The sequence below is a fragment of the Aythya fuligula genome, chromosome Z (genome assembly GCF_009819795.1).
Source record: "Aythya fuligula isolate bAytFul2 chromosome Z, bAytFul2.pri, whole genome shotgun sequence".
In the NCBI taxonomy this organism is placed as follows: domain Eukaryota; kingdom Metazoa; phylum Chordata; class Aves; order Anseriformes; family Anatidae; genus Aythya; species Aythya fuligula.
This window is the reverse complement of record NC_045593.1, coordinates 25,878,742-26,149,371: the sequence shown is the minus strand read 5'-3', so window position 1 is coordinate 26,149,371 and position 270,630 is coordinate 25,878,742. Positions and strand designations below refer to the sequence as shown.

General features: G+C 40.3%; 7 protein-coding genes across 12 annotated transcripts in view; 6 read left to right on the top strand and 1 right to left on the bottom strand.

The window, feature by feature from the left end:
• SV2C (synaptic vesicle glycoprotein 2C) overlaps positions 1-7,401 on the top strand; it is a 105,605-nt gene extending 98,204 nt beyond the window's left edge. For both annotated transcript variants that reach the window (XM_032205476.1, XM_032205477.1), the window contains one exon: positions 6,595-7,401. In XM_032205476.1, the coding sequence (XP_032061367.1) occupies positions 6,595-6,778 (184 nt within the window). In that variant the 3' untranslated portion in view covers positions 6,779-7,401. The remainder of the gene's footprint in view (positions 1-6,594) is intronic.
• Positions 7,402-28,891: 21,490 nt separating this feature from the next.
• On the top strand, positions 28,892-154,379 carry IQGAP2 (IQ motif containing GTPase activating protein 2). 4 transcript variants are annotated; one of them, XM_032205392.1, is made up of 38 exons: positions 28,892-28,939; positions 50,395-50,494; positions 92,895-93,051; positions 94,300-94,377; positions 96,091-96,167; positions 101,165-101,232; positions 101,604-101,717; positions 105,391-105,569; positions 106,194-106,281; positions 106,844-107,007; positions 107,551-107,638; positions 109,951-110,114; positions 110,648-110,808; positions 113,807-113,931; positions 115,771-115,934; positions 123,460-123,550; positions 127,272-127,433; positions 128,452-128,594; positions 129,547-129,717; positions 131,115-131,198; positions 131,591-131,662; positions 131,779-131,848; positions 132,165-132,373; positions 133,074-133,223; positions 133,720-133,883; positions 134,579-134,803; positions 136,172-136,312; positions 136,630-136,714; positions 138,938-139,170; positions 140,733-140,865; positions 143,499-143,601; positions 145,215-145,356; positions 147,951-148,038; positions 148,848-149,060; positions 149,670-149,830; positions 150,639-150,782; positions 152,890-152,998; positions 153,485-154,379. In XM_032205392.1, exons 1-38 carry the CDS (start codon positions 28,894-28,896, stop codon positions 153,596-153,598), a joined length of 4,980 nt encoding a protein of 1,659 aa, XP_032061283.1. In that variant the 5' UTR covers positions 28,892-28,893; the 3' UTR covers positions 153,599-154,379. The 4 variants fall into 4 exon arrangements, with proteins under 4 accessions (XP_032061283.1, XP_032061284.1, XP_032061287.1 ...); XM_032205393.1 differs by lacking the exons at positions 106,844-107,007; positions 107,551-107,638; XM_032205394.1 differs by lacking the exons at positions 28,892-28,939; positions 50,395-50,494; positions 92,895-93,051; positions 94,300-94,377 and adding an exon at positions 94,393-94,938.
• F2RL2 (coagulation factor II thrombin receptor like 2) lies at positions 117,937-121,954 on the bottom strand. Of its 2 annotated transcripts, none has more exons than XM_032205397.1 (2): positions 121,714-121,954; positions 117,937-120,037 (listed from the first exon to the last, which is right to left on the bottom strand). In XM_032205397.1, the coding sequence occupies exons 1-2, from the start codon at positions 121,769-121,771 to the stop codon at positions 118,950-118,952; spliced, it is 1,146 nt and encodes a 381-aa protein (XP_032061288.1). In that variant the 5' UTR covers positions 121,772-121,954; the 3' UTR covers positions 117,937-118,949. The 2 variants fall into 2 exon arrangements, with proteins under 2 accessions (XP_032061288.1, XP_032061289.1); XM_032205398.1 differs by having other exon boundaries at positions 117,937-119,965.
• A 6,362-nt stretch (positions 154,380-160,741) lies between the features above and the next one.
• Positions 160,742-169,165, top strand: F2R (coagulation factor II thrombin receptor). Its single transcript, XM_032205924.1, has 2 exons — positions 160,742-160,858; positions 167,767-169,165. The coding sequence occupies exons 1-2, from the start codon at positions 160,780-160,782 to the stop codon at positions 168,963-168,965; spliced, it is 1,278 nt and encodes a 425-aa protein (XP_032061815.1). The 5' UTR covers positions 160,742-160,779; the 3' UTR covers positions 168,966-169,165.
• Positions 169,166-198,462: 29,297 nt separating this feature from the next.
• Positions 198,463-204,335, top strand: F2RL1 (F2R like trypsin receptor 1). The gene is made up of 2 exons (XM_032205312.1): positions 198,463-198,550; positions 203,230-204,335. Exons 1-2 carry the CDS (start codon positions 198,463-198,465, stop codon positions 204,333-204,335), a joined length of 1,194 nt encoding a protein of 397 aa, XP_032061203.1.
• A 34,107-nt stretch (positions 204,336-238,442) lies between these two features.
• Positions 238,443-240,295, top strand: S100Z (S100 calcium binding protein Z). Its single transcript, XM_032206466.1, has 2 exons — positions 238,443-238,583; positions 240,137-240,295. Exons 1-2 carry the CDS (start codon positions 238,443-238,445, stop codon positions 240,293-240,295), a joined length of 300 nt encoding a protein of 99 aa, XP_032062357.1.
• A 12,531-nt stretch (positions 240,296-252,826) lies between these two features.
• On the top strand, positions 252,827-261,560 carry CRHBP (corticotropin releasing hormone binding protein). Its single transcript, XM_032206414.1, has 7 exons — positions 252,827-252,907; positions 253,319-253,412; positions 253,982-254,139; positions 256,150-256,360; positions 257,681-257,829; positions 260,117-260,234; positions 261,403-261,560. Exons 1-7 carry the CDS (start codon positions 252,827-252,829, stop codon positions 261,558-261,560), a joined length of 969 nt encoding a protein of 322 aa, XP_032062305.1.
• Positions 261,561-270,630: the final 9,070 nt, after the last annotated feature.

Sequence of the window (270,630 nt, the reverse complement as noted above, 5' to 3'; positions counted from 1 at the left end):
TCTGTCTACAACTACCTGAAAGGAAGTTGCAGTGAGGAGGGTGTCGTTGCAGCAACGAGAACGTTCATCTCTTTTTCTTGGGTGACAAGTAATAGGATGCAAGGAAATCACCTCATGTTGCATCAGGAGAGGTTTAGATTGGACATTAGGAATAATTTGTTGAAAAAGGTTTCCCAGGAAGTCATGGAGTCCCCATCCCTGGAGGTGTTTAAGAGACATGTAGACATGATACTGAGAGACATAGTTTAGTGGTGGGACTTGCTAAGTCATATGTGTTTTCCAACCTGGATGATTCTAGAATTCTATATTTTATGCCATTGTCATTTTTTTTTTTTTTTTTTTATCTAAATGTTCTTTAGAAAACCTGAGTTAATCTGTGGAACTAATAAAATAAGACATGTTGGAGACTGTATACATGTCAAGTGGTTTTCAGGGAGAGGAAGTTGCATTAGAAAGTAGAAAATACATTACAAATCCTGGTTATAGGTATGTTTCAGTCTTTCACATAAAACATTTAGTAATGAATAATCATTGTAAAACAGTATTTAATTTATTACTTACTTTTCAATACAAAGATTTTAAAGGACACTGATGATGAGCAGTTATAAGTAAGCTCATTTCTAATAAACCAGTAATTTAATCCTGTTCTATAATACAAAATAATAATAATAATAATAATTAATAATAATAATAAATACTAGTATTATCTCATCTTTTGTCCTTACCCTTTATCTCGGCTTTTGTCTATCTTCTTAATGGCTTGTGTGATTCTGGAATGCTCAACAGTCAGCAGGTTCTGAGAAGTTTTTGGTCAGTTGTGGCCCTCTTGAGAGCCAAACCAAATTATTTCATGTATTCGAAAGCTCTCCTCTAAAGAAGAATTATTAATAATCTTGTGAACATTTTTGAGTGTTTATAGAGTGATTTTCTACTCTCAAAAACTTTCTGTATTTTCAGAGCTGTTCTTTGGAGGGAGGTGATGCAGGAATTAAGGCACTGAGGAAAATGATAATGTTGTCAAAAATGATGTTAGGTGCCTGATTTATTTCATGTGGGACCTGGAAACCCAATCACTGAGAATTTCAGAAGAGGGAATGGGCTAAAAATATAAATTCCCCTGCTCAGCACTTCAATGACACAAACCTGAACGTGCTAAGCTGAGCAGACATAAAATGTGAATTACATACTTAATGACTATTTAGTTAGCTTAAATGACTTGCTAGCATCATATAGAAATTCTGTTATGGGAATGGGGTTTGTAACTGTTCTTCTGACAGCATTCAACTAGCTTAATCATGAGACTCTGCTTTTTCATCTTGCAGTCCCAATCCCATCTGTGTACCTTCCAAATTCTGCAACATGAGGGAAACCAAGTTTCCTTCACTACATCATGCTTTATCCCTCAAGCTGCCTTTGTTCTGTGCATTGGCAGAGTAATGTGGAAAAAAATATATTGTATGATGATGTAATTACAGATTGTGTTGTAATTTTTGTGCCAAAGGGACCTGAAACAACATTGCATAATTTTCTAGCTATGCCTGTAATACAAATATGAATAGAAGAGATTTAAAATTCTCTGGAAAAAAAAAAAAAAAGTAACAGGAGATTTGTATGACATTTAAATGGAATTTTTACATTTCTATAAGTATTAAGTGTCTTCTTGTGAGCTAACTTGGGAAGAATTGACTTTATAAGCCAAGACTCTTGTCAAACAATGGTTACAACAAATAAGCCAAATAAGCAGAAAGTGGAATCCTTGTATCTCCCGCAGAGTAAATCAAAATCAGATTACATCAGATAACCAACAATTCTTCAGTTTTGCTAAGGCTGCCAGGCATCAGGGTTTGAAACATGGCCAGGAATATTTAGAATTCAAGGTGTGCTATAAAATGATTTCATTCTGTTTTGCCTTTTTTCATACCTTTGAAAGAAGTTCATAAAGGTTTGGTCATAATTAAGAATTAAGTCACCTATCTTCAGTTCATTATATTTATCTTCTCCTCCTCTTTCTGAGTCCCCAGAGTAATAAAACCTATTCATAGGTTATCTTAAATCCAACTTTTTATTGTTGTGGCTGTCAGAAGAGAAGTATTCTAGTCGTTTGAGTCATAACAGCAGTCATCAACTTATAGCAGACTTTCTGGCAGCTATTTTCTACTGCCATCCTGTGGATGCAGTTCAACTGCACTTTGCTGAAATTGCATGCTGGTGTTTTAAAGGCATGAAATACCACACCTATGAAGTTTCTCAAGCAAGTCTAAGGCAGGAAGGCACATTCTTTGATTTTACTTGCACATTATATGGTGTAATTGGCAAGACTATGACCTGTGTATTTATTTTTGAAAAGGAGGATTAGAAAAATTAATCCTCAGGCGATTAGAAAATTATCCATAGCACATTCAGAAACTTACTGTTTTCATAGGATTTGCAAGTCATCAAAACCCACAAAAATTTTACTCAGAGTCTTTTGTAAAGTGCTGCTAGTTTAGCACTAGGTCTGGCAAGAGGGATATCAAATGACTGTGTTACACATTCAGTAGAACTCTACAGCATGAAAATGAAGTTATGAGGTAGGTGCTCCATAAGCAACACAAAAGTGGACCCGAACTACTTTATTTAAGAACACAAGCACCTGGTCTAAGAAGGAGCATATTTGGCAACTAGGAAATAAGCGCATTTAATCTAAAGGCCTGGATAATCCCTTTATTTTTAACCATTTGGATTCTTGCCATTTGTTATGTGAGACTTGGGTGAAAGGAAGCTCGGTATTTTTCTTTGTCACAGGTTTCCTAGCACCAGTAGTAAAATACTGGGAAAATTCTTTTTCTTTAACACTCAGCTTTCTGTGAGACCTGGCACTTTTATAGGACTTCAATATTTTTTCCTATTAATACTAAATTCTATAGTTTTTTCTATTTCGTTTTGTTTTGTTGTCTTTAAGGCAAGCCCACAGTGATTCACCAGGACTGTCTTACTGATTTGCCCAAAGGGTTTATTGACATCCTCTAAAAGAACAAGGGGTTCTTTCTACTGACTTTCTTGACAATTATTGCCAAAGATTTTTGACAGTCAGAAAGATATTCTTATGCCAGTGTTTTGCCCCGTAACTGATGAACTTAGTGTAGATCAGTGTATTTAGTAATGGCCTTGCACTTCTGTGTTTTTTTTCACTTAACTCATTTGTGATCCTGAGATGGCACATTGTAAGTCCTTGATCATTTGCAGACTTCCAGTACATTAGCACTTTCCCAAAAACTGCAGCAAAGGTTTTATTAGACTCTGCTCTCATGTTTGCGTATTGCAACATATATATTGCATGGCTATGTATCAGTCTTCCCTGTCAGGACCTTTTTCACATTCTGGTCAGTTTTTTACAGGTACACTTCTGATGCTCAGCTTAGTCTGCCTGGTAGTACAAATCTGTCTGTGGTAGACACTTGACCACAGACTTTGAAAAATTACTCCAGTAGGATGGCTCTTTGCTACTTCCTTCAGTACATTTCTCAGTCCTTCTTTGGCTGGATTTCTCCAAAAGTCTTCCTAAAAGTTAATCAGTCCTCTTCTGAGGAAACATTTTCAAGGAATTACTGCAAATGTTTCCCTGACAGGAAGGCTCTCAAGCAACTCTTCCAAAGGTCCCTCCTCTGGTGCTCTCAGCAGTGCACTCTCAGACAGACCTCACTGGTCTGCATCATCAGGCAGCAGAGCATGTCGTTTTGAAGATATTCACCTCCATGTGCAAGTTTACCTTTTTAGGCCCTGAGTATTACGTAAGTAATGCAGGTTTAATCAAACATAGAAAAAAAGTAGCCATTTGACCATTCAGGAGGCATATTAGAGACCCTTTTGCTATTATTTTTTTTCCCCAGCTCATTTCCTGTGTAGTTTCTGCTCTGCTATCCCAATGACCTGCCTCTCCTTCCCTAGATATTATTAATGTTTCTTTTCATGCAGTATCTGCATGGGTACAACATATTGCACAAAAAGGAATTATGTTTACTCAAAAAATAAACATTACTTTATACCATTACTTCAAATGATTCTGAAGTTGACCCTGTTGATTAACTAGATTTCAGCATCTAAGAACAAACTAGGGCCAGAAATATATGGAAATAGACCAGAAGGGTACCAATCCACCTTCATTATTCCTTTGGTGCAGCATCCTCAAATATAACAGGACCAGTACAATTCTGAAGTACAGCATATCACATAAATAAATGTTTGCACCCTCAGTAAGTTTGCAGATGACACCAAGCTAGGTGCGTGTGTCGATCTGCTTGAGTGTAGGAAGGCTCTGCAGGAGGATCTGGATAGGCTGCACTGATGGGCTGAGGTCAACTGCATGAAGTTTAACAAGGCCAAGTGCCGGGTCCTGCACCTGGGGCGCAACAACCCCAAGCAGAGCTACAGGCTGGGAGATGAGTGGTTGGAGAGCTGCCAGGCAGAGAAGGACCTGGGAGTGATGGTTGATAGTTGGCTGAATATTAGCCAGCAGTGTGCTAAGGTGGCCAAGAAGGCCAACAGCATCCTCTTCCAACCTAGAAATTCTGTGATTCTGTGTAAATTCAGGACATGGCTAGTGCTACTAACCCCAATATGCTGGTGAGCTCTTCTACACAGGATATTTTAACTTTCCCAGGAGATATGACTTAGATGTAGGACACCAAAGGGACTGACTGATCAATTCTCTTAAGATGCAGTGACTGGATTTGCAGAAGAAAACATAAACTAGTGACACTGTGGGCTGTGGCTACATCCATTGTTTGCCTGAGGTAGAGGGTCTTCTCCCTTGTTAGGCTTTCTTTTTCAAAATAAAAATATTTCTGTGAAAAACCTTGAGAAACCTCTCAGTTGTAACCTTGTTGTCATTTGGGATAAAGTCTGCTTACTTTAGGTTGATTCTCTGGGATACTTTTAAGAATCCTAGGCTGCATCGAAAGAGGTCAAGGGAGGGGTTTGTCCCCCTCAGTTCTATTTTTGTGAGGCCCCACTTGGAGCAGTGTATCCAGGGGCTCCCAGCACAAGAAGGATGTGGGTTTATTAGAATGGGTTCAGAGGAGGGCTATGAAGTTAATCAGAGGGCTGGAGCACCTCTCCTATGAAGAAAGGCTGAGAGGGCTCGGGTCTGAAAAGAAGGCTCCAGGGCCATCTTATTGCAGTTTTATATACTTAAATAGGGCTTATATAAAAGACGGAGAGCAACTTTTTGCTCAGTCAGACAAGGTAGAATGCAGATTTAGGTTAGAGATTAGGAGGAAATTCTTTACTCAGAGGGTGGTGTGTCACTGGAAGAGGTTGCCCAGAGAAGCTGTGGATGCCCTATCCCTGGAAATGTTCAAAAACAGGTTGGATGAGGCCCAGGACTACCTGATCACCTGGGTGGCATCCCTCCAAGTGACAGGGAAGTTGGAACTAGGTGATCTTTAAGGTCCATTCAACTCAAACAATTCTATAATTCTATGAGCTACAGTAGCAGAAGTTCATCATAGTTACTTTTGAGTACAGACTGTATATGAGTATAGGACCTTCCATTCCTTTACATAGAATTTCACTACAATAACTAAGTAACCTCTTAGTCACCCAGTCCATTAGTTTCTCTGTCAATTCTTTCTGTTTGGACTGGGGAACTTTTTCCTTCTAATGGCAATAATTAATATTAACAATAAAAAAAATTGTTTGTTCTGAAAAGAAGTTTATATCATTGTGATTCTTATTATTTTGTCCCAGTGAGCACAGTGTGAGCTTCAAACAGTTATTCTCCCTTTCACTTCCTAGAGATTTGGGAAATGTTAAAGACTTTGCCATTTTACAGACGATTTTTTTAGGACACTTTTTTTAGGACAATTATTTTTCTTGCAATTATGAATCATACTGTCACGTCAAAACACATTTAATTAAAAGGGTAGCAGTTTGCATAGTACATCTATGTGCTCGCTACCAAAAATTATACCTCTAAAATAATACCTCCACAAAGCATAAGCACCTCTGAGTTGCTCGTATTGTGTTTTCTATTGGCAATCCCTTTTGTCTGAAGTTTCTTAGGTATCTCTTCTGCATGAAGCAGGGTCTTTTTTGTTTTTTGTTTTTAAAGCCTCATTCTCTTTGACCCTAAGAGACAGACATTTGTAATTATTAAAGGTCTTATAACCCTTTTGAGAAAGCATTGAACATGCATATCATCTGTAAGAAAACAATTTTTATTCAGTACCCCATGATGCTCATCCTTTTATTTTGGTGACCTCCTGATATCACTATGTAGCTCTTGAAAGATTTCTCACCTCCTCTCTACTGATCCACCATTTTAAATGTTATTGAATTTCTGTTTGTAGGTCCTTTGTCGTTGTGTGAAAGTACAAACTTGCCTGTTCACTTATTCATTTCATATTTTTGTCCCCAAGTTAGCAGAATGAATTTGTCTCAATAAAATGCTGTTACAGTAGAGTTTTGATTTCACATTATAAAGATCAAGTACAGAATCCTTGTAATAAATTCACTTTAAAATAGAGGACTATACTGATTTATTCCCACTGAGGATTTGTTTCAAAGGTTTTTACTCTTACATTCATTTTAACTTTATTCTGTTTTTTCTTCTAGGGCAACAGGCTTTGGTTTTTTGAATGCGCTATGCAAAGCAGCAGCTGTACTTGGAAACTTAATATTTGGTTCCCTTGTTGGTATCACCAAAGCAATCCCTATTCTCCTTGCTTCTACTGTTCTAGTATGTGGAGGTCTGGTAGGACTTCGGCTTCCTGACACAAGAACACAGGTGTTGATGTAACCGGAAAAAGCCATTTACTGTTTATTTATTTATTTGTAAAATGTGAGCTCTACTGTTTGATGGTGCAAAGGCTTCAGATTCTCAATGCTTATCAGAGTGCTCTGATGGCAGAAATCAAACATGGAAAAAGAGTGGCAGAGATTTAGAAAATACTGTATGAAAGTTTTAGATTTCACTTTCATTTGCTTGCATACTTTGCTATTTAAAACCACTTCACTTAACTTCAAACTGCAAAGCTACCTCTTAAAACACTTCCAGTGACATGTCCAGGAAGACAAAAATCATACTGATAATTAGATATTTAAAATGCAAGTGGTCATGTTATTTAAAAAAAAAAAAAAAAGTTCAATTTGGTCACGGCATTATGAGCTTTTGTAACAGTGCAGACATGCAAGTCAAATACTTAGCAGTATTGGTGCAAGAAATATTGTTCTTATATGTATCAATGCATGCAGCATTAATCAGGAAACTGTATAGATTGCATCAGTACTCTTTGTTGCTGGTCCTCAAAATAAAACAAACAATTTTTTTCTTCTCCTTTGTGGCATCTGGAATATTTTGCCATTTTAAAACTGTGAATGTGTCTTGTTCCAGGTGTAGATCAATACAAACCAGTGTTTACGTTATTGTAAGTATGAATAAGGGAAGAATCAAGCCAGTAGACTCCATGAAAAGTAAAATGCTGTCAGAGAAGCTTGTTTGGTACACTTTTGTTTGGTATTTACAATTCTAATACATATTTCTCTGTCACAGAATGCCACCTATTGAATTTAGTCAGGTCATAACTTCAACATAGAGTATAGTGTAATTAAAATCTCTCAAAACATTTTCTAAACAATATCAAAACAAAGAAAAGCAATAATAAAAACCTGAATTATTTTCATAGTTTATACATTCCTTCATACAACCGTTTACTCAGCTGATTTTTAATATCATAGAGATATCTCACCATTTAACACTTTCAAACAGCTCTTGGAAAAGCCATTAAGAAACCATGCCAAGGCTGTAGGCAATGGTCATATCTTTATGAGACCAAGTGTAAGGATGGAGAGTAAATGTTAGTATATATGTTCCTTCTAAGCCATATGCTATGAATTGTCATGGATTGCAATAAAGACATCCCCACCTGTCCTACTGCCCTGTAAAAATGTTATTAGATCTCTTTAAAGTGTTAGCATTAAAAGTTAAATGTAGATTCATCTATAATATTATTAGACAAAAGGGACAGATCTGCTGATTACAGAAACTGGCTTTGCTTTCACTGAAGCTAAGACAGTCTCTATCAGCTGATGAACTATCTAAAGTTTCAAGTTTTAAAGAAAAACTTTTATTAGGTGGCTGAATTATTACCAAAGAAATTAGGCTTTCAGATAAAGTCAATGTATATAGTAAGATAGATTTTTTCACTTTTGTTTTCTCTTTCTCATATGTAAGAACTACTTACTTTTGGGTAGTAATATCCATCTCTGCATTTTGTCAGTTGTCATTTTAGTTGTGTTGAAAGAGTCAGTAAAAGACAGTCTATACAAGATGATTTATTACATTTAAGGTTCACTATTTATTTACTAAATGTGGAAGTTACGTTTTTTGATTTTGAACAAATGCCTGTGCTATATATTGTAGCACAAAAAATTAGCCCAGGGTGTGGTTTCTAGTATTAACAAATGAGAAAATGGGCTTAATTTAAAAAGCATAAATATTGAAAATTACTAGGCATTTTTTGATGTTAATAAATAAAATATGGTAAAGAAACAGAAACAAAAACAAAAACAATTAAAAAAAAAAAGAACGTTTAAGAAGTATGTTTATTTTACAACATACACAGTCAAAATGTCTGACATAAAATATTGTATATCCAACCATGATTTAAAAGATGTATTTTAAATTTCTAAATGATGTTTAAAAAGGGGGAAGAAGAATTATTTTTCGCCATGTTCCAGGTTAAGAATAAAACATGGGCCTTACTTTTGCACCTGTGGCTTTTGTCCACTAGTCAGCGTCTTATTATTTCAAGGCTGTTTTCCCTAGTAAGAATCGTATTTGACTTTGGCCCCACTTCTCTGTGCCATTCATTAGTTGTATATGTCCACCTCCTTGTGTTTACTTTACATCTTATTTTGAAATCTGAAGCCTCTGTACATATCCTGAGTGAAAATCAACAGCAATGGTAATATTACATTGTCTTGCTGTGTGCACTGTCCACTTCAAGTAGTATAGTCTGTCCAACTCTGTATATAATATAGAAGAACATCCAGATCCAATGCATTGTGCCACCTGATCAGTGTGGAGGAAGTGGTCCACAGAACAATAAGACTCAACTCTTGAAGGTTCTAGTTCAAGGTTAATGCACTAAAATCTCATTACTTGTAAAATTATGCTGTTTGCAATGCTGGTTCTTATCCTAATTCCTGGCCACATCGTAAGTATATGATTAAGTCTGGATATAGTGAAGTGAGCAGCCTGAAAACCTGCATTGTACTTGGAATATAGCAACAGAGGAGATTAGTAAAGACAAAGTGCCCAGCAATGTGGACCTTGCATGGTCCAGGATTAGAGGGAATGTTCGAAGGTAGGAAAATGGATTAAAGAGAATACTGGTTAGGAAAGAGGAGAAAAAGTAAACAGAAGAGAACAAAATGAAAAAATCCACAAATATTTCCACCATATTAAAACTAAAACTAGAATCTCAATAATTGATTAGCCAGTTGGCTCAACACATTTGAACTGATGTGTGAGCCAGCATGAAAGCTGTTTGAACAATCAAGTGGTTTGGGCTTGAATGCAATTAAGATTTATCCCATAAAGACAAAAGGAGTGAATGTGATTTCAAGTTATAAATACTTGGTAAGATGCTTGTACTCCACAGTCTGAAACAGAAAAATATGATCCCTGGAGATCTGAATGCAAATGTTATGTAAATTATAAGCAGAAGTGAGCTGTCTGGTCTTAAGGGAATGCATCTTTTTTGCAGCTTCTGAAGTGATCTCAGGTAATACACATTGGACAGTAGGAATTTCACTTCCTTTCTATGTCTGTTCATTTATATCTCACACAAAAAGTCACTTAGTGGCCTATATATACCCTTGATGCACCTATAATTAAGAGGTCATTTGCATATACCTTCAAAAGAGAATACCATATACTGCCTTATATGGCAACATAACTGTGTTATATACACACAGAGAACTGAACTTGACAGTATTTGTGTATCAGAGCTAACAACCACACATAATTGACTGACTGACCTCTAACAGGAAAATTAGTTAAAGTTAGTTAAATTAGTTAAAATTAGTTAAGTAAATTGAAGTCAGACACAGGGTCCAATGTCCTTCTCCTGTAAATCTGAAATAACTCATGCCTGTGACAGCAATGACAAAAAGTACAATATACCCTAATGACAAAGAAACTGGATAGCATTTATAATGGTACTTACTATGATGGTCAGCTGTTTTAAAACTGACAGCAAAACAGACCACATGTTTTGATTTTTGCCAGATTTTATTTTTATTAGTTTTACTCGAGACAGGTTGATAGAAAATCTTCACTTACCAGACTTTTTTTTTTTAATTTTTTCTTTTTTTTTTCTTGAAAGCATGTTATTCATTGTGTTTGCACCCTTTAACAAGGTTGGCTATAGTCATGTTAGTACCTTGTCAGTTAGGAGCATGCACTACAACACTTGGTATGCATTGCATTGATTGCTGAGTACAGATTCCTAAAAAGGGAACCAGGAGTTTCATGGTTTCTGGAGTGCTCAAAGGAATTGCTAATGGATGATATATGGGGAAGCCTTCTTCTTTTGTGTTTGATTTTAGCTGGTGCCCTTCTAAAGGCATGTACCACAACACTAGCTACAGATGAAAAAGCATTAGACTTCCTTCCTGATGGATCCTCTAGTAATCCTCTCAGAAGAGTGGGGCAGCCATGGCTGCTAAGTCAACCTTTGCTACCTTTCTTCTCTTACCATTCCATTCCTTTTATCTGAAACTGCATTTCTTACCCAAAGGCCAACTACAAATAGTTAAAATTCAATGCTCATGCTCTTGCTTCTAGCTTCATAGTAACATTCAGCAATAAGATTTGACACTCACCATTAGGATTTGGTAATCTCTTTAAAAAAAAAAAAAAAAAAAAAAAAAAAAAGTGGAAAACAAACTCCTTCAGGCAATTATACATATATATTTGTTTGTTTGTTTGTTTGTTTGTTTTGAGGGAATGAGACTCCACATTTCCCTACATATCCAGAAGGCTGAACTAATACATGTAGGAGGAATCACCTCTAAGAATGGTCCTTTTTTGGCTCCTTCAGCTGTTTCAGTTCAGTGTGTAGAAATATGGAGGAATCTGCTTGTTTGTGAACTTAGCTCAGCTCCTTTTGAAGGAAATATTATTCTCTTCTCTTTTCTTTTTCTACAATGTAGCCTTAACTTCACATAACTCCCTGGGCCTACTCTTGGAACATTACTGCTAATTCCAATTCTTAGCAGTATAGTATAGTCCTCAGCGCCTCAAACAAACAGACTCTGTGTGCTAGATTTATATTCTCTTCCTTACTGTGAGTTTTAAAATGATCGTCATAAGTCAGGAAGTGATGCTTACATCCAGTCACACCTCTTTACCTAAAAAAGATGATCCTAAAAAGATCATTCTAATATAGCTACAAGCCATGTTTCCTGTTTAGTAACCTGGAAATGCAATTGAAATTTCAATCAGAAGGTTAAAAATGAATCCTTGCACTCAGGGGGTTAAAGATACAAGAAGTGAAAACAGAAATGCTGCACTTCCTCCAGAGTCTTGAAAGAAAACACATGTTCAGTAACCATATTCCAGAAGAAAGCTAGTCTGAAAGACTGTTTTTCCTCTGCATTCCCTGCACACTTGTTCATTAAACTCACTGTAAAATATTAAGTATTTGCCTGAATTAGTACTTTCCAAGGCTGTTAGTTTTGGAAAAAGAGTATGAAAAGACAGACTTCTGTATGTAGATTGGCAAGACAGGGATCAAGCAGTGATGTGGAATTAGCAAAGACATATTAGTGAATCTGGAACTTAGCTCAGGACCTGAATTAAACAGAAAACACCAATTTATAATGCTACCCACAGATCTCTTTTACCTTCACTTACCTTCATTGAGTCACACCATACGATGAAATCAGCCTCACTTTCTTCTACTCTTATTCTAGTATTCTTACATCTTACTCAAATGAACTAGGTGATACAAATTTATTTTCTTTATCAATTATTATCTGCCTTTCTTGCCATGGTGAATACCCTATTTCTTCATGCAAAGGAAAGATGCTTCAATATTTAATCATACTCTAAAGCTGTAAGATTATCAGATAGACCATTGTGCACATTCAGGACCTTTCTTAGAACTTCATGTGCATTCAGGACCTTTCTTTGATGCAGTGATTAAGCATGTCAGAAACAAGAAAAGGACAAACTGAACCTGAAAAATATTTTTTTTCTGATATGTTGTTAGGTTGAGTCATCTCCAAAGATGTTGGCCTGTAATAGATAGCCATACTTCCTAGGCCATGGAGTACATCCTCTCTAAATAAGAATGAATAAAACATTAATTATTGGCAGTCTACTCTCACAACACACACAAGAAACATGAGTAGAACGAAAGTACTCCCCAGAATGGGAAAAAATACAGGTGTAATTGCTGTCTGTGTTTACAGTGTTAATGACACTCTTTGCCCGACAAAGACCTAAACCATATTGTTTGCTCCTTACCTATGCACAGTCCAAAAAACAAAACAAAGAAAGAAGCTACTTACCAATGAAGTTATTTGCCTTACACAAAATAATATTGTCCCTTCCACTGAGAATATTCATGAATACACATTTTAATGCCACATAACTGAGAGGCTCTGCAGAGATCTCACTCATATGCTGGATCTCAACACCTTCATCTGAGCTATTTTCTCTCTCACTTGCACACATCAGTCTGCAAGTGAGAGAGAAAAATTGCTGGCAGTCTGTGTTTCATCACTCTTGCCACAGTCCATGTTTTTGCTCACTGTCTTACTGTCCAGTTCTGGACATCTACCACCTGCCACTCAGTTTTTACCAATAGTTCTGTCCAAGCAAGTTGAAGGTACCTGCTGCTAACGGACAGCACTCATAACTCATTGCAAGTGTAAGAGGTCAGTATCTTACATATTGTCCGAGTTTCATGTTGTCTACAGCTAGATTCGTCACCTTGCATTTATCTCTGATAATACTGCATGTATTCTAACCTATAAAATATGCCCTATATCCTCTGAATATCTGTCTTGTAAATATGTGCCTGTCCCCCACTGTCTATGTGGCAAAAGTCAGTTGTGCATCTACTGTAGGACCTGTTTTACATGTTTAAAATGTGGTCTTTCAAAAGAAGAGGGTGGGGAAAATAATGAAAGGGAATAAAATTGCTAATAGTAATATTTCAAGGTGTAGTGTTCCATTATTTTTTATTTTGGGAAGCTGTTTTCTTTAAGTTATACCCTGCAGCTCTGTAATACTGTAGATTGTAAACCAGAAGTATTACATAATTAGAGGTGAATACATATGTGGACATACAGGTTTGTGTATGTATACATGCACGCACACACACACACAGACAAAGACAGGTTGATGTAAGATTTATAAATCATATTCTCATCTCATTCTTGATCTAAGTGTTACTTTCTGCATTATGTGTTATTCTTTGAACACAAATAACATTCTGTTCATTTCCTTGTGCAAAACATTTTACTTCCTCATGCATAAAAGTCTTGAGACGCCAAAATTCATCTTAGCTGTCAATTAGCTTTCTAGCATTGGAAAAGAACAGGTGAAATGGTCTGAAAAATAAAATTTGACTTAGCCATAGCCTTTCTGCAGACACACTTTTCAAAACAGTGAGACAGTACAATTTGCTGTGAGGGTGACAGAGCACCGGAACAGGTTGCCCACAGAAACTGTAGAGTTTCCTTCTCTGGAAATACTCAAAACTTGCCTGGACATGATCCTGGTCACCCTGCTTAGCAGGGGAGTTGGACTGGATGACCTCCAGAGGTCCCTTCCAACCTCAGCCGTTCTGTTCGTCTGTGATACTGATGAACTCTTTTTGTCCCAGTGACTGAGAGAAACAGCACTCTCAGATATTTTAAATCCTGAAAAGCTAGAGTTTTGTCTTATTTGAATAGAAATCCTTTAAAAAGGTCCAAGTGGATCTCAACATGTTAGCTTCTGTGTAATGTATGAGAAAATGTCTGTGCCTTCCTGTAGCATATGCTTTCCATTGTTTCTGCATACATGGCTGCCGTTGTTCTAGTAATGTGGTTATTCGATTGTTTACTGCTGCTCTTATCAGCAATCTTTGACCAGCCTGAAACAGAGCCATGTCCAGGGCGTCTTTTAGTTAATGATTAACATCCCCAAGGATCTACTACAGTAGTTAGTGTATTATAAATTAATTCCAGTTATAATTCAAGTTAATCCAGGGTGAAAATAGCAGCACATGCATGCCTGTGCGCGCACAGAGCAGTGAGGGTAGACAGAGTTCTTTCAAAAGCTCTGGCATCCACTACATTACTCCTTCCTTGTTTTAAAAACACTCATTCGTTGACATATGCTTCCCCTGGCAGGTATGTGCACACATCCTACAGAACTAAGAAATCACTAGAAGAAAAGGCATATTGATTTCAGAGGAGCTAACAGTGTATATTTCCTATAGGAAAACTAACTGCTTTATAGTAAGATAAATAAACAAATAGTAGGATAAAACAAAACAAGGCAACAACAAACAAACAAACAAAAGAAAAAAGAAAAAAACGCCATGAAGCAAGCAATTGGTGGTGGTGATGATGGTGGTGGTGGGTTTGATTGGTTGTTTTTTTTAGTGTGTTCTCTGAGTTAATAAACTAAGCACCAGCCTATATCAAACCTTCAGAAAGGGTATGTGTGAAAGGTGGCAATAGTCACCTAATAAGACTTTTATAAAGTACTGGGTCTTTCCAGAAGCAAAACCTGTATTTAATGAGTAATACTGCAGCATGTGGCTTCTAATAGGCATCGTGAATAGACTGTTTCAGGCAGAAATTTGCTGTCCATATTTAACATAGCAGCAGGTGATAGTACATCGTTCTGGAAATTTGTACACATTGATTAAAACTAATAGTTTATAAAGAAAAAGAGAAAAATCAAGATTTGGAGAGAGATCTTACAAAAGTAAAAAAAAAAAAAAAAAAAGGCAAAACAAAATAAAAAAGCCAGCCTCCGTTCATCTTTTGTGTCCAAAACCTTGAAGGTCTTTCCAGTTTCTTTGTGCCCCTCTAATATGCCCACTGATTCATTAGTGCTTCACTAGTCATAATCAAAGCTTTTACTGACCGTTGAAACAAAAATGAGAAACGGTACAAAATTAGAGCTGCAGGAAAGCCAGCTCATTTATAAAGAGAAAAATAAATGCACCAAGCTGCTAGTGACTGCGTTTATTGTCTTCCTTGTGTTTTATGATATTACAAACTGTTACATGAATCTAGTGATGTGTGTGTAAGCTGATCCATGTTTAAATCAATATTGTAACTTGCAAGATGGGGATATTAGCTTTCTTAGCTTTTTTCATCAAAAAGTGAATGTATTAAATACATGATTGTGTATACTGGCATGTGGAAATTTATGTTGTGAGAGAAATATGTTCATTTATCTCATTTTTTCAACATGAATAAAGCTATTCGTGTTTAAAAACCCTGGCTTTTCCCTATGAGTGTAACATTTCCCAACCAATAAAAGGATTTTTAACAGCATCCAACGCTATAAGCCTAATGAGTCAATTGACAGCTTCTTTTAGCTATTTTCTATAGAATGGTATATTAAAAAATAAAAATGAAGTCTTTCCAAAATTAGCTGTTTTACCCTCAACTGCATAACAGTGACAACTAAACTGTATCTTTTACTTGGCCTCAAAAATATGTCATTTTACTGTACCTAAGCAGATCCTTTTTAAAGTGGGCAGTTTCCTTCACAGTGTAATAACATGCAGAAGTCAGTCTAGTGAGAGTAGAGTTCTTTTTCTTCAGTGTAATTTATTGGCATTGTCAGGTTAATGATTTTCTTAAAAATTTTTAGCATATCCTAATGCTGAGCAACAGAAGGAAAAAGTGTGTCATCTCCTAGTTTTTCATGAGCTATTTTCTGCTCTCAGTTTCTCCTGCTAACCTTCCACTGAAATTGCCAACTGGTCTAGGCCAACTGGGAGTATAGCTTTTCAAACTGTCTTTAGTGTACAAAAGCGCAGGTGTGCTAGTGTGCACGTGTTGTCAAGAAATTCATAACCATTTCTGACATTCTCTATTTCTTCATGTGAGAAAACATGTACATATTTTTTTCTACAGTAATAAGATATTTTGAATTCCCATTTATACATGTTTACTTTCAGAATCTGCAGCAAGATCTTGGCAATGGTCCTTGCCTCTCTGTTTTTTGGTTGTTGTTTTTTATTTAATTCTTATTATTTGATTTTCTTTCCTCCTGTGTGCAATCTCCTGTAATGCAGGTTACAGTCATCAATATTTGTATATGTGTTTGCATGCAGGTGCATTGATAATTTCTCTTTTTTTTCAGAGTTTCAAATTTTTCATTTTAAGTCCATTTGGTACACTTATGAACTCATCTTTCCAGTATACTCCTCTGTGTCAAATTGTCAACTACCAAAATGTTTGACCAAGTGTTTTAATTAAGTCCACTGAGGAAAGCTGTCTGTATACTTGTGAAAGGGCATGCTGTGTGTAGGATGACTGTGTACAGCATAAATCTATAAAACATGGAAGTGTTTATAAATAAATCTGCCAATTATTTATCATCCATATAACAAATGAAAAGTTATTTAGTATACACCAGATTAATAAAGGGGCATTTTTTGCTCTGCTATATTAAAATAAAGATTTGTTTGTTCTGTGCAATGAATACACATCAGGTGTGATAACAGGCAGAACATCACTCCTGACTACCCACAAAATACTCAGAACAGTGTTTTTTACTCAGTTTGCTCTTTTATGAAAACTCTTTATGTATCTCATCCTTAGTGTCTGTAATAGAAGTAGAATATGCATTGAAAGAAAATGTGGAAGTTAATAAAGTTAAAGAAAGGTAAAAGACAATTTAAAAAGAGTAGAATTTTCTATGGTTGCAAAAGACAAGGTTTTCCTATAGATAACCATCTGGGATTCACATTTTTAATGCTATATATAATAATATATATTTAATATATAATTACACAAAATAGACATCTGTTCTTTCACTACATAACTGCACTGCAAGGATGTTTTATTACCGAAACTGTGTGAAAAGCATACTGCCACAATGTATAATAATCTGTGCATCCAAAAAGCCAATAAGAACTTGTACAGTGAACTCTGGTTCTCCAAGAAATTTGCACCCAGCAAAGGAAAAAAAAAATAGAGAGAGAAAGAGAGAGAGAGAAGGCAGCACTACAACAGTAGTTCTTTATCACATTTGCTCACTAAGAAACTCAGGAAAGCTTCAATTGATCAAATGTGGTATCTATAAAAAAACCTGTCATCTCCATCATTGTATCAGGAATATATTTCCAAATGTAGATATTTCAGAACAGACAATTAGTTTAACAAATCACATGAGCTTCTTCAGCTGTGTAACCAATAGGGAAAAAATAAGCTACATGTGAATTTAAGATTTTTTTTAATTATTATTATTATTATTTTTTGGGGGGGAGGGGGCGGGCTTATGTAGAGCACTGTCTGCAAAACCCAGCAATGAAGGATAGATGACTTTGACAGATTTCTTCTATATGTGGTACAGTGAAGAAAAAAACTTTCCTAATTTATTAAGTATAACCATATACTGGTCTCTTCTTCTAACAAAGATAAAAGGTTTTATACTTGGGTCTCCTAATCTCATTCTAGGAAGAAATCAAAATCTTTTGTTCAGACAATAAAAGAACAACCCAAAAGTGAGTGTTGTAGAAGAATTACACATATTCTTCATAGACACCTTTCAGAAACTTCATCCAAAACCTTCATAGTAGGGGAATCTTGTGTCAGCTGAGCTTAGAGCAGTATTGCATATAGAGCACATCACTCTGCATAAAGGACATTTCTGCTTATAGGAGTGCAATTCTTTGATGAATCTTGCAGACTTAAGCATATTCAGATGAAATGGAGAAAAATATACTCCTGGCTGACACAGCTATGCTAGAAAAAGGTGATGTTTAATTCAGAGTACTATACAGTTAATTTAGAGCAGTGTTTGTATTTGTGCATGCATATGTGTGTATATGCATTGTGTGAGAGAAGTATGTAGAGAACATGGATGCAAGTATAATACAAGAAGATGCCATTTTGTGGTGTGCAGCAACAGGAGACAAAATGTTAAGAGACCATGCACATCATCCATATGCCTCTCTTTCTGCTAGGGTGCTAGCTAGACTATGATTATTATTAATCCACCACAACTGTAAAGATATACACGTGATATACTAGGCCTATGTGAGATCAGTATCCAGTCCAAACCACTCCTGACAGTAATTAGTCATATCTGAAGCTTTTTTTGCAGCACTAAACCTTGAAAACTGAAAAAAGAAACATGACTCAAAGCTCTTCATATACTGTCCTGATAGTCTAAAGCTGAACTGGAAGTTGTACCATTCTGTATGTTTTCTGGTATTGCTATACATAAACTTTCATAGGATTCAGGTGAATGCACTCTTTCTGCAGAAAACACACGGGTGGATTTTACATCGTTACTTTTCACTCTCGAAGTGGACCTAATTGGTCCAATTAATACTGCAGTAACGAGTGTGTCTTACTTTAGCAGATTGGTGTTACATACGCAAAAGGGCTTGGAAAGACACCAAGAACTGTATTACCGAGAGCTCTCCTTTGTATTTATTAGGGTACTCTGCCTTCTACAAAGGGCCATATGAATTCTTCTCAGAAAGCTGTATGCTGTTCCTACATTTAGGCCTGGTGACAGAAGTTGATTCTGCCACCAGCAGTAGTAATATCCAAAAAAAAACTACATTTGGAAATTCTTTTGCTAACCAATTCAGGCAATGTTTTCAACCTTGGAAAGAAGCCAAACCTGTATCAGCCTTACCAATCCTTCAATTAAATTTTGTTTTCCATCAGACAAGCCAGGCTAGCACTTCTAACTATAGAATGGGAAATTGTCAAAGTACCCCTCAAGCAAATCATCCCATGCTGAAAAAATACATGTTGAAGAATCAATAGCTACAAGAATGAAGTGGTTTTCACATTTAAATTACATTTCAATGTTTGCTGTAAACTTTTAAAATGTTGATTGGCTTTTGTCTGGCTTATGATCAGATATAACTTAGGCTACAGATCAAACCTAAATTATCCTACAGGACTTTACAGTCAAATGGCCTGTTTATTTTTTTTATAAAATAATGATAATAGAAAGAGTGGGATGATTGCAGAACAGCAGTGATTTTATAAGTGGTTACAATAGCTCTGAATTGTGAATTTTGCAGTTTGTTGCTTTATAATATGTTTGTTTTCTTCCTTATTCATCCTCCAGCACTGACAATTCATTAAATGAGAAGATAAATTCATGTACTAAAGGAACAAAGCAAACACACTTGAAAAGAAGAAAGAAGAGAATTGGAGGGTCACAATGAGGAATTTGGTGTGTTCTTTTCCTCTTGGAGTTCCCTCTTCTCCTCACCCAAGGAACTCTAAACTGAGACTGAAATCATGTAACATTCACTTGACTATTCTGAGCACTAACACCTAAGGCCACATGTTCCCTTCAGGTGTTCGCCTACCCTCCACTGCCTTTAGACTACTATGACAACCACAAATGTTACCAGAGAAGGAAAATGGTGTTCTTCAGGACCTGTCTCCTATGAGTCCATACAAACTGCAAACCCCATAATAATGGGAATCTCAAGGAGCTCCTGGTTTTAAATTAAAACATTCTTAGGTTTGCAGTCAGACCAGCTGGTGGACTTTACAGAGTGTATGAATTAGAAATCAGATAAAACTAAGAGTAATTAACCTTCTCCAGCATCCTGGAAATGATGTCATTAGTGCACTCTTGTATTTGTTCCATCATTTGGCTTTAATGGCTAATTGCACATACTCTTCCAATGGCTTCCTTGCAAACTCCAGAGTCTGCCTACAAACAGTGTTTTTCAGCCTTGGCGGTAGAGCTAGATCATGTGAAAGGAAATCCTCCTGGTATTTAGGATTACATAGCAGTTAGGATCTCTTTTTCCCAGCTTTATTTCCCATCCATCAGGTCTGGAGCCTTGGTGAACTGTTATCTATGTTTTGTTCGCCTGCCATTTTATTCATTATGAGTTAAAAAAAAAATTACTGAAAACAAGCTGAGGCCCCTTGAGCACACTCAGCAGCCCAGTTCTCAAGAATACCATAGGAGTTTGCCTTTTCAGCCTTTAGGTAGAATCACAGCTTTTAAAATCTGAATAAATGGGTGAATCTAAAAAAATAAAAAATAAAATAAAGCAAAATAAAACAAAACAAAATATTATTATCATTATAATATTATATTAATAATTATAATATATATGTAATATATATATATATAAATAATATATATAATATAAATATACTTATATAATATTAAAATAATAATAATAATAATAATAATAATAATAATAATAATAATAATAATAATAATAATAATAATAATAATAATAATAATAATAATAATAATAATAATAGGCCATTAGCTTTAGCAAACATTGATATGGGACAAAGGAACAGTAAGATACTGTCATACTCTTGAGTTACAGGTATGTCATTATTATACTGCTAGCATGGACTTTAACCTGTCTTTGGAAGGGCTGTTATACCATGTTTTGCAAGCCACAATACATACAAAATACATAATTGTTAAGGACGCTGGAAGAATTTATGGGCACATAGAAACCACGTGTCAGTATTTTACGGCAGAAGCCAGTAGCTAATGAAAACAAAGCTCCACGTTGATACAGTGCAATTTCCAATTTGACCCACGGGTGGAAGAGGAAAAATGAAGAATGAAAAAGATCAGAAAAGATCATGTGAACATTATGCTTGCAGAGTTTCAGCTACCATTGCACAGCTGCAGTCTGAGATCATTCACTTGCAGGTAAACTTAGTGCCTGGTGAATGCACACTTTGCAAGTGAAATATCCTGAGCCAAGGTCCAGTTTACTTCTGCCCACAAGCACGTAGCCCTTCATTTGGGGGAGGGTAACATGGCACAGAGTCACCTGGTCAACTCCAACCAGAGCATTTCCAGGAGCTTTGTATTCACCAGAAATATATTGTCTCCCAGATGAAACATTGCAGATTGAACTGTGGAAGTCTTCCAGCAGTAAGCAGTCACCAAGAAGAGACATTTAACAAGTTACAGAAAATGTCCATTGCCTACCTCCTCCCTGTCAGTGCTTTCAATTATCTTGGTGGCTTTTGATCCTGTCATGAATGCAGACTTCTCTGAAAGGGGTCTGTTGGTGGTCTCCAGGACATGCTCTCCAAATGTGCCTGACACAGGCAGGTTTCCAGGCTCCCTCCAGCAAGTCTGGAGCTCTGGGCCTCTCTGCAAATATCACTGGCATTCCCCAATAAACCAGTGTCAGCATCCCAGGGCTTGCTGTCCCAAGCTTGGGACATGGCTTCAGGTTAATTTTTAAATGGAATTTCAGTTGCTGATTTTAATTTTACAGCTGCAACTGTTTTGAGATCTGGTTGTCTGAGGCTTAGAAAAACAGTAAAGCTGCTTCCAGGAAAGGAATTCAAACCAAGGCCATTTTGATTTAAATAAGAGGAGGCTGCTGACCCTTTCTGTGAAGGGTCTTAGATGCTGGAATTAGCTTTCCTCGCTTTGCCTTCTAGAGCTTGAATTTGTCAGTCTTTCAGACGTGTTCTTCATTTTTACACTAATGTGAATAATGAGGAGCTTTTCAAAAGACTGGAGCTGTGCCAGTGGAAAAGTGGTGGAAATAAGAAGACCCGAACCAGTCTAGTGGAAATCCATGGGAGTTCAGTCTATGCTTTATCTGTGGGGCAACTGTTGGCAGACAGGAAATAGTTGTAGGGTTGCCTTAGCTGTCAGTCTCCTGTAAATGTAGAGCTCCTAGTGCCCTAGTGCCCTGCCCGGAGAGTAATAAATAAATAATACATTAATGAGTGAATAATGCATAGACTTTTAGCGGAGTGGAAACATTGCTAACCACTTGCAACCACAAAAAGACATACAGATGCTGTATTACAAAACCAGCCCCTTCTCCTCCCCCTCTCCCCTCCAAAAGTAATCAACAACAACAACAAAAAACACTGCCACAAACAGACCTAACTTGTGGATAACGTGAGGAAATGATCAAGATTTTTACTTCTGCTACATCCAACCCAGTAAAGAATGCGTTTTGCTGAATCTGCAAACTGCAGACGGGCACAGATGTTCCCTGCTTTCAAACAGTTCTGAATTCATTTTTATGGCTATTCATTATGTCTAGACAAGGAGGGTCACTCCACTCCAAAGTATTCTGTTAAATGAATAAATATTTATTCCAACAGACAAATGGAAAAAGCTCTCTTCTGGCAGAGTCCTTGCAGAAAGATTTCAACCTCTGCCTTGCAAAACTCATGCCACTTCTGCAGGATCCAGGGCATTTGTCCAATGCATTTTAAACAAACACTTTAAAATAAAATAAAATAAAATAAAATAAACTGTTCGAGCAGAGAAACTGGCTTCCTAGGTACCTTGGCAGGTAGGATTTAACCAAGCTTCGTCAGGACTCTAAGTTCAATGGGAAAAACAGAGGGATCCATCTCCTGATGAGAATGGGCATACACAAATAATCTTAGAAAGGCACCTTAGGAAGGTCTATGATGCAAAAATGAAGTAATTGGTGGCAAATGTTACAAGGTATGGTACAGCACATTACTGTCATCCCACGACTGCTTCTCACTTTCACCACAGGACACACCACTCATTTATAATTAAGCAGCTCCTTGTGAGCTGAGCTGGCTCCTAAAAATGTCATCTTTTGGGAGCATTAACTCATACCAGTCCCATGACTGAGTTAATGGTGTGGCCCCAATAATAATAACATATGCCAGTATTTACATCAGGCACCTATAGCCACAGTCATGGTTGTAACACATGTTTAAAGTTCTAATTCTATACTGAAGTCCCGCCAGCAAGCTAGTCTCAGGGGCAGTTTTCCTTCCTCCAGGTCTCCATTAAGAAATTCTGCAAGTTGTTCCCACACCTAAGCAGGTCATGTATGCACTTTACAATATCTGAAAGATGCTTCAAGTCAGCCTTGTGCATGAGCTGTTCACCAGTTTGTGCACACAGTGCAGGACCTGGGAAGAATCACTGCCAAATCACAGCATAGCGATCACCAAGGGGTCACTATCTGAAATCAAAAATCCGTGGATTCATGACACTAACTTGGAAATCATGAAGTTTTACTGACAAAAATGCTGGAAGGTACATGTCTTTTGAATTTTCAGGTCTGTACTTACAGCCTGCCTCTCAGAGCACCATGTCTAGAAATGTTCTTTTCCTCAGAACAACATACATTCAGATGCTTATGTACCATCTCTCTTTGGAAACTTTTGCTTTAGAGCAAACAACATGAGTTTTTCAAGCAGTAGAAAGACGAAAGATTCCTGACACTGAAATAATTTCTCCATCATTTCATTATTCAGGTGTCAGTGCCATGCAAAAAAAAAAAGTTACTGTGCACATTTTTATACACTTATACTTCTGGTTCGTTCATCTGAAATTTTAGCTTTATCAAAGCTACCCACATTTGTTTTCATTCCATCCCATGAACTATTTCTTAAGTTTTTGAAACTGCTTTTTCTAGTCCAATTACAAATATGTAAACTGTTATTAATTTTTATTTATTTATTTTTATTAGGATGATGACCAACAGGGCTCACTTAGACCTATTTCTGGCTGCTTTTGTTTGCCCTAGAAACCATAACAAAATCTGAGGAATGTATTCTTCCAGGCATTGTGTTTTGTTGATCAGTGTTGCCTTCAGTTTTGTGCCAGTTCTGCTGAGAAGTTAAAGTCACTTCCTTAATTGAAAGGAGCCGATGCTGCTGATATTGAAAAAATGTTTTCAGCACTTCTGCTCTGGGTCTCCATTCCACCCATCTTTTTTTTTTTTTTTTTTTTTTTGCCACAGTATTTGAATTACTTCCACGGCTGACTTTCTTACAGTTGTTTATGGTGTTTCTGACTTGACACATCCTCAGTCTAGCTAGAGCTTAGCCTGCCTTTTAAACAAGAGCTCCTTCTGGGATGACAGACCCTCACGCATTTGAAGGGGACACCCAAGAGAGGAACCACAAGACAGGATCATTCTGTCCAGGCACAAAAGGAAGGGAGCAGAGGCAAGCACTGCTCCTCACTGTTCTTTCATGACCATGGCAGCCACAGCATTGCCTTTAAGGCTAGTTGTGCTTTTTTTGTTTGGTTGTTTTGTTTTGTTTTGTTGTTTGTTTGTTTGCTTTCTGGGATCTCTGAGGCCAGTTATGTGATTGGTTATTTGTTTACTTGCTTACCTCATGACAATAAAAAATGCATAACAAGGATGTTGTGCTGAGGGATAGGCTGCAGCCCAGCCCAGCTCCCCATGCTAATCCCTGCAGATGATTCCCTTCCGTGCAAGAATTACTGAAGACCATAGTGCTGCACAGCAGCTGCATGGAGGGCAGTTCCTGTTTTGGTGTTTCTTCATGTTTCCTTGAGCACCTCTTGCTTCAGTACCTCTTAACCTTTCTATCTGATTAATAAAAGCACCGCCTGTGTCCTTTCCACTGCAATTTACCCAAAACTATAAATCCACAACCTACATGGTGCTCCTGCTGGAACACTCATTGGTTTATGGGGAGCAAGTTGTGCTGCCATGAGTCACCCTCCCTTTGAGCGCCTCTGATTTTCTAGCAGCCCATGCAATGAACTTCCTCTTGCATTTGCCCAGGAGGACCCTGGGTATGCTTTCTGCACAGGTAGGAAAAAGTGTGGCCAGACACTTTTGGTCATGCCACATTGCAATTTGGTCTATACAAGCAGCAGTGTGGCACAGCTTGTTAGATGTTCATTAGCTGCACAAAGCAAACAATTGGAAAAGTTCTTGCAGTACCTGGGAGCCTGTCTGGAGTTAATCTCCTTCCCCATGGTGATGCAGGAACTCAGCCTGCCCTGCCACAGAAGCTGCACTCCCCCCTGCTCACCAGAGTGAACTCAGTCCAGAATTTCTGTCATGTAAAAATTAAAATGCACTCTGCAATGCACTAACAGGAAGAAAAATATTTAAATAAAAAAAGATCTCTAAAACCAGTAAATGCAGTTTTCCTTTCTGTAGGAAAAATGCTGTCAGACAAGGAGAACAATTTACAAATAAAATAAAGGCATTGTCACAGAAAAAGTGTCATTAAAGCTGCTGTTTCCAACAAAAAGCCTAGTGTCTCTAATTACCTGCATGTACTTGCGTCACTGCTACATAAGCCACCCAAGAATTTCAAATATCAATATCCTTCTCCATCTGAAATCCCTTTGTACACAACAGGACAAGAAGCATGAAGCAGCACAGCATAGGCCACTGCAGCTTTTAGATCCAGCCGCAGTCAGTGAGATGTGCAAAATTCTTCCCTTTCCTCAGTTTTCCTTCAGACTGGTTCCCTGTTAGATGTGGAGCAGTGCACAGCTGCCTCTGAAAATACGTCAAGTGGCACCCCTGGTCACACGGGGCTTACTTATTCATGTGCTTGCTCCCCGTGGGTGTGCAAGCTCTGCTTCACTCGCAGGCAGGTGCGTAGGTCGGAGCAGGAGGTTTCTTGCCGGCAGGAATGCGGCAAGAAACACCTTACTCACAGCATGATGCCCTTGATAGTGCGCCGAGGACATTGATCTCAAGCTCCATTAAAGGGCCTGGACTGCGAACAGGAAATGTTCGCATTCAAACATTTACTCTAGATAGCTGGCTACAGTGATTTCTTAAGTGCCTGCCTCTTAGTAACCGTAAGAGCCGAGCACTTAGGGACTTAGGAGAGAATACGGAGCCATACCCAGAGGTTCGGGCTGACTCAAAGGCTGCGGTCCTTTGGTAGAGCTGACCGTAGCCGGGCGAGCTCAGCGCGCTGCCCCCGCAGCCGGGCTCCCCCTGGGGAGGAGGAGGAGGAGGAAAAGAAGGAGGAAGAAGGGAGGTGCGGGAGGTGCGATTCCCCATGGGATGCACAGCCCCGGCTCCCGGGGCAGGCTGCCCCCTCCGCTTTGTTCCTGCCGGAGGTGTCTGAGCCTTCACGCCGCCAACAGCTGATGGAGTCAGAAAACCGGGGATTAACAAATCCGATGCGAAAGGTCGTGCACAAACCCGCATGGCTACCGCTTATTACTCCAGCACTCTCCCACCTGCCTAACCTCCTGCTGGGAGCACTTGGCTCACGTCCGTGCCTGCTGTTCTGTGAGCATTACGGAGGCTGATGCTGCCAAAAAGCCCTCTCAGTTCCCCCCACTCTGGCCTTTATGTTCAACCCCTGGGTACCCCCTGCTCCCTGCTGGCACTTGCATTTCTAAGAAATAACCCTACCAAGAGGAAAAAAAAAAAAAAAAAAAAAAAAAAAAGTAGTTTTTCCACGGGATAGATTTGCTGAGTCCCTGTGACAGTGAGCGTGGGGAGCCTGTGGGGAGGAGGATGGAGAGGACATGTTACAGGTGCTGGAAGACAAGGAAACAAGGCAGTTTTCTCAGCCATGGTGTCAAAGTGTGTGCAGGGGGCACTATGGCCATGCACACCCTTGTTCTTTCAACTACAGTGAACGAGGGAGCAGCACAACACAGCAAAGGCTAAAGAACAAAGAAACTGGGTTGTGAAAGTGTACTTCAATACATTCTTGACGTTGGCTGAGTATGACATTATAAAAATCAGTCAAAATGGTAATTTACAGCAAATAAAATATTTCTAGTCTTTTACTCATATCCACTTTTAACCGAAATGTTTTCCATGTTGGTTTGGGTCTAAGATCAGAAGAAAATATATGGGTGATTGTTTAAAAGATGTGTTCAGAAAGTGTTCAGAAGTGTTCAGAAAGCTTAGTGAGGACTGCAGCTCTACCTGTGTCTGCCCTGCATGCCTTTACAGTAAGTCATCACCTTTTGCTTCAGGGAGTTGAGAAAATTAAAATGACCTCAGTAAAGGTAAATTTGTTTCCTGTTGGGTGTCATTTTTCTCCTGCACTCTTCCAGCCCTTTCATCCTGTATAATCTGTATTTTAATTACTACCAGAAATGTCCATTCCCTCCAGCATGTTTTCATCCCTTCATGAGCCATTCCCAGCAATGCTAAAGATGGAACGAACAAAACAAGAGGCCTTGCAAACAACCTGCAGACATCCTCTAACCTGTGGAAAAGCTCAAAGGAGGCTCTGTAGAGCTAGCATGGTTTTATTGTGAAACAGAGATGACTGAAACCTGATGGACAGTCTGCAAACACCTGCTGAGAGCTGTCAGGTAAGTGGACACTGTGCACTAAACTACAAGCACACACAGGGACTTTGTGTCCCACACGCACTGCAGGACAGGTTATGGCTGTGCATGGACACTGCTTTCACTTTCTGTCTTCCAGCAAACCTTGTGCTGGAGGCTTAGAGGCAGCCTGTGAGGCACAGTGTAACCCTAAAATGTGCCTCCACTTCCAGCACTGCTGACCTCCAAGTCTGCTCTGGTGCATTTCAGGGGTTGCCCAGGAGCTGGTGGCCACCATCCAGCCACAAAATGTGAACATTTGGCCAGAAGCTTTATTGGTTCATTGCCTGAGATGAAGCCATCGCTGAGGGCACTGGGGTCACCCTGCATGGAAGCCACCAGTGAGGGCATTCACCCTGCTCCCACACCTTGGAAATGAGGGGGAGGCCGACAGGTACACCGTGCTCCAAAGGTGCCCCAACTGCACTGCACATTGTGGTGGTGGCTTCTTGGCACAACAAAAACACTGCTTGTGGAGGGTGAGGGTGTTTCAAATCAGCAAAACTGCAAGTGGGAAACCAAGTTTGGTTTCTCACCCCTCTCCACAGTCTCCTTTCTGCAAAAATGCAAGACGAGAGGTGGTTTAGCTATTTCTACTTGGGGTAGAATTTATTTATTTATTTTTTATTATTTTTTATTATTATTTTTCATTGGCTTCACTTGTTTTACTCTTTCTTTCCCCCCCCCCCCCTTTTTTTTTATTTTTTTGGTTAAACTTTTTTTCCTTTCCCCATTTTGGTGGCTTTTTTTATGCTTTCTTTTTATTTTTTTTTCTCTTTTTCCTTCCTTTCTTTCTTCTTCAGCATTCTCTTTTCTCTTTCATTCTCTTATCCTAATACTTGGCTTATTTTTTTAACTTTTTTTTTTTTTTTAATTTGATTTCATCATTTTCTTTCCTTTCATTTTTTTTTCCTTTTTTCTTTTTTTTTTTTTTTTTTTTTGTAGCTTTTTTGGCATTCTTTATTACTCCCTATTTTTCTTTCTCTCTCTCATTCCCTCTCTCTAACTCTCTCTTTCTCTTTCTTGCTCTCTTTTTCTCCCCCTCCCTATCTTTCTTGGCTTTTGTATTTTCTTTCCTTCTTTCTTTTTCTTTCTGTCTTTGTCTCTTCTCTTCTCTCTTTCTCCCTTCTTCTTTCTTTCTCTCTTTTTTTCTCTCTCTCTTTCTCTCTTTCTCTCTCTCTTTCCCTCTCCCTTTCTTTCTCTCTCTCTCTCTCTTTCTTCTTACGGGTGGGTGGGCTGGGATCTCCCACTCTGCCTCTCTCTCCCTCACTCTGCCTCTCTCTCCCTCACTCTGCCTCTCTCTCCCTCACTCTGCCTCTCCTCTCCCCCTCTCTCCATACCCCCCCACCCCCCTCTCTCCTCTCTCCTCTCCCCCCGACCCGCCGCCCCCCCGTCGCTCCCGTGCGGCGGCGCCCCGCAGCCGTGCGCGGCGCCTCCCCGCGTGGCCGCATCCCCGCTCCCCGCTCCCCGCTCCTCGGTGCCGGCGCGGGGCGGGCGCGGGCGCGGGCGCAGCAAATCAGCGCGGCGCGGCCGGCGCATAAGAAGGGCGGGAGGCAGCGGGCGCCGTCCCTCCCGGCGGCGGCAGGATGAACCATGAGGAGCTGGCGCCCCTGCAGCGGCCCCGCTATGGCTGTGAGTGGGGTCGGGGGGCGGCGGGAGCGGGGGGCGCCCGGGGCCTGCCTGTTGTTCGCCCCCCTCCCCCGCCGGCCTGCTCTTTTTCGTGCGAAAAGAGAGGGTTGAGGGCAAAGAAAAGCAGCTCGGCCGGCTCTGCCCTTGCAGAGCGGCGCTGCGCGCAGCGCTCCGGCTTGCTTTGGGTTTGCTCGCGGCGACCTCCGGCAGGCTTCGGAGCAGGTTTTCGGGCTCCTGTTTTATTGCCTTTTTTATTTTTTGAATCATCGCTGTTATTTTTAACCTGAAGCTTTCTGAACGGATTGTAGCTGTAGTTCTGCGTTTTAACTCCAGGACTTTAGGTTCCTGCTAGAGCTCGGGGTTTTACCTCTATGTAATGCAGCATTGTAGGTATCAGGTTGGGTTGTAACTTCACAACTTCAGACTGCAACTGCAGCTTTCAGGTTATAACTTTATAACTTCTGGATTATAACTTCGGAATTTTGGACTGTAGTTTAAAACTTTGCTCTACAATTTTATAACTTTGCATTATAACTTTATAACTTCAAATTACAGCTTGAGCGGGGTGAGAAGCAGTGCAGGTACCAGGCATTTCCTTTCAGACAAGGTGTATTTGTTTCTCCAACCTATATTTAAAAAAAAATCCCTGAAGCAGCTTTCCTCCTCCTGCTTGCTGCAGGGCCCTCTCAGCATTGCTGTGGTTTGCTGGGATCCTGCATGGGCTGTATTTTCTCCTTTGGGCAGAGATGTGTAAGCCCTTGGTTTTGCCATCCTGATAAGAAATGCCTCTGATATTGTAGGCATTGCTAAAAGTGAACATGCAAATTATTTGCAAAGCTCATAGCAATTCTGGCATCCTGTGGTCTGATGCCAATACTAAAACCTTTCCAGGTTTTAGTATTGCAGCTTTTTTTTATAGCCATTTCTGGAAACTATTTTTTATAGAAGCACAAAAACCTTCACAAGGCTAGGGGCCACCCCACTTCCACCCAGGATAGGTGTGAAAGCTTGACAGCAAGACCTTCGGTTTGGAGGATCCTGCACCCTCTTGAACACTTCCCTCTGTTGATGCCCCCCAGGTGGTGCATTCTGTAGACCATGCCCATAGGTTTCATTTTTCATTTGTGTTACCTGATGGGTGTCCCAGAGACCTTTGAAAGCATGCTGATGATGTTTTCTGGAGAAGGTTGCTGAAGGTTAGCACTGATGTTTTCTAGAGTGGCTGCTGGCCATGTATGCTCTGTGTCTATGCTAGCGATGATGAAGTTTGCTTTTGAAGCTAACCTCCCAGTCATCCCAGCTTGAAGTGCCATTGTTTGTGTGGTATGGCAGAGTCCAGTCATGGGAGCGGTGCCTGGGAAGATGTGGTGCTGAGGACAATCTCTGGGCTTCACGGTGATTTGACCTTGTGCTGATGCTTTATCCATGCATCTGATGTGCAAAAGCTTCTCAAGTGCTAATGGTGTGCCCATCAGGTCTTCAGAAGCATGGGATCTGCTCTGCAGATCTGGTCTGGCGGTTCTTGGGACTTGTGGATTTGGACGTGTGGCGTTTGCCATAAAGTCCAATATGGTCAAAGAATCTTTGACAAGGAGCAAAAGGCCAATCCTTTAAGCCTTGGTTCCTGGCTGGACACTATGGTTTATTGATTACTGTACTGTCCAAGATGACTGGGGTGTTCTTAAGAATCTCACACCCTTATTTATGGTGGGAAAGAATGTCAACAATAAACATGCTCAGTGTCATTTTGAAGATATGGCTTCTTATCTCAGCATTCATGCTTTGCAATGGTAGTTCTGAGTTTTTTTTTACTGGAGTGATCAGGGAGAACTTGGTGTATGTTAAGTTGTAGCCACTCTCCCACTGCTTGGCCTTTGGTCCCAAGGCGCTGGCAGGTGTGGGTGAGAGCATCCTTCATTGCTTTCCTGATGCTGTCTTCCCTCTGACCAATGCTGTCTGCTTGCATAGGCTTCAGTTGCTTTTCAGTCCTTCCCTGAGTGAGAAGCTGAGGCTGTTGTATCACACTATCATTTTATTTATTTTTTTAGAATTTTTTTTTCCTGTAGGAGCCTTGGAGATGACTTTTTTTTTTTTTTTCCTGTAGGCTTGAATAAAGGCTCCTCATATGCTGGGCTGATAATCCATATTTTAAAAATGTGTGTGTATATATACACACATACCTGCAAACCATAGCCATTTCTGAGGTGATATCAGAGGTAGGGATGCATGTATTTAATTTCTTAGTTCTAGAAAACCAAATATGCTTTAGCTATGCTGTATTTGCTTGCCATTTTGGAGATAAATAAGAGAGGAAGCTTTTTTTTTTTTTTTTTTTTTTTAAAAAAAAAAGGAAGGAAAAAAAATGAAAAGGCTCTCCAACTAGAAAACTTAGGCTTGCATTATCTGATGTCTTATGAAACCCAGCAGAAGTTGCAGGTTCTCTGTATAACTAAAATTTCCCTTTGGATCATGGGAATACAACATCTATGCAGGCTTTCTCATAAGAGTTAATAAGTTGTTCAGGTTAGACTATCAAATTGCTGAGGCTTCTTGCTCTAGCAAACTAGTACTGTTTTAAACATTTAACCTAACTTGTACTTTTGACTTTGGCTTTAAGCTCCTGGCAGAAGCTGTAGGTTGCTCTGAAGAAGGTTAGCTTTTTACTGTGACCCTTCTCTGCTAGGAAGTATGTGAATCAGTCTGCATGGCTGCCAGTAGCACTTCATTTTGACAGCTAGAGAGGAAGATGCATACAAATCTCAGGTACATTTTGTAGCCTGATGGAAACTAGTGTGAGAAAAGCATCTTTGGGTACTTTGGGACCTAATAATACAAAGGGAAAGTAATGGGGAAGACATCCCTAACTTAAACTCCAGCTCTATGTTTCAAGTTTTGCTGATATAGTTACTCGAAGATATGCATCTGGAAAAGATCCTTGTAGCTGATCATTTTCATCTTTAAAGTCAGGAAATAGCTGAATGAAACCAAGCAAGAGGATCCTTTTCCGGTGCTAGCTCAGGGTGAACACTGTACCTTGGAGAAACAGGGCCTCAGGAAAAAAAGCCTTTGGGCCTTCTCTTTGTCTGTCAGTGCCAAACCTTTGTGGCTTCATGGACTGCTTGTTGAAATGTGCCTCCAACTCTGCATGCTGTCAATTGCCTTAAATAAATAAAGACTTTGTAAAAGGTTTTCTTTGGTGCTGCATTGAGTTTTTCAGTTGTTCACGTCCAGCACAAACTCAAGTGAGATCATATAAGCAGAAGGAAGTAGCTCATGCAGCAGAAACTGTGTTAACAGGCTCAATGCAACTGGATTTATGTAGCTGCTATCCAACCTGGTTACATCTGTTGCCTGACTTATTTCTCAATCCCAACACAATCAATTGCAGTCTTACTGAATTGCAGAGAACCGGGCCTTGTAATAAAATTCAAAGGACGAGCCATTTCTATGATGAAAATGCCTTTGCCATTGAAGATTATGAAGAAGAAAAGTATAATTCTTAGAAGTGCCTCCCAGATCAGTTAAATGCGAAGTTTTTTATGCAGGAATACAGCAAATCAGACAGCAGTGTATCCTCGAGAAAAAAGCCTCTTTCCTATCACTTTGAAACCTCAAACCTTGCAGTTTGGTCTGTCTGAAAATTGTGTGAGGTAACAAATACTTACATTTTGTAAGAAATGGCTGAATGGCTTCACGACAGTTCCAGGGATGTAATACAGCTACACTGAGTGAGGCCACAAACATCTGGATTTGGGAAGGATTTCAGGCATTTCCATGCTGAAAGTTTCTGAATTAATGTACCTGTGTTAGTGAGCCCAGGTCCCTACAGAATGAGCAAGGGGGGAAATTAGGTACACGAGCAACATCAAACTTGTTGGAAGGGAGGTGTGAAAAGACATATCAAAGAAATATCAAGCAGACTTATCCTGAAGTCTTGTTCCTCTTAGCTTCACTGCATGCTTTGAGGTTTGCAGCTGGCAGTACCCTCCTGCTCGTCTTGTGACGAGAGGTAAAGGAGTCTTCATCTCACCCATTGAAGTTGGAAAACCAGCTTTATGGGTCTGAGGTGGGTGAATACAGAGGAGACGTGACCTTAGCATCCAGTGAGGATGGTGATGTTGATGCTACTGATCATCCCTCCCACGACTGCTTCTTTCTGGTGTTAAGAGAAGAGCAAACAAGCAGCATGAAACATTGAGAGCTGCCCTGCCTGTGGAGATAGGCGTAGGCTACGTTTCACTTTGGGTTTGCCCTGCTTCTTTATGAAACTGCACCTTAACACAGCAGGATGTGAAAGTTTTTGAAAAACAGTGACTTTTAGAAAAATGTTGAACTTGAGAATCTATGACTTCTGCGTGTCTGTATTAAGTGCAGGGAAACAAATGGCCATTTTTCAACTGAATAGGAAAAAATCTTTTGGTAAATGTTCCATAGGATTTTTTAAAATGAAAACAGATGGATTTTTAAAGCTTTAAAAAAAGGCTTAACTGTATCATATGCATATATATTCTGTTGGGTGTATGCTTTCTGTAGCACTTGTGGCTCATGAGAAAGCTTTTCTTTTTTTTATTGATGGGCGTAATTTGGCAACCAAACACACTGTTTATCTCTGCTACTCTTTTGTACATTGCTAATAATTAAACTGCTGAATGAGAACTTGAAAAGTTTAACTGCTTTGTTTAACCAAGTGCACATAATTCATTTGGGAGGAGTGGTTCTCTGTGTGCCTTTTGTATGAAGCAGACTCATCTCCCCTGAAGTCTCTTGGTAAAGAAAGGACTGAGCTATGTTAGAGCATGCTTGCAGCTACTTGAGTGCTGTTGAAACAGGAAATATTAATATCGCACTGGAAGCGGGTTTTATAGTGCACACAAGTGTGCTTATATCAAGTCCAATACTTGAGGCAGGGAGTAGGAAGCGGCAGATTAGCAACTTGCCTCTTCTGTTGAGAGTGGTGTTTCAATTACATAGTTGTTCCATCTCAAGATTTGCTTGTTACTGTTGCTGCTTCAAGTCTGCTGTGATATACTGGGAATAATCTTACTTGTGTGCTGGGAAAAAAATGCCTGACAGCGATAGACAGGGCTGGCAGGTCATACTTCACCGGGATGATAAGCAAGCTGTGCTCAGCTCCTCACAGCAAATGATTAACCTGCTCTGTTTGCTTCACTTGTTCAGGCTGTTTTGGTGATTTTTTTGGAACAGATATCCTTGAACTGTTCCTGCAGAACCAAGCTGTGGGCATGGGGTGGGGAGGAAGCAGTGCCCACCCTGTGACCTGCTGGAGATGAAGCAGGGAGGAATGCCCCATGGGGGCACCATGCTTGTTGATGCCCAGCAGTGAGATGGGCTGGGACACGAGGTGGGCCCTGCACATCTCTCTGGGTGGATCAGCACTTCCTGCACCTTAGAGCTTGTGCTTGCCTTTAGAAAACCACCGTCATCTACTGAAGGGTGCCAGCTATGCTTTGAGTAGTGTTAACCACAGGATATGCACTGCTGTAGTGTCACAGCTGGGGGAAGGGAGAGGCAGGTGTGTGCTGGCGGCCAGGGGTATCCTGCTCTATGGGGTGACAGGCTGGTGGCAGCAGGCAGTGCCAGGAGGGTGCCATGGGGTGGCCTTTGAAGGGTGCCAGGGTGGGATGTGGAGCAGGAGAAAGAGGAGATGTGGCCACAGTCCTTGCTTGAAGTCCTATGTAGCAGAGAAAAGGCGTACTTTGGTCCAAAGATCTACTGCTGCCCTCAGCGGAGATACTGAATCAAGTGGTGTTCCTACAAACACTTCTCTTGCTCCTGAATACACTTTGAAATGCTAAAAAAAAAAATAAATAAACAACCATTAAGAATTTGTATTGGTGGCTGACTTCAGAGTTTGATTAAATTTCTCTTTCATTCAAGTGAGTGTGCATTAGCAAGAAACTTAGGAGGAATAATGTCAGTGTTATCCTTTGTTATCACTTACTGCACAAGTTAAGAGGTTGGCCAGGTACAAAGCCTTCAGGAGTCAAATTTGAGCAGCACCTCATGGCTCTGACTCATATCCATGGGCAAACAGCTGCCAGACCAAGGAGCTGCTGCCTTGAGGTGTGGTGCCTGCCCTGCCTGCCAGACTCTGGAGCTGGCAGAAACTGCAGTTCTCATCTCAGGAGCTTCTCCTGGCTTGGGTATAGCAGGCTAAGCAGCCCATGGATTCAGCAAAAGCTGGTAATAAGGGATGAGGTCTCTGCCAGTGGACATTGTGGACATTGACAGACATCCACTGTGGACATTGACCTGTTTCATTCAGAGTGTAGCAAAAGCTCCTGTGGCCTCCAGCAAGGTATTTAAACTGATTCTTACCAGTCTCCAAACTCTGACAAGGTATTCATGCTGGGAACACCAGACATGCAGGCTGGAAAATGAGAAGTTGTGCGTACTAGCCATCCTCTGGGCAATCTGCCTGAAAATCGAGGATATCCTCCTGCATTTGTGCTTAATTTGTAAAGATGCTTATTACACTACTTATATCTGCAGGATATAACTGGAGCCTTGATTTCTATGAGCCCAGTACAGATTAATTTCTGGAAAGCTGAAATAAGAAAAGCCCAAAGTATGTAGAGAAATGTATTCCATGGTGTTGAAGGCCACAATGTTTTACTACCTTTTTTTTTTTTTGGGGGGGGGGGAGGGGGAAGGGTGTTTCAAAGGTGTTTTGTGGAACTGTTGCTAAGTACAGATCATTTCTGTGTCCAGTAGTCTGGTTAAAGTGAGTAAAAACTAGATAACTTGAAAACCTAAGGGCACAGGTTGGCTTTGCTTAAAACATGATCTTTTATCAAGGGCTAACTTCTTTTGAGAGAAACTGTTGTTTTAACTGGTTTGTTACATTGGAATCCCAGCTTGCTGCAGACCTTTGCAGCTGGGGAGCCTTCTGCAAAGCCTGAAAGTGTTGAGGTGCCTTCAGCTGGTCTGCTGCGGTCTTTGCCTCTTGTCAATATGATGGCATGGAGACCCAACCTGTTGGGTGGCTAATAGCTCCTTGTAGAGCTGATTTGCATGGCTGGGTTTTCTTTGCATCTTCCAGCCTCTGAAGTGGCTGGTTGTGGGTGACACAGCTGCTTATGCTGACCCCAGGAGGGGGAGTATTTATGGCCAGGTGGGACTGTGGCAGCCAGCATTTAAATGAATTTAAATTGCTCTGGATCCGCACCCTGAAGCTGTGGTTTTGTGTGCGCTTTCAGTCAGCTCTGCTGTTGGGAGAAGCAGCCTTGACTCCTTCCACGTGTTTTTGTTTTTTTTTGGCTGGGTTAGGTCCCCAGTCTGGCTCACACCAAAAACCCGCAGTCAGGTCTGCCAGCCTGACTTGGTGTAGCTGGAGCTGGGATGAACACGAGCAGCAGGCAGAGTTGTTTTATAAACTGTGTTACTGCTGCACATAGAGATGAATATTTGATTGGGAAAGTGTGTGTGCAAAGGGACAGCAAAACATGGGGATGGCACAGGACTGTGCAGGTGAACCAGGCCAGGGGACCTCCAGGTACATAGGGTGGTGGGATAAGCATCACCTGCTTGCTGGGGTCCTCTGCTGTGATGCTGCTGCTAGTCTGGTGCCACTGCTTGCCTGCCAGGGATGGGCTTGGTCTCAGCTGTCATGTGGCCAAAGCAGTTTTGAATTACAGAAATGTTTTTTGAGAGAATTCAGTCTCAAATGCCATAGTTCAATAAAGCTGCAATTGTGAGCAAAGCTGTTGTGGTGCTCACCAAGCACTGCTGCAGGAGTACAAAAATTGTAAGGAAGTGTAAACATTAGACTAAACAAGAAAGGTAAAAAAAAAAAAAATGCTGCTTGTACATAAAAGTAAGTTTCAGCACAATTTTGCACCCCTTTTCTGATTGTAAAGTTACTTGAGTTGTAGGGCCTCAAAACTGCAAGGGTGAGAAGTGACTTGTGGTTAGGTACTGCTCATTTCTGGGATTTTTAGTTTTTTTCAGGCCAACTGATTTACCCAATCAATAGTTGGCTGGCCTCTGTTCAGTAGTAAACAAGGCTTAAATTCCATATGTTCTCAATACTATGTAGCAGGAGAAATAATGCACTGAAATATCAGCCTGGGTATGTGGTAGTGTAACTTAAAAAGAATAAAAAAAGTGTACTGGGAGGAGCAGTAATTATGCTCAGATTAGTCTGGGATAGAGCACTTACCCAGGAAAAATGGTTGACTGTTTTTCCAGGCACATTGTAAACATTATTTCATTATATGTGAGCTCAAACTTTTTGAATACTGGTTTTCAGGACATGGCAGAGCAAAGATTTCAGTGCTGTGATTTAGAGGGAGATGAACCAGTCCTGTTTTGGTGTTTGTTAGCTGACTGCTGAAAGTAGGTAGCCAGCTTAGCTGCAAAGACTGGACATGACTGCCTACCGCTTTGAATTTACATCACCTCTGACCATGATAATACTAAACATTTGAATAGTAGATTACAACACTCCAAAAGCCATCTCAGTTTTATCACGTGCAAGGCAGACTGCTTGTGCTCCAGTGTCTATCTTCATACCTATCATAAAAAGAAAAACACATGATTTTGCTGAAGATTTAGCTGATGTGAGTTGTTCTAGAACAAACAATGTATTTCTTTTTTTTTTTGTATTTTCAGTAGTAACAGCAAAACAAGGGCTAGTGTTTTCCATAACATTGAACCATGGCAATAACACTTGGTAGTTTGTCCTTTGTTGTTGTTGCACTTGAACAAAATTGAGCAGATCCACAAATGTTTATGGACATTTAATAAAAAAGTGGATTTCTGCAATATTGGTCTATATATTTTTTCCTAAAATTACAGTGGGATGCTGTAGACAACCAGTTGCCTGCTTCAAGCAGGATGCACATGTTGTTTGATGATGGCTGTATCTGTAACCCTGAGTGGATGAAGAAACAGGGTACTGAGGTGTTTGGGTTCCTAGAGCAGTAGGAGGATTGATCTGTATTAGTTTCTTAAACACATTTGAGATTTAAGTTTACATCTGATCATGGTGTTCAAATTTATTTTCCACAAGTTATAAAACAGAGGCTTTCTTGGAACTTGACCACTTGTATGAAAAATGTTGTCAGTTACAAAGAAGTATTTCCCTTCAGCTCATTTGTTACAGCCATTAGCCTACAATCCAGCAAATCAGAAAAACTGATGGTAACAAAACAAACCCTTTTGTTACACTAGGTCTCTGCAGAAACTGTTCCCATTATAGTACTAAATGTTACTTTCAGACTCTTCTGTACCCTATAGCAGCTCTAAGTCTAAGCATCTTACAGTATGGATGATGACTGCAGATAGCATGAGTGGGAAACCAGCACAAAGCCTGGAAGAAGAGATTGTTACAAGGTGTAACAAGAGTGCTAATTTCTAAAGCAGTGCTTCAATGAAGGAAACAGACTGCAGCTATACAGAAGATGACAAAAGTCAGTGCTGAGCCAATACAGATGTGATTTCTGTTGTTGGGTAGAAAATTCAAAACTTGAACTAATAGCTTAATCTGATGTTAAATTTATGTGCATTGTGTGCACTATGGTTGCCACAACAGTGATGAAAGCTAAATATGCTTCCTGTATTTTAGTGGTCTCAGTGTTGCTATTTCAAGCAGAATGCTTGTTTGTTTTGAGGTATCTGCACGATGATCCTGATATTACTATCTCTATCTATTTTCTATCTATTTCCATCTAGTTTCAACCCTCCTGCTCTGAGCCCAGTTGCCAACCACTAGAGCAGGCTGCCCAGAGACACATCTAGCCTGGCCTTGAATGCCTTCAGGGATGGGGCATCATCTCATACTACTTTATTCACAACCGATATTTAACATCGTCACTGCAGTGTTTTCATTATTGGAAAGGCAGCCAAGGTAGCGAAGAGACTGTTTTGTGTCAGTACTTTGGGTCAGTATTTATTGCATTAAAACAAACCTTATTTTTTTTTTTTGAGTAGACTATAGAGTTGATGTGAGTGAGTAACCTGAAAAATTAAAGATGAGAGATTGACAGTTTTCTATCAGCTTAAAGGAAATCTGAATTTACTAGATGTAATAATTATGTTTAGAAACTGGTGGGCACATGATTTAGTAAACGCGTATCTTGTGTGTGCAGCTGTCAGTGACTTGTCCTGGAAATGGAAGTGCTCTGAATATTGATAAGTAAGGGGGGAACATCTGATTCACTTCATATCTGATGACTGTGCAGTGATATGTGCAATGGTAGCTATGTCACTGTCACCCAAAGCATTTAATACTCTCAGTATTTAGGCAGTACACCTATTGAGTGAAAAGGCAGGGTTTTGTATGCTCTTTTCAAACCTTGATGTAAGAACTGACATTTAACTTTTAGGCTGGTGGAGCTTCAGTTCACTGCTATAGCTCTAACTCCTGATAACAAAGGAGAATTAAGTCTTTTTACTGGGTATGCAATTAATAGGGAGCACGGGGACAAGGCAGGCTGGAGCCAGTGGTGCCAGCTCTGATAACTTTGCAAGCACCGCTCTGCTCTCTGTGGAGCAGAGGTAGCCAAGCAGGTTTCAGGTGATAACTGAGGCCCTAACTGATATGGCACCGCCTTTGAACTGGTTACCTGTGTGGGTACACCTAGTTTGTCCTCTACCTGTGAAAACCGATCATCATCCCACCTATGAAGCAGAAGCAAAGAAGGCATCTCCTGCCCCTGTGCCATTGTGCACCCACATGGACTGGCAAAGTCAGTGAGGACAAGAGCTTATAAGGTGAATTCCTGGCTTGTGAGCCTGCTGTACCTCTGTCCCCTTTTTATGATGGCTCCTGCTCATGCTGGGCAATTGCAGTGACAGAAGCAATAAAGCACAATGTGGTTTGGGTTGTTTCACAAGCAGCTCAACTGCCTTCCCTGGGGAACTGGAAACATGGGAGATACGGCAGGAGCTGCCGTGGTTTTGTGGGGTCTACTGGGTGCTTAGGGGTCCCTCACATTTGTGTTGGATGTTCTGTACCACATAACATTTCTTTACTTTCTGTGAATTTTAGTTCATGTTTGTACTAAAACTGTTCAATTTAATTCTATGGGACAATTTATTCTGTAGGTAGAAACTAAGTTGGTTCATCTGTTATCCCTAATGCTTAAGGGTTTTTTTTCCCCCCAACAAGATTTGAAATGCCATTGTTTCTATAAAAACAAACAAACAACATTCAAAGGCACTGAGGCTGTAATAATTATTTAGGGAGAAAAACCAAAGAAAACAAGGAAATGTGTTCTCCAAGTTCAGGGCTGTGAACATCATGTGTGCATATTTTTCTTTCTATTTTATCCACATACTTGTGTTTGCATCTTAAGGAAGAAAGTATTGTAACAGTTCAGGTGTTTCTGGAGCTTTTTTCAAAATATGGAAAGCGTGAAACAGTGTTTTGGAACTTTGTAGAGGCTAAACCCTGCAACAGACTGGTGAAGGAGCAATGAATTGTTAAAGAAACAAAGGCCAAGTGTCAGGGCTGAGTGACTCTATAGTGCTATCTTACAATTTCAAAGTTACCTATGCTTAAGTGATGCTTTTGCTTTTGGCTTTTCCTAGGCAGGTGTTTCGACCCTACTGAGTCTTCTCGTTCAGACCCTGAGGCTTATATAGCTCCTGTTAAAGTTGCTCGGTGACACTTGCATAGCTTTCTGCTCAGGTTACAGTCTCACAGAATGGCTGAGGTTGCTCCAGCACTCCCCCTTGTCATCCTCCTTTTCAGTTCTTTAAGCTGAATTTTTCCGCAGTTCTTTCAACTGGTTACTATAGCATGAGTTTGCTGGTAGGAAGCTTTTTCATGTAAACATCACAGTGATCTGAACATTGAATCTGTTTGTCAGCTGTTCACTCCCAAAGAGAATAGTTTGCTGGGCTGTTCTGGGAGCTGAAAGGGGCTCTTCCATTTCCTTCCCTTCCCTGCTCTCTCTCCCTCCTTTTACCCCCTTTCTGTTCTTGTCTTCCTCCCTTCTCACAGCCAAGAGTAGCCCCTTATTTGCCAACATCCAGGTAGAAGGCATTTACTGCAACTATCTACAAATTATTCTTTTGGTCTCAAGCTTTAATGCAGTCAGCTTTTTAACACTATAAAGATTTAAAACCAAACACGTGCAACATTTTGCAGGGATGTACATTAGCTGGTTATGGTTTAAATGACAAGTATTGTTTTGAATTTCTACCCATCATTAATGACAGTGAACAAAAACCTTCACCTTATGTTGCTTCTTGCAAACTTCAACCAGCTTGTGTGTCGGTGAAGCATCAAAGGTTCCTGTCAAACATGTTTGGCCTCTTCAGTCCTCAATTGCCTCAGTAAACCTAGTACTTCATCCTGGTCCTGTGGGAGGGATAAGACATCCCAATTTGATCAGGGTGACCTTAGCTACTGTTTGCAGAGTGAAGCATCTAAGCTGGCAGCTGTGGGAGTGATAGAGCTGTGGGTAAATATTGTGTGTGAACAGAGGAGAGGCAGACAAACCTGAATTCAGGTTTCCTGCTGTCACTGTGGTGAGTTCAGTCTGTGCTCTGCCATTCCTTCTGGTGGTCTGTTGTCCCTCTTTCCTGTTCTTCTACTCTGCTTCTGCTGTGTCTTCTGCCCTGTGCTTGATCTACAAATGTTTATGGATGGAGATCTATCCACAGGCAACGTTGTGACTGCATATAATGAATGCCTTTGGGGTTCGATAGAAAGCTGAATCCATGTCTACTTTTGCTGTAGATGCCATAGACATTTCCCTTTGTCTTTCATATTTGCGTAGCTTATTTTACTATCCTGGCAATACTAAACTATTCTTTTCATTATTTCATTTACATTTTGTTTGTGTTAACTTGAACTGAGGTCAGAATAGGTAAAATATAAGGAAATGGGGTCCATATGGTAAAATCTTGGCTCTTTAATAAAAGCTTGTTAATGTATATTGCTAATAAAAAAGCATGCAATAATTCTAGTGAAATGAACAGAAAATGACAAATGTGTCAAAATACATGGAATTCAAATCACAAGCTGAGAAAGCTGTGAGCATATAAAGTTGACAGAAACCTTTCACACTTTAGTAGTTGATTCGTCATGAATTAACCCTTGAAGAAGGAAAGCCTATTGGAAATTCCTGCTGGAATGTGTGATACAGTTTCAAATGTCTTGAGCCTCCAAAGACGTGTTAATCTTACCAACCAAATCTTCAAAAAAATTGCTTTTTTTAAAAAAAAAAAATAAAATATGAAAAACAACATGCTTACTGTAAGTATGTAGAAAACACACACCTCTCAACTGGACTGGCTACTTACCCATGTAGTCTTTTCCAAGCTGGCTTCAGGCTTGACTGTGATAATGGGTTGGACTACGTACGTGAAGACAGGATGACCTGCAAGGGAAAGAAACAACTTGTAATTGGTGTTCAGTTCCTCATTTCCATCAGCTCGAGTGCTTCTTTAGGCTTGCAACTTTATATTGGTAATGTTAGACTGAGGTTTTATCAGCAATCAGAGCTTTATGGACAACCAGGTAGTTCACAGAAAGGAGCTATGTTTTACAGATACTGAGTAGCCCATATTTTGGGGAATCCAGTTGTGTTGAGGTGACCAACTAGTAACACATGCAGAGGTAGCTTTATTAAGGAGTTACTGGAAGTATTTCTACAGACAGTGGGGTTTGCAATTAAATGCAAATGGAAATAGTTGGGCAACAGGAAGACTTATAAACTGCATTTCAGGTTTATAATTGTAGACAGCAACGCATGCTTTGAAGCTAACTGAAATTGTTTATGGTCAAATTTTCATGTACGTCCTTCAGACCCATTATTCTGTCTTCCTCCCTGTTCTTGCAAGTATACAGAACAATTATACTGTAGTTAAAATATAATGAAGAGTGTTATTTTTCTGCACAATGTAAAGAACCCTACTAGACAAGAGATGGCTGTGCTCTGGTATCATTACACATTGAGAGGAAAACAGAACTATTTAATGTCTATTGCCTCTACTAAAGTGTCACTTCATGGTATTGTAGAAAGCCTGACATCTGAAAGTAAACTAAAGGCTATTGATACCTATAAGCAGAAAAGTGAATACTAAATGTTCCAGCTGTGCCTGTGATTACTTGATGAATGCCAAAGTCATCTGTGTCTGTGTGGTTAAAAGTGACTTCTTAACTTTGTGGGAATTCAAGTAAACTAAGACAAGTCTCAACAGTCCGTCAGCCTTCTGGCAGTGTTGGCGCTTGACGGGCTCCATGAAATCTAGCAGTTTTGACACTTGGTCCCAGAAGCATGGGTTGTGGTTGCTGTTGCGTCATAGTCCCTTTGTGTGATAGCCCTAAGGTTCATGACTTGAAATAGTGCTTCCTTTCTCTAAATGGATGTGGTTGGACTTGTGGCAGCAGATACAGAAGACTGAAATAAGACCTTTTTTCAAGGAAGTGAGGGAAGATTACTCTGGGAGAGTGAATGAACAGGAATAAGACTCTACAAGAAAGCTCAAGGGAAGGAGTGGTATGCTAATGCTTCCAATTTTTACATCAGACTGTCTTTTTAGTGGACTTCTGGAGTCAACACTCAGAAAATGTTTTCCTACTTGTTTGCAATGGCTGGCAGTGAGATCGGGTCTAGAACAGTGACCCTGTAGATCTGGTGTGACCAATTTGTGAGAATGGTCTGGCCAGAAAATGCATGTGTATTTATGTATGAAAATCTGAGCGTGCATGCCTCAGACAATGTAATAACTAGATTAGGAAATCCATAGTCATTTCTAAGGAAGAAGAGAGCAGTTATATGTTGGAAAAATTGAGAATGCCAGATTGAAGAGCCTCATAACTTAATAAAGTGTATTATTCTAGTTTCCAAGGCATATCTGCCCTCCAAGTTCACAGCTGTGGTAAGTCTTGAGTGCTTTCTGTGTTTTATGTTGTACAGAGCCCTTTATTGGAGCAAATGTTCAGCAAATTGACTGAATTTCCTTAACTGGAGCCATAGGAAAAGGGTTTGGGCATCTGGTTTTATGGTTGTGGGATATGAGCTAGCTGCTTGCAACTGTGCTCTTTGACAGAGGAAGTCTGTAGAAGGCTGTCCTGATCAGAACCTTAAGTTTTTTCTACCAAAGATAAGTGTCCTCTGGCATACCACTGGACCTTGTAGGTACTCAGTACCATAACAGAATTCCTGTGATAGGAGTTTGGTGTTGTAAAACCATCTTTTCTTAATGGACATCTCTGTTCGCAGTTAGTTGGCATATTTGCTTCTGCACAGTTAGCAAAGTGCTGCATTAGATACCTGTGGTTTTGTATTTGGGAGCAGAGGCTCAGGAGGGAACTCCTTTGGCATCTGTAGCTTTGAGTAGTGCTTTTCCAATAGCTGGACATGTAATCCTGTCCCTGCATTTTCCAGCTGGCTGGCAGTGCAACAGGCTCAGGTAGCAGTGAACCTGTCTCAAAAGGAACTGAGAGATCACAGACCTGCTCCAGTTACAGGGCCTGGCTGGTGCTATGTTTGCTGGGGTAACCCTAGGAGCAACTGCTAAGCCAAGCTGCTCTGGGCAGGCAGTCCTGGCTACTTGAAAGTACAAATTATACTAGAAATAAAGATTAAACTGAATGTATTGGCCTTGTTCATACTAGGATAAAATATTTGCATGCTCTCATAACCTATGGTTTTTGAGGTCACCTTGACTCTCTAAAACACAGTTGAGCTTTTTCTTGAAATTACAGCACTGAAATGTAGGGACAAATACTTCCCATTCAGAGCTTTTCCTGGTACAGACAGACATGAATGGGATGTTGCCTGGGGTCCATCAGTCACTGCTTTCACACCTGGTTCTAATTTTACCAGGACTGATAAGTAAGGTGCTGCTCTGGAGGTTGTGTGCAAGAAAGTCTTGACATTTGTTATAGTGTTCTTTGAGCTGTTACAGCATGTATCTGTTAAACACTGTTCATGGTGCTAATGCTAGGGATGTTGGGGTATGCTTGGGTGGGTGGAGGAGGCAGGAAGGTGTGAAGAAAGGACACAGAACTTGCCGAACATCTTGCAAGTGGACTTGAGCATGTCCTTGCCTACTTGTGGGGCAGTGTGCCAGCCTCTGTATATGGGCTTTACACAGCACTCAGGATAGCACACAGTTGGGACTGTGAAATGAGATTTAAATGATTTTCAGCTCAAACAGTCTAGACAAAAACTTTTATTCCAGCATTTTATTATATTTTTGTCATGCATCCCTTTACCTCTTACCTCAGTTCTGAGTTTACTAACTCTTCTCTGTCACTGTAAGAAGATTTTGTTCTTTTCATCCTCTGTTATATCCTGTGTATTGATCTTCACTGTTGTGGTGCCAAAAACCATTGTCTTCCTTGCTTATTTCTCTCTTCCTGGGAAAATGTTTCTGATGGTGGGAAACTGAGAGCAATTGGTCCTGACAAATAAGAGCCTTTGCTCCTTTTTTTTTTTGTCTTCCTCAGTATAAGAAGTCTTTTGGTGTGTCTGTGGCAAGTGTCTTGTTAAAGGGTCTACCTGCTAGAAGTAGTCATGTATTGTTCTTGAACTATTGCAAACAGTTACACATCTGAGTACAAATGAATAACCAGAAAGCCTTAAATGATTCTGTATAACAATATTTTTTCCTAGTTTCTGTTTTTTAAGAATTAAAAAACTGGCTGGTTTGGGATTATCCCAGAATATTTTGAAATTGTAAATGGCTCCACTAACTTACGTTTGCAAATTAAAACAAAATTCACTTTTCCTTATATGCTTTTCAGTTACATATTATAGAAGATTTAAGTTTATTTTTTTAAAAAACAAAAACATAATTTATGGATCCATGGGGTTGTTTGTAAGTCATTGCAAATCAGACCTGTAAAACACCTATTTACTGTCATCTCAAGTGTAAAGGCACTTATGTGAAAGATCTGCTAAGTCCAGTGTTGATGTGAATTATCTCTGTGACCCTGGGACCTTCAGAATCCTTGTTATAGTTGTGATAAAAAGGTTGACTTTGAACTTGGAACACATTTGCATACTTAGCACTTGTGGAGCTCATAAGATTTGCTCAGTTTACACGATAGTCTTATATGAACCTGGTTTTATTTTGTCTACTAATGCTGAGTCAGACTGGGCAGATGTTTTTTGTGCTTTGTAGGTGCATACGGCACCTTGGGATATGTTGGCAACCCAGTATTTGGCTGACAGAGCTCCAAGTGCTTGATAACATCTGAAGTGGCCATCTTGCAACAGGGAGCACAGAAGATGTTTTTGCAATCTACGAGCCTGAAACACCAGCTAGTCATTGCTACTGTCTTATCTGCTCTTCTGTTGAGGTACTATACCATACAGGAATATTTCAGACAAAGATGATGGTGAGCACTGCTGCAATATGTCAGCTGGTGGAAGATGCTCAAGTCTCAACTCAGATTACCCTCTAGAAAACAGATATCTCTGGGGGGATGAGGGAGAGGGGTGTAGGGTAGGAAATGTGTGGAATGAGAGTATGTAAGAAATTGTTTGTAGTATGCCATCTTTTCCACTGAATCAACTGAAGTAATTAGTGGAAGAATTTGCTTACTCAATTGTTATATCTTATGGAGTGCTCCAATAAGTCTGCTCATGTTTGTTGAAAATTAGGTATGACAATTTAAGCTTTAATGCTGCTAGCTGTTCCATACAGAGTTTTCTACTTATTCCTCATTTGGAGTTCTTTTTGTAAAGAAATATCTGTAATGAGGGAACCCAGTAACTAAACAAACAAATTCTTTGTATTAACTGCTGGCTAATGGGGTGGCAACAATTAAAATGAGTTGAAATGGAGAGCTTTTAGGAACTGCACTGGCATTTGTCTATATATTCATAACATCTAATCTTTGAGGGAATACTTGTGATGTTTTTATCTGAATTCTAAACCCCAAATCCCCAAACTGATGAATTGTAAAACGTGATTTCAGATGCATTTTTCTCTTCCTGCAAAGCCTTATGTAGTGGACATGTGCCTTGTTTTGTGGCATTTGGATCTTTTCAGCAGCAATGTTAAGTCTGTCCAGATAACTCTTGGTCATACCAGTGGGCTGGAGGTCTCCAGGTGAACCCTAACCTTGCTCTTCTGCACCCATAACATTCTTTATCATAACATTATCTTCGAGTTTAGCATTATCAAGAAGTTACTGATAGAGCAGAATGTATTTCTCATTTCATAATTCTTCCACATCTTCTGGTTGATATGTGCCCTGTTTGGAAAAGAGACTGAGCTTTCTGTCTTCAAACCAAGATCACTTGTCTGGAAACTTGTGTGGATGGATGTACCCAAAGGGTTTGTGTGGTAAGGTGGAAGGCTATATGCTTGAGTTTAGCACTGAAGACTGAAGTCTTTGCCAAAGAAAAGTTACATCAAACCAGACTTAAAGGACCCATGATCTTGAAAGTCTTCAAACTAATTTCCTGTGCAGCTTAGTCCTGCTGCCACCTCTATCCCACAGGTTGTCATTGCTGTTTCTAAAAGCATTTGCAACTGCTTATTTCATGTGATATCACTGTCGCTTTGAAGCCAGCATGTGCTGGAGGGGAAAGTGTATAAGTAGTCTTATCAGAAGGCGTTGGGTGTTGCAAGAGACTCCTCCCAGCATAAGTACCATAGGTGTTGGTGCTCCCTGTGCTTTGCTTTTTCAGAGCATAGGTATTCAGCCCAGAAACACACTTAGGCACTGGCAGGAAAGAAGCCTAACCTGTGAATTGCTGATGCAGTATCTCTTCTAGAAGAGATGCATGTTTTTCACTTTTCAGTGTCTCTACATTCTCCACTCTTGTCATTTTTCCTCATTGTTAGAGGTTTCCCTAAGCAGAACTACAGCAATCCCATGATATCTGTCACTGCCTTCACCCACCCTCTGAGTCAATCTTCACCAATAATTTTAATGAGGGATTTGATGTTGGCCAGGGCTGCTTGATCAGGTATGTCCTTGTTGAGGATAGGAGGCACCCATGGATGTGTTGATCCAGGAACAGATTATAAAGCATTTGCTATTCAGTTAAATTCCTAGTCTGATGTTTATCAAATGGGTTGTGTGCTTTTCCACTCCACTGCCTTTTTTTTTGATTGTCTGTAGCAAGTTGTGTTTGAAGGGCAAGAGTAAAACGTGAGAGCAGCCTAGTACCTGCTAAGAGGAGCAGGACATAGTAACAGCAAAGCTTTTAATGGGGAGCTGTTATGGGGGACCAAGTTCAAGTTACATCAAGGCTGACAGGACTGCACCATGTTAGGGTGGTTGGCTGGGCTCGCCTGATGGCACTTGTCATCATCCAAGGGCTCATACCTCTAGGTGAGCAATGCTGCCTGAAAACTAGCCACAGAGCTCACTGCCTCAGGTAATGAAGTGGTGTATTAAACTTCAGCATGGGGCTCATTGATACTTCACCCTTGTCTAAGGGAGCCATGACTCCTCCCTTGCAGAAGCGCCGTGTCGGAGTGTGGGATCAGCCTGTCCTGGGCACGCTGACAGATGTGGGCAGGAACAGCAGCAAAGCAGCCTCCATAGCCAGTTTCCCATGCCGAGTGTTTTATGGCTTGCATCTTACATTTGCCTCCACATTTATGTTTCAGTTCATAATGAGTGATGACCTGATTACAGTATCTAAGAGCTCATTTTAGAGTGAGTCATGTTTATTGGAGCTACCAGACTTAAAAGGGACTCAGAACAAGACACGTATTTGTTTTATTGGTGCACGAAACTTCTGGGTAATTAGGAAGAGCCATCTTAAAAGCAAAGGAAGATGAGAGATATCAGTGCTTGTGGTGATTAAAACTGAAACTACAAAGCTCATAGTAGCTATATTATATGTTAACAAATGTGTGGTAGCATCAGCCTAAAACGTGGGTGAGTAGTGTCTTTTTTTCTGTCCTCAGTAAGGACGTGCTCTGTGTACTTCTACTTGTCAACATGGGTCATAGGCATGCTGAAGCTACAGGATCTGTTTTGTGTGTGGTCTCCGTTTGGAGAAGAAAGTATTTTAAATATCATTAGTGCATAATGAAGTGAAAGCAGTCTACTGTGACTCCATTTTCTCATGTACCTCAGACGGGATCACTTCTCTTTTCTTTTCTCAGGTTCAGCCTTCAATATATGTATGTTCTTGTAAAGCACTTTTGCTGTGTTACTGTGTCTCTTACCCAAAGTGCTCATATCAACTCAGGATGGTGTTTACCCACTAAATGAAGTTGCATCAGGGAAATGCTGAAAACTACTTGTGACCTGTGTGACATTACAACTAATAGTGGCCAATAGTGCATTTGGGAAGGAGAGGGTCTGATTTTTTTTATCAGTGTTTCTTGATGTTCTCAGCTTGTGGCCTGCTGCTGAAAGCGGCTGGCCCAGCCCTGTTTCCGTCCCCACCCTGTGTTTGCATGAGAGTGGCTGCAAATGTGTAACGACTCAGATCAGAGATTTGATCCTTCTAGAAGTGCGTCTCTTCATAGCTCTTGTGTTTTTTTTTTTTTTTTTTTGTTTTGTTTTTTCAGAAAGGTCATCTTGTGCTTCATGGATGCAGCCATAACATTGTCAACTCTGGCACAAACTGTTGGGAACATGTGGCTGAGAAATACAAGGGAGGGTAGGGTAAACTCTTCTGGCAGTCACCAGCACAAATAGGGTGTTTTGGTAACTGGTTTATAGTGAAAACACTCTTCAAGAGCCTCATATGCTGTGATTGAAGCTCATCCAGAAGTCAGTAGTACTGTATTGCCCTGCAGATTCAATGCTGGAAACATGAACTTCTGTAAGGATGGAGATTTTGCTCACAGAGGACCTTTTACCTACAAAGAGGGAGATCAGTTGTGAGGCACTTAATGATCAGGGATGCTTTCAGCTGGAGGTGTGCAGAGAGTCGTGCTTAATAGGTTGGGGCAGTGCTTTTATGGGAGGTGGTGTGTTTCAGCAGTAAGTAGGGGTATGAATACCATATCTCCTTCATTTGATTACAGCTCTTATCACAGGGCCCATCGATGAGAGACAGCCCAGTCTGCACGTTAACAGCTTGCTGAAGCTGCAGCTGGCTCCCAAGTTGCCCTTGAGACAAGAAATGCCCTTGCATTGTCTCCATCTCTACTTCTGTGGCTGTGTTTAGCATGAGGCTGCTCCATCCAGTGCTCACTTCAAGCTTGTGTTTGGGAGTCTTTAAACTTCTCTGAATATGTGTAAACTGAAACTGTCAGCTCCCAGGCATAACCCCACCTGTTTGAAATCTCCTTTTTACCCCCAAACCAGGTGACGGACAAAGTGTGATATGTGCTTGGTCTGAGCAAGTGGCACTTAAGGAATTCATGCTACAGAGAACAGCACCTTCTTAGTCATCTAAATACCTTTGTGTGCCAAAAAGGTCTCCGTGTAGAGGAGGGACAACTATGCTAATTTCATTTCTGCACTATTTAGCTTAGGTTTTCAGTAAAACTGCTCATTTAGAGCCTCGAATAATGTGTAACTTGATATGGGTTTCACTTTGCAGCTATTGTGGATGATGAAAGGCTTTCAGCGGAGGAAATGGATGAGAGGAGGCGTCAGAACATTGCTTATGAGTATCTCTGCCACCTAGAAGAAGCAAAAAGGTAAGTAAATGAAAGCTCTCTTATAGCTGACCTTTAAATACAGAAGTTAAAGCCTGCTGTGTTCTTGTGTTGCGATGCTTAAAATAACTTTTGCATTACTTTGATTAACTTAATATTGGAATCATAACACTTCAGTGTGAGAAACAAATAACCAATGTGAAAAGCATCCTTCAAAGAAAGGGTTAAATCAAGAAAATCTCTTCAGACTCACTGTGGTGGCCAGTATCAATGAATGCAAAGGCTGGGTGTTAAAACCTAGGGCTGTGGTTTTGTGAGAAGCTGAGTCAAGCTTGTGTGACTGGGGAAATGCTTTTGCTCTTGGCCACGTGGTCCTACTCCCGTCTACTTGCTTGTGCTTTTGTGGAGTGACTTGGGTTGCCAAGATGGCAGATAATCACCTGGGCTCTTACTGGGTTAATGATCCATACCAGCTCAGTGTTTCAGTAGTAGTGTATGGCAAGTGCATACAGGGCGGTAAAGAGAACATACAATGTACTCTTTTGGCTCCTTTGACCCATTGCTCAAGACTCATTACTCCTCTCTTCAATTGACAGTCTGTGATGAAGCGCTGATTTTTCGAGGACACCAGGATTTTATTACTGTGCCATCCTATCTACAATTCACTCTTAAAACACATTCAGCTTTTGTAACTATTAAGCAAGAAAACAATATCCTTGTGCTTTTGGAGTAGCTTAAGGTGCTGCCATTATCATTTGTAAAAACATTTCACACAGTGTTGGAACAGTTTTTCAAAGATGCCTGTTGTGCTCGATTGCTCCTGTACAGCTCTGTTGGTAACTATCCCACTTCTGATCTGCATCAACAAATAGATAGGGATCATTACTCCTCGTCTCCAGTTGGGTGCCTTTCCTAGAAATTTCTGTATGCAAAAGGAAACTTGCATTTTGACAATCAGTGGTACATGCTCTAAAACCTAGGAACCATCACTGTGATGAGAAATCACAGGAACCTTAGAAAGGAGCAACACAGGGTACATCAGTCAGGAATCAACTACAGAAGAATGCACTGGGTTCTGTGTCCACACTGCTCTCCACCATCATTCTGGCACTGACAGTTACCTTTCTAGCAGCCATGGGGCAACTAGCTGCCATTTACTTTCTCTTAGATGTGTTATAAAGGTCATGCTTTCTTATTTCAACTTGCTATTCATTCTGCTGTCCCACTTACTGTAGTAAGCATTGCCTTCTTTTCTCTTTCTTCTTTCCACTGCGGAGGGGTTTCCATGTTTGCATATTTAAGATGACAGTCCATTGTGGCAGCAGTATGACACTTGCCCTGCTTTGTGCACTCCTGTTGCCTGCATCATGCAGTTGCAGGAGATTGCCCTTGGTCAGCTGAGTCAGCTGGCTGTGCTGGCAGGAAATTTGTAACTCTTTTGCTGAGTTAGTTTTCTAGTGGTTTAGTGAGCTGACTAGTCTGATCAAGGGGTCAGAGCAGAATCAGTGCTAGCAAAAAGAAGGGGATGGAGTGCAGCAGGGCTTCTCCTAGCACACTGAGTTGGAGGATCAGCTTAACCACCTCAGGAAGTGTAGTCAAGCTTTGATTTTACTTAAAGTGTACTCCTCCATTTTTTGCAAGTCCACAGCCTGCTGGCCTCTGGCAAGACAGGAATAATTAGTCTACAGATCCAGCCTTTTCTCTTCCATTAGTATTATAACTAATTTATCTTCCTGATTTTTTTCACCCTCTTCACTTCCCAGGGCTATCACTTTGAACTCAAGTTCTGTAGTTCTTCCTTTGAAGCATCCCTTGACACTTAATGAGGAAATGTTTTACAATTACTGAATTAAATTATCATCTTCTATGATTAATCCACCTTCTCTTCCTTGTATTTATTTTCATAGGGATTCATGCCACTAGTGGTTTTCCAGAGGAAACAGCTTTAGTTCCACTGGCAGGTGATAGGGCTCACAGCAAACACTTAGTCAATAACTCCCAGGGCTGTCAAGTACCTGGAAGAATTTTTGGATCTCAGTTTTTGAAATGTACTTTTAAGTTAACTGTCAACACTACTGTATAAGGTGTATGAGTGCTGCAGCATAAGAGACTTTGTGGTTCCTTGTCCAGTCATTGCTGAGGGGTAGAATTGTCACAGATTGAGCTAATGCAGCAGCACAATGCTGCTGGATATCCTACTTGGGTGCCTTAGCATGGTGGTGATTTGACAGGAAATGTATTTTATATATTAAACACAATATATTTTAAACAAGACAAGAGGGAGAACTGCTCCTGGTCAGTGGTTTGAATCTGTTTACAGCACAGAATCTGCTTACAGAACAAGGTGATGCTTGGCCAAGCAAGCAAGGAAGAGGGCAGGACTGCATGGGGAGAAGAGGATGATGGAGGCTGTGGAGGTTCTGTCAGATGGACAGAGCTGCTGGGGAAGAAAAGAGGGTGAGGGAGGCTTTTCCCTTCGCTGTAAGCTTCTGGAATAATTCAGTTGCATCAGAAAACTTCCCCCTGAGAGGGGCTCTTGTTAATGTGAAAACACCACAGCAACACACCCTGATGAAAACGTGCAGAAACAAGCAGAAATGACTTGATCTCATAACTGTGTAGCTTCTAGCCCTCCTTGAGAGCAAGCAAATACTGTGAGCTGGGGTGGTCAGGGACAAGCTGGGCACAGGTGGTGCCAGGTGGGTATGTGGCAGAGGTGGTCTGCCACTCCTCTGTTGGAACAGCAATGGAGGAAAATATCACATCTCACTGCAGTCACTGCACATGGTGCCATTGCTTCCCCAGCAGCTGCAGCATTCTCCTTGTAACAACAGAGCCTAAATGAACCCGGAGGTGCTAGGAAGCAGCAGAGGTGCTAGAAGGTGGTGCTAGAAAGCAGGAGAGCAGCCTTGGAGGGAGTAGCAGGGCTGTAATTCAAACTGGCAAAGCAGGACTGGTGCACACTTGGAAGACCTGGTTGCAGGCCGTCTCATCAGTACAAGAGGGCTTGTGTGCTTTGGCTGCACTACGTGTGAAGCTCCAGCCAATAGGCCAGCATCTGCAGATCTTCTGGGCTGCACATTGGTGCTGGTGGGACTGGCAGAGCAGGGGAACAGGAGCTGGTGGGAGGAGGCAGGATGGTGCCTTTGGCCCCAGGCTGTGGAACAGCCCATAGCTGCAGGCATTGCCCTGCTGCCTGCTCTCTCCTGGGTGATACTGGGAACAAGAACTGCATCTTTTACATACCTGATATAGAATCTTGATGTCTGTTTAGTTGGTCACTTTTTTGACCCCATAAAGCCTGAATGAAAGGAGAGGCATCTTTCAGTATTCATGGATCTATAGATAGCAGTGACAATAAACTGAAGAAATTACTAAAGCAAAGCAATTTATTTCCATTTGGTTGGCAGCTGCTGAAACAGCTAAACAGCAGTGTGCAAACACAAAGGGCTTTGGTCCATACTGAAGATGAATAAATACTGAAATAAACAACTAATAGCAGAAGACTGGGGTGAAGTGTGGTTTTAGATACAATACTAAGGCAGGGTCTATACTCTCTGGCAATATTTATAATCAAAATATTGTTTTATAGCAACTCTGCATTTCAAAATGCCAAAGTTAATTAAAATGGTGAAGAATGTGTACTTTCAGCTATTTTTCAGACCTCTGTTTGCACACTTAGTTCCTGTAGTCCAGCTTTATTAAAAATGAGTTTAACGTGAAAGGAGAATCCTGCTGCTGGTAACTGTTTCTGCAAATAGTATTTTCTGTGCTAGACATAGTATTTTTTTTTTATATATATATATAATATAGGAAACTGTTTTTTAAACACAATGAACAGGCTTATAATATCTGCAGAGGTCTGTAATGTCTGAATAGGGTGTTGGTACTGGAGAAAAAACATTTTCTTCCTAAATTGTTGATTCTTTCATGCCTAATAGCATCTGAGCATCTGAGGGCTTTCTTGCTCATAAGACATTGGGTTTATAAACCTTCCTTAAAGGCAAGAGTCATTCCATGTTGGAAAAATTGAGAGGTCTTGGTATCCTTAAGCTCCTAAGAAAAATAAAACTAAACACTTAGGAGTAGGGATTTCTTCCTTCAAGAAAAGTAAATGTGTGCCTACAACAGAAGCTCACCAACAGTTGCATGAATATGTTTCAGTATCATTTGGGAATTTTTTCTTTTAAATGATCAAGGTTTAAAGTAGGCAATAAGTAACAGCTGGACCACAGACCTTAATGCCCTATTGGATGAGGCTAATTGTAACAGATAATCTTTGGAAAGGAGGATCTTGTCGTAGGTTTTATCTCTGTGATGCCCAGAACATCAGATTCTATCTCAAGTTTGGCTTTTGCTGTTGCTTGTCTCTTTGCACTTGTGCAATTACCTCTCTGTGAATGATAACACAGATTTGAGGGTTTTTAAACTGTGACTAAAGCTTTGGCAATAATGCAAATTGAATTTACAGTAAAACTGTTGTAGCTGGTTAGGGTTATAATCATCCATAATTAAGGAGGCTCTATTTCTCTTGGTTTCTTGGAAATTATACCTTCTTGTGCTAGGCTTAAATTTGGACCAGAGGAAGCCTTATTTTACTAACCTTGCATCTATACATGAAACTATGGAGATTTTTATAATGTTGGCAGTTCTGATTATGAAATTTCAGTAGATACATCTTTTATTTCTTTCTTTACTTTCTTACTAACTTGTTAAATAGGACAAGAACTTGTGTGGAACACTGAAATTAAAAGACAAAGAAGACAATGAAGGAAAACTAACCTGGGAATTTCTTTTGAGAAATTTGGAAATGAAATCAGAAAAGAATGCGGATTTACTGTACAATAGGAAATCAAATAATCCATTTTAAATTTCAGAACCTGCTTCCTTCATCGTACTAGGTTTTATTAAATTGGCTTGCAACAGCTATTTGCAGTATTGGTCACTGATGAGATCACAGTTGGAACCTGCTGTGTGAAAATGCACATCCAGTTTAATATGCTTAAAAGGTCAAGCCCTGAAGTGCTTAACTGGTTCAGTTAAAGCTAATAGTTCTGTGGTACCATAACACCACAGAAAGCTTTAGTTGCTCCAGTTGTCGTGACTGAGGGGTCATGGGGGTTTGCTTTGGAGCCCACCCTGTTACTGGGGGGAACTGATACTCTGATAAGGCTTGGTACAAACACTGAACCTGCCAGGCTGCTTGCTTCCATTTTTCCATGTTTAGGTAGTGGTAATTGTGCAGCCCTGGATGCTCATGGGTAAATCAACACAACTCAAATACTCTGTTTTTTTGTCCATTTCTTTCAGACTGCAGAAAATCTTTCAAGCTTTGTGCTTAAAGGTAAATGCATAATATTGTAATACAGCTGTACAACTAGATGACTATAAGCAGAAAATAAGATATTTCCTGGTTGTCTGGTTTGTATGAGTTTGTCCTAAAACAATTCCTGGAGTAGCAGTCAACTGACATTTTTGTAGATTATGTACTTTGGATCATCTTCCCTGTCTCTGCCTTATGTCTAATAAAACCTGCAAGCCTCAGCTCTGTAAAGGCCAAGTGTTTGAAATTAAGATGCTTCATGAGATGAAACTCTTGGATTAATCCTGTTTGGCCATGATGCTCATGTCCTTGAAATATCAGTCATATACTCAGTCTTCAAAGTTATTGAGCAGCAAGTATACTTATTGTTTCATGCCTTGATCCTCAAAGGTACTCATCTAGCAGACTGCAAGCTACTGAGTTGAACAGGTTTTTGTTCCAGATGGTTGTACAATTGAGCAGATATGCCAGAGTTTTCATATGCAAGTGTCAGTGGTATCAATCAGTCCAAATAATTGCTTGGATAGCAATATTTGCATATGAAAAGTCTTACTATTAGGATCTGAAGGAGAGAGAAACCTTTGTGCCACCATGAGAGAGCTGTTTCTGTACAGGATGCATTGACCTGCTCATTGGGATGTTGAGGTAATTCCTGCACATATTATGGGTCACTGCTCCGTGTGTATAGATGTTGGATAATGCTGCTGAGTATTGATGGATGTGACCTTTGTTTTTTGGAGACTAAGCCATATGGCACTTAACCTATAACATGCTCTGAAGCTAATAGTACAGTCATTTCAGAGCCAGTTCTTTCCTGAAGTTTTCCACTTTTGTTTTAAGCAGTACCGTCATGTAAAAGGATTTAACAGAGGAGTGACCAGTGTGGAATCTAGTTTTGTGCTCTAACACCCTCATATTGGTATATTGTAAGTCCAGTTTCACCAGGAGAGCAAGCGGTGCTTTCATTCCTCCTTCACTTTTCCCTTTGCAACTTGAATTATCTGCTGTGCAACTCAAAAGCAGGATTGCCTTTGTACTCTGTTGTGAGCCTAGCTCCCTGTCAGAACAAGCTAATGGCCTCATTCTGCACCCTGAGTTCCTATTTAATATTAAGCATAACCTGAGGGGGCCTCATTAAGGAATGAATTGTAGCTGAGTCGTCATGTCACTGTACACAACATTGTGGAGTAGGGAAGCAGGCTGCAAGGGGAGGATAGTGGGGTTCCTTGCATGTCACCAACCAAAATTTCCGCATCTGTTCTGTTGGCAATGGTGAAGGAAAGCCTGGGGCTGAACTGTGTATGGAGGAGTGTAGATGTAGGTATTAGAGGTAGCAGATGGATTGAAGATTTTATTTTTTTTTTAAAGGTATTCATATGAGGTTCCTGTTGGGAAGAACCCATGACAGTAACTGTGAGCTGGAGGGGTGCTGTTATCTTTTGCTTGGAGTTTGGAGGACTTTACTGTTGCTCTTAACCTTGGGGTGGTCCTTCTGCACTGTTTGAACTCTGCTTAATAAGACAGGGTGTATGCTCTGCTGTTCCTATACTTCTGAATGTAGACAAAGCTTTTGCTGGCTAACCTGTTAATAATGGAACAAATCACAATGTGGGTGCTGGGTGTACATGCTTTGTGCTAGTACCAAGTGTGCTGGACTATTGGCTGCAACAGCTGCATGCTGCATTGCTGGTGTAGATGACCTGCAAGTGGTGAATGTTGTCTGGCATGTATGCCATCATGCTGCAACTTCAGTGCAACCTTCAAAGAGCTTTGTAAAGGGTTGTGTGTCTGTTTGCCTTGGACTGGAGAAGGAAATTACCTGGGATGATGGATTTTTTTTAACAGTTCCCTTGCAGGAGTGTGCTTTCCGTATGCTGAGATTGTCCTTACCCAGCTCTCTCCTGGAGAGCTGTTGATCTTTGGAAAAAGTGTTTGTTCATGTCCTTGTAGAAACTGGTGGGGAGATGTAAATGGCTCTTCATAGTTCAGAAGAGATGAAGTAGCTACTTGCAGCTTTGTGCAGCTGAGCAACAACTTGACCTTTGTAGCACTTCTTCGAGTGGACTGTTGCTAGCGGTGAGGAGCCCAAAGGCACGTGCTGGTGGAACCTCACTCTAATGGAAACAAGGAATTAAATGCTGACAAGAAACCATCTTCCAAGAGCAGGAATATTTTGCTATAGCTTTGAAGATACAAGAAATCTAGGTCCCCATGAGTTGCTAGTGAGTGGTTTGGGTCTGGAGATCCTAAAATCAGTCCAGTAATTGTTGAGATTTTCAAAAGAACTATGCTGCTGTATCTCCACTTCTGGATTGGAAAAATGACCCAAGGACTGGAAGGGATGGTGCTCACTGACTGTACAGGGGTGAGTCCACAGCTGGCTCTAGCTCCAGTTACAGCAGGGAAGTCTGTTGTGGGATAGGGCAACTGTTGAGAGAGAAGTCTAAGTTCCCTTAAAATCACTTCTGGTGCAAGTATATCAATCTGCTTAGCTTAGAAGGAGCAAACATGACTGTTCACATCTACTGCTTTGGGTGTGGATTAATGCTAGAAAGTGTTTCAGTAATTTTGCTCCACATAGCCTAATGAATGAAGTCAGTAGCTACAGCTGATGCAAAACCAACATCATTTCCCATCATGGGGTGAACAGCCCTCCTCTGAGGGACTAAGTTGTGGACAGTAATGACTTGAAGCTTTCCAAAGCAACACATACTCAGACTTAGGTTGAGTTATGAGGGGTTATGAGGCTCTGGTGTCTGCTGTTGCTCTCTGTGATTAATATACTTTAAGATCACTTTCTATTCACATATGTTCAACTCCAAGGATATATTAAAATGTAGGGTATAGCAGTGTCCCAGAGTTCCTAAAATCACAGAAGCACCTAGCAGGAGCATAGATATTAGTGAGCCCCCTTCCTGATATGGTGGTAGAACTGCCATTTGAAGCTCATGATGTGGTAGCCTTTCACAATTGCTTTTGCTGTTTCTGTTGATAGACATAGAGATGGGCAATGTGCAGGCTCCTATGTAGGACCTAGTAGAAACCTCAAGCTCTCTATCACACTCAAGGCAGAGAAGGCTGTCAAAACAGACCTTGGTGCTTCACCGGTTACTTGTTTTCCAACTGCCTGTGCTTCTTTCAGTTGTGTATGCACTTTCTGTAGTGTACAGTTGGGGAAGCTTCAAGGTAATCTCTGCTATCCTGCATTTAACACTGATGGGGAAAAGATTCTTTAAGTCAAGGCATTCTTTGGAAAATATAAATCTTGTATTTGTTCTCTTAACCATGTTCAGGACCTGGGATATTTTCTTGAATTAGTACAACTTAATTAAACTTACCGAGCTGCATGTGTGAAGGAATGTTTTCTTTAGAGTCCAAACAAAAAATGTTCCTTGCCAACACTCTTGTTTTGCAGTTCCAGATCACATGAGGTGGTCAGATGATTTCTTAAAGATCAGTACAAGTGTAGCTGAGAAAATAACCCAAGGAGGTATCTGTTTCTATTCATTGAAAGAGGAAATAGTGGACCAAAATCCTTGCTGTAATTCCCCACAGACTATATGTCCAAAATTATTTCTGTGATAGACGCATGATAAAGAAGGGAGAAAGCAATTGTCTTTGCAGCAGCATCAGCACGTATTGCTTGATGTATTGCACTGTTTCTATTGCACACTTGCATTTGTGATCAGTAAGGCCTGAAATTGGTTTCAGAAGTAGACACAGAACTCAGGGAGTTCTAAGTCTGACAAATTTGAACCTGGTTGAGGGGCTGTGGATGAATGGGACTGCTCTCAAGTTTGATATACTAGGAAGGATTTCATGTAGCTTCCAGTAGCTGTATATGCTAGGCAGGTCTGGGCTCAGAAGCTGAAACCTCTACTAATAGCAAGTGTAACAACTGCATGGGCTTGAAGGGGAGAATCTTGGGGCTTTTCATTTTTGAGCTCAGAAGTGTTGAAAAATGAATTGTTACTGTGGCAATGAGTACAGATTTATTCTGGCAGGCTGATGGTTACCTACATGCATAACTTTCTAGCTACGCAGAAGATGAATAGCTAGGCTGTGCTGGGATGAGAGCTCATAGATCTGTGATTGAAAATATGTGCCATAAAGGCTTGAGTTGCAGAAGTATCCAACTCTTTTCATAACAGTGGAGGTGAGAGCCTGGACTTTGATCCTGGTTCTTATTGTTCCCACCTGGATTGCTACAGGTTTTGTTTATTGGTGGTGCCTGCCCCTAAAGGGAAGTGACAAATCTAGTCTGACAGCTTGAGTGCTTCTGCCATCTAAAATTTCTAATTCTGCTGTTTCTAAAATGTGATTGCAATCATAGTGGGTAGCATTATAATGCTAGATGCCTTAAATGTATAAAAGGAAATCTGTGGTAAATGAAATTGCCTTAAAAACAGTGCTTTTCATTACCTCTAGTTTTCTGCTCCCTAGCCATTTGCCTGTCACAGTGGCAAAGGCAGAATTCATGCATGAAGATGGAAATAGCTGTAGCAGTGCCTGCAGCCAGGCAGCCTTGCTGCACAAAAACCAGCCTGGTATGGTGCAGGTATGCTCAGGGCATTGGTGTGTTTGCTTCTCAATGGAGAAGAATAGGGAGAAGCAGTGGGAACAAGAAGGGAAAGGGAATGGTGCACTGGAACCACAAAAAATATACTTCAGGCTGCCCTTCCCTACCTCCTTTGCATGACAGCCTTGTTTACCCACAGGACTCATTACTGGTCATATGGAAAGCGTCAGGGGATCAAACGTATCCTATGTCACCACCTATGGCAGGAGCACCTTTAAAGACTGTCTGTCAAACTTCTCTAGGATGAGTAAATAGCAAGGTTTACATCAAAGGTCCGCACGTTGTGCCAAGCTTCTCTTTCTCTTTTATTTCTATGTGAAATAAATTGGAACCTGTGAACATTACAAGCTGGGATGGCTCCCTGTCCTGACAGCTTCCCAACTGCAGATTGCATCACTGTGCTTGTCATGGCCAAAGGAAAGCACAGGACATTTAACTCGAACGTATCTGCCTTTACGTGATGTACAGACTCGGTCATGTGGAATTTGCTTTGCAGGGTGTATGGAGGAGTGCCAGCTCTTGGTCTCAGCTGTGCTCTCCTCGGGCTGGAGTTCAAGGGGGATTCGTGACTGAAGCTGGGTTTTAGGACTTCCCTGTTCTCTAGATGTTCACCAGAAAACGGGAAGAATCAACTTGATACACCCACTAACAGTTATGCTTTTTTTGGCTACTTTCTAAAGCAGAAATCAAAACCACTGCATTATGTTGAACATGAAGTGTTGGGACAGGGTAAAATATTTTTGATTAAGTATTGATAGCTCTGAAAGAGCTGTTTGTATTTTTTTAGCACTTTGAATGATGTGTTTTTCTTTCTCCTTTTCCTCCTCAAGACTACTGATCTATCTTTGTGATTGTCTTAACACTGATGGTTATACATGGGATGTCTACTATCTTTCTTTTAAGAGTGCTTGCACTTCAGTGTGAGTCTTGATAAATGTTAAAGTAAATCACTGAACAGTATTAGTGTATTTCTGTGTTCAGTTCATGTAGCTGGCAGGTCCTTTTTAGTATTTCTGCTGCTTTCTGTCCCCAGACAGAGACCTTGATCTGCTGCTGCTAAATAAATATACTTCTGTTGTGATTCCAATATCAACATTTTCTCCACTTCCTCAGGGTCAAAGTAGTATCACATGATAGTTACTAACATGTATTGCTTTACCTAATGAGAATAGGAAAGATCATACTTTAAAACAAGAATTTGTTCCAGGAGGTGTTATTCACACCTGGGCTTACACATTTATGATGTGAAGAAGAAACAGGGAGTACAGAGTTTGATTATTTTCTAGCATCCTGTGTCCCTTTTCAAAACTGTTTATAGTCAGAGGATTATCAGTAAGTAAGGTGTGGTCTGCTTGAGTTTTCAGTGCCTGAAAGTAGTAGGAACCAACTCATTTGCAGTGGTTACTGGCTGAGATTGTTACAGTATTTTGAATGTCAACAGGAATTGTTTTGCTTCTTAGGAAAACTTGTTAAAGAACTTTTTTTTTTTTTTTTTTTTAGACCTTTGCAAAGATGTCTTAAAGGAAAAAAAGATTGAGCATGTTCATTCCCATGGAAAAAACAAACAAACAAACAAAAAAAAAAAACACAAAACTAGCAAAATAAGGGTAACTGGAAGATTTAACAAGACAATAACATAAAATCCCCAAGAAGAGGCAATAGACAACTGCTGAATTAAGCCTTCTCTGAAATTTGGGAAGGGCTGCTGAAGTACTGTGTACTTACAAAGGTCAACAGAACTGCTATTTGTATTTATTCTGCTTTCTAAAACCAAGGCCAAAATCTGCATGCTAGCAAAAGATTATTTGATGCAATTTTTGTTTGAATTCTCCTTTAGTGCAGAAACAGTCCATTTCTAAATAAAGACTTTTTCTTATGATTTGTCATTAGATTTCGAAATACATGGTTGAACTCTGCTGTTGTTTCACTGACTTCCTAAAAAATGTAGATACCTAAATTGCAGTGCAGAATTTTCATTAATTCTGTAGTTTCTGGCAAGTTCAAAGATGAAAAAAATGAAAATTGTCCAGTATTTCTGACCAACATCCATGTGTTGCAAAAGAAACCACTTTCTCAAAGCAGAGTTCACAAGGTTCTCTGGTTATTCTGTTTCTATGCTGCCTGTGAACTGGGTGTTCTGGAGGAATCATATCCTCTGTGAAGATCCTGCTTAGCTGGTACTTTGGTAACGTGATTAGATTAATAATTAATGCTGAGTGTACTGTGTGGCCTCTCATAACTCAGGATATGAACAATTAGGTGACTGCTATTAAAAATTTGCATGCCTGCATCATGAAAGAGTTTTATGGTTCAGCATCAAGAAAAAGCGCAATGAGGAAATGTGTAGAACACGTGTTGTTTCAGTCAGAGTCTATATCTTTCTCTTGCTTACTGGAAAGGCCAGGAGCAGGTGTAAGAGAAAATGCGAGGACTATTTAGGAGTTTTCAAGGAAGATGCTGAAGGAATGACTTCCCTTTATTGACTTTAGGCCACCAAAGATACCCCTTCTCAGTTCCGTTTTTAAGAGGTAGGTGAACAAAGTTCCTGACCTCTTTCTGCTGGTCACTTCATCTTAATTTTTTTAGCATATCTTTTTGTTTCAAGTCTGTCTTCAGAAAACTGGCTTCAGCAGTCACATTGCACAAGGTAGACTGTTGAGTTGTTTCTCAGATAACCTTTAATTTATGGGTTTCTTTCCCCAGCAAATGGATGAGCTTATGTTGAAATGTGTGAACACTCTGTTGCCAGCCACTTTGAGCAGCCCTGCCAGCTGGGCATGGAGGGCTTTCAGCAGTGGGTGAGATGAAGAGATGTGCAGGCACTGGTTCCCAGCCCCATGGGCTGAGCAGAGGGGTCCTCACCTACAAGGGCATGTGGTGTTTGGGGACTGTCTCTGGAGGATTTTGTTAAATGGCTTTAGTAGATCAAAGCCATGTAGTCCTGCCCTTACTTTGCCAGGGAAACTTGCACTAGTGAGATGGAGCAGTGATTGGTGGGACTGGGGCTGGTTTTCTTGAGCAGTTGTAGCAGAACTGTACCCATGCATGGGGAGGGAGCTATATCCAGGGCTTTTTTCCTGTTGCAGAAGAGGAACACCTATTCTTAAGATGACTGAGCAAGGATTTTGGGCAGGGATGCATAAATTCATTAGTGGAACTAGTTGTCCACATATTTAGCATGAGGCATTTAGAGTTTTGAGTGCCACTGTTGAAATAACCATGTGTTGTGTGTAAAATGGCTGTCACCTTCAAGTAAATCCTTTCACAAGGCTAGCAGCTAGTGCATGTCTGTCTGGGGAGCAAGTGAAAGAAGAAAAGTGCTTTGTTTAGAAATACAACTTTGGTAATGCCTGATAAAGCACTTTCTAAAATAACAGTTGTTAGAGCTTTTGCACAATACAGCTTTTATCCACGTCTGACATTTAAACATTGAAATACTATTGAGTCAGTGTTGCAGAATGTTTTTGTGATGACCATATTACTCTGAGGAGTCTGATCAAGGAGCCAAAAAGCTGAATAACCTCAGGCATTTTTTTTCTCCTGCTGTATCATCTGCTGGAAAAATTTCTCTCAAGGCACATATTCAGAAATTGTGATGAAGTACCCTGACATAGGATGTCCTGGAAAGTGGCTTAATGAATTTAAACTGAAATTCTGACTTGAATAGAGGTCATGTATTAAAAGTCAAAAGTGCTTGAGCTGGTGATAAAAATGAGCCTTTGTTGCAATTCACTGCTGTTAGCTATGCTGGCTTAGTGTTCTGTGTGAACTGTAATGGATTTTTTTGAGGTAAGACTCTGAACTAGAGTTTACTGAGTTATTGTGATGTAAAACTGTTGAGAACAATTAAAGACTTGTGACTTGATCTGCAAGTAATAGGTGAATGAGCTGGAGCCTTGTGGATTTTCAAGGTTGGAGACTGGAAGAAGTGTTTTGAATTATGAACTTGGCATACCTGTGCAGGAGTTGAAGATGGATCCTTGCCACTTCTGAGTGAGTTGTACAAGAACCACTTAGTGGGTGCTTTGTACTGAACCTGACCTGTTCCTCCACTCTAGGAAAGTGCCAGGGGGCATGAGAGGGGACTGATAGATTTGTTCCATTTGATTTGCTTATGTATACAGCAGGCTTGACAGTTTTCCATGATGTGAATGGTAAGGAAGCATGCATCCATGTCTCTAAGGATCTCATTAACAGCCTTTATAGTAAAGATTAAAAATAATAATAGTGATCTCTTAGGCTCAACTGTTCATTTGCTTGTTCAACTCTGTGCCTGCACAGTTGAAGACAGCAGCATCTCCGTCATTCTGAAGGAGAGAAATCACAGCTAGCAAAACTTACATCTTTACAAATCTTTTCAAAGATTGAAAGACATTTAATTCTTTAAAAATCTGAGCACTGAAAGGGCTAATGTACTTTCATGAGCATACTTGGTGTTAGGTGCTACAATATTTCATGGTCTTCTCTGCCGCTTTTTTTTTTTTTCATCTCCCATTAGGTCTGTGCAGTTAGAAAAACACTTCAGTAAAATGGCGTCAGTCCTGAACATATACATCTGATTATACAGTCTAAAGCAGGAGAGAGAAAGGTTCAAACTTTTACACAGTTATTGCATTGCTTAATTCTGCTTTTTTTATATGTTGTCACACTTCTTTTTGCTTTATAAAAAATACTTAAAAAAAAAAAAAAAAATAGGGTATCTGGAACACAGTATCTGGCAGTGGTTGTGCAGCCTTGTGAACTCTGAGTGACCTATTTGAATAGATTAGGGATGAATACAGTGAATATCCTGTCTCAGTATCTATAAAAAACATTGCACGGTAAGTATGGTGCTGCTGTAATGCACATGGCTTTCTGCTGCACAGGCAGAGAATGAAAACTTTTGAACATCGTGTATTGCAGATGGTTAGCTGCTGTCACTGAGTGTCAAATTATAAGATTTGGAGAAGGAAATAGCAATGGCTAGGATGGATGTGCATTGGTAAAAGGATCAGTTGGAAGGTGTTCAGATGTTCCTTCTGATGGTATTGCATCTGAATGGTTGTCAACCATTGTTGAAGCAGGGAAGAGAAAGATAAGTGCAGTGTTCTGGGTGTAAGACTTGTTCAGGTGGGAAGTGCAGGCATGTTTGTACCATCAGCTGGCTCTGAGGGCTGAGGACAGCATAGCTTCAGTGAGTCAGAGGCTAGAGTTCACTGGACATTGCTGACTAAACCTGTTCCTTACTTTGAAGCAAATTTCCTGCTGCTCATCTGCTTTAGGTTCAGAGTATGTCTTGGGAACATCAGCTGACAGTCATGGACAATCTTTACAGCAGAAACTAGACCAGGATGTCAGATAAACTGGCGTGAATGAGAAGGAAATGGAAATGGATGAAGAGCAGTGGCCTGAGCATGGGAATCCATGAGTGCATGAGGTAGGGATGATGGAAGCAGAGGAGCAACTACAGACAATTCTGCAAACATCTCCCGAGAGGTTTGTCCCAACAAGATCACGATCAAGTAGTCCAAGAAACCACAAAAACAGTGAAGGAGGGGCTGAAGACCTGAAGAATGCTTTCTGGATTAGGAGAGAAGCTTCATTAGAAGATGAATGTAGATGTTCTTCCTTTCTTTCCTTAAAAGGAAGGGAGCAAGGGCATAGACAAGAGTGTAAGGCTGTCCTACTGAGTGGGCAGAAAGGGCTGGTGTTGTGGGAATTGCCATCTTTCCACACCTTGTCTGATTGGAGGTGCTGTAACAAGGATGGGTGAAAGCAGGCAGTAACATGGTAAGTAACAAGACAATACCCTGCAGAATCATCACCTGGAGGAGGATTGCCTGATGGTGGGCTTTCTGTGGCTCTCAGTGCACAATCTTACTGGGATCATCTGTTTAGCTGCTAGGGAAAATACATTGTTTGTAATGCTATGAACAGTCTTGGTTTAAACAATATATATATTTTGTGATTTTTTTAAAATTCTGAATTGGTGCAGTCTAAACATTGCTCCTTCTTCAGAACAAGTGCTAATGAGTGCTCAATTCTGTAGAGATAAGAAGGTCTTTGTTCTGCTGTATACAAATGTTGAGCTGTGAACTTTGTCTACGTATGCTGTAAACAATGATTTGCATCTAAACATGAATTGCTAAAGCATCCTGTTCCTTGCTGTTTAACTTAGATGTACTTTAACTATCAGCATATTTATGCTAAATATGTAGTTATGGCATAATAACTATGTATTCATCAGGGGCTTAGCAGACCTTGTTCCCTTCTTTGTAGCTGATCCTTTGCAGTGTTTCTACCTTGTGCCTCTTTGGTGGAATAAGACCAGCTAGCCACTGACCCTTAGAAACAACTTGTGAACGTGTCAGATTAAACAGTTTCCATAACCAGCATATCTGATGATCAAATGATAATTTGCTTTAGTAATTTTGACAGTTAAATACATGGTGTCCATATACTTAAAAAAAAAAAAAGAAAAAAAAAAAGAAAAAAAAAAAAACACCAGAAAACATTTTCATTGTTTTGAAGATGTGCGTTATGCTTACTGTCAAGGGTATAATAGCCAAGATACTTAAAGCAAACAAAACATTTATTAAAAGAGCCCTTGAAAGACAGACCTCTACTGTTTATAGAAGCACAGTTAAAGCTTAAATTTAAAAAAGTTAAATACATCAGGCAAAATAAATTTGGGAATGGGGAGAAAAGACAAATGTAAGGTATTATTAACACTGAAAGATCTTATCCTTTGGATGAATGGAGTCTGCTTGGCCATAATTTTGTTTTGTACTGGTGAAGTCTATGACCATGAATTGTCTAAAAAGAAAAACTGGCTAGACAAAACCTCATGTGATCTATTCCCTGGGTCAGTTGTTCAGGATCACTTACTGCCTCCTGCTTAACTTTGAATCTGTTCCTGGGTTGCTCTTTTTCATCTCTGAGAAATGAATTTGAAACTTCAGGTTCAAATTGTTGTCCTGTGATTTTTCCTCCCAGTGCAAAATCAAAATAAAGGAAGACAAAACTTAAGCATTTGGCTTACTGCAGATGTATCTTGTGCAAACTCAAGCAGTATTTTCTGAGTAAAACATAGGAAGTCTTTGCCTACTTTCTGATTATAGCAGTTATTCTTAACACTGAGAAGTAGAAATATACTCAGTTTTCTTGTACAAATTATTTCATGTTCTTCCTTAGAATTGTTTCTATTCTTCTATGTTTCAACTTTTTAGGAAATCCTAAAATACAAGAGCTCTGTTTTTCACTTGCCATCTGTTGATGCAGAGTTTTATGACCCTGTAAACAAAGTGTTGCCTGCTCTATCCCTACTTATAACACTTTTCCAAGTTGCTGTCTTTCCTATGTGCCTCAAATTGGTATGCCTGATCTGAAAAAAGCTGGAAGTTCTTGACTATTTGGGTAGTCTAAGCGATATTTAAGAAGATACTAGCCATCAGCAAGCAAAAATTGAGACATGATCAGGGAAATGTCCTGTTAAGTACACTTCATAATTTTGTCCCAGGGATGAAAGGGAAAAGAGGGAAGTAGGGGTAAATCTTGGACTTTTTGCAAGGTCTTGTTCTCAAATCTAGGTGGAGTCTAGCTAGCATCTATCTTTTTGTGAGGGTGGGCTTTGGGGCAGTCACATGAAGTTTTGTAACTCCTCTTGTGCCTCATCTGTGGTTTTAAAAATAGGTCTTATTCTGGTTCCCCTCCTGCTATTCTATTACAGCCAAACTCTGTTCTTACCACTGTTGCATCTTTTTCAGCATTTGTTTTTGAGAGGGTTAAGAGGCTAGCTATCAGTGTACAACTGACAACAAGCCTTCACCCTGTACTGGTGTGCTTTGCTTTGCCTGAAACAGGCACGGGTCTGGGGCCTTTTTGTGCACTGAACAACAGGAGCAAAAGCGATCAGTATCAATCTAGTTTTCCTCATTTTGTAAATGATAATAAAAATTCTGCAGCAGTTTTGCGTGTTCAGAAAATTGGTGAGTGATGCTTGCAACTTATGTTGTCTTCATATTTTAAGCTTTTTGCAGTAATGAAAAACAGTAACTATATATTTTAATGAGGTCTTAAATTCTAGGCAAGTTCATTCCCCCAGGTCAAACTTCTAGTTTGCAAGGGATGGAGCTTTGCCAATACACCATGCTTGAAAGGAATCATTGTGCAATATCTATACTTTAAAGCCATCCTGTCCCATAACTGCATGCTGTCAGGAGGAGAATGCTACTTTTTTACTTGGAAACAAGAATAATGACATGGAAAACTGATCTCCATCTGTTGATTCTCACTGCCTAGTTTGATGTTCAGATGGGGTCTTAATAGGTGCAAAATTTGTCAAAATAAGCTATCTAGACATGCAGTTCATTGCTCCCTCAGCCTTATACCTTGGTGTAGTCTTTTTTTTTTTTTTTTTTGCATGAGGCTTTTTTCATGCAAATCATCCTTGGTACGGGCTGAGTCTCCCAGGAATGAATAGCTTTCGTTCTCTTTCAGAGTTGTACTTCAGCAGTTGTGTTGTGTTGTAAGCTGGGAGGGACTTTTTTTTTTTCCCTCCTAGCTCTGCGATGGGAACTGCAGCACCAGATCTCGAAACTGTTGCTATGGCACAATTGCACACGGGGTGCTGTGCTCCTTGCTGCTGATGCTGGTTATCCCTGGAAAAGAGAATCCATTTGGCTTCAGTACAGTTGTTCATTATTTTGTGCAGATCACATACTGTTGCTGCTGTGGCAGCAAGATATTCTGGCAAGAAAAAAAAGTAAATGAAGGTGTAAACCATATGTAGGCTTCCTTGTAACAGAGATGCATGCTAGGCTAACTTCTGTGTGCATAACTCCTTTCCCCAGTTTCTGCTGTGGGCAGCTTTTTGTGAGGAATGGTAAAACAAATCTGTTGCTAGTTACCTGGAGTTTATTTTTAGCTATGAAGTTATCCTGAAATGCAAATTCAGAGTCAAATTACACTTGCTTTATGCTCTTTGCAATATTCCAGGGGTTCTTCATATATGTGTGTGTGTGTCTTGTGGATTATTAGTACCTGTTTCATCTTTTGGTCCTGCTCTGGAGAGTAAAAAGGTGGTTTTACAGACAACTGATTTTTCCAATTGCTGCATTTTAACATTGAACCAAAAGTATCTGGTGTTTCTCCTAAAGCTTTCCTCTGATCCTTAAAGGGTGATTAGATGGCAACCAGATGTTAGTCATTGTTAATCTTCATCCCACAAGTTCCAGACAATAAAACAAAGATTGCCTTTTGTCCTTGAATTTGGAAGCTATTGCAATTCACTTGGTATTTCTGTTTAGCATTTGATGTAGGAACAGTAAGCAGTGTGATACAGACAGTGTGCTGTGCACAGTGAAGAACACAGTGCTGGATGTGGCTTGCATTGCATCCAGGAATCAAATTAACATTTAATGTTTCTAGACTGTGGTCCCATCTGAATCTCCCCATGAGTGCACATGTGCTCAAGTGCACATACCCATCACTGTCTTGCTAGTAAGACATTGCTACAGTTAAGAAAGCAGAGTCTAAATAAATCCCAATGTTTGTGGCCTGGCTATTCTTACCATGAGCGTTAGATAATGAAGGGAGATATTTGGCTTCCCTTTCTCAGAAGAACTTTGGTACCATACTGATCAGTGCTTGAATGACTGGTCTGAGTCAGGGCTGCTTACAGTTAAATGAAGAAGTAATGATGAAACTTTATGGGCATAGCTTTCTACTGGACTTTAGGATTCCTGCCTAGATACTAATAAGATGTTTCAGGTTACTACTGCTTCCATCAGGTTACTTCTGAAGACCTGGAGGTATGTCAGCAATTGTAATAGGAAGTTCTGGATCAAAATGGGTTGGACATGGTTGCTTTAGTTTAGCTGAGTAACCACACTTGGTTAGAGACAGTTGTCAAACCCCTTTCCATCCAAGATTCATTTCCTTTGATGAAATGGATATGTCAAAGAAGCCCTCTGTGCAAGCACTATTGAGCAGATTAAAATATTAGGAAGGGGATGTTTTGGGACTTTGATAGGAAGTAAAAATACGTTCTTTTCTGCGTTCCTACAAATGACTCCAAAGCATTATCTTTGGGGTCTAACAAAATAGTTCTTGGTTTAAAACAATTCCTATCTAGAATGCAATTAAATACCATTTTTTACAAATAAAATAATAAATTGAATAAATATAGGTTAAGCATTAAAAAAAAAAGCAAGTCTCTTTGTGCTGAGCCTTTTTTTTTTTTTTTTTTTTTTGGAAAGAAGCATTTTCAGGTCTGTGTGCTTGTCACTTGGGAGAGTAGTGACATAGTGACAAGTTTGCTTGTTCTCACTGGTAAATGTGGACAGCTTATAGAAAAATAACACTTAACTTGATAGAGCCAGATGGTCAACTTCAAATGATATATATTGTTTCACATAAAAATGTTAATGTAATAAATCCTGGGCTACAAATTCAGGCTAGAATGTAAAGTTACCTTGAGCTGCACAAGAGCTTAATTGAGAGCAGGGTAAAGCATTTTTGGAAGACTACCGGTACTGTTGTCCTCAGTCCTATGGGAATACCTCGGTTTGTAGAGGAGATGCTAAGAACTAGCATTCATTCAAGTATTCAAATCAGCTAAAACACTGACTTGTAAATATATTCCCTAACTACATACACTGACCTATTAAATGAAGGGTACATACATGTATACAAAATCTTTATGATGCAGGGGTAATGCTGCCCAATAATTGAGTGGCAGCCTTTGTCCTCCATGGAGCTGAGGAGTCTTTATTTGTTGTACTAGTCAAACTGAGCAGCAGCTGAGCAGAGCAACTCAACTCTCCTAAGAGTAATTAGACTAGTCCTTCTTAGTCATTTCTACATTCCACATAAATGCACAGGAAAATGTCTAGATATATATGTATAAAAAAAATAAAATCAATACTGCTTGAATTTCAGTCTGAAGTGGATCTGTTTCAGTGTCTTTGGAAACCACCGAGTAACTTTGAGCCTTATGTCCTAAGGAAGGCTGCTTCTCTTGTGCACCATCTGCACACACCTGTGTGTTCTCAAAGTGCAACTGCTGGAATAAATGACTACACTCTAAAACAGCTGCTTGAATAGTGTCCAATACTGTTAGTGTAAATAAGCCTGAATTACTGCACCTTAAAGCTAAGGCTAACAGTACTCAGAACTGAAACTAACTATAAACTTGCTGCAGTTCTCCATGCTTTAGTTATGCTTGAGTCTAAATGTTGTCTGTAAGCTTTCAGTGTTGATCTTCTGAAGTAGATGGTCTAGAGAGATTATATGTTGGAAAAAAAAAATATATATATCTTTCTTTGGTAAGCTCTGAGAAACTGACTCAAACGGTTTTGAGACTAATTTGTAAATGTTTGCACATCTTTGAATGTGTTGGAGCAAGACATCGAGCTATTGGATCTCTTGCCCAGCCTGTGTAATTGTCAGTTATATTCTATAGCACACTTCTCAACTTCTGATACTGTTTTACATGTAGTTTTTTCATAATGAAGTATGAGATTCCACAAACATTTCATATAATCATAGAATCATAGAATCCCTGAATTGGAAGGGGGACACAAGAATCATCACGTTTAACTCCTGGCTCTGCACAGGACCACACAAAAATCAGACCACGTGTCTGAGAGCATTGTCTAAATGCTTCTGGAACTCTGGCATCTCTGTGCTATGCCCACTGCCCTGTGGAGCCTGTCCAAGTGCCTGACCCCCCTCTGGGTGAAGAACCTTTCCCTCACAACCAGCCTGACCCTCCCCTGTCCCAGCTCCATGCTGTTCCCTCGGGTCCTGTCGCTGTCCCCAGAGAGCAGAGCTCAGCGCCTGCCCCTCTGCTCCCCTCGTGAGGGAGCTGCAGGCCACCATAAGGCCTCCCCTCAGCCTGCTCTGTGTCTGCTCTGGGCTGAGCAAACCAAGGGGCCTCAGCTGCTCCTCATACATCTTCCCCTCTCACCATTTTTGTTGCCATTTCCTATCCAGAAGGCAACCTTTTAGATATGGGTCTATTTGCTTTGAGTCTTCATATGATGTTCTGATGGTAGGAGGAAACTGCACTGCATTGAACTTTCTTGATAAATCTTAGTAAAGTACGCAATTAATGTTTGTCTTTGGATTCTGAGAGCCCAATTTACTTGGTCATGATGAGACACCCTTCTCTGAGAATTTCTTCAGAGGAATATGGAATTAAGATACTTGCTTACAAAAGCAGATGAGGAACTGGTCCTAAAAGTAACAATTTCAGATGGAGTCAGACAAAAATTGTTTTTATATGCATTGACAGATGACTTAAAGCATAAAACAGATCTAGCTAGTCCATTATTTTGACTAGAACAGTAGCCTTTGAGAATAAGGATAAACAAAACATACAATACTACCATTTTATTCAGGTGGGAGGTGGGGAGGAAATAAGGGAAAGGGTACCTCTGACTAGGTTTTGCCAACTTCAGGTTTTTATTAACAAATACACCAGTTTCCTCTTGTTGGTTATAATTTACATGTAGGTACAATAGAGGTTGACCCTGATTAGACTCGTTGTACCCAGGTGGTCATTGCTGACTGGAGAAGAGTAGTAATGAGGAAGCTGTTCTTTGAATAAAGACCAAATATGTTTTAATACTACCAGGAGTGATTACTTCATAGTATGGACAAAGTCTTTCCTTCACTCCTTTGCTGAGGATCGTGCTTTCCTCTTGTCTTGAGAGTGTTTTTTTCTACTTTCTTGAGAAATTTGTCTGTTTTAGTTCATCATACAGTTTTAGTGCATTCAGGTGTAGCAGCAGGCCATAGTCTTTTCTACCTTTTAGAAAAGCAGACAGACAAGAGGTCTTGAAACTGTCTGGTTTTGCATTGTGTAACTGTATAAAATGCAGGAACCTGTAGGGTTTGCTGTCATTACAATGACTAATGTTCCAGAAATCCTTGTTTAAGTTTTGGGTAAAAGGCAAACTGTGCATTGGTAAAGGTGTTCTTCCCCTCTGAGAAAACACCATCATTTGATAGATTTTTTTCAAAAAGTTTTGAAAACATCCTGGAGTAGAACAGCTTAGTGCATGGTACTTCCCTTGTGACCATTTTTTAAAAGAAATATTGTACTGTTAATCTGGCATCCCATGAGTGTACCAGAAACTAAGTGGTGAAACTTGATTTTTTTTGGTAATCAGACATGATACAAAAAAACAAACCATAAAGAATGCCTCTGCTTTCAGTTACTAAAGCAATGTGGAGTTGGCAGCCAGTGGGGGAAGTGTGGCTCATGGTCCTGCTGTGACCTGGCAGCTTTGCACCTCTACAGAGGGACATTGTGGTTGATGCAATAGATTACCATGTGCAAGTTTTCTCTTGTGTATGGCTCTAAAGGCACAGATGATGCAGATCCTGCTATGCTATTCTGTTGTCAGAGGCACAGCTGTTGTGAAGGAGTGAGGTTGAGACTGAACATCATCTCAGTGGCTGGCTCTGGCTGAGTTTGGGTAGGGTGGAGCAGGACAGGGCATAACTGGCTTAGCACCAACTTTGCCCCCATATGCTTCTGCTGAGGACTTCTTGGCCATGTAGGAGATCTGGCACGTGTGTCTGAATTCTGAACTAGCACTGTCTGTCTGGGAGAAATCCATGTGCTTAGTGGCTGGAGCCCAAAGTGCTTCAGCATGCTGTGCTTTTTGCTAGAGATGAAAGAATGTAAACTAGCTGTGGTATCTTTTTGACTAGAGGTCAGAAAGGTGAACTAGCAGATGACTTAAAAGAAAGTATAGAGAGCTGTATAATATTGCAAAATGGGAGCTGCATTTTTAAGTGGTAATTGTGTTGGTTTGTTAATCTTGTGAAGAAAACTTTTATAAAATACAGAAGGTGAATTTAAATAATCAAAACTAGTTTATTTAAAATAGTCATAGTTGTTTTAGTGCCTGGATATAGTAGCTTCTGAAAAGCCTGAGTTTTGCTGTCACGTAAAGGAGATGTATACATGGAGTAAACTCGGTCGCTTAATCTGTCATTTTCAGGTATCCTTATTGTTGGAGAAGGGAGAAGTGGTGGTGGTTGAGTCTGAAGTGGGGGGGATGTCAGAGCAGCAAAACTGCATCTTGTCTTGGCATATGCAATAGCCTTAAATAAGCAGTGATTATTCTTGCTTTGGAATAGCTTTCACCTAAATTTACAAAAAGTAAGCAGTTAAGTCCACCATTTGCATAACATCTAAAGTGACTTATTCAGTGTATAGTTAGCCTTCCTAGTTAATAAGTACTTCACACGGGACCCTGCAATTGCATAAGATTATTTGCTTCTAACAGACCTAGAAAAGGGCTTATGTTAGATATTACCAAAACAACACAACAAAAATGAAAAGGAAAATAACATGATCATACATCCCATCCTTTTATGTATGGACAATGTTTCTAGTGTCTTTGACAGCTGTGGAAAGGCATTTTAATCTTCTTCCCCCATAGTACACTGGCTCTCAAACTGTGTCAGACTTTGAAACAAAGATTGGCTTTACAAACAAGATCCAATTAGTGACTAAGGAGGAAACATTCTTCTCAGGGTGGATAACTGTCTGGATTCAGAGAAGAACTGGAAACATTTCTGTGACAATCAGTAGTATTCCTCAACAGAGACTGTAATGAGAAATTGTTTCCATAGGATTTTGGGTCTCTTTCCACCTATTTCTTAGATTAATTGAAGCATTGGTCGAGGATGAGGCAACTGAAGATTTGTTGTAGTACTTGTGCACAAGGTTGGTGCAATTGCACTTTACAGCTCTGAAAACTCTAAGTTGGCAAATGCAGGTAAAATAACTTGTAGCTTGATGTTTTCTTGCATTTCCGTTATGCATCGAAAATATATAAACCAATAAAGGGAAGCATGTGGTCACGTAGCTCCTGTTTTCTAGCCTGTACAACTGTGTATCTGTCCGTTTGCTTCTCCAGGATATTCCTTTTCTTTGAAGTCAGCACTGAGATTTTTTTTAGCTGCACTTCTGTCCTGAGCAGCAGGACTTGCATGGCCTCTACAGTCCCTGTGAATCACAGAAAATTTTGAATCTCATGTTCTTCTTTAGTGTGTCTCTCTCCTTGTTCTGGAAAGTGACTCACTGGCTAGGCCTGTCATAGTTGCCAAAAGTGATGTAATTTGGATAATGTAATACCCCACATACAAACTAAAGGCTATTTAGAATGAAAGGGAAATAGCTGTGTATCAGATGCATATCTCAATTTTAAAATCAGTATAAATGTGTATGCATTTATTAAATTTTAAATATAGAGAGTGCAAAAGGAGTAAAAGCTTCAGTGCTCCTTGAAATGTGTTTTCAGACAGTAGTAGGATGTCTAACTCTGTTCTGCTTCTGTTATGCCACAGCACTTGTTTGTGCAGCCAAGCTGTGGATCTGACCAGGGCATGCATCTGGTTAAGTGCTAATGTATGTATCTGGTGGTGTTTTTATTAGTTCTCAGCAATTCCTGCTCCCACTCACCCCATGGTCCTCCGGGCATGGGTGTTGCCTAAGAGTGGAGGAAAATGCAGGCAAGAATGAGCAGCAGGGAATGGGATGGGGAAGGGGGAAGCATGTTAACTTCAGTGGCCATCTATACATTAAAGTAACCCTGAAATGATAGTCTTAGCCTCACAAGGGTGGCATGACACAATTTCAGATGCAACTGTCTAAAGTAATGTATGGAAATGGAACGTTGCTTTGAGTTCCCCTTCCCTAATTACTTTTTCCAAAAAGGTGATATTTGTCAATGTCCCTGTCACTGTTTGTGGGCCCTAGGTAAAGAGCTGCCGTTGGGAGTAATTTGCTGTAACTCCTTTGGCAGAAGAGGTCTGCAACCCTGACAGTGTGGTATAGATTGGTGAAATGCTGTTAATTCAGCTTTGAATAGTGCTGGGGACAAAGTCTTGTTGCTTGTAAAATGGCAAAGGCATGAGAGGCCAACAGGTAAGCCTTGGTGGGGAAAATAAATGGTCTAGAAACTCTATTTTGGCATACTCTGTTCCTTTTCTGTTGCTGGCAGATATATAAGCTCACATTCTGTTGCTTTGGGAATGAACGCGGAATTTCATTTGCTACTAACCATCATGCTTTCAGATGGCCTGGAAATATCATATACAGTGTATCCTCAAGATAAATGAACTGAACTGTGTGTTTTATTACTTCATCTCATCACTGTGTTTTGTATTAAAACTAAACAGCAAGTAAAAACTGGCATGTAAACTGACCCACCTGTATTAAGCACAGCACTATGCAAGATAAACTCTACATGTTCAGCCTGTGCACTTCATTTCCCTGTGTGATATAGCGCTGGCTCTGCCTCTTGGAGCAGCATGCTTTTCTGCTCCTACTGCTCCTGATTATTGTAACCAGAACACAAACAGATGTTCCTGTTAAGTCTGTTAAATACAGTGTTGAGCTTAAATTCATCATAATGCAAACCTCTTTCTGAAAAGAGGTCTTTGCTCTTTGACTGCCCCAAGTCCAGATCATATCTAAGATCTGGAACTTAAAATGAGTTAGGTCAGGTCAGATTTGGTTGCCTTCTACTTCTGGAGAAGGATTTCTTGTTTATATGCTCATGACAGGGAAACATCAGAAAAGATTACTCTTCCACAACCAATAATTAAGGAGCATTGGACTTCAAATATTGTTCATCTTCATGTAGCTTCTTCAGAGGTCAGGAACACATTGTTCAAGATACATCCACAGTGCTAAGCTTTAAATAGGTCAAAAATAAAGTAAATCAAATGTGTTGCGCATTAAGCAAGAAAAGCACTGAAGAAATTGATAAAATTTCTGCAGATCTAAAATAGATTGTAATGCATTCCTCCATTGAAAATCACTTGTTTCAAGCCCTCCCTTGACCTACGTCTACCCTACTTCAATATTTCTTGATGTATTGTCAGTAGACCATATTTTATTATACTAAAATATACAGTAAAACTGTTACTATTTAAAGTTGTTGATGAAGATCTCCCAGTATAGAAGGAAAAGTAAACCAACTCTCAATCACTGGAACCTCTGTGGGATCAGCTGTTGCTGTTGCTTTCCTATGACTTGTATACTCTCTTCTATCAAAACTGTGGCAATGCAAATGCACACACATTGTACAGAGCTGAAACAATTCTAACTCTGTTAGACTGGAGTTTCACTGTTGGAAGATTTGTGGATCCAAAGCAAGATGACTGAGGGGTTGCTAGGTAACCTTATACATGTATTTGTAAAAGTGCATACTTTTCAAAAAAAAATTTACTACAATAACAGATTTATTGTAAGATTCTTGGTAGAACAGCAAGAATCAAAAATTACGTGAAGAACTTGAGCTTTCTTAAAAAGTGCAAGACGAAGACAGTGTTGATTGCTGAAAACTTGGGGAAAAAAGTAGGATTAAGACTTGTCATACACATTTTTTTTTGATAGACTTTTTTTTTTGTCAGGGGACTGAGAAACTGGAAAAAAGACTTCCTTAAGCCAAAGAACTACAATTCCCTACAGATTGCCTCTGCATTACCATTCCTTTTCTGCTATTTAGATGACACAGCAGTACAATATGTAAGAATTAAAAAAAAAAAAAAAAAAAGCAATGTCTAAGTTCTGGGATCTGAATGGAGGTAACTGTCAATATAAAGACTGTTTCAGTTTTGTGGAGTTTTATTAGAAAATGATGGTGAACAAAGTAAAGACAGATGTGTGGATATTGCTATATGGCAATTATTTTCAATATGTGCTGCTGCTCTGTAAGCAAGTAAACATTTTCATTTTATTTTTTTTAAAGTGCATGTGAAGCTTGTTTGATTAGGAGCTTTGTGGAAATGGTACATAAACTTGCATATAAAGAAAGTCTAATTATTCATAACACTCAACATAGAGATTGGGAGCTGATTATTTGCCAGTAAACAGTGACAATATTAGTATACATATCTGCTGATATTAGTTTATAAATATAATAAATGAAAACTTTTTGGAAAAATGTTTAATTTCCATCTAAATAAAATTATATATTTTTTCCCTAGATCTTTCGTGACTGCTTATTGCTCAATGCCATTGATATTTCTCTGCTCACAAGCAATTACTTCAACACAAGACATGATGTGCTTGTAGTACAGTGTCATAGTGTCAGGAAAGTGTTTTTTTTTCAAAGCTGGCCAGAATGGAGCAAATACAGTGTTTATATAAAGTAAGCTCTGTCAAAGGAGTGTACTATAATTCAAGAATAACATATATATTTATAAATGAAGAATTAAGTTACTCAGGGTTTTACTAACAAGCTGCTTGTATCTTAAGACTACATCTGCCACCAGAGTGTTATTGAAAAGAACAACTTGTCTTTCATTTAACATATTTGCAATAGAATCAACCTACAAAGGAAAAAAAAAAAATCTTATTTCTGAAGGATAAATGCTTTCACTCTTTCCCTAGCCAGCCATCCTGAACACAAAGCACTTTTGTGCAGATATCTAGAAAAGAATAATTTCCAGCTCTTTGTCCAAGCAAGGGGGATATCTTTGAGTTGGGACAGGACATTATGCTGTGTGTATGCTGGACACATTCTGCTATTTTTCAGTAGAGCTAAGAGAACTAAGGACTAAATACTTGGAGCAATGAATTGATGGACAAAAGGATTAGTCTGGGATTTCTTTTGATATTAGGTCTACTATCTCCTACTGCACAGAAACATCATTTACACTTGTTGAATAATAATGTAAGCTGTGACAGTGTTAGTAGAAAAACAGTTATTGTTAATTACTTCAGTTTCCTGTAGCTATTAAGTGAGTTTACCCAACATGCTGCTCAGGTATCATATCTAATATAGCCTACTTACTTCCCATCCCTGTTCAGCACTTCAGGTTGGATGCATGTTTTTTCTTACTTTCATACACTTCTACTTCTCCTATGGTAAACTCTCACCTTAACATGCTTGCAGACTGTCTGCTTCTCACAGAAGTGCCCAGCAGTGGTATAGGCCGAACAAATGCGCTCTATATATATGTAATATATATACTCTGTATCTATTTGAGTTACTGAGTCGACAAAATTTGAAGTTTGCTCAGTTGAGTGCCCTTTGCCCAAGCTCTTGCTCTGCTTTACAACCGTGCCTTCATATAGTTGTCTTGTACATTGATATTAGCATTCCTCTAATATCCATATGTGTGCATTTGTATATACCTTTGCAACAGATAGTGAATTTTCAGGTTACCTTAAAGCATTCGGGTACTACTGCTTTTAGTTTCTTATCTATAAACAGTTATCAGTTCCCTTCACAGAAAGGCTGGTTCTGACACTTCTGTAACAGCTGAAATGTGTTGTTTTGTTTGTTTGTTTGTTTGTTTTGTTTTCCTTCAAATGCAGCTTTTTAGTTTGTTACTTCATAGCGTTGGTGGGTTTTAATCTATGCCTGTTTGTTGTTGAGCTGGGGCTGCAACGTAGAATACCTGCAGGTGTATTCTGAATACATGCTCTGAAATTCAAGGGACTGATGTTTGATGCTCTAGGACAAACCTGCAGTCCTCTGGTACCAAACATTGAAAGTAGTGGAAAGCTTAATCATAAGCTTGGGTTCTGTTGCAAAAATTTGGTTTCCTTAAGAACTTAAGAGAGCAAGAATGGCAAAAGGACTACTTTTACTGTGCAGAGATGCAACTTTTACTACATTCACTTTGTTTTGTCGCAAAAACAGCTTCATTCCTGAAATAGCCTGAGTGTAGAACTTGTGTTTGAAATTAGGAGCAACTGGGCTGCTAAGTTTCTTTGAATTTGTGTTTTGGCTTTACTGAGGAGAACAAAAAGAGTGTGAAGATGTTGCCTTGATTATGTTGCATCTTCATATGGAAAATTGAAGTAAAATATGCTGCTTAAAGGATTTGGCTGGGTATCAAAGGAAGTGTGCAAAAGTTCTGTGAGACATACTTTTTAAATCTTAGATGAAGGTAAATATCTACGGATGCAGGCATTCTGTCAGAATTATTCCTTAGTTAGAAGTTGTGTCTGTTAGTGTAATTGTGCACATACTCCGAGGCTCTTTTTTATCTCTTCCTTCTTTTTCATAAGATTTTCTTAACCAATTTTAGATTTAATGTATTAGTAAATTCTACAGTGAACACAGGCAAATCCCCCCCCAATCATCATAGAATGGCTTGGGTTGGAAGGGACCTTTAAAGATCATCTAACTCCTACCTGCCTGCCATAGACAGCCACCCACTAGATCAGGTTGGGCAAGGCACCGTCCAGCCTGGACTTGGACACTTCCAGGGAGATGTTCAAGCTCTTCCAGTGCATACTTGTCAAGTTGATCTGATTTTATGGATCTAGTGCATTTTTCTTACAGTTGTATAACCTTTCTTTTGTCAGGGCACTGTTTTGTGTTTGTTGCCCAGGCTAAGGGACAGCTCTCCACACTCCACTTCAGACCTGTGGCAAGAGAAGCCACTATGCTTTTTCTTCCTTGTTATATATCTTACTATCCTGACATCTGTCCTGCTGTTCCCCTTATCTACTAGCTCCTGCGGTTGGCTCTTCCTGCCCCTTTCTCTTGACAGGAACTGTGTGGCATGGTGACAGTTGTGCTCCTCTTCCTCTTGCATCCAGTGTTTGTTTCTCCAGTGCTGGTGGATGGGCAGTGTCTTTATATGCCCCACTGCCATATAGCCTTCGACCCTATAGGCCAGTCAATGCATTATTTGTATTGATCTTTCATGTTGCCAACTAAGCTTTCAGCATGTTCCAGGAAAGGCTTTCATGAAAAATAGTAGCATTTCTTTTGACCTCTTTTACAGGAGTACTTGCACTACATATGATGATTGGGCTCTGCAGGCTGCAACAACAAGTAGCTCAAAATACACAATCTCCTCAAAAAATAAAAAATAAATACAAAAACATGCACTACAAATGACAAGGGCAAGTCGGAATCCAGTTTTAGGGTTGTGTGGCTTCTGGTTGTAACTGCAGCAACACCTTCCCAGCCTCTGTGACAACACTGTTACAGATGCTGTGCTCTCTTGGGATAAGAGATGAGGAGGAAACTCTCATATCAAAATAGCAACATAAGGCACTTAAGTCTCTGTGTAGAGCTGAGAGTTAACAAGCTGTGATGGTTTGCTGATTAACTTGATCAAAGTATCTAGGTCATGAATAGGCTTGGCAGTGAAGCAAATTGACTTAAAATATTTCTGTTTCAAGTTCATGTTTTTTCCACCTGCGTTAAATTGTTTGCTGGTTGAGGATCAGAAACCCTGAGTTAACAAGCATTATTCCAGCACAGTATTTAAATGTTTTTCTCTTGTCCTTTTAAATTTATTTTTTGAACACAAATGTAATATCTTTGAAGGAGTCTCAGAATAAGAATAATGTCTAACCTTTCTAATGTGATAATGTGAAATTGTGTGTTAGCTGTTTATGCCTTTTTAAGGTGGAGTAACTGTTCTGTAGAAATAACAAAGTGAGGCTTACTAGCTTAAAAATGAGTTCCCAATGAAGGGGACTGATCATGATGCCAGGGCATTAGTCCTGCATTGCACTTCAATTTCAAAATAAAAATGTCATTACTTCCATTTTCTAACATGGATGTTTTTAGGTGAATTCCTATACTTAAAAGTACTTGGAGATGCTGAGCGAGGTGGTACAGGAGTATTTCCAAACAGGATATGCTGTACTAGTTGAAACAGCTTGTACCAGCTTTGTTTCCATTTAACTTTGCTGCAGTTCTTGCTTTGCAAAGAAATGATTTCTTTACAAACTGCTGAGCAAATTGTTCTCCACGGTTCATGCACCTAAAGGTACACAGAGGGTTCAAGCAAACTGAAAAGTCTCTGGAAATCTGCTTGTAGTAATATATGTAGTATAGTACATATGGAATATGCTCCATGGCTATGTCCTGTAAGTAGTTGACAAGGTTTAGAGAATATTTCCAAGTTTTTATTCTGATTTTACGTTTCTTTCATTTTTATTTCCTCTTCATGCATGAGCAAGGAAACAAAGGCTTTTTTTAAAATAAACTTTTCTGTGAATATAGCATCTGCTCTGCCAGGCAGTCCTATTGATACCAAAACTCATGTTTCAGTTGGATGACCAGTGCATATAGCATTCTCATAGGGATTGAGCAGCTACTATCTGTCACACTGTTGACCTGGGACCTCACTGATGAGGAGTTACTTGTCTTTTTACTTTTCTGCTGTTTGTTGAAATGATGACACAATGTCCAGAAGCACTCGTGGGTTGCCCTGAGCAAACGGCCACAGTGGGAGCAGTGTTACAGGGTAGCTGGGGATGCTGATCACTGGTTTGCCCATTCAAATTATTGAAAATCACTTTCTGGCAGGATAGAGGAAGTTTTTTCTGCACTGTTATGTTAAATCATGTGTCAGTAGGGTTTTTGGTTGGTGCTCATTGCTTTAAGCCAGACTTGATACCCCATTAACCTGTTTTTGAATCAAGTGGTGTCGGAACTGCTCATTTTTTCCAGTGCGTAATATCTTGTCTGGTGACTGGCAGGCTCATGGTTGATTAAGTGTTTCTGGAACCTCTCCTGCTGTCTTAAGTAACTTCAATGCTGGACTTCGATGGTAGATTTTTATCACCTAGTGATAAAAAATAAAAAAAAGTGATTGATAGGGATTTTGTACTCTTTCTTCTTGGAGACAAGATAGTCTTGTGCATGTAAATGTTAGAAACAGTGATCTCAAAGCCCTTAAACGGAAGTGTTGTCACCAAACAGTGCGCTTTGTATTGACTGTGTGAGATGCTATTAATTGTGCTGTTAAACTTTTTTTACAATGCTGAACACTACCAGTTTCTTTTTGTCTAGCCTAGCAGTTAAATTGCAGTTCGCTTTCAGACTCTTTTATTGGTATCTGTCCACTAATATTAGTTGTTTCATGAGAAGACTAAGTTTTTGCAACTAAACTAGCTTGTTCTAACACTTAATTTTTCAGTTTTCACGTGCATATTGTTAAATACTTATTTGTTCTTGATGGCAAATACTGTTTGGAAAGACATGTTTGAAATGCCTGCAAGTGTTTTATGCTTTTTAGTTATGTCCTCAATGACTTGATTTGCACTGGCAAAATTGTAGCCAGTTCTTCACCAAGAGCTTATACTTACATATTGTATAGGAATTCCATATCTTACCCTTAGTCTAAATCAGTATTAAGTAGCTGCCTCAGACCTCTGTAGAAAACACTATCCAGTTTTTAAACTGGAATAATGGGATGGTCCTGAAATATCCAAACTTTTGTACTACAATTCTAAGCTTATAATCTGATAATAAATGTCAGGCTGAAGATCACTTGCAAATTTTTTTGGTGATTGTCTTTCAGCAGCTGAAAAGAAGTAACTGAATACAGTCAGTATATCAGTATAAAGAAGACCATGAATATCTTGTTTTTCTCACTTCTTTATACATTATTAAATGTTATATATACATTAAATGTTGCTGCCTACATTCTTCTCATTTACTGCAGGTCTAACTTGTATGTATATACTTCACAAATTTTACAGACATACCATAAAGTAGGTAGATGAGGACTGTCTTTCTAATCAAAGGAAGTGGGAGTGATGGAGAAGAGCATTGGTTACACAAGCATGGGAAAAAGAAAATAGAATAAATTAATTGTAGGTAGTAATTAATTGCTGTGTGTGGAGTTGCTTACCTAAATGTGTTGGTTTCAACTTTGTTCCTGTCTTGTGTTTCTCTTTGACATGAGACAAAGTTTAAACTTTGCAAACTCTTGTTATTGCTGTTTTGCAGTGTTTACATAACACTAAGTACTCTTAACAATAGTTGAGCTTTTCAGAAGCTGGCTCTTTCAGTCTTTTCACTTCTTTAACATCTTGTTCTCTCATCCGTGTCTCTTAATTCTTACTTGGCTGCTGTCCTGCACCTTTCTTTAGAAGTCATAGCTGCATGTCTAGTAGCTGAACTTCTTGGGTCCTTTTTATGGTCTTTGTCCCTGTGTACTTGGGAAAGCAACTAGTAACAGAAGTAGGATTTGTCAGATGCTAGACAGTACAAATACAGCTATCAGAATTAGATCCAGTGGACTTGAACTTGTCAAGTGGTCGGAACAGCACCCTGGACCTTGCCATGTCTGAGGTCTTGCTGTGCCTTAGGTCTGCTGCGTGGCTCCATGCACGCTCTTTAATTTGCAACACTGAGAGGGGTTCTGCTCACCCAGCTGCATCAGTCATTGAGTAGACATGTAGATCTGAAGGTAGAGCTGTGCATTTGTGTTCCTAGTCTTGATTTACTGTCTTGTTTTTAAACACACGTACAACATATGTGCTTGTCATGCTGAACCTATAGTGTAGCTACTTCCCTGGTTTACTTTTCTATCCTAGAAGTGTGTTGATCATGAATATGGCTGCAATGTTATGTCTGGCTGCTTACCTGGAAATAAAGGTCATAGCACATCCTTCTGGATAGCTGAGGGCTAATATCTGCATGGAAGGCATATCAGATCTCAATGCAAAAATGGCTGCCATTTTGGTGTTCCTGTAGCTGCCATCCCGTTTATGGTTAAGGATGACATCTGCTAGATACAGCATATCTGCTGATGCACAGGAGCTCTATAGAATGGGAACAAGATACTAGAGCCCTGATGGGTAGGTTTACTTTAGCCTGACTAGTAGCTTCATCAAAGTCAATCTTGTGCAGGATGCTTTATAGAGAATACTGCTGTTTTTCTATGCATTCAGATACTAATTACTGCTGTGGCAGGGCACAGATATTGGGTAAAGACTTAATGTAGCTGTGATTTAAGATTACAAGGGCTCTTAAATGATGTACATGTGAGGATTATATGAAGGATCCATTATTGGTTACTTCACTGTAACATATTCATGGCTTGCCAACAGAACGTATCTTCAGCTGCAAATCAAGATTATACTACTTATCCCCTCAAAAGGGTTGCTTGAGTGACTGCCAGGTTATACCAGAGTAGAAACCTTTAAGTTGATAAAAATGAAATAACGTGCTGTTTTTTGTCTTTTTTTTTGAGTTTGTGCATTAAACTATACTACCATACTACACCCATAGTCAATGGTTGAGATGGGGGGGAGAAGGGGAACAGACAAAACACCCAAACCAACAGAACTCTCTAGTAGCATATAACAAGATAGTACAGTAAGCAAGTCTAAACTATGATCTTGGGGTCTGTGACCAGTGTTTTTCTTTAAGCAAACACCATGTTTTAGAGAAGTGACTTTTTTCAATAATTCCACACCAACGAACACTACACTGTAAAAATGGTTTTATTGCTGTGCCAGCTTCTGTTTGTCAAATCAGAGTCTATGTAGATGGGTAAAACATTAAGTTTAGATAAATTCATATGTTAAATTTGGTCTTTGGTCTCCCTCCATTTCAGATAAAAAGCACTACTTGATTTGTAGGGTTAGGTGGGGACCCTTTGTGTTTTCATGTGGGACTTGCTTTGGAGCTTATGTCTGTGCTACCTGAAATTTCATTAAAATGGCTTGAGTCTGTCATTTGCCTGAAATAATGCTTTCTAGGGGCCACTGAGCAAACAGTGCTGAACACAAGAAAGACTTGTTTCTGCTGCTGTAGTCTCTGCTGTCTGTTACAGAGATCACTTTTAAAAGAGCAGGGCTAGACTCTGAAGCCAGATGTTATGCAGTTATGTTAACTTGTATGCCTGTTACAGGGTCCCTAGAAGACCAATATGTTTCATCATTTTCCTCTTCTCTTGTAAATTAAAAAACAGTTCTAATTGTGAATTGGGACATTTTGCCCCACACCTTCACCCAGGTATTTTTTTTCCCTGAGACATTTGAACATCAGCTTAAGATTTTCACCTCATTTGGTAAGGCAACCTGTTCAGTTTTGTTTTCCCTGTGAAGAAAGAGTTGGTGTTTCTTATGGAGAAATACCTCAGATGGCTGTTGTCAACTTTTTCCCCAATCTCTTCCATCACTGCTACAAGCACCTGGCAGCCTGGAGCCAGGCCAGGAGCTGGGCAGTAAGACAAGGTGTCCATGTGATCAGACTGGGCTTTGTTAGTGTTGGCTCTGCTCAGCCTGTTATCTCACAGAGCAGTTGTTGAGTTTGTGGCTGATACGTGGTGCTAAATCTTAAGTCAGTGCAAACAGAAGAGGCAGCAAAACAAAGCCTGTTCAGGTTGCGAAGGTCGGGGGCTGTCATGAAATGCAGGCATGCGCGCTGCTGTTGCTTGTTGGGATGTAGACTGCTTGCTGGAGAATCACTAGCATTTTTAATACCTTAGAAGTGCTGAGTAAACAGGACTTGGCTGCTGCCAGGTGCCCAGTAGCTTGTGCCACCTGTGAGGCCATGCTGATGCTCCGCAGGCTCTAGTGCAGGTTTCCTGAGCAGCAGGTTGCCTTGTGGACTTTAATCACCGATTAACCCACATAGGGGACCTGTGGAGTAAACCAGATTAAAATAACAAATAGTATCTGCACTGCCATCTTGTGAAACATAATTTTATAACACCTTCAAGATTATTTTGTAAATATGGTGATGTTTCCATAGCAGCAGAAATCTTGTGTGGAAAAATGTTGCTGAAATTATTTATGGCTACTTTAGTGTGCTGAACAAGGTGGGCAGGTTGTCATTGCTTCTTGTTTCTACTCACCTGAATTGAATGACCTGCATCAGAAGGGCCTTGATCAGGGAAATGAATATTGCAACAACCCTCTTGTAGGTCTGCAAAACTCAACAGCAACAAAATCAACAAAGCACAGCAATGCACTGTGAGATCCATACTATTTTAATACTTATGCATGACAAATTAATAACTTCGTCATCGCTTTCAGTGTAGCTCTTATGGAAAGTCAGTATCCTCTCTGGTAAAATCATGCATGACTTAATCATTTAAATAAACTGAGATGCTGCTAAATCAAGACAGTAGCTAGAAGGACAGGTGCACAACTTTGAGTTTGTACAGAGTTGTAGAAGGGTTAAAAAAAAAAAAAGTGCACTACTTGAAACTAAAAATATCTTGTTAAAGGATTTGATGCTCATTTTACTTGTAATAAAGTTCTGAGATCTTGTGTGAGTTACAGCATCCTCTGTGATGCTTTCTTCATGTTATTTCTTGTATGTATTATAAGAAGTGTGGTGACTACTGAACTGCATCATGGTTTTCTTCTCTGCACTGCTCCAGTAAACCACCACCACAAATGCTGTCGTCTTTGTCACCAAGTATATTTTCAGTATATTTTTCAGATAAAACTTGAGACTCAGTGGAGATTGTTGCTGCATTATGAATCTATAGCAGATTTAGCAGACCATGTTTCAAGGGTGTCTTGCTACAGCAGTAAGTCAACACAGGCTGTTGCTGAAAAAGCTTCTCTCAGCTGTCTGTTCTCACTCCTTTGCACAGGCTTTATGTGGAGCCTACAAGCTTGTGCAGTTATTTGATAAAAACCCATACTTCTTGTTGTTATGGTATTCAGATTATCTGTACTGATTTTCATGGAATTGCTGGGAGTTTTGTATGCTTTTGTTCTGGAAACAGTATGTGGCTATTTGTGAAACAATTTTTGTCTGAGACTTCTAGTTTAGGAGATGTATCACACTGAAGCTTGCTGCCTAATGAGAACAAATTCCAAAGTTAACATACATTCTTTCCTTATAAACAAACCAGTGCCACCACTACCCTGCGTAGCCAAGAAATACACCTAGCTCCTCTGCTGCTCTCAGCCTCCTTTTTAAACAGTACCTACATGACTGCTAGTAGGAAAAATAAATCCTTTTTTTACATTAAAGAGCAAAAGCAAACAGAGTAAAGAGCTTAGATTTCTTAATAAATCTTTAGATTTTGAAACTGGAGGCATAAAAATGTAGAACGTGAAATGTTCTAGTTTTAATGGTTCAAACTACTCTTCATTTCTAAATATCTTCCAAAAAAAAAAAAAAATCCTTATTTTAAATAAGTGTCTGAAGTGGTAGGGTCTTTTTAAAATTGGAACTTAAGTTTTTGCCTTGGGATTGGTTGTTACTTTTTGTTCTCTTCTAGTAACACATTTTTTTCAGTCTTTGTTGGGAATGAGATGTCTGAGTAACATCTAGGTGAGAACTTTATTTTCCCCTCAATATGCATCTGCAAAAACAGATTGAAAGGCTGTGGTTGTGAGCCAGGGAGGTAGTTAATGTGTGGTAACTTGTCGTTACCTTGTATTCACTATGACTTTTTTTTTTATAGTAGCATCCAGTGTTTTGAGGTTCTCTCTGGAGCCTTGTCTCTTGCTCCCGGGGAGGTACAGACCTGGTATCCTTGGATCCCCATCTTGCAGCACAATTCCAAGAGGTCTGGGCAATGCAAGTAAAAATTCTGCTGCTATATCCAACAAGTGCCAAATGTGATGGACTTTTGGCAGGTTGTACAATGTATTCTGTTTTCTCTGCTGAACATTAGCTTAAGCATTTCCAGTCCCTCAGCCAGCAGCGTGTTTTGCTGACCACACAGCCTGTCAGTGGCAACTTCATAACTGGTGATGTTCACAGTACAGCACTGGTGCTTTGAGTTCCCTTGACTCTTGTCTTGAATGAGATTCATTTTTTTTTTTTCTTTTAAGCTGCAAGTCTGATCTCATTATACTGCTGCTGTTTTGCATGCTTGAATCTGGAGACTGGAGTCTCTGGGTGAGCAGTGTGCTGTTTACTGCTCATAGGTCTGGCACAGAAGTAACCATTGTTATTTTGCCAGAAATTCACTGCTGAACTTCTCTGCCTCAGATTGCCAAAAGTTAAAACAGAATGGAGCAGAGCAAATGAAAACTGTACCTACTGGACCTCAGTACTCACTGCTGCCAGTACCTACAATGCTATAAATTAGAATTACTGTTTTGGAGGCTTATTTCCCTTGATTAACTTTTTTTTTTTTTTTTTTTTCCCACTTATTTACATTTCTTAAGGCTAATATTCTCTGCTGACAACTACTGGAGTAAAATGAAAATAAAAGCTGATTAGTTTTGCTTACCAGTGTATTTATGTATACTGATTTATGATCCAAAGTATCTTTTCTCAGGAAAACACCTGTTTATATATTGGAATCAAAATGGTAAGGTTAAAACTGGCATTAGTAGCTCTGCAGGAAAGTTTAAATGATAACTAATTTTTGGGGATGCTACCCCAGGACTTCAGGTCTACATTCCAGCCTGCATCCTGACATTTTCTTTTGTTTCTCCACCATGGATTGGTGTTTGGGTTTAGCTATAATTAGTGATCAAGTCAACCATTTTTTCGTGGCATATATCTGACAGTATGTTAAAGTTGTTTAAAACACAGTACTAGCTATGGGGAGTGCATTGTAGAAAAATAAAATGGTAGAAATGCATGTATGCATTTGATAGTTATACTAGTATTATGCCACAAACTTCATACTGAAAATTCATAATGAAGAAAAGCACCTTGTATAATGTTGATTATAGATCCTTCTTATATAGCCTATTTATTTCTTATTTGTTCGTGGGGAACAGCTCCTGTGACAGACTTAAGTCTAATGCTGATGCTGCAGTACTACATGTTCAGGAAAACAGTGGGTGAGCCAAAGGCAATGGTGGTGTTTTTTTTCAGTCCAAAGAAAAAATAAATGCCCCAGAGATACCTATTAATCCTTACTGTCAGGTAGATATTCTGTGTGACTTAAAAACAGAAGTAGAAAGAATTTGTTTTTCTATTCCAGTCTACTCTTTCTGTCAGTACCACACTGTATCATAACTTTCATAAACTTGCCAAACTGCATCTTAAAAAGCAGAACCTCACAACCTTACAATTAATGCTTTGTTCTGTTGAGAACCACAACTGCTTTTTAAGTAAACTGGAGCAAAAGGAACAAAACTATTGCAAATGCAAGAAATGGGGCGTGCAAATGTGCTGCAGATGTGTCAATACATAACAGATAACAGGAGAGTAACAGTTGAGCATCTGTGAGTAGCATAACAAAGGCTTAACAGGTTGGTTGTATATTTGCAGGACTTCACAGTAGTTCTTGTAGTAGGTATGTTCTGCAGCTTCCAAATATTAATAAAACTTGTCTTACATGTAACACAGCCATAGCTGTATTCTCTGCTGTGGCAATTGATTCACAAAAGCTGTAGGTTAGTTCCCCTATTGATGACCTGTGAGAGCATTTTTCTGGAATGAATGTCACTTACAGCTAAAAAATCTTTAAGTGGAAATAAATTCTTCATATACATTTTTCAGCTCTGCTCTATTTATCTTTTTCTACTTTTTCTTTATTTCACTGAGCTACTAATGTTCTCCTTCTGAAAAGACTGCTTGTGTACTTATCTGTAGTTGGTGGATTGACAACTTTACTTTTCTTACTTTTTTTGCTGTTTTCTTTGCTTCCTCATACAGTTTCCTGTTCTTCTGTGTTGCATTCACCCACTGAATCACGGAGAGCAGTATCACTGTCCAGAACAGGGTGGTTCCAGGTTAATTTAGGAGCTTGTCAACACGCAGGAAACAAATTCAAATCCATTTTTGTTGAATAACAGAAGGTTTTTAAGTGGAGAAGCAGCTTTCACCTCAGATTAGCACCTTGTTTAGAGTTTGCGGAATAACTCTATTTCATAAAGACGCTTCATAGCCCAGACCAAAACCACCCAAATGCATCCTTTCCTCTAATTCAACAACAGTGGTGGGTTATGTCTTGACAAGAACATTGCATTGGATTCTTTACACTTCAAAATGTCAATGTGCTGAACTCTGCTGTAGGGTTATACAGCTTGTTTTTGTCTCACTGGAGGTGGTTCATTGTGTAACAGGATCAGCTTCAGCTCATGGTGACTTACCTCCCTTTCATTACTCAGCATGCTCTTCCTGCTGCCTGGATCACTCTACCAGAAGACATGTTTTAGGAAGTAAAACCTGCAGGGAAAAAAAAAAAAAAAAGATAACTGACTCAGACAAAACCCACAGTTGCTACAAACAAGAGTACATATTCTTTGCTTTTTCTTCCTTGCCCTGTTTTGAAGACAAATGTTACGACACTTTGCCTTATTGTATTTATTTATTCTATCAAATGTCATTAATAAGATAACTTTTCCAATCCTCAGCATGGACCCATAGCACATGTCTCTGCTCCATTCTGCTTTGTATGCTCATCTGACACTATTTCTTACCAGAGCAGCTTTTATACTGCAAACTATAGTTCCCCTAGTGACACTTGCTCCGTGCAGCTTTCCGTGATATAGTCCAAGATTTATGACTGGTGGTTTCCTGAAGAGCTATTTGGGTAGTCTGTACTTCACTGAAACAACTTTCATATGTCTTGTAACAAATCCAAAAGTGTAATGGAATAGGTCATTTGTCTTGAGTCTTAACATGAAACAAAATGATGTAGTAGGCTTTTTTCTTCTCTGTAGTGAGGAAAATTTGGCTTATTTTCAACCTGGATTCCAGCTTTCTGGTTTCTGAACTCACCCCTGTGGAGGTGATGCTAGATTTGTAATGTCTCACACAGCATACAGCAAACCTGCTTTAGTTACAGTAAGGTGAACTAATGTCTTCAGTTTTGTTCTTTCACAAATGAAATGATACTAATATCTTTTTATCAAAAGCAGAGATCGCCTAAGCAATAAAATAAAGTATATATTGGGAAAGTACAAAACAGATTTATAACTATCATAATGTTATTTTGCTGCTAGAAATAAGAATAAGATTACAGGGCCAAAACACTTAGACCACCAAAGTAACGAGCTTCTGATGCAGTGAACAGGATAGTAATCATTTTCAGGAGTAGTTTGGTAGCAGTGTTTCTTGGCTACTCATTATAAACATACTAGATGGATGGTTTTATGTCTTTTAATGGCTTTCTGGACTGATTATGTATTTAATTAGTTTTCTATCTAGTATAACTTCTAAATCTCAAAAGTGGAAACTAGTTTATCATCTTGAATGATTTAGTTATTGTTGGACAAGAAGCCCTTTCCAGCGATGTGCAATGGGAATGTTTCAGCCAAGTACTTGCCAGACAGACCTCAAATGTGCAAAGTTCTTTGGGCTGTTTCAACAAAAAAGCTTGTCTCCTATCAGCCATGGCACCACAGTTCGTAGGTGAAGGTGGAGAGCTGCTACCTACTGCAGATAGAAGATGAATTGCTGTGGGCACTGCTGCTGCAAGTTTAGTTTGCAGTGCACCTCAGCTGTGTGAACTCAATTCATGCCACACGCTACTGGTCTCAATGCCCCTGGCATTCAGCACAGACTTATTAAAATACAAATATCAGTGATACACAGCATCCCATGTTTTCCTCTGGCTTCAAAATGAATCACTGCCTACTTGAAAGCCTAGGGCTGCTTAGAAGATCTGAGACAGCCCTTAGGGGGTAAGTACTTCAAAACATGTTTTTGGTTGTTGATGAGTCACTAACATGCAGTGCAGATATGACTGTAGTCATTTTGATCTGCTTTATTAGCAAACATTAATATTCTCAACCTGTTTGTGCCCTTTTCCTTTATAGATTATGAGCATTGTAGCAGTGACATTAAATGCACAGTGGTTGTGGGGAAAAATGTCAGTTTAAATCTACTAGTTTTGCAGGTAGTGATGTTTCTCAAATGATGTATTTGCAGGTGGATGGAGGTCTGCTTGGAAGAAGAGCTGCCCCCTACTACTGAGCTGGAAGAAGGCTTAAGGAATGGTGTTTACCTTGCCAAGCTTGCAAAATTCTTTGCCCCTAATGTGGTGTCAGACAAAAAAATCTATGATGTGGAGCAGGCACGTTACAAGGTAATAACTCTATCCGCTGTATAACAAGACAAAAAAAAAAAAATCTATCTTCCAGCCCTTCAAGAAATGCAAGCATGGTAGGTTCACTTTCTATACTGCTTTTTAAGTCTGTCAAGATGAGATGGAAGATGCAAAGCACTAGGAAGCCAGTATGATAATTTAGAAATGTTTTATATTGAGAAAAACTGTGTTAGTGCCACTTAAAGCTTATAAAGCCAAACAAATTACACTTCTGGCTCCAGGGAGAGCATAAAGGTTATCGCTTAAGCAATTATTCCTAACTAAGAACTGGAGCCAAAAACAATTCAATAATTAAACATGATGACTATTCCTGATTTTTCTTGTCTTGAAAGGACATTCACTTCATTAGATCTGTGTTTATTTTTTCTGCCAAATTTACAACTGAAGCAAAAAAAAAAAAAAAATCAAGCTGACAGTAATTAAGCCTAGATAGCATGTGTGCAAGCTGTTCATTAACTCCAAGATATCCAATAACGTAGAAACATACACATATGCATCAGCCGCACTACAGAATGTTATATCAGTTCATAGAGGGGGCAGAAATGTGTAAGTTTTGGAGATGTAACCACTGTTTGTTGTCTAAGTATAGAAATTCAGGTGCTCTGTTCTCATGTGGTTAATAGAATTATGGTTAAGAATCATGGCTAATTTTAAATACTTCTCTTGAAAATTCATGAAACTGGAGTTCAGTCTTTTGTGCCTTTACCCTCCCTCTTTAAAAAATGCATACATATATATATATTTTCCCACTTTGTTCTCATAACTGCTTCTTGTGTACTCTGTAGAAAGGGGCAGGTGTTCCTGCAGACCTGAACAGCAAGTGAGAGTTCCTTATCTATTCTCCTTAATAGTAGTGCTGGTGGCATCTCTGCTTCTTTATACTGGAGGTAGTGGTTTGTGGTATGTAACAGCCAGCTTTTGCTTCTGAAGCCTGCTAAAGGTCTTCATTTAAACCATTATGGCCATTTAAGCCACCACATACCTAGATGTATAAAAATTTGGTTCACCTTGCATAAAAACATGGGTTGGACAGCATGAGCCTGTTAACGCTTTAGGCTATTTCATTACCAGGATTGCAGCTGTGGTACTTGGGTCTCCAAGTACAATGAGGGAAAACTCCTCAAACTCATATTCAGGACATAAAATTGGGAATCGGCAGAACATTCAGTAATCAAAGAACTTGATTTGCATTCTTTCCATCATTTTTCCCTTCTCTGTTTCCAATAGAGATCAGGACTTCATTTTCGGCACACAGATAATACCGTGCAATGGTTAAGAGCAATGGAGTCCATTGGTCTGCCTAAGGTAAGCAGTTAGATTTTAGCAAGGAATCTGGATCAAGGCACTGACTCAATATTTCCTTTCATCTGCCTGCATATAAACAATCGTTTACAGTAAGTCTACTGGGAAGGCTGGCTCAGGAAAAATCTGAAGAGAAGGTAATGCTGAAAACAGTGATGGTGTCAGTTATGTGCTGAGGCTGCTGTGGATGACAAGTGCTGTGAGTGGAAATACTCAGTATTTTGGGAAGTCAAAGGGGAATGCTAGCAGTGTTTTAGCTGTACCTTATTACTGTTAGAGTCTCAGGGAGGGCCTAAATAGAGTATGTTTTAAAGTAAAAAAATAAAATATTTGCTTCCTTTAGGTTGCTACCTCTCATGTCTCCTGCTGACTCTTCCTCCTAACGTCTGTCCTAGTTTCTCTGCCTCTGCCCTGTTTCTAGACTGTCCTTGCACGTTCCGGTATCCCTGCGTGGCTATGCTGCTCCTCTTCCACCAGCTGGTTTCTTGGGTCACCTTTAATACTTATCTTCCTTCTTGCTGGTCTTCACTTGTCATCTTCCCCCTCTGCTGTTTCTGGGCACCAGTGAGTCTTTTTTTCTGCATGAAAATCCTTTAAGAAAGGGCTGCATGGAAACAAATGCTGTGCTTGTTCTCCCGTTTTGATACCCGTGGGCAACTGGGTGAGTGCCCCCTTGGCCAGGAGCAGCCCTATGGTGCCTGGGGGGGACTGTCCCATGTGCTGTGAGGCTGGGCACAGGGGATGCTCAGATGGACTGCCTGAAGGGCTGTGGGGAACAGTGGCTGGTCCATGTGCAGGTACCCATAGGCAGATAGGATTACACATGACTGCCATCCTCCATCCCATGAAGAGATGGAGGGTCCTACCTCTACTAGTTCAGCTATTTTGTAGCTCTTTTTGAAAGCTTGAGGCCTCTGTTTAGCTAGCTGATTTCTACCACACCATTCCTCCTCCAAAAGGTTTCACTTCTGCTGCACAGGAGGGTTGTGGCCCAAATGTTTCCCATGTTTCCCTCCCAGAGCTGTTGTGAGCAAGTGATGAAGAGGGCACTGTGCTCCTGACCAGCTCAGTTGTGCTCCGCTGCCTGTGGGACTGTGCAGTTCTGAGTGCCCAGGCTGCAAACATGCTGCCAGCTCTCACGGGTAGCCAAAGCTTTTATTTTATTTTCTTGAAGGAGCAGTGTTTAGTGACTGGGACCAAGGCCAGGAACAAATTAGTTTTAGAAGCAGAACTGGAACTTACAATGTGACTTTTTGACTAAATTGTTTTTACACTCCTCTATCCGAGTGTATTTCTCTGTTAATGATGCACTCACACGGCTGGGGGTGCTGCTGTTTAAGCTCTTTGCATTTTTAAAACTTACTGGGTCGTGGTGGTTTGCTTTGCAGGTGGTAACTGTATCCTAAGCTTTAGGTGTCTGTAGGAAGACAAACCCTACTTTCTGAGCTCTTGCCAAAGGATCATTTCTAACCGTTTTGCTGATATGCTATCTTCTGTATTTTCCATTTTAATAACTAACCTTTATTAAACTTTTCCTCATGAAAATTACTGATAAAACTAAAATAGTATGACATGAGATTTGATTCATAGATGTATAGAAATAACAGTGGAACTTCTGTATTTCAAAGATATGGATTTGCAGGCAGCCCATTTTAGCTATTCTTCTGCCCAGTTATCTATCTTCTCCTTCAACAGCATGCTCTTTTTTTTTTTCAGATCTTTTATCCAGAGACTACTGATGTCTATGATAGGAAAAACATACCTAGGATGATATATTGCATTCATGCTTTAAGGTAACTCCTGATGGGAATTAAAACAAAACTGGTGAATTTAAGATTGTAAGTCTTGAATGGTATTAGTGTAATCAGTCCGTCACAATCTCTCTGAATATACAAGTTCATTAATTTAAAGCTAGTGATGAAAGTGGAACTTAAGCAAGGCTGCTGGGTAAATTATATCTAAAATGAAAAAGGACTGCAAAAAGTAGTGCAAACATCCTTTTAAATGTGTATTACCTTCACAAATTCGTTTGTCTTAACGTGTGTTTTGATACATGCAAACAAATGAAGAAAACCATAGCAAAATATTAGTGTTACCATGGAACAGAGGTGCTGATCAGAGTGAAAATGGTGAACTGACATCCCCCTGACCCACAAGAAGACCAAATAACTGTATTATGAGGTCAATCACATGTAATTTAACACTTTCCAAACTTCAGAAATTCTAAGCAACTCAATTCTGAATGTAAATTCAAAAGACTTTAGCAACATCTCTGAAGTAGAACTTAAGGGTTTTTTTTTGTCCAGCTGCAAGGATTTCCTTGTGACGTTTAGCACTGAAAGCACTGAACATCTGCCTCACACTACCCCTGTTGTGAGAGGCAGTGGAGTGAGTAGACAGCTCCTCCCTCTTGTGGCTCTCCCAGCTCATTTCCTGCACAAGGAGACCTTTTCCTTTCCTTACTTTAACTACATCTCCATAAGCTTAGTATGTCACACATCCCAGCTCTTGCCTGTGTTCCTAACAGCATTCAAAGGCACATCAGCTGCCTCAGGGGTATAGGTCAGAAACCACTCAATGCATGGTGTAATTGAAATTTTTTACAGTCTAATCCTTGAAATGATGTGCACACTACTGCACTCCGCCATATGCACTTACTGCCAACAAATAAGCCATACCACCAAAGTTCACCATATTTCCTTAAAATAATAGGTGTTCAGACTTGGCAACCCTGGATATATTTTTTTTTGTCAGCTCTTGAGTATTGCCCATTGAAATTACTATGACTGGTGTGATGTTAACTGTCTGGCATTGGCAGGCACGTATGTGGGCAGCTCTCCCCTAAAACTTTGCAATGCCGTTTCTTCTGTCAGCAAGTGTCTTATGTAAGCCTGGAGTGATTTCCTGGAGTGGGCGCGTGGGGCTCGTAATGCTCAGCAGCTGAGGCGGGAGCGGTGGGCTGCGTTCCCCCCGGGTGATGTAAGGGCCGGCTCAGATGTTTCACAGGAGGTGGGAGAGCACAGTGAGGTTTTCAAATAACTGTGTGCCTGTGGATGGAGGACTTCATCAGCCATGGATTTCAATGTTACACGAACACCTTATAAGATCTGCCTAATCTCTGCAATCATAGGAGTTTTCTTCTTGAGCTGAATTTTGCAATGGGTTGGCCTCTGGTAGGGGTCTTTTGTTCTCCAGCTTGGCTTGTTCCAGGATTTATGCTAGTATCAAAACCAGTCTGCGTTGTCTTGGCTCTCACTTCCAAGTTTGTCTTGTTTAAATTATTTTTCCTTGCTACATATCAACACAAAGCTATAACTCCATGCTTCTGAGCTATTATTTTAGAAATAGACTTCTGTAACATACATCACGCATCATGGCATGCTGAAGGGGAGTAGACTGGCAATGCTTTGCTTATGATGCTTCACCATGGCAGTGTGGGGCCCTGTGACCGCATACACGTGCAGGATGTAAGAGTCGAAGAAGCAATTGTTGAGCTCCACTTACTTACAGACAGATTACCAAAATGCATGTTGTAAACATCTTTCTTTCAAGTCAAACTCTGGTATCGGTATTCAATTGTACACAGACTACATTGTGAAAGCAGGCTGGGAAAGGGCTGTTTTAAAGGACAGGGCACTCACTTGGCCAGCAATGTTTGCTCTTGGGTTGGTGTCAGGAACACTGAGCTGCAGGAATCCATCTCTGTTCCCCTTCCACTGACCCACTGTTTTCTGTCCCCTGGATCTGTGCCAAGTGCACTGCCTCATTGGGTTTGTCGAAGCATCCTCTCCAGGGAGCCAGCATAGGGATCACTGACCCTAGAAAATTCCTTGTCCAGCTGTTCTCAGGGGAACCAGAGTACCTAGAAGCAGAAAATGCAAGCAGGATTTTTCCATTTGTGTCTGTTGTATATGATCATGATCACTATATGAAGAATCACCACAGGGTTGAAGTGCTAAATTCTAATATATGTCTTGGAGTGTGTGCTCAAATTTCAAAGGCTTGAAACCTGGGAAAATTGAGTACTTTCTCTGAGAGGTGAGGGGCTGATCTACTTTCCATTTATTCTTAACTGTTACCTAGTCATTACCCCAAAGCATAAAGATTCTTAAGCCTTCCAATGAACTGCAAGAATTTAACACAGGATATTTTATCTTTTTCTGGTACACAGAAATACTGAAGCCAAATGCAGTTGAGATTTTTCATAGGTTAACTTACTGAAGCAATCTACATAACTATTACTTAAAATTGCCCCCTTCAGAAGACTGAAGTAGACTTCACTGTAGATAATACGACTAAATGTTAACCAAGGACTTTTTGTATGAAATGTTATTTGGGTTTTGCTGATCTTTGAGCAGGTGGAGGGCTTGAAGACGGGAAATTACTCTAAGCAAAACTGTTTAAATATATTTTTAAGATATGGCCTGCTTCAAGCCTGAAATGAAGACCATTGCCCTTACAGCATGTGGGGGAAAAAAAAAAAAAAAAAAAAAAAAAAAAAAACTTGCAGCCAAATACAGTACTGCTCTGTCCAGGAAGGAGTGATTTAGCAAACAATTTCTGGATTTCTGCTGAGTACAATTACCATCTTATTTTTTCCTGTTGAAACACCAATACTTAAACCGGACCCAAAAAATAAAATATTTCTCAGTTCTTGCAGCATTTTTCTTATGAAAGCTGATTTGGATTTGGTCCTGGACTAATGAGGTTAAGAACTGCTTTGTTTAAATTTAAATGCTAATAGTGATTCTTGTTCCTAAAAAGTGGTGTTGGAGATTTGATTCTTCTCCCTCCTCCTGCTCCCTTAAATATATAATTTTCAAATAATCTTTACAAACAGATCACTGGTACATCCTGGACAAACTATCCCGCTGAAACCGAACATTTTCAACACATTTTTTTCCTAGGAAGTGGTAGAATAGCAAGCATATGTTTAAAAAATAAAAATAAAAAGCACGTTTTTTTTTTCAGGTTTGTTTGTTAGGGCATGCTGTACATGAGCTAAGCTTAAAACAAGACCTATGAGCTTCTGGTTGATCACAACTGCAATTCTTCATGGGTGATGCAAAGGTAGCTTCACCTGGAAGTGCCCTTTCACCTTTGTTTCTCCCCTGCGCCCACTGCATCACGTCCATCATTCTCAACCTGGTTTTGATTTTCCCTGGGTTCCCTGAGGCTCAAGCTACATCTACAAAAGCATTGAGCAAGCTGTTTCGAGTGAAATTATTCATGTATGTTGATATAGAATAGAAATGTCTTCGTGTTCCCTGCAAGCAAATTTGCAGCACCACCTGGTGGTGAATAAGTTTATTCAGAAGAAGTAGTCTCAGAAGTAATGTGCATTGCTCAGCGCTCTTGGGAAGCGCTAAGTTTAAGAAAAAAAAAAAAAAAGTCCCTCCTGTTCATAGCATTCATTTTTTAATTCTGGGTGTTCTTAGCTCCATGATGTTGCTGATTTCCATGACTACTGTTGACACCCAGCACCTCAGCCAGTGCTCTATCTTTGCCTTGAGCTTGGAGTTAATATCTCTTTTAAAGTCTGCAAGAAAAGACTGTCAGGCAGTTTAGGGTAAAGAAGGGACCTGGCTCATTACTATAGTCTTGTGTGTTTTTCCCCCTCTCATATAGCTATCTTGCATCTGAGATTGGCACAGTTATTCTCAGCTTTCATAACAATGATTTGAGGGACTTCAGCAGCCCAAAGTTTGTATACATTAGATGTGTTGTTGCAACCATCCAGGTTATGACAGGACAGAAGTAGCAGCAGTAGCACGGAAGATGAAATGCTGATTCTTTGTGCTCTGAAATGTAGCAGCTACAAATACTTGCTTTCAAATCTCTACTTGCAATTTCTTAGTAGACCAGAAAAAAATAAAATAAAAATGAAAACAGAAGGCAAATGTCCTCCTCGACAAACAAACACCAGCCCCCAATGCACATTGGCAATGTATGAAGTTGTGGGTGAAGTAATTTAAGTAAGAGGTACAAAATGATCCTCTTGGAGGAATACATTGTTTCAGTCTTATTTTTAAAACTTACTTGCTGAGAGTTGATACCTTTTCACAGGATTTATTTTGTTCATTGAGTTTCACTGATTAAAGTAATAATTAAGTCTTTTGTAGATAAATGCCTGTCTAGTGTTGGAAGATATTGAGCAAAATATGCTTAGCTGGTTTTCAGATATCACCCAGAGCTCTAGCAATAATGAGTATGGAATTTTTTTATTCTATTTTGAAACAAGCCTGGAAGGCACTTTTACACAGAGTTCATTTCATTTTCCAAAAGCAAAATTGTTAATGACACAAATGTGTTTGAGAGGACCTAAGCACAGGCTCCCATACACTTAATAAGAAAGGTGTCAGTGATTTGTGTGCCTATCTATTAAGATGTAAGCAAAAACAAAGTATGGATCCAAAGCTATAAGCTGTACTGAAGTGCATTCACTTCCTGATTTTTGCCAATATTAACTTTTGAATTTCTTTAGAAAAACTTAGTGGAAAACAATTGCTTGTTTACATTTCTGAGATACAGTGACAGTGCTTCTTACAGATGCTTCTTTAAAACTTCAAGTCAAAAGAGACCTCTTTCTGTAACACCTACAATGCAACATAAAAATTAAAAAAAATAATAATAAAATTTGCTAGTTTGACTTTTATGGAGAGATATGGAACAAAGGTTAAAGGACAATCTTCACAGTGGCAACTATTCTGACAAAAACATTCTGTTTATACAGAAAAGTGACACATGAACAACACACAGGACTTCTAATTCTAATATTTTTACTTTGCAGTTTATATCTGTTCAAACTAGGATTGGCACCACAGATTCAGGACCTACTGGGAAAAGTAGACTTCACAGGTAATAAGTTGCTTATATAATCATGTATTAGATAACTTCTTCATGTTGTAAATCTGCTAACATTGTACATATTTTCCGTTATGGTCTTTTTCCTCCCCTATGGTTGTGTTAAGCATGTTGTAATTAAATACACGGGAGGTTGCTATCTTTAATAAACATCTATCTTTGAAGGACGGAAGGGAGTGAATTTGCATGGAATACTTGCCATATCTTAGATTCCTTCAAAACAGGGAGGTAAAAACTGCTAAGAATTCCTAGTGACATGTGCTTTCAAAAGAAAAAAAAAAAGTCATGCACATATTTGTAGGTATGGTGGTTCAAAATGGATTTTTTTCAGATTTTGTTTATATAATATTTTTTTATTTGAACAGAGGAAGAAATCAGCAACATGCGAAAGGAGCTAGAGAAGTATGGCATACAGATGCCATCTTTTAGTAAAATTGGTGGGATTCTGGCCAGTGAATTATCAGTGGACGAAGCTGCATGTAAGTATGGCTCTTGTTTTCTACTAAATACTGAAAGAATGCCAATAAAATACTTTGTGTTTTAATGCATCTATCTTGCTATAAATAATGAGAAAGGAAAGCAATTTTCATTTATTATCACATTCCATAATTGTTGCAAGGCCTTTTGCATCTTGTCAGTCTGCATTATTTGAGCAGGAAAGAACATATGTATATATATCCATGCAGCCTCTGGAAGTGTTACCACAAACAAAGATCTCTTCCTAGCTTCTGCATGTGGTTGGTGTTTTGGTAGCTAGTGTTCGTCTAGAATGTAGACGTGAGCTCTGTGGGTGCCTCCACGTTGTACAATGGGCTAGTGAAGACAACACATATAGTGAAATCAGGAATCATTAACATAGGAAAGGGGCATCAGGGAAAAAACACAACTGCATTATAATTAAGTTTCAGCAAAACTTTTTAAACCTTGCAAAGCAGCATAATTGAAACAAGCTGCTTCATAAACGAGTGTGCTGAAAGTTCCGGACCTGAACTTAAAACATGCTTCCTCATGTTGATTCACATTCTGTCACATACTCTGCAACCTGCTGCAGCTTAATTTTGTGTATGCTTGTGCAAAGACAGATCTCAAAATACTGTCTATGGAAGCGATGGAAGCGGGGACAGTGTTTTTTTTTTTTTTTTTTTTTTTTTACCCGACTCAGTGATACCAAACGCTATTCCAGTGAGCTTCCTTCCTTCTTCGGAGATGAAAGGGTTGCAACTTCCTTCTGTGAAAGCTTTTTATAGCATCTATATGTAGTTTCCTTTAACTTCCAAAATGTTTTCAGCCCTCCATAGAAAATTAGAGTTTCCTGGTTAGGGTTCTGTCTCTTTGGGCAAAGCGTGTGCTATATATAATGTGCACTGGCCCACAACAGGAAATATCTGCTGTGGGAACCCTCATGCACTACGAAAGATTGACATGGAGATCCTGCCAGAGGAAAGGGGGCTACCATCCTGCTTCTGAAATTGAGTAAGCAAAAAAGAGATACGAAATGAAACGACTGCTAATGACTCCTGCAGTGCTGTCAGCAATACCAGAAATCAGTGTGCAAAGAGCAAAACTTAGTGCCCTCAAAACAATTTATTGTAAAACTTTTTCATACATTCAGACCATTCTTGCTAGTCCAATTGTTTTTTTTATTGTTTCCCTTGGTAGTTTCCAAGGTTTGCAACATCCACCAACACAAGCTCACAGCTCTAACCTTGACACTGTCTGTTGTCTACATGTTACCAGCTCCACTTATGTCAGTGAGGCCTATTACACAACTTTGGAAGAGAATGCGTCTTTCCTATGTTTCTGTTATATGTGGATGCAGGGCTGATACGTCTTAGGAAATGCAGTCTTTACTTAGCCCCTTGAAACTTCTGTGGGTGCTTAGCCCCTTGAAACTTCTGTGGGTGTTAACACTGAAAAGCAAAAGAACCAGTGTCTCTGCTTGCATTTCCTCCATGCCAGCTGCTGTTTCTCCTCTGCTGCTGTGCTGAAATGAACTAGTGAAAATTGTTTCAGAACAACTTTCTAGCATGAGCATAATGCTAGGCTGTGGAAAATCCAGCAACAGCTAGACAAGCTTTTGCTGTAACTCTGAGAACGTGTAGCTTCACTTTATTCTTCATTTGCCTGTGTTCAGTTTCCAGTGGTCTGCTCTTCTGTTCCACTTTCCTGAATTTCTTGCACCTTCGTTTTTCTAAAAGCTCAAAAATGTTAGTCATCAACAAATGTCTTTCATTTTTTACAAAATGTAGTTTTTTTAGTATATAAAGAACTACAAGGCTATAAACCCAGATGTACAGACCCTAAATTAAACTTAATCCCCAAAAAATGATTTTTTTTAGAATAGTAACAAAACTACTCTAAGCCATGTAACAGTTTAGTCTTGACAGAATAAGGAAAGATGACATTGTTTGTTTTTTTTTCCCCCAATACATTTCATTGGTGATGTGAAAGTAAATCTTAGACAAGCTTCTATGGTGACAATAGGGAGCTGCTGTTGTCCGCCTTCAGGATAGGTTCTTTAAATACTCATCAACAATTACCTTATAGTAATGTTTGAAAAATCTTTCAGATGAATATGCCACTAAAGCAATCACTAGTGTGCTTTTTTTATTATTTTCTGGCATGCTGGTCCAGATAAAATGTAGCTCTAGAGAAAACCCTTCCTCTAGCCTTTTCTCAGGTTCTTCCTCAAGGAACAAATGTGTGCAGGAAACATCTGGGAGGGATGTGTTGGCCCTTACTGTATGCCTAACTCAGCTGCAAGTGATCTTGATTTTTATACAAATATGTAATTATTCTGAGTGGAAAAACAAGACCATTTCTATTCTTGTCTAGAAAAAGAACAAATCTTTGAGTCAAGCATTTTTTGGTAGTTGAAGTTCTGTTGTTTTCTCAAAAAAGGTTTAACATTTAAGCTATATTAATGAGTTGCTCAATGGCTATAGTGAGGCACTTTTTCTCCATATCCTGTGCAGTAATGTTCTGAGAACTATACAGATCCTTTTTTTGTGTGATCTTCTAGCTGTTTGAAACTTGCTGTACTACTGCTTTCAGGTGACAGAATTAGGGACCGTTATAACAGTGACTCTCTTCACTAACTGCTCATGGTGATCCTCTGTTAGGAAAGGAGAAAGTTTGTCTCAGACAATTTTAGGCATGGTGTTCAGGATTGTGTCCTGCCTAGGGACTCTTAACTATGTTTTTTGGGGCACAAGTTTGAACTTTCTTATAGTTGAAAGGTTCTACATAGGAATATTTATTATAAACAATGCTTTTTCATAGATCAAAACAGCAGGGTTATTTAGGTTGGAAAACACCTGTAAGGTCATCAAGTCTGACCATCTACCTAACACTACAAGTCCACTGTTAAACCATGTCCATAACTGTAGCATCCACCCATCTCTTAAATGTCTCTTAATGAAAGTGACAAAAATGCTTTCAATTCCTGCATGTAACTGCCTTCTAAATGAGATAGAACTTGAATAGTAAAGCATAACTCACATTTTGTTTTTGGTCAGTAAAGCAGTAACCCTTAGCTGGGAGAAGGGATAACATGTAGCAGACATGATGTGCTACCAAAGCTGCCTCTGAGATAAGTGTTTTCGTTGCTGCAGCCTAAGTGAAGCATTAGGAGTGGAATGTTTTGAGTGGGAATATGCGAACTGTCTTACACGTATTAAACACTCATTTCAAATAAATCAAGAGACAGTATAAATAATAAATGGATATGAGGAATATGTGATGCAGAAGGTATCCAACCTGGTGTTCTGAAATCCTCCCTGGGGAGGTGGCTGTCAATCCTGGGATTTAAGCTGAAAGAATAGAGCACTTGTATGTGGCAGCTGACTGGAAGGGTAGGATTTAGGCAAGCTGCAGTTAATCTTGTGCTTTTACATACAAACTGTTTTTCTTAGGTTCTTCTACTGCTATTTCTAAACTTAATAGAATTATTTTGTTATCTTGCTACAAAAACTGAGATTTTCTGTTAACTGGTAGTTTGCCATTGTTTAATGAAGTGGAATTTCTGCTCTCTATAGCATGTTATCTGCTTTTATTTTTTTATTTCCTTTACCTCAGGCTTCTTTATTAAAAGCACTTAATTCAAATATTTTATTCGCTTCCTGAAATCTTGGATTGTACTTTTAATTTTAGTGCATGCTGCAGTAATAGCAATTAACGAAGCTATTGAGAAGGGAATAGCTGAACAAACCATTGCAACTCTGAGGAACCCAAATGCAATGTTGCTAAATGTGGATGAGGAACTTGCTCAGGACTATCAAAATGAACTCTTTGAAGCTAAAAGGAGAAAACAATCAAGTGCAAGACTTAAGGTAGTGGTATTTTATTACTTCTCACAGTGTTCCTTCATGTTGCTCTTCATGCTCTCATATTTCATAATTACATTAAATATTACTGCAATTAGGGAAAAAAACAAACAAACAGCTAAATAAGATAAGTAATGGTAATCTAACAAACTGACAGACAATTCTAGAATTTGGTTTATATGAGTTTGTAGTTCAAGTTTGATCAAGGAATCTTAGGGAGTCACTTAAAGTCTAAAAATAAATAAACAGACAATTTCCTCTATCACTTAACAATTTTTCTGTTTTTTTTTTATTTAAAAAAAAAAAGTTCCAAAGGAAATGATACCTTTTGGGGGCATAAAATATAATCTCTTCCCAATGTCTTCAGTGTGAAATAACTTGCTTTGCTTTTACATGAGACAATGTTTTCTGCTGATGAAAAATACTGCAATGTATTTATATTTGTACTATACAGAAAGCAGAAAATGCTTTAAATCAGTTACCACAAGGGGCAGGTACTTTTGGTTCATGTAATCAACAAATTCCTTTGAGTGCATCCAGCAAATACTTAGCTGATGTAGTTTTTAATGACTCCCACTAATAGCTTTTCTCCCTGCAAATTTTTTTTGACTAACAGCATTTTGTTTTTAGAATGGCACAGTCTCTGAAGAGGAGAGAGATGTCTATGAAGAACTGCTGACACAAGCTGAGATTCAAGGCAATATCAATAAGATCAACAGTAAGCCATTCAGGATCCTTACAGAAGTGTGCATGTAACACGTGGTCTTCCAGATTGCAGCTGAACATGGCTTAAATCCACAGGAACAAACAAAATATTTCTGTGGATACTCATAAAACATACAGAAATAGCTAATGTCTGTCTACAACAGGTTTTTCTTGCTTTTCCTACCCTACTAATCTTCTGGGGGCTAATGTCTGTTTGTTTGTGGGTTTTGCTGTAAAGATTCTGCAGTTCAGAATCCAATCTTTTTTGTCTGCTTTTTTTCCTCATGTTTGAGTTCCTTCTGTTTGCAGCATACTGTAAATTTTGACCCCCTATTCTATATAGACCTGAAATTTGTTCATAAGCTTCCACCCATTAGTTAGCTTTAGATAAACTGCTCCCACATGGGCTCATATAGAATCAAACTGCTTACAGGATCTTGAAATAATCTTCTCTTGGATAATGACTGACACTCTATTTGGCTTTCACAAAAAGTGAGATGCTGACAGACTTGATTTTTATTTAGTTATTTTTTCAAAAACATATGTGCTGTTTATAAGCATTGTTTTCATTTCAGTTCACATAGCTTTAGTCCAAGTGAATGAGGCTATTGACTGGCAAGATGAAGTGGCACTGATGGCAGGTTTGAACCGTCCTGCTCTGAGCCTACTTGAAGTTCTGCCACAAAATTCCTCATGGTACCTATTGCAATTGTGTGATTCTAAAGCACAGAAAATGCAGGTAATTGAATGGAATGGGTACTATGCATCAGTTTGATTTCTTTTTTTTTCTAGCTGACTTAATCCAGAGAGAAATTACCCTACTCTAACTTCAGTATCACTTAAGAAATAACTCTATCAAGATTTTAGAATAACTAATGTACTAATCAATACCAAAGTAGTTGCATTTGCTCTGAAGAGCACGACTCACTTTTAAGTAATTACTAAGATATCAGAATAAAATTCGAGATATGTCATTCAACCCATAGTAATGCTTGTTTTGAAAATGAGTACAACTCATTTGTAACTTGAGTACAACAAAAGATAATATTGAACCATTAATGGCTATGAAAGAACTTCAGTGGTATTGAGTTTCAGGGAGAAAATCCCACATTCTGAGTAAGATAAAAATCACAGGGAAAGATTAATGCTTTGTTTACTGTGACATTGTATTTGATGCCCAGGCAAGACTGCAATCAAATTCTAGCGTCCCATCAAGGGTTTTTATCCCTTATGTCGCATCAAACTTGCAAGCGTAATCAAATCTTTTTTTTTCTGATGATAGATAGCAGGGGGTCCAATTATGCTCGACAAAAGTGAAATACAGAAAGAAGTTAGTGTTGCCAATGCGGAAGCTGAGGCTCACAAGCTTAGTGAGTAATTGTTTTAATACTAATTTTTTTAGCATCACTGTTTAATTATGTTAAGACGATTAATCGAATCCCCAATTCCTTGCATACAGACTAGGTTTCTCACACTGAAGCCATGTGCATTGCATTTTATTTTGTAACTGTCCATCTCAGTGTCACAATTGCCAAGTCACTGATCTGTGTTACAGTGGATGTATTCTTTTTACCCGAGGCAGCTAACACCTATGAATGACTTAAGCTACTGATAAATGCATTGTCACAAACTGAACAGACTGCATAGCTTCATGACTTGCACAGTAAGAGAGATGAACATCATTGTAGCATTAAATTAGAACAAGCAAAAGGAATAACATCTTGCAATCACATTCCAGAGGAAAATTGTTCTTATTTTTAGATGCATATATCTAAATTTAATTTGTAGTTTCAAAAAATATAGTTAAAGGGGATCTAAATTTGCAGCGCATGCATTGCTTCTTTTGACTGGAAACTTCTCTGCTAAGAAGTTCAGCTATGTTAAGCTGCTGTCATTTCATGCTATATCTGAGCATGGCTTAGTGGCTGTTTTCTCTATTTCCAATGCTTTGAATCCAGGCTGACTGCTTTTGTAATGTGACTTAAAGTTGGTACCGTGAGGTCAACCTAAGCCAGAAGCAAAGTTACTAGCTCAAATGTTATCCTATTTTAGATTGGTTAGGCATGGTGAGCAGTAAGTTCGTCTAAAAGAGGTGCTCCTTGGTAAACAAAATAATGAAAATTGTGATCTATGAAAAGCAGTAATGGTACTTTGGAGAGCAATTTATTTCTTATGTCTGGTTTAAAAAGGAAAAATAGCATTTGTTATTGGAATGTGAACTTATTAGTGTGTCTTTTGTAAGTTGCATGCTTGGTTCCTAAATTAGGAATCAATTGTTTAGCTGCTGACTACAGAGCTAGTTTAGTTTATTTGTGGACTCAGTCTTTCCTTTGCTCTTTTCTCTGAAAAGCATGCATGCAGTAGCTTTGAGAGCCTTTGCTGTTTCTAACCACAGGAGTAGCCAAAAGAGAGCCTTCAAGAACTACATGGCCCCATGTGACCATGCTTCAGAGCAATTGAAATGAGAAGCAAAGAGCTTGTTTAGGTGGGCCTGATTACTTTAAAAGGTTTTTGAAGTCTTAATCTTTTATAATAAGACCCAAGTGGTGTTGCATACATGAAATGAGAATGGTGTCAGCTGTACAAGCAGTCCTGTACAGACTTGAGCAGTCAATGGTGACTAGAAGCATTCACTGGAAAAGAGGAAAGTCATAAGATAAGCTGGAAGAAAGGGGGTTATTTTGCTGATGGAAACGACATTTACATAATTGTGATTCCTTACTCTGCCATACACACGCTAACCTTTAAGGTTGTTTCCTGTTTATGCAAGACTGAGGCTGTACCTTGTGCAACATATTCCTGGGTGCGTCCCAGCCTGGGTTTCTTGAGAATTGGCTCCTCCGGGAGTGCAATTACGGTCACTGACTAAGAGAGGAAGTGTTGCCAAGGTTGCTGTGGCTCAGGTAGGAGTGTTTTTCAGTGTTTTTCTGCTGGCCTTCAAATCTCTGAAGTGTGTTCAGCAAAACAGAAATCTTGTACTGAGAAGGGTTGCATTAGTACTACTCTATGGTGGTCTGTTTGACAGACAGCAGTACTTACGAGAACTGATCTTCCAGACTTAAATGGACAACTGATAGCACACAAACTTTTAGAAGCTGTACCCTACGTTCCACCTCTCCTACCCTCCCACTCACGTTATCCACTGAAAATTCCACTTCTGAACTTACTCATCAATTTCTACCAGGCATCCTAAAAGAGATGATAAAAAATGTCATTGGTTGGCAGGACAGGTTTGCTTTAGCTGGCTGAGTTAGGTCTTGCTGAAAGGAGGAGGTGAGGGAAGAAATACAACAGAAGAAAATGAGCATTTGTGTTGAGGTGGGACTGGAGTGCTTGAGCTGACATACTGAGAGGAACATGCTGCAAGCAAACACAAGAGGAGAGATATTAGGTCCCTCTCCATGTGCTAGAATGAGTCACATCCTTGCTTTGGAATCCAGTTATAATAGTTTGTCCCTAATATCTGCAAGTCCAGAAACTATTTATAGTCCTCTGGTCAATTATTTGCTGCAATTTTTTGAACATACATGTTTTGCAACATTCAGCAGTTTGTCTTATAAAACCTGACTTTTTCCTCCAATGACAGCAAATAATACTCTCTGGATAATCTGTCATCTACGTGGCACAGAAAACAAATGGCTTGTGAAAATTAATAGGCTTTTCTTTCCCTGCTGTTCTCTAGAACTTATAGCAGTTGACAATATCAATACTGCAATTCGTAACTGTGATCCTAGTAAAACACTGGTTGCACTGATGAAACCGGAGGCGCAGCTGCCTGTTGTTCACTCATTTGCTGCTGTTATCTATCAGACTGAGCTGTTCAACCTCCAACAACAGAACGCTGTGGTAAGAGTGAAATGCTTACAACCTGCTCTCTGATGTTATGTAGCCGTGCCATGAAACAGCACAAACATAGCATGTTGTCTTGTAAAATTGGACTTAATTCTCTCACCATGGTGTTATGTATTGCATGATTGTTTTCAATCAAAGTGGCAATATTGAATTACAGAAGTCATTTCTTGATACACTTTGCTCTGGCTGAGCTCTTGTGTTGCAACAGATTGACTTTTTTAATTGTTGCATGCTCTGACTGAGGACTAACCCTTCATATATTGCTTAGGAAAAGTAATTCCCTGCTATGAGGGTATGATCAGAAAGAGATGGGACTGGGGCAAAAGGCCAAAGGGAATTGTAGCAAACAGAGTAAGCTCTACTACCAGCGCTGTGTTAATGCGACATATCTGTGACCAGGAAATTTGTCTTAGCACTTCAGGCTTTCTAAATCAATTCCATCTCATTGATGGCATCTGGACTGTGTAACTCAAATTCGTTACACTGCTTATTTAGCTTCCTGACTGAGGTACATTATTGTCCTACAGAATTATCTGGCACATGATGAACTGTCTATTGCAGTAGAAATGTTGTCAGCAGTTGCGTTGCTAAACCAAGCCTTGGAAAATAAGGACATCCTAATGATAAAGAATCACCTCAGAAACCCATGCATTGGCTTCAATAATCTGGAAGAGGAAAACTTGCAACGGTAAAAGTTCATTTTTTGTTGTCTGGATGAGACTTGGCAACTTCTGCAGAAGGATAAGTAGGCATTTCACTGGGGAAGGGGAGTGTGGGTTTTCCTGTGCTGTGGTTATGAAGATGAAAGGGCTGTAAAATACTGTTATATGTTACTAGGGGAAAACATAAATACCAAACTAATTGTGTATTTGTAACTATAAGCAGTCTCACAACCTCAAATATTTGAGAGCAAAAGGATATGCAAGGTGGAGTGGAGACATTGTCAGAAAGCAGATGTTAAGATCTGACAAAAAAAACTTTGAGGACACTAAAACATAAGCCAATAGTAGTTGGAGACTGTCAATCAGTAACCTCTTCGCAATACTGACGGAGGATCTTTGGAATGAGATAATGTGTTGAGTGTCTTAAGGTCAAGTAGGCCCCTTAGACACTGCCTAACCCCCTTTTTCAGCCCAAGATTTGCAAAGGCCTGAAATATAGTGAAGTCTTGCTTGCTAAAAAGCTGAGTACAATGCTGTGGCACGCGTGCATGTTCAAAGTTAAGTTAGAGCCTTCACTGAGCTGCTAGCTGCTTGCACTGCCACATGTCTGACTTGTCACAGCCATGAGCTGCTGCTGTGCTCTTCAGCTTATCTGCAAAATTAAAAAAAAAAAAAAAAAAAAAAAAAAAAAGGCAAATATGCAACTTGTGTGAGACCAGAGGCCCCAGCCTGTGGGGAAGAGGGCAGGTTCTCACCACTTGGTCATGGGTAGTGGAAATCTGAGTGCTGCTGGAAGGTATCACTAGACAGAAAGGACAGCAGTGACCTGGTCACTGAAGGTCTTCACCAGGCTGTGAGACGACATGAATCTGAGCCCTTACTAGGTTAGGTTCCTTGAAGCTGGAGGGAAAGCAGTCAAGACAGGAGAGACAGGGAGAAAAAAAAAAAAAAAAAAAAAAAAGTAACTTGTGTGTGAGTTGAGAGAAGCTTCCTCTCTGTCAAGAGGCAGGAAGAATCTGTTCCAACCTGAAAGGGGGGCAGAGTGCTGTGGGGTTGAACAAAATCAGTGTGCCACTTGGCCTTGTTGATGTCATGGTGCTTGGGGGAATGAGAAGCAATGTTAACCATAAAAATACACAGATGACCGCAAAGTATCCAAATGCAGTGTCTGACCGATGACACTGTGGCCTGATAGGACTGCCAGCCAATACAAATGAAACGGAAGGATTAGTTGGAGTAGGGAATAAAATAAAACTTTATTATGCTAATATGCAAATATGGGCTGCCAACCACAGGCTGAGTGTAGCAGGAAGCTTCAATTTCACAATACCCAAAGGGGTACAGTAGAAATAGAGAAAGTTCTGTGAGGGAAATGGTATTCAATGGCTTTGTACTAGAAGGCATGTATTTGTTAGGGATGCCTTTCCTAGAAGACAGAAATTCAGTGGAAATACGACAAAGTTCTGCAACATTGTATGTGTTGTGTGGAATGTTATTAATGAGTTGCTAGCTTCTCATAACTTAATTATCTCCTTAGGAAAACTGGAGTGAGAAAAGATTGGGTACTATGAAATATAAAGTTTAAAATTTACACAACGAACTACCATCTTATAAAAGATTTAAATAGTGGGACTCATTACTAAATAGTGCATAAGATTTGAAAATGAACTGATAAGTCAATGGATCACAGAATCATTTGCAGCTATTAACCACTGACATGCAACCTGCAGCTTGGGGAAGCCCATAATATAGTCTGATAAATGTAGAGAGGACAAATCAGAACAGGAAATAATTCTCTACTGTACTGGTTTGGCAGCAATTAATTTCAAGCCACAGCTGGAAATAGAAGACAGGTATTTGGTCTGACTTACTGGGTCAGTTCAATATTTGATTCCAGAATTTCAAAATACTTAACTTTCTTCTATAGGTGTTTACACTGCTGTGAAGGTTTCCAGGTCAACTAGGTCTGTGATCGTTCTAAAAACAACAGGCACAGGCTACAGAGCTTGTGCTTGGAGGACCATGACGTGTGGGGCTCATGCCCTTTCTCTTCCTATGGCCCACCATCCTCTATGTGCAGGATGCATGGTTATCTTCTAAGCAAATGGGGTTGCTACCTGATGCTAGGACTGACTCTCTGATCTTTGATGTACTATAGCAAGAAGCAGATCACAGTTTCTTACAAATTCATCTCCAGTGTCATGTACTAAAGAATATGCCCAGCTCTGTTGCCACTTTCCCCAGCACTGTGTTGGGAAGTGGGGATGTGCAATGCCTGTGGTATAGCTGCTGTTGACACTTCTTAGGAGCGAAATTCGGGATGAAGAACACTTCATCTGAAGCCTAGTGGCTTCCTACCAGACAGGAAATAAATTAGTTCAGGACAGACAGTAAAATAACAAGGCAGTGTTTTTCTCCTCTTTTCTGTCAGTGAAGAGTTGGGAAAAAAAAAGAAAAAGAAAAAGAAAAAAAAAAAAAAAAAAAAAAAGAATCCTGGGGATATCACCTGTGAGCAGAAGAATATGAAATATCTATTTGAAGAGCTGTAATGCTCTGCTTTGTAGGAGAACCTCCCTTGGCTACCAGATTACATGGTATATTTTTCCTTCTGAGTTTACTGGTAAAGCTTAAATTTTCCAGGAGTTAGGGAGTCAAATACTGTTGATAAAGACATAGAATACTAGTGCATTACAGCAGTGTCTGAAACTACTGGCATCTCCCTCCTGAAGTAGTATTTGTGAAACAGACAACAGCTTCCTGAAATCATCATTACCATTCCACTCTGCCCAGAAAAATGTTTTGGATTAGCACATAGGGCCAGCATTTCACCTCCTGTAATGCATGTGTAGGACAAAAAGGCAGCTTGCATGTCTATATAATTTCTGGTGAGAGATGAGTTTGTCTGAAATTCATTAATTGGAAAAAATTATAGTAATTAAATGATGGATGATGCATCTGACTAATTCTTAATGGAAATTTACCTTGTATATGAAATACACTTATGTATTTTATATCTTCTTATAGTTATGCTGATACACTATTGTCTATTAAGTCAGAGGCTTCATCTCAAGGCCAAGATTATTTAAGCTGGAATGATATCCAGAACTGCATTGACATGGTTAATATGCAAATTCAAGAAGAAAATGAAAGTAAGTAATTCTTCCTCTACATCACTGGCAGAGATGGTAGTCTGTTCCTTGGGACACAAAAATTCAGTGCTGAATGGCCTTGTACAGACTCTGATCAAGAGAGAAGACATATAATTTTGAATGACTGTTGGTCTTTAAATCTGTTTGAAGTATTTCTGGTTATACTATGGATGGCTGAAAGACATCCTAGGATGCCTGCCTTTGGCAGCATTATAAATGCTGTGGTTCAGAACACTTGCAATTTAGTATTTGCACTGGATGTTGGCACTTAAAAGATTTTGCAGAAAATGTAAACTATTGTGTTATTGAAGAATAGGGTCGGAAAAGGAAAGCAGCATCCTGTGTAGAACTGTTATAGTTAAATTGATCTCTAAGCCCTTGTTTTTCACCAGAGAATTGGTAGGAATTTATGCAGTGCAACTATCTGTCATGATCTCAATTCAAATAATTAGATTTATCTAAAAGAATGGTTTCTTGTGCTCGCTCTTTCAAATATAAATGGTTTTGGGGAATATTTCTTTCAGTTGAATGTGACTGTATGGCCCTATAAGGGTGGTGTTAAATGTGGTACCTGGTCATTTGGTGTTCAAAACTGCTAAAGGACTGAGACTCTCCACTGGATATAGAAGCATGATATTTCTAGTAAAATTTGAGGCTGTTAAGTGCACTTGCATAGTGCATTGTGTGCACTCTTGTAGCATGGGCCCAGCAGGGTGGGATGTGAGCAGTTGCAGGTTGTCCTGCATTAACAGTCAGTCTTTACTGGTGAGATAGCTTAGCTGCACTTGGTTTCAGTGACACCGGTCTCTGCCTAGAAATGGTTTCTGGGGCAGAGAGGGCAGGAAGAAGGCTGTCATCACTTTCCGTAAGTAAATCTGCATGCCTGACAGTTCCTGCTTTGGTGACACCCAGAAAAATTGTCTGTTCTGGAAATGTTAGGTGTTATGAAGGAATGGATCCATGACCCACCAGCTGTGGAGGGCATGGGAGAGATGTGGTGGCAGATGTGGTGGCAGCCACTAGTGAAGATGTCATATCTCACAGGTGATGGGGAGCCCTCAACCAGTGCCTTTCTGGAGTAGAATGGCTTTAGGGAGACAGCACCCCCAAGCAGTGTATTTCCAGGCTGTTTGGGAGTAGGAATAAACTGTGACGTTAAATGTTGAAACCAGTCTTGACAACTGAAGGAAATGAATCACAGGTTTTATTAAATGTGGCTGAAGTTTGGAGTGCCACAGGTCTATGGGGGAAAAAAAATAAATATCTTGAGATCAGTGTTATCTGTTTGGCTAATTAAGGTGAAATTTTAAAGAAATTAGGGTATGGTCCAGCATAATGTTGTAGTTTGTAGATCAGTATGTATGTATTTGTTGTTGTAGTTTGCAGATCAGTATGTATGTATTTGTTGAAACAGGGGTTCCAACTAATCTGGTCCAAAATCACATGATTTTTGAGTGTCTTTCAGCATTGTCAGCAAATATTTTGGTGCACGCATAAATGCGGTGTCCAGCATTTCTTTAAGCTTCATGTAGGTCTTCCTTCCCTGCATGTAAAGGAAGTCAATTTTCCCTTTTTTTGGTAAGGATTGATTTGGCTTTAATGGAAAGGTAGATTCAGAGAAATGAGTACGTGTGGCGGAAAGGAAACCTGTACAACTTAATAGCCTCATTCGAGTATCTGAGCAAAAAATAATAATTTTAAATCACTTGCTGTTGCTGCCTCTGCTTCTTGTTACTTGATTTTTCTTTGCTTTGTGTTACTGCTTCGTTTGTATGTGAAATGTGACAAGATATATCTTTCTTTGACAACTGCATTTGTAATAACCTTTTTATTTCATAGGAATTATTGCAATTGGCCACATTAATGAAGCAATTGACCAAGGAGATCCTGAGAAAACCCTAGAAACCCTACTTATGCCCACAGCCAAGCTGCAAGATGTGAGACCAGAAAATGCAAAGCATTATCAAGATGTTTTGTACCACGCCAAAGCACAGAAATGCAAGGTTAGAGCTTGGACTGTTGCATCTGTCAGAACTGAAATGTTGATTCTTTTTCCTTCATGTCCTGTTCCTCCAATGTTTTGATTAGTTGTGCTAACAGGGTGGTAAATAAGCCAGAGACAACAATCTGTCACTGAATAATTTTTGAATACAACTTTTTCTGAGTGACGCAAGGGATTAATTTTCAGTCAATACTAAGATGTATTCTGCATCTGTTGTGTTTTTCTGCAAGGATTGAGTTACAAGACTGTCAGGCAGGTAGTTATTGTGCAGGCAGGAATTGTCTTTTTTGCTACTAAGTATTCAGTCATGCTGAAGAAGTCATTGTTTAACAAACCTCTAAATAGTACTTTGAGGAGCCTTTGTTGCTTAAATCTGGGGGGGGTTACAATAGAGGAGTCTTGTGCTTATTTCTGTTCTGCCCTTGTCATGCAACAAAATGCTGGCCATCATGTACTTCAGCTTCAACCTATCTCAGCAGGATACTGGTATCTGCTTCCTCAAAAGCAGTGCCCTGGTTAACATCACAGCTCAGGGAAACATAAACACAGATCAGCCTCACAACTTGCAGGATGTGACTGAATGCAAGATTAGCTAAAACTCATGGTACAGCATTTCATTTTTCCTGCTGTTTGAAAAGATGCCTAAAATTCACATATGTTCCTAATGTCAGCTGGAGAAATTTCTTGCTCTTTGGCTTGTAAAAATACCCTCCAGCTATCTTGTCACCTCACCTGTGGTACCTGCTATGAAATTGTGCATTTCTGTAAGCCACAGCTTTTGAACTTGGTGCTGTACATCTGATTTTTTTTACTTAGGTTCCTATGTAAGATCTGGTTTCACTGAGCACTGGATCCTGAAAAGCCTTCCCCTTGCTGTATGCTGTTCCTATTGTGTGTTTTTAGACTTTGACAACTACTTAAAACATCTTCTCTTTTTTTCCCACCTCATGATTAAAAAAAAAAAAACAACAATCTCCATGTTTATGGAGAAAGCAGGACCACTCTGTACGAATTCCCAAGAGAAACATTTGGATATATTAACCTGAGTTACTATTCTAACTACTGACTAATGACATGGATATCACCTTTCTTTAAGAAAAAATATGATTTATACATGTATTGAACTTCCTCTTATAAAAAAAAAATAATCAAAAAGTCAAAAAGTTTGTGCAATAAGTCTTTTTCAACCCCATGCTTTTTCTGAGTCCTATTTATAAAGCAGATCTGTCTTTAATTGTATTTAAGATGTTTTAAGAGTGAGCTGTGGCATAAGGAAGTACTTGATTTACAACAATCAGATCTGCATGTGAACTTCCTATATTCCCAAGTGTCTCAGAAAACATATGGGTCTGAACTTCTGGCTTATTCTAATCATCCCATTGTCACATCCCCCCAGTTGTGGTGACCTTGGATAAGTAAAATCTGCACCAAAAACTCCCAGTTCCCATTGTGGCTCTTAATCACAGATCACACCTACTTGTTCTTTGCTTGAAGAATAAAATGAAAATGTGGAATTTTATTCCTGTAACAATACTTCTATTGTGTTGTATTGTATTGTGTACAATAGCTTCTAACAGCTCTCACAGTTGCTTCAAGCAAAGTGTGTTCAAGCCCCAGCAAAGAGAGCCTATGTTTAGGAAGTGTTACTTCTATGTGGAATGTTAAACAGATGTACCATACTTTTGCATGCTTCCTGAGTTTTGTTATTTTATTTTGAGTGATAGCTATGCAGGTTTTACAGTTAGGTTAGCAATTTTGATGTCTGCAATTAATGAGTAACACCTGGATTATTTTAAAGTTATCCTGAAGTTACTTTGAGGGAAGGGCATGATTTTAATTAATGTAAATTAGGAGCCAGGAGAAATTGAAGAGGTAGAACCTTACCAGACTGCACATTTCTTGGAGTCAATTTCTATTTTCCCCTGCAAATGGCTTTATTTTTGAGTAAAGTTTCTTACAATACTATTATCAGACAGATGTAAAACACTTTTTTTTTCTCATCACTGTCTTACATGGTTCAGTTACAAACATGTACACCAACAACTGAGCTCGTTTGTAGGAACTTATACTCAGTATACGTAGATATTGAGTTTCTGTAAATGTCAAGTTAATTCTTTGCTTTATGAATGTGGACAATTAATCACAATTTCCTTAAGGATTTGTAACACGAAGTATTTCCTGTGAGGATGTGAAAATATACAGAATACTACAATGTAGCTTCCCTGTTTTGCTTACCAAGCAAGAATAAAACTTGCCTGGATTCACGCTGATAAGGCTTAGCTTCCAGCTGTCCTTGAGGGTTATAGGAGTACAGGTGCTGACGCAGTGGAAGAACAAGTCTACAGAGCAAAGCTGGTTGAGCAGCCTCAGAGGAGATACTTCCTTGGAAGTGTGTCAGGTTCCGTGTCTATAGCTGTAGATTCATTGCTCTTCCAGCTGAATGGGATTCCAGCTCCTTATTTTTAACATCCAGTGCAGATTTGCTGTTGGTTGTGTGATAGGGAGCTTCTGCAAAGTTCTATAGCCCCTGAACACCTAGAAAGTGCTTTTACTTGTCCATGTTCCCACCAGACGAAAACCTTCTGTTCACTTCACTGTTCCTGCAGTGAATGTGAGCACAGAGATCGTATGAAGTCTTTGGAAGTCATGAATGGACCTAAAAGTGCTATTCAGATATGGATTCCTCTTCTGTTCAGAGGCTGTGGTGACTGCTATTATAGTTTCTTCTCTATAGCGGCCATAAAAGTGACCTTCCCAGAAGAAAATGGAGATGCTCAGCCACTTCCCTGAATCTTGGTACACCAAACGTTGTAACACACGTGATAAAATTAGAGTTGGAGAAGAGTATTTCTGAAGATGCTTCTTTGTGTGGTGTTTGGAAAGATGTAAATTTTACTGAGATCATGGTTTAACATCCTTAGATTTTTTTTTTAGGTTTAATTGTTGCATGTGAGGTTTATTGCTACCTGGGTTAGTAAATATACAAAATCATAATTCCAACAATATAGAAACAAGTTTATGCTTCCCTGGATATTTTAACCATTGTTAGGTAAATATTGGATTGGCTTCTGATTTTGGACATCAGAAAATAAAGGAAAGGATCAAGACAACTGTTTAAGCTGCTAAGACATAAAGCAATTAGATAAAAAGAATACAACTCATCTGTGTTATAATAGTAATAGTTGATATGATGGATAATAAGAATAATATTGCTTGGTACAAAGCAAATAGTGAAGATGGTAAGGATCAAAAGACTAACTTTAACATACCAGAACCATTCATGTGTTTTGAGTGTTCGTATGATTGAGACATAGCAGAAAATTATGATTGCAAGAGGTATTAAAAATCCAAAGATAGCTAAAGAAACATAGTAGTAAAACTGGAAGGAAGATACAGTTTCACAAGCATTGTGCACATCATGGCAGGTGTAAATTCCCAGTTGTTTCACATAATAGCTCTGCTGCATTATGCAAAGTGGGAGCATGTACAAGAAAACGATGGTCCACACAGTAACACAGACCATAGTGGCATAAGTACGTTTCGGCAGGCTTTTGTAGGTGAAAGGGTGAACAATGGCCACATAGCGGCTGACGCTGATGCACGTGAGCAGCAGAATAGAGCAGTACATGTTGCCATAAAACACCACAGTTGTGGTTCGGCACATCATTTCTCCAAAAATCCAGTTGTTCCCATTGATGTGATATGCTATTTTGAATGGCAGCATGATGCAGAAGAGCAGATCTGAAATAGCCAAGTTTGTGTAGAGGATGGCAGTGCACACAGACCGGATCCTGAAGATCAGCATCCACAAAATGATGGCATTAGATGGTACACCCAATAAAACAGCACTGAGGTAGACAGTGGGTATCAGCTTGGTGCTCAGAGAACTTGTCAGGTACTCTAACGTTGTGTTGTTTACTTCTGTTAAAGTGGAGTCATTGGACTTTTTTGAAGAGCTTTTGTTTTCTTTGATGTGGATGGTCTTTGTTTCCCCTTCTATAGCATGCGGGGGGATGTAATCGTAGTCTCTTGCTGAAATTCCACGGAAAGTCTTGATAAGAGACACGGTTTTAACTGCAGAGCCATTCAGTGAAGATTCTAAAGCTTAAAGTTAATATTGTTAAAATAGGCAAACTACTGGATTAGGAATACAACTTTCAGGTAAGGAGAAAGGCAAGCCTTTCCTTGTGAAAAGCAATCTCCATTTAGAAAGTTTGATAGGGTTCTTTGTTGCTTTAAGTTAGCATCTCAAATGTGCCTAAGAATAATCTTTGCTTTCTTAGTAATTTCAACCCCGTTCTTTAAAATTTAGTGTAAATTTAATGTTAAATTGACTTTTCTGAATACTAGGTGTTTTCAGTCTTTAGCAAAACATCCCATTTGTGCAATGTTTGTCACCTGTAAAGGTTTTTGTCACGTAGGAGCAATGTTGGTAATTTATGATAAAAGCTGATCAAGTCTTAGTGCAGGCTACCCTTGTCACTTAGTGGATGAAATGCATGACTGCAAAAATGAAAAAAGAACTGCCTTGCTTAACAGGGGCTGAAAATTTCAAATTATGAGAAAAAATCATCTCATATACCAAATTAAGTTGCTATTTTGTATTTTTCATCTTCTGACTAAAGCAAACCAGACTATTCTTTTTCTTATACATGAAAAAATGCAGTTACTCCTGAAAACTGAATGTAAATCTTTGGGCTGATATTAGATCAAACTTATTGGTATGAGTAAAATTTTTCATGCAGCAAGAATAGTCTCCATCAGTAAATATAACAGATGTGAGTAAAGCCACTGATGCTGGTTACCTTTCTGATGCTTAGTGGCTGAATTTTAAAGACATTAACATTTATAGATGAAGTATGAATGTGTTCAACGCATGGTCTCAAAGTAACTTGTAAAATACCTTTTGCAGAACGAGTGGCAGCTTAATGAATTTTGTCATTCAAAAAATTTCTTCCTTGGTTGTGCTTAATGCCAAAAAACTTCACACAAAGCATCAGGCACACATCTTGAATCTGGAATTCAGAAGTGAACTGAAATTTGGATGAAAACCTGTGAAAACCTTTTACCATTCCAAACTGGAACAGAACATGGAAAACAGCTTTAACCATGATTAATTTTTTGTAACTGGTAGATTTATGGTAGAAAACTTTGAAATTACAATCAGTAGCCTGCATCCATTTCAGTAACTTTCTGGATGGTTACTCCCGGGAAAAAAAAAAAAAAATGTTGCTCTTTAAAATGTTTGTATATATTATTGCATAACAAAAAAAAAAAAAAAAAAAACAAAACAAAAAAAAAAAACAAAAAACAAAAAAACAAACAAACAAAAAGCAATAACAAAAACTTAGTTTGAAAACAGGTCTAATTTTAGTAAGGAAAAGAGATGGGCTTGATCACGTCCTTAAGTTATGTTTGTCAATAATTATCTGAGATTTTCCTTCTAATAACATAGTCTGAATCTGTAATCTTGTTGAACACTTTAAAACAGAAAGAACGTGACTCTACAGGTTTGAGTATTGTATCACTACAGAAACATTAGAAGATGTGTTTTTAGTAAGGGCAGAAAGATCGCTTAAATAATTCCTCATTAGTGACTGAGGAAAGCGAAAGGTAATCCAAGGTGTCACTGAAAGGAAATAGTAAAAGTCTGTCTAAAGTAAGCTTTTCTGTAGTGTAATAATATCATGATGTGTACAGTCCATTTAAGCCAGTAAAGCACCAAAACCTCAAAAGCAAATATCAATTAAAACAGAGTACATGCAGAAAGGAGGACTCACCTGTAGTAAAAAGACTTGAGGTAAGAGAGAGAAGTCCAGTGAAAACCAGTATCTTCATCGTAGTATGCTAAATCCGGATATATATAAATATATATATAAAAAAAAAAGTAATACTGTTTTAGTTCATCTCAAGATGTGTTTTTGATAGGATATTCTTCCTTCTGTAAGGGTCTACAGAGTAATTGATCTGTTGTCCAGAAGCATCCTGTAGGCATGAGATTTATGGTGCGGATCTAGTTTGTTCTTTGTCTACTAGTAAGAGGGTGTGACGTATCCAAATATGCACACATGACTCAGTTTCAGCCTCTGCCCAACACTGAGATTAAATTGCTTTACAGCAGCAATTTAACTCTTAATTTACCACAACCCTGATTGTGGGAGAGGAGGTTCTGCTGGAATATGTATGTACAGGTATCTGGGGAAAACAGTATTTTCTGGGAAAACCGAAGGCTGTTTACTTAAACGTTCAGAGGTCTCATCCAAAGACTAAAATTCTGTATTGCTGAACTCTGTACCCTTCTTGGGGAGAGGCCAGGTGTTGGGAAGAGAGTAGTGATCATGGTTTAGCAAATGTAGCGGTGAAAGCAAGCCACACATACATGGTTTTCTGAAGGCATGTGTGCACTGCCTCAGCCCCTGCCTACCTACCCAGCACAAGCAGCCTGTGCTCCTGTGACGGCATCCCACCCCAGCTGCCTGCTCTTTCCAGACAATTCCCACCCATTACACACTCTGGAACCTTTACCCCATTTTCATTTGCTGTTTTTGTTGATCCCTTCCTCTTCCTCTGTTATTTTTTTCCTTGAATGCCAGAAAACAATGGCTTTCTTCCAGCAGACAAAATTAGTGCGAGTCCTGGTCTGGCTTCCAAGCTAGTGGCAAGGCTCAACATAAGCAGGACTTGGCTCCAGAACAAAAATTGTATCTGTTTTTGTATTTAGTGTGTAGAAATTGGACACCAGATAAGGATTGCGAAACTGAAAAGAATTCCTTTCCTATAAATCGTCAGTTGTATTTTGTATGTGCTCTCTCTCATGTTAACCCTAAATTGCAGTGTACATCCACTGTCATGCAACTGCCTGATACTGGTTGATTTTATTTAGATATTTTGCTTATGTGTTTGTTTGCATATAATAGAAAGAGAGGAGTCTTTGTTTTGCAATTTTTACCCTCTTTTCTTTACCCTGGTCAGCCTGTAGATGATGAGACCTGCTCTGCCATTTAACTCCTGAAATATTTGCCACCTGAGCTAAGTAATCATTATTAAACCTGAGTTGCCTTTTTATGCCATCTTTTGCTTTTATTTTCTTATGTAACCTTTACTCATGTTTACAGCCTTCCCATATAAGGGTTTTGGGATGAATACCAACTTCCTGCATTCTCCTTTGTGCTCATAGTGCTGGCTAATAACATTTGGATATACGTAATGCTTTATTTAATTGATTTATTTAATTACATTGCTTATACATTATGGAAATTGAAACAATTCCAGCTCTGCTCAAAATCTTACTCACCTTTAGCAGGACGGAGTCTTTTACATGTGAAAGCTTTGAGAACTTTTATTGAGCAAGAATTTATTCTAGTCACTAAATGGAGTATAACTTGTTTTATTGCTCATTTTAAGTGGTAAAATTATTTTTAATGCCCGGGGGCTTTGCAAGGGAAGTCTGTGTATGAGCTCTCTCTGTATATTCAGACACTTCTATAATTCAGTTCTCATAAGGCTTTTCTCTGTCCTTTTTACAGGAAACCCAGGATGAATCAGCAGTGCTATGGCTGGATGAAATACAAAAGGGAATCATTGATGCCAATAACAATATAAAAAAAGCTGAAATCTGTAAGCATTAAGCTGCATCTGTATTCCTCTTGTTCTTCTTAGTCTGGAAAAAGTGAAATTTTCAGTATTTTTTTTCTCCACTTCAGGGAAGAGTGGCATCTTTTATATATGCTGACAGAAACAAATGCATGTCCTTTGTCATGCTGAAGTTAGGGTGACTTAAATTTGAAAAACTTTGTTAGCTTTGAAGTGGTAAATCTTGAAGTTCAGTTAATAATTTAGTGGGTGTGGTTATATAGGTTAACATGATCAAGATTTACAGCGTCAGTGTAATTTCCTATCACTTTTAAAGCAGAAGAAAATGATAACAGGAAGTCACGCAAATTCTTAAATGTTTATAACTTCACTTATTTCAATATGGTATCTTCTATTAAGTGCTAACAAATAAAAATTACTTTGGGCCAGCACAGATCTGTCAAGGTTGCCAGCTTGAGTTTCAGGGCTGGGTCACCTCTTGCTTGAGTTGGCTGTGGTGGGAGAGGAGGTGAGCAGCTTGTGTGAGTGAGTCTGCAGCACTTTCTTTTGCATCCTGAGAGGTTGTGGAATACAGTTGCTTAACTTGATGTACTCCTGCAGTGCTGCACTCAGCCTTCAGTAAAGTACTGCTGTCATTTGTTTACTTATAGGCATGCTATATCAGTAGTTAGTTCTTTGAAAGTTGTGGGTGGAAGAAAAAAACAACAGCCAGGTATTACAAAACTAAATCTTCTATCCCTGCTACAGAACCAGTGAACTTAATGTTACTGTTTCAGAGTTGATTTGCAGTTCTAATTCAATCAGTCAGATGTACTGAAAACACATGAAGGATTTCCATTGGTCACACATCTGTGAAAAGCATCTTGGTGTTTTCTGAGGCAGGGTTAGATGCACATATGTTGTCCAAACTGAGCTGTTGTACTTGGAGGTACTGATACCCATCTTTTTCCACAAAAGAAGGTTCATTTCAATGCCACCCAGAGGCGTGAAAAAGCCTGAGGAAACATCTGAGCTCAGAGAAGGGAAGGAAATGCATAGCTTCTAAACAGATGTGAACTAAAGCTAAAGAGTGACTTGAAAATATGTTTTTGTCTACTGCTGTAAGACCTTTAAATATGTCACATAAATTGCATACCTAAATTAGTTCAGCGTTATGCATATACTAGTACCATACATGTTGAAAAAGACTAGCTATTGCTTTACCTAGTAGTTGTTTCAGTAAAATCTTCATGTAATCAATGCCACCATTTTTGTAGCAAATGTGCAGCTTTTCATAATCAAGTATGATCAGTAGAACTATTTTAACAAGTCCCTAGTGGAAATAACTACTAATCTCCTGTACTCTGCCCTCTGGGTTGAAACAGAGCAGTGTCAGCACAGCACATTCTTCAGAAGTGCTCTAACATTTTGGAGCTAAAAACTGAGATTTAAAACTTCCCCACGGCACAGAACCTGGTACTCGCTATAATGAAAGCATCCTGTTTCAGGAAGTTAACATGTTATATTCACATAGATTAAACTTAGAAAACTCAACTCATTCCCAACTTGGAAATTAATTTCCATTTCAATCTATCCCAGATAAGCTATTTTTGAAAAGCAGACAATCCCCTCCCTACCACAAAGCTTGTGTACAAAAGTAAAGGCAGCACAAAATGGTTTTGTTTCGGTTAGGACAAAATGTGTATTTTGAGATAGCTGCAGTAATGGCAATAGCAGTCAAGTACTGACAGCTATACTGGAATCGTCTTGATCCTTTTCCAAATCATTTTAATGCTTTGTAGAAGTATTAAATACTACAATATTAAAACTTTGATATGGCCTTTATAAAATGCCTGCCCTGTCAGTAAAGGACTATCTTGTACCTTCCTTTAGGAAGACATGTTCAGTAAAGACTCTTGTGCTTCCTAATTCTTTGTGGTGTTTGCTGTGGAATTTGGCTTATCTTACTTTGTGTCTTGAATCAGTTCAACCCCTGTACTCCTTGTGCAAAAAGAGATCAAAACAAGATTGGCAGAACAGTAGCTGTATACCATGGCACCCTTCAGGAAGAGATAACAGTGCAGACCTTCAGCTTTGCATAGGAAGGGGCTGTGAAAGCAGGATCTGCCTCTTGAGAGCTGTGTTATAGAAAAGAGCTGATCTTTGGCCCTGCTCAGAGTTCAAGCTTATCACGGTGGGCAGCTGCATCTTTGTGTATCATAGCTTCTTGGAGGGAGGATAGATGTGGAAGAGCCCTTTGCAGTGCTCATCTGCTTCTGAGATCCTGATTGCTGCAAGAGCAGGTCCATGCGCTGAGAGCCTGCCCCTCTCCTGCAGTCAAGGATAACTAAATTTCACATATCTCATAATTTCACAAGGACACATGGTCCCTTCTTTAGAGCAGCAGCAACAGAATGAAGTGTTACTACACCAGTACAATTTCTATTGAATTGGTGTTTTTCCCCACTATTTTTTCTTATGCTTTTATTTTAGAAGAAAAACATAATTAGTTAATAGATAAGGAGAAAAATCCAGGCAGCGCGGGATCTACAGAAATAACTGTAAGCTAGGTTGTGTGTTCTTTTGTCTGTATAACAATAGTTTCCAGCATCCCTAACTAGAGGACAAAAAGGAGAGAGAAAAATATTCAAATACTGGTGACCAGAGCTGAGGAGGTGGATGGTCTCACTACTGTCGCTGAGCACCTTTTGTGGCAGCTGTGGGTGGAAAAATATGTGTAGGTCAAGCAATGAACATAGAGAGGGACCTTTCTTGTATTGATCCAGGTACACACAAGGAAAAGTGCTTGGTGCTGTAGTCTGAAAAGCAGCTGTAACAAGCAAAATTACCTGAATTCATTTAAGCAAGGATATAATACAGATATTCTATCTGTGTGTGTCTTTTCACTTGTTCCTTGGTGCATGCATCTTGAATTTAGATGTTAAGGATCACTATTTAAGATCAGAGTAGTGGTTTCTAAGCAGTGCTGCATATAACTTTATTGTGTAAGGTACTTTGAAGTGTGTTGTGTTGCTACGTGTTGTCGGGGTGGTATCACCCCTCTGACCATGAGACCTGCACATAGAAAAGGACACTTAAGAAGCCCTGATCTGAAGCTTCATGTAACTTAGAAGTTTGACCATGTCTCAAAGCATTGCTTTTATATGCCCTGAAACCAACTCTTCATTGCTGGCAAACTCAAGGGAGTAGCCTCATCAGCTTTAGGCAAGCTTCAGATTTAAGGGGATGATGACGAGGAACGGTTGCTTTGGGATCGTGACTAGGGTGTTGGCACAGTGTTGCAAAACTTTGTTCAAGACAAATGAAATTTATTCCGATTTTGCACAGTAAAACTGAACAGTTTACAGCTTGTAATGCAATGACCCACTGCATCTCTATCAGGCTCCTGAGTGATCTTCTGCTTTATGGGCCCACTTGTTGGGCATGCTAAGTGAGAAAACCTGCCATCCTCAGCTACTGCCCCTGCTGTTCTTTGGCGTCCCACCTGATGGGGAGCAGCGCTGCCCTCAGAGCGCTCTGTCATGCTGTGACTACATCCCTGCCTGGGTGCAGGGCACACTTTCTAATGAGCCTGCTGTTCTCTGAAATACTCTTCCTTAAAAGCACAGAGGAGTCTACAAAGAGGTGAAGCACTGGATTGCTGTGTGCAACCATCCCAGATGTCCATTATCAAAGTTGCTAGTGGTTAGCATTGTGGGTATGTAGAGTACAACACTTAATTTTCTCCATCATTGTTTTTCCCTAGTGGCCACTGGAATATCATTGATTAACAAAAGCTTGGAGAAGGGTGACTCACAATCAATCCCGATGATACTACAGTCCAAGTTTGGATTACGGATTGTTTCAGAATGTGCCGAAATTTACTTCAAGAACCTCTCTGAAGCCAAGAAGCTGAAAACGAAAGATGGTAAAAGCCATCCTGAACAGAAAAGTTTCACATTTCCCTGTTACTGAGGCAATTGGAAAACTAGCACAAAAGACTTACCTAAAATCACTGTAAAGTGAGGGATGTGGTTGATAATTTTTGAAATATATTGAGAAATGTGTTACAGTTGCCCAAGTACATTTTACATGATGGTGAACTGTTCCGTGCATCATCCAGGGCCCACTGCATGCTGAGGAATATCTAGTTAGTTCCAGAGTCTAGCAAAGATCAAAGTAGCCTCAGAGAATTCAAGACATCTTCTCTGACTGTCAATAGGCTAATCTGTCCTGTCAGGAAACCACATGACTCTCCTTTTTTTTTTTCTGTTAGCAGACAAAGGAAAGGGTTAGACTGCACACTTCAGCCTTATGGACTACTGTCACAGGTCAGGCTCTGCCAGAGTGTCCATGACCTGTTTATGAACCCTGTGATTTGCCTGGGCAGCAGATATCAGCAACAAAAGTTTGGAGAGGGCATTTTGCACAGATGACCTTAGCAGCTTTACTTTTTTTTTTTGTCCATGAGGAAATGGATTTTTTCCTGCCTTTCAGGATGCAGTATTGTTTACTGAATCACTAAACAGGGCAACGATATGGACATGGAAAATCTCTGGCGGGAGCTAAGTGTTAACGAGGCCCAGCATCTGGCCGGAAGATAGCAAAAATATTTTCTTAAATAGTCTATTTCAATAGTAAGTGATGATGGAAGATGTGGCTTACACTGTTTCAGCAGCAAGCACCAAGTTGGCATGTATTTTTGAGAAGCTGACTGTGAATTTGTACAAACCTCACAGCAGTTTTGTTCTAGGAGAATGATGCTGCCCAGCAGAATAAGATACTTTGAAAATATTCTTACTACAAAATGGGCCAAAATATATAATGCCTTTTGTATAAAATTTCTCCATAGCGAATGTAGAGATGGGGAGTGAATGGGAAGAGCTTTAACTTATCAGTGTAGGAGGACACAAATATGTGCAAATGACAGCATGTATTGCTTTCAGATTCTACGGAAAGTCCATGGATTAAACTTGTAATGAAAGATATGTATGATTACTACTACAATGTGGAAACAGAGGAAGGTACCTGTGCTGCCCCTGGAGGAGTTGTACCAAAAACTTCTTGGTTAACTGGTGAAGAAATCCAGGTAGATGGCTAAAATATTTGCTTTGACTGCAAACATAAAGCATAAACACTTAAGGGATAGATAGCAATACATGGCAATATCAAAGGAAGAGGCTGCACTGGGGGAGACTGAAGATCATTTTGGTTCTGTATCTGCTTCTTAAAATATCAACATGTAAAGTCTGAGACATTAGTGATGGCACAGCCTCCTGTTTTATATATCCTAATGATTTTGGGGCTCCCTAATTGAAGGTTACAACAATGTTTTTAATAGCCACTAGTAGACACTTATGGAGTGTCTGACTGCTTTTTGTATACTTTCACATTTTTTGGTCTTTGTATCTCCAAGTACAATAAGATTTGTGAAACTTGAACCCAATTGCTGTAGAGATTTTGCAATAACATGAAATACAACTTAAATTAGTGGATCACACAAGCCTCTGTGCATTTTTTTTATTCTGATGTAGCTCATATAGGACATTGATTTACTCTGCTGCAGACAGCTCAAGTCACCACAATAGGTCCTTTAGAAACTCTGACTTTAACACTACTTAAGTGTGTTTCTATATACAGAGCTCCCTGATTTGGTATGTATTTCTAGATGTGACTTCAAAAAAAAAAAAAAGCACAAAAAAAAAAACCACACTTGAAAGTAGGAAAGCAGAACTCTTAATCCTAATGTTTAAAAAAAATAAAATAACTTCCTCAAAATAGCATGTCCAGCTGGTTAACTCAGGCTTGAAAGGAGTTCATACCCCTCATAAAATTCAATGGTAGTGAAGTAGCTCTTCATACTGACTAAAGTTTAGAGGTAAGTTGTAGGGGTTCAGATATGATGAACATAATACAGACAGAGAATACAGGACAGATTCCAGAATGGTTTTGTCCCTAGGTGGTGGTGGTGGTGTTTAATTTTGCTTTGTTTTATTTTCTTAGCTCCTTTTAAATGACCTTTTTCTGTGGTATCTTAACAGAGCATTGTTGGGCAAGTCACAGCAGATTACAATCGGGAGCAGCTTTGGCTTGCTAATGAAAATCTGATTGTTCAGCTACAAGCCCAAGCAAGGGGATACTTGATCAGGAAGAATTATCAGGAGAGAAAAGCATACCTCCAAAGCCAGGAACCATCTGCCATCAAAATACAGGTATTGTATTAGAATGAGAATGTAATCTGGCTTGGGTAACTATCTGCATGTGAGTGATTAAGTGGTGTATCACTGCTGAAAACAGACTGCTAATAACAAAATTCTCAAATCAGCAATTCAAACTTCAACTTTTGCAAATGTATTCCTGTCCTAGTTGGAATAACTATGCTTTTAAATAGAAAACCTCCAGTTTTCAAATAACAAATCGTATACACCTGTAACCTAAGCCACTTCAATGGGAAAATCTCAGAAATGCATAGCCTTGGCTTTATTCTGAGGTGTTCAGGTCTTGCATGGTATACCTAACCAAGACTGGAAGATTGGAATATATTTTTTGAGTATTGAAGCAAAAATTCCGTGGCAAAACATGATGTAAGAAATGCATTCCTTTCTAGACTATCCCAACTGGAAAGTGGTTTGCTTCTGTTCCATGAAGTCATAACTTGGTAGGGAGTGGCAGACGCGCTGGTATTATCAGGCTCTGACATTGTTACTTGGATGTCTTCTGTTTGTTGAACTCCAAAAGAAGTGTAAAAGAAACATTTCTGTGTGCTGAGAGTGTGAACACTGATGATTATTTTGGTGTCTATAGTAACAACTTAAAAATTCATGATGATAAATACTAGTAGCTCTTATCTGGATCGGGTTTTCACTTTCCTACATCGTGTCTGGGCACAGTAAAGTCTTTCACTGCTGTTTAAGTAATTCAGGGCCTTTGAAGAGGTTCAAAAGTGAGGAGAAGTTTAGGTAAATGAAGTTCTCTGATAGTTTTTTATGAGCATTAAAAGAGGCTGTGAAAAGCCAACAAGTGGAGAACTAGGCTGATGTCACTGTTTGGATAGACAAAAGACACATTATGGTAAATGCTGAGTACAGCTGAATGATCTGTATTGCTGAGGTCTTTGCTGAAAGTTTACTTTGAACTAGCAGAAGGAGAGCTGAATAAGGGAATTGGCAGGTTGTCATCTGTGGTACAAGGTGATGATCCTGAATGTCTCAGGAAGACCACAGACTTGAGGAGGAGGCCAGGACGAGAACAATGTGGGTTCTATTAGGTAAAGCAACAGCTCTGGGATGCAATGGGCAAGAAGAAGGTGGCTGGGTCTTCCTGTGTGAGGGATGAAGCTAATGACTGGGATGTTAAGGGTGTACTGGTGATAAGAGTAAGGATGGCTTCAGGGGAAAGGAGGAACTGATATTGGACAACAGTTCTAAAACTGGACCAAATTGGAATGAAATATCAGCGAAGCTTAAAAATATAAGCAAGATTACATTTAGGTTAATTATCTTTTTACTGTAAAGGACGTTTTTCTGTGTAACGTACACACAAATTGCTAACAATGTTTAAGTAGCCTTAAATATCAGTCTCTTATTAACAATGTCTCCTTATAAAACAGGCTTTCTGGAAAGGATTCAAACAAAGGAAAAGCTACGTTGATAGATTAAAGGTGCTTCAAGGCAACGTTGGTGCTATTGTCAAGGTAAGACTCCGCTCTGCTTCTGGGTCTGAGTATTCTTCATCCCTTGACTTGGTTCTCTGATGCCTGGGAATCTGCAGCTAGCAGCAGAAAATGAATGGGCTCATGCTCCAGAAATTTACATGGTGCTGAATGTTAATTGACAGATTTTGTAAATAGAAAGCTTCTTGAAAGCTGTGTGCATGACTTCTATAAAGCTTTGAGCTTGAGTGGATCATAATAGATTTTCTTATACTTCTCTTTCTATAATACTAATTTAGAGAATAGATATCACAAGCACATGAGACCAGTATGCCTACAACAGAGGACTGTCAGATACAAATTTAAAAGACATGCACTCGGATACACACATACAAACCATTTGTGCAGAATGTGTTATTTTATTTAATTTTCAGATTCAGTCATGGGTCAAAATGTGGTTAGCAAAGAGAGCTTACAGGAAGCGGCTGCAATACTTCAAGGATCATGTAAGTCCTTTTTCTTCATTTTGAACACAAAGCAGTAAATAGGGTAATATGACTACATGCACATTACAGAAATAAGTCCTAACTCGATTCTTTTGCTTGATCTTTGTACCTTACAGAATGAAGAAATTGTGAAGATACAAGCATTTCTCAGAGCAAACAAAGCCAGGGAGGACTACAGAACACTAAGTAAGTGGTAATGGTTATTTGTTGTATATCTGGGCAGAAGTATGTTCCTGTGTCACTTTAAAAAAAAATAAAAAAAAAATCCAAGATTTCTTAGTTTCCTATTCCCTTCAAAAACAGGTGCAAACAGTTGGAAACCAGTTGTGTTTTACCTATGCTATTTTACATACTTGTACTTTATGATAAATATTCAGCTTATGCTTGTAACTGTTATAACCTTTCTGCAGTTCAGCTTTTTATACACTGTAATCAGTTTCCCAAGGGTTTTACACGTGTTCAGTGATGTGTTAACTAACAAGCCAATTTTTTTCAACTATAGTTGGTGCTGAAAATCCACCCTTGCCTGTCTTGCGCAAATTCGCCTACCTCTTGGACCAAAGTGACTTAGATTTTCAAGAAGAACTAGAAGTAACAAGATTAAGAGAAGAAGTGGTTACGAAAATTCGATCCAACCAACAGCTGGAAAAGGACTTGAACTTAATGGATATAAAGATAGGGCTGCTGGTGAAAAACAGAATCACTCTTCAGGTCAGCAGACTGTTCAGTACTTAGTAACGTACACTGACAACTTCTATGTGTTAGAGCTCAGGATTAAAGAAACACAGAGTGGTTGTGTTGGAAGTGACCTCTGGAGATCACCTGTCCTGCTCAAGCAGGTCTACCCAGAGCAGGTTGTCCAGGTCCCTCTCAATGTGGCTTCTGAAGATCTCCAAGGAGGGAGTCTCCACAACCTCTGGGCAACCTGTGATAATGCTTGGTCACCCTCAGTTAGTTACAATACTGGCAAATGAAACACTTTGCTTAAGTAATCTGGTCAGAATAGCTTGCGTGAGAAGTTGCTCTTTTGTCCTGAGTGGTATTTCTGTTTGCTACTGAATGTCAGTTTGTTTTGCTAGTTTGGACAACAGTAATTATTTGGCACACTTAAAGCATTTTGGTAGAATAGAGTAGTCTTCTGATCATATTTGAGAGATTAAATAATTATTTAATTAAATAATTCATTAAATAATTAATGAGTCTATACATGAGATCAGATTTCCCAAACAGTCACTGTTGGCAAGCCATAATGGTGGCAAAAAAAAATGTTCAAAAGACCAGCTAGTGAATAAAGTAGCAAAAAGTACAAAGCTGCTAATAAATGACCTGATAGCAACATATAAAATAGTTAGAAAAAAAATCCGATTTGCCTTCTACATTTACATATAATATAAACTTTTGATCATTGCAGGATGTGGTATTGCATAGTAAGAAACTTAACAAAAAGAGCAAAAATCAGCTAGAAGAGATGGTTATGGTTGATAAACAGGGTATCAAAGGATTGAGCAAAGAGAGAAGAAAAAAACTGGAGGCATATCAACACTTATTCTATCTATTACAGGTAAGTCTTAGAGTAAAAATAAATATGACAAAATTGCTGAAGGAAAAAAGTATATTGCTTGCTCTATTTTAGCAATGTCAGTAGCAGTTATGAAAAGATTTCCAAAGGAGTGTTGTATGTAGATCACAGTAGATACTATCTTGGTCTTCTAATGTTTCCTGCAATTTAGAAAATCCATGCTGTCCTTAAATTGTGCAAGAAATATAGATGCTTTATTGTTGAGAATAACTTCAAGCCATACTGAAACCAAATAAATGTTTTCTTACATACATCTTTTAGTCCGCATGAATTAGTGTTAGTTTTATCCTTCATTGTATGTGGTGGAAAGGAAGCTGTCTGATAAGCAGCTTAAAGCGTATAATAAATTTTTTGCCCTTCCAATTAATCACATCTCACCTAAAATTTTCTAGAAGCTTAGATCTTCCCAGGGCAGATGCCCTTTGTAGGGATGGTTTATCTCAGAAAATAGTGTTCAAATAATTTGTTTGTTTTGCAGACTAATCCCATGTATCTGGCAAAGCTGATTTTCCAGATGCCTCAAAACAAATCAACCAAGTTTATGGATACAGTCATCTTCACTCTCTACAACTATGCCTCTAATCAACGAGAAGAATATCTGCTGCTCAAACTCTTCAAAACTGCTCTAGAAGAGGAAATAAAGTATGTACATTTAGTACAAGACTTCAGTTAATTTGTCTGACAGGCATTTCAGTAAATTCTTCATACCTAAAATAATTTGGTTAAATTTTTAATTGCTGTAAGACTATATATATAAATTTCAGTGGAGAATTTTGCTTTCAAGGTAGTAATTTACCCTGAAAATTAAATAATAAACCCTGTAAAATTAACACTTCAATTCAGAAAAAATTTTCTATGTTGAATATTTTTTTTGATAGTCACTTAAAAGGGGAAAAAAAAAAAAAAAAAGCTGGGCTCTCTTGCTTTCATAATTAGGTATTTAAGGGTGAGGAAACTTTTTTTTTTTTTTTTCTGCATAGGTATGTATTTTGAAAGTGTAGTGGAGATTGTTTTGTTTCTTTTTTTTTTTTTTTGAAAAATTACTAACTTGTTTTATGCACTTAACAGGCATTTGGGCCCTGACTTGTTTTTTTTATAGATTTTTTTTAGTGATCATTCGCTATGCTGTGTTCCAGGGACATTATATTAATTCTCACTAGCATTCAGATACTAACTGCTACAATGTTATTCTATAGAGGAGTCTAAGAAATAGTCTGCATAAACATGTTTGAATATGCATAAAGGGTGCTTTCAAAAGAGTGGTCTGAAAAATGCTTAAAAACATTGATAACTGCATACATAAGTAAGATCTGTAAACTTTTCTATTGTTGATACAGCTCTAAGGTAGACCAGATACAGGATATTGTCACTGGAAATCCCACTGTCATCAAGATGGTTGTCAGCTTCAATCGAGGTGCTCGTGGACAGAACACTCTGCGCCAGCTCCTGGCACCAGTAGTGAAGGAGATCATGGATGACAAGTCCCTCATAATCAACACTAGTCCTGTAGATGTGTACAAGTCATGGGTAAATCAGCTAGAAATGCAGACTGGTGAGGCCAGGTAAGGGAGGAAGCTGGATATACCATACCATCTCTTACACACTTGAGGGATCCCTCAGTTTAACTTCCTCTTTCCTTCTCTGACAAACTGTGCTTGTGTCCATCTGTCCTTCCCCCATCTTTCCATAACACAGTGGGATGCTTACTTGGGGAGAAGTGCTTGAAATATTGTACTTCAACCTATTCTGAACAATATATTACTTTTATAGAATCACAGAATGGCTTGGGTTGGAAAGAACATTAAAGATCACCCAGTTCCACTCCCCCCTACTATTGGTGGGGATACCTACTACTAGATCGGGTTGCTCAAAGCCCCACCCAATCTGGCCTTGATTGCCTCCAGGGATGGCACATCCACGGCTTCTCTGGGTAGCCTGTTCCAGTGCCTCACCACCCTGAGAATAAAGAATTTCCTCCTTATATTTAATCTAAACCTATCCTCTTTTAGTTTAAAGCCATTCCGCGTTGTCCTATCCCTACACTCAAAGAGCCTCTCCCCAGCTTTCCTGTTAGGCTCCCTTTAGGTACTTTAAAGGCCACTTTAAGGTCTCCCCAAAACCACCTCTACTCCAGGCTGAACACTCTCCAACTTCCTCAGCCTTTCTTTTTTCTAATTTTTTAAGTGATCCCAGGGATTTTATTCAAGTGACATCTGTACCACTGCTGTGATTGCTTATGGCTTGAGGGGAAAAATGAGATGAGGAAAAGGGGAAAGAAAAATTCTCTGTGAATTCCCCCTTCCCTTCATCACCCTTGCTTTCAAAGCTTGTGGTCTACAACAAATCACACAAGCTCCTCTAGCACCCCTACAGATTATTCTAGAAATGATGCCAGATGATCCCAGTTCCTGAAAGTATACTTGCTTGGAATCTAAATTTGCTTCCAAATGTGACAGCATTCCTTAAACCTTTGGATTGGCTTGGGTTAATCAAAAAGAAAATCTTGTTTATGTTCATTCTACTTCCTTTCAGATATGAAAATGATCAAAAGTCATTTACTTCATCTTTATAGGTATAGTAAGCCATGCTTTGAAAGAATTTACAGAACTTTGTTTTTATAGCAATGTGATAGCACTGTCCTTCCGAAGAACTATGAATTGGAACTTTTTAAATCCATTATCAAATTTAGGAATCCTCTTTTGTAACAAAGGGAAGGAACATGGCCTGTGTGCCCCTACCCAAATGAAGAGTTCCCTCCAAAAAAGAAGCTAATGCACCTGATACTCTTGTTAAAACTCTTGTTACTTTGTAAACTTCAGCTGTATTTGTGTTTTTCTGTTCACTGACTCCTATGAGGCAAAAACTAAATAAATAAATCTAGTTTATTCTCTGATATGCTTAGCATGGTTTAATGTCTGTTTCCTTTACAGCAAATTGCCATATGATGTTACTACGGAACAAGCATTAACACACACGGAAGTAGTCAGTAAATTGGAATCATCAATTCAGAGTTTGCGAGCAGTAACTGATAAAGTTCTCACATCCATATTCTCATCTCTCAACATGATGCCGTAAGTGCTAAGTTGAGGTTCAGTTCATGTGAATGGTGAAGCTTGATATAAACCTTGTCAATTGTGATCCTTTCAAATTACATGGTTTGATATGTGCATCTCCAATGACTTCCCCAGTAGAGGGAGTGGTTTTCCTACTCCTACTCTGTTTTAGTCTTGTGAATGTCTCCATATACTTGAAACTTCTTGTATTTTCCATTACGATTTGTTTTGTGTTTTAAGTAGCTGACAAAAGAGCCAGTAACTTGGCTTACTAGTATGATTTGTTTGTTTCATCTAAGTCTTTCAGGTTTTCTTTTTGTCTGTTCCACTTGTAGCTATGGGATGAGATATATAGCCAAAGTTCTGAAGAGCTCACTCCATGAGAAATTCCCTGATGCAACAGAAGATGAACTATTAAAGGTAGACTTCCAAGGGCAAACCACCAGCCACTTGTTCTTTTGATGCCAAAGGGGATTTTTATTGACACTAAGCATTCTAATGAACTGATAAACAACAGCATTTATCTGAAGGGATCTGGTGTTACTTGGGTTTTAAAGGGGTGGTAGAAAAGGAAGAGAAAGGAATTCTGTTGTCACAACCTAGATTTCTTAGTCTGTGTGCTCAGCAATTCCTAATGACACTGCTCAACTTCTTGTAGATAGTCAACTTAGTAACAGTTCTTAGAGGTTTGGTCTTTATTTGAATCATCATACTTTTTGGTTTTATATTTTTGCCGTTGCCACTAGAGGTCCTTTCATGAAGAACACAGTAGTCTTTATTTTTTTTTTCTTCCCTGAAGTTATCATATGAAAAGTAATATATTTAATTTAGAAAAAGTTAATGTTTTAATTTAAAGACAGTGTGAAAGAGCTCTAAAAAAAATTTACAAGTAGGTCCTTTCATTGTATTGCACACACTTAAGGTAGTTCTAAATGTTGTGGAAATGAAGCTCACAAATGAAGTGTGAGTGAAGGTATTGTACAGGCACTGTGATCATCTCTAACCTGTCACGTAGTCATTGTGCCTCTTTAGGGGCCTTGCTCCATGAGCCAACAGCGAACTGAAAGACTGACAACTCTGAAATTACAACTATTTATATTTCAGTAAAGGTGTTTTTATTAGTGTTTAATGAAATGGTTTAATGAAATGGTTTTAATGAAATTTTTAAATGGTTTTTAAATTGCAAGGGATCCATTTCAATGGGACTAGCCATGTGTGTATATATAATGGCACCAGACAGCATTTCTGAAGTACTTCTATCCATCACTTCAGCAAGGCAGATTAAAAGTATTGCTTGACATAAGAAATAAGTAGAAAATAGAGCATAAAGCATTCAAGCCTTTGTGCAAGCTGGAGGTTCTACAGGTGACTACACATAAACTAAGGATCTTTGCAGAAAGAGAAGTCCTTTCTTTTTCTGGGACCAGGAAAGATATTAAACAGCCATTTGCATGACACAAATTACTGCAAGATCATTGTAGAGAGTGCAGTTTTGGAAAACGTGTTTTCTAGTCTCTTAATAATAAAAAAAAAAAAAAAAAAAAGACATTGAGACTTGTCTCTTAATGTCAATAGATGCATTAAACATTGGCAACTGTCTGTTGCACTTCAGAAAATGAACCTGTGGAGACAAACCTATCAAAATCTAGAAGGAAAGTTGTATGTGTCTTGATGTGTTCAAGTCAATGCCTTACACTAGCTTGACTATATCTAGCAGTACCAAATTGAAACCTTATTTTGAAAGTCTATAACTGATGCTTTAAAAGGCCCAAATTCTAAATACAAAAATTATTGATGTGTTGTTTAACTAAAAATATTCATTACAAAGTTTGGAATATATATATTTTTATTTTTGCTGTGGAGCAAATCCAATGAATATAAGAACTGACTTAGAGCTTAACGGAATACTAATCTTTGAAGAGTTGTTAAAAAAAAAGAAATGTTGAAAAAAAAAAGTTGTTAAAAAAAAAAAGAATGTTGAAAGATTGATTCTATTCTTTTATGAATTTGCTTTTTGGTGTTTAATGATATTCAGTTTTTGTGTTAAGTGTTATTGAGACATTTGCCAAAGTGTTGGAAGAATTTGTTGTGAGATAAGCAGTTGATTTTTCTCTTCCTTAATAGTTTACTAGATAATTAAGGGCTATTTTAAATTGAATATTTTACCCAGAAACTTTGTTACTCCAAAGCTTAAAAATAAGCTGTAGTTTTTATTACTGGTGCTGGTTTAAATATAAATTTGAAGATTCCAGTATATGTCTGGTAGGTTTCTGACAGTCAAAAACAGACAGTTATTGTAATGGAAATAATGTAGTTGAAATCAGGCAATTCCATTTCTAAACATTTTTTTAATACATAGCTGTCTGATATCTTGGAAACATGTTTTAAAAAGTACATGTCTGTACACAGAAGTATGTATGCTTGGTTTTTTATTGTGTTATGGTATGGTGCACTTTACTGTCCTTGCATCATATAAAAAATCAGACTCTTTTCAGTTGGACACATAGGTAACACATACATCCTAGGAGTTTTTCCTTGTTTTCTACCACCAGTTCATATGGTCTAAGTTGGAAGTGATTGATAATGTTCTGTAAAATGTGATTATGTATGAAAAGGAAATTCTCTTAATTTTTTTCTTTACAGATTGTTGGAAACCTCTTGTACTATCGCTATATGAACCCTGCCATTGTTGCTCCTGATGGTTTTGATATAATTGATATGACAGCCGGGGGCCAGATACACCCTGACCAGAGGAGGAATCTAGGTTGTGTGGCAAAAGTCCTTCAGCATGCTGCTTCTAACAAGCTCTTTGAAGGAGAGAGTGAACATCTGTCATCTATGAATGCTTACCTCTCACAGACATACCAGAAGTTCAGGTATGAAAGGCTCTCACAAGTAGCTATACAGTAAGAATGCTCTTCTAGGATGAGTAAGGAAGACTAGTTTGTGCATTCTGCAAATAATAACACCCTGCTTAAAGTTGAATGTTGAAGGATTCTCACTCACTGAGGAAGCTGAAGCAGAAGGAGCATGTTGTATTCCTTCTTGAGCATTACTTGGAGCACCAATCAGCCCTGCTGATTTCATTGCAGTAAGACTTCCTTACTGTAAATACAGATTATGAAAGCAGCATGAAATGATTCACAGTCTAGCAGAAACATTTGTGTTCCTCAGTTGGGTGGGATAGCTGAATGTTTTGTCTGAGGAAAAGACTTACTGATGAGAAAAAGTTGCTTTTTTCATTTTTATTCTTTCATCTTTATACAGTCACAGGAAACCGTTTGTTTTGTTACACTACAGGACACAAGTTTGTTGGAATTACTGACCATCTTTTCGTGTGGTTGCTATTATACTGAAGTGTTCTTCTGCCCTGTGTCAAACTTATTTTTGTAACTTTTATGCTTATTGACCATGCTTAATAAAAGCAAATGTACTGTTCATATAATGTGTTTCCTTGAGAGATCAGCCATGAACACAAAGGCATAACCTTAATCACTCTGTTTATTTAAGGTATTATTTGAGGGCACGACACAAACATGACGAATAGGGTAGAAAGTGTAGCAAGATCAACAAAGGTTAATAAAGGAAAAAACCTACTCTAACTAGTCCTTTGATTACTACAAAAGAAAGAAATCGTCTTTTAATGAAGCCAACTTCTTACTAGACTGATTCTCTGGGGATCTTTACTTAAAACAGAAATGCCCTGCCTACCTTAGATACCAATGGTGGTTAATCCTAGCTGCTCAGATTCAGATCCTCTGACTTTAGAAAACAAACTGTTCCTTTGGCAGGAGGACCTTGCTGTTTGTTGGTTGTCTATGCATATCCCTGAAGTCGTTAGTAGCTCAGAGTAAATCATTGTCTTGTAAAGTAGGACTCTGTTCTCCACGTAGCTGCAAGTTGATATAATGCTTGAAGCATTTTTTGCATTTTCTCCTCTTAAGATCCTTGGATTTTAAACAATGCCATATTTTATGACACCTCAGTTTGATTTGAAGAAGTGATTTAAATTTTGTAGCCCAAAGTTTAATAATTTGGTAATTTTATATAGTTATCTCAAATAATTTCTTCTCAGCACACTTCATACTACAAAGTGCATTTATAACAACAGAGGGTATTTCTGTGGAAATCCTTTCATAACTTCTTAAGCATTAAATATGGGTTTCTCTAAATATTTTGGATTTGCCGAGTTATCAGTCTGTGCAGAATCAGGAGAAAAATCTTACCTCAAAAATAATCTTTCACCAGCTGTCCAGGAAGTCGTCATTAGTGTTTGAAGGAACCTTTCTTCAAAGACAATATATTTACACATCAATATAGAGTAGATTGCAGATTATAAGACAAATATAATGCAAATTGAAGACTTGCTTATATTTTTAATACAGCCAAAATAAAGAGAATTTATAGCTAACAATTATTGTCTCTCATTTTCTCTTAGAAATTTTTTTCAGGCAGCATGTGATGTTCCTGAACCAGAGGAGAAATTCAATATTGATGAGTACTCTGATATGGTGACCCTCAGCAAACCTGTCATATATATCTCAATTGAAGAAATTATCAATACCCATTCAGTAAGTGGATATACTTATTAGGAGACTAAAATGTATAGGTTATGAAATAATTATAACAGTCTCTGAGGAAAGTTTAAAGTGTGTTTCTTTTGAAAGAATTTCTTCAGTCTCTAGTATGGTTTGACATTGAGTATTAAATTTTCCTAGAGGACTGCTTCCATGTAAAAGCAATATCTTGAATAACAATGAGAATATAACATTGTATGATGGGAAAACATTTTTGTTTCCATCTAGTGTGATATTGCTAACTTATTTATATTTATAAACTCTTTCCTATCTTGGTTAAGAAAGTAAGCCCAGTTTGAAGAAGTTCCTTTGATGCTAGGAAAACAGGAAATCTCAGTGTATTTTGTTTCATACATCATATATGCATTGTGTTGGAAGCAGACCTAAATATCTGATTTAGGAAGGACAAACTGTATTTCCTGTCAGATCTTTTTTCCTGGGTAAAGAATAGAATAATAGAATCATAGATTAACTGCAGTCCATAGTTTGATTTAGGGTACAAGTTATGTCTTCCACGTGGTCTTCATGAAGCTGGGGTAATATTTTCTAGCTTAAAATATTATTTTCTAGCTTAAAAAAAAAAGGGGGGAGAGGAGGCAGGAGGAGGGAAGTACCACAGAGAACCTCCCCTTATGTTTTCAGATATGCTATAGAAAAAGTGCTCAACTTCCAGTATACCACATTGCAAATCCTCTTATAGCCTGGTCTGCTAATTACATACATGCTGGATAGTCTTTGTATCTACTTTTTTCTTTTAATTTAAGGCATAGACCTATTCCTTTATGCCACTCATTGGTGACATTTATACACTAGTCTTATTCAAATATTACATCTAGTGAGGTTGTTTTTTCTCTAATATGTCCTTGGAGTTGAAATTACTATGCTATTCTGGTTTTGTTGATAAAATATCCTATAAAATATGAAATAACTTAATGAAAGTAAATTGCTGAACAAAGGAGATCAAGAAGATTGGTCTTTTTTGATAATATCACAACACAGTTCTCTGCTTGCAGGAAGTAAGCAATTAGGTGGGAATACTACACATTATTTTAGTGCAGTAACTCTAGCAGATGATCTTCTTTTACCAATGCCACTTCTTCCACCAAACTTCCTGCTTTCATCTGAATTGTCTTCTCCCACTGTATCTTCCCTATGAATGTAAATTCAGCTTTCCATTCTGGTCATACAGCTCAAAATTAGTTTGAGTAACAGGATGTACATAAAAATCCTGTCCTTTGTCATACATAGTTCAGTTTAAAAAAAAGTTCTCAAATCTGACCTCTATCATCAGATCTGGTGGTAACTGCTTAACTTATTTTCTTTTCACAACTCTTCAGAGTGTAGCTGGAATGAGAGATCTGTTAGATTCATCAGCTTTGTTTTTTTTTTGGTACTTCCATGTTTTTGTCTTGCCTGAGAGAGGACTTGTTCTGTGAATGTATTCATTCTGTGCTTGTATACAGTTAAGCATGGTGGAGCTTTATTCAGTATGAGTAGAGTTGCTCAGCTATTTTCATAATATCATACTCAATGCTATGTACAGTGTAGGGTAGTTGCTGCACTTAAGTCTGAGAAATTAACAATTACAGGCCTATAATTCTCACTTAAGACTGAGAAATTAAGTTACAAGCCTATAGTTCTCACTTAACTGTCCTGTTAGTATGACTGAAACACTTACATGCCTTTGCTTTCTGGACTTGGACCTTTTAGTTGTCAGTAAGTTTATAGTAACCATTAACTTTTTTCTAAAAATAGCTTGCAGTGCTTAAACTACTTAATATCTTGGAATTTTTGGCTTCTATGCATGCTTTGCTATAATTAAATTTCGAAGAAGCTTGGTGACCCCATGCCTTTCCATCAGGCTTTCATATAAGGAATACTTCTAAGGGAAATGAACTGCTGGATTTTGCAGTCATCAACACTGCCAACTCAATCTAACTCAATATGAGGTCACTTTATCATCAATAGTGAGAACCTGTTTACAGGAAAACGTTAATGCCCATCCATGGTCTTTACTAACTTGTTTCACCAGTATTTTTGTGGCTTAGTTTTGGGAAGATGTCTGGGTGCAATGAAAGTTACTGTGAATATGTTCATAAATATGCAACTGCTGCTTTACTGTTTCTTATAGTTCTAGGTGCTGTATAGATTCCTTTCTTACTTATAAAACTGAAAGGTATTTCTGAAAGGTATCACTAACAGTATTGTATTTCAAAATAGCTACTATAATGGTTACACAGGGGGAAAAAATAAATATATTTCTATGCAACCACTGACCCTGTCTTCATCCCTCTGTATTCTCAGTTCAGGATGCCACACTGAAAGGTACTGCTTGTGTTATTACCCTAAAGGCAAATCTTAAACTTTTTTCTTCTCAGTTGTGATGTTCAGCACTGAAGTTAACTTGCAGAGGAACACAGCAAGCTGCCTTACTGCAAGAACAATTCTGAAGTCATTGTCTAGAAAGGTGTATGCTTGTTCCCCCTGCCTCCCACCCACTTTAGTTCCTCCATAATGCTGATAACAATCCATCTTTTTTTCAGTATATAGTCTCCAGATTTCTTTACAAGTATAAAGACATTGGTATGGCTTTTTGGAATTATGTCTTTATGTACATTTGTTTACAGCTACTGTTGGAACACCAGGATGCCATTGCCACTGAGCCAAATGATCTGCTGAATGAACTGCTGGAAGGACTGGGACCTGTTCCTGATGTAGAGTCTTTCCTTGGTATGTTGTTTTTCATCTCATGGTTAACTTCAATTTGGGGTAAGACTAAATGGGGTCTTGATTTAAATACTACAAGATACACAAATTCTCATCTCTCTGATGTTACCAGATTCTGCATTTACTGTAAACATGTTTTTTTGAACACTTGCTGTGACATTCTCAAAAGTGAATTCACACTTTGACTATAGGTGATCCTGCTGAAAATCAAAGCTGATGCAGAGTCAATACAGGTAGCTATCTTTGACAGCACCCTTGAGATGTGTGAAGAGCTTCTAACTGAAATTTTAACTGAATCATAAGGTTGGAAAAGAACCCCCTCCAAGATCATCTGGTCCAAACATCACCCTACAAACAATGTCACCCACTAAACCATGTCCCTAAGCACCATGTCCAACCTTTCCTTGAACACCCCCAGGGATGGTGACGCCACCACCTCCCTGCGCACCTGTTCCAAGGTTCCTGACTTCTCCTTCTGAGAAGAAATGCCTCCTAATTTCCAATCTAAACCACCCCTGGCACAACTTGAGGCCATTCCTTCTATTCCTATCACTAGTTACACGCAAGAAGAGGCCAACTCCCAGCTCCCTACACCTTCCTTTCAGGTAGCTGCAGAGAGCAATAAGGTCTCCCCTGAGCCTCCTCTTCTCCAGACTAAACAACCCCACTTCTCTCAGCCACATCCTGTAGGACTTGTGTTCTAAGCCCTTCACCAGCTTTGTAGCCCTTCTCTGGACATGCTCCAGGGCCTCTGTCTTTCTTGTAGTGAGGGGCCCAAAGTCAAACACATTACTCGAGGTGTAGCCTCACCAGACCTGAATACAGGGGAGGATCACTTCCCTGGCCCTGCTGGTTACAAAATTCCTGATACAACCAGGATGCCACTGGCCTTTTTGGCACATTGCTGGCTCAAACAAGCATCAGTCAGCACACACAGTACTGAAGATTATTTGTGATACAAAATCCAAACACTAGTGTTTCTAAAAATGATCTGGTTTTGTTCAAATTGCCGGACAGGGAAAAAAAATATATATTTTAAATAACCTAAACTTCGTATTTGGTCTTCTTGGCCACAAATGGCCACAAAATTGCAGAGAAACTTTTAAATACCAGTTTTAATTTGGAGACTTATTTTTCCAGTTAAAAATGAGGTTTAAAAATATATTTGAATTTGTAACGAATAAATGTGGCTGATATTTCATTTGCCTCAACAGTATTAGGAAGTGAACTGCATTCCTTCTTGTTTAGAAAGTAGCTATAACATCACAGATAATACCAGGTTCAAGGTAAACAGCTACTGCTCTTTCATTTTTCACTGTCACTGCAAGTTAGGATAAAAGATATGAAATCATTCTCCTTTTGAAAATAAGATGTGAGTCTCTTGCAGATCAGTACTTCAAAAGGAAATTATTTGAGGCATTTCCAAAATATTCTGAGTTTATAAGTAGATGGTTTATGGTTTTGTTTATTCAGTGTTCCCCCCCAAAAAGACTGCTTTTAATGGTAGGAATGGGTGTGTTATTAAATAAGGTGATGATTAGGTGGTGATTTTGTTTTATGCATTGACTCTTCATAAAATTAGCAAACTGAAGTAAAAGATATTTCCTTTCTTACAGGGGAAGGATCTGTTGATCCCAATGACCCCAACAGGGAAGGCACACTGAATCAGCTTGCAAAAACAGAGATTTCACTGTCTTTAACGAGCAAATACGAGTTACGAGAAGGTGAAGATCAGGATCTTAAAAGCCTGATGATAAAGTAAGTTTTGCTCAAAAATCTGTATTTTTAAAAATAACTGATCAATGACTGGATCCATAATCTATACATAATGAATATTTTCTGGGAAGCTATAAAAAAAATTCTGCTTTAAAACATCACAGTCTTGGGAAAGTTGAGATGAAAAGCTGTTTAGATGCTTAAGGGGTGGACACTATGAAACTGTCTTCTCTTTCCCCTGAAACAAAAACACTTCCCTGACCTACTGCCATCAGGCACTGGAACAGGATGTGACTGTCACTTTAGTATGAATAGTGCATGCTTTTATTTTATGTAAAGGAAATGATGTTTATTCTATTCCTTTACTAAAGGAATTGATGTTTATTCTATTTAGTCTGCAGATTGAGGACTGAGTAGTTGGATAACCTATAACCTACTTTATAGTCCAAAATTTTGTCATAAAATCATATACTATCAATGGCTTGTGTGTCATCTTCAGAATTATTTAAACTTGTCCAGAATAAGGCTTGTTATATTATATCCTGCTGCTACTTCAACAAAGGGGAGAATTGGATTGTTTACTTCTCTACTTAACACACAAGTGAGAAAGCTAGAAATTCACTTTAAATCCTTATGTTGTATTTCCCTCTAATGTTCTTGTAAGCACTATGAGTGTAGACACAAACTTCAAGTTTTTTCAAAATCAAAACACAGAGGGAAAAAGAATTTACTAGGTAGTATGTGAAGTTTTACTTTTGAAGAAAGTTCTTAGCTATAATGTCTGCAGTCCAATCTCAAAGTCAGACTTTGTTCAAAGTCTGGAAAAAATATAAAATTTTAGGTACAAGAAAAACTTGTTATCTATACTAAAAGGAAAAGGAGTTTTTCTACGGTAAGTTTTACATATTTGATCTGAATCAAACAAAAAAATAGTTTTTCTCTAGCCTGTTATCAAAACTGGAGACAGTGAAAAGACTGCAAAGACAATAACAAATCAGAATGGTGTTAGTTACTTGGTGTTCCACAGACCAGGGCTCTAGAGCTATTCCCAAAGTGTTGTGGGTTTTTGTTGTTGTTTTTATTATGGATATGCCTGCTGTTGTCACTTAAAAACAAACAAACAACAACAACAAAAACTGTTCTGTTTTTCCTCTATGTCAGACTAATATGTTAGCCCTTAACTTTATCTCTGAAGATATTCAAAATCAAGGCCAAAAGAAACATTTAAAATCATATTCAATCCTTTACATTGTGTGGAAATACATTGAAATAGTAGCAAGAAAATTAACAGAATTTAACTTCTTTGCATAAGTGCTTTCAAGTAATCTCAATGGCATTTTAAGATCTAGTAAACAAACTGACAGAAGAATAAATAGCAACCTGTGTTAAACTGCAGCAAAAAAAAAAAAAAAAAAGTTAAAATACTTGACACAACTGTTTATACAAGGGATGTAAACACAGATACTGTAGCTTCCTTTTTTTCTCTAAAGCGACATGCCTCTTGAACAGAAGTATTAAAGTATTTGTTTTTAAATGGTTTTGTTAAGGCTTCTGTGACAAGCCCAAAGATTTGCAGGTACCTCTGTCTAGAAGACGTTATGTAAGGTGCCCAGTACACGTGGTCTGAATGCATAGGGACAGCATGCCAAGTTGTACGTGAGTGGGGAGGAGTGGAGCCCTAGGCTGTTTTGCTTCTGGAAAACAAGAAATCTGAGCTGGTTTGGTGTAAAGGAGATGAAGTAGGCATGCATGTATTACCAGCCATATCAGCATACAGATAGGTTTCAAGTGCACGGAATGGTAACACTGTCCCATGTTTGCTACTGTTAATGGTGGTGGTGACCACCAAAGGCTGAGAAAGGTTTTGCCAGGCAGAGAAAGCCAGGAATGTGTTGATGTAACACAGGTGAATTAATTTTAGGGGATCTTGGTGGTTTTGTTTGTTGTTTTTTCTTTGTTTTCTGGGGGTCTGGAGGGAATTCCAAGAGTTTGTGAAGGAAAAATCTTGTTTGTAATGGTGTCCTCCGAATTAATAGAATTCTGTAATAAGACATTCTTTGAAGTATTATAGATAAACTCCTACCAAAAAAGAACTGGTTTACATATCAGCATGCAACAGCTTCCTTTTTTTTTTTTTTTTTTAGTGAGGAAGTGCTCCATATGTTGCCACTAAAGAAACATCTGCCCCTTAAGTAGTGTCTGCTGTGCAATTCCTTCAAAAGTTCAGCTTTGAGTGCCTTTCCACTTTATTTAGTAGATACGATCCTTATGTACCTGCATAGTTCAGGCTTTGGAAAGGTGACCTTCCAACCTGCTGTCATGATCATAATTAGAATCCTTTTTTATATTGTTGGTTTGGTTTTTATTATGTTAGCAGTAACTGTTATACTATGTTAACCAGTTAGATATTTCCTAAAATAAAAGGGAGAAAAGTATGTACACACTTCTCTTGTTGCCTGTGTAGAAGTCATATGTTCAGTGTCCAGATCAATGGAAGATCTGGAATATAAAACCGAAGAAATACTTGTATTACCAAGCATAAAGGGCATGCTTGCTAGTTTTACAGTCAAAGAAATAAAATGCACAGATGAACCAGTGGTAACTGTTTTGTAATACCCATATATTCTTTTTAAAAGGACCAAAAGACTTATTGTGGATGTGATACGAGCTCAGCCAGGGGATACGCTCTTAGAAATATTAGAAACAACAGCCACTGTGCAACAGGTAAGTGCTATATTATGCCTGAATAGGGAAGAAAATAACTATTTTATTAAAGCTATTTAAAAGCAGATTTCTGACAGCTTTTTCTCTTACTATAATAATAGCATTGTTGCTATTTGTAAACTACATGTAGGACTGGTAACAACTTGGAGGAGGGGGGAATATTAATTCTTGCTGTCAACTACAACAGCTGGAATAATATATTTCATAATTCTTTAAACTTGTAAACATGGCCTTTTCTTTCCTATGTACTAATGCAAGCAAATAGCCTGAGGTGAATTCTCTGATGGATTTTTCTTTTTCTTGTAAACTTTGGTATATTGAGTTATTTGCTGCCTAGTATATTTGCTTAAGCAGTATAAGCAAACATTGGCTTGGGAACTGCAGCTATCTTTGATGTAGGAAATGAGTGGGAAGAGCTCTCAGCTGAGGATTTGCCCTGGAGATACTGACGCACAAAGCCACATCTCAATAACATGCACTTTTTAGCTTAGTTTAAAGAGTGTGTAAATGTGTGTGTAAGCAGGGGGCACCTGTGAGACCTGGACAGTCTTCATACAACTAAATGAAGCCAGTGAGTCTTCTGGCTAATTTCAGACATGTTTATATTAATTGAAACGTGACTGTTGTGAAGAGTTACTGAAGGTATATCAAAAGGGAATAGTAAACTGAGCAACTTTAGACAATTTGATAAGAAAATAGAAACAAAGACAATTACATTTCTTTATCTCCTGTGAGAATTCAATGCATCTGAATTCTTAACTGTTATCCTTAATTGTATCCCTAAATGTTTTGGATTTCTTTTTACCCAGGAATCTGAGCACTTGAAACTTGTAGAAAAACGTGCCATTTTAGATTCCAAAACTCCAGAGAAAATGAAGCACAGTCAGTCTATTTTTGAAGAAGGGCAGCTACCAATAGAACAAAAGAAAAGGAAAATTCAGAGAAATCTCCGGACATTGGAACAAGCAGGATTAGTGTCTTCAGCAACTAAGTACCAAGAAATTATAAATGAGATTGCTAAGGTAAATAGAACATGCTTCTTCTAAACTGATGATTTTTTTTAGGTATCTAGCTCAAATCCATTCTAGCTAGACATGTTAACTGATATTAAGTCTGGATAGCAAAGGCTACTGCTCCACATTATTCAGTTCAGGTAGTTGTGCATTAGCATGCTGCCTCTCAGTTAATCAGTAAACTAAGATTTGTTTCTTATTTGAACACTTCATTGATTTATTGTAGTGTCCTGAAGACCACAATAAATTTCAGGCTACCACAACTTGTAATTAATTTAGCTCCAACTATTTGTAGTCACCTTGAATGAGGGGATATAAGTTTGCCCACAGAAGACATAAAGCCAGTGTTGGACTGAGTGGGCCTTGGTGCAGACATCCACAAGGTTAGCTTTTCAGTTGTCAACCTGCTGGGCTTTCCTAGGGTTTTGAGGTGCCCAGTGACAGCAGTCTGCTTGGAGGGGCTGTCACCAGATGGAGACAATCATGCATTAGGAGAAAGAGTTTCAAACCACCTGTCCAATCTCCTTTCCAACCAATGCCTAACTGTTTAACTTCCCCAAAGTCAATATATCTAATTAATAAGCTTATTGCATAATAAGCTTAAATCTTCTGTTTTAGGATATCCGGAATCAAAGAAGATACAGACATCACCGAAAAGCTGAACTGGTGAAACTCCAGCAGACTTTGAATGCACTTAACTCCAAGACAGCATTTTATGAAGAACAAATTAATTATTACAACACCTATATAAAAACTTGTTTAGACAACTTAACAAGAAAGTGAGTTGATTCTTCTTGTCTTTTAATATTTTAATGTGTTTTATTAGGAGGGATAGCAGGTCTTGTAGTAGGAATCTTTGATTCCAATGGGTAGGCAACCCACAGATTTAAAAGTACATATGAGTTGCCACTGAGCTAACCAAAAATCCTTAAACAATGAGGCATACATTTATTTAATTTTTCCTTAAGGAGGACTGTTTCCCTATAATATGGTTTCAATATATTTAATTAGTGTTACTTTGCAAGTCTACTAGCATCCTTTGAAGTCATGAAGCTTTGGGAAGTGACTATTGATTTTCTTCCTTCATTGAATAGATTTGTCTTTAGAATAGAACGGGGAAATAAATAAAAAAACATCTTATTTTTCATGAATGATGCAGCCACTCATTTGTGATCCAACTCCTAGTAGGGCCATTAAGGTGTCAAAATAAAAGCATTTTAATGGCATGAACAGGAGCTTTCTCAGTGGTCCAAAAAGGAACACTAACGATCAACCTTATTTAATACCTATGTCACTGTATGCTTCCAAACTGCTGCTTTTAAGTGATGATTGTGAACTCTTTTAGACTGGGTTTGCATTTCACAATAGAATTTAGATAAGTGCTAGTAAATGTTCATTCAAAATAATTACAAAAATATTTTAGACTACTTCAGGTGCCAAAAATCCTTCTAATTCTTGGATTGTTCCTTAATAGCTACTTAGGAGGGCAAAGAGTGAAGAAAAAATAAAGCTAGAAGACTAGCTGAAATATAAAAGACATTTGTGTGCTGGTAGCTTAATTACAAGCCATTTTTTGTTCTCTCCCAGAAATTCAAGGAGGTCAATTAAAGTGGATGGAAAAGAGGAGGTAAAGGGAAGCAAAAAACTGAAGCAGGCATCATTAAAGTATACTGCTGCAAGACTGCATGAAAAGGGTGTCATCCTAGAAATTGAAGATCTTCAAACTAACCAGTAAGTGTGGCACAAAACAATTGAGAGCATTTTCTAATCACCAACTCCCTCAGGAGTCTGTCTTTTGTGAAAATTATTTGCAATTTCCTGCACTGCACCTAAAATACCTTCAGATTTTTTTATCATTCAGGAAAAAGATAAAGTCTAATAGTTGTGATTAATTTTTATCCTTGTACCTTGCTATATGACTACTCCAGTAAGATACTGGAATATGTCTATTTTGGCATTAGTTTAGATGGGATTAGTATGAGTTAGGCAGCATGTTCACTAAGGACTGACTTGTTAAGCAATTGTAACATACTTTTTCATTTGCTGACCAAATGCTTTCATATTACTGAGTAAATACCTCATATGCTGTGCTTCCCAACTATGGCAAACTGGGAATGTATGTGGTAGTTTAACCTCCCTGTTGTATCTATCCATTATAAAGCTGCTCTTCCACCCTATGCATCTTTCCATCTTGCTTCTACATTGGAAAAGGTTTCTGGGTTGCAACTTTTTCCAAGTAGGTTTGTCAACAGTGGCAAAACTGACACCAGAGATTTGTGTACACCTGCAAGATGATACTCAAAGGTGGCAGAACAAATCTGCGTGCCCTGTGGACACTTGTTCCTCTTTGTTCTCTGTAATTCTCACAAGCAATTTTTTTCTCAGTATAAAGGACTGTTAAGAGCTATATGCCATACTACAAGTATACGAGACAAGCCTCCAAGAAGATATTGCAATAGTGATGGTGTGGTTCATGCAACATTATGCTAGTGATCTTCAGATAATAACTGATAGATCAAGTTAAAATGTCCACTCCCTAGTCTAACAAGGCCAAAGCAGATTTCATGTTAAAGTAAGACACCCTTTTTTAGTCTTCTCTTACCTTCTGAAGACCACTCGACAGACCTGTTCTAAGTTGTTAGGCATTGGAATGGGCTGCCCAGGAAAGTGGTGGAGTCACCATCCCTGGAGGTGTTTAAAAGACGTTTAGATGTAGAGCTTAGTGATATGGGTTAGTGGAGGACTGGTTAGTGTTAGGTCAGAGGTTGGACTTGGTGATCTTGGAGGTCTCTTCCAACTTAGATGATTCTGTGATTCTGTATATAAGTTGAACCTGCCATGTGAAGGTAGTAGTAGCTTCTGCTTGCAGTTCTGCAGGATCAGCATATTACAACAGGATGGGAAATGCAACATGGCATACAGTTTCATGAATATTTTTCAGTGACCCCTGTGCTCCATGTACTTCACTGTTTATGCATCCTACCTTAACTATGCATTATATAAATCAGGTCAGAAAAAAGTGATCAGATTTTAGTTTGTGGGTACAAAAGGAAAGGAGAGAAAGGACAGGCTTACCCACCAGCTGATATAGCCAAACTCTGGTATAGCCAAATAAATTCTACTAAAACTCAGATGTTCTCCATCAGACTATGTGATTCTACACAGTGGATTTGCTAAAACAATGAGAACAATTCCTAGATTACCCGGTATGTTATGTTGTTGCACTATACCAAAACCACTGGTCTGGGCAAAAAGCATCCTTCCTGTTCAAAGCAGTGGGATTTGTTTCTAAGGGTCACTTAAATTTTTTGGTTGGCTTTTTTTTTTTTTTTTTTTTGGTTTAGCGTTTGGTGTCTGTTCATATGCAGTGTGTTTTCTCACACATTACTTGTACAGCTTAGCTAGCAGCAAGATGATGCATGAGAGCTGGTGCTAGGTGCAAAGTTTAAGCTGACGTTTCTACCAGTCTTCCTGTTGCCCAGCTGAGGTCCAACAGCTCTCGTGGAAAAATTACTCTATGGTCCCTAAAGGTTTCTGCTGCTGGGAGGAGATAAAGCTATGCTTACAAAATGAATATGTCACGGAAAACACTGCTTGTTGTAAAAGTTTTTTTGTGCTTTTTTTTTTTTTTTTTTTTTTTTTTTGCACAAAAAGGTTTTTGTGTGTGTGAGAGAGAGCTCTTCAGCTCTTCAGGGTTTCTATCAAACTTTTGGAGTATATAAAACCAATATATGGAGTATATAAAACTCCAATATTTGGAGTATATAAAACCAATGGAGTCTTTGGAGTATATAAAACTGCATATCGTACATACTCAATTATTGTTCTTTGTTTTAAGGTTTAAGAACGTGATGTTTGATATAACACCTGGAGAAGAAGTGGGTGACTTTGAAATCAAAGCAAAATTTTTGGGGGTTGAGATGGAAAAAGTGCAGCTCCATTTCCAGGTAAAGTTTGAATTTTATCACTGTGTTCTATAACCACATTCACATTTGTTCTAAATAGGAATTTTTCAGTCTTTTTCTAAATCCATGAACTATTCAGTCACTGCAAGGCAGCAGGTCATAGGGGGAATGATTTTGTAATCTGTGAAGGATGCTGGGCTTGGAGTAGGGTTAAGACATACATTAGAGAGACCATCAAACTGCATCAAACCAAGTGGCATATTAGAGCAGTGGCAAGGAGCAAATACCTATGCAAGAGTATAATACACAGGAGTCTATCTTTCTTCCAGCTTGCTGTTACTGACAGCTTATAATGGGGGATCTAGAAAACATGTACTGTTTTTCATACTTACCAATAGTTCCTTTTAATTGTTTAAATTGTGAAGGACCTGGAGTTTTAGGTAATTAGCATGTGATGAAAATGACCCAATCTATTTGCGATGAGGTATAGATTCAAGCAAAGAATAATGATTTTATTTATTGTTACAGGATTTGCTTCAGATGCAGTATGAAGGTGTGGCTGTAATGAAAATGTTTGACAAAGCTAAAGTGAATGTTAACTTGCTCATATTCTTGTTGAATAAGAAGTTCTATGGCAAATGAGTGTCTTCAGACATCGTGGACTACATCCACCAATGGGAAGTCTCTTCAGTATTTTATTTTTTTTTTTTTGCTTTTCAACATTTGTTTGATGTTTGTCATTGGATGCTTTTTAACTTTACAGGAAACTAAAAGACCAAATATTGAGAGGAATGTATACAGTGCCTTTTCATCATTGATAATGGAGCAGAAAAATAGAAAATAGATTAATTTAAACACTTCCAGATCTCATTGGTGTTGGTACTTTTAAATCAAAATATTGTTTAGGACACTCAGCTATTGTGGTTGTATGGATATTAAGGTAGACAGAAAGTGAATTTAGTTGAATATATAAGCCTCTTCCTATTAAAAACATTTTAAATGACCTCAGATATATAATATAGTTCATATTAGACTTTAAGTATTTACCAAAAGAAATCCTAATTTGTCTCTAGGGGATAGCTCGTGCAAATATTTAGTTACATACTAAGCCTATTTTCTGGCAGTTGTCAATTGCAAAGCAAACTTGTTGTGCAATTCAAAAATTTTTATAGGTAATTATAAAGTGACAGTAACATTTTACTGTACAAAAATATATTTTGTGATTCATTCCTACTAAATAAAATGCACTACTGCCTTGTGTAAAATGACATTTTCTACTTTCACAACCTTTTGAGTGGCATGGGGGTAATCTGGACAGTGAACAGCTGTTCAGTTTGAAGTATTTGAATACATAAATCGTGCCTGTCTGTCTTTTTGTAAGAAAATAAATGCAATAAAATCAGTATTTAGATTTTTTTAAATATTCTTTGGAGATTGTTCTATGTAAAATAAATGTTACTTAATTAAACTGGCTTGTTTCCTAGATTTCATTTAAAAGGATTATTCAAGTAGCAGTCTAGATGGTAATGAGAACTTTCAAGAGCTTTTATAAAATTGAATCTAAGCTTAACTATCCTCACATTACACTTTGGGAAGGTTTCTCAGCAGTGAAGTCTTCTTGATCTTCATCACTACTTTCAGTGGCATAATTTTGCTGATTAATTACCAATTACATCTAAAGAGCAAGAACATGTATAGTGGATACTGTAATATATAAAGCAAGGAAAGCTATTTACTACTCTCACTTTCCTTGTGACAGATCATCTTAGAAGATGAATGTAGAGCGAGATGTTCTGGAATGCATTGTAAAAGCAATATTATGCAATATTACATAAATATTTAATTCTGAAGCTGAAATCTAAAGTGAGTGGCAGATACGTAGACTACATTAGTTTGTACACTGATCTGTTGTATTACACAAGTTGGAGAAAAGATTTCTTGTTAGAGATATTCATTTATGTGTGACATTAAATGTGAACACTTTACTACTTTAAAACAGCTACTATCACTAAAAAATAAACAGGTCCTAGGTACTTCCATTTCTCCTCCAGCTAGTTATGCTGTATTACCCATTTATCAGCCATTTAAATGTTACATACTTATTAATACCCAGATTCACTTAAAATAGCTGTTAGGGAAGATGGAAGTAGCACTTTGAAGGCCCCTTCTAACTGAACTATTCTATTCTGAGATTATGTAGTCCAACTACCTGACCTCTTCAGGGCTAAACAAAAGTTAAAGCACATGACTGAAGGTATTGTCCAAATGCCCCTTGAGCACTGACAGGCACAGGGCATCAGCCACCCCTCTAGGAAGGCTGTTCCAGGGTTTGGCCACCCTCACAGTAAAGCAACTTTTCCTCATGCCCAGTCTGGCAATTGTCCAGAACTGGACAATCCCCTGACACAGCTTTGTGCTGTTCCCTTGTGCCTTGTCATTGGTGACCAGGGAGGCTAATCCCTACACAGTTTTGACAAATTTTGCACAAGTAGGATGTTGACCAATAAAAACAGACCTTTGAAGTGACATGTCAAAAGCCTGGAAATATGCTGGTGTATTTACTAGAGACCCACTGCCTCTGTGAGAGTAAGTCACTCCTAGATGTGTTGCTTTGTGTGACATACTTGACACACCTAGTTCCTGCTCAGTTCTAATGTGAGCAGAACCTTCCTAGCTGCACCTTATGAAAGCTTGTTGGTAATGACATGTATGAAAGGTACAGTCTGTATACCAGATCTCATCTTTTCCAACTGTTTCTTGATATTCCTGCTCTCCTGGTACACATCAAAGAAAAACTTCCACTTAAATTTCTTTGAACTCCTTCAGAAGCTTTCTTCTTAATTAGCTGGTTCAGTTTAGGACCTTGTCACTGAACAAATAATGAACCCTGCCAAACAAGGCTGACCATAATGGTTCTACCTAAATATAAGATTGACAGGTAATACTGGTACTATGTAATTGGGCTAAGTAATTCTGTACCCACCAGTTACTGTCATATACAGGTGATATCTACTAGAAAGTAGAAAATTGTTCTTTTGGAGGTTACTGTGAGCTGCAATTTAGGGACTCCAATTATGCATGGTTAGATATGCGTTGATGAAACCAGTTTCATTCATGAAATAGTCTTGTGGACAGACTTGCCTTGCTGGTGACAAAAAATTAGGAAAAAAACAGCATAGCTGAATAGTGTTTTACTCAGCTGTTCTCAGTATAGAGAACTGAGTCTTTCCTTGTAAGACCTGTCCATCAATTAAGTTTGTTTTCCTAGACAGTGCAAGTGAAATTATAATAGTCAATAGTCATTGTCTGTTAAACTTAGAGTTTGCATTTTTCTGACATACCATTTTTAGAGTTGACTAAGAGCGCTTTGCAATTAACTTGATTTAATTTGGCACTTACTCATTCTGATGGGTTTCTGAAGCTCCAAAACAATCCACAAGATTGTGGAATGAATAATATCTATCTTATTTGACCAAGCAGAGAGAAATACTATCACAAGTGATTGCTCTGTTCTGTTTTACTTGGTGCCTATCTGCAGACCTTTGTTAGTGCTTTTTTAAAAGCAAGCAAGAACAACTAAACAAACTTCCCTCTAATAGCAAATCCAAAGAGCAACAGTCACATCTGACATCAAACAGTTCATAACTACTTAGACAACACAACCCTCTTCCCAGACCTGGAGGACTGGTTTTGCCTCTGAAATATGGTTCTAACCTCACCCTTTTAGAGCAGTAACTACAAACCCAGGCATGCACCAGAGCAGTGTGGTAGCTCCTGAACAGAACGATGGCTTCTTTCCCATCGACATAAAGATGCAACCAGATGGTTCCAGGCTTTCTTGGTAGACCTGTGGAGTTTTATAGGAATGAAGTTTTGTACTGTGATATGCTCCTGAGGGGAAAAATAAATAAATAAATAAATAAAAAATAAATGCTGAAAAAGATGCAAGAAGTTGAATGTAAAACTGTTACAAGTTTTAGAAACTGTGAACTCTTCACCTCCATTACAATTAGCTTATCCAGACAAAGTATAGCATATCCTGTAGCATAATTACAGGATTAAAAAACAAACAAACAAACAAACAAAAAAAAAAAAAAACACCTAAATTTGGCTCCTGTATGCAAACAGAAAATCTAAAAATAGTTGTTTTTTTTTTTTTATTATTCACTTCCTATATCTACAGTAAGCCAATTTATAAGGATACAAAGGACATAGCTCTGTGACTGTTCCTTATAACTGAAAGGAAGGTTATCATTGTAGGTATGATGTGAGTTTCCCTTCACATATTTCACAGATTTGGCAGGCAGTGGCTTATGCCTCAAAAACTGGCCTACTGGTAAAGGCTTCTGGAATCTAATTTACAAAAAATGTGTATTTTCTCTGGGGTCTGGTAAAATATTTAGAAAAACTTATTTATGTTGTGGTATAACCTTGCAGACAGCTAAGTTACACACAGCTTTTACCTCTCCACCCTAGTGGTATGGAGGAGAGAACTGAAAAAGCTAAAAATGTAAAAAGTCATTGATTGAGATAAGTTTGATAAATGATAATAATAATAACAAAAGAAAAAAAGTCATGCAAGACACAATTGCTCACCACCAGCTGGTTAATGTCTAGCCGATACCCAATTTGGTGCCCCACAGCCCTGCCCTGACCAACTCCCCCGTTCCTATTGCCCAGCATGACACCATGTGGTAAGGGACACCCCTCTGGCCCCCTAGGGCCAGCTGTCCTAGCTGTGTCCCCTCCCAGCTCCTTGTGTACCCCCAGCCTCCTCGCTGGTAGGGCAGTGTGAGAAGCTGAGAGAAGTCCTGGGCTTTGTGTGAGTGCTCTGCAGCAACTAAGGCATCAGTCTGTTATCACCACTATTTTCATCAAAAATCCAAAGCACATTGTGCCAGCTACTAAGAAGAAATTTAACCCTATCCTAGCCAAAATGAGGACATTTTAAGACTCAAATTGGAGGTTAAAAAATAAATAAATAAATAATATTTCTTTGCAGATAGTTCCTTCAACAATACTTGTTCCTAGCTTATGACTAAAGGTTAACTCTATTGCACAGTGTTCCAGAACCTGATCTTGTTTCCAGATGCCTATCTCTTCATAACACTCAGAAGCTGATCCAACTCATATACCTTCAGGATACTAAATGTAAGTATTCATAGACATTTCTTGGACATGCCTCCAGTTGTGTAGCATTGGACCACATAGGTGATTGAAATGTTTGAAAAAAGAAAAAAAGAAAGAAAAAAAAAAAAAAAAAAAAAAAAAACAGATTTTGTCAGCTCCACCCTATCAATTTTTCCTCCTGTCCTCCTGTACATGACCAGATTCTTGAACCAGACATCAGATTTTTCATTTTCTTTTATCTTTAAGAACATCTCAAAAACACTTAGGAGGGTGTTTTTTGTGAGAAAGGCATCACATAATATTGATTCCCAAAGGTGGAAGAAACATGTTAAAAACATTCTTCCAGAATTGAAATGCTTGTTCATTTTCACATTCAAGTGCATGTCAGAGTAATCTGGTATATAATGAATGTTGGGGAAATCAGGTGTAATGCTTCTTTATCAAACTATATTGTTCAAAGGACGTAAGTTTTCACAACTTGTGGATCTAGCCCCCTGACCAACCTTAATGTCAGCTCTCAAATCTCCAGTTTGAACTCTTGGCAAGACGTTTCCTGTTGCATTTCTCACTAAGACAGAGCTCTTAAAATGCTGTCATATCTGAGACTGGAAATGGGTTCATCGCATGTTTTTACTATATATGGTGTGTTAAGAGTTAGTTCCTCATTTGCTTCAATTTTTTTTTTCAAGGCACTCTACATTTAGGTCACAGATGTCACTTTGCTGTGCCTATTTACATAGATTAAAATGCATTTGAGTCTGTATAAATACACACTGTAAAAATGGAGTGCCTCTAATGGAAAGCACATTCAGAGAACTCCCTTTCTGTTTTCACAGTGTGTTTAAATTTCATTCAGTACAGCAAATCCTGTTAGTTTTTCTCAACCTGTGGAAGAACAGATTGATGCTTTAAAATTGCATATGCAGTATAGCAGCTTTAAAAAGAAAAAAAAAAAAAAAAGTTTTCACTTCAATGGCAAAATGAGTTTTCTCCACACAAATATTCCCACAAATATTCTATAACTTATTTTCTCTTCTCTCTTGAAGGCCTATCTCTCAGCTATAGCTTCCTTAAGGAAACCGCAGCATAGAAGATAAATTCAGCTCACAAGGAGCTTCTGCTTATGCATATGCTAAACAAATAGGGTTGGGCAGAAAAAACACTGCTGTTACACCGCATTTGGGTATGCTTATAAAGCTGCAAGACCATGGAAATGTCCAAGAATAGTGCTTCTCTCTCTTCCCAAATAGATTAAAATAAATAATCTGTAATTAAAATATTTTCTAAATTGATAAAAAGAAACTATTCAGTATAAGGTATTCTCTGTGGTTCCCTGGTTTGTTCAGGGATGACAGAGTTTGTTTTGCATGTTTCTCACTAAATTGCAAGGTCTTCTTACCCACCTGAGGAAAGGCCAGCCCACAGTAAAACTAATACTCATTACTTCTTCTTGGTCTGTGCAATCCAGTGTCAACCTTAATGTTGCCACAACATGGAGCAATGGCTAGAATTGTGAGACAAACATAGTAGAGCAAGCAAGGATTAGGACTGGAATTTGCTGCGAACCAGTACTTGCTCTCAGGAATACTTTATTTTCTACAGGTATTATTCTCAGTTAAAGAGTATAGGCCAGCATTTCTGCAACAGCTCAGCTTCATGTATCTAACCAACTACTAAACATAGCTTGCCTCCCATCCTGTCTGTATTGCGATAAACTGAAATATATACACTTCAGGATGGGGCAGCACACTCTAGCAAATGACGGAGCATCTATTTGTAAAGCTTTTGATTGCATTATGCACCTAAGGCTTACAATGCACTAAACTTCCAGCAGAATAAGTATTTTCACCACCATCACCACCAAGAACAACAACAACAGAAGAGCCTAAATAATAGCTGCAAAGTTATTTTCCTCTGTAGTTTTGATTAGGTTTCACCTCAAGCAGTTTCTCATTCATGCAACTTAGGAAGGACAGAGCAAAGCTTTCTTATCCAAGACGTATGCCATTGAACTCAGGAGTGGCAGCACTTCGTGTGCATCCTTGGAATAAGAACAAAATAAATAAATAAATAAATAAATAAAAACAACAAAAATAAAAACAACGGAAAACAGACACAAGAACCTCACAGGTGAGTAGCACATCTCCTTTCAGGTTGGCCAGTGCTTTTAGGGCAGTGAGTTTAGCAAGCCCAGGCAGTGGAAGGGGAGCTGTTGGTTATTGTATTGAAGACTGATTTCTGCTCGAAGAAGCATCTCCTCCCTATCACTAACACTGCAGCTACTTCAACCTCCTATGCTACTGCGGGGTCTTAGCGATTGGAATCACGTGCACAAAACTCGGCAAACTCCTCTCCTTAAACTCAGACCCATTTTGGGGGGGGATTATCCTTTGTCTGGCACTTCCTGCCTCCGCACCGCGCCCAAGCCCCTGGCGCCTTCCCCCTTCCCTGAGCCCAGCTAGCGCCGAGGAGGCGCGGGCAGGCAAGCACCCACCGCCCATCCCCATCCCCATCCCCGTCCCCGACCCCATCCCCGTCCCCATCCCCGTCCCCGTGCCCGTCCCCGCCCCGCCCCGGCTCGGTGGAGCCGCCCCTCCCGGCCCTCCCTCGCCGCCCCCGGCGCGGCAGGGACGCACGGACGGGAGCTAGGGAGGGACGGACGGACGGACGGAGGGAGGCAGCCGGCGGCGGCCATGGGGCTGCCCGCGCTGCTCTACGCCCTGGCCGTGCTCAGCTGCCCGCTCTCGCCGCCGCTCGCCGCGGCGCAGGCCGGTGAGTGGCCCAGACGGGGGGTGCCCGGGGGGGTCCTGAGCCTCGGGAAGGGGCAGGGGGATACCGGGAGTGGGCTCCGATCCGGCCGGAGCAGAGGGAAATAAATGAATTTCCCGCTGGCAGAGGGAAATAAGCGGCGTGTGCCCGCGGGTAGCCGGGGCAACGGGGTTCTGCTTTCTGGTTTTAATTAGCGTTGGCTTCCTTCGGCCATTCACTGCGCTGCGCCCGGTTTGTTCTCACAGCCGCGAGAGCAGGCTAGCACATGTCAGGCTGGGTAGAGCGGTGTCAGCCTGTTGTTCGGCGAGAGAACTGCTTTGTTTATCTACTTGGGTAAAAGGCAGTGCCATGGATCCAAAATACACAGATTTCGGAGTGACACCGTGCCACAGGTGAGGTGATTAAAGATGAAGAAGGATTTATAATTGTCCCATGGCTGAAGAGAAGACCTAGCAATAGCAGATTATGATGGAAAGAAGAGACGAGGTTGGCGAGATGTACTGGTGGGTCTCATGAAAAGAATGGCACTGCCTTTTGTTAACAACTTCAGGAGATAGACTGCCTGCCAAATATGTGGCAGCAATAAAGACTGGAAGATCTGCCAACACAAAACAGTTCATAATACGCACCCTAATTAGATGACTTTCCTCTTTGTTTAATTAGATACAGAACGAATGACAACATGTGTGCTGTACGTGGTGAGGCGTTGGATCTGTCTAGCTCTGAACTTGTCTGACAGTGCAGGTGCTCAGGGGAGGAATGTAAGAGAAGTATGTTTAGCCTCACGGTTTCTAGTAAATGTACAATGATACTAAGGGCTAGATCATGCACTTAGAGATAGCAACATTTTTATTTTCTGTAAAATTCTGTTTAGTGTTTCTTTCAATCCTGTAAAACCCGGCTAAAAAATTAGAATTTCACCTCTTGAGATACCTGCTGGGAAGTCTCAGTGCAAGCTCAAAGTACAGAAAAGGGCCGATAAGAGGAACAGAGTGTCTGCCAGCTAAGGGGAAATTTTAAGTGTGGTGTCTTTGACTACCAAAATGAAGGCTGAGAGAGGACAGAGCTAGTGCATGTAATTATGCTGGGAGGGAAATATCAGAGAGGGGAAAATTTCAGCTAAACAACTTTTTGTCACAAGGACAAGTGGGCAGAAAAGAGGCCACAACCGTGTTCATATCAAAAGTTGAAAGGAAGTGTCCTTATTATAAAAACAAACAAACAAAGAAAGAAACAAACAAAAAAAACAACAGGGGGGAATGTTTGCGTGGGAGGTAATTATGAACTAAATTATGAACTATAGAAGTTATTGTTGGAAAAAGATCGTACTCTTCAACGCTCTTCTTCCAGTTTATGGAAACATCCAAGCTGGTTTTTCTGTCTTTAACAATTGTAATCTTCATTGAAGAGTACCCTGATGTACACTATTTAATTGCTGCATCCTTAGGAAACAATGAACAAAATACTTACTGTATTACATCACTAACACTAAGAAAAGAAAAATTCAAACAAGTTATTTCATGCGCAGTAGAACTAATAAAGCCCAGCCATCTATCTGCATGTCTTCTGATCCCCTTTCACTCTCTCCCACAGCAATAATGTCCTTTCCCTGCTGTCCAACGTAACCTTCCCTATTTTAACCACAATGCTCTTAATTCCCACTGCATGTGCATTGCTGCATCCCTAGGCCAGCTATTGTCTTGCACCTGTGGCTTCTCTCCCACTTCCTACTTGATCCCTCAATACCCACAGTTATCACCATATTGGCCTCTGCTGGTCCTGTGGGCAAGTGAAAAACAATAAATATTTGCAGTGGCTTGGTGCTGGGTGCTTGCTCCTAAGCTCACAGGGTGCTGCCTCACAAAGGCTGGGCACGCCAAGGTATCTGGCTGAGGTCTGAAGTTGCCTGGACTTTCCTGTGTTGGGACACTGACAGCTGGATAAAGAGACAGATGCTACCATTGCTTGAAGCCAGCAGGCATGGTGAAAGCTGTTGAGAAAGGAAAGCAAAAAGGAGCAGGCATCTGTTGGCAAGAAAATGAGACTTCATAAAAATGTGTGAAAATTGTTACTGCGTTACTCATGTACTACAATAATGAACTCTGCATGAATGGAGATATGTGTTAAAGAACACTTTAAAAAGAAAACATGGTGTTTATTGTTACAAAAGGAAATAATTGTCACCTGTCCTACAAGACTGTAGCTTACCTTACTTATAAACATCTGGCTTGCATTTATCATTCTGTCTTTCAGTACCTAATTTTTGGGCCACTATAAATTTAGATTGTAGATGAGCATCCATGCAGATTATACAAAGGGAAGATAAGAGGAACAGACTTCATGTTGTAAGCCAGTGGTGCAGCACTACAATCCATAATGCCCAGAAATCAGTATTTATAGTTGTCCGGTGGCACACAGAGAATATCTTTAACTGTCTTGAGTCAGAGTCTAATGTGTTTAGTTTTGCACCTCATTAAAAAACAGACAAACAAAAAAAAAAAGTATTTTGTGAGGTGAAGATGAACACTGCAGATTTGTAACTGTCTAGGTTTATGGGTTTATAGAAATACTTCAAAATTTTCCGGTGCTCAAGAGATGTGGAGTGCTGTTTAAGATTGTCTGAAGCTGTTATGTTTTGCTCTCTACTTTTCCTTTCACAAAACAGTGCACACAGTAGCGCCTTGCATATGAAAACATACATGAAATTACAAAATAGCTCTTTGTGAAACACAGCACCATCTTTCAGGGCAAGCAGAATATGTGTATGCTAACCAGGAGATCAACAGTATTTGGTACTTGATGGAAAATAGAACACAATGGATTGTTAAAATCAGTCACAAACTTTATACAGTTTGTGCACTTTCTAGCTTCCTGTATCATTTCTGCATGTCCTTGTTGAATAATCAGTGCAAAAGCAGTAAAAGAAAACTTCAGGAAATTTGAGTATTGTACTGATTTTGCTTAATTTTTGTCTTTTGAAGTCCTTATTAGAAGCAAAGGGAAGAACGTAGTGTACACTACATAGTGTAGTGTCCTGACTGCACGCCATGAGGATAAAACTCCAATGCTTTATCCTGTTTGTTCTTAGTTAAGCCAGAGCTCTTTCTATATTACAAGTACTTTGATGCAGCTGTTAACTCTGCTGTTAGATCAGCAGTAAGAATACCATTAATCATATAAATAATATTCCACAAGTTTTGGGCTCTTCCCAAAGGAATGGGTGATAGCCTGGCAGAAGCAGGATTCCCGAGCATTTATGATTGTTATACTATCAAAGCTTTACCTCTGTTTTCTGGACAGATTATTTCTATGATTAAAAATGTCTTAGGCTTTAGTCAAGTATATTTTAGAGACATACTCCATTGCATCTTTAAAACAGCTCAAAAAGAACTCCTGGCACATTCTGGTATTCATACAGAAAATCTTTTCTGTAGAGCTGCTATAGAGCTTTGATGTATTATCAGAGCTTATAGATAGTCTATTTCCTATTACAGTGTTTTGGTTTTTTTAAAATAATAAGACATAATTTAGTCATTCACTCTTACATGTATAAATCGCTGATCACTGCCTTTCTCAAATAAACACTGACACAAAAGGAATCCAGAACCCCAGGGCACTTACTGTCTTGCTTTCCATTTTATAAAGCATGAGTGCACTGTTGTTTTTTCTAATAATGTACAGACATTGGGTCACACAAACATATAAACATCTTTGCAAAGGAAAAGAACTGATATCTGGCTATAAATATCTTAATTTAATTACAATTTAGTTTCGTTAAGAAAGTTTAGATTCGTGTTATCTGTATTAGAGAGCAGCAGAGAGAAACAGCAAGATTAAGGTCTCATCCTATTTTCCTGTACAGCTGACTTTCACGTAGTTTCTCATGTCATCTAAGTTCAAGATAAAGATGTGGACAGAGCACAGTACACGACATGGAGATGTTGTTCAAGGTTGAGGTAAACTCTGAATTTAGAAAGTCATTGCTTGTATGAAGAACATGTAGTTTGGCTAAGTTGAAGTATTATTCTGTAGAATTTTAACTCAATTAAAAATATTTATGCTTGCCCTGAGTTATTGTAATAGGATTCTACTTTTAGGAAATTTTGATAATGGAGTAATGTGGACTGTAAATAGTTCCATCTAAAACTCATCCTGTAAAGTAATTAGCTCCAAGATTTCAGTATATAATTAAAATTATCAGCAATGTTTAAGTAACTACAAGGAATAACTTATTCAAAGGCTTGTGGTTGATATACAGAACGTCTGTCAATCATCATTTTTCTTCTCTAACTTATTTTGGTAGTGTTCTAATGAGTCACTGATGAGAAATGGGTCAGGTTACTGGCAAGAGTTTTCACGATAAGTAACTTAACCCCCAGCCATTACGGGTCTGTGGTTCCACCTCGTTTGCTTGCTAGTCCTCAAAAAGAGAGACACAGCAGCACTTCTGAGGCTTCACAGCAACACTGCTAACTACTGTGAAGCAGCACAGGTGAAAACCTTCAAAGTTCAGGGATACAGGGTTATGAGAGGTGCTTGTTAGAAGCACCTCAGTTCCCACGTCATGCAGAGGTGATCTTGGTAATATAATTCCTATCTCTAAACACAGCTCTACCCTGCTTCTCACCAGGCTCATTTACACCTGTGCTTCCTCAAAATGTGCCTAGCTCACATGAAACCATGTCACCTCTTCATTGTTCTTCAGTGACAGAGGAACCAAGAAAGAAGCATAGAACTCTGGGGACTATGATTGTCATTATATTCCTTTTTCAACAATTTTTTATTTTATAAAAAACAATTGAAGAAATTTATATTCATAGCATATGAAGTCTTGAATTCATAAAACAAGTGTGTACTGGAAATATCAGAAGTAAAATTCAAGTTCTTTCATCACTCTTAGTGATGTCTATAAGCTTTACCATGAAGACTTGCCTGTGGCAGAAGAAATCTCTTTCTTTTTTTTTTTTTTTTCATTCAAATATAATTATGATCCTCCCATAAGAGGTGAATACCGATGGTGTCAGTTGTGACAGGTTTTTATTGCGATAATCATTAAGTAGTGGAAATCACCTAATTATTCAATGTTAGCTACATGCTAAAGTTAAAGGTGTGGATTTATGCTGTATCTGAACTGCTAAATTAAGAGCTGACTGAGCCATCTAATCACTTGCACTAAAATTTTAAAGTAATGTTAAAGATTGAGGTTCCATAGTTCCGCTTTTTGTTAATGTTCTCATTTGGAATGAAGAACAGATCCTTGTATAACTTTGTGTAGTGCCATTCTGTACAAACACTGCGTGCTGAATCCCACATCCGTCTGTCACGCTTGTGTTTTGGTATACTTATCAAATAGTTCCTACTTCAGTCTACATAAACAAGCTCCCAGACTTGAATTCTTATCCAGCAGCCTTTTTCTGTCCTGTAGAGAATGCACTCAAATAACTGTATATAAAAACACATCACAAACATGTCCCTTTGTTTGTCCTCTCCTACCTCAGAATGCTGCCATGATACAGCATGATATCTGCAGCACAACAGTTCAAAAAAATAAAAAATGCCCAAATCCCTCTGTCTCTGCTTTCATCCTCTCCCACATTCTAGCCTGGATTTTACTAACATTCAGGCTGGGCAAGGCTCCTCTCTCACAGCCCTTCGCACAAAGGTTGGTAGTTGGCTGCTTAAAGCTGCAGTCATTCCTTTCTTTGCCATCTGCCTCCTTAGGATGCTTTTGCTCTCATCTGCATTTAAAAAAAAAAAAAAAAGGATTGAATTGCTATAGAACAAATAATTGCTTCTGAAGAATAGATAGATGAATCATGCCCAAGTACTTTTGGTTCACTGATTTAGGCTTACACAACTTAATTTTTGTTTTAGTAGTTCAGGATTTAACAAGTGATCAGGTGCATAGCTGAGTAGATGAATGGTTACTTCGTAGTAGTAACTCCATCAGTTCTGCCTGCTCATAATATGTTTGAAATAACTTTCACATAACTACAATAAGCTGAAAAAGGTGTTCTTCCAGAATAAGTGTTCATATGTTTGCTTTGTTTGTTTTTACATACATATGCCCTTACCACACCTGCAACAATTTGTAATTCTCACTGCCTTAACGTAATCTGTTTACATTCAAAAGGCAGGGATGCTCTGTCCTGACACATCTTCTCAGTTGTAGTCAGTGAACCATGCTGCAGGAAACATCACTGTAGAGGCAATGTCTGTGGCACATCTCAGAAGTGCAGGAAGGGCATGCTGGATGCATGCTGACCTCGATGCACACTGCAGCATACAATAAGTAGAACTGGGAAAGTGTTTCAGTGGAATCTGTGGCTACCTGTTCAATCCAAGCAGGAGGGTGATTCATGTCAGCCATGAAAACTGTGTGAAGACTTCTGCCATTGGTCTTTATGTTCATCTGGCCATCAGGAGACCACAGAAATATCTCAGAAACTTGGTATTTTAATCACACTTTAACTTTTTGTTACTTTGGTGATGTGTACTTATGTGTATGAATACCAACATTTACGCTAGCACCTCAATTCTAATAAACTTTATGAAGCATCTGACAAAGAAAATTTATGGGTGGCAAATTTACAGTTGTATTTATGTTAAAGTAGTCTACAGAGAATATAGACTAGATTGGTTCCTTAAGCACAGATAGTTTGGTCCCTATCATAAAGAGCTTAGAATTTAAGAGAGTGGAGTTAAAGGGGGAAGTATTACCTGAACTGTAACAGGGGCTAAAACAAAATGGATGGACCAAAATCTGTGAGCCATCCACATTTTGAATAAAGTATTAACTGTATTATTTTGTGTTGTCGATATTATTTTAGCTTCCTTTTCCGAAAGATGTTTTCAGTCCCCCATAGTATGAAATATCTGTTTTTTAATCTTTATACTGTCTTTTCTTTCAGCATCTAGATCCAACAGCAGTAGTCCAAGGGCCAGAGCTTTTCTGATACCTGACCGTGGTGACCCTATACCTATCGAAGACATTGAAAGCAGTGCTGAAAATGAGTCAGAATTTCGAATGACAGGTTTCACCAACCAGACCAGATCACCTCCACGTGAACAACGAACTGTGTCAGTGGAAACAGCAGGATACCTCACTAGTCCGTGGCTGACCCGTTTTGTTCCTTCAGTTTACACCTTAGTGGTTGTGCTGAGCCTCCCTCTGAACATTACAGCCATATTTGTGTTCCTGAAAAAAATGAAAATCGAAAAGCCTGCTGTAATATACATGCTGAATTTGGCCCTTGCAGATGTGCTGTTTGTAAGTGTGCTTCCCTTTAAGATTGCTTATCATTTTTCTGGAAACAACTGGTTATTTGGACCTCAAATGTGCCGCTTCATCACTGCTGCTTTCTACTGCAACATGTACTGTTCAATAATGTTTATGACAAGCATAAGCTTTGATCGCTTCTTAGCAGTGGTGTACCCCATGCAGGCCCTTGGCTGGCGTACATTAACACGTGCCACAGTGATTTGTTTCATCATATGGCTTGTAGCAATAACTGGGGTTATTCCTTTTCTCATCAGAGAGCAAACCATGGAAATAACCAACTTAAATATAACAACCTGCCATGATGTGCTACGGGAATCCGAACTTCACAAGTACTACTTTCACTTTTTCTCCATCTTCTCTTCTGTATTCTTTATAGTGCCATTTATAATAACTACCATCTGTTACGTGTGTATCATTCGGTGTTTGAGTTCTTCTAATATTGTTGCAAAACAAAATAAGAAGACACGTGCATTGCTTTTGTGTGTGGCAGTTTTTTCTGTTTTCATTATTTGTTTTGGACCAACAAATATCCTCTTATTAATTCATTATATCAATTATTCATATGACAACAGTTTAGAGTATCTCTACTTTGCCTATCTCCTGTGTGTTTGTATCAGTAGTGTTAACTGTTGCATCGATCCCCTTGTTTACTACTATGCTTCTTCTCAGTATCAGAGACAACTTTTCAGCCTCATCAGTTCTAAAGGGACTTTAGATCCTAACAGTAGTAACAGCAGTGGCCAGTCAATGTCTACCAATAGCAGAAGGGGTACCTGCTCTACTAACGTAAATAACAGTGTCTACAGCAAATTACTAGCAATACAGTGAAATAATGTCTTACATATGATTAATTTTTATACAGTTTCATACAAAAAAAAAGACTGCACTATATCCAAGTTTTTGCTTATACCAAGTTGTACAATACATAGATCTATGGTTTTCCTTACAGTAATGCACAATCCAAATTATAACATAGTACATGTGTATGTATATGTATATATATATATAGTATATGTAAATAGATTAATGTAGAGGGAAAAAAATAATTTCTTTATAATAGCTGTTGAGTGTTTTGAAAATAAACATCCTTTTTTTTCAGACAAACGCTTTACGTAGTTCAATTTATTGTGGGGGTGTATGAAATCCCATTTTAGGATTTTAAACTATCAGATAGATTAAATTCCTACTCATGGAATTAGTCATCTAACCATAATTTTATGAATAAAGTGAAAATAGCTTTTCAGGCAGATTTTTTCCTATTTGTATTTATTTCTAAAATAATCCACAAATGTAATTTTTTAGCATTATTTTGCAACATAGGCCCATAGCTGTAGACATATTAATATACTCAAAACAGTATATATACTATAGATATTCAAAATAGTCTATATGGTGTCAGGAATTTGAACAAATTAAAAACAGCTATTGTTGAAATTTGTCAGAGAAAATCATTCCCAGCAGCTATAACTGGCTTTTCTTTTGATATTCCTACCATTAGTATATGCAAAGTGTCTTGGTTAGAATGGCAGTATCTTCAGAACCAAATTCCACAGTATATCAATGTTGAATGGCACTACAGAAAGTATTCTGAAAAAGCATTATTCATCATCTTCCTATGCAGTTTGCAAATATGTGCTTTCTTGCACATGATTAGTCATCGTGCACATGATTAGGACTTGCAATTATCATTTATGTCCGCCAAGTCTGGATGTTTTTTTTTACATTTTTGATTATGTCCTCTTTAACTAAAATTGCTGTCATATGGAGGTAAATAGCTAACTTCATTCTCTGTTGCATTCTTTTGCTAAAAAGACAGTAAAGTTAAATAACAGGAAATTGGTTTTAGAAATAAATTTGTAGGTAAAAGGACCTTACATGAAGATGGAACCCAATTGAAGTTGGAGTTTGGTTAATATACGGTTTGCCATGGGAATCTGCCAAGACCAACAGCAAGGCATAAATGTTGTATTTTTTTCATCACAAGTGATAAACCTAATCTTTCTGAAGATACTGTGAAAGTGAGAAACCTCCTTGTTATCATGATCTCTTGTCATTTTTTATCCATTCCTTAACAGACTTAAACATAATTACATGCTGAATTACCAGACACTCTAATTCTTTGTTCTCAACTATTTGCTACTTTCTGAATAAGTATATGAGGAACTAAAAATATATGTTTGTGTAACTTGTAAAGCTAAAAAAACCACAAATGTTTATATGACACACTCAGATACATTCACATTTTGTTTAACATTGTATTAGCTTTTTTGTTTTGTTTTGTTTACTTTTGTTTTCAGCAGAAAAAGTAAGTTCATCTTAAAACTATGGTTAAACAGCTTCCTGCTTCCAGAAAAATTATGCCTGTGCTTCCTGTAGCTAAAAGCTCAGGGACTGCTTTTTCAGATCTATCAGGTAATTGGGAGTTGTTTCAATGTAATGAAATTTTGTTTCATGATAGTGGTTTATTTTCAGATAGCTTAAAGAGACTGTGTAGTCAGCCTTGGAAGGGACAGTATTACAAACTAGGAGGGAAGGTACTTAATGTATTAAATTTTTGTATTATAAACTTAAGTAAAATATGTAAATATTTGCCCGTTCTGTTCATTTCTTGTTATGTATTCCTATCTTAACCAAATAAATTAGTCTCTATTTATTCAAAGTATAATTCTGTTGCTTTAAACTGCTTTGGACCTGTAACACTAAACTTGCAAACCTCTGAAGTTTATTGGGCTCCCTGCACTGTTAAAAAGATTGCTGTTCCAGCCACAGACACAACACTCAAGAGTCACAAAATCGTGCTTTTTACTTGAGACATATTAAGGATGGAAGAAAGCATAACCAGTATTGTCGCATAAGTATATACATGTATGTGTGTGTGTGTGTGCATATATATACATATATACAGATATATGTATACTACAGGGGATGTCTGTATTTTCCTCAGTGCCATGATATATTTGTTATATAGATACATAGCGTGCTGTTAAACCCACAGAGTTACTCAGCCACTTGTGACTCTGGGAAGTCAAATTGTTCATACTAAGCCCCCTGAAACCTTCTGTTCCAGTCTGAATCTGGGTCTTGTATTTCTGTGAAAACTGACGCAGCACTAACCTGATGTCACAGAAGACCAGTGTCCATGTTTTTACGTAAAAGTTTCACACCAAAAACAACACAAAAATGGGTAAGTACAAGTCAGCTGGTGAAACATTTATCCAAAACAAATAATTTAAATATCTTTGACTGAATTTTTTAAGGACAATATTTTGCAGCATTTTGCAAGCAACTTCAATTGCTTGCATGCAAATACCAAAAAAAGAAAACCAAACACATAAAAGTCTGTTAATATGAAACCCTTAAATGAAAACACTTTACAAATCAAATAGATCTCTTGACTTCTTAGTAATGAGATAACGTGCTGATAGTTGCCTTTGAAAAGTATTTTTATGTTGTCTAAGCATGTCTGAAAACACTACCACTCCATGTGCATACGTATCCCACACATATTGATCCTCTGCAAGTGCTTCAGCAAGCCTACAAATACATACCTCTGCTACGTATTTAGATGTGATTAACAAGTCAATTCCTGCACTGCATAATACTTGCTATAAGTAGAACAAATACCAAGTAAAGTAAATACCATCTTTTCACAGCAAATGAAGCATTCACAATTTTTCCTTCTTTTAAGCTCACAGAGCTGGTGTCACACCTCTGCTGGCTAAAGGGTCTGTCAGCCTGATATGATTGCAAAAATAGTAAACTGCTCCTGCAGAGCCCACCCACACCAAAAATTAGAAAACAACTACATAACTGCAGGACTCTTATACCAATGCATTGACAGCTGAAATCTTACTGAATGTGCCATTTCTGTGCAACCAACTTTGTAGTCAGGAAGTGCTGCACTTCTCAGTGTCTGCTTTCGCAGCTGCATTTTATGGCAAGAGAGAAAAGACCTGCTCTTGCAGCAGTGGTTTATTGAACCAATCTCAGGCACAAACACCATTTAAAATGAGATTAGAACTACTGAGGGTAGGATGAAGCAATGTGGTAGCTATTCAAGGAAGGTATTACTGACATGATCAAGCTAACAGGAAAAGCTAACCACCTCTTCATGTTTAATGTGTTTAATGCACCCTCGCACTACCAGCTGGGAAAGAAAAAAAACAGAGGGAAGGAGTGAAAACTTGACTATAATGAAAATAAATGAAATCTATCAATGTTTACATGCTGGTTTGCTTGTGCCCTCTCCTCCTTCTTCTTCTTTTTTTTTTTTTTTTTTTCACTAGGTGAGGATTAATTGTTTTGCATATGCAGGAAGCAAAAAACTTGTCCCAAGTGGTATTTAGAGGTGAGGAGGTGTGAGACGTAAAACAAACAAACAAACAAACAAACAAACAAAAAAAACTTGCTAATGTTGCCAATGTGACAGATCCATATTTTAGTAATATTGGCTGGAGGTGTGGGGAGGTAAGATTTGCAATTGGCATGTTTTCTGTCAGCAAAACATCTCATATAGCTTCTGTCACTGAAGTAACTGCGTTCACAGGGAGACAGCTTGCTTGATCTAGCAAGGCAACAATTTTATAGGGATTGATGCGTTAACACATTACCTTTATCTGTTAATCCCAAGCATGCACCTACCATTACGACCTGCTACTTGCAGCTAGACTGCAGAAAAATATGGACTACTGTTTGCTAGCTCTGTTCCCCACATAATTATTTTAATCCAGTCCAGAAACATGAGCATGACTGTAAGACATATGTAACATTTCGATACAGGCTGCTGTCACTGGATGTTGTCTTGTGATGGGATCCAGAGACAGAAAGATTCAGAGGCAGTATATCACCAGCTACATCTCTGCCATAGAGATCTCTGACATCCGGGGTAGGAGAGAGATGATCCAAGTGTGATATTTAAATAAATTGCTTGCTAATGCTTCTTCTTAAATCATTTCATCTTTTTGGATTTGATCGCAGTTTGATCCTGAAAAATGTTGACTAAATAAAAAAAATGAATGGGATCTACCATTCAGTTAAAACTCATGATCCATATAAATGTCTTTGCATAATGTTTTGCATTTTGCAAGTGCTAGAAGTTGTTTAGTAATAGCTAGGAGAGCTGGAGAAGTGAACAGAAATAACATGCTATAATCCAAGTCAACACTAGAGAGCATTAAAATGATTAGGCACAGCTGTCGCAATTTGGCTTGCTGAGGTGGAGATCATTAGTAACTGGATCTGAACATGCTGAGCTGTGAAAAACTGAACAGCTCCCTGTAGAAAAATATGTGGTTTTGGACACATGAAAAAGTATTGGAAATATCTTGGAAAAGTGGGTAACTTTTTTAAAACAAATCTTGTATAAAGGTTCAGGAACGTTTTGAGGAATAGTTTTCCTTACCTTTGTGCTTCTAATAGCAGTCCTTGTCATACGGAAGCACCACAATCAAGCCTCTCTCCTCAAAAGCAAAGCCTGGAATTTCAACTTTGAGACTACTCTCCAACACATTGCACACAGCAGTGTACTTCTACACAGGTCAGAGAAGTCAAACATAACATTTGAGAGACTTTCATTGATTGATTCAATTTCACAGTTTTTCATTGTTGGCATTACGTACCAAGTCAACACACAAACATAATGCCAACAATGAAAATCCGGCTTGTTGTTTTGTCACCAAAATGAAACACATTACATTGAAATAAATTCATGTCTATCCCATTGTAAGTCTAGGGAATTCACCATCATTGACATTCTTTTATCATTATGGGGTCTTGCACTGGGAATTTGGTGTCTCATTTCTGGTTTTTGTTTGTTTTGTCTTTTGCTGTACCGTTATGTACTGGAGGCAGCAATTCTTGGAAACGTTTCTATATTTTTTCATCCTCCTGGATAGGTCAGCATGTGCCCACAGGGACTGGGCAGAGTTCTCCCTGGTCATTGTCCTGCATGGCTTGCAGCCTGCTCATGGTGGCTTGCCGTATTTCTCCCTTTGATTCAGCTGGTGATGCCAGTCAGTCACTGCTTCTTCCCTCAAGAGCCTGAAAACAGAAAGGAGAAATAATCAAATAGACTATCAGAACCAGACTTTCTATAATTATTAGCTCTATTAGCTCCTTATAGTGTTCTAGAGCAAATCAGCAGCAGCAATATGAGAAGCAGATTGGGATCCTAAGACCAAACATTTCAAAACTCTGTTTCAGAAGACAATTAAGTCCATTCATCCAGTTTATACTTCAGCAGGTGTGGAGCCTCCCTTTGGTGCTGCACTCCTGTAGGATGGGGACACGGTCGTGTATCAACTAGGGAGATGATGCTGCTGAGCATATGCCATGGGAGTCTTGCTTCCTTTCAGACAGCATGGCACTTACTCGGAAACAGGCATCCAGGTCTGGAGGATGTGTTTTGTCATGACCACTTCCTGCTGTAATGTCCTGTTTACCTAAGAACTGATCATTTCTCATCCAAGACATACACCACACAGTCCTCACCGTTTGCATGCAAAGTGCCCTGGGGATTTGCACTATCACATGGATATTACTATCAGCCAGAGTTAACTTAGCACAGCTTACATGTATCTCACTGATTTAAACATCTTTCCTCCAATATTCCTCTTCTATTTTCTATTTTACAGCTATCAATTTACTGCTTGTTCCAGCCTTTCATCACTCATCTTTATTGTTGCAAATCTGAATAAAAAATCATTTTATTTTTGTTTGTTTGTTTGTTTCAGCAATCTTGTGGGTTTGTAAAGTGATACAACTCATATCTGACAAGTTTTTCCAGGAATCATAAAATGAAAGAAATTTGTTAAGTTCAAATATCCTGCCAGCTAGCTTGAATGGAGTAATTGCACATCATGTATGTGGATAAAACCTTACAGCTGCATAAACCACGTTGTACTACAAACCCAATTCTGGAGAGAGAATAACAAAGAGAGGGGGAAAGAAAATGCAATTATTTAGGCTTTTATACTGTTTTATCAGTGGGTAATAAATCTCACTCCTGCAGAATAGTATTTTAAATGTATTTCTAAATACTTTATTGTGTGATTCTGTTATAGGCCACATCAGGAATAAACTATGATATCTCTGCAAATTGTGCAATTCCTTAAAATATATATATATATATATATATCCTTTTTTTTGTCTCCACCTTTGCTGACTTTAAGAAGTACATGTAATTCTACATAGAAAAAAATACAATAAATCCAGTTAGCTGATGCTACTTCTATAGAACTAAATACCTGTGGAAATGCAAATTATGCCAAAGAATTTTGTTTTCTGTCATTCAAACACAAGCTAGGGGTGACCAAGGAAACTCCTTCCAATAAAAATGCTTATTTATATTTACAGAAGCTCTGAAATTCATCTTAGGTCTCCTACTTTCCTTTATCATTTTTTCTTCTTTCTCTTTGCATGTTATCTTTAGAAAAATCTTTTGAAAGGAGGGACCTAGTATGTTTAACTTAGTATACAACATGTTATTCGTAATTTTGCCATGAATTATACAGATGTTTTTCTTTCAATGGTTAAATTCAAATATTTCTAGGCCTCTTATATCTCTGTACCAGAAATAAAGAGTTTTGTTGTGGAAAATTAATTCAAAGTTAAGAGACAGTCTTGCCTAAAGAGATATTATCTTTCCTTAGCCCAACTGATACATTTTGGTGGAAAACAAACAAACAAAAACGATATTTAGGGTAATTTAAGCCCTTCTGGGTAGCCTTCCAGGTTTACATTTTCTAAAATACTATCAGTAGTAAAGCTTGATCTGTTCATCTACTAGCAAGTTTTGTTAACACAGAGCAGATATTTTAAAAGATATTGAAAATCAGTCAAGAGCTATTGATATTTTTACCCAAATATTTTACCATATTGATTATATTGATATATTGATATATATGAATATATTGATTGGTCACAGGACATACTATTTGTCTCTTAATGAAACATTTTTGTTTGTTTGTTTGTTTTTGGTTTGTTTTTCTTTTCTCACCTTCACCTTCTGGACTAGCATCTAGCATTTATTAAATTCAGGCTGAGGAACAAGCAACATCAAGGAGAGGTACTGCCTCCAGATTTACTTCAGCATTTCATCTTCCATAGTAAGCAATGTATAAACAGCCCAAGTTTACAACTCTCATAACAGGAGCAACCTGTACCAGGCCTTTTGATGGAGGAGGAAGAGGAAGGAAAGGAAGGAAATAGGTGAGAAATGTGGGCCCATGACACTAGAGAAGGCATTACCCTTGGATGATGAACAAGCACAGCCCCTCTGCTGGCCTTAAATTCATTGTTGTAACCATGGCAGCAGCATGGTCAGGCAGGCATTTCCTATGTTTCTTTCTTGAACACAAAACCCATATGTTTCATAAGTCATAACCAGAACTGATTACTTTTTACGACACTAATAAAGATATCCAAGCCCACAGACTAAACCCAGGCTTCTACAGCAAACCACAAGTTACATTCTGTAGCAATGAGACTGCATGCAACAAAAAGAAGCTTTTAAGGGTGACCTGCTATAGATCATCAGAAACAGAAGTCACATGAGGAAACTTCTTAAGCTAACCTTAATAATCAAGCAACAACAACAAAAAAATTGTGCATGAGGGACCTGTTAGCTGCTTAAACTCATCAAGAAAATGTATTGTGACAAAAATGAGTTTGCATAGAACTTTTTTTACTCTTACTAGTTGTACTAGATAAGAACCTACTGTAATGCTGACATGTTTTGACTGGAACACAGCAAGGACAGAATGGCTTGCACTATGACCTACATACATTGTTGTCTCATAACCAATTCTTTCAGCATGCTGTACATTTGCTGCTTATTCTAAGACTCTACCGAGTGTTGTGAGTGGTTCATCTGGAAAGGTATAAATGACAGTTGTCATTTGTTTACCCTAGCAATTCTTGTTGTTGCAGTAAAAATGGTAACTGCACAATAGGTTTAAGGTGTTAGCCAGAGAACAGCAGGTCTATGTTTCTCTGCTCATAGCCCCTGTCACTGCTTAGTCAGTGATCAGTCCACAGAAAATTTCTGGTCTTTGTTGCAGAGACTTATGTTAGATTCAGCACCTACAAATTTTGCTCTTACCTTGGATTTAATATCATGGGCATGTGTGTAGGGTGTAGCAGCCAATTCTCTAAAGAATTGTAACTGTTTTTTAATTGAAGGAAAGTAGTCACACCCTGTAGTTTCAGTGAAGCTTGGCACAACCCAGACCAGCTTTGCCAAGCGTGTCAGAAATGCTCACTCTGCAATAGTAATTTTGTAAAAATTGCTGGCTGGTAGAAAGCATGACTGCATAACCCTCAAAACACTGTTTTGCAGATGCCTTTCTTTCACATTATTCTTACTGTATTTCTCATCAAAGTACTATGACTCCACAAATGAGCAGGCCTGGGAAAAGGCAGTAGTAGAGAAACTTTCTCAACCACTTAATGAAATAAATTTATCTTCCAATCTAGCTAGAGGATATGGAATTTTTTATAGCCATGAGACTGGCACTGTAATAGCTTTCACTGTTGTATTCGAAGGATTTTTTCTTCTTCTCATTGAATCTTGGACTGGATTGCAGAGTCTTTTATCCTCTGAAGTTCTACTGTGCTTTTAACTATGTGCAGCTCTTGTAGATTTCCTAGTCAGTAGCAGAAACAGGCTGTCCTCCTGCTTGAATGGACATGACCCAACGGACAATCCTGGGAGGCCTCTCCCTCTGTATACACCTTGAAGTCCCTTCACTGAATGGGGAGCTGAATGGAAGAAAAGCATGCAGGCCTCTGCACATGGGAGAAGTCTTGTTATTTAGCTCATTCCCACTGAGGAAAGAACTGAGATGTCTAAACTTCTAAACTGAGGAGTACAGCCCTTAGTGCTCCTGCCCAGAAGAGGAGCCCCTCTCAGCCTTGTCACCATACTTAGGTTATGGTGACTCCTCTCCCCTCTCTTCCCTTTTGCCAGGCACTCAGGAGGCACACAGCAATGCCATTCCCTAGGAAGTTCTCATAGCTCCCAATGCAGTAGGAACAAGTCCTCTTCGCAATTCTGTCTTTATTTATCATCTAGCCAAATATCCATAAGTACATGAGTTCTAACAGTGCTGTTACCCATAACACCCACAACATAAGTGGCTTAGTCAGATGATTGTGTAATGGCAGCTGTCATAATGAGTCAGAAATACCATCATTCACAAGTATATTAACAAAACAAAGTTAATGGCCATGAAAACCTTTGTATCTAATAAACGATTAGTCATCCCAGCTCTATCTACATTGATCCCTGGTTCTGAAGCCCAGGTGGTTTGGAAATGTAAAGATGATAAATAGATCCACAGCTAGCATATATGATTTGAGCAGGGTCAGGGGTTACTGTCTCCTACTGTAGCCAAGGAATAGGTTCAGCTATCCCATTTCTGTGGTCTGCATGGCAACAAGCATAGAAAAGCCTAATAGAGGTCACAGAGTATCCATGCATCTCCTGGCAATATGCTCCTGCTAGTAACTATAAGAGTAATGGCAATGCTCAAGTGGTAGTCACTAAAAATCAGATAGAAAGAAGACTCTTCAGGAAAGAATTTGTATACCAGCTTCCCCCAAGATAGAATCAGCTGTCTGTGTCACTCTTCACTGATGCTTGTCAAACCTGTTTCCAGAAACCTTCAGTGATGGAGACTTCATAGCCTGCCTCAACATCTGATTCCAGTCTCTTTATTTCTCCTTTCCTCACCTCTCCTCTAATCAGATTTTATATATTTAATGGTTTCTACCAGTCTTCTCATTTCCAGATTAAACAATTATAAACATTTCAAATTCTCCTTAACAGATTGTTTTCTAGACCTCTCGTCCTCCTTCCCTAGCCTTTCTGTTTTGTTCTGTATCTTTCCTGAAATACAGTGCCCACACCATAATCCAGATGATGCTTTGCAGAAGTTGAGTACATTAACTTGGCTCATTTTCCAGTCTGTACTCTTCTTGCTACATCTAGTTTGTCTTTTTTTTTTTTTTTTTTTTTTTTTTTTTTTTTTTTTTCAACAGCATGACATAATCTGCTTTTGTTCCCCTGCATCCCACTCTGGAGACAAAGCAAATTGGGACTTTGAAGCTCAGTGGGGGAAGATCTGGTTCAGTATAGACAGCCCTTTGCTAAGCAGCCCTGTAGACTAATGAAGTTTCTCAAGTACAAGCACAAGTGTGAGAAATCTGGCTGTAGAGGAATCCAAACCCAAATTAATGGTCACCTCCACAGATTCTCTGAATTCATCTGCCTTAGAAGGCATCACACTGCTTTGTGATGACCTTTTCATGTGTCATCACTGATCAAACAGAGGAAGTACTTATGCTCATCTCCTGAGAACTGTCTACCAGTAAAAATTAGTTAACTTCTCTGTCTTGCCATTCTGCTCATTGTAGCAACAGTGAATTGAACTATTGGGTGTAAGATGTTTTTCCCCTTTAATTGTACTGGAGCTTCTTCTAACACTCCATCCACTGCCAGTGGCCTCTACCCTACCCAAACTGAACACACGACAGGCTCAGAAAACAATGCTGGGAAAACTTATCATGTATCTGAACAGAAAAACTAAAATATTGCTGTCTCTAAGTCTGAATTTAATATGGCACAAGCATTAAGGCAATTGCATTAAAATAGATACACTAGAAGACACATCTGTCCTTTTGTTCAAACTGGGAGAGCAATAGAGTGTTCAGGGGGCTGGGTACATAAACTGAAGTCACTAAGTCACTGTTCATACTTTTCCTTTTTTGGTCCTTTCAATAAAATAAGTACTACTTACAGGATTATGGTCCCCAGCCAAATTCAAAAGACTGAATTTTTTTAGTTGTCTTTTTTTTTTTTTTTTTTTAAATTCCAGTCATAACTGATCACTAGTAAAGCACATGACGAAATGAGATACATTTTAATTTCCCAAACTAATTCATCAGTTTTCTTTATGTCACATATCAGGATTTAGTATCGTGCATTTTTCTTGGATGATCTGAAAGTTGGCAGTTTTATTTTGTAAAGTGCTTTGAGGTAATTTTCTTCCAATTTAAGCACAAAAATATAGACTTTTTAAGCCTTTTGAAACCAATTAATAGCTACAGTATGTGTCACCTAATCCACAAGCCTCAATTCTATTGAAGTCCAACCTCAAGAAAGGATCAAATGTGGTATTTTCATCCCTTGGTAGTTAATAGCTAAAATCCCCATTAGCCAGGTCCTTAATACCTATTTCTAAAGTGATTATGATTAATTGAGAGCTTCAGATTGATGAGCTCCAGATGATGGCATCTATCTGCTAGCATCAACTGGAACCTTACTTTGATTATGACACAAATACTGAGATAAGAAATCATTCTGAGGCATAACATTAGCTAACATTAGCTGAGTTAAAACTGAGAATGTACAAATATGAATAAGAGAACAACCTAACATTGATAGTTTGGATATATTTGACTGCTGAAAATCAACAGAAGACACTGATGGTGTATTTGGGTACAGGTTTACTGGGCAAACTAAGAGACCCCAAGGCCTCCAATACTGTTCGGGGGGAAGGAAGAAGGAATCCTGCAGCAGGGAAAATACTTCATAGTATCACCTGACCCATTTTACCATCACGGGAATACTTACAGGTGGGTGGGGATCAGAGAAGAAAGGTGTACCCAGCAGCACATTTCCCGGTTGCCTTCTGTGCACTGTGAGCTCTGTGTCAACAACTCAGGGTTGGCACTGGCACAGCGCTGGCATCACACCAGGCTACCTTCTCATTTCTTCACTTCAGGCTGTTTTCTTTTCTTCCTTATGGTGAGCTGAATGTGTGTTTTGATAGCACCCAGAAAACTCAAGGAAAAACACTGAGTAAGCCACAAGGCAATCCTTGACCTGAAGAACTGCCATCCAAGAGGATTTATTATGAGGATTATAATAATTATGTATTTTTTCCTTTTTAATGCTGGACTTAGTTACATGAAAATCCAGTTTTTGTTTTAAAATTGTGAAAGTCTTTACTTTCCCTGAGGAAATGAAAATCTCTTATATGAATCAGTGTCTGCTCTAGTGACTCCAGCTACAAACAGTAAATGAAAAGGTGATGCTTATTACTTGTAAAGCAGTATGAGACTGGGCAGGGACACCCAGCACATTCTTTAAACTCTTGAATATAGGCACACTGTTACCACTGTTTATTTTTCAGCAGATGTGGATTTGTTTTTTTCTTTTCCAATTGCCTGGTACATGGTAGTGTTTTAGAAGCAAAAAGGAGAGACTTAAAAAAAATAGAGATAATACATACTCATTAAAAAGCAACGAACTATCAAGCACAAATGAAGGAGAAAAAAAAAAAAAAAGTGCATTATTTTACAGCTCCATAATCAAGTACTCTAAGACAGGCTGCTCCTGCTGTGGGGTTGTGGTAAGAGCCATTCTGTTACAAAGTCAGTGATTGAATAGAGGCGTGTGTTGCTCCTGAGTACCTCTTGGGCATGAACCCAAAAATCTTGCAGAGTTTTGCTATGCGTTAATTGTTCACTTCAGCACTGAAGGCACTCAGGAGGTTGAAAGCAATGCACAGATCTTCTCTCAGCACTTTTATGCCACATTTTTTAAGATCTTGTAGTGTTTGGTCATATCCTGCCTTGTCACTGTTAATAAGTAGGATGAGAGGTGCCAGTATGTCAATGAACACTTAAGTATATCAAGTAAAGGGCAATAGTTTCCCTGGGAGAAAATGAAAACGTCCAGGGATTTCAGTATCTCTTACTTTGGAGATAGGAGCACTGTGTTAGGATAAGGAGGTATTAAGGCCTGAAAATCCTTTACACATTGATCCCAGGTCTTCACAATCCTTGAAGTCCTGGTTAAAAAAAAAAACTGCTCCTCTTCGTACTCATTCTGCATAGGTTTTCTTTTTGGAAGCAGGCTGAGAGTGATGAAGAACTTAGTTTTGTCACAGCCAGTAATGCAAAGCTGAACCAGGGTTTTCTGTGTTAGATATGTGACATCTGTCACGTGGGGCAGGCTGTACCCTTGCTCTGGCCAGAGTTCCTTGGCATTGCTGGCAGCCATTGGGTAGCTGCATGAATCCCACCCAAAAGTAGAGATTTTTTTTTCCCGTTTTGTTTTTTTTTGTGTTCACTCTGGAGCTGGGATGTCAGAGCAGAGACAGAGACACATTGTCCCCAGGCTCCACTTGTACAGATCACCCCGACCTCTCCTATTCCACAAGAGGATACAAACAACTCCCAATAAGGCCAAAAGGAAACTGCTTTTCGATAGACTGCTTCTGGGGTTCACTGAGAGGTTACAAGTGTTCGTGTCTGAGTTGGCTGGGGCTGCCTCCTGCCTACTCCCCTCCATGTAAGAGGTCTGAAGCCAGATATCATGATTTTTAGCTCTTTGATAGAGGTCTTCATCATGAACTGCCACCTAATTACCTTCCATAAATCCTTCAAAACTTCATACAATACTTCATTGTAGACTCCTACGACCTCTACCAAGTATTTAATTAAATACTTTAATTGTAATTTATCTCTGTAAGTAGAGGTAATTTAATCCCATTTCAATTATTTTTGTGGGTAGGCTATGATATGCATGTTATAAAAAAGGAAATCTTTCACCAACTCAGGAAACATAATACAGGAATGACTCCATCATAGAAAAACCAGCTCAACCAGATTTTCTGCCAACCTATAAACAAACCTAAACACAGTAGAGAGAATAAACTGCAAAATTTTCCTTGGTTTGAATCCCTGGTATTGCAGTAGACAAAAATTAGGTAGAAGAGCCACGTGCTTCATTTTGCAGAAAATGAAGCAATTCACAAAAGAAGGATAGCATTGAAGCTGTCATCACCAACTGAAATGTTGAATCAGATATGGGGAATTAACCTTTGAAATTCTATGAATATAGATTTCACTGATCAAATATTTGTGAAACATTTAGACTTTCTTAATTCGTACCCCTGTGCTCCTAATTAATTTTCCATCAAGTCCATCAATGATAGTTAATACACTGAGTGCTTTCAACAGCCATGCAGAATTTCCATGCAATTAAAATATAAGCACTCTTGCACTTCAGCATTTTATACCATTTTGAAAAACAAGCAAACAAACAAACAAAAAAATCTACAACAGCCAGAGGACTATATTGATCACATTCCTTATGGTAAAACTGTTAACTGTATTGTAAAATGTGGAGGGGATGAGGGATTGGCAAATTCACATTCTGCACGTCAGGCAGGGTGTTACATATCACTTCTGCATATTAAAGTTTTTGCTCACATAGTCTTGAGTTGTGGGGTGATTTCATGGGTCAGGGGCAACAGGGTGACCCAGGCTGAAACACACCTCCACACCTTGATCACGCAGAACAAGTGACCACCCTGATATTTCCCTAGCTGAGTAATGCACAGGCAGTTACTACATAGGACATGTTTTAACACAAAGTGAGTGAAGGCATCTGACTGAAACCCCTGAGCCAAAGAACAGCCAGAGGGACAAGTGGCAAAGTGGGACAACATACTCTGAGGCAGGGAGCTCAGGCTCCTGAGCTCTCAGCCAAAGCAATACTCAGCTGGGAGCTGGAGATGGAGGGGGAGAAAAATAGCTTCTCACTCAGAAAGAGCCAGAACAGGGAGCTTTATCAGAAAATCCAAATCTTGCTTCCACCTTGTGCATCACAGACACGGAACAGAAAAGGAAAGGTGTCTTCATTCTGTGCCTTTCAACAATAGCCCAGCATTTGCAGTGGGCTCCTGTATTGCCATGCTGTGCTCAGGAGATCAGAGCAGGACTGCTAGGTACAGTATTGTGTACAATCCTGCCACCCCTAGAGGAAACCTGGGCAGAGACAAAAAGTAGCATTCAGAAGCTGCAACAAGGCTGAAAAGAGAATCTTTTTCCTCCTCTCATGGCCCTTCACAAAATGCTAAGGGTGAAAATGGTCACTGTGCACATGTAGTCAATCACTTGCAATCCTTATCCACTCTGTTCCCCACATTTCTAAGCACATGTTGACTAAGGATTTAGATGCTAACTGTGAGAATGCTTCCATGAGATTACTACATAGCTGTAGTTTAGATGTTTGACAAGTTTCAGCTAAATAGAATAACAAATATCACTAAACCTGCATAATAATTATAGCTGTGTTTTAAATGATAGCTTTTTTTGAGGGGTGGGTAGCATGGTGGTCCTAAAGTTCAGGCCAAATGACTGCATTGGATCTGATAAGGAGTTTGTGTCTTTCACCAAGTTGTGCAGACAGTGGGAGGTGGGCTGAAAAGCAGGAGGAGATGAGACAGGTTCCTGCTCTGCTGAACAAACAACGTGAGAACAACTGGATGGCTGTGTGGGCAGCATGTGACTCAGCATCGCTGTGTAGATCTCCTGCTCACATCCTTTCTTAGCAAGGGCACTTTGCAAAAGGTTTTCTGGAGTCCTGGCCAGCCAGCATACTTTTTCCATTAAACTCACTTCATTTTGGACGTTGTTCTTTGCTTCTAAACAGACCACAACCATGCTGATAAAATAGTTACAAAAATGTTCCTTATCTCTGTGCTTTTTAACAAATATCCTAAGCAGTACAAAAGCAGTCCCCTTTCACCTCAGTGACAATGATCATAGGAATTCACGAAAAGCAATTTATAAACCTCTTGAACTATGGTGGAACAGCATTTGCTGAAGCTGGAGGGATGGGTCACTGAAACTATGAAAAGACCAAATATGCTCAAAACCAGACAGACAGACACATCCTTTTTATATCAAAATGCCTCAAAACTAAGGCAAATGACCACAGTATTCAAAGGAAGTCCCTCTGGCCTGGATGCCATCCACATCTTCCCAGGAACTTATGGAAATCTCTTGTATCTCCAGCGTCCTTTGGGAAAGAGCTCCACAGATTTCCTACCTGCTGGTTGTTCTCTGCACAATATGTTTGGAGCTGGCTGTCAGTATTTGAGTAGATGGCCCCAGCCTCTAGTTCTGTACTGGCAGAGGTTGCAAATGGCCAGTCCTGACCCACCACGGCATTGCCTTTATTTCATATTCAAGAGTTAATGCCTCCCGTGTCAGCTTTTTTTTGAGTAACTTCATCCAGAAGTTACTCAACATTTTCAAAGATGTACCATAAATATTGTTGGAATTTGTCAGAGCCTGAATTTTAAACGTAACTGCATTCATCATCTATTATTCCCAGATGTAGAAGTTAAAAACTAGATTGAACAGGATTTAAGTTAAGAGGCACGTATGTCTATTGCTTAACTTCCTTCTGTTTAATTTATCAGCATAAAACTGCAACAGACAAAATACTAGCCCCTGCCAAAGAAGGCAATCTGAAAACAGTAATTATTTCTTTTTACTTGCAATGTGGTCTCTTGAATGCTAATTTCACATACTGCTTAAATTGTTGTAAACCAGGACTGCAGCCACATGAACTGCCTGACCTCTCAGTGCCCTTGGACATTTGTGCATGTCTCTGAAACACTCCCTCTTTTATGCCAACACAGGCACACAAACAACAGACTGGAGGACTGATCCTGGCAAAATTCTGCCTCTGATTGGATTCATTTCCCAGGGCCCCTGTGGGGCTGCAAGGACGTATGGGCCAGCAGAACCAGGGAGGAATGGAACAGTGCAAGTCCACACACGTGCTGAGAAAAGAGAAAGCTATGAACTTACAAGTATTTATGCTTTTCACCCTTAATCCTACCAGATGGCCATTGTAATATTTCACTGTCATAACTACTATAAAAGTTGTAATTTTGCAGGTCGTTCTTTTTAACATCTAATTTAAAATCACTCGTAAATTAAGAGCGTAGTAGTAAAACATGACGAGACACCAAAAAATATCACAGATACTGACAGATCAGCTGAATTGCCAAGTCAAATGCTCTAAGTGGAATACATAGTCAGAGGTTAATAAATATGTTGTTTTGTTACAAGGAAGGCATCTACAACTAGTCAGGAAATATGGTTAATATACTATATTTCACATATGCAAGTTACAGTGCAATTCAGACTAGCAGCGTATCGAACTTCAGAGAATACAGAATAACAAATGATAGATGCTGCACATATGTTAGATTCAGTTCCCTTTCCTATTTAGGAAAATAATATTATGATTTAGCAAATCATTTATTCATCTCAAAGTATTAACTACTTTTATTGGTCATTATGAATATTGATTTTCAAGGAAGACTCAGGTCCTAAAAATAGAAAATTGATTAGCTAATCATTAATTCACAGACATTTAGTATTAGAGGGTTTTCAGATCTGGAAGTTTTGTTTTTAAGTCTGGAGAACAGTTCAAATGCTGGAAAAAATCATATAGTTTTGACATCAGTCAGCACTGTTCTGAGTGAATGTCAAATGTCCGTCTGTTCTGAACTAAAAGCTTGCCAATGAAACTTCCTGTGAAGCTCTCAGAATTCATTTCCACTTTGTTTTTTTTGTAAACATTAATAGGAATCTAAAAAGACACTCTGATTAGACAGTATTAGCAAGCATTTAATGGCACAGGCAATATCTGACAGTTGCCATTAATTTCTTGGATACTGAATCCTGGCACCCTCTTACAACTGAGAATGGCATTACTGCTTGAGGAAGTCCTAAGTTCCTAGGGAGCCATGAACAATTTTCAGCCAGAGTCCATCCCTCCAAATGCTGTCCCAGGCGTTATCTACACCAAAGTGTTTACATAATGTCCATAAAGCTGCGGTAATTGAAACCAATACCTGAAACTGGAGCAGGCAAGATCCACGGGCCAAATCACAGCTCAGATCCTGATGCCATTTCACTTCTGCAGTTCAGCATGTGTGAAAGCACAACCTGCCTTTTACTGACAACAGCTTTGCTGGAGCATACCTACAGCTTTAACTTGTTGTGCAGGTCATGACGCTTTATTTCAAGGACCTGCAAGAATGGTTGCATAGACAGTTTGGAGACCCCCTCACCTGCTGTTGAATGCTTTTATCTCCTCTCTTTTCTGTAGAATGTTGCTACCTTCTTTCACAAGGAGTGGTTGGCATTTTGGCTGTGGAGCCTCACTGTCCCTTACATGTGCCGTTGTGCCTCTTTCATAGCAGTTCTGATCCCCTGGGAAGCAGGACTGCTATTCATTACCACTACACTTCTTTTGGATTAGTTAGCATTTTCCTAGCTCTTGAATTGGAAAGTGCTTTCCTATTTATCTCGAGTCAAAAAAAAAAGCCATCATTGGCACAGGGGTCGTGGTGGGACTATGAAGCTAGGAGTGTTGCTCCCTCTTTTGATGGCTGATTGACCTTTAGACAAATAAAGGCAGCCAGCTTCTGAAGTCTCAGTCATTATGTTCTCCTCTTTCCCCATGTCTGAGTATTCTTCCTGATATGACTCTTCCTCCACATATCCCTGTGTGTCCACTTCTACTTTCCTCCTCTGTAAGTTTGTCGTGGATCTACTTAAGCATTAAACTGTATGGTGGAGTTCTGGAAAGCTCTCAACAAACAAGGGGATCTTGAGGGAAAAAAAAAGCATTTCCAGGTCACCACTCACAAAACATTCCTTTTTACCTTGATTTATGAATTCTCTTTCTATTGGCGTGCCTTTGCTAAAAGCGAGCTAGAAAAAATTCCTCTTTTGAGAGTGTTCTGGGGATTGTAACATGAGGAGTAGTAACTGTGTGCTAGCAGAAGAAAAACACTAGAAAAATATGCATGTTTCTACTGAACTGTGAAACATTAAGGGCCAGTGAATGCAGATGCATCAGGCAGGTAATGTCATTCTGCAGGCTGGCAGCATAAGGAGAGAGAATGCAAACAATCAAAGGCAGTAGAGAAGGTAATGGTCAGGCTAGTAACTACATTAGCATATCTGTAGGTTATTTCTGCTGTGGGTTATACTTGCTACAGATTACTAATTCTGAGATATATGCCCACAAGGCAGGAAAGGAATCAGTTCAAAATGGTCATGATAAAACCAGAAGAGCATGTCGTATTCCAGTTTTCTTGTACAGCATTCTCCCAACCTGGATTAGGTCAACACAGGCAGAAGGATCAACCCTTAGAGATTGTTTTTAATCACATCACTTATATGAAGAATTATTTATTTAAGCTTTTAACCTGACTTCCCAGGAAGTGAGGGGAGAACACAAAGTATTCCTTTAGCACCCGAATAAGCACTTGCTTTTTCAGACGTCTATGTTCTATATGTAAAGGAAAAAGCACCAACAATAAATCAACCAGTTTCCTGCTTATCCCTTGAGTGGTAAGTCCCAGACAACTATGAAGACATCTGTTTTGTACATAGGGTTAGTTTCTTATAAAGCTCTTTCTTGCCAGAGAAAGACTGAAATTTCTGGCAGCACTGGCTTCCTGTAGATCTCCTCCCACATTTTGGGCTGTCTCCTCACTTTCCAAAGTCTGGCTGCGATCCAGTCAGCTGCCAAATCTCTGAGAGCTTAATGCTGCTTTTTGAAGGTGACCAGGTCTGTAGGTCAATGTCACCCTCTCCATGAGTTTTATCTCAGACTCGTAAAGCACAGATGTGGGTTTAGTCCCCAGTGCCATAAGAGGATGCTTTAAAATTTCCCCTCTGGGCTGATGGGTCAGTTGGTCACAACACTGCTGTCTTCTCTGTGTGGCTTAGGAAGAAAAATGCAGAAAGGCTTGTATAAGCTTGTCTCTCCAGTGTAAATAAATAAAATAAAAATTAAAACTAAAAATAATAATAATTAAAAAAATAAAAACAACTCAGCAGGACACTTTGCTATTGCCTGAGTCATGATTGCTCAGAAATGATGAGTGTGACCTGAGAATCTGAACTCTTCCCAAGCTAGAATCAGATAAGAGAGGGCCTGGATAGTATTTGAACAGCATCTGCTGTTGAACAGAGGCACATGAATGTAAGACCACAACTTGACTCACAACGTAAAATATCATATGAAATCTTACTGCACTCAGAGGCCCAACAAGAGTAAGATGACTGAGGTCAGTGTAATAAAGGACTGGGTTTTATTCTGCTAGGGACGTTGCACCAATGACTGGACTAGAAGAATTACTCAAGGTAGGTGAAGAGTAACTGGAAGAATTACTCAAGAAGTAGGTGAAGCTTCACCTACATCTCCCATAAGGATGAACTCTACATACCTACATTATTTCTGTTTGTGTAAACCAACTTAAAATTGCCACTGCCCAGGAAATTACCACTGACTCCCTAGGAAATAAGAGCTGAATACAACTAGTGGCAATTGTTAGAAACTTTTTCATAACTTCTAACTCTGCTACCTTTTCAGTCAACCCAGTGAGCACTGAAAATATGCACCAGCCTTGAATATACTTGAATATGTCATCATGTCTGTCTGTGACCTTATTTAGGGGAAAAAAACATGCCCCAAACATTTTTCAAAAATTTCTAATTGTTCACATATTCTCTGGACTTTACTCAGTTTTCTTTACAGAACGTGTGGACAGAGCTGAAAATATCCTTCAACAAACAACATACTAGTGCTGAACAAAGAAGGAGTTTCTTCATATATATTAGACAGAAGCACAATTTTCTGCACAACAACACTTCTGACTCTCATTGAGTTTGTGATTCATTGCAGTAATTCGGATCATTTTAGGAGGAATTATTATTTTATACACTCCACCCTGTATTCTTTCTAGTGCAGATGTAGATGGATTAGACAAGAATTGTAACAGACCCATGCTGAAGTTATCTGTCAATGCCCTTTAAAACAGTTTTACAAACTAGTATGTACAAACAGCAGCCCAATTGAAAGGAAAATGCACATAAAATAAAGGAAGCATGTATGCAAAAGAAAGTATGCATGCAAAACTCCTCAGTTGAATCTATGTATATTCATTTAAAATTACTCTCCAGGATGAAAACCTGGAGACGAGCTGAGGAGGCTTTAACTTTTCCTAGTGCACAGGGTTAACACTTCATTATACTCATCATTTTGCAATCTTTTCCTATCACCACAAAGATTTAGCTTAGAGTTCATGACAGGAACTGTCCCTTGGAACTGACATGGTTTCACTACATTGCTAAAAGGAATACAGTGAGTAGAAATGGGCTTTTAAGATTTTTCATAATGCTTGCAACATTTTCAGTTACATAATTAATCAGTAAAGTGAGACATTATAACCATAATGGTTAATGATCTTTAAAAAGATCCTTTCTTAAAAGTAATTTGGTGTTTGAATAGATCTATAGTATTAATAAAAACATCTCTGATAAACCATCAATAAACCTCCTACGCAAGATGCACCAATGGGGTTCTGAAAGAGAAAGACGTGGAAAATACCTATCTAGTTCAGCATGATTAACATTGAGATTAATTTTCTGCCACATCCTTCCCCATTATATTTCTGCTGCAAATAGGTTGCCTCTCTAAGCATATAGCTCTTTAATAACCTTGTTTCAATTGTCATAAGGCTGACCTTATTTTTAATCCCAAGTGTTGGTGCAAATTCATTTATCAGTGTCCGCTTGCAGGTGGCATGCTATTATGCCACCTGCAAGAGTAGCTGGCTATTACAAAGGGCACAGTAGCACCCGTTCCAACAAACATGCCAACACAATTAACAATGTTGCTTTATGTTGAGCTGTTACTTTTTTTTCCACCCTAAGCTGAATAATAAACCATTGTTTCATTTAGTGCAGGTAACAGAAAGGCAGTAGACACGCCAGATATGAGAACCAGTGGCTGCACTGATGAGTTGCAGGCAGTCTGCACACACCTTACTCTGAATTCCTATCTATACAGGGAGAATACTTCCCCAGTTTACAGCCGTAGTAGCATAATAGGTCAGTACCAGCTAAATGCTGGTACCTTGAGTATACCTGTACCCGTGAACAGAGGTATAACTACTTGAGATTACCTGATTATTCATGAGCACACACTCCATGCAGTGCACCATAGAAGAGACTGTATGTAATGTTATAATTAAACTCATTTCAAAGTACATATGCACAAGTATATTGAATCAGGAATGTACAAGAAACTGACATTATAGTGTTTCTTAATTTTCAACTGCTTGTTTGCTTGATTTTGTTGATTTTTTCCAGCTTTTTTTTTTTTAAAAAATACATCTGTAAGCACACTTGAAGGCAGATGTACCAAAGGGTAAGCAAGTGCCAAAACAAGTGCAGAATTATTTTGTGTGCTTTGTATTCTGCTTAGACCAAACTGTTTTGTTTACTTTGGATGTCCTTTATTACTGCAAGGTTACTGTGAACAGGAGCCACAGGATACTGCTTACAGCAGGTTAGAGACATCAGGAAGATACACAATATCTATTAATGGAACACCTTAAATAATCCATACTACCTATCCCTTCCTCCAAAACAATGAGACCCAAATGCCATCAATTAATATGCCATCCATACTGTCATACACAGGACTAACACCACCATAACAAGCTCATCAAACACACATTTACCATGGATAGAATTTCTAAAAATTGCAAAGATCTTCAGGTAAATGTACTAAAGGCAGTGCAAGTGAATTCCTACAGAGTTAAATTAAATGGACCTTTGCTACCAGAGAAATAAAAACAACATACAGCTGTTGCTCTCATTTTCTAGGATCCTGGGTGGACACACACAGAGTGTCAAAGACATATGTGACAACCACTGTGCAGAACCTTGTAAGATTGCCAGTAAGGCTGACAAGAACTGAGCAGGAAATACTCCAAGACCTATTCAAAGGCTCTAAAATAAAAAAGAAAAGGAGGAGGGGAAGGGGGTGACAGTTTCTGACACTTGGGGAATAAGAAACAAGGAGGAAAGATAGAGAACATCACTGTACAGAAGTTTCCAAAATAAAATTATTCTCATTCTTTTATTCAAACCAAACTTCAACCTCCCTCCTTGAACCCTGGCACAACTGCACAATTTGAAGCATATTTTTAAGTGCTTCTGCCATCATTGCAAGACATACTGATTTTTAAAGTTAGGAGATTTTTATTTCTTCTCCCTTCCAAAAACAAATCATTTTGCACCTGAATAATTAAATAAAACAATCCATATATTTTTGTAAGGCATATGGCACAAATAGTCATCCTTTACCTTTTTCCCCCAACAGACACAGGACTGGATTACAGTAAACCATACACTAAAAAACACACTGGCTAACCAAATTCAGAAGCCCACAGGTTAACCCAAGCACAGAAACCCAGCTCTGTATATTGAAAGTGTTCTCATCCCTTTATCCTAGCACAAGCAACTGTACTAGTACTGACAATTACCTTGCAATGAAGACACATCCACTTCTCAGTTAATAAAGGGGTACCAAGTATGTATGAGAAAATAACATATCTTTGGGATTATCACATTAAAAATGAATTACAGATGTAAGGTGTAAGACTCACAAGCCCTGCAAAACAGTAAATCCCCTCCAGATCCACCATGGTGAACTGTGTAACACCACATGCAGCAGATACTCAGAAAGAGAGTGAGAGCACATTGTCAGTTATGCCCTTTGCCTAAAGATGCACAAAACTTTCCTGATAACATGCCCCAACCAACCATTGGTAGAGCATGGAGTTACGAGCTGCTGGTGACTTTCCTTTTTGTCATTTTGAATATGCTTTAAGAACAAACACTGCTATAGCACAAGTGATGCATGTGTCCAAAGCTCCCTTCATCGGCTGTATAAAGTGACAAGTTCATTCGCCGTAACTCATTATATTTCTAGCAGAAAATAGGTATACATAACACATATATGTATATAATGCTATGTATATGGATGCATATAAATATATGTATCTGTATATGTAGCAGAAAATTGTATAGCAGTAAAAAAAATATATATAAAAAAAATACTGGTTTGTAATAGAGGACTGAGGTTTAATTGTAGAATATCTGTGTTGGAAGGGACCCACACAGACCATCGAGTCCAACTCCTTGGTCCCCAATAGATCAACAAAAATAACCCACAAAACATCAGATCATGTGTTCCAGATCATTGTTCACATCTTGAACTCCAGCAGCTCAGTGTCATGACCACTTCCCTCAGGAGCCTCTTCCAGTGCCTGACTACCCTCTTGGTGATGAACCTTTTCCTGATATCCAGTCTGAACCTCCCCTGTCACAGCTTCAAGCCATTCCCTTGGGTCCTAATAAACACCTAAAGTTGCGTACTTTTCTTCTGTTGGTGGTTTGAATAGGTGAAGAGGTGATTTGAAGAGGCGATTTGAATAATGGCAAAAATAGGTCTATTTTCTACTATACACTTTCTACTATACATGAGTGAGAACTAAATAGTAGCCTACAAATTGGTGTCGTGGTTCCGCTCGAGTGGGCAGCCGAGCTCCACCACAGCCGCTCTCTCACTCCCCCTCCTCAAAGAGGAATGGGGAGAAAATATGTGAAAAGGGCTCAAGGATTGAGATAAGGACGAGAAAATCACGCAATAATTATTGTAACGGGCAAAACAGACTCGGCATAAGGAGATAGTAAGATTTATTGCCTACAACTAACAAGCGAGAGAAGTGAGAAAACAAAGGAAAAAACAAAAAAACAAAAGCACCTTCCCCCCCATCCACCCTCTTCCACCTCCTCCCCCCGAGCGGCGCAGGGGAACGGGGAATGGGGGTTATGGTCAGTCTACAGCACTTCTTCTCTGCCGCTCCTTCTCGGTCACTCTCGTCCCCTGTGCTGTGGGGTCCCACCCACGGGGTGCAGTCCTTGATGAACTGATCCGGCGTGGGCTTCCCACAGGCAGCAGCTCTTTCAGAACTGCTCCAGATATGGGTCCGTACCACGGGGTCCATCCCTCAGGAGAAAACTGCTCCAACCTGGCTCCCCCGCGGGCAGCAGCTCCTGCCAGGTCACCTGCTCCTGCGTGGGCTCCTCTCCACGGGCTACAGGTCCGGCCCAGAATCTGCTCCAGCAGGGGTCTTCCACAGGCGGCAGCCTCCGTCGGTGCAGGGCCACCTGCTCCACCGTGGTCTCCTCCACGGGCTACAGCGTGGAACCCTGCTCCACCGTGGTACTCCATGGGCTGCAGGGGGACATCCTGCTTCACCATGGTCCTCACCACAGGCCACAGGGGACTTCTGCTCCGGCGCCTGGAGCACCTCTCCCCCTCCTTCTACACTGACCTTGGTGCAAGGCTGTTCTCTCAATCTCTTGACTCTCCCGGCTGCTGTGTGGCGCAGCGTTTTTTCCCTGTCTTAAATATGCTCTCACAGAGGCGCAAAACAACATCACTTATTGGCTTGGATCTGGAAAACAATGGGGCCCTTCCCAAACATGGGGCAGCTTCTAGATCTTTCTAACAGAAACCACCCCTATGGCTCCCTGCTACCAAAACCTTGCCACGTAAACCCACTACAATTGGTAATCTTCCTAAAATTTGTTATGCCTGCTGAAGATGTTAACTAGGAACACTGACTTTTAGATAAATGTAAATAAGTAGAACAAAACCAGAACAAATACCTTGCTAGCCACACATAGATCAAGCACTAGAAACTACTGCTTAAAGTGCCCATGACCACTAGTTTGCTGAAAGGCAGGTTGAGAATTCTCCAACACTAAAGCTACCTGACACTGTTCTATAACTTATATATATTTAATATTTTCAATATATTTAATATATACATTTATATATTTTATATATATTTATTATAATATATATATTTAATATTTTAATGTATTTAATATTTTAAATTACTTGTGAATCTCATGAGATTTTGAAAGTTGATCTTTATGTCAATTACATGTTTCTGAAACTCCCATGCACATCTAGCCAAGCTATAAACTTCTGTTAGCTTGTTTTCCTTCCACACAGAGGCTAAGCTGAGAGTTGCATTTCCAGAAGACGCACAGGCAATGGTGCTTGCTTCTACACAGAGCCATGGAGCTTCTCCAGCTGCAGCTCTGACCCATCATGGGAGAGGCAGATTTTGTTTAGTGACAGCAACGTATTCTTTCCTCTTTTGTTCTCGGTCCAGAGATCTGTTGCCAAATCCAGGCTCTCTGCTGGATTAGGGGACAAAGAGTCAGACTGGAAAGAGTAAACCAAGAGAAAATGGACAGTGAAAACTGGGACTGGGTGATGGCAGACAGCAGGAGAGACTGGCTAGAGCACTGGCTAGAGGAGACGATGAAAGAAGGACTGAATACTCCTTCATACTTCAGGTCTGAGAGGGAAAACACTAGAAAATAGAAACCAGTGCATATGTACATGCCTGTTTGAAAGGGAGATTAGATTAGAAAAACAGCTAGGAAGACTACAGCTCATTTGACAAGGTGATTAGGAGCAGGATACTAAGTACCCATGAAGCAGTCTGTAATGGCAAAGTAAACAAAAAAGCACTGCAAGTGAGAAAGGAGACAGGGAGGAAGTCTGGAGGGTTGGGCTATGACTTTCCTGGTGTTCGGCAGGGGGGCTGAAACTAAGATGAGAAGTCTGTAAGCAGACTTAGCTGGGTGGATGACACATAGGAACCAACAGGTGCTGTGAGTGATGACAAATAAGAAAAAAATCATGCTTTCAGTAAGGAATGACTTATAACAAAGAACTCAAAAAAGAGAAGCCCTGGAGCTCAACCCAGACAGCCAAAACTTCCAATCACATTTATCTTACTCTCTCTATACCCCATTATCTGTCTGTGAAATGAGAATAATGCAGACTTCCTACACTCATAGTCAGACCTCATGAGCATCACAGTAGACAAAAAGAACAGTTCTGTCTTTAGAGCAGCATAGAACAGAGCACATGCGTAATATAAAAGAGAGAAGGAGGGAGAGAGGGAGAGAGGGAGAGAGGGAGAGAGGGAGAGAGGGAGAGAGGGAGAGAGGGAGAGAGGGAGAGAGGGAGAGAGGGAGAGAGGGAGAGAGGGAGAGAGGGAGAGAGGGAGAGAGGGAGAGAGGGAGAGAGGGAGAGAGGGAGAGAGGGAGAGAGGGAGAGAGGGAGAGAGGGAGAGAGGGAGAGAGGGAGAGAGGGAGAGAGGGAGAGAGGAACAAGTTTATTACCAACTGAACACTGAGCATTCTGCAGACTAACCAAGGGAGATGGGAAACTACTGCTGTAACACAAAAGCCACTTACCTGTCTAGAGGTGTGAATTAGAGCTGAATATGTTTTAATTTTGGAATTTGGCAACTTGCATGCTTTATATTTACAAACCCAAAAACACTCTTAATATTTCTGTTTATATATATAAATTGAAAACACTTCTGGCATTGCATTCCATTCAGTCGTATTACTCTTGAAATAAGTATTTGCAAAAATAAACTTGGTGCTCCCTGAGCCTAAGAGAGGTTGATAATGAAAGCATCTCTTTCTTGTGCTGGGTTACCCATACAGTACCACAAATGTAATAGGTTAAGCAAACATTACACATTTTCCTACCTGTTTTTCATTTGACATTACAATAAAAAATGGTTTGAAACTTGGCAATCACAAAGGAATACTTTGAGTCAGCAGGAGTAACACTGTCCCAAAGAAACACCCCCTTAGACCCAGTCCTCACTAGCACATCCCTATTCCCAACCAGCTCCCTCCAAGGCAAAGTTCAGCAAAAATCATGACAGTCTGTAGTGGGTTTATGTGGCAAGCTTTTGGTAGCAGAAGGCTGTGGGGGTGGCTTCTGTGAGAAGAATCCAGAAGCTGCCCCATGTTAGAAAAGGGACCTGCTGCTGCCCAGAGCTGAGCCAACAAGTGATGTTGTTTGTGCCTCTGCAAAAGCAGATTTAAGAAAGAAGAAAAAAAGAAAATTACTGCACAACAGCTGCTGTGAGAGTGAGGAGTGAGAACCAGCCCTGCAGACCCTGAGGTCACTGAAGGAGGGGGAGGAGGTGCTCCAGGTGCTGGAGCTGAAGTTCCCTTTGCAGCCCATGGTGTACCATAGCAGAGCAGATCTCCATGCTGCAGCCTGTGGAGGAGCCCCTGGTGGACAAGGTGGACCTGCCCCAAATGAAGTTGTGGCCTATGGAGAACCCTCTCTGGAGCAGATTCCATGCCGGAGCTGCAGCCCATAGAGGGGACCATGCAGAGGCAGGCGACCTGGCAGGAGCTGCTGCCTGTGGGGGACCCATGCTGGAGCTCCTGATGGATGGACCCCATAGTACAGAGCCGTGCTGGATCAGTTCTTGAAGAGCTGCTGCCTGTGGGCAGCCCATTCGCGATCAGTTTGGGAAGGACGGCATCCCATGGGAGGGACGGAGGGACCCACCCGGAGCAGGGGCAGTGAAGGAGCAGTGGAGAGTGTTATAGACTGACCACAATACCCATTCCCCCAGGCTGCTCAGGTGGAGAAGATGGAAGAGGGTGGATGGGGGAAAGGTGTTTTTAGTTTCTGTCCTTCCTTTCTCACTTCTCTAGCTTGTTAGTAATAGGCAATAAAATTGCTAATCTCCCTACTCTGAGCCTTTTTTGCCCGTCATGATAGATGTTGAGTGATCTCCCTATCCTTATCTCAACCCTTGAGCACTTTTCACTGTATTTTCTCCCCCTTTCCCTTTGAGGAGGGGGAGCAAGAGAGTGGTTGTGGTGGAGCTTGGCTGCCACCTGAGGAAAAACTACCCCAGCCTTCCAGTAAGTAGCAGGTCAAACAACGTATCACTGGCTATGACTTCATAAAAACGTTAACTAAACATGCACTTTGCTACTCTTCTAATACAAACTCAACAAACAAACTGCATTACAGAAGCACAATAAAACCCATATATGGAGCACTCAACACAGGTGATCTGGGGGGACTTCCCCCTCCCTAAACCTCAGACACCTTCACTTCAGGGCATCATACCCCAAAGACGTCACACCGCACACACAGCCTGTTACTTCACCTGGTCTGTCAGGCACCAGGTATGCCATGCATGACGACTAACCAGATGGACACCAATGTGAACTCTAGCACCGCAGAAGACTCCACAGCCACTGAGGGCCACACCACCCAAAACTTTGAAACCTCAAAAGCAGCCCCGTGGGCTTGGCCGAGCTGAGGGTACGGGCAGGACTCCTCGGCAGGCACCTGCCACGGGAGACAGCCTCTCCTCCCCACCCTGCGACCGGGCTCAGGTAGCCGTCGGAGGGCGGACAGAGGAAGGAGAGAGGGCTGAAACCTCGGGCAGCAGCCGCGAGGCGAGGCGAGGCGAGGCGAGGCACGACCCGCAGCCATCCTGAGGCGGACTCCGCGCCCCCCGCGGCGGGGCTCGCCCCCGCCATTTTAGGTGCCGCCCCGCCGAGCCCCGAGGGGCGGTCCTGCCCTGCCCTGCCCTGCCGGTACCGCTCAGGCCGCACCCTCCGCCCCCTCCTCGCTCAGGTATCAGGCGAAACTGGTCGTGCGTGCGGGACGGGGCAGGACAGCGGCGGCCGGAGCGCGGCGGGAGGGACGATGGCTGGGCGCCGCGGGCTGTGCCTGCTGCTGCTGCTGCTGCAGCTGCTGCTGCTCAGCGCCCTGCTGGAAGCCGTCACGCCCTCAGGTGAGCGGGGCAGCGCCGGGCGGGGTGCCCTGCTGCGGGCACCGGAGCCCCGCGGCAGGGCTGGGGGAGCGCCGGTGCTGCGGCTGAGGGGGACGGCGGGGCGCAGGGTGAGGCTGTGGGGCTTGATCGCCTTGGGGAGCAGGGTGCGGGGAGCCCCGAGCAGCGCTGCGGGGCCGGGGCTCGGCCATCGCGCTCCTGGACGCCTGGCGGCTCCGAGCGAGGCTTCGCCAGCGTCAGGTGCTGCCGTGCCTCGCCTGGTTCCCAGTAACGCGCCTGGAGGCGTGCTTAAGTGTTAAAATAAAATAAAATAACATAAAATAACATAAAATAAAATAACATAAAATAAAATAAAATAAAATAAAATAAAATAAAATAAAATAAAATCCTGGCTTTTCAGAACCGGAAGAAAAAAAATCCAATTCTGAAAAGCCAACACATTTTTTCTTCCTTTTTAAAAAACTTTAATTCTTATCTTTGTTATTTTATATTACTTTCTGAAAGTAAATACTGTTTAAAAAAAAAAAAAAAAAGGAAGGAAGAAAAGACATTCAAATCTCACTGCCCTACAGTTCATGTTTTGCTACATTTTTGTATCAAAGCCTCCAAATCCCATTACCGTATCTGTGCACTTTGCACCGTGCCTCTCTGCATTAGTTCTCCCTGTGCCTACTTACATAGTAAAAGTTTATGCGTAAGGACTATGTAAATATTGAAACCAAGCTTCTGGTAGTTCCTATTTTCTCAGCAAATAGACACTAGATGTTTAATACGTGGTTATCACCTGCATGGTCAAACCAATGCATGACGGTATCAGATATTTTATTTTGTTCTATTGTGTGGTGTATTTTGCATCGCTTTTTGTGCGGTCTAGAACTACTGTAGGTTGTAACAAATGGATCATAGCGTCCTTAAAATCTTAAGGCAGTAAAAATCAGTGAGCCGTTAGGTGCAAATTTTGTGGCAGAGAGCAGAGTTGGTGATACCATATTGCCTCTTGGTAGCTCAGCTATCTGACCGGGGCAAGCGTAAGCTGTAAAGGGGATAATATCAACTTGGGGTGGAAAAAGTAGTCTGCTTAAATGTTTTATCAGGTTGATTGATATTCTGGTGTTGAGAAGTGAGATGAGCTGGAAAAGGTATTCCCCTCCCGGCCAAAGTAGATGCACTGCAAGTCAGGGGACGTGACTGTTTTCAAACAGGCTAAGGCCCTTGTAGGGTTGTGGTGAATCTTTGCTGCAGGACCAAGAACCTTAACCTCAGTCCTGTGTGGGTGAGTATGGCCACCATGACCTAAGATGGTTTAGATACTCTGTGCTGCAGGGCAGACGTCATCCTTCGTTTGTTGTGCAGGTTTATATCTTCTGGACAAATAGCAAAGCTAGCAATGTTGAAACGGTCTTCTTGTGGGAGAGAGTGTGTTTGTCCCGATGATGCCAAGTAAGCTTTTCCTGTGGGCAGATTAGCAAGTTAACTGCATTCTCTGTATGTGAGTCAGGCAGGGTGAAACTGTTCTTGGAAGAAAAAGAAAAAAAAAAAAAACAAAACACCACCAACAAAAACCTCAATTGTTATGGAAAACAGCAAGAAGAGAAAGAGTAAGAAAAGGATGTAGAAAATGCACATACCTAACAAAGGATTGGTTGCTCTGGGAGGGAATGTTAACTACAAAGAGAAACAGGATACTGAAACAGTCTCCCTGTATGCATGCCAGCTGGGCTAACAAAAACTGCCCAGTATCTGCAGTCAGAAATTTTGAGGCCAAAACTGAAACATATCCTTCAAGTAAGAATAAAAGCAAAACTTGGTGTCTGAAATCATATGCTTAATTTGATCATGCCTTCAAAAATAGAATAAATAGTAAGGAAAACTTTGTTCTGTCACTCTTGCAATACCAAGTCCTGTTTGTGGGTCATGTGTCTTTCAGTCCACTTTATTTCATACCACTCTTGTTCTTTTGTGACACGCTAACACGCTAGTTTTTTTTGAGACTATGCTTATTTCTTTCCACCCAGCCTATGAACACCAATGGCAAAACATTGTTTTTGTATCTGGTCACAAAATGTTTAAGTCTTTTGAATGGAATGTGAATAGTAAGACTGCAGTTTGATATGGTAAACTACTTGTTGATATACACCTGCAACAGTGCTAAGCTAAGCTTTATTGTGGTACTCTGAGAGCTAGTCAGCTTGTAGTAAAGGATCTGAGCACTCTGGGACCTTTCTCAGCCAACCTGGGGAAAGAAGTATTACTTAACTTTTTACCATTTACATCTAATGCCTCAATGAGCTATGAGCTATGCTGATTCTCTATTTTTCTATTTACACCTCAGGTTAGGGACCTGGTTATTCTGTAATATGCAAGCAAAGTTTACAGTCCTTAAAGACATTACTGACATAATCATATGACTTGAAGACCTGAGAGCAGGATTTGTATGATTCTGCCATTTTGTAATTATACCACAAATAGGCCAAAATGAATATTTGTCATTGCAGTTGGTTTTATCAGCAGAACAGTCCTGACAAAAATACAGACAAATCTTTGTGGTAGACTGCACAGAGACTGAAGAAGTCCATGTCATTGAACTTGCAAAGAGCTTTCTTACACCACAGTCTTCCAGTGAAGCCTGCCTGTGCCTTGAACTTGACAAACCCTTGTTAAGTAGAACTAGGATAACTTAATTCAAAACTCGAAAGAACACCAATATATGTCATATTTCTGTACCTCTTTCTTAAGAGGTCACTAAGCCTAGACAGGACCCTAATACTGTACATCAGGCGTTTGTAGTACTAACTTGAACAGCTATCTAGAGTTGTGCTTCTTTTGGGAATCTATTGTGGAAAACACACATACTTGTGTGTTTATTTATTTATTGTACGATAACTCTTGACTTAGACATTAATAGAATCATAGAATATCTGAATTGTAAGGGACCCACACGGATCATCGAGTCCAACACCCTAAATAAAAAAATGACTGTGGGTCTAAGACTATTGTCCAAGCTCTTCTTGAACTCTATCAAGCTCAGTGCCATGCCCCCTTCCCTGAGGAGCCTGTTCCAGTGCCTACTTTAAAATGTAAGGTGTTATTCTAATTTATTCCTTGCTGGAATTGTATCAAAACTACTATTTGTTGAAAGACAAAGGCACCATCCTTCAACACTCTTCATGGCATATTAAACACAGACCTGCGTGCTCAATAAAATTCTTTATACTGTTGTTTTTTGATGTTGCTGTTTTGGTTGGTGTGGTTTTGTTTGTTTGTTTGTTTTGGGGGGTGGGGACAGAGTGGCTAAAATTATTCACAAATATTGATAGATTTTGTGATAAGATTAAGCTACTCTTACAAACAATCATGTGCCATGTCCATTGAGTCTAGCTTGGTGGACATGTGACTTTTTAGAATAGAGTGAATTCTTTGACAGTATCTGTGCAGTTTAACTTGTCTGTACAGGAGGACTGTGTTGTGTATTGGAGGTGTTGTGGCAGGGGTCTCTGGACTGAGCCATCTGAAGGCTGTCATACAAGACGGAGCAATCAGGAATGTCTGGCTTGCCTATATGGTTTACAGGTTCATGTGGCATCCAAAGAGGTAGAACAAAACCTGAAGTGATAGCTTTCTGGTGTAAGAAGCAACCATAGAATCACAGAACAGCTTGTGTTGGAAGGGACCTTAAAACCATCCAGTTCCAAGCCCCCGTCATGCACGCAGGGATGCTACCCACTAGACCAGGTTGCTCAAAGCCCCATCCAACCTCGTCTTTAACACCTCCAGGGCTGGGACATCCACAGCTTCTCTGGGCAACCTGTTCCAGTGCCTCACCACCTTCTGAGTGAAGAATTTCCTCCTAATATCTAACCTAAATCTCCCCTCTTTTAGTTTAAAACCATTGTTCTTGCCCTATCTATCTGCCTGAGTTGCTGCTTTCCAGCAACCATATCTGGCAGCTCTACTGATCTAGTGGTGCGAGTAGAAATAGTAGAGATTGCTTGACCATCTTATCTGTGAGTTGGAAGGACACGACAGATGACTGGCCCTGTTGCACCTTCATGCTTAAAGTTAGTCTGTTCATGTTTTACTTCAGATACAGTGTAATAGACATCTTTCTTCAGAGGTCACTTGAGCATAGCTTCCTGCTTTGCATTCTGACTGTTTCAGTTCTAGCTGGTCTGACTGAGGACAGCATGCTATCTTTAATGCACAGCTGGGTTTGAGCTCATCTTTTCATCATCAGTTTAAGGCCAAGGAAACTTCTACTGCAGATATACTGTAAGCATGCTGGAAAGTTCTAGAAATCCTAGCATTTGAGTAATCTGGCAGTGCCATGAAAAAAGATAATCGTGCCCCTGGGTTACTTGAAAAATTTTGTTTTAACTGTTCAGATGGTAGGAACACCTGACAGTCATTTCAATAATGTATTTTTATATTACTGGTGAGGCGGAAAAGCATTCTGGTTGCTGATACACAACCATTAAATAAGAATATAAGTGTATTTTGGGTAGTAAACTAAAATGAAGGGAAGAAAAATTGTCAAGTATTTGAAAAGCAGTCTCATTTTTCTGTTCACAAGACTCTCTTTAATTCTTCAGTGTAAATCACGTTGTCTACTTTATTAAAAAAAAAAAAAAGTAGTTATATTTGTACTTCAGTAACAGTGACTTCTCAATTTATTTTTTTTCTAGTGAAAAGTGTAACCGCCAAGCCAAAAGGAAGAAGTTTTGTGGGCCAGAAAGTTACAAATGCAAATAATGCCTCTGGGGAGTCCTACAAAGTGGATGACTTTGCAGCAAAAGTTCTTACAGGAAAGCTGACCACAGTTTTCCTTCCCATTGTGTATGTCATTGTCTTTATCATTGGTTTGCCAAGCAATGCCATGGCCATTTGGGTCTTTTTTTTCAGAACAAAGAAGAAACATCCTGCTGTGATTTATATGGTTAACTTGGCATTCGCAGACCTTCTCTTTGTTGTATGGTTCCCACTGAAGATTGCATACCATGTAAATGGCAATAACTGGCTATTCGGTGAAGGTCTCTGCAAAGTGCTTGTTGGATTTTTCTATGGAAATATGTACTGCTCCATTCTTTTTATGACATGTCTCAGTGTGCAAAGGTATTGGGTTGTAGTGAACCCCATAGTGAACTCAAGAAAGAAGTCTGAAATTGCTCTGGGCATCTCCCTTGCTATCTGGATACTGATTTTGCTGGGCACCATTCCATTGTATCTTGTTAATCAGACAGTATATATTTCAGATCTTAACATCACTACCTGCCATGATGTGTTGCCTGAAAACGTTTTGGCTAACGACATGTTCAATTACGTTCTCTCACTTGCAATTGGACTCTTTCTAATCCCAGCTCTTGTCACTGCTGTTGCTTACATACTAATGATTAAGACTCTGAATGCTTCCATCTCAGATATAAGCAATGGGAAGAAACGAAAAAGAGCAATCAAGCTCATTATTGTTGTCCTGTCAATGTACCTCATCTGTTTTACACCTAGCAATGTGCTGCTTATTGTGCACTATTTACTCCTCAAAAAATACAGCCAAAGCCATCTGTATGCATCATACATAACTGCACTGTGTCTTTCTACTCTGAACAGTTGTATCGATCCATTCATCTATTATTATATTTCAAAGGACTTCAGAGGCAATCTTAGATATGCTCTTCTTTGCCGAAGTGTGCGAACTACGCGGAGGATGCAAGTTTCTCTCTCATCAAATAGACACACCAAGAAATCCATTTCTTACTCTTCAAACTCAAATGGTACCACTGAATCAACCTACTGAGTTTAGTCCTAGAAGAAAAGTGAACTCTTACTACTGGTGTTGAAAGGAAGACAAGAAATTTATTTTGTATTACAGTTTGAAGAACACCTTTGCTTTTTGACTCACACTGAAGCCTAGATTTCAGAACTGGCAGCTGCTTTTCCTTTACAGAAATGTCAAGCAGATAAATCTTCCAACCATGCTGGAAAAACAAATAATGACATTTCTGATGCTTTGCAGAAGTGCTGCTCACCTTGAAGTGTGTTGTGGTTGAAGAAGTTTTTGTTCTATATTGAAGCTGCCAAAAAGGCAAATGTCACTGGAATGTTATGTAGAGTTTCTAGTATATTTAATTAACAGAGAAATCTGTTTTGTTTGGCTTTAACTGTAATATATTAAACATATTGTTTGTGTAGGACCTTGCACTGTGTACATGCTTACACTGAATGTTTTTTGAAACAGTAGCAAGAAGGAAAGGAGAATCTGTTCCACCTTATTGGTGGGGGTCCAGCAACATGAGTGCTTATTATCTTAAGTATAATGTAATCTTATTGTATTTTTAAAATTTCCATGTTGTAAATACTAACATGGTAGTAGCCTGGTAGGGTTATCTTTTTGAGTTGACCAGCTGAACTTATCAGCTAGCACTGAACTAAATTAAATGTTAGTTGAGGCGTTGAGATTATATACGGTTACTTAATAATCATGAGAACCTGGTCTTAAATGGGTCTGTTTAACAAAATTTTGATGAATAGGTTTGATTTTTATATAATGTCTTGTATTTTTTAAGATATCTAATATGATTTTTTTTATAATACATTTGAGTTTTTTGCTTTCTTTTATTCATTTATATGCTCTTCAAAAGACTGAGAAGTTCACCTTGCTGGGTTTCAGGTAGCAGAGATATCATTCCTAATAGTGAATTAGAAGTCTGACTATTATAGCTGTAACGCATAAATGTGTCAAGTAAAAACATTTCATTAGAGCAAAACTCTATTCCCTTATCAGTAGATAATTAAACAAAATGATTCCAAATGCTTCAGAACTCTGGGGAAATAATGAGAGATAAATCATGTTTAGATTTCTAAATATCTTAAATCCTCCTCCCCCACCCATTTGTGATCACTCATGAATATGGAATCACACCAACTTCTTCTCCAAAAAGCTGATGGTATACATTTGCTGGTAGGACTTAGATACATGTACATTCTCTCAAATCTTGCAGTCCTGGTAATTTTTACCAAGCTGTACATTGCACTACCATTAAAATGACCTGAGACTTAGGTGTAGCAGGATTTCTGCAAACACAAGCAAATAGAAAAGCTGTCAGTCCAAAAAATACTCTGTTTTTTGGTGATAACTCTGATGGTTCAGTTGTTGCTGAGCAGTGCTTACGCTAAGTCAAGGACTTTTCAGCTTCTCATGATGCCCTGCCAGTTAGGAAGCTGGGGGTGCACAAAGAACTGGGGGAGGACACAGCCAGGACAGCTGGCCAGAGACGTGTCCCCATACCACATACTATCATGCTGAACAATAAAAATGAGGGATAAAGAAGGAAGGAGTGGACATTGGGAGAGATGCAACTTCTCTTCACGTGAAACAGTTATGTGTGATAAGCCCTGCTTTCCTGGAAGTGACTGTCCACCTGCCTGCTGGTGGGAAGTAGTAAATGAATTCCTTCCTTTGCTTTGCTTGTGCACATGGCTTTTGCTTTACCTAGTTAACTGTTGTTATCTCAACATTTGAGTTTTCACACTTTTATCTTTCTGATTCTCTTCCCCCATCTCACCTACGGAGAATGAGAGAGTGGCTGTGCAGTGCTCAGCTGCCTGCTGGAGTTAAAGCATGGCAGCATTTTAAAGGTGACGAATTGTCTATGAGTGTCCACATAATACCACAATGATATCACTTATGATCAATGGATGACTCTTACATTGCTAAAAAAAATAATAGGCTTAATATAGCCATTCAGTCTTTGGGGGCTGTTGTGTTCCTGAAATTATAGAAACTGGGGAAACTACAACTTACAGAAACTACAGTCTTGTATAGCAGTATATATCGCATCAAATATATCTAAAATACTTCTTTCTGTAACATCCCAGAAGTTAAAGCATAGTTTTTTCAGTGCTTCCTCATTTGTGGATTAAAAGAGCAGATTGCAAGGAAGAGTCTTTCAACTCTTACAGCAGAGGTCTGCCAATGACATGCATAAGACTTAGGCATTACTATTGTGTAGTTGAAAGCTTTTTGATAAAAAGTTGTAACTAACAGTATGGTTTATCTTTAAAGAGATTGTACCATATGTGACATACTTTGGAGAAGACTGTTCAAGGAGCCCACAATCATCTATATGCTCACTGCATGCTGTGAAAAGATCTTTTTAGTCGTGTTTCTTTATATAGTATAGATCACTAAAGTCCGTTTTGATTTTCGTTCACTGTTTTACTGATATCATCTGGGGTTTATGTTGGGGTGGAGAGGAAGGCAAAATTCTGTGTTCTACTGCTCGTGGGGATCATTTTGGTCTGCATTGAACTGTTGTGTGGTTGGAGAGAACTGATACTGAGAATTTAATCAAACATTTAACTGTTTTTAAGATCTGTATCTCCTAAATAAACAATGCTGCAAGTGTGTCTTCATTTGCCTCAACCCAAGTGCAACGAAGAGCAAACTAAACTACAGATAAAGAGGAGGAACCCATATAAAAATTGTCTTATTTTCTTGTTCAGCTTTTCTTCAGCTCAAAACAGGGACAAATTGTGGCAAGGTAAATCCTTACTTTTAATACAGGTATCCCATCTATAGCTGCATTTCAAATCCTTATTCTAATTTAGAATGAAGGGGTAAATTTGTTCCCATTAATGGGACAGGTAGGCCATACTCTGTATGATACAGAGTATAATAAAAGTTGCAAATTTAAACAACATATATATGAGGTTAGAGTGTCGTAAGCCACTTGTTATCATGGAAGAGCACCTTAAGCTGTTGTCCTAGTTTTGGCTGGGATAGAGTTAATCTCTCTGGTCGTTGCTATATAATTGCTATATGATACTATAAGTCATCACTGCTATGGTTGCTGTATGCCATATCAATGGTATTACAGTCAACTGGATTAACAAAAAATTAATTTTGATGGAACTGAGCAAAGAGCAGTGGTGATGGAACCAGAAGTGGCTTCAGCATACAGCAAGCAGTTCAACACCAACTCTCCTGCCCTGAAGGACTGTTATAGCAGACGGAGCCCAAAGCCATTGACGAAATGAATTCAACAGCCATTTTGGAAGGATGGTGCATATTGTGGAGAAATTATATGCATCTGTATATGTATCAAAAGACAAGAAAGTTGGTGGTGATTAATTGGGATGTATTGGAAAGTGGGGGTACTGTGACATAGCTGATATAGTATAAGGGGTGTTTTTTGTCCTTGTTTCAGCTGGGATGGAGTTAATTTTCTTACTGGTGCTATGTTTAGGATGAGAATAATGCTCTGGTAACATGCTGATGTTTCAGTTGTTGCTGAGCGGTGCTTACGCTAAGCCAAGGCCTTTTCAGCTCCTCATACTGCCCTGCCAGCAAGGAGGTTGGGGGTGCACAAGGAGCTGGGAGGGGACACAGCCAGGACAGCTGGCCCTAGGGGGCCAGAGGGGTGTCCCATACCACATGGCATCATACTGGACAATAGGAACGGGGGAGTTGGCCTGGGGGTCTGTCACTGCTCAGGGTCTGGCTGGGCATCAGTGGTGAGCAACTGAATTGTGCATCATGTTCTTTGTATATGCCTTTATCATCATTATCATTATTATTAACATTGTTATTACTACTACTACTACTACTACCACCACTATGTTTTTTCCCTTCATTTTCTGTCTTATTAAACTTGTCTTCATCTCAACCCACAAGTTTTACCTTCTTCCAATTTTCTCTCCCATCCCACTGAGGGGGAGTAAGCAAATGTCTGTCTGGTACTGAGCTGCCTGCTGGGTTACACTACAGCAGCTGCTGGGCTACAATCCTGTTTTTCTTCCCTTTCTTTCTCAGGCACAAGTTCTTATGCAGCTGAGTAGGAAAGCAAGTTAGGGAGCTGATTCAACAGAAAACTAGAATTACTGAAGAGGATTGATTAAATTACAGAAATTTGAATTAGTTCTTTTAATTGACAATTGTGTTTGTATATAGCCAGATAGCAATGGGGTAAGAACAGTTAGCCCAGTAGGGTGAAATAGGCTTCTAAGCTTTCATTGAAACTGTGTCCTCAGGCAGGACTGATTGGTATAAAGGTAGTCACCTTTTGCTATTAAAACAAGTATTATATATAAATACAAATATTTTCCTGAGCAGTTAGAGTGCTAACTTTGCAATTTAAACACCAATCAGTGCAAAACAAACAAACCAACAAACCCCACACATAGCTTATATAAGGTTGAGATGCTGTGAAAAATATTCCTTGCAAGTGTCAGGGAGTTAGAAATCAATGTAATTTGTGTGCACAGTGTCATGGTTTCACAGTCAGCTCGAGCACGTGCTGTATGTAAGAGACTGTAAACCAATGTTTCCTCTGGCCTGACATCTTTATCACACCGTTCCCTCATATTGTCACAAGCGTGCGTGACCTTGTGGTGGATAGGATCACTGAAGAGTAATCAGTTAAAGTTAAACCTGGAAGGAGGCAAAGGTTGCTTTTTTCTTGAAACAGCTTCTGCTTGGTTTACTGGATGAGGGCTTGGCTGGGCACAAGCGAGAGGCAGTCTTTCTCTTTCACTGTCAGCACCTGTGGATCTACAAAGCAAGTTGAAGCGTGGGAGCTGTGAGGCCTCTGCCTAACCTCCTAAGCAGTGAGAAGTGAACCTCCACACAAGAACATAAGAATGGCTCTGCTGGCTCAGACCCAGGGCTCATTCAGCACAGCCATGCCTCTGGAGGTCTGCAAGGCAGTAAGATGTCAGGAGCTGAGTCAAAAAACAGAACTGCTGAACAGGGCACATGACCAACAGATTGACATTAGTTGTGGCTGGGGAAGTTTGTCACATTGCACCGCCACATGAATGATATGCTACGGAGCTGCCACACTGTGCCTTGAAGCCCAGAGGAAAAAGGAAGGGGGTGGGGACAAATGAAGGCAGGAGGAGCTATACTCATTGCCACCTGTGAGAAAAACTGCTGCTACTAAATATTAATCTGTAACTCAATATGCATATGTGACAGCAACAAAGAGTGGTTATAGGCAGGTATCCACAGATGAGTAAAAACAATACAAGCATGTGCTATATGCCCCACAGTACTCTCCCAACATCCAGTTATTTTTAGCACAAGGGCTTCATTAAATCTGATGTGGCTCATCTATTTTAGTAGCATCATTTAGGTGTCTTGCCGTGAAAATGACAATCATTTAACTTGCTTTGAATCAGGATCATACAAACAGAATAATTAAGGTTGAAAGAACCTCCAAGATCATCTAGTCCAACCATCACCCTACAAACAATGTCACCCACTAAACTGTGTCCCTAAGCATCACATCCAGACTTTCTTTGAACACCCCCAGGGATGGTGACTCCACCACCACTCTGGACAACCCGTTCCAATGCCTGACTGCTCTTTCTAAGGAGAAATGTCTCCTCATTTCCAACCTAAACCTCCCCTGTTGCAAATTGAGGCCATTCTCTTAAGTCCTACCACTGGTTATCTGCGAGAAGAGTCTGACCCCCAGTTCCCCACACCTTCCTTTCAGGGAGTTGTAGAGAGCAGTAAGGTCTCCCCTGAGCCTCCTCTTCTCTAGACTAAACAACCCCAGTGCCCTCAGCAGCTCCCCTTAGGACTTGTGTTCCAGGCCCTTCACCGGCTTCGTAGCCCTTCTCTAGGCGTGCTCCAAGGCCTTGATGTCCTTCTTGTACTGAGGGGCCCAAAACTGAATGCAGTACTCGAGGCGCACCCTCACCAGAGCAGAGTACAGGGGGATGATCACCTCCCTAGTCCTGCTGGTTACGCTATTCCTGATACAAGCTAGGATGCCGTTGGCCTTCTTGGCCACCTGAGCACACTGCTGGCTCATGTTCAGGTGAGCATCAATCAGCACCCCTAGATCCTTTTCCTCTGCACAACTTCCAAGCCACTCTGCCCCAAGCTTGTAGCATTGCATGGGGTTGTTGTGGCCAAAGTGCAGGACCAGGCACTTAGCCTCATTGAACCTCATCCTATTGGCCTCTGCCCATCAACCTTAACCTGTCCAAGTCCCTCTGCAGGGCCTTTCTACCCTCTGGCAGATGGACACTTCCCCCAAACTTGGCATCATCTGCAAACTTACTGAGGGTGCACTCAATTCCCTCATCCAAACCATCAATAAAGATGTCAAACAGGATGTGCCCCAACACCATCTCCTGGGGAACACCACTGGTGACCGGTCACCAGCTGGATTTCACTCCATTCACCACCACTCTTTTGGCCCAGCCTTCCACCCAGTTTTTAACCCAGCAAAGAGTGTGCCTGCCCAAGCCATGGGCTGACAGCTTCTCCAGGAAAATACTGTGCAAGGCTGTGTCAAAGGCTTTGCTGACATCTATGTAGACTACGTCAACAGGCTTTCCCTCATCCACCAGGCAGGTGACCTGGTCATAGAAGGAGATGAGGTTGGTCAGGCAGGATTTGCCTTTCATGAAGCCATGCTGACTGGGCCTGATCCCATGGTTGTCCCATATTTGCTGCTTGATTGCATTCAAGATGACCTGTTCCGTCACCTTTCGTGGCACTGAGGTCAGGCTGACAGGCCTGTAGTTCCCTGGGTCCTCCTTACAACCCTTCTTATAGATAGCCATCATGTTAGCAAGCTTCCAGTCACACAGAACCTCTCCAGTTGACCATGGCCACTGATAGATGCCGGAAAGTGGCCCAGCAGTCACATCTGCCAAATCCCTCTGCAGCCTCGGGTGGATCCCGTCAGGTCCCATGGACTTGTGATAGTCCAGGTGGAGCAGCAGGTCTCCACTGCTTCTGTTTCCACCAGAACTGTGGGGGGGTTCTTCTCCCTGCCCCAGACTTCCAGGTCAGGAGGCTGAGTACCCCAAAGATACATGGTCTGACTAGTGAAAACAGATGTAAAGAAGACATTAAGAACTTCAGCCTTTTCCTTATCCTCAGTAGTCATGTTTCCCCCTGAGTCCAGTAAAGGATGGAGATTCTCCCTGGCACTCCTCTTACTGTTAATATATTTGTAAAAACATTTTTGTTATGCTTAAATATAGTGGCCAGGTTCAGCTTGTGCTGGGCTTTAGCCTTCTGATTTTCTCTCTGCGCATGCTGGCAACTTCCTTGTACTCTCCCTTTGTTGCCTGTCCCTTCTTCCAGTGGACATAAATTCTGTTTTTCTCTCGGACTCTCAGCAAATGTACCCTGTTCAGCCATACCAGCCTTCTTCCCCACCAGCTCCTCTTATGGCACACAGGGATAGCTTGCTCCTTCGCCTTTAAGACTTCCTTCCTGAGGAGCATCCAGCCTTCCTGGACCTCTTTGATCCTTATCCATAGGGATGCTACCTTATCATTCTCAGCCCCAGGCTCAACAGCATTGAAACACTCTCTAATATAGAAACACACCACTGCCCCTCCTTAGATTCCTGTTCCTTCTGAAGAGCTTGCAGCCATCCATTGCAGCACTGCAGTCATGGGACTGGTCCCACCACATTTCAGTGATGGCGACTAGGTCATAGTTTGCCTGCCGCACAACGGCTTCCAGCTCCTCCTGTTTGTTGCCCATGCTGTGTGCATTAGTGTAGATGCACTTCAGTTGGGTCATCGCCCTAGCCCCCAGCATTACTCCCCCGGGCTCATCTCTACTGAGCCTCATTTCTGCTATCTTCCTTTGGTGGATTCAGCTCTCAAAGGGTAAGTGGATGAATGAGTCCCTAACTGCCTTACCCTTCCCACTTGCAATTTTGTAGGCTACTGTCAATGTCTCTCCATCTCAGCTAATTTTCAGGTTGAGGAGTCCTGGCCAATTCGTTCACTCCAGTATTGACACAATTCGCCAAGGCCTTCACCTACCTGTGTGCTGTCCCTCAGCTACACACAGCATTCAAGCCACAAATGAGTGTGATGACTTCTATTTTGTTCCCTGATGCTTTCCCTAATGTTTGATTTTATTTTCTTTCTGCTCTGGAAAACTGTTTTGATGTTTTCATGCAACTGCTTGTAACTTCAGCATATCACTCCTGACCAGTTACAGTAATTTTGCAACATACATAATTCTGCATACAATTGTTTTTGCATACATAATTCTGTATGGCAAGCTAGGACATTTTTTCTCTATGCACCTTACTTTACAGTTATTCATATTTGTTTCATCAGTCTTTTCATTGCTCGGTCAGTCTTACAAGGTTCTTTTGCAATTATTTGCAGCTTGCCTAAGTCCCCACTGTCTTGACTAACTTTGTGTCTTTGGCAAACTTTTATTCCTCACTGCTCAAACTTTTTCAGAACACTTATCAATATGCAGAACAGTACAGGTCCAACACCACTCTGGTGAAATCTGTACTTTGTGGAGACCAACCATTTTCCTCTTGCCTTTTGTTTTCTGTCTTCTCCTGTTAATTTTCCAGAGGACTTTCCCTCTTATTCCACAGCTGCTTAGTTTTCTTTAAAAGCTTTTGATTGGTAATTTTGCAGGAAGTGTTTTGGATATCTGGGTGGACTACCTGCTGGATCACACTTATCTTCATGTGTGTCCTTCATCTTCCCGAAACTCCAAAATGTTATTAAGCCCAGATTTTTCTTTACAAAAGCTAAGGTGACTTTGCCCCAAAAGATGTAAAAGTTCCCCAGTGATGACTCTAGTTAAAAACTCCAATAGCTGGCCCAGTACAGATATCTGGCTCACAGGATCATAATTTCATGGACCCTGAAGAACTTGCTTTTAATTATGCATTGGCTCCTAGCATTCAAGTGCAATTTTTGCAAGAGGCAACATACTGCTGTTATGAATTCAGCTATTTTGTTTCTGAGTTTTCTCAGTAATCCTTGTTGAATACCATCTGGGCCCAACAGTTTAACATTCATTCTGTAATGCCTGAAGACATGTAGCACCTGTCTAGATAGGTAGCTCTTCTGGGAATCAAGCAGTGTGACGTCTACTACCGTAACAGTGCTTTGGGACTCAGGTTTCATTATCACAGAATCACAGAATGGTAGAGATTGGAAGGGACCTCTGGAGGTCATCTGGTCCAAGTCTTTAGTTACCTAGAGCTGGTCACCCAAAATTTGAATCAATTTTGTTGATTCAAAAATAGCCAGGAGGGAATATGTTACCTATGTTTTTTTCTCAGGAGTACTAACATTCTGTAGATGTACAGATAAACATTTTCCAGGTGCTGTTTTCTGGCAGGACCAGTATAACAGGCTGACTACATAGTCAGCTCTCTGTTATCTAGGCCAAAGGAGGTGGAGATGCTTTGGATAATGGAAAAAAATGCTAGTGACTGTGAAGGATATATTGATCGCCCTGCAGAGACACTGTGACTTGGATCCATCAGGACAAAATTATCCAGTGTTAACCAGTATGACATAAGCTTCACAGTGTGGCTGCAACCAGCTTTCCTGACTGTCTGTCTCTGTGGCGGCCAGAAGAAGGAGGAAAGGTATATGTGGTCCATGCACAGTGATGTGTTTACGTGGAGATAGATGGGATCATAGCAGTGCTGGAATCCATAAACCATTCAGAACTATTGGTGTGATTCAAACACCGGAAAAGAGTAAGCTTAAGACTACTAGGGTCTACCTGAGATTATCTACCTGGACTTGTGCAAATTGTTTGACACTGTCCTGCACAACACCCTTGTCTCTAAATTGGAGAGACATGGATTTGATAGACGGACCACTCAGTAGGCAAGGAATTGGCTGAATGGTCGTACTTAAAAGAGATGCAGTCAAGAGCTCAATGTTCAGGTGGAGACCAGTGACGAGTGTGTTCCTTGGAGGTCCAGATTAGAACCAATATTATTTAACGTCTTTGTTGGTGACACGGACAGTCACGTTGTGTGCACTTTCAGCAAGTTGTGCCAGGGGAGGTTTAGCTTGCATATTAGGAAAAAATTCTTCATGGAAAACACTGTGAAGTACAGGCTGCCCAGGGAACAAGTTGAGTCACCATCCCTGGATGTCTTAAAAAAAAAAAAAGTGTAGAACTTAGTGACTTAGTTTAATAGTGGACTTGGTAGTTCTAGGTTAAAAGTTAGACTAGATGATCTTAGATCTCTTTTCCAGCCTAAATGATTCTATGATACTAAGTCTGTGGCTGACACCAACCTATGTGCTCTCCCATGCTGGAGGGAAGGGTTGCCTTCCACTGGGACTTCAACAGGCTTGAGAGGTGGGCCTGTGTGAACATGAGGTTCAACAAGACCAAGCACAAATTCCTCCTTCTGGGTCAGGGCAATCCCAAGCACCAATACAGGATGGGTGGAGAGTGGAGAGAAGGCCCTAAGGAGAAGGGGGGTGTTGGTTGATGAGAAGCTAAACATAAGCCAGCAATGTGAGCTTGCAGCTCAGAAAGCCAATTGTACCCTGGGATGCACCAAGAGAAAAGTGGCCAGCAGGCTGAGGGAGGTGATTCTCCACCCCCCGCTCTGCTCTCATGAAATCCCACCTGGAGTGCTGCATTCAGCTCTGGGGCCCCCAGTATAAGGAGGATGTCAGACTGAGTCCAGAGGGTCATAAGGATGATCAGAGGGCTGGAGCTCCTTTCCTATGAAGACAGGCTGTCGTGGTTCCGCTCGAGTGGGCAGCCGAGCTCCACCACAGCCACTCTCTCACTCCCCCTCCTCAAAGAGGAATGGGGAGAAAATATGTGAAAAGGGCTCAAGGATTGAGATAAGGACAAGAAAATCACACAATAATTATTGTAACGGGCAAAACAGACTCGGCATAAGGAGATAGTAAGATTTATTGCCTACAACTAACAAGCGAGAGAAGTGAGAAAACAAAGGAAAAAAAAAACAAAAGCACCTTCCCCCCATCCACCCTCTTCCACCTCCTCCCCCCGAGCGGCGCAGGGGAACGGGGAATGGGGGTTATTGTCAGTCTACAGCACTTCTTCTCTGCCGCTCCTTCTCGGTCACTCTCGTCCCCTGTGCTGTGGGGTCCCACCCACGGGGTGCAGTCCTTGATGAACTGATCCGGCGTGGGCTTCCCACAGGCAGCAGCTCTTTCAGAACTGCTCCAGATATGGGTCCGTACCACGGGGTCCATCCCTCAGGAGAAAACTGCTCCAACCTGGCTCCCCTACGGGCAGCAGCTCCTGCCAGGTCACCTGCTCCTGCGTGGGCTCCTCTCCATGGGCTACAGGTCCGGCCCAGAATCTGCTCTGGCAGGGGTCTTCCACAGGCGGCAGCCTCCGTCAGTGCAGGGCCACCTGCTCCACCGTGGTACTCCATGGGCTGCAGGGGGACATCCTGCTTCACCATGGTCCTCACCACAGGCCACAGGGGACTTCTGCTCCGGCGCCTGGAGCACCTCTCCCCCTCCTTCTACACTGACCTTGGTGCAAGGCTGTTCTCTCAATCTCTTGACTCTCCCGGCTGCTGTGTGGCGCAGCGTTTTTTCCCTGTCTTAAATATGCTCTCACAGAGGCGCAAAACAACATCACTTATTGGCTTGGATCTGGAAAACAATGGGGCCCTTCCCAAACATGGGGCAGCTTCTAGATCTTTCTCACAGAAACCACCCCTATGGCTCCCTGCTACCAAAACCTTGCCACGTAAACCCACTACACAGGCTTGGGACGTTGGGGTTATTCAGCTTGGAGAAGAAAAGGATCTAGTGGGAACTGCCCCCACTCATGGTAGCGGGGGTGGTAGCTAGACGATCTTTAAGGTCCCTTCCAACCCAAACCATTCTGTGATTCTGTGATTCTATGATTCTGTGATCTGTGCTGTTACTGAGCTACTAGGTTCTTTCAGATCCAAGCTCCAGTGTATGTGCTTCAATAGAGAGGCAATATACCTAAATGCAAACATATTTACAATATGACTGTGTTTCTGGGCTGGACATGTCCACTCCCATCTCTCTGTGTGTCCTGCTTTCGTGTCACATATGCTGCCAGCTGTTGAATGTTGTGTGAGTCAGCCTAATACTCACCTGGGTGTTTTGTTTTGCCACAGCAAACTTCAGTAGACAAGCCATGTGAGAGAAACAGCGCAATCTCTGATTGCCAGAGCCATGTTAGCAGGAGTCCTAATGTGACTGTAACACGAAGGCTGCACCTTTACATGTAAAACTTGTTCTATCTAGTCTCTGTGGGATTGTTACACTGGTTGAGAAGTATAGGTATGCTAATAAAGTTATGTCAGTGTTTGGAGTACTTTACCAGCACAGTCTGTTGGTAGCATGCTCATCATATGGATTAAATCTTATTCCGTTGTTTGTTCTGAAGGTGTCAATAATATACAGTAACAGGCATTAATGAGCACCTGTGTAATGAGGCAAGATGACAAAATGTGGGAGGAGAAGAAAAGCATACATGTGAGCAGTCTGCATTTAGGAGTTAAGATAAATGACCCAGTAGGACAGCAACTCTCATCTCTATTGGTTGGTAACTCCAGGTAAGGCAGCCCCCAAAACATGTCCATTATGTCAGACAGCTTTGTGTGACAGACAGAACTGTGGCACAGGGGGATGCTGTTCATAATTTATGGCAGTTATAAAGACCAGTGTATAATTATTCCTAAGGTTGGCAAGATTTTAACTGTCAAGCATTGCATCCATCAAATGACAAGTGCTCTGGCTGCGAACAAGCATTAGGTGGTATGTGAGAGAATGTCTACCTATTGCAGTTACCAGCTATGTTTGGTTCAGTTCTGGAAACTGAATGTTCAGCATGTTTGAGAATGAACTTTCAGTGCAGTTTACTTGCTTCACCCCACATTACAGTGCTTCTCAGCTCTCTAGTCATGCAGAGGAAGAAACCAGTGCATGGAGGTATTTCTGCAGTGAGGGACACCATCAACATCCAGTTTTTCTCTAAAAGGGGTCTGGATTCAGGGTATTAGTATTTCTGTTGCTGTGTCTTAGCAGCATGGTCTGTACTTCCCCTGGCTGAATGTCTGTGATGGCGACTGCTGTACCACTCAATCCACAGCAGGATGTAGTGAAGTAGGGACAACTTGCATTAGTCCTGGCTGGGTCTGTATTTCTGAGCACATGGAAAACTACAATAATTTAACAGGAAAGCAAAGGCTATGCTTCCTCTTTGGAGAGGCTGGTGTGCTGAATAAAAAGAAATAAAGGAAATAATTATACATAACACAAATAAAAATAAATAAAAGATGCAATAGATAGAGGGAGTTTCCTGAAGGCTCTCCTATGTCATTCATTCATTTACTAAAGGCAGGGGTGGGATATGAAGAAAACACAAGAAGCAATAGATGAGTCAAATGTCACTGTGGGCTAGGAAGAGAACACCATGCTCTAGTGCTCACTGGCATTTGGCTGGCAGTGACTCAGGACCAGAGTATACTTACAGCTTGACATGCTATGACCCCCTGACATTTCATCTTGAAACCCCAGTCAGGCAAATCCATTTCTTTTTCTGTGAGTGGATGAACACAGTAACATACTTTACGGTGTAAAAATATTGGGGGAAGGACACTAATACATAATGTGTTGGGTGCAAGTAATGCTGTATCCCATTCAAATGACTTCTTAGGTTAAAATCACTAACGTGTCCCATTTAACTTTGGGTGTACATCATGTGCCAACTGGAAAGGCCAGAGGTGGCTGTATTGTGGTGATGCTATTTGTGAGCTAGCGTGGAGGGTACCATTGCTGTGAAGAGTGCTTTGATGGTAAAATACAACTCTAAAACGAAAATTTGGAACTACTCTGTCATAGTTTATGAATACTGTGTTGTGTATACAGGGGTGGTTGCCTGGGAGCTTCCCATGCGACTACATCTGGTTTAATCGGTAGAGTCAAGGAGCAGACAGTGAAAGACAACAATATCTGCCCATACTACACCCCATAGTAACTGTCTGAGCTACTGATGGACTGTGGGTAAGTAGCTGAGTCTGAGGAGCCTCACTCAGCTCCTGCAGCCCACCTGTGTGGGTTTTGGTTAGCAGGGTCAGCCATGGAGGGCACAATGGCATGCTCCAGGGTGACTGGTGGTCAGCTTCTTGTCAGGGAGCTGCTTGGAGCAGTGTTTCTGAAGAGTGCATATGGATTTGCTCTGATTTGCTATTGGAGGATGTAGAGCTGTCTTCAGCATAGACAAAACTCAGCCCAGGGAGAACTCTGAGGAGTTAAACTCTGTAGCAGTAGCCAAGAAGGTGCTGGAGAAGGGCAGACAGCAAAGGGGAGAGAGGAGGAACTAGTCCCTCCCACAGCTACCTTCACTCTAGTAATGCCGTGTTTTCACTTTGGTATCTCTGGTGGGCCTTGGTTTGGCAGATAGGGAAGATCCTGGCTCTAATGACATAATGACATGGGACGTTATGGAGAAGAGCTAGCGCTACCAGAACTGGGGAAATGACAGTGCCTGACTCTGCTGCTAAGGCCACAGATTCCACTGCCTACTTCTCATATCAAGACAGCGGGGCTTTGGATAAGAGAGATGTCAGGAACACTGTTGTTTCAAGATCCTTTCCTCTGTCATGTGGAGTTTAAGTTTAAACAATATTTGGTATGAATACCAACCATGGAGTCACTTCGTATCACAGGACACCCAAAGATGCTGAATCAGACCCACCAGACATAGCTGGGGAAAATGGTGACCATTTTCCTGAGGACCATTTTGGGGGACTTCTTTACTTACTGGGGTCACCATCCTGTGCACGGAGCTACACTTGTATCTCATGATAACTCATACTTAGTTTCTCTTAGCAGGAATTCACAGTGCCTTTGTGTTGGCTAGGACATTCCTCCCAGCTCCTCCCAGTCAGTTTGCACTTGGAGATGAGACGCACATCTCTGCATTGTTACCTAAACATCCTATACGAGCAGATAGATGATACAGTGCAAAGCTTAGTATGTCTAGCCTAGCAGCCTCCCTCCTTCCTCTCAGAACACCCTCCTCTCCATCATTCACACAGGGTTCTACAGGTTCTACAACTGCATCATTTACGTCATAGGTGCCAGAGCTTTCTTGGCTCTCCATGTAAGGTGTTCCCACAGAGCAAGGACTTCACTGTAAATTTGCACCCCCACTTTTGCATATTAACTTCCTAGCTGCAGAAGACTTGCAGTGCATGTACCATACTCAGTACCATATCCATGGAGAAAGGGCACAAAGAATGATGTGGGAATGTGGCTTCTCAGACAACAGTCAGAGAGACAGCTAAGCTGTCTGCCTAAGGTGGTAGTATTGATGATATTGTGATTCTGTGATTCTGTAAATTCTGTGATTCTGTGATATTCAGGAGCTGGTCGAGCATGCTGTTCGTCAGCTGCAGCTCAAGGGGAACAAACTTCTAATATAGAGTCATGTTTTCTCCAAAACAGCAAAACAGAGCCGGTACTGTGATTAAATGCTCCCTCTTCTGTTTCCAGTGGATATTGCACGTTCTCTTCAACGTAGATAAATGTGAAAGATTTAATTCACTTTTCTGTCCAGATAGTTTTGCAACTCTCCATTTCAAAACACACAAATCTGATGGTAGAGAGGGAGAAGGACTTAACAGCTGATATCAAATAACCCTGCTAAGCTTGGGATCAGGAAAGTGGATTGCTAAGGGGAGATACAGGGCTCCTGAAGGGTAACTTTGGAAGCATGACATTGTCATAGTGTCTTCCAGTCTCTGTCTTTTTTTTCTTTTCTTTTTTTTTTTTTTTTAAATCTAAAACACTGTTAAACTGAACTCTTCCAAGTGTAATTTTATCTGAACAGTCTTGTAATGCTCAGCTTTCTGAATTGTATGACATGCAGAAGTTTATTACCAACAATAGCTGTTTTGTTTGTTTGTTTGTTTGTTTGTTGTCTTTATTTTCACAGCTTCTGAGCCCACAGGAATTTTGTTCTCATGGAAATGTTGCTTCACCTGCAAGTCTGACTGTAATTTAATGCATGTTTACCATGGTCACTGTAGCTACTCTGTGCAAATATATCTGTATTGGTGAAGGTGGTAACTCAGGCTGCTTCACAAGTGGAGAGTGATCTTAAGTGACAAATAAATGTATTTCTTAGGTAAGAAATGAATCTCCACCCTTTGAACAGAGTCCCATTTGTACAGTTTTACCAGTCTTCCATCTTTTTCAGGGAGGAATTGTAACATTCTTACAAGGTACTGCAAGCATACTTCTGTTTGGTATTAAAGTCAGGACTGGGGCTGGGATGGAGCTTTGGAGTGCCAACACACCTTGTCAGATGAGTCAGGGACTGCTGAGAGTTCTGGACCTGTCCTGTAAGTGGAGCTGCATCATAAGAGGAAATGGTGGGAGCATCATCTTCTCATTTTACGTTAAATTTCTCTTGATAGTAAACAAGAACAAAGGATGGGGAATGCCTGAGCTCAGTGCCTTGATAAAAACCTACATGCTTTGTAATATCATTATTTAGGAGCTTTCCATGGGCCAGTAACATTCATAATTTTGATAGCTGGAAAGTTGTTGTTAATTTGCTCTGGGAGTGTCGTGATTTTATTTAGATAACCATTTGACTAAAAGGCATCAATGCCTGTTATACTCACTGTTTCAATGACCAGTGGAAGATGGAAAGTACATATGGAATAAATGAAGATACCATAATTAGATTGCTAGTGAACTATGGCAAGCACTGTTTTCTGCCATACTTCTGCCACAGTATAACTCCAAGGAGATGTAAGAGCCCCAGGTGTTCAGGATCACTTCTTGCTATCTGAAAATAGGGATACTTACATTTTTGTTCCAAAATGAACACACTTGAATATCTAGCTGTCCTGGTTTCAGTTAGCACAGAATTAATTTTCTTCCTAGTAGCTGGTGGAATGCTGTGTTTTGGCTTAGAATGAGAAGAGTGCTGATAACACCCCGATGCTTTAATTGTTGCAGAGCAGTGCTTATACTAAGCCAAGGACATCTCAGCCTTTGCTCTGTCCTGCCAACGGGCAGGCTGGGGGGTGCAGTAAGAGCTGGGAGGGGACAGACCCAGGACAGGTGACCCAAACTAGCCAAAGGGGTATTCCATACCATCTGACGTCATGCTAAACAATATATAGGGGTGGCTAGCCGGGGGGAGGGGGCCGGACTGCTCGGGGTTAGGCTGGGCATCGGTCAGCGGGTGGTGAGCAATTGCATTGTGCATCACTTGTTTGTACATACTATTATTACTTTCGTATTATCACCATTGTATCATCATTATTATTATTGTTATTATTATTTTGTTATTTTTTTTCCTGTCTTATTAAACTGTCTTTATCTCAACTCACGGGCTTCACTTTCCATTTCTCTCCCCCGTCCCAGAGAGGGAGGGGGGAGGGTGAGCGAACGGCTGCGTGGTGTTTAGCTGCCGGTCGGGTTAAACCACGACACTAGCTCAACACAATGGAAAAAGCTGGTAGCATGTACTTGCCCTTCAAGAACCTGACAGTCATTTGGATCTGGTGGATCTTGGAACTCATGAAATGGAAAATCTCTAGAAGCAAGGAAGGGTGGTGATATTGTCATCATAGTTGTTAATCCATAGATGACAGTATTATCAAAAGTATGTATGAAATTTAATTTAGTACCAGTCTTTATATTTGTGTCTACAGATTTGTCTTGTCTTCTCTGGAAAAACAAAGGGATGATCATTTTTTAAGAACCTTTAAGCAATGCCAGAGGAGTTATTTTGGAAAATAAATAAATAAATAAATAAATAAAAGCAAAACTGCATTCCACTCTAAAATCAAGGGCTGGGGCTGGGGGTGGGGGTTGAAAGAGGGCTGAAAAAATATTTACAGAGAAAAGAGAAAATAAAAGCTTACATTAAAAATGCTGTAGAGTGTGTCAGTCATTGGCATTCCCCTTTTCATTGCTCAGGGACTTTGGCCAAATATCTGAAAAGCAAATAACAGAAATTCATACAGTTCTGATTATGAACAAATTCCTTTTCACTGAGATGTATGTCTCCCACAAGTATGATATAAATGTTATTACACTCTTATAGATAATGAATGTAGAAAGCTCACATGAATAAGGGAGTTCAGATGTAACTTTTGTCATGTTCTCTGGCTCAGAAAGAGTTTAAACTGTGCTATGTAGCTATTTAAATTAAAGAGAAGAGACTCCAATCAAAGGTAGAATATTATTCAGCATGGTTGGGCAGAGATAAGAAGGAAGTTGTGTGAATTTAACACCATCTCTTTCAAGGCTTTGTTACAGGGATACTTGGAAAACAGGGTAAGAGCAATAAAACATTACTCAACCTTTTAGAAGTCAGTAGAGCAGTAAATTTCAAAGTGGATTTATGCACAATTGCTCTGTTTTCCACAGCAGACATGATGATTATTTTTAGCAGCACAAAGAGAATGCTTGTAATTGTTCTATGGGCTTTCTCTCTGTCACAACTTTAACTCATCCATTGTAACTCACTTTATTCCAGATTATTTCCAAATTTTAATAACATATTTTAACCATGATCTGTATTGGTTGAGTTATAGTTCCACAGACGTTTGTGTCTACTTCTTCTCTTCCAATGCTCATGCTTTTGTTTTTATTATTAGAGGTGTTTGCTGAAATCTAGTCCATTCAGTCTACCTCTGTGCAAGCCCAGGAAGTCATCATGTTGTCTGACATGCAGAATTCAGCTGCTGACTTGCAGCTCAGAGGAGGTGCCTCTGATGGCAGGGCTGGGAGCTCTTGCTGCTGCTTCACAAAGGCAAGGGATGGAGGCATAACAGCAGGGCAACGTGAGCTGGGTATCACTTGAGTGTGTCTGCAAAGCACTCTATTCTCAGTTTCTTCTCCAAACAGAAATGAAACATGCAGCCCCAAATTCTATGTTAACTCTAAGCTGTGAAGAGAAAATGATGCCCCTTGGCTTTCTTTGTTCCTCCCACCATTTCAGCTGTCTGTGGTTCACACATGCATGCAACATATCTCTGGGCCATCGTTTATGGTGTTCAATTAAACATGAAACAACCACTACATTTCCTCATATTTTAAAGACAAATAAATATATTGTACCTTGGAAACAAATGCCTCTGGCTCTCTATTTGCATCAGCTTTTTTAACAATCAGCCTGGCTTCTGCTGAGACATGCATTGCTCCAATAGTACTGGTACACTACCATTCTTAGTGCCATTAGAAATCCACTCTTCTATCCCATGAGCAGATCCCTCAGAGCAACAGCACCTATAATAACAACGAGACCATATGGGGAGGGCTGCAAGTACTTCCTGCTTTCAGAGTTTTGCTTTATTCTGACCTTATCCTGGAATGGGCTATTTGGTCTGATTTAGACTTCTTAATGAATTTTCTCCCTATTACAAAATTACTGAGACATCCATTCAAACCACATTCCTAGAATACTCATCCAGTCTCCAGTGGTATGCACTTCAGAGATGTCTCAATGGCACAGGCTTTTGTGTTTAGTAGCTGCCAATAAACATTTCCCAAGAGATTGTCACAGCAAGCAGCTTCACCATTTAAAATTATTCTTCTGTTTGTTTTGACCTATTTTTTTTTTCTCTTTTATTTCTTCTTACTGTTATATTGGTAAAGACCATGAATAATTATTACTTACTCACCTTCTCCATGCCAATTTCAGCTGCATGGACTTCTTTCACCTCCCTACTCAGTTATTTCCTTCCACAAACTGAGATGCCTTGTGTATTTAGCTGTTTCTAACATAAAAGCTGCTTCATAACTTTGAACATCTTGGCTGCTCTTCTCTTTGCCTCTTCTAATCCTTCTGTACTGTTTGTAGAATGAAGAGACTGGGACTACTACAGTGTTGAAGAAGTGAGCTCCCTTATTTAGTGGTTTAAGAATATTTCTTGTTCTGTTTCATATTTCTTTCCTAAACTTTTTGTTTTGTTTTGTTTTGTTTCTTTTTCCTTTTATTTTCAGATTCTTACTGGGCCAACATTTTCATTTCCTCTCTCTATGCAGCTTTATATCAACACAAACAAGAACAACAACAAAACTCACAACTTAATTTCTTCATTATTCATTCCCTTTCCCAGATCATGGGTGAATATGCTGAATAGTGCCTGCCCCAGCATAGATTCCCGTGGGTCTCACGGGAATTCTTGGTGGTTTCAGTTCACTTTTAAAGAATAATAATTCATTCTTTATTTCTTATCTTTCAATAAGTCATGCACCTTTACGAGCCTTTTCCTTTTATTCCATGGCAATCTAGTTTCTTAAAGAGTGTTCTTAGTTTCTTAAAAAGTGAGGAATCCTTTCTGGGAACAAGATAGACAGCAGTCACTGAGGTCATCTACTCATGGACTCCTTCAGGCAAAGTCAGTAGATTTGAATTATGACTTTCCTTTACTTTTCCACAGTATATATGTATGTTCCCACTATTCTGTTTTTCATGTTAATGTCCACCTCTTTATCTACTATGAACAGCAGATTTACTGCTCAGCAGCTCTCTGGATATTGCAGGGCACCTCTCAAATTGATAACAAGGCAGATTTCAGCAAGTGGCTCCTAGCACGTGGTTCATCAACTTCAAAATCGTCTAGAACTATGGGGTGGATACCATCCAGTCATGGTTAAATCGTTCCTGCTGGTTTTGAGGATTTGCCCTACAGCTCCTTCTACACCCACTTTGGTTTAAGACCGATCCACCAGCGTGTCCTTTTCTCTGTCCTGTGGGAGCCTCCCCAAGCTCCACCACAGTGAAAACACGTGCAAAATACTTATTGAAGTCTTTTTCTATGGTTTTACTTCCCCTTAAACACTGTGTATATATCTTGACTACCTACTGGCCCTCAACGCCCTCTTCAGGCTCCGCAATCCAATTGCATTTGAGAAAGAATTCGTGTCCTTTTGCATACTGCTCCATTAACAGCTCTTGAGAATACTGCATTACTCTGTTCCTCCCTCTTCTTCCATTCCCCCTCGAAACAGTGGCATTGGTATTAAGTGCTTCTGAACTATCGTTTTCCCACAGCAAATGGTAAGCTTGAGATGCATTATTAAGGAGCAGATATTTCCATGTGTGCCTGTTGCTGTCAGCTGGCCTTTCATTAGTGGAATATACAGCCTGAATTCTGCAAAGCACATCCCTAAATCCCTAATTCCTTTAACACTGAACTGTGAAGTACTTAAATTACCTGCAGGGTTTGTAGCTTTAGCTACCAAGCCATGAGAAGCTGGAGTTTGTTTCCTCTGTAATTTTTAATATTACTTCTCATTTTGCTTATTGTTTATACAGCAGAACTTTATGCAAAGTTTGCTGTAGTAACGCAGTAAAGAAAAAAGTATGTGTGTCCTGGAGCAGTTGGGAGAGTCTGACTTCTTGGGTCTTGCAGTTTGAATCATTTTGGTAGTCATTGCTAGCATGAGATCTAGGAGTAGCAGTTCTTATGCAAGACACTAAGGGGCAGCCCCAGACCTAAAGTTTTTCTCATTGTTTTATACATATACAAAATAAGAAAGAACTTTGTTCTACTCATTTTTTCATATTGATTTAATATCAACAAAGCCCACAAATATTGAATCAATCTAGTCTGCAGTGTTTTGTTTTGTTTTGTTTTGTTTTGTTTTTCCACTTCCATCTTTTAACAGTTATTTATTTCTGCCAATGCAATGGTGACAAGGAAGGTGAATTTATTTGTCATTTATCTCAAGAGTCAGCCTGTTTGAGCTTGTGGTTTGCAGACAGAGCAGAGGGCTGCCGGAAGCTCCGCTTTGGCAGCTACCCATGCATTATGACATGGCCAAATGCATTTACATGTGCAGTTGTGCAGGTCTTCACCACTCAGAGTTGCTCCTTGCCACCAGAGAGCAGCTGCATCAGTTGCGTCAGCACTAGGAAACCTTCTCCCTAAGTAATAGTTTCCATATGTATAGATGGAGACCAGAGAACCATGGAAAGGAGGGACTGAAGCAGGACTCAGTCACTGGTCCTACCAGAGCCAAAGGAAACCTGTGGAAGAAAGAGAATCCTGCTTTCTTGTACTTCCGACCATGCCAGTAACTGAAGGTGCCTTCCTCTAGGCTCTGGGAAAAACTACAGCAGGAAAGGGATTTCTTTAGGTTGCAAAGCAGTGAAGTCATACGGAGGACATTCTTTAGCAGTCCATATGTATTCTGCACACTGCTGAGCCCTCAATAGTAGAGAACATCCTCTACAGTGCTGATATCATCATGAAGCAGAAAACATCTCCTTGCACCTTGAGCCCTCTGAAGGCATTTCCATTTACTAATTCATCTCTGTTAGCTTTCCTGTTTCAAACCAGTGGTAATGGACAAACAGTATTTGCTTCCAAATGCCAATGCGTGAGTCAGACCTGAAGTGCTTTTCCATACAGGGGCAGCGTAGGAAGCTTATGCTGAAAATGAGTATGAAGGGTGGCAGTAATTTTCACAGTCACTTGCTGCAACCTGTTGGGTGACTTGACCACAGTCCTGTAGAGTTCACTACAGCCTGCAAAGAGAAGTACTAATGGTACCTACCTGGAAAAAAGGAACTGGACATTGAAGTGAACTAGGAAAAAGGTTGTTGGGTGTTGAGACAAGCTTGAATGAGTCGGTCGGAACAAACATGCCTCAGGAGGGTGGGTTTGTCTTATCCATCAGTGGATTTATCACAAAGGGAAAGACTATTCTGTTCAGAAGGTGTTGTACTGTAACATCAGCTAGCACAGACAGCTGGAGTGGAGTGCATATTCTCCAGTAACTTGGAACTGGGCATCCTGCTAGATGAGGCATAGCTGGGTCTGACACTGTGGAATTTTAATCTACTTTGATAACCTTCCTTGGTGTAAATAGACAGAATTAAAGTAATAAATGACTCTGCAGCAGAGCAGGGGATCATAGTGTGCAGGGTATCTCTTCTTCTCAGGAAGAGCAGTCAGGCATTGGAAAGGCTTGCCCAGGGAGGTGGTGGAGTCACCGTCTCTGCGGGTGTTTAAAGAAAGGTTGGACATGGAGCTTAGGAACATGGTTTTGTGGGTGATATTGTTGGTAGGGTGATGGTTGGACCAGATGACCTTGAAGGACTTTTCTAACCTGAAAGTTTCTATGGTTCACCAAGGCCCCTTTGAGGCGCGATGAAATCACTGAGAGAGGCCTGAAGGCTATCAAAAGGGACTTAGGAGACTGGGGCAGTTCCTGGATGGAGTGGGAGCACAGGTGGTGTTTTCCTGCTTTCCTTATCCCTTGAGTGGCACGGAGGGATACTGAGAAAACCTAGAAAGCCCAGATAATAAATACATTGCAGAGAGGCTGGTGCCATGGCAGAAACATTCATTTATTTTTTTGACCATGGGGAGGTTTACTTGGTACCTGGCCTGATGGCTGCAGATGGGTCCCACCTGTCTCAAAGGTTGAAACAGATGCTAGCCCAAGAGCTGGCAGGGCTCATTGAGAGGGCTTTAAACTGGAAACGAATGGGACAGACAGGAAATGAGGCTTGACAGAGATGCCCAGGGAGCACTAACAGGGTTGGGGGTTAGGGCGATGGCATGAATAAATTGCATCTCTAATAATGCTTGGAGCATGGGGCAACAAACAGGAGGAGCTGGAAGCCATTGTGCGGCAGGCAAACATCTATCTTTACCAGTCAGATTGCTTATCCTCAGGGTACTCAGCCTCCCAGTCTGGAAGTCTGGGATGAGGAGCAGAAGAAACCCACACACATAGTTCATTTGGAACAGTTAAAGGCCTGCTGCCCCACCTAGACTGTCACAAGTCCATAGGACCTGACGGGATCCACCCAAGGGTGCTGAGGGAGTAGGTGGATGTGATTGCTGAGCCGCTTACCAGCATCTATCAGTGGTCATGGTCAACTGGAGAGGTTCTGGATGACTGGAGGCTTGCTAACATGATGGCCATCTATAAGAAGGGTCATAAGGGGAACCCAGGAAACTTTAAGCCTGTCAGCCTGACCTCAGTGCCAGGAAAGGTGATGGAACAGGTCATCTTGAATGCAATCAGGTAATTTATGTATATGTGGGGCAACAGGAGGTCAGGCCCAGTCAGCATGCGTTCATGAAAGGCAAGTCCTGCCTGACCAACCTCATCTCCTCCTATGACCGTGTGACCTGCTGGGTGGATGAGGAAAAGATTGTTAACGTAGTCTACCTAGACTTCACTAAAGCCTTAGACACAGTCCCCCACAGTTTTCTCCTGGAGAAGCTGTCAGCCCATGGCTTGGACAGGTACACACTTTGTTGGGTTAAAAACTGGCTGGACAGCCAGGCCCAGAGAGTGGTGAAGAATGGAGTGGAATCCAGCTGGTCATGAGTGGTGTTCCCCAGGGATAGGTGTTGAGGCCCATCTTCTTTAATATCTTTATTGATGATTTGGATGAGGGAATTGAGTGCACTCTAAGTAAGTTTGCAGATGACGCCAAGTTTGGGGGAAGTGTCCATCTGCCAGAGGGTAGAAAGGCCCTGCAGAGGGACCTGGACAGGTTGGGTTGATGGGCAGAGGCCAATGGGATGAGGTTCAACATGGTTAAGTGCCTGGTCCTGCACTTTGGCCACAACAACCCCATGCAATGCTACAAGCTTGGGGCAGAGTGGCTTGAAAGCCGTGCAGAGGAAAAGGATCTGGGGGTGTTGGTCGATGCTCACCTGAACATGAGCCAGCAGTGTGCCCAGGTGGCCAAGAAGGCCAACAGCATCCTGGCTTGTGTCAGGAATAGTGTAGCAAGCAGGAAAAGGGAGATGATCGTCCCCCTGTACTCTGCTCTGGTGAGGCTGCGCCTCGAGTACTGCGTTCAGCTTTGGGCCCCTCACTACAAGAAGGACATTGAGGCCCTGGCGCATGCCCAGAGAAGGGCTATGAAGCTGATGAAGGATCTGGAACACAGTTCGTATGAGGAGTGGCTGAGAGCACAGGGGTTGTTTAGTCTAGAGAAGAGGAGGCTCAGGGCAGACGTTATTGCTCTCTACAACTACCTGAAGGGAAGTTCTGGCAAGCTGGGAATCAGCCTCTTCTTGCGGATAACTAGTGGAACAACAAGAGAGAATGGCTTCAAGTTGTGCCAGGGTAGGTTTAGGTTGGAAGTTAGAAGACATTTCTTCTCAGAAGGAGCAGTCAAGCATTGGAAAGATTTGCCCAGAGAGGTGGTGGAGTCACCATCCCTGGGGTGTTCAAGGAAAGTCTGGATGTGGTGCTTAGGAACAAAGTTTAGTGGGTGACATTTTTTGTAGGGTGATGGTTGGATCAGATGATCTTGGAGGTCTTTTCCAACCTTAATGATTCTATGATTCTATGTCTGTATACACAAATCTCCTTCAGAAGCACAAGAAGAAGAATGCTTGTAAAGCCAAAATGTCATTTAGTAACTTCAATTTAGGGCTAACAAAGGTTTTCTATTCTATTTTCCAAATAACAATAAATTCCTATACAACCTGATGTTACCTCTACAAGCTAGTAATGGGTTGTTGCTCACAGAGGAAAAGGTGGCTCATTTTCTGGAAGAAAGACAAGGGAGTAGTGGTTAGTGACCCTGTTATATCTCAAGTATAGACAATGCTTTAATTCCTGGCCTAAATGAGTATTATAAGTGAAATGACTGCTACGGCAACAAGCAGAGTTCAGTGAGCTAGTCATTTCAGTGCAAAAGTAAATTATTTATTTGGATAAGAATATACAATATTGTCTAACATGGGATGCAAAAGAGAATGGGATCAGAGTAAACTTAAGCATTTAAGTGTAATCTGTTAGAAAATATCTCTAAAGAGTATATCACCAAGTTTAAGTGATAAAAGCTAATAGGAAGATCTTTAATAGCTCTTTGCTATTCTACTCTCTGTGGGGCTGCAGCAGTTAAAACAGCCTTGAAAATATGAACTGGAACATGTGGGGAAGACAGACATGCCTGATGGAACAAGATAAATCAGTCAACCAGACGGATATGGAAACAGAACAAAAATGAAAATGCTAACACTGCTAAAATGTAAAAATGTTCATTATAACTTCACAAGAAATAGTGGTTCAAATGTGGTCTCCTGAAAGCTCTTTAGTCTATATAAGTAAGCTCTTTATTCTAATCTAGTATACTTAATCTAATGTAAGCTTTTTACTGTACAGTCTATCTGTCTTTCTGAGCCTTGCAATGTTCCCTGTTTACAGTCACAACTTTTGCCATGTTGGGGATACAACATTGATTCAAAACACGTGCATCCCAAGAACAGAGTCAATCTGGGAAAAATAAATAATGACAGGATGTGGGTGGGAGGCTGACTTGCCTTTCCCAGTGCAATAATTATTTGTGAGAAAATATTCCCCACGTGTATTCTGGCAAATTGTAAAACCAGATGCCCTAAGCGTGAGATCCTCCCTCTTAAATTGAGCAGTATTTTATTGTGACTTAGGCTGTCACTCTATAGGCTTCTCTGGCTTAAAGACATCTTGTATTATTTTGCCTCAGGAAGATACCAAGGGAAAATCAGTGTGATCCAAGAAGCCAAAACTACTTCTTCCTCCCAGAGAGCAGACCCAGTCATGGTCACCACAAGGCAGAAAGCACTCACTAAAGCACTCACCAAAAAGACTGTGGCAACCCAGACAGAGTGCCTGCCCAAAGATGCAGCTGTTCAGGTCTCCAGCTGCAGGGAGTACCTGAGCCTGTTGCTGCCAACAAAGGGTCACAGGGATACTACTTGCACGAGGTACAAGCAAGTGAAGGATCTGATCAGCTTGGTGGCAAAGCTCAAACAGGAGGTGGAGAAATTAAGAACCATCAGGGAGTGTGAGCAGGAGTTAGACCAACAGAGTCACTCCCTGCCATGCCTGAAAGAAAAGCATAAGGGTGACACACCCCAAATAGTGGTGGACCCCCTGCCCTGTCTCTGTTGGGCAGAGGAAGGGGACCTGGAAGATGAAGAAGAATGGAAACAGGTCCCTGCTTGGCATTGCAAATGAACCCCCTCCCTACCTGCCTTGCCTCCCAAGGTGCCCTTACACAACAGGTTTGAGGCCCCGGGGGTTGAGGGACAGGGTAGTGAGGATGTGGAGCAAAGTCTACCCAGAAGGCTGTCTAGGGCAAGGAAGTTGACTCCATGCCTCAAGACTTTCTCCACCAAGAAGGGAAGAAGGGTAATGGTTGTAGGCAGCTCCCTTCTGAGGGGAACAGAGGGCCCCATATGTTGGCCAGACCCTACCCATAGGGAGGTCTGCTTCCTACCTGGGGTCCAGGTCAGGGACATTACCAGAAAGCTTCCTGACCTTGTTCACCCCTCTGATTATTAACCATTAGTGATAATTCAGGCTGGCAGTGATGAAATATCAGATAAAAACCTAAAGGCTGTCAAAAGGGACTTCAGAGGATTGGGGCAGTTACTGGGTGGAGTGAGTGTGCAGGTGGTGTTTTCCTCTATCCCTTCAGTGGTAGGGAGGAATATTGAGCAGACCTGGAAGGCCCAGATGATTAATACATGGCTGAGAGGCTGGTGCCATCACAGGAATTTTGGTTTATGTGACCATGGGGAGATTTACTTGGCACCTGGCCTGACGGCTGCCAATGCTTCCCACCTGTCTCAAAGGGGGAAATGGACTCTAGCCTAGGAACTGGCAGGGTTTATTGAGAGGGCTTAAACTGGAAATGAAGAGGGATGGGGGGAAAATTAGACTTGATAGAGAAGAGCCTGGGGGAGCAGTCCCAGGATTGAGGGTGAGGGTGATTGTGCGATTCAAGTGCATCTATGCCAATGCATGAAACAAGGGCAACAAACAGGAGGAGCTGGAAGCCACTGTGTAGCAGGCAAACTATGACCTAGATGCCATCACTGAAATGTGGTGGGACGACTTCCATGACTGCAGTGCTGCAATGGATGTCTACAGGCTCTTCAGCAGGGACAGGAATCTAAGGAGGGGCAGCGGTGTGTCTTTCTATATTAGAAAGTGTTTCGATGTTGTTGAGCCTGGGGCTGGGAATGATAAGGTAGTATCCCTATGGATAAGGATCAGGGGGATGGCCAACAAAATGGACATCCTGGTGGGCATCTGTTATAGACTATCAAACCAGGATGAAGAGATGGATGAGGTGTTCTATAAGCAGATGGCAGAAGTCATTCAATTGCCAGAACTTGTCCTCATGGGTGACTTTAACTGCCTAAGGAGACTAAGGAGCCTGTTGCTGAATGAAAGGGTGCTGTTGTGACACAGAATTACCGGATGCCTACTCTGCTTCAGTCTTTACTGCTAAGGCAAGCCCTGAGGAATCCCAGACCCCTGGGACATGAGGGAAATTCTGGAGAAAGGAAGACTTTCTCTTGGCTGGGGAGGATCAGGTTATAGCCACAAATCCATGGGCCCAGATGGGACGCACTCACAAGCATTGAGGGAGCTGGCAGATGTTATCAGTATGCCACTACCCACGATCTTTGAGAGGTTGTGGAGAACAGGGGAGGTGCCTGAGGTCTGGAAGAAAGCTGATGTCACGCCAGCCTTCTGTACTGGGTCTGGCTGGTATGTTAACTTTCCTGCAGCAGCCCATACAGTGCCGTACTCTGCACTGGTAGGTGGAACAGCAGTGTTATCACACCAGTGTTGTGTCTACTGCTGAGCAGTGCTGGCACAGCATCGGGCCTCTCTCTAACCCTCCTAGGGGGTGGGCAAAAAGTGAGAAGAGAAACATCACCAGGGCAGCTGACCTAAACCAACCAAAGGGATATTCCATACCATGTGGTGTCACACTCAGCAATAAAAGGTGGAAACAGGAAGAAGAGGGGAGGGGTGGGCTCTCGTTGTGAAAATGTCGGTCCTCCTCCCAAACACCAGCTATGTGCATTGAGGCCCTGCTTCAAGGACGTGGTCAATCATTGCTCATTTGTGGGAAGTAGAGAGTAAAGAATAATCTTTCCTCTGCACTTCCACATAGTCTTCATTTGTTTTATTTGTTTTTTTTTTTCCTCCTTTTTTTTTTTTCCCCTTTCCCCCTCCCTTTTCCCCTTTCCCTTTTTATTTCCCTTTAGTTAAATTGTTTAGTTCATAATAATCTTTCTTTAATAATTATTATTAATAGTTCCCTTTAATTAAATTATCCTTATCTCAACCTGTGAGTTGTTCTTTGCTTTACTTCTCCCACTCCTCATCTAAGGAGGGGGAGTGAGAGAGTGGTTGTGGTGTTTAGCTGCCCAGCACAGTAAAACCACCACAGGGCAAGAAGGAGGACTCAGGGAACTACAGACCAGTCACCCTGCCTCCATCCCTGGACAGGTGATGGAACAGCTCATTCTAGAGGTCTTCTTTAAACATGTGAAGGAAAAGAAGGTGATCAGGAGCAGTCAGCATGCATTCCCCAGGGGGAAATTGTGCTTAACCTATCTGAGAGCCTTCTGTGACTGAATGACTGGCTGGGTAGATGAGGGGAGAGCACTGGCTGTTGTCTACCTTGACTTCAGCAAGGCTTTTGACATTGTCTCCCACAACATCCTCATAGGTAAGCTCAGGAATTGTGGGTTAGGGCAGTGGGCAGTGAGGTGCATTAAGGACCACCTGGATGGCAGAGCTCAGAGGGCTGTGATCAGTGCCGCAGTCTGGTTGGAGGCCTGTAGCTAGTGGTGTCCCCAGGGGGGTCAATACTGGGTCCAGAACTGTTCAATTTACATGTCAATGGCCTGGATGAAGGGACAGCATGAACCCTCAGCATGTTTGGTGATGACACAAAACTGTGAGGTGTGGTACACCAGAGGGCTGTGCTGCCATTCAGAGAGACCTGGACAGGGCAGAGAGCTGGGCCGAGAGGAACCTCATGAAGTTCAACAAGGGCAAGTGTAGGGTCCTGCACATAGGGGAGAATAACCCCAGGCACCAGTACAGGCTCAAGGCTGACCTGCTAGAGAGCAGCTCTGCGGAGAGGGACCTGGGAGTTCTGGTGAACAATAAGTTAACTATGAGCCAGCAATGTGCCCTGGTGGCCAAGAAAGCCAATGCTGTCCTGGGGTGCATTAGGAAGAGCATTCCCAGCAGGTCAAGTTACGTGATCCTGCCCCTCTACTCAGCCCTTGTGAGTCCTGGATTTAACTTCTTTACTGTGAGGGTGACAGAGCAGCGACAGAGTATTGGAACGGGTTGCCAAGAGATGTCATGGAGTCTGCTTGGAGTCTGCATGGAGTCTCCAGAGATGTCTCTGGAGATACTCAGAACTCACCTAGTCATGATCCTGTGCAGAGTGCTCTATGTCGCCCTGCTTGTTGGACCAGATCATCCCCAGACGTCCCTTCCAACCCTAACTGTTCTGTGATTCTCTAGTTCTCTGATCATTCCACTTTGAGCAAGAGGTGGGATTAGACACCTCCAAGGTGCCTTCTCACCAACACTTCCATTACTTGACTAGTTGTAACAGGCTAATTCAGTTACAAATGAGAAAGGCAATCTCCTCCGTGTCTCAAATTGTGCTGTGGTTCTGCTCCATGTGCCTGCTCCAGTGTTGCTTCTGTACTTACCATGGCAGATGCTAAAGTGCAAGGGAGCATCAGAGGGGAAATGGTGGCTGTTGACACATAGTTATGTATTGCTGTGATACAGGAGTGCTCTCAGGTCATGTCATCTTTAGTTATCTTCAGTGCTTCCAGATAACATACATACAAAAAAAAAAAAAAAAAAAAAAAAAAAAAAAAAAAAAAAAAAAAAAAAAGATTGTGTCAGAGTTTTGGATAAAGGTTTTGAAGCAGTGGACTGACAATCATGATTCTTGTAGAAGCTTCTGGGACCTGATATCAGTGGAGTTAGAAGATCTCTGCTGTCACTAGAGCCACTAGCAGAATTTCCTTGTCCAGAAAGGGCAGGTATGGACAGAGCAAACTGAATGGACATCTGAATAAACAAGCTCAGTGCAGCTGCTCCCTGTGTAATACTCCATCATGGAGTAGAAAGTTCTTACCCAATTAGCTGGAGTGAAAGGAGCTATTGAGAGAGAATACACAGACTATATCACTGTATAAATTACTGAGATGATGTTCTGGAGACAATGGAAGAAAAAAGCTTCTTTATTCTGTTGTGAAAATAGTAGCTCTGAAAGCTTATGCTTACTGCTCAGAAATTGTACCTCTTGTAGACCTTGCATGGATAATTATTTTGCAATATTATTCATAAACCAGACAATAGATGTAATATATATACAAATAGGAGGAAGTTACACCAATGAATTGACTCAACAGTGTTTTGTTTTTTTGTTTCTTTTGTTTTATTTTGTTTTCTTGTTGTGGGTGAAGATGTTGTTGAATAAATGGCAAACAAAGAAACTTTAAGTTTTGATTGGGTAATGTTGCTGGACAATAGCTGTGGGCATTAGCAGATCACAGCCCTACATAGCTGTAGCGCATAGCAGACAGTCTCCCTCCATATGCTTTTACTTAGCATCTGCAATGGCACAAGATATGTCTAGGATATAATTGAGAGAGTTGTGCTGCAGCTGATATGCATCTCCATCCCCTCATACAGCAGATGAATGGAGGGCACCTCTCCTCCCCAGCACTCATCTGGCTTCAAGAGGGAGTAGATCCCTCTTGTCGTACATCAAATTTCCAGGCTGGTTTCCACCAGGACCTTTTCTGAAATTAACCTGAGCATTGTCTTTTCCTAATTCAGTGAGTACTCACAACCACAGTGATGGGAGGTGAAGGAGCACACCCTGCATTATTGTACATGTCTGCAGAGACCTCTAAGCTAAGGAGCCTAAGGAGCCTGTTGCTTCAATAACAATGCTTTACATATAGCCACCTCCAATACCACTGGGATCTAGCATTTCTGTTTAGTGCCCCTTTCTCCAAGAGAAAATTCTTGCCCATCAGACACTGATGAGACCCCTGTGGTTGGGGAGGTTTTTCTCAATGGTGTGGATGAGAGAAGTGTCAAATCGTGAGGCAAAGGAGGCAGATGGAGGTGTGGGCTGAGTTTTACTGTGGAACTTAAAATTATAGGTGCCTAGAGGCTTCTGGAAACAACAACGTTGCCTACCTCATCCTCTGTCCTCCAGGCTGGGACAAAAGTGAGAAGCAGCCACAGCTGTGTACCCTGTTGCTGTTTATCTGTTCATTTGTCTTACCTGGGCACACATGTGCAGCAGGTGGAGAACTTCATGGAGGCAAAGTAAACTCAGAGCAAGAAGCTTTCCATTTCATGTGACTGTCATGAAAACTATGGCTTTTTGATGTTTTGGGTGGTAAGTAGGCTCTATCATGATGAAATTACTGCTTATTGTGTTCCCTAGCCATCACCAGCAGGGCTGGCATGTCTCTGGGGCTGGGACAAGGGAAGACGTCTTCAGGTAATATGGCTTACTGAAAGAGATGTTGCACTGCACTTTTTATTCCACGGGGAACAAGCTCAGAAACAGAAGTGCGGAGATGATTTGTATGTGGTAACCTGTTTAGCCAAGCTGACAGGAGCTTTGTTTCAGCTGTTCAAAGGGCAAAGATCTGCAAAAGCATCTCTTGCTTGATATGAGATGAGCATGTGGATGATCCACAGGCTGAAAGCAGGATGCTGACCTCAGAGCACTTTTGCCTCTTCAGTTCATTTCAACTGGGTTGACAAAGATTAAACGAAGTCTACTGCTCTGAGCAATTCCAGATGCACCTGTGTCTGAAACTGGTTTTGTCCAGAGGACATGTGAACTATGGCAAAAACTTCATTCATCAAGAGCCAACATTTTAGGCTTATTGTAACATCTGACATTAAAGATAAATGTCTCAAGGGATTTGTTGCAAACTCATCTACAAGCCTACTTTTGGAAGCTTAAGTATCCTTGAGGATGGGCTGCCAGTGGCTCAGCATTTAGGCTCACTGCTGTAGAAGTGCAGAGAGATTAGAAATATATATACATGTATATATATATATATTTATTTTTTTTTAAATGGGGGAAAGTTATTTTATACTGACTTTTAGTTATTGTTAGCATTTCCTAATTTTGACTTTCAGAATCCCAGATGTGCATTTTTGTAAAATGTCAAATGATAAAAAATACATTGTGTGTTCCACACACAGCCCTCTGTGCTGCCTAGTAAATATTTTAGTGACCTATTTAGAGCAAGCGGCTTTTGTTGAACACGGTAGGCAAATACAGAGGGAGACGGAAGCCCTGTCATCCTTGTGACAATTATACCTCCATCTCTAATCCACCCTCTCAGCCTGATAAACAAGTGTGTGCATGAGTTTTGAACAGAAGGTGACCATCACCTTCTGATCTGTTTTCTTGCAAATACTTCAGTTAGCCTGTAAAGCAGGTAAGCAGTAATATTTTTTCTTTATAACTCCAGTCTTTGAATTTTGTTTGGTTTTGTTATTGTTGTTTGTTTTGTTTTGTTTTGTTTTAAGCTCTCGCCTGGGGCTTAATCAAAACAATGTGTTTCCTTCCACCTGATTTCTAATTCTAGTTATTCTTTGAGTCAACTACTCAGCAATGAATTGTATTTCCATCTTTTGTAAGTTTTAGTGGTGCTTCCCTTTCAATTTTCTGACTGCATGCTTGATGAAGCAAACCCTCTGATGTGCCTAGCTCATAGTTGTTTATTCCAGGTAATTTACAGGGAGAAAAAAATCATCCCAAACAAGCAACTCCAAATTAAGTGAAAGCTTTTGCTCCTACCCTTGCATCTCTTTGTGATTGGTGACTTTCCTCTCACCACCTTAGAAACAGGTATGTTAGGAGCCTGCTGTATAAATGTACTTTGGCTGTGGCTTCCAGTTGATCCCATTTTCCTGAGGAAACTTTTGAATAAGCAGTGTACCTTCATCTTGCTTGTGTTCTCAGCTGTGGGTGCAAGAGGTTTCCTTTTATATCAAATGGATGCATGGTAGCACAGTTTCTCAAGTGAAGGTTTTTCTTTCTTTTTACATTTAGAAGTGAATTCTAATGAATTCAGGAACATGTTTTATTTTATAACAATCTAGACTTGTTCACATGCATTTGACAGCATGGATCAGCTGAAAGCCCATTTTCTCAGTGCTGATAACAATTTCTACCTCCAGCTAGCTCTCCATCCCTTCCCCAAGGAAGGACTTTGATTCCTCTGCCATGCCACTGATTCTGCGTCTTTGCCCCACAGCTCTCCTGCTTGCTGCTATGTCCACACCACTGGAGGATGCTATGAACACCTTGATCAGGATTTTTCATCACTACTCTGGCAAAGAAGGAGACAGATACAAGCTCAGTAAAGCAGAACTCAAGGAACTCCTCGCCAGTGAGCTCACTGACTTCCTTTCAGTAAGATGCAGCTCCTGAGTTTCTTGAGTTTCTGTTTCACTGGTGAGATAAGCAGCTATCAAAGTGTTCAGGAATAGCATCTCTTTACACAGCAAACATCCTGCTATAGCCTCTCAGATGACAACTGTCTTGCAGAGACGGAGAGAAAGAGATGAGATCAAATTTCACTGTTGAAAAGTGTGTTTTCAGAGGGTGGTCTGGGCCCCCAGTTCTCTCCCAGGTGCCACAAGGCAGGCACTTTGTGCTTCGCTTGCTGTGCTTTTGGACAGAAGGGCCAGCAGCAGCCAGAACTAGTAACAAAACTCATGCTGGATCAGGCTTTATTTATTTGTTCGTTTGTTTTAGTAATGGAGCAGAAATAAGTCATTCAAAGATTCAAATTCAGCAACCAGCTCTCAGGAAATGACAAAGTAGTTTGCATACCATATGGCATGGGACATCCCTCTGGTTCCCTTAGGCCAGCTGTCCTGGCTGTGTCCCCTCCCAGCGCCTTGTGTACCCCCAGCGTCCTCGCTGGCAGAACAGCACATGGAGCTAAAAAGGCCTTGTCTCAGTGTGAGCACTGCTCTGCAATAACTGAAACATGGGTGTGTTATCAACACTCTCTTCATCAAAAATCCAAACTACAGCATTGTGTGGGTCTCTGTGAAGAAAATTAACTCTGTCCCAGACAAAACTATGGCATGACACCATGGTCATGCAATAGGTGAGCTCCAAGGTCCATTTTATTCTTGACGGCCTAACTAAATCATACCCAGCTGTGATGCGGAAACTGTTATGGGAAACCACAGACACACTAGAGCTGCTTATCTGTCCCACAGTGTTATTAAGAAAACCTTTCAGGGATAAGTATTTTGATACGAATATCTCTTTACATGTTTGTTGTGTTCTTCATTACACAGCATTGACACTTTACGGAATAATGACCTGATCCATAACAGATTTTCTGTATCGTCTAAATTGTAAGGATTGTTGAGGACCCTATCACCATCAGTAGGACTTTTAATATATTGTATCCATTTTCTTGAATTGGATTTTCTTTTAATCTTTGTTATTGATTTATTTTCATGAGATTGACTGTCCTTACTCCCACTGCATAGGATGTGTTGTTTGTCAAGTAGAGATATTCTGAATGCGATGAATGGAGGTATAATATGACCATTTATAAACAGTTGCTTGAAAATCAGAGTACTATTTGTTATGGATGATACAAAGAAATTTCAATTTTTATTTATTTACTTATTGCACATTACAGATTAGACTTGTGCTCAGCAGCTCCTAAAACTTGTTTGATTCATTTCAGTGTCCATTCAGTACCTGTATTCCTTCTAAGAGCTGCAATGTTCCCAGTTTCTGTAGCTGCATACCTTTGGGACCCCAGACCTACGTTTTTAATGTTATGACTCACGTATATTAGTATTTGGGTGCATATTGCACTCACCCTTTTATTTAATAGTATCTGGTCTTGTGTCATACTGGTGGGTTGCACCATCACGTGTGTTGTAATTATGCATTCAAGATCTGCCCAGCTAAGATACTTTTTTTCTCTTTAGGGCCAAAATGATCCCCTTCTGGTCGATAAGATTATGAAAGATCTGGACTCCAATAAAGACAATGAAGTGGATTTTAATGAATTTATGACTCTGGTTGCAGCTTTGACTGTGGCATGTAATGATTTCTTTGAAGAACAACTAAAGGAAGAAGGATTTTAAAAATGCTCGATACAATCAATCTCATCACCACAAATACAATGAAGTATATCTACTTAGCTAGTGCTCATCAGCATTTAGTGAATGCAAACCATCATCAGTCAAACTGCTACTGCAATAAGACACTTATAGACCAGATCAGCAACTGGTGTAAGCTGGACCAAAGGCAGCTTACACTGTTTGAGATCTGGCTTTTAGTATTCTCAGCCTTTGCACTGCGGGTGTCTGTAACACACACTGATCAGTTTCCCAGGTCCCAGGCTTGGGGTGGCAGAGCACTTGGCAGGAGTTAAGACTTCACTTTTGTAAGTGTCAGTGGAGTGGGAAGTAAAAGGAACATGAATGTTGCTTACATACTTTCTGAATTGGAAAATTTGGAATGAGACATAAAATTTGCCATTTAGTTTTCAGTCATTCTGTAACAAACATGCTTCTGCAGGTCACAGAAAGTTGTTTGTTTCTTGCTCAGCTCTGCTTATTCCAACGCCCTTTTTATTTGCTGCTCCATACGTCCCTGCACTCTCGTATTTCAGATATGGTCACAGCTGCCTCCCGCCGCCTGAGCAGATGGTGTTGCTTGCTGTGATTATGGGTTCATTTCCCCCAATCTCCCCAGCTTCCATTTTGTTGTGTTGGCATTACTGCATCCCAGTGGTCCACCTCTTTGTTTGTCATAAATGAATTCACTCATATGATAAATTATTCAAATACATAGAAGTTTTAGTCAGCAAGCTGCTCTGAGGGCTGATGGAAGAACTGGGTCTTTAGGGGAAATGTAAATGCCTGCTGCTTTCATTATTCTGGCACCCTTAAGAGGAGAGCTTTTAGAGGACCACTTGTGGTGGATTTCATGATAGGATCCCGGAGTACAGCTTCATCATGTGAGTCATCTGATGGAACAATAATTTCTTCTTGTGCTGATCCAACTCCCTTCATGGATGTGGTGCAAAAGGGGCAGTGGGACCCCATGGCCAGACATGGAGAGAGAAATGTTTCAGTGTTAACCCATCCTTGGACTGAAATAAGTGTATATCTAGATTCCTGTTTAAACATACTTCCAAACCCCTGCAAATCCTTAGTGACAGCATGTTGCAGCTTTTTTCTTGCATGGAGTGCTCTCATTGTTTATTTTTGTTTGGTTGGTAATTTCAAACTGTAATAAAAGGTGTCTGAATTAAGTGAAGATTATCTGTTTGTGTAAGAGGTCAAAAAAAAAAAAAACAACAAGAACCTTCAATGTGCCAATTTGCTGTTTAACTTGCTGTCAAACAGAACCCCCAGATCCCTCTCTGCAGGGTTGCTCTCCAGCCTCTCAGCCCCCAAATGATCTTATCTTGGAAAAAAAAAAGAAAGAAAAAAAAAAAAAGCAAGTTTGGGTGGTGGTAGAGGCTCTTTAACTCTACCATAACAGAAGTTATATAGCATTCACAGAATGTCTTATACAGGAGCGTGGCAGAAAGTATTAAACTGAAGACAATAACACAACTTTTTGTCCTCTTTCATGTCATGCACTTTAATATCCTTGCTGTTCTTGGACGAGGGTGGCAGCAGGACCAGCCAGAAAAGGCAAGACTTCTTTCATGGTCCTGAAGACTGTTTCTGGTCTCTCAGAGCTTCCCCTTCTTGGGTGGCATGGAGAGGAGCATAGTCTAAACCTTCAGCCCAAAGCTACAAGGACTCAGGTTGTCTCAGTGAGGACTGCTTTGTCCATTACAACTTTTGAGCAAAAACCTTTCTGGAAATAAGCTTCAGCACGTCCATAACCCCCGTGCCTATCCTTGGTGGGACCCTAGACACTCAGCAGCTTGTGTGTTGAGTGTAGCTGTGGAAAGTCACAACTGGGGTCAGACAGGGAGCCCTGCTGAAGAGGGTTTGTGGAGCCATCTCATCAGCAGAACTGACTGCAGACTGAGTGCAGTCTCGCTCCTCTGCAGAAGGGGCTTGCTTGCATAAGAACCAGACAAGAATGACTCAGATGGCCTTTATTCCAACCAAAGTTTTATAAAACTTAATAAATCAGTGCTTGGCTTTGCTGGTTAGGTTTTCCTGGTTGCTGTTTTAACTACATGGACAACTGTTAAATTCTATCAGTAGCAAAGAAGAAAGTATTCCATACAAAAACCAGAGAATAAACAGAAAATGAAGAAAATGCTACAAAGCCCATTCAAACACTAGAAAACAAAAAACACTGGCATAACCTGGGGTCCTGGGGCAAGGCACTTGCCATCCCAATCCTGGGCTAACAGTGGGTTGACCCACTGCACCAGAAGGTCACTCACTCCTCAGCCATTCTTCTTCTGCCCGTGACAACCACTGCTGCATTCGCAGATACCACTGCTAGAAGAGATGCCTAAAATCTTCCTTTTTCAGGGGAAGATCACCTCAAAGTTTTGTATTGCCTCAGAACTTTTCTGTAAGCAAGCTTCAGGATGGAGAGCTGCACTGAGGCCACTCTTGCTGGCTATGCAGGAAGGTGTTTGTGTGACCAACCTCACTACAGACATTTTGTCCTGCAGACATGAACTTTTTGATTTAGCTGCTCTTAAAAGTAGAGCTATCTTCTTTAAACATGAAGCCATTATTTTTTTCTCATTGTTTACTGACACTTTTCTTGCTGACTTCAAGTTTTCCTGTAATTCATGAATCCAGGAGCCACTTTAAACTTTTACATGAAGAGGAAGCTTGTTGTGTGGGTTCCTCCAAAGTCAGCTTTCAGCTTTAGGAAAGATGTCTAATTATGGGCATTTTTTCATTTGTGTTACCAGACTGTCTGAAAAATCAATAGAAAAGTGAACACTGCAATATGGCCTAATATTTTCAAGTTACATTAAAGACCAATAAAAATCCAGTGATGCCAGACAAGATCCTTTCTAGCTATTGTGAAATTGTTTTCCCTGACATCTAAAAAGCAGATTTTGAGAAGATAAATGGCATTATCTTGAAAGCCTCAGCCTTTGCCTTTTACTTTTATTTCAGTTCAAAGGATACTTGAAGTGGCAGTGCAACTTGATACACAAAGCTTCATGCACTATTGGTAAATAAATTTATAACCTCTTCAGATTTGGTGTCCAACTGCTGATCTCCAACACTGCATGTGACACCACCAGTGCTTTGAAAGGGAGCAGTCCCTCTTAGCTCTGACTTACTGTCCAGGTCAACTGAAAGGCAACATTTCTTTTGCTCTACAGACCTGTAGGCGGTGTCAAGCCCAGTGGAATAATCATCATCCTACAACAACAGTTCCTGCTCTTAAAGGTGAGAAACAAAGTGGCCTGGGGTTGTGGGAGGGGAGAATGCCATGCACACCTATTTGGTCTGGGAAATCTGGATAGGACTACCTTTCAAATCCTGGTGCATAACTCCTCATCCTTGGCATCCCTATACATAGGCTGGCAATCTCCCCATGCTGTCAGTACAGTGCCTGCTCTTTTGAGATGTGCACTTTCCCCTTAGCAGAGCAGCTATTTACTCCTGGGCCAAAGGGTTATAGGTCCCCCTTAGTGCAGCAAGCACTGCCGTGGGTGTTCAGTCACAGCAATGTGCTGGGTCTATGCAGTGTGTACAGTACGGACTCTAAATCTCAAAATCCAGTGCATGTATCTCAGTGAAGCATGGCTTCATGGGATCCCAAGCAGTTGGAAAATTAACACTCCCATGCATGCAGGCCAGAGAAAGTTGGGGCAGAGCTCTCCTATGGCAATGCAGGTCCATGCCAATTTACTCAGCAGTCCAAGTCTGAGCCCCTTCCCACTACGAGCGTTGCAGGCTGTGCTGCAGTGTAAAGCAGAGAGTGGCCAGGAGGGAAACTCTTGGCCACGACCCAAAGCCCACAGTCCTAGGCTGGCACCATGCCGAAAAAAGTTCAGTTACTCTCAGATTTCCACCCAGATAAGTTGGTTAAAAGGTCAAAGACAGGACTTGCCTCTTAAATCAGATTAATCTATATAAAGGTTTTTGACTGGCAGGAAGATTTCTTAGACTGTGATGTGATGTCATGTGCATGTCTAATAACGGGTTTGATTGACAGGCTAACAATTAATAGATGTGTCTTTAGGGATAATTAAGTCTGTTGAATGGCACTGTATTATTTAAAGGAAAAAAGAGGTCACATTTTCAATTTTATCTTTCTTCTTCCACATGATACTGCATGAGATAAGATTTTTTGTTTATGATCTAGCAATCTTTTTTTTCTAAGCAAGGACATTTTCATCCATGTCCTTTCCTCTGAGCTGGGCTACATGCCCTTGGGTAACCATTAGGCAGAGCAGATGAGTGAACTTCTCCAGATACATTAAAAAATAAAAAAGTCTTTTTAAATACCAAATTCCAGCCACCTGCAATCAGTTGTGTAAGAGGGGGACTACTCCCAAGGAAGAGAACTGCAGCTGCATCCACTTATTTTGCCCTAGCAAGTAGATTCTCAGCTGATATAAAACAACAAAGCCTATTGCACTTAGTGGCGTAATTTTGCAACAGCTGAGGACATGTGCTTATGACTTTAAATTAGCCGTCAATGGAAAGTTGTGCTTCTGTTAGCTGGTTGGCTAAATAAGGACATATCTGTAAAATTGCAAATGTTGCAACAAGGCAGCTGAGAGGAAAACAGAAGAAGCTGTTGCTCAGAGTACAGGTATTTGTAGGATAAATCAGTGGGAGATGTTCCTTTGGTTTATCTCCTTCAAATTACAAGCTGTCACTCTCAGGTCTTGGTTGACTTTGTGTGTTGCAGAGCAAACAGTCACAGTATGGGTACCAAGTATCTCTGCTGGTGGAGTCTCTCTTAAAGCTCCATGTGTTAGGATGACTCCACATTCACATCTGTTGCATGAACCCAGAAAAGCACATGGACAGGAAAAACCTGTGGGTAGAACAAGTTGTGAGGAGCTGAAGGGCAAGTGAACCTGCTGGGGTTTTAGATAAGGTTGTTTTTTGGTTTTTTTTCTTTGTGAGCTGAAAAATGTCAGGAAACTGAGAACACTGCAAAAACTGCATCTTCCCCAGCTCTGGCTGTGGATGTTGAGTGGCAGTGGCAGATAGGTCCACATGTTTAAGCTACAGGTAGTTGGAGGAGATATAGTTCTGGAGAGCTCTGTCCTGTTAAACTACAAATGTCTTGACTAGGAGAAGCTAAAGCTTTTTTGTCTTTGCATCAATGACCTATTTTACAGTTGTCACTCAGGGAAAATTTTTGTCATTTTTTGTTGCCCCAGGAAACAAATTAAGTGAAATCAATTCATGAGAATTTGAAAGCTGAGTTTGATTTCTCTGTGCAGTGAAAAAACATGTTGGCAGACCTGAGGTAAGAGACGGTCTGTGAAATTTCTATCAAAGTCTAAGCTGTCTCTAGGCTTCAGGAGGTGGAAGAATGCCAGGTGATCTCAAAGTCCTTCAATGTTTGTTTTTTTTCATTGACACGAAACACTGCGGTACTTCTGTCTAGAAGGGGAGGAATTACATGCATGTGAAAAAGAGCTAAGTGGTAGGAGTAGCTGAGAGGATAAATACATCGATATGCTGGGTATGCTGGCATCTCTTATCTGACTCATATTGACTAGCTGAACTGTGTTACAATCCACAGTATTTCTGAAATGGCCCATTATTGTAATACCTAACACTGTTGGAGACGATCAGGTTGAATCACAGCTCTTTCCCTGGATGAGTGAGAATCAATCAAGGAGACAGTCACTTCAGCTGAGAAGTACTTGTCCTTGGATAGGAAAAATATTTCATATCACTCTTTGAAGGGGAGCTCTGTCAGAGAGGAATTTTGTTCTTCACAGTGACCCAATTCTAACAAATTTTGGAATGAGGTGTGTGTAAGTAGTAAGATTTTTCAATATATCCAAAAATAATATTTTGTATTCTAAGGTGACCTCAGCATTGAAAATAAAATGACAAATGTTCTGGTAACTCAAGTCTGGGAGAGGAGAGGAAGCAGTGGCTGAAACACCCTGTGTCCTCTGCAGGTCTGGCGCGTAATCTGATGTTTGCCTCCGAGCAAAGTGCAACACCAGTAATTGTGCCCCATTCTGGGAAGGAAACTGCTCTTCTCCAAGGACACTGGGACTGGTCAGGGAAGCCACTACTTTAGGTGAAGACTGACACAACCCAGTGCTGATCTGTTGGGATGCAGACATGGAGAAAAGGAGGACAAAGATATGGAGCATCTACCAGATCTCTCATGTTGGAGCCATGGTCAGAGTTGACATCCCAGGTGGGCAAATGTCCTGAAACTCTCCTAACACCAGAGCCATGGCACATGCCTTTCCCCATCACCCCCTCCCACATCTCTTTTTTTCTTCCTGGGAGAAAACTTTTCTCCACTCCCACTTCTTGGCCCCAACTGCTTTGTGTAGACTCTGCATTGAGTCACAGGCAGAGCTCGTAGTGATCATCGCCCTCAGGGTAATCTCAGTGTCTGAATATAATATTTGCTTGATTATTTGTAACCCGCTAAACTGCGAGCTTCACAATTCTTGTTCTTATTCAATGCCATAAATAGTGTTAATGCAACACTTATCATCAAGCCTGCACAATGCTGATAGTCTTTCTGTTCACCAATCCACAGGCATTCGTCATTTCTCAAAGCTACTCAACGTAACAAATCACACATCTCTTGTGTTAAACTGCCCAGAGTTAACAAGCTACATTTACTTCACCTTACTGAAAGTTCATCTCTATTTAAGGCCAACTTATTCATACACACACAAGTAACAGAAGTGTCATTACAGAAAGATGTACTGCAAGGCTTGGAAGAGGTGGTAGATTTTCCTCTACCAGCACACAGAGCTGGGGACAGCAGGTAGTGGCAGAAATGCCCATTGCCTGCAGTGGGAGGAGTGTTGGGTTCAGGATGGATCATATGTTGCCAGAAGATTTGCCTGACTCCCCCAAAACAGAGGTAGAGTAAAGGTACAAAATGAGATCCCGAACACTGTACTTTTGGTGCTTGGTTTCAGTTGTCATTGCAACTATGGTTGGGTTTGTGTATCAAAACACTGATAGGCACAACTTAATTACTTTAATCATGTTGAGATGTACCTTTCCTGTTGTATGACAACAGCCTGGCTACTTAAACTGTTTTTTTTTTCCAGTAGTTCCACCGGTGCGTTTTGTAGAATGGGTGCTTATCCACCAATTACTGCTGTGGCAACAAAGAAACTCACATCTCATGCCACAAGTGGTCCCCAGATGTAGTCATGATCATGTAGTTATGATCATCACAGTTCCAAGGGGTCTGTCAGTCACATTTTGGGCCCTCCAAATGACAAGGGTTTTTGAGACGTTAATTAGCTCTCCATTGATTTTCCTGTACTACAGGTTGCTCCCTGGCCAGGACCTGGGCAGAGCAGTGACCCATTGCCCTGGGGTGTGGTAGGCAGTGTGTGCTGGACACACAGAGAAATTTGGCACCATGTCTTGACAATTAACTGGCCCTAATCAGCTGTGGTAACACATAGCATGGCATAACCTGTTAGTGGAGAGGGGACCTGATGGTTAGCAATGGGATATGGCTGCAAAGTCTCACTCCTCTTCTTTCTCCTTCTCCCCAGCACCTGCAAGGGAGGAGGCAGAAACATGCATAGGAGCCTGGGGCAATGGAGATGTATGGGAATACAAAATCTTCCCCTCTAGCCCTCAGAACTGAAGTGAAGTGTTCAGTAATGATCTGTGAGTACTGTGAAGGGATTCAGGGACTTCAGTGTTTCCTATGGTGACTTATAGGATAAGGGAAATGGACTAGAGGCAGGAGCTTCCTCAGGCAGTTGGACTAGATAATCTTTGAAGATCCCTTCCAAATGAGCTACTCTGTTCTGTCATTCCCTTCTATTCTAAACATGTGGCTCTAGTTTCACAATCCCTCAGGCTTTGAAGTGATGTTCTGTGTAAGTCTATATTAAGGATATGGTTTCCTAATGACCCCTGCAGCTGTGATTTTTCATGCAGCCTCACCTTTGTTTCCTTTTCCGTGGCATTTTTTTTCAGAGCAGTAATTGATTGCTAGCAAAGAATTTAGTAATCACGGGATTGAAAACTTGCCCCTCACAGTAGTAATTATGACATTTTAGAGCCTCTAGATTTCTTTGTCTCCTTAATCTAGGCTAGTTAATCCCACTGTTCAGGACTAATATGTGGAAGGGATTGCAGCCAGTTGAATGGCATAGCTCTATAATAAAATGCCAGTGATGTGCAGCAATCCCCTATGTGCAAAGACACAGACAATGGTGTGGGACCTGCTGCCACATGAGAAACAGCAACAGCTAGATAGTGTTACATTTCCCAGACACCATAGAAAAGGAAAAGCTACTTTCTTGTTTAATTCTGAATTAAAGCAGGGATAAGCATAAGAGAAATACATGTTAACTCAGCACAGTGTTTAGCAGCTGACACAGCAAGAAGGTTAAACCACAGCCAGAGTTCCTGCACATTCAATGCCCTGCATCGTTTCTCCAGCTGGGCTGAGCATCCATGAGAAATCAGCATGAGCAGCTGAGGATGGACTGCCTGAGGCAGGAGAAGTCCTTCTTACCCATGCTGTTGGTGGTGAAGCACTATGGGCTTGCTGCTGTTCTGAGCAGGCAGAGGATTTGCCTGGTGTGGACGAGCAGGGGAGTCCCTGTGGGATGTGCAGCAGCCTGTCACTGGGATGTTCCCTGCGGCGTGAAGGAGACAGAGCTTGCATGGGGATGTGGCTATACAGGAAAACTAACATTTGTCTGAGGTTCTGGTGTTAGAGGGAGGTTTGATCTGCTCTGGTGCTTGTGCTAAGACTCAAACTGCAGCCCAGGGGAATTAAGAAATACAGGGTTTAAAATATGGCCCAAATTAGAAGACCAAAGTTTTCAACAGGTATATCACAGGAAATCCAGGAGCTGTGGTTTGTGTGGAGTGAGAAAGCTCTGGGCTTCCCTTGGGTGTAGGGGGCAATTAGCTGCAGGGGAAATTTCCACTCTGAGGGGAGGGAATGATGGCTACAGCCTGTGCTATGGTTGTGAAGAAGCTTGTGTGGAAATATAATGACCTTTCACAGGAATTCAAGCATGGAAGTGTGTTGTTTTAGGGAGCTGCGGGCTCAAAAAACCCTTTTGGAGACCAGGGGTCCTATGTGGTTTGTAACACCCAGTCCCTGTTCTCATCATCAAGGCAGCCCTAAGGAGTGCCTGTAGCTGGAGCACTGCTTTCTGCAAAGCTCAGTTCCAAGATCATCGTACACAGCCTCACAGTACCAACCACCTTACCTCAAAGGAAAGGAAAACACAATTACTGACTGCATTATAGCACAGAGCATCACTTGATCTCCACAGGGGAGAGTAAACAAGGCTTGTTTCACTACTCTCTATTCTGCTGTATTTTCTCCACCTCTCACCACAACTGCGATCTCTCTTGTCTGAAAAAGCAGCTGACAAGACACCTACAAGCTCCCAACACTGTGTGGGGGAATTTTCACCATGGGACAGGCAGCTGTGGGCATCTGAACCCACCTACAGACCCCAGCTCTAGCAGTACAATGCTCTGCAGGATCTGAGGTGCCACCACGGTGTAGGGCAGGTGATGTCCTGCTTCTGCCAGGCAGGAGATAGGTGCTCCCAGGGCTGTGTTACAGCCACAGAGGTTGCTGGTGTAGTGGAGGTGTCACAGCATGAGATTATCTGGTCTACAGCGGGGTTGGACAGGGTGGGAATGTGCTTTTCTTTGTTATGTAATCTGATGTTAACAAAAAATATTGTCCTATTAAGTGTTACTGTGACTCAACCCAATAAAAATAAAAAAAAAAATAAATAAAGGCACTCTTCTCATTTGCCCAAGGGTTTGTATCACATTTAAGGTGCTTTTCCCTTCCAAAGTGCCCTAGGGATATTTTGAACCCTGATTAAATTGCTGATTTTTCTTTGCTTTGATAGGTGTAATCACATCTGACAAGTTCAGCCTCATCCTTAAGCACACGCAGAGCTGGAGCGAGGGTCTGGTCTGTGCAGGCAAGGGGAGACTCTGATGGCAGAGGGGCAACTCAGGGTTTGGGGTGGGCTGAATGGAGGTCCTTTCCACCTCAACCATCCTGTGACTGTGTTAGCCCTATGCTTTAGGAAGCAGGGAATCACCTCTGGTGCTGGGTGGCTTCACGAGGAGGCTGGGCAGGATGTCACTGTGCCTTCCTCACCAGTTGCTGCTGAGCACAGAGCTGAAATGCAAAGCAAGATGTGGCACGGAGGAAACAGCAAGTTGCATGAGTGTCCCTGCTAATAGTGAATTCCCCTTCTACAGCAACAGGCATCTGAGTTTAGCTTTAGCAATAACGCCATGCAGAATATTTGCAGTGCTCAAAGCAAACTCCTGCAGGTGCTGTGTCAGAAGCATGAAGCCTTTGTAGGCCTGAGGTGGCTCCTCACCTTTCTCCACCATCTTCAAGATTGTATTACAGTCCTCACACCTCCTGGTGCCAGCAGCTTGCTGTGCTATGGCCCCAGGGTTACCTGCTCTTCTGGGCACCCCCCCCAGGTAATGCTGTGTTAGCCCAGGCCTCAGCTACCCTTCACTGGGAAGGGTTTAAAACCATGGTGTTTCTCTTGGTGTATTTTGTGAGAGCAGATCAGATCACAGATGATCTGAAATAGACAGGTTTTGCTGCAGTGTCACCTGTCCTTCACTCCTTTTTGCAGATGAATTCAACCAAATCTTCAGTAACTGGTGAAATCCTCAGACAACCGAGCACTCTTCCTCACTTAGTAAAGGCATCCAAGGAGGACACAGTCTCTGAGGCTTAGGCCGGCAGGGTAAGTGCAGGCACCCCAGCCAGAATGGGGCTGGGGGCTGCCAAGGGCTGGGAATATGGGGAGCAGGGGGAGTGAGGTTCTTATTGGGGCTGTAGTAGGTCTCCAGCTACCACTTCTGGCTACTTTAGTCAAACCTCTGTTATTTTCCAAACAAGCACCAAGCTGCCTGCTATGCAATGATCCTGACTTTCTTCTTCTCTTCAGAAAGCAAGTGTGTGATCAGAGAAGTACAAGAGGCTGGGCTCTTCTGCAACCCCCTCAGGTCATGCAGGCTCCTGGTGGTCTCTGGGGCATCTCACACCACCCCGAGCAACCTCCCAGCCACCCTCTCACAGGCTGTGGCTAAACCCTACAGCTTTCCTCCACAAGTTCAGTCCCTGAAGAACTCCAGAGTATTTAAATTCTGAGCTCCCGTAGTGCTTCTGATGATGCTTGCTTAAAATCGCAGTTAACAATTCAAGGCAAGTACATGAAGATGAATTAATTCAGTCTTGGTTCATTCAGCAATTAACCACACAGTTCCCTGAAGCAGTTTTAGCAACCTTTGAGTACAACCTAGTGTGAAAAGTTCAAAAACATTTTCTGTTTCCTCAGTATTCTTTATGCTATTGGAAATCATGCAGATACTGCATAATCACAGAAGTGCTATGCAGATACTGAGGAATATTATAGTTTAAAGTAAACTCCAAACATAAGAATTATAGCATAATAAAATCAAAGCATATAGACAGAGTAGTATTTTTTGCTATTATTATTTGACCATTAAGTGGTGTGAAACAACTGGCAAATGTTCCTGTCTACCATCCTTAAGATTGAAATCAGGAGCAGCAAAGTTAAAGCTCTGCAAGTTTGGATCATATTGTTTTTTAAGTTTTACTGAACCAAAATGAGATTTTGACAGAAAAGCGTAGCTGAGAAGATGTTATCAAGATGACTGAGATGGGCAAATTGTAGGTATTGTATGCACACCATCAGTGGATCACTCAGGGTCAGAGGAAAATTAGAGTATGCCATAAAACTAGTCACTGAGTTCGAGTTCATGATTTTCAGTACTCTGCAGAGTTACAAATTTTCATCTCCAGGTTCATCCTTTGAAGGTATTTCTCAAATTTCCCCTGAGGATCAGGGATGAGGGACAGCTGTATCAGCAGTTCTGTGGGAAATACTCCCTTAGGACCCCCAAGTTTTCCTAATTTCTGTGTGAAAGCTGTGTCTGCTGCAGAGGACTGTCTCATTTTCCTGTGTACTTGCTGCAGACCCCTTTGTGCCCCCACCACAGGCACAGGACCAGGAGGTCAGTGTTCATGCTGCATGCTGCGGAGCAGCAGGAGGAGCCCTGCAGGTCTGAAATGCCCTGAGACCAGAGAGGAGGAGGAGGAGGGAGGGATGCTCTTTGATTCTCACTTTGCTTTTGAGTAACTGGAAATCACCACAGGGAGCAAGCGCCCTGGCTGTGCGGGAACACGCTCTCCTCCTCGGAGCTTTTCAGCTCCACCAGACAGAGAAGTAGAAAAGACATCTGCCAGCAAGGGGAGCGCTGTTGGCTGGGGAATCTGTGGCTGTGATTTGGACCCTCGTCATGCCCACGTACTGTGTCACTGCGAGAGGAATTCAGTTACCATGGGTTACCCTATCAGTACGGGGACCAAGTGCCTCCCCTCCCAACAGCTCTATAAAAAGAGTCGCTGGAAGATGCCCTGGCGGCTCCTGCCTCCCAGCACAGAGCAGCAGGCACTTAGCGTGGGCAGAGAGGGGTGCCAGCATGCCGTCTGCCTTCCAGCTTCAGTGCCACCTTGTCCTCATCTTCCTGGCAGCCTACAAAGGGGAGACCAGATACCTAGAGGTGAGCAATGGGGCTGATGGCTAACGCACCTTGATGTGCTTTTCTGCTCTCTTCTAACTTTATTTCCATCTCCTGAGAATTGGGATTTGACTCTCCTTTCCTATTCCCATTCCCTCTGCACCTGACCAGAGGTGTGACATTAATATAAAAGCACTCCTTTCATTTATTTGTCCTTTTCTCAAACTTGCACTTTTTGCTAAGTAATTGAGACACTTGCTGTGTGCTGAGCTGGGCTAACCTCTAAGGTGCAGGTTTGCTCCCCCACTAAAGCAGCTTTCTGACTAAGCTCTTGCACAGCTGCACCCTTCCCGGAGAAGGGATTTAATCTGCCAGCACCTATTTTAGAGAAGTGCAAGGAGGGGGCTGTTTTTTGCTTTGCCCCAGCCTCTTCTTGCCCTGTTTCCCTGACAGGTAAGGGATGCTGGTGAAGATGAGCCCTTCCTACTCCTCAGCGAAGATTTGAAGCGAGAGCTTTCTGCAGGACAGATCTACCGGCGGTCGCTCCGTGAGTTTCTTCAAAGCTCTGCTGGGTCTCTCTGAGGAGTGGGAGGTTCCTGGGGGGGGGTGAGCTTGGGGTAATTTGGGAGTGACAGAGCTGCAGGTGCATTTTGCAGGGCAGGGGGGAGACAGGCAGAGTGTTAAAACCTCCGCAAGCTGTGGCTGAGGCAGAGAGCTCAAAGAGGGGCTCTGAAGGAGGCTGGGGGTCAGAACTGATTTTCCACTGATGGGAGGAGGTTGGGGGTCATCCACCTGCAGTCGCGGGCAGGGTCTGTCTCCAGGGGAAGTGGTAGATGGAAAAGCTGTGATGAGGGATAAATACAAAGGAACTCAGTCTTTATACACTTGTGTACACATGCAGATGCAGTTTTCAGCTCAGAGATGCTGTGATGTGTCATTTTCCCCCACCACACCTGTGAGCATCCCCGATTGCTCAGCCGTCTTTCTCTCCTCCCTACTGACTGGGTCTCAGTGCGGGGTCTCTCCTCGCTCTCCCCTTCCCTGTGCAGGGGGAGTGGGCACTGGGTCTCCCTTCTGAGCAGGCAGAGGCAGCAGCTCCCGGCTCTGTCCCTGCAGGCTGCATTGACATGCTGAGTATAGAGGGGCAGTTCACCTTCACCGCAGAGCAGCCCCAGCTGCACTGTGCGACCTTCTTCATCGGCGAGCCTGAGGAGCTCATCACGATAGACTATGACTTCGTAGACATTGACTGCCAAGGAGGCGATTTCCTGAAGGTAAGGAGTTGGCAGCTCCTGCTGCTTGTCCCTGTGTCCCTGCTCTGGTGTGTGAGATGCTGGCTGTGTGTGGAAGGGCACGCGAGTGCGTGTGTGTGTGTGCGCATACAGAACAGCCTTTTACAAAGCATCCATCTCTGGGACTGCTGCTCCTCCTCCCCCAGGTGCTTTGGTGGCATTCCCACCACCACCACCCCCATAAAGCAAAGTCTATCGCAGGCAGGGAATCAGTCTCCAAACTGCAGCATGGTCTCTTCCGAACTTTTCCAGGAGCACCTCCACTGAAGTGTCTGCAGCTGGCAGACTGACCAAAAAGCTTGGTCGGTGCTAGCCAAGGCTCTCAGCCCCGGTAGGAGGGTTTTCTTGTTGTCTCTGTGATAACATAAATTATGTGAGGAGATAATGACAGCCCTCTGAAATGCTATTACTTTGTGAGGACCTCCACTCACTGCATTAACTTGTTAATGTGTGGATCATTGCAGGAAAGACTATCAAATGGCCCTGCTAGAGCATGCTCCAAACAGAGAGAGGTCTGTGATGCAAAGCCATTTATAGTCCAGAACTAAAAAAAAAAATAAATTACTGGAGCAATTTGGTAGCAGACAGATGTGTGACCAAGACCTGAACTCAGTTTTGGTGGTGAGGGGAGGTTTGAAGGTACCTGCCTGCTCCCTTTACCTCTTGCTCTGCCCTTTATGCACAGCACAGAGCCCCTCCTGAATGGCTGCAAGCTGAGCTGCGGGGCGGGGGGAGGTGGGAAGGAGGAGGAAAACTGCCCTTTAGCCCTGTCCTTGTCCCTCTGCTGGGGGGTCTTGTCCCTCTGTCCCTTGGTTGGGGTCTCTCCAAATGTTGCTACAGGATGATTTCAGGGATTTTCTTCCTAGACTCATAGATACTTGTGAAAGCTAAAAAAAAAAAATAGCAAGCAACCTTTAAAACTTTATAAAGGTTTCCTTCCTCTGATTATGGTGTCCCCAGTTGCTACTGTATTCATACAGGCAGCTTTTCCCTGATGTGATTTGGGCAGCTGCTTCTCACAAGTTCAGAAAATTTGCAGTTCTAGCAAATCTGGAAACCAATCCTGCAGGTCTTCCACCAAAACGTCCCACACACGCTCACATCAGGATTACTCACCGCAGCAGCAGCAGGATCTGGTCCTCCGATTTTCAAAGCATGATCAGAGCACAAAAGGAGTTATCAGGTGAGAGCAGGCAGGAGGGAACTGGAAGTGCTAGGAAGGGAAGGTAACTGCACAGCTGTGCTAGGGTTAACACAGATTTCCAGTTCTGGCATGTTTCTGACAGGTCTTCCTGAACATGGTGAGGGCCAATTTGTTGCTATTTCTGTTGTGAAAGAAAGATTTGCAGAGGTTGCTGCTTAAGCTCTAGCCCAGTAGGCAGCATTTGTTGTGCTTTCTAGTGATTACAGTGAGCTGAAAGAAAAGACACAGGTGAGAGCAATCCCCCTGCTGATAATTCCTCCCCTAAGATTTATCGTGCTTTTCTTTTGGACTGAAACATGGATGCTCTGGGGGGCTCTGGGCACACTGAAGACGAGCTGCAAAACATGGATGGTGGAAGATTACAGGCAGGTCAGTGGACTTCATGTCCACAGCTCAGAAGTGTGACTTTTGTTTGATGTGGCTTTCACATTAAAAATTAGTTTTAGTAGCAATTGAACAGCAGTACTAATAAATCAAAAACTGATGTGAATTTGATGGTGTTGGAGCAAAGAGAGCTGTCTCCCTCAAAAACAAGTCACCAAAATTGTCACCTGAAGGAAATAAAAACAATAAAATTTATAACCATCCCATTCCTATATATTTATTTAAGCTTTAATTATTAGTTAAATGTTAGGAAATAGATAAATGCAAAGATTTTTTGGCTTTACCTAGGGGTTTTTAACAAGCTATCTGGTGTCAAAATAAAACAGCGTAACACTTTACACTTCTCTTCTCTGCTGAGAGGATGATATGCAAAAGCCCTGGTTTCAATTATTGAACCCCTATAGGTATTTGATGGCTGGATACTCAAAGGAGAGAAATTTCCTAGTTCCTTGGACCATCCCCTCCCCACTTCTGAAAGATACACAGACTTCTGTGAAAGTGGCAACATGCAGAGGAGCGTCAGGTCATCACAGAACGTGGCGATGATCTTCTTCAGGATTCACCACCCAGGCAATGGATTTACTGTCACAGTCAAGAAAACTACCAACCTCTTCCGTAAGTCTTATTTTATCTAATTAAATAGCTTACATCTGGGGTGGAAAGCAAAACAAAAGTGATGGTTTGCACTGAATTCTCTCTGATTTTATCTGTATCAACACAGTTCCAGTGACTTTTGTGGAGCTGCCTGCCTGGCGGTTTGACTCAGGCTCAGCTTGTATCTCAGGAAAGAAAATTAGAGAACTATACAAGAGAACTTCATAATTTCTTCTGTATTCAGGACAAGAAGGATCTTTCTTTCAAAGATGATCTCTTCAAATCTAATATTGTTGTGTCCTGTCACATTTGGCTTGAACGGGTAGTATTAAACTAGAGATTTTAATCTGAGCAATTTCTAAATCTGGGTGAACAATGAGGAAAAAATATTTGAAAAAGTTCAGCAGTACAATCAGTATATTGAACAGTAACATGGAGAGTGATATATGATCCCAAGGACCTACTCGCAAGTTATTTCCCTGAGCCCACGAGCTAGCAAGGTACAAATATTGGTCACTTGCAACACTTTTCCAAAAGAGGACAGGACATCTATCTTCAGTATTTAAGCTGTTTGACTAATAAATCTGATTCATCTGCCTTACAATGCAAAAGATGAAGGTGAGAGCATGTCTGCCCTTCCCTAACTTTGAGTTGTTAAGACACGAGCCTGGACACTGGGTCTCCAGGCTGGTGTGGCTTTGTGCCCATGGACCTGATCATTGTGTGCAACTGCTGGAGCTTGCTTCTGTCCATCAACTGCTGGCCAAAGCAGCTGCAGGCCTCCATTGCCTGCATGGAGGATCCCTTGGGTCACGCACACCAGCGATAAGCTACTACCTGAACTGATGATTTTGAACTTCAAAACAAAATAAGCATGTGCCTGCTCTAGTTTGAGTGGGGTGTTTCACAGGGTAAGGGAACCCCAGTTATAAGGAGCAGGAGAGGGCTTGGGGGTTTGCTGGCAGTATCGTGCAATGACAAGTCAAAGGTAAATGAAAGCCCTTCATCCATATTTCGCTTTAACTGGCAAAAAGTAGGAGCCCCTGAGAACACAAATCCCCGACGCGTGGATTTGGGGTGTGAGCTCTCCTATTTGATGGCCTCACCCTCAAATTCTGATAGAACCCATTCTACACCATAAGCAATGGGAAGGAAATTTCTAGGGAATAAATGCCAGGCGAGAAAACCTAAAAATATTTTAGGCATACTTTTTAGTATTTTGGTTTTAACTCTCAGCTGTTAAATTGTTTTTTACTTGTTAGTACCAAAAGTACACGATTTTGCTAAATGTGGGCAGTAATGGCTGTACAAGTAACATCTGCACCTTCTCCTGTGCCCCAGCTTGCAATGTCATCTCTCAGACTCCCTCGGGAAGGTTCACCATGGTCATTCCTCATCAGCACAGAAACTGCAGCTTTTCTATAATATACCCAGTGGTGATAAAAATATCCGATCTCATCCTGGGACATTTAAATGGCCTCTTTCTAAAGGTGAGTGGGTTTTGTTTCTTAATAAATCACTACCACGTGCATCTTCTCTGGGCATGGACAGGGGAGGAAGGGGTGAAGAAGGGATGGCCACAGCACTGGCTTTTAGGGCATGTGTGCTCCAGATCATGTATGTGCCCACCATGCGTGCCAGCACCCCCAGAGACCAGAGCTGGGTCTGTCTCTGCTGTTATTGACTCTGTAACATTGCAGAGGCAATCAAATTATGCAAAGTACCATTAGCACATGTAAATATTTCTTACTCTTTGTTACAGCAAGCATTTAATTAGAAAGAAAAGAGTGTTCTCTCAGAGCTGTCTGTCTGCATTTAAACTAATGAAAGCGGGAAGCACTCTGAACAGAGAAAGGAGATGCAGGTTAGGCAGTGAGGTATGAGCATGGTGAAAAAACAGATGTGTTCACTACAGATGCTCAGTGTGCTGAGCATCCTCTGCTCTGTTTGCTCTGATGCACAGCATTTGATGCTCAAGTGATGAGCAGGCAGGAGAGGACAAGAGCTGTTGGTAGCACCCTGGGCCTGGGAGGTCTGAAAAGGTGAAGATGTCCAGAAGGATAGAAAAAAAAAAGTTTGTTTTCTGGTTCCAGTGAGACTAGTAGCTGAGGTCCTTCGTGGGGATTGCCTGTGTCTGAGCAGCAGTCAGGGCACACAGCTGACACAGGCAAGGTGCTGGTGGGAGGCAGGACATGAGAAGACAGAAATTCAGCAGGCAACTGGTGGAAACAAGACAAGAAACAGTGAACAAATCCCTGTCAGGGCAACACAGGGGGCTCTGTTGCTAATCTGTTTTTGTTTTTTTTTTTTTTGTTTTGAGTGGTTTGCACCAAGAAGAGCTTTAAGGAAAAGGTTAGAGCAAAATGAAGACACAGCTATTTGAGTCTGTGTGTGGTACCCCACCAGCAGACAGCATAAAGGGCAGCTTGAGTGAAACTGCAGAAATGATCTATTTTTGTCAAGACAAAAAATGAGCAATAAATGTTAGCTGTATATGCTGATCAGCAGCAGGAGCTGATCTGCTAATTCTGCAGAAAGAAAGAAAAAAAAAAAAAAAAAAAAAAAAAAAAAGAGGTGGACAGGCTTAAAAATTCAAATGAAAAGAGTAAATCATACCAGAGGTGGAGCTGTTAGGAGTCTGATAGTGTCTTGAGAGTCCTGAGACTGCACGACCCAGGCTGCAGATCAACTGGAAAATGGATATGGGGAAGTTCCTAGAGGGGAGTGAGGAGTTTTTAAGAGATGTTTAAATTTTGCTTGCACAGTAAAAGGGAACAAGGTGTGGGCAAGTGGTGAGCAAGGAAAGGTCTGAGCACAGATGGGAAGTGCTCAGGAAAAGATGGTCAGTCTTGCAGTGCAGATAGAGACTGGCCAGACTGAGGAAATTCAGCTCACAGCTTGGTGCATGAGGGCAAAATCAGTCACAGAATTACAGAAGGTGCGGATTTTAAATATTGATTGCCTCAGACCAGTCCATAGCTGTAGCCTTGCCTTACATGCTGTTTTCACAGGGACACTCACTCTTCCACACTACAAAGAAGGAGACCCCCACTCTTGTTACAAGAAAACAAAGGCAAACAAAAATTTAAATCAAGTGTAAAGTTTTAATACATAAGAGGAAAAAAATCTTCCTTTATTACAAGTTAGCTAGAAAACACCAGTACGCCTGATCAAAAAGCCGATGTCTCTGTCCTGCCAGGAGCTCCTTCTCTGCTCTTGAAGCCTGTGAACCAGCAGCTTCAGGGCTGATGGTTCAGGATGCCTAGAAACAACTTGTCCCAAAACAGACTTTGAGATGGCCCATTATTCAGTATTGGGCAGACAAGAGACCACAGCAGGGACTATTCTCTTAGTCAGAACGGTGAGATTTGGCATTACTTTCTGCTTAGGAATCTGAAAGCGAGGTTATTTTGGAGCCTAAGTTACTGTCTGCCAGCTGTGTGGGCATGCGTGCGGCCCTATGGCTCTATTAATTTGATTACACATCAAATTAATTGCACCCAGAATGAGATTGCTTACTTGCACTGAAAGCAACTGGATCGACAACTTAACTGCAAGCCAGTGATTTTCCAGAGTTCACTTAGATCTTTCTCTGAGAGTCTCTTAAATTAACTCACAAATTGAAGTACTATTTATTGATTGAGATGAGAACAGCTTTGATTTCACATGGATTTGAGCACAAAGTACTCTAAAACCTGCTGTTGACTGCAGTCTTGTCTAGCAAATTGCTATATTTTGATGAAAAAAACAAATAACTTTTAATCTCTGTCTTCTTAGAAACCATCAGCAGGCTGTGCGGGAGTGGGAGATTTTGTAGAGCTGTTGGGGGGAACTGGTTTAGACCCATCCAAGATGTTTCCACTAGCTGATCTCTGTCACTCCTTTCATGGGTCTGGTGAGTACTCCTTCTTCCACTTAACACTGCATGACAAAATACCAAACCAGAGAGGGCCATGCAGGGCCTTCTCAAACCCAGATTTCCTCTAGACTGGTGAACTTCACATGTAGCAGAACACGAGAGCTAAATCTCTTCGAGCCTGTAGCAGGGGGGGTGTGATGCAGCACACCCATGAATACCTTCACTTGCCCCTGCGGTAATTATAATCAAGTTATATACATTTTTAAAACAGTTTTCCTATGACACATATTATTATTAGTGTCAACAGACAGACAAGCCTGGAAAGTCATAATAAATGAAGGTAGAGGAGTTACATTTTCAGGCATTTTTTCTCACTTTTGTTGTGTTCTCAGTGCCTTCCTTTCTGCTGTAGAAGCAAAGCATACCCCAAAAAGCCTCAAAACCCTCACCCACTGCTTTCAGGCTGAGCCTCTTTCACAACAGTGCCATGTCAGTGACTTCTTTCTCCACACATAAATAACAATTTCCAGTTTCCCTAATATTTAATTGAGGAGAGAAAGCAGTGTTGCAGTGATGAGATGGATAGAGCTCTGCAGCACACAGATGTGGGGCCGAGGGAGTGTGGTACCTTGGAGTACCCTCTCCATCACCTTTCAACACACCACAGCCTAATGGTCCAGGCACTGCCCAAAGCCTTAACAAGTAAGCACTGGAACTGAGCAAATAATGAGCACTGCAAAAAGATCAAAGCATGCTTTCCTGGCAGCGTAAAGGAAGGAAAATCCCATCTTGTGTCTCTGCTCTCCCAGTGTTTCAGTGTTGTTAGTTTTGGAGATCTCCAGGATAGGGTGCCGCTGTTCTCGCCTGTCACTTGTGGTATCTAACCAGTGAGTGCAAGCATGTATAAATTCCGTGTCATGTCTGTAGTTGAGACTGCAGATGGATGGGAGGTGAGTGGTGTTTGCATGAGTAAAGGCTACAACATTTAATGAAATAGCCAGGCCATTATAAAGTAAAGCCAACAAATGCAGAGGAAGGCATTTAGTCAGCAATGCCACTACCGGACGGTCATCGCTACACCCAAATGTGCTTTGTTTCCAAAGCAGTATGCATTAGTGCTTTGTAATTCCCAACACTACATATCACTTTTCCCTCTCTCTGGTATAAATTTATCCTTATGTCTCTATCCCTTTTCCCTAATTAGCCCAAATGAAGATTGGTTGTGACAATACTGTGCTACGAATGGTCTCCAGTGGCAAGCACATCAATCGTGTGACGTTTGAGTACTATCAGCTTGATCTGCAGGAAATAGAAAACAGAAAAGAGAACAGCATTGAGGAATTCTGCTTCCCTAGTATCTGAGAAACCAGGCAACATTTTTTCACACAGCTAATGACAATAAGGTTCTGGCAAATTAAAAAAAAAAAAAAAAAAAAAGTATTTTTCCTTTACCAGCTGGTGTTATTGATCCTTTGAGCCTTTCTACAGTACAAGCATATTCCCCCTTTTTTTCCCCATACAAATCAGTCATTCTCATGAGAAAGCAGGAAAAAGTATATTAATCTTTGTTACTACCATGATAATTTTTCTGCAATATTTAGGATAATTTACTATATTCAAAATCAATAGCAAGAACAGAAGTCTATGTTTCCAATATAAGTGTTATTAGGGAAACAGACATAAATCCTCAGTGTATTCAGTCTGAGCACACACAAAACTGATAAGTATAAACTTCATATGGTTAACTTTATCCTTTTATATCAGGAATAAACAAAAAAAAAATAAGATGGTGGAATACATTTCCAGTTTTGTAAAAGGAAATCCAGCAGTAGTGTGTGCAAAAATGACTTGTTTGTTTATGACTATAAATGTGGTATTTATTTCTAATGACATGTTTTTAATAAAAATTTAAAGCATGGAAACTTCCTTACACAAACCCAAACATGAATAAATACATTCCAAGAGTTGGCAAAACACTATGATGTTGTATTTTTCTGAAGAGCTCTTTAAAACATTTTTGTTGAACTTCCCAAGTCTTGTGCAGTTTTCTGGAAATTATCATTTTGAACATATGTAGCTGTAAAACTGTAAACTATTAAAGTAACGTTATGGGCATAAATGTGTTTAACAGTGTTGCCTACACCTTCTTATGCAGCACATGCCACCTACCAGCACCTTTCCCATTTAAGGTTTTTGGTCAAATGTCCAGAATACATGTGAAGTCTGATACACAAATACATGTTATTTTTCTCATCTTTGGTGACCCAGAAGAGGAGTGTAAGCCTGGAGAGCTCTAGGAAGCACAGCAGAGGACCACAGCTCTGTCCAAGCTTGGCAGAGCGTGGATGGATTTGTATGTTTTCTGTGAGTGCCACCTGGCAAACGTGGGGGCAAACAGCTTCTTCTCTGATGTTCAATTAACAACCAATGCTGATTAATCCAGCTGCATGCCAGAGACCTTCAGATCTGATATCTGGCTCTTTGTCTCACACTCAGTCACCAAAAATCAAGTGTTCTGAGTACTCAGCAGCTCTGAAGTTCATCCCCCTGCCTCAATAGAAGTTGGTGAAAACTTTAGGATGTCTCAGACTCTCTCTTCATAGGGTTTGATGAACCTAGTTCTGATTAATAACTGCCTAGATAATGAAGGGATATGTCTGGCAGCCTGGTCAGCCTTGGGTGTGTCCACGCTGCAGGGCTATGTTTATGGAACGGATGAAGATTGTGTGCATGTTTTGCTTTGTTTCCCCCCAAAATCAGACAAAGCCTCACACTTCCATCCAACAGCTTGGAAAATCTAGCACAGGTGAGTGCTCCCCAGGATGGGTCAAACAGGGACCTAGGACCTGCAGCAGTGGGACCATCCTGCTTCTGGCTATCCCACGGCATGGAGCACCTCCAGCTCATGTCTTGGGGCAGGGGATCCTTGGCCAGCACATCCCTGCTCCCACCTCCAGCTCATGTCTTGGGGCAGGGGATCCTTGGCCAGCACATCCCTGCTCCAGCCCCATGCAACCTCCTGCAGTTGTCCCAGGCCCCTGCTGTGGTGCAGGTGTGTGCATGGAGGCCTGGCCACCCAGCATGGAAACATTGGCACTCTGAGGTAGGAATAAAAATTAATTGTAGCTCTATGAACTGTTTTTTTGTTGTTTTGTTTTGTTTTGTTTTGTTTGTTTGTTTGTTTGTTTCCTGAGGAAACTTGCAGTGATGGAGGAATTCTCTCTCCCCAAAACCCCTAACCATATCCAGCCCCAACAGCCTTTCACAGGCACCCTTCAGCATAATGGGGTAGGTTATCAGGAGGGTTTAGGACACAGTTCAGAGACTGCTGTATCAGACCATGCTTACCCATATGCCTATCTGCAAACTGGTGAGAAGGAGAGGTCATTAAAATATTGCTCCTTGGTCACTGAGAAACATTCAGTGGGGAGGAGTTGAAAACTCAACAACAGATTTCAAGTCCATCAGCTCAGGACTAGGTCATGGATGAAGATAAACTCACCATCTCTTGCTTAGTGTAGTTTAGTAGTAGCATTTCCCGTCTTTCAGCTTTATGTGAAACTTTGCTTTCAATCCTAACACAATTTAAATACCTCCAAAACCAGCAAAGCCTTACAGAAAAGATACTTAACATTCAGAGGTTGGATATTAGTCCCTCCAAATTATAACTTAGTGGACTCTGTTACTAAGGAAACTTACCATTATAGATGGAAAAGAATGGAAAAACAACACTTTACGGGTGACAGCACAAGCTATTTCTATTGCTCTGTGTGTAGTACTCAAGTATGAGGTGTTTTTACTGGAGCTAGGAGCTTCACCTGTTCTTTTTAATCAACATTCATTTGGACAACACCCTCAATCACATCACCCCAATGTGTTGACTGTCTTAAAAACAAAACAAAACAAAAAAAACACTGTGTTTTAAACTCTACTGCATGTAAAAAAACAATAGTCACTGCAGCCATTGTACCTCTATTTATGGATGCTCTGTCATTTCAGAATCTGCAGAACTTCAGTCTTAAGATATCAGCTCATAGCTGTCAAATGTCACAACTCCTCCAGTGTTTAGTTCTGATAAGGGAGGAAATAAGGATTTTCTTTAATGAAAAGAAGGGAAACTAAGACAAAGAAAAAATAATAATGAACGTTTGTAGAATATATATATATATAAAAGGATATATATAGAGAGAATATATATATAAAAGGATAAGATATATGTGAATAAGATAACTATCTTGTTTAAAAAAAAAAAATGATAGAGAAGAGCAAGGTTGTAGTCTGGAGCTGTACAATTGAAATACAAACACACCAAAAAAATACTTCTAACAATAGAAATGGAACAAAAGTGTTTGAAGGGGCATTGTATGCAAATCTTGGCTTTGAGAAGCATTGTATGTCCTGGGTTTAGACACCCTGAAATCTTGCATCACAGGCAAAACAATCAAAACTCACAGTTAACATTAAAATCCACAGAATTGTCAGGAGATGTGAGTGAATGTCTTAGTGAAGACTCTTATATCCAAGAATGAGCCACTTTTCTTCATCGCTTTGACTTGGCGTCACCACTGACTTTCCCTTAGAGAAGGGTGTAAAAGGTGAAATGGTACCATGTCAGCACCTCACAGCATAGAAGCACCTTGCTAGAATTAGAAAGAAAACTGCTGAACTTGAATCAATGGGTTAGCAATTACTGAAAAAATCTTCAGCACCACAAGAACTGCAAAGGGTTAAAAGATGTTAGTTACATGAAAAGAGAAAAATCAGCCGCTCCTATTGGAATCTTAACCTTGAAAAACAGAGAGATACAGCAAATAAATTAACTCCTACATTTCTGTAGTAACATGAAAGGATCGGTCAGCTGAAATAACTTTTGTCAAATTTTCCAGTGATGGAATGGAAAACATTATTATGGGACCTACCGATAGAGAACTCATGCCAAGAGCAGGTAACATACGTGGATAGAGACTCGTTCAAGCTCCTTGGGACCGTGACAGCAAGAAAACTTCAGAAATTAGAAGTTATTCTTGATAAGTAAGGTGTCAGTAGAAATATTTTATTGAAGTTAGAAATGCTGCTTTTGGAGGTAAAAAAAATCTGCAGAACTGTAATTTAGGAAGACATTTCAGTGGTTTCTCGCCTGGTGAGATGACCTCTGTTCCCAAAATTAGATTCTTTGTTCTTGAAGCAGTGACAAAAATTCAGGGATTTGTTTGTCGTAATGTACAACTCCCTGCAATAATACATAATAGTCCTTTTAAGTTAGAATTGTTCTGCTAAACTAATGTTGATTTTATCTTTCATGACTGACAATGGAAATAAGTGCTCAGACAAAGACATGTGCAGTCTTTCTGAATGGTGGTCTGAATGACTTTTGAAATGTCTCCTGTCTGTTCTTCTAACATTGATTCGATGACACCATGTCCTGCTTTCCTGCTTTTTCCTGCTCAGTGGGGGACTGATCGTGTGGAGTGTGATTTGTAGTTGGGAATGAGGCTGAATAGCAGGGAAAGTAGATTTGCACAATGAATTAGGTGCTTGATCATATAACCTCCTTCCCACTGAAAGTCTAGTCCTGAAAATTTGAAATATGTCTTCAGGGCCAACACACTGCACTGATTTTGCACATCAAGCAGATTTTATGCTACCTCTACCTCTGCCCATGTGATTTTGTGCACAGAAGGTGTAAAAGGGGCTGAACTCTGCTGTCACACACTGGAATGAATATATGTGGCACTAATTATGTAACAGAGACCAAACTCGTTTTTAAGAGCATAAAGAAATTTCACTTTCTTTCATGAAAGGCACACTTCTTAGGATCTCAAAGCTGTACTTACTCAGTTCTAAACACAAGCTAAATTATACTTCAAGGAAGTGATTCATTATAGTCATTTTTATTCAGAGCCTCATTACTTCTGGTATCTGAGTAACTTTCTTGTTGATAAATTGACACAGTTTTCACTTTTTTTTTTTTTCTCCACATTGCTTCTTATCTTTAAAGATCAGCAACAACTAATCATAGCAACTATGGATTTTGTACGCACATCATTTCCTATTAAAGGAAATGCAGTGTATTACACGTGAGTCACTACAAAATGAAGTTTTCATTATCTGTTCTTTTGAATAAAATTGATATTCATGGTACCGTGCTGCTGCAAATTACCATCAAACCATCAATTACAGTGTTGACTAATAGTTTTTTTATAACTTTGCCCCTCAACATGAAAGCAGACAGTTTTATAACCACAATTTGCCTTTCCTCTCTATTCAGTGCCCCCCAGGGGGACTCACACAGCACTTTGAAGGACCTAAGTGTGTCCTTCAAGTCAAGTGCGTAATGCTCCTTTCATGCAGGACATGTTGTTCACAGATGTCCCACCATGGACAGTTCCTCCCCCAGGCTGGCAGCAGAGGTTTCCCAAAAGCAGAAGGGTTCTCCTCAGTGTCACCCAGCACTGGAAGCTGGGACACACAGAGCTGGAGGATACATTTCTTCTGACCTCCAAGCTCACAGGCATGAGTGCAGATGCACAGCTCTCCTCTTTTCCTGATGACACGTCCCCAGCTCTGCCACACTTGTGCTCCTGGAGCCCATGGTGGGTCACAGACAATAGCATCACAGCCTCCCACTCCTGAATGCTCCTGGGGAGTCTGAGCAAACTGTTATTGAGTGAGGGTGATGTCAGCTCCTCTCCCATGGGAGATGTCCTGCCCGGGTACTTCACACTGCTGGTGGGAAGTAGGTACTTATGAGGGCTCTCCTTTGTGTGAGAGAGCAGCAGAAGCTGTCCTGTCATCCACATCTGTCCGCGGGGACCCACTGACCATTGCACATTCCTGGTATTATATTGTATATTTAGGTAAAACGTCATGTAAAGTTCAGCCATCAAAACAACCTGAGGAAATTGTAAAGGTTATGACTGAGTATTTATCACACAATAAAAATAAAGATTACAGAATCATCACAATAGCAGGTGATAAAAGATCATAATAATTTGCCTGAAGAACAATTATTCTGTCTTAGGAAAACTCAGCTTTAATTAACTGACAGATACAGTCAAATGCCTGCAGCACAGCAGAGCTGGCTGAGCTCAGGCGTAAAAGATGGGTGATGATGACTCCTTCTGACATCTCATTCAGATGTCAGAGCTTTGATTATCCTGATGAGGGAACTTGTTGAGACCCTTGGCTGATCCTGCCTTGCTGGTCCTCTTCCCTGTGTGCTGTTGTTGTGGTGAGAAGTTGTATGAGGTGCCCAGCCCAACAGGAGCTGGAGGTGCGCAATGCCACAGCCTGCATGAGGTGCTGGTGGCACTGCAAGCCAAACCAGATGTCTCCTGACATCAGAAGTACCTTGATGGGGATTTTGCATATCCCAAAAACCTCTTAAGTACAGAGCTGGGGGTGCAGGGAGAAAAAAAATAACATTGCTGAGAAGGTTTCACATGCAACTAGGAAGTCTATATTCACAAGGAAAAGATACACCTCCTCTGAGTTTTGTGGCCCAAGAACTACATCAGCAGATACCACAGCAAGCAGTTACAGTTTTTGCTGTGGCTTCTGTGAGAATACCACAAGATATAACAAATTGAGCAACATTTCTAAGTACCTCTTGGCTTTAATCCCTCTCAAATTAGGTTCTGCAATAAATTGAGCTTTAAACTGGGTACCTCTTGGAGGAAGTCTGAACACAGCCCCCAGTTTCTATTTTTGGAAAATAGAATATTTGGAAATATTTTGGATTGGAAATCTGTCTTCTTCTTTTTTTTTTTTTTTCATTTTTATTTTCTTTTTTTTTTTTCTCTTTTTTTTTTCTAGGCAAAAGGAATCGATAAAGTGTTTCCATCATTGCCATAATTTAATTAGATTTAAATCAAATCCTACTTCAGTCCCACTGTTTATAACAATAAATTGGAAGGCAAAATGAAGTGTCACAAACAAAAAGCCAACCAAATGGGATCTCTGATTCTTTAATCAGTCAAGCTTCAGCCTTACCTCAGGGAACGTGTAGGCAGTTTCTTATTGTATGAAAGATCACATGTCTGCATGCTGCTGGAAGCTCCCGGGCTGAGCTGGAACTTTGAGGGAAGAAAAGCAGTATCACTGGCATTGCTAGTTAAAACAGACTCCTGTTAAAGTAAACAGGGTTCCTTTAAGTAGAGAAGATGTTGAAAGGTATAAAAAGACCAATTTAGAGGCAGAGAAAATCAAATTCTCAAAATAAAAGACAGAGAAGAGATAAATCTGGAAAGCCTCACAGAGCTATCCCCATGTAACACAGTCCATTCTTAATGCAGCTGATGCAAGTGTTTAGCATCTCATTAAATCAAAACATGTAGCTGTCTTGGGAGGGAGATTGTTTTTACTGATCCATTTGTCACTACAGCAGTATCAGCCCTACCTGAGCAAACACAGTTGTTTTGTTTGTTTGTTGTTTTTTAATGTTAGAAATAGAATCTTCACAAAACATGGAAATTTCTGTATGTTTACTATCGTCATTTGGTTGGTTAAAAACAGATAATGGGGACTAAAAAGAAAAAAAAAAAAAGAAAGAAAAAAAAAAACTCATTCTCAGCTCATCTGAGCTGTCAATCTCTACATTCAGTCAAATGTACAATTTGACAATGAAAATATTTCTGAGGAGCTGGAAATGCAGTGGAAGTGCGGTTTGGCTCAATCAGTCTAAGATGAAGAATGGGATAAACTGAATCATTGGAGATTTTCCCCTGTGTCTGTTTCTTGTTCTTATTCCAAACCAGCTTAATTCGGGAACATGATCCATCAGAATTTGTTCCTGTCTCTCAGCTTGGAGAGTTGTTCTTACTGTCTTCGCAGGGAAAAGCAAAGCAGGAGAAAAAAGTTCTGGCAAGTGAATATTTTCATACTTTATAGAGGACACATCAAAGTCAAGTAGACTTTGGAGTCTGCACTGCATCCAATGCAAAAGGAAAATCAATGAGAAAAGGCAAGGCCGGTTCATCATAACCCAGGACAACAATTATATTACTGCACAGATGCATGAGACCCCATCATCAAAATATCCCACTCACTTTAAAACTGCCATCATAAAAAACGTAGCATTGTTTAGCTCTTAATAACAAGATCACAAAGGAGGTGTCCTCTGAGCTAAGACCGCCTCCAGACCGATCACTGAATGACCTCCATGACTGGAGCCATCTGCAGCGTCAGGACATTCTTGCTGGTCATAGGGAGGAGCATTGCCCAGGAACTGTGTGGTTCAGACCTCCCTGAAGCAGACATCCCAAATGGATTGGTTGCCAAAACCCTGCCTCTGTGGCTCTATAGATCAGAGGACCCCTGATCATCACCTGAGTTGTGGGTGCTCTGGAGAAATCACTTGGCTACACCATAGAGATATTTCAAATTCAGCAGCAGTCTTAAGTATCTTCTGCACAGCCAAAATAAATATAAGAATTATTTGTCATTTCCACTACACAGTTACTTTCACAGCTTTAAGGAAAATGATTCTGGATTGAGATTTTTGGAATATACAACCTGAGGCAAACCCGACAAGTGAGTACAAAACCTCTGAAAAGAAAGCATGGGAAATGCTGCCCGACTTGTGACTGAAGTAGTATCTTTAGAAAGGGAGGGTAAATACAGTCTTGTGAGAAGAGAATCTTAAAGAAAGGGCATTGCGCATACATGGAACAAGAGAACTTACGTAAATTCAAAGCGATGTTCTATTTTTGCTGCTGTTAATTAAATGTTATCTCGTGTTCTTCATGCTTACAAATCACTTCAGCTATTGTCAGATCTCAAGTAGCTTCCCTTCATTTCTTCTTCTTCAATGAAACCAATTTGAAAGTCTCTTTCAGCGATTTGCTTTTAATTGGAAAGCACTCCCAAATGCAATCCTGAACAATGTGGTCACTGATGTGCATTGATACTGATTATTTGTCAAGTCCGTATTTAAAAGGGAACATCTGACTGGAATCTGTAGTGTGGTTTATTTTCACCATTTCCCCTCAAGAAAGGGTGAGCCTCAGGAGCAGAAAGCAACACGAGCACTGGCACTCTGCCAGAGAATTTCAGAGTCCCCAAATCATTCAAGGCGAGGTGCTGGGAGCACAAACACATCAGTAAACAAGGCTGACGGGTGGGTTTTATTCATCTCCTCATCATCTCTTCATGATGGTGGAGACAGGGGGAGGGAGGGTTTAAAGCTATTTGTTTCATTCTCCTCTAAAAATAAAAGAAGCTGGGAAACAAGCAGTCTTTTGCTCTCCCTAAACATGTGGCTCCTCTGCTGAGCTGTCAGAAGATGCTTGTGGCTGAGGCTGGAGTCACACAGCTCTCCACCATGTCCTCTCCTCCTCTGCCTCCTCCTCCTTCTGCCTTCTTCGTGCTCTGGACTCCTCTCTGTGCCACTCACCTGGCTGTCAGCCCTATCAGTCCCTGCTGAGCTGGGGTG

Excerpts from the sequence above, each read along its gene's own strand:
- IQGAP2 (XM_032205392.1), top strand. The coding sequence starts at position 28,894 with ATGAACCATGAGGAGCTGGCGCCCCTGCAGCGGCCCCGCTATGGCT. Across the intron at positions 127,434-128,451 it reads GAAGCTGAAAACGAAAGATG|ATTCTACGGAAAGTCCATGG; the intron begins GTAAAAGCCATC and ends TATTGCTTTCAG. Across the intron at positions 131,849-132,164 it reads GGAGGACTACAGAACACTAA|TTGGTGCTGAAAATCCACCC; the intron begins GTAAGTGGTAAT and ends TTTCAACTATAG.
- F2RL2 (XM_032205397.1), bottom strand. The coding sequence starts at position 121,771 with ATGAAGATACTGGTTTTCACTGGACTTCTCTCTCTTACCTCAAGTCTT. Across the intron at positions 120,038-121,713 it reads CTCAAGTCTTTTTACTACAG|CTTTAGAATCTTCACTGAAT; the intron begins GTGAGTCCTCCT and ends ATTAACTTTAAG.
- F2R (XM_032205924.1), top strand. The coding sequence starts at position 160,780 with ATGGGGCTGCCCGCGCTGCTCTACGCCCTGGCCGTGCTCAGCTGCCCG. Across the intron at positions 160,859-167,766 it reads GCTCGCCGCGGCGCAGGCCG|CATCTAGATCCAACAGCAGT; the intron begins GTGAGTGGCCCA and ends CTTTTCTTTCAG.
- F2RL1 (XM_032205312.1), top strand. The coding sequence starts at position 198,463 with ATGGCTGGGCGCCGCGGGCTGTGCCTGCTGCTGCTGCTGCTGCAGCTG. Across the intron at positions 198,551-203,229 it reads GGAAGCCGTCACGCCCTCAG|TGAAAAGTGTAACCGCCAAG; the intron begins GTGAGCGGGGCA and ends TTTTTTTTCTAG.
- S100Z (XM_032206466.1), top strand. The coding sequence starts at position 238,443 with ATGTCCACACCACTGGAGGATGCTATGAACACCTTGATCAGGATTTTT. Across the intron at positions 238,584-240,136 it reads AGCTCACTGACTTCCTTTCA|GGCCAAAATGATCCCCTTCT; the intron begins GTAAGATGCAGC and ends TTTTCTCTTTAG.
- CRHBP (XM_032206414.1), top strand. The coding sequence starts at position 252,827 with ATGCCGTCTGCCTTCCAGCTTCAGTGCCACCTTGTCCTCATCTTCCTG. Across the intron at positions 253,413-253,981 it reads GATCTACCGGCGGTCGCTCC|GCTGCATTGACATGCTGAGT; the intron begins GTGAGTTTCTTC and ends CTGTCCCTGCAG. Across the intron at positions 260,235-261,402 it reads TCACTCCTTTCATGGGTCTG|CCCAAATGAAGATTGGTTGT; the intron begins GTGAGTACTCCT and ends TTCCCTAATTAG.